Here is a 288,358-nt window from a genome sequence, read left to right as displayed (position 1 = left end):
ACCAGCTTCAGTTGGGGGTGGACACCTTGGCACTGGGGGCTCCCATTCGGAGTCAGTGTCAAAAAGAAAATGTGAAAGAAAATGTTCAGTTAGAATAGTTTCACATATGAGCCCTGTATCAACCGGTATAATAAACAGAAAAATATAGAGTACAGGGAACATAAGGTTGAATATATTGTTATTATAGACCTGCTAGATCTACTGTCTCATTTATATTATGACAGACCAGCAAGATCTACTGTCTTTATTATATTACAACAGACCTGCTGTATCTACTGTCTCCATTTCACTTTGGCCATTGATGTGGGCCTGCCCTCCCCTCAACAGCCACAAATAGGCTATTTAAGTTCACAAATAATATTTTAGATTATTCATTTCAAACAACGGCATTAGCATGAGAAGAACTTACCAGTACAAAACGATGTCCTCTCCGTTTAAAAAATATTCCTCCATTTGGGAATCGCTAAATGAATCGTCCTCGATCAATTTCTTCCAAAATTGTGTGTACATATGTATATCTAGACTTAGATTTCGCTTTCCCTGACTTAGTCGCCACACTGATTGATATATAAACAGCTGAATATGCACTTTACCAAAACAATGCTGTGCGTAACATGGGTTGCTCCTTCCGGTATGAATCGCCAATGGCGAATGAACCTCTTTACGCTGGAGTTTACTACACGGGTTGGTCTTCCAACACATAAACATTACATATTGCCGTTTACCTCAGCTCATTGGCTATCTACCCAGATAGATTTCAAGATGATCAGTGGTCATTGGGTTAAAATACAGTCAATCAACGAAACAGCGGTCTTGTCATTGGTGCACAATGATGTCATTACTTGTTGTCTTCAAAATGGTTTCTTTCAGTCAATACGTCCCGCAAAATGACCCATCATGTTTGGTTGTGTTACAAACAAAGCAGTTGATGAAACCAAACATGACTGGAAAAGTCACGTTTTTTGTGTGTATTTACCTCGAATGTGTCGTCGAAAATGGAATGAGACGGAATTCACGACACAAGCGGTTCACAAAATGTTTCGTGTTAGGCTATAAACATGGATTTTATCAAACAAAAGGCTGATTGCACTTATTTCTCGTCAGCCTGAGTATGCGTGTGCCGAGCCTTTTGCCAAATGCAATTCTTGAGGTAGAGTAATGCTGCAAGATCACGGTCGAACCAGGGGCTGAACCTGTTTTTAAGTATTAATTCATTAAGTATTATTAATTAAGTAACCTGACTTGGCATTTTGTTCATTAACAAAGCATATGAGATGGTTCAGTTGTGATTAACCTAGAATACGACCCTGTTCTCTGTGAGCCAGTGAAGGCTTGACTCAACAATGACCTAGTGATGACTTTTTAGTAACACCATGACTCAACCTGAGCTAAAGTGAACTATGCCCAGCTGCATCTGACCCCAGGCCGCATACAAAATGGCACCCTATTCCATATATACTTTGACCAGGGCCCACAGGACTGTTGTCAAAAGGACTGCACTATAGGGAAAAGGGTTCAATTTGCGACATGACAATAGAGTTATTCTGTGAAATGATGATGAATTTAGGTTCCCATCTGACCTCTGACCCCAGAAAATCATTATAGAAGACCAGGGAGACATCACTGATATTTACAGACTTGGAAAAGCTGTCAGGGTATTGCGGAAACCTAGGTATGAATCTGCTGAAAGGCGGTCTTTCTGTTGTGGTACTGTGTGTGGTAATGTGTGTGTGTTTGCCAGTGTGTGTTTAAGTCATTCTTCTTTGTGTAATTACCAGAGAAAAGGCTACTCTCATCCTCTTCTAAGGTCGACAGTATGCTTACAAAGAGAATCAAGAAATACATACTTGCGTCCCAAATGGGATGCAAACAGAGACCTTTTAACCTGAGAGGTTAGTTTGGATAGTTCAGCTCCACACAAAGTAAAGGAAGAACAAAATGCAAGGTTTGTGTCCTATCCTGGGACGAATACAAATGTCTACATATCTCATAGCAAGTGACACAAGGACAAACTGTAAAGTTTCAAGGTGAAATGTGATGAGAGTCAGCAAGGCGCAGGTAAAAGTTATGGCATCCAATAAATCATTTCCTAGAATAATAAAGGAAAAGAAAACATAATATCCATGCAGTCTTGATGTGATAGTTTTGTATTTTTACAGAGACTCAGTGGAGGTTGCATGTTATAAAAACACATCTCTATAATTACTCCTTTCTCTCTTTGTATCTCTCATTAACACTTCATAGGAGCCAGAAGAAACGAGAAGTAGAACAACTAGAATTTCAGCAATTGCTTTTTTTACACTGCCATAAAAATACTGGCTGAAGCAAGCACACACATTTCCATCAGAAAATGGAAGGTTTTGTTGAAAATGTTAATGTATCAATTAACTCTATCATCAGGGTCTTCTTCAAATTGGGGGCTGTCTGTAAACAAAAAAATGGTGGGTTAAAAACAACCCAGCGCTGGATGGACAGAACACACATTGGGCTATTTTGACCAAGCCAGGTCACTTATTTGAGTTGTTTCCTTTTAAGACCGGAGGCGTGGCTTAGTAAGGGCATGGTTTTCATATTATTATTTTTGGCCACCCGGGAGAGTAAAGTAAATGTCATTCTGGTTCATCTCTTGTCAACACATGTTAAAGGGATACTTTGGTATTTTGTTAATGAAGCAATGCATCTACATTCCAATGCCTGAAGCGGGACTTTCACAGGGGATTACCATCTGGGTCTTGTGTTTCTGCCTGCTCCTGAGGTTGTCCTTTCTCCCCTCCAGTCCCAGCACCAACCCAGCGCCTTTTTTGATTGAATGCATTTGTTTTTAATTGTTATTAGCTCAGTTGGTAGAGCATGGCGCTTGTAACGCCAGGGTAGTGGGTTCGATCCCCGGGACCACCCATACGTAGAATGTATGCACACATGACTGTAAGTCGCTTTGGATAAAAGCGTCTGCTAAATGGCATATATTATTATTATATATTATTATTTGATTAGCTTAACCAACGCCCCAAAACAACTCAGCTCTTATAGTCTCATTTCGGCAACAAAATGCATCTTGTTGTTTTGGAAAAGGGAGGAAGTTACCTCTACCAAATTATGGCTCAGTGATTTATTTTAAATTTTTTGTGTGATTTAAAAAAATGATTTTTTTTTAAATTTCACCTTTATTTAACCAGGTAGGCTAGTTGAGAGCAAATGCTCATTTGCAACTGCAACCTGGCCAAGATAAAGCAAAGCAGTTCGACACATACAACAACACAGAGTTACACATGGAAAAACCAAACAAACAATCAATAATACAGTAGAAAAATCTATATACAGCATGCAAATGAGGTAGGATAGAGGGAAGGCAATAAATAGGCCGTAGTGGCATAGTAATTACAATTTAGCAATTAAACACTGAGGTGATGTGCAGAAGATTAATGCGCAAATAGAGATACTTGGGTGCAAAGGAGTAAAACAAAAATAATGATATAGAGATGAGGTAGTTGGATGGGCTATTTACAGGTGGGCTATTTACAGGTGGGCTATGTACAGGTGCAATTATCTGTGAGATGACCTGGAGACAGAGGGTTTGGCGACGCATATGAAGCGAGGGCCAGCCAACGAGAGCATACAGGTCACAGTGGTGGGTAGTATATGGAGCTTTGGTGACAAAATGGATGACACTGTGATAGCCTGCATCCAGTTTGTTGAGTAGAGTGTTGGAGGCTATTTTGTAAATGACATCGCTGAAGTCAAGGATCGGTAGGAGGGTCAGTTTAACCTGGGTATGTTTGGCAGCATGAGTGAAGGATGCTTTGTTGCGAAATAGGAAGCCAAATCTATACTTGCATTTAAGAGCAGTTGGATGCCACGGAAGGAGAGTTGTATGGCATTGAAGCTCATCTGGAGGTTAGTTAACACAAAGGTGGATCAGATAATCACCATCAGCAAGAGCGACATCATTGATGTATACAGAGAAAAGAGTCGTGCCGAGAAATGAACCCTGTGGCACCCCCATAGAAACTGCCAGAGGTCCAGGAAACAGGCCCTCCAATTTGACACACTGAACTCTGCCTGAGAAGTAGTTGGTGAACCAGGCGAGGCAGTCATTTGGGAAACCAAGGCTGTTGAGTCTGCCGATAAGAATGTGGTGATTGACAGAGTCGAAAGCCTTGGCGAATACGGCTGAACAGTATTGTCTCTTATCAATGGCGATTATGATATCGTTTTGGACCTTGAGTTTTTTTTTATATATATTTTTTATTTGACCTTTATGTAACCAGGCAAGTCAGTTAAGAACAAATTCTTATTTTCAATGACGGCCTAGAGTGTGGCTGAGTTGCACCCATGACCAGCTCTGAAACCAGAGCTGAAACCAGTTTGCATAGTGGAGAAGGTACGGTGGGATTCGAAATGGTCGGTGATCTGTTTGTTAACTTGGCTTTCGAAGACCTTAGAAAGGCAGAGTAGGATAGATATAGCTCTGTAACATTTTGGGTCTAGAATGTCTCCCCCTTTGAAGAGGGGGATGACCGCGGCAGCATTCCCAATCTTTGGGAATCTCAGACGATACGAAAGAGATGTAGAACAGGCTAGTAATAGGGGTTGCAACAATTTCACGGGATCATTTTTAGAAAGAGAGGGTCCAGATTGTCTATCCCAGCTAATTTGTAGGGTTCCAGATTTTGCAACACTTTCAGAACATCAGCTATCTGAATTTGGGTGAAGGAGAAATTGGGGAGGCTTGGGCAAGTTGCTCTGGGGGGTGCAGGGCTGTTGACCGGGGTAGGGGTAGCCAGGTGGAAAGCATGGCCAGGTCATTTAGAAAGGCCTGCTCGCTGAAGTGTTTTAGGGAGCGTTTAACAGTGATGAGGGGTGGTAGTTTGACCGCAGACCCATTACGGATGCAGGCAATGAGGCAGTGATCGCTGAGATTTTGGTTGAAGACAGCAGAGGGGTATTTAGAGGCAGGATGGTCAGGATGTCCCAGTTTATTAAGCATGTCCCAGTTTAAGTCACCTAACAGTATGAGCACTGAAGATAGGAGGGGGGGCAATCAATGTGGGACACATTTTTATGCATCCGTCAAACATGGAAGGTTTAGCATTTCCTAGATAGGTACATTTAACTGAAGATAACTTAAATGGAAGAAGGTGTTTTGCAAACATGTGGGCATTCATTTGCTCTTGTTCCAATTTATTTCATATCTCGAGAAGGTAACAAACAGGATAATCAAATCAAGAATAGCTGGAATATTAGATTGGGGTTCCGTTACATAGAGGATAATATCATCTGCGTATAGATTAATCTTATTTAGTGTATCTTTAGTATTATAGCCATGTATTGTTGCGTGAGATCTGATTGCTTGAGCGAGAATTTCAATGGCTAGAGCAAAAAGTAGAGACGATAGCGCACAACCCTGCCTTGTCCCTCTATAAAGGTTCAATTGGGAATGGACCAATTTTCCCACTAAAGTTCTACGCCTGTTAGCCAGAGTTTTTGCAAAAGTATTTTGGTCTTTATTGAGGTGAGATATTGGTCTGTATGACCCTACTTCTTCTGGTTCTTTACCCTTTTTATTTATAACTGTAATAACCGCCTCATCCAAAGTAGATGGGAGAGCTCCAACCTCACTTGGCATTAACAAATAGTTTGTGCAGGTAGGGAGAGAGAATGTTGCTGAATGTTTTAGAAAAATTCACCAGGGAATACATCTTGGCCTGGGGTGTTGTCACTGTTAAGATATTTAATTGCATCATCCCCCAAGTGAGGATGGCTTTCACTTCAGCAGTAATACATTTGTGAACTTCTTTGAGGAAATTATCATGATTATTAGAAAGCAAATGACGGACTTAAATTTAGGTATACCCTCAAAGCTCAGTCGTCCTGAGTCTCCACAACTCTGCCAGGACCTAGGATCAAGAGAGACACTCAAGTGTTTTAGTACTATATCTCTTGACACAATGATGAAAATAATCATGGCCTCTAAACCTTCAAGCTGCATACTGGACCCTATTCCAACTAAACTACTGAAAGAGCTGCTTCCTGTGCTTGGCCCTCCTATGTTGAACATAATAAATGACTCTCCATCCACCGGATGTGTACTAAACTCACAACAGGTGGCAGCCTCTCTTGCAAAAGCCAAACCTTGACCCAGAAAATATAAAAAACTATCGGCCTATATTGAATATTCCATTCCTCTCAAAATGTTTAGAAAAGGCTGTTACGCAGCAACTCATTGCCTTCCTGAAGACAAACAATGTATACAAAATGCTTCAGACCAGACTGAATTACCTTTAGATGGCATCAGACCAAGGCTCTGCATCTGTCCTCGTGCTCCTAGACCTCATCTCTTCAATGTGTCATATGATTGAGTGTGGTCTGGCCCAGGAGTGTGAAGGTGAATGGAAAGGCTCTGGAGGCTCTGGAGGTATTCTCTGCCTCTAACCCTATTACAGGGGCTGAGTCACTGGTTTACTGGTGCTCTTTCATGCCGTTCCTAGGAAGGGTGCGTCACTTGAGTGGTTTGACTTACTGATGTGATCTTTCTGTCTGGGTTGGCACCCCCACCTTGGGCTGTGCCGTGGCGGAGATCTTTGTGGGCTATACTCGGCCTTGTCTCAGGATGGTAAGTTGATGGTTGAAGATATCCCTCAGTGGTGTGCGGGCTGTGCTTTGGCAAAGTGGGTGGGGTTATATCCTTCCTGTTTGGCCCTGTCCGGGGGTATCATCGGATGGGGCCACAGTGTATCCTGACCCTTCCTGTCTCAGCCTCCAGTATTTATGCTGCATTAGTTTGTGTCGGGGGGCTAGGGTCAGTTTGTTATATCTGGAGTACTTACCCTGTCTTATCCGGTGTCTTGTGTGAATTTAAGTATGCTCTCTCTAATTCTCTCTTTCTCTCTGTCTCTCTCTCTCCCTCTCTCGGAGGACCTGAGCCCTAGGATATTGCCACAGGACTACCTGGCATGATGACTCCTTGCTGTCCCCAGTCCACCTGGCCGTGCTGCTGCTCCAGTTTCAACTGTTCTGCCTGCGGCTATGGAATCCTGACCTGTTCACCGGACGTGCTACCTTTTCCAGACATATTATTTGACCATGCTGGTAATTTATGAACATTTGAACATCTTGGCCATGTTCTGTTATAATCTCCACCCGGCACAGCCAGAAGAGGACTGGCCACCCCTCATAGCCTTGTTCCTCTCTAGATTTCTTCCTAGGTTTTGGCCTTTCTAGGGAGTTTTTCCTAGCCAATGTGCTTCAACACCTGCATTGCTTGCTGTTTAGGGTTTTAGGCTGGGTTTCTGTACAGCACTTTGAGATATCAGCTGATGTACGAAGGGCTATATAAATAAATGTGATTTGATTTTGAATTGTTTCTCAAATTTCTCTGAGAGATATTTACTCATTTAGGAAGCTATAATCTTCCTGGTTCAGGGCAGGGAGACTACAGTCCTCCACAATGTTTTGCATAATGAACTTATGTCTGCAGGGGCAGTATTGAGTAGCTTGGATGAAAGGTGTCCATATCAAACGGCCTGCTCCTCAGTCATAGTTGCTAATATTTGCATATTATTGTTAGTATTGGAGAGAAAACACTCTGAAGTTTCTAAAACTGATTTGAATTATGTCTGTGAGTATAACAGAACTCATATAGCAGCAAAAACCTGAGATATTCCACTTCGTTTTCTTTTTCTGGATGTGGCAGATTTTCAACCAAGGTCTCATTGAAATTACAGCGAGATATGGATGAGTTTTCACTTCCTACACCTTCCACTAGATGTCAGCAGTCAATAGAACTTTGTCTGATGACTCTAATTTGAAGGGGGTTCGATTGACACAGGAAATAGTCACCACAGCCATGAGTGGACCATGCTTTCACCAGGCGCATTCACAGGGGAAGGACTTGCGTTTCACCGCTCATCTGAAGTAATTCTAATTCTCTGGTGGAACATTATTAAGATTGATTCAATACGTTTGACATGTTTCTACTGACTGTTATGGAACTTTTGGACATTTCGTCACGTTAAGGTGGACGCCCTTTATGACTTTGGAATTGTTTACCAAACAAGTTAACCAAATTAGCTAATTGGACATAAATAACGGACATTTTGTTAACAAGTAAAGCATTTATTGTGGACCTGGGATTTCTAGGACCTCATTCTGATGAAGTTCATCAAAGGTAAGGAAACATTTATAATGTATTTTCTGTTTTCTGTTGACTCCAACAGAGGCCAATTTGGCTACTGTTATGAGCGACGTCTCAGAATATTGCATGGGTTGCTTTTTCCGTAAACTTTTTTAAAAATCTGACATCGGTTGCATTAAGGAGAGGTATATCTATAATTCCATGTGTATAACTTGTATTATCTACATTTATGATGAGTATTTCTGTTGATACGATGTGGCTATGCAAAATCACTTAATGTTTTTGGAACTAGTGAATCTAATGCGCCAATGTAAACTCAGTTTTTTTATATAAATATGCCATTAGCAGACGAACTTTCATCAAACAAAACATGCATGTATGCTCTACCAACTGAGCTAACAAACAAAACATGCATGTATTGTGTAACATGAAGTCCTATGAGTGTCATCTGATGAAGATAATTCAATATTAGTGAATAATTTTATCATTATTTATGCTTTTTGTGAATGCTATATTTTGCTGGAAAATGGCTGTGCTCATTGTGGTTTGGTGGAGACCTAACAATCGTTTGTAGTGCTTTCGCTGAAAAGCCTATTTGAAATCGGACACTTTGGTGGGATTATCAACAAGAATAGCTTTAAAATGATATAAAACACATGTATGTTTTAGGAATTATAATCATGAGATTTCTATGGTTTGAATTTGGCACCCACTATTTTCACTGGTAGTTGTCATATCGATCCCGATATCAGGATTGCAGCCATAACAGGTTAAGGTGTAACGATCTGCTTTAGATGTACATGTATAGAGTCTCGTAAAATTGACGGAATCTGTCATTGATGTCATTGTGGGAAGAAAGTAATTCCCCAGTTGCAGATTTAATTTGTGAATCATTCGGTCACTCTCAGTTTTTCAATGTTGCCTGGCAAGTAATTTGTGCGGTTTGTCACCAAACTCAAAATAGTTTTGCTTGGTATAGAGAAAATATTTAGCAATTTTAGCTGAGAGAATCCAATTACATTATTTAAAAAAATATTTTATTCTATTTGAGTAGCATGACTAGCATCCTCCCTATCCAGTAAGGGAATTTGTCCCACCAGTTCTACAAAATTTTCTCGGCTTTGCCTTCTCCTGGCAGCCTGAAATGAGATGATACAGCTTCTCAAATAACCTTCAGTATGTAATTTGGTCTTGAAGATGTTCTCAGAATGTCAGTTCTGTGAGGAGCTGAGGATTAAACCTCCAAACCCTCTCTCTTAATACAATGTCACCCAATCTCAGGGAAAAAGTGAGTGGACTGTGGTCAGAGATTATAATGTCATGATATCTCACATTATAGTAATAAGGGAGTCATTTAGCATAAACCAAAATGTAGTCAATTCGGGTATAAACATTGTGAACATATGAGTGAAAGGAGTATTCCTTAACGATAGGGTAAAAATGAATTTCACAAGGATTACGGATAGAGAAGCATCTCTTGGTTCCATCAATTCCTCTTTTTGTGACCGATGGTGCGAGATCCTTAATAAAGGCTCTTTTGATTCTTACCATACAATAAGTGACAGAACAATTGAGCGCGACCAGAGATCAAGTGACAGTTAAATGTTGATCTAGAAACCAAGATCACAAAAGAGAGAACATCTGACCAATGTGGAAAACATTCCTGACAAACATGTGGAGGAGACAAAGACAAACAAGTGGAAAAAGTTTGAGCGTGATACTGCGGACTACAAGCAGCAGAAGGTATATTTCTGGAGGAATGGCCGGAGACAGCCAATTGGCACTACCCACGAGCAAGCTGGAAGGGTAAACGAGGGCCACTAATGTGGAGATCAATCAACTCCCTCACATCTGACTCCAGTGACCAATCCAGGTTCCGGAGCATCTTCTTTTTTGGAGAATCGCGTTGGACGATGTCATTAAATAGGCCGTCATCATGACCACCGCCCACCCTGCGTCCCCTAAGAAATGCAGGAGAGGACTATGTACGAAGACGGCAACACCCAAAATTCCCGCCCCACACACAGAGCAAGACACGGTAATAAACCTGTCGCATTTTCATCTGCCCTAGGTAAGGGACTATCATTTGTCTCAACATCACAGGCCAAGGACTGTGATACAGTTATAGACTTTCAAAAATGTTTCAGTGGTTTGAGATTGACTGAGTTTTTTGGGTATGGGTTTGCTCCCTATGCACCTGCCAATGTTAATCTATTGAACAATATTAGTAACTCGACAGGAAACAGCGCTAATGTTTTTCCCATTGATAACCTGAATGACAATGAACCTGATTCTCGACCTGAGGAAATGACAAGGGAAAATACATATTTTAAGAGGAAAAGCACATTTCTACCACCTAAAATAATTCCCTCTCTTGAAAAATATTGCTGCCTAGGTGAGAAAGATGAACATAATCTCCTGGCTAAGAAAAAAGAATACAATGTATTCCACAATATGTCCAAGGCAGAGAAAGAATCTCTTATGGAACTGAAAAATGACTCCAGTATCATTATACCGACAAAGGAGGTACAATAGTGATACTAAATGCAGCAGACTATGAAAAGGAAATTCTGAGACTTTGTGATGATGAATTTTACAAAAGACTCCCAAAGGACCCTACCAATCAATTCAAGTCTCTGATCCATGATAAATTGTCTACATTTTTGAATGAAGGGGAAATTACAAAGACCGAATATGAGTTTATGAATGTTGACTACCCAACCACACCTGCCATATACGTTCTAGCCCAAATTCACAAGAGAATGACACCACTTATACCAGGCAGGCTCATTGTGAGTAGTAATGGATCTCTGACAGAGAATATGTATACCTTTTGTAGACCATTTTGTGAAACCCTGGGCGATCTCCCTCCCCACATATACTAGAGACTATTGATTTTATAAATGTTTTGAAATCTGTAGACCATATCCCTGAAAATTATATTATGTGTACTTTGATGTTACCAGTCTATGTACTAACATCCCCCATTAGAGCGGCCTAGAGGCCCTCAAGTTCTACCTCAATGAGCGTCCCCTAATGCTTGTGGACTTGGCTCAACTGGTACTAAGCTCTAACAATTTTTTTCTTCAGAGGAGTCTTTTTCCTCCAGACCAAAGGGACAGAGATGGGGAGCACTATGGCTCCAAATTATGCTAACCTATATCTAGGAATGTTTGAAAAACAGGTGGTGCTGAATCCAGACCTTAACCCTTTTCTCTCCAATATTCTTGTAACGGTCGTCGTCCTCCTCTTCTGAGGAGGAGTTGTAAGAAGGATCGGAGGACCAATGCACAGCGTGGTAAGTGTTCATTATATTTATTTATAACTCAGAACACTAAATAATAAAACAACAAAGAGAACGAAATGAAACCGAAACAGTCCTGTACGGTGCATACATAAAACACAGAACAGAAAATAAACACCCACGAAACACAAGTGGGAAAAGGCTACCTAAGTATGATTCTCAATCAGAGACAACTAACGACACCTGCCTCTGATTTAGAACCATACCAGGCCAAACGCAAAACGGAACATAGACAAACCCACCCAACGCATGCCCTGACCATACTAAAACAAAGACATAATAAAAGAACTAAGGTCAGAACGTGACAATTCTCCTATTTCGGAGATATTTTGATTATATTTTCGCGATCTATACAGGCACCCAGGAATAACTTTTGGAATTCCATGCTTATCTAAACTCTATGAATGAACACCTTCACTTTACGACTTTTCAGAAATCAGTTTTCTTGATGTGATGGTTATTAAGTACAAAACCTCCCTCTCTACTGATCTCTATAAGAAACCATCGGACAGGAATGCCCTCTTAGAGGTGATAGCTGTCATCCACGTACACTTATTAAAAGTCTCCCTATAAGTAAATTCAGTCATGTCAGAAGAATATGCAGCTCTGATGGTTCTTATCAGGAACAGACCACGGGCCTCACACAAAGATTTAAGGAAAGGAGGTACAAAGACAATTGGGTAAAACATGCCAATGGATTGTTTTGAAGGTCAAACACAGTTGGAAAGCCATCAACCAAAAGTCAAAGAAAAAACAGAACATGTCCCATCATGCTTTACCCAATATTCACCACTGGCGAATGCATTTAAGGATATTATCAGAAAACACTGGTGCATTATTGATACTGACCCATAATTGAAACCGATTTTTAAATATCCCCCACGTATGGTTTTTAAAAGACCCCCAAACGTGAGAGATATTGTGGTTAAATCTGATTACCCACCAGAGAAAAGGGAAACTTTTTTTTTGTTTTTTTTTTTGGACAAGGTTCCAGGGGGTAATTACAAATGTGGCCAACGTGCTCAATGCATCTTTACGTACCAATGCAACTCATTTACCCTCCCCCACACAGGACAAAGATTTAACATCAAAGGCCTGATTACCTGCATGTTCACCAATGTTATTTACATGTTGAAATGTCCTTGTGGTCTGTCTTACATAGGGAAAACCCGTAGTAGGCTTAAGACACGGATCAGTGAGCACAGCAGCAATATGCGGACAGGTGAGACAAAAAATCCCGTTGCTACTCATTTTGTACAAGCTGGACATTCCATTAGCTCTCTGAGATATGTTGGAATAGAAATGGTCAAGATGTCACGCAGGGGAGGGGAGGGGACATTGAGAGGAAAGTAATTGAATATTGTATGTATATTACAGTAAATATTGATCACATTCCCTGTGTATTATCAAATATTTTGATATATTGAATGTTATATTGTGAAACAATGTTATACATTTTTACCTCTTGTTTCAGGAAGTGATGTCACTGAGTACTGCACCTATATATAGGACCTTCCACCCCCAGCTGAGATATGGACGCCCGATGAAGACCTAAGGGTCGAATTGTTCTTAATAAATATCACCTGGTAGCATGAGCAGCAGTGTGCGGCATTTTCATTTCTGTTAACAATGTTTGCCCAGAGATACTTAGTGGAGTTACAGATGTAGAATGGATCTCTCCTATTACGATCACATAGCGACCCTCTTAATCCACAGTAGTGGTTTTATGAGGAAAGGGAATTATTTTCCGTACCAGAATCTCTGTGCCTCTCGTTTTGACGGAGAATGATACATTTGATCCACCTACATTTAAGTCTGCTATGCTATTGTTTTTCAGATGTGTTTCTTGAAAAAATATAATATCAGATGAGAGTGATTTCAAGTGGGCTAGGAGCTTGCCTCTTGATAGTTTTTCTAAACCCCTTTACATTCCAGGAAGTACATGTAAGCCCCACCCTCCTCTCGTTTGTAGTTCCTATGGTGGCCTGCATAATGTGCAACTCAATAAAATGGTATGCAAGCGCACCTGCATAACGTATAATTCAATAAAAAGGTATGAAAGCGCACCAAACCATCAAGAGCAGCATAAGTAGCACTTACACTAGAGCAGTATCCAACCGACCACTTCCCCGCAGCAAGCACCCTTACCCCCCAACTTTCCCCAACATTTACCCTCCCATTCAACCAACCTTTAACTAGCTAATACAAAGACATTTAAAAAAAAATCATAACATAACACACTGTCTGGTCAATGCCAAAAATATACAGCACGGCCTCAAATGAGAGGTAAAACCGAAATAAAATCCCAAATATACGTTCACCTCTCACTATCCTAGAACTTCTACTAACATATGAACTAAGGAGGCTCCTGCAAATCAAGTTTTCAATTAGCATCTAAAAAAACCTAAACAGAATAAGTTGCAACGTAAACGTATTACGCACTTAAGCACCATCCTGGATCGACCCATGAGATAAGCAAGTTAAAACAGCTCAAGGTTATATTGCTGAGTAATGCAGGTCTAAACATAAACCATCAGCAACCGATATAGGCAGCAGTACATTTACATATTGTGGGTTGGGAGATTGGAACAAGGACCTTACTAAATTAAGCGTACTCCCCCCATTATATATATGTAAAATATGAAATAGAAAAATCTAAACTAAACAAAATTATAATATTTTTGTTTTACAAGTAATAATTATATGGACACACATACATACATAAATACCACAGGAGGCTGGGGAGAACGGGTCCAGCGGAACGGCACATAACACCAACATGATTTTCAGGTGTCTGACGCCATTCCATCTGCCCCGCCACAAACATAACCAAGAGCCCCCGCAGCAGCCCCCCCCCACACACACAACAACAACAATAATAAATATATACAGTACCAGTCAAAAGTTTGGACACACCATCTCATTCAAAGTTTTTTTCTTTATTTTCCCTATTTCCGACATTGTAGAATAATAGTGAAGACATCAAACCTATGAAATAACACATATGGAATCATGATATACGCATATGTATTTTCAAAGTATCCACCCTTTGACATGATGACAGCTTTGCACGCTCTTGGCATTCGCTCATCTAGCTTCACCTGGAATGCTTTTCCAACAGTCTTGAAGGAGTTCCCACATATGCTGAGCACTTGTTGGCTGCTTTTCCTTCACTCTGTGGTCCAACTCATCCCAAACCATTGTGATAGTTGTAGAAAAGGTCATCTGATGCAGTACGTCATCACTCTCCTTCTGATTAAATAACACTTACACAACCTAGAGGTGTGTTGGATCATTGTCCTGTTGAAAAACAAATGACAGTCACACTAAGCACAAACCAGATGGGATGGTGTATCGCCACCGCAGAATGCTGTGGTAGCCATGCTGGTTAAGTATGCCTTGAATTCTAAAATAATCACAGACAGCTACGCAGACTGTTTACTCCCCACCTCACGCTGCTACTACTCTCTGTTACTCTCTGTTATTATCTATATATAGCCACTTTAACAACCCTACCTGCACGTACACAATTACCCCAATTACCTCGACACCGGGTCACATTGACACATTGACTCTGTACCGGTACCCCCTGCCCGCTATTGTTATCCACTGCTGCTCTTTAATTATTTATTTTTCTTATCTGTTACTTTTTAGCTATTTTCTTAAAACTGCATCGTTGGTTAAGAGCTTGTAAGTAAGCATTTCACTGTAAAGGTGTTTTTTGTGTGTGTTTTTCCTGTTGTTTTTGGCGCATGTGACAAAAAAAATTTTTGATTTATTGTTTGGACCTTAAATTTAAGCTGTTCTGGTGTCTATATGGGTCCACAGACTCAACACTTTCAGTATTTATCCAACAGTCAAATTATTTTTTTCTACAATGGAGAATTTGCTGTGGGTGTCCAGTGATTTGTTTTCTGTCACCAGGAACTATACCCATCAGAGAAACATGCAGCACATCTCCACTTTTCCAGATACAGACACACATTGTACCCATGAGCTGATGAGGCTCATTATGTTGACCAATATGGCAGTCACCATGTGATTTATACTGCTGTTATATGCCTTTTAGTGAAAGTGGTATGGTATACCACTACATTTTTATTGGCATACTAGAAGGCATATCTGGAGGCAATAATAACTTACTTTCTCATTCTGAGTCCTATGGACACCGGTGCACTAAATAGGGAATAGAGTGCTGTTTGGGAGGCAAACAATGACGGCAATCTATAGCAATCTTTAGCTAGAGGGCTCCTGAAGTAGAATCTTTGTCTCAACCTGTTGTGATCTAGCACTGTCTTTTTGCTAGCTAGGGACATCTACTTTAAGTGCTGTCTTCCTGGTAGACTACTTGGTATGTGAACTTTTGACTGCTCATAACTTGCAGCTGATTGTTGACACATCATCCAGGATTAACGGGCAATTTGTGATTTTTGTTGTTATTGTTGTTTTGATAATCAGTGGCTATATTGGAGGGGGAGTGGTTTCACTTCTTTTCAGAGTACATAATCAGCTTCTCAGGCTTCATTTCTATGTGCTTCAATCTATAATATATAATAATAATAATAATAATAATAATATAATATATGCCATTTAGCAGACGCTTTTATCCAAAGCGACTTAGTCATGTGTGCATACATTCTACGTATGGGTGGTCCCGGGGATCGAACCCACTACCCTGGCGTTACAAGCGCCATGCTCTACCAACTGAGCTACAGAAGGACCAATGTACAGCTAGAGAACCTCTAATATCTAGAATCCTTGTCTTAGTCTGTTGTTGTCTAGTACTGTATTTTTGCTCCCTGGGACTGCTCATAACTTGAAGCTGATTATTTACACGTCAAACTTGATAAAAGAGGAACTACACCAACTGATTTGTTTAGTTTGTTTGGCTTGCTCCTCAATAAATTCTGTCGGACATGACAGAAGCCAAATGTGAGCTGGCTTGGAGGTGTGTTTTAATGTGTGTGGTTATTGGGTCTGTCCTTGCCACCATCAAGACACACCCTTCTGTCAGAAGGGCCACAGCTGTTTACCCCCACTCAATCACAACAAACAAACCTCCTGCAGGTTGAGTTCAAGTACTGCCAGATGTATAGTGAGATTCATGAGGAAGCTTATAGCCCACAGAGTAATATGAGAAGAATGCAGTTGCTGAATTTATGTAGATATTCTAAATGAAGTGTTTGATAACTTGGCCTCCAACTGGTCTTAAAGGCTAGTAAAACTAAATGCATGCTCTTTAACCGATTTCCGCCCGCACCTGCCCGCCCGTCTAGCATAACTACTCTGGACGGTTCCAACTTAGAAGATGTGGACAACTACAAATACCTAGGTGTCTGGCTAAACTTATAAACTCTCCTTCCAGACTCATATTAAGCATCTCCAATCCAAAGTTAAATCTAGAATAGGCTTCCTATATCACAACAAAGCCTCCTTCACTCATGCTGCCAAACATACCCTCGTAAAACTGACCATCCTACCGATCCTCGACTTTGGCAATGTCATCTACAAAATAGCCTCCAACACTCTACTCTGCAAACTGGATGCAGTCTATCACAGTGCCATCCATTTTGTCACCAAAGCCCCATACTCCACCCACCACTGAGACCTGTATGCTATCAATCGGCTGGCACTCACTACAAATTCGTTGCCAGACCCACTGGCTCCAGGTCATCTATAAGTCTTTGCTCGGTAAAGCTCCGCCTTATCTCAGCTTACTGGTCACGATAACAACACCCACCCGTAGCACGTGCTCCAGCAGGTATATCTCACTGGTCATCCCCAAAGCCAACACCTACTTTGGCTGCCTTTCCTTCCAGTTCTCTGCTGCAAATGACTTGAACGAATTGCAAAAATCGCTGAAGCTGGAGACTTATATTTCCCTCACTAACGTTAAACATCAGCTATCTGAGCAGCTAACCGATCGCTGCAGCTGTACATAGCTCATCCATCTACCCACCTCATCCCCATATTGTTTTTATTTACTTTTCTGCTCTTTTGCACACCTATCCCTCCAGTGTTAATTTGCTAAATTGTAATTACTTTGCTACTATGGCCTATTTATTGCCTTACATCCTCATACCATTTGCACACACTGTATATAGACTTTCTTTTTTTCTATTGTGTTATTGACTGTACGCTTGTTTATTCCATGTGTAATTTTATATTGTTGTTTGTGTCGCACTGCTTTGCTTTATCTTGGCCAGGTGTCACTTTCTTTCAAAATTGAACCCAGAAGCAGACCAGGACAAGGAGAGTAGGAAGAAGGTGAGTGTTTATTTACAAGTGAATGTGAATGGATAGATATATCCAGGTGGCGTAGCGGGCAGCGGTGGTGAGTTGATGGGAGTAAATATGTGGATCCACTGGGGTAGCGGAATCCTCTGACGACCAGGAGGGAATGGGGTAAATGATCCGGGTGAGTAACTGAAGACAGAACAAACGGAGGTACGTTTAAGTCAAGCAATACGTAACAAACAACAAAACAAATTCTAGCCAACTTGAGGCTGATACTCTGGCACAACATACTGTTCATGGCTAACGATCCGGCAGGGAATGGATGTCAGGTCCGGGCTTATGAAGAGGAGAGATGATGATCAGGACCAGGTGTGCAGATAGCTGATGGGATACAGGTGCGGGTAATCAGAACTCCCAACTGGCTACATTGCCCGGCAACCAGACAGGGTGCGTTCCAGGATGCCAGAAAAAACACTCCAGGACAGAACAAAGGCAAACACAGACTCAGGAAACGGGATTCGTGACACCAGGTCGCAGTTGTAAACGAGAACTAGTTCTCAACTAACCTACCTGGTTAAATAAAGGTGAAAAAATATATATATATATATATATATATTGTAACAGGTCTACACATACTGCGCCTATTGGGATTTTGTCCGGTTGTTAAGGTTGGTACCTTGGCAAGCATGTCAGAATGGTCAAACCTTGTTGTGTGGTGTCCCATATACAACAGGAGTTCCCTGACCGTGTTGCAGAATACACAGAGTTAATCTCTCCCCAAAATGACTGATACCATTCAATGATATAATACAAAAAGACAATACAAGTAAAAGTTGTGTCTAGTAAAATGTGAAATTCTGAGTTCAAGGTCTCTCTCCATTCAGGGACATCCGTATCAAGCCCATCTGTTAGTCTGGACTTCATCACATCATCTCGAAAGTCCATACATGTTTCTGTGAACACATAGTCACTGTTCAATTACAAATGGCAGTTCGGCAGTGGTGTAAAGTACTGAAGTAAAAATACTTTAAAGTACTACTTAATACCCAGTTAGAGTTAGGCAGAATTACTGCCCCCTTTGGAGGAATTGCGTGCCCATAGTAAACAGAAAAGAAATCTGTTCAGTTTAGTCAACATATAATACGTAATTTTGAAGTTTTGATGCGCAACTCCTCGAATTTTGGCTGCATTTCAGCCGGAATTTGTCGCGTTGGATAACCCAAAGACGCAGACTTGAAAGCCAAACGCTGTTTTTGGTAAGTATGACTCCTTGCACGACTTCTGATCGAAGACCATCAAAGGTAAGGGAATATTTATGTGGTAATTTTGTGTTTCTGTTGACTCCAACATAGCGGAGAAATATTGCTAATGTCTGAGCGTCGTCTCAGATTATTGCCTAGTGAACGAATTCTGTAACGTTAAAAATAAATGTAACACAGCGGTTGCATTAAGAAGCAGTGTATCTTTCTAACTATATGTAGAACATGTATATTAAGTCAAAGTTTATGATGTGTATTGCTGTTATCTGGTGGAGTTATCATAATTTCTCCGGACATTTTAGTAGCATTTTTTGAACATGTAGTCATCATAAACAGAGATTTATGGATATAAATGGCATATTATTGAAAAAAACAAATGTACTGTGTAACATGTCCTATTACTGTCATCTGATGAAGATTTTCAAAAGGTTAGTGAATTATATTTCTTTTAATCCTGCGTTTGTGATTACATCTTTTGTTCGACAAAATGGCTATTTAAATTAGCCCTGTCTTTGGTGGTGGTTTGACATAAATATGTGCTATGTTTTCGTTGTAAAACATTTTAGAAATCTGACTTGCTGGGTAGATGAACAAGGTGTTTATCTTTCATTTGAGCTATTGGACTTGTTAATGTGTGGAGGTTAAATATTTCAAAGAATATTTTTGCATTCTGTGCGCCACTGTTTCATTTAATCGGGGGGGGGGGGGTACATCTTGGGGAACCTGTACCGTTAACACGTTAAGTAGTTTTTTGGGAGGTATCTGTACTTTAGTTTACATTTTAGATTACTTTTACTCCATTACATTCTTAAAGAAAATAAAGAACTTTTTACACCATACATTTTCTCTGACACCCAAAAGTACTCGTTACATTTCGAATGCTTAGCAGGACAGGAAAATTGTCCAACTCACACACATCAAGAGAACATCCCTGGTCATCCTTACTGCCTCTTATCTGGCGGACTCACTTAACACAGGTGCTGTGCTTCATTTGTAAATTATATCTGAGTGTTGGACTGTGCCCCTGGCTATCCGTAAATAAAAATGGAAATTGTGCCGTCTGGTTTGCTTAATAAAAGAAAGGTGAAATGATTTATGCTTTTGCTTTTGATACTTAAATATATTTTAGCAATTACAATTACTTTTGATACTGAAGTATACTAAAACCAAATACTTTTAGACTTTTACTCAAGTAGCTTTCACTTTTACTTGAGCAATTTTCAATTAAGGTATCTTTACTTTTACTCAAGAGCCTCATTGATGGGAATAGCAGCATAGATCAGCTCCTGGCCCCTCGTCAAAGATGCTGGTCGGTCACACACAAACATGCACATGCGCACACGCACACAGAGCATTGATTACATTATTAATGGTGGTTGTGTTTAGCCTTGTGGAACCAACCTGATCGCTGCGTCCACCTCTCTATTTCACTTCAAATATCATAAAATATTAAATGAAATTGAATGTTGAACACAGTGATCAGGCTGGTTTCACCAGCTTAAGTTATGCCCTGGATATTATATGCATGTAAGAAGTAGAAAATAAGCAACAAATAATGTCAGTTTACATATTAGGTTATGAAGTGGGTTACCTTCTGTATTTGCACAAATCATGAGCCTGTGAAAGCTGTTGCCGCTGACAGGTGAAGTTTGCTGGCCGGATACTTGCCAACATGTGGCTGACTGATCCATTCATAGGAATTCTGACAGCAAGGGCATGTTTGCATGATGTTGATGAGGGACCCCTTTCTGCTCTTCTACATGCTGCATGTTCAGGTGCAAACTGGACCTCTCTGGAACAACCTCAGCAGGCAATCTTATAAGGTGGTGTTGACTGGGAGGGCCTGTGACATGGTGATATGATAGATAGCCAAGGATTACATTTAATTTTGTTCTAAAGAAAGGACGAAGCTTTTTGCTAGTTCAATTCACAAGCAAAATTACATTAATTGTTGTATCTGCTTGGCTGGGGAATTAGCCAACTAGTTTGAAATACACATTTTCACATGACCTGTCTTTGTGTCATTAGGGCAGTAAATCAGGTCCCTATCAGAGACCTCATGATGGTTTATCCTTTTCATAGGAGTAGAGTTGAACTCTGGGAAGAGCGGAGGAGTTGTTGCAAGGGTACTTGTATGACACACTTTTATTATGAAGTCTTGCCTTATAAGCTGTGAAAATGGCAAGTGAACATTGAATGAAATTATTCTTGGAGGTTGATAAACCATTGTAATTATATTGCTGGAAATGTTATGATACCCACCTTTGCCCCTTCTGGTATAGTGGTTAGTCCCGTAAAAGTTGCAGCGTACTACAGCACAGCTTGCATGGTGCCGTAGAATTCTATTGCACATAATTTAAGTGTCAGCCACTGTTACCATTAATGCTAGATAGTTTGACCACCAGAGGGCATCTTTGAGAAATATTTTATATCCTTCAATAGTGGCTGTACCAGAGAATTTAAAACCTTTTTTCTTAGCATATGGGACTGATTTTAAGAAGTGTTGCTTAATATTATGGTGTTTCTATTCCAAGAAAAATGAAAACCCCTGGGATGGAATGGAAAATATGGCGCTGTACAACGTGATGGTCGGGAGTAGGCTACAGTACTAAGATAATAACATTTCCACACCCTAATTGTAGTCTAACCAATACCCAAACGGAGATTGTGTGAAAATAAAAATCGAATTGATTTATCAAGACCAGTCCCTATGCTTGTCTCAGAGCAGCACAAAACGGTGCTAAAATAGTTGTAGGCTATTATCGGATGTGATACAGCCTGGATTCAAACCAGTTAATTATAATACTTTTTCCTCCTTCCACATGGTAAAGGTTCCAATTGCTATTTTTTTTAATCAATTAGTATATTAAGTAACAAAAGAGAACAACCGAAACACTAAACAGAAAATAACTACACACACCACACTTAGGCTACCTAAGTATGGTTCTCAATCAGAGACAACGATAGATAGCTGCCTCTGATTGAGAACCACACCCGACCAAACAACACAGAAATCCAAAACATTGAACATAGAATGCCCACCCTAGTCACACCCTGGCCTCACCAAAATAGAGAATAAAAACCTCTCTATGGCCAGGGTGTGACACAAGCCAAGTTCACATAGTCATCCATCACGATGGGAAAGACCCGAGAATACAGTAAGGACGTGCGGCAAAAGGTTGTTGAGCTTCACAAATCAGGAAATGGAAATAAGAAAATAGCTCAACGGTTGAGCTATTTCCATTATCAGGGCAATAATTAAGAAGTTTAAAATGATGTTAACAATCTGCATGGAAGAGGATGTGTGTCTATACTGACCCCACGCACAGTGAGGAGGATGGTTTGAGTGGTCAAAAAATCTACAAGGATCACAGCTGGAGAATTGCAGATGTTAGTTGGGTCTTAGAGTCAGAAAGTCTCAAACTACAATCAGACGCCACCTACATAACTGCAAGTTGTTTGTGAGGGTTGCCATAAAAAAAGCCTTTGCTGTCATCAAACAACAAACTCATGTGCCTACAGTTTGCCAAACTGTACTGGAACTTTCAATAGGACCTGATTCCATGGTCAGGTGAGACCAAAATAGAGATTTTTGGAAACTTTTTTTTTTGCGTAGACAGAAAAATAGCCATGCAGAAAAGTACCTCATCCCCACTGTGAATTATCGTGGTGGATCTTTGATGTTGTAGGGCTGTTTGTCTTCCAAAAGCCCTGGACAACTTGTTAGGATACATGGTGTCATGGTGTCATCAAATACCAGCAGATATTAAATAAAAAAAGACTGCCTCTGCTAGGAAGCATGCCGTGTGCGCCACTCGGGAGCCATGACCAATATATATTGTCCTGCTAATAACAGGGTTAATAATATATCTGTGAGAATATCCAAGGGGATTTTATATAATTCTAAATTAATAATAATAATAATCGCTTTGTTTTCAAATAACGTAAAATGAGCGAATAAAAGCCATTCTTGAACATGGGGTGAGACATTGTTTGTTATTTAGAATTATTTATTTCTGGTTTTAGAGGGAGAGAAACCAAAAGCCTAAAGTACACTCATGGGTCTCCCAGTCAAGACCAGCACGGGTTTTGAGTAAATGGCGCCGACAGATGGTCGCCTTGCTTCAGGTCCTTAGAAAACTATGCAGTCATTTGTTTTCATGTAATTTTTCTTACATTGTTAGCCCAGCAAATCTCAAGTGTTATTACATACAGCCAGGAAGAACTATTGGATATAAAAGCGATGTCAACTTACCATCATTACGATCAGGAATAAGTCTTTCCCGAAGCGGATCCATTGTTTTGACCTCCACCCTGGACATGCGATCATATCCCAGAGGCCGACCCAAAACAACGCGGTCCCCGCAGGAGAGGCAGACGGAGTGGCCTACTGGTCAGACTCAAAAGGCGAGCACGTTACTCGCCAATGTCCAATCTTTAGATAACAAGGAGGACAAAATTAGGGCACGAGTTGCCTTCCAGAGAGACATCAGAGATTGTAACATTCTCTATTTCACGGAAACATGACTGACTCGGGATATGTTGTCAGAGTCGGTACAGCCACCCGGTTTATTCACGCATTGCGTTGACAGAAACAAACATCTCTCAAACATCTCTTACATCCAGTAAGAAGAAGGGTGGGGGTGTATGCCATAATCACAACAACATACAGGAACTCAAGTCGTTTTGTTCACCCGACCTAGAATCCCTTACAATCAAATGCCAAGAGAATTGTCTTTGATTATAGTCACAGCCTTGTATATCCCCTCCAAGCAGACCCCTTGTCAGGCCCTGAAATAACTTCACTGGACTCTATGTAAACTGGAAACCATACATCCAGAGGCTGCATTTATTGTAGCAGGGGATTTTAACAAAGCTAACCTAAGAGCAATACTTCCTAAATTCTATTAGCAAATCTAATAAGTGAAACAAGCTGGTAGCATTCTGGATCATTGCTACTCGAACTTCTGTGACGCATACAAAGCCCTCCCCCGCCCTGCCTTTGGCAAGTCTGACCATTACTCCATTTTGTTGCTCCCAGCATATAGACAGAAACTGAAACAGGAAATGCCTGTGCTCAGGTCAATACAATGCTGGTCTGACCAACAGGATTCCACGCTTCAAGATTGCTTCACGTGGACTGGAATATGTTCTGGATAGCCTCAGACAACAACATTGATGTATATGCTGACTCGGTGAGCGAGTTTATTAGCAAGTGCATCGGAGATGGAGTAACCTCTGTGACCATTAAAACCTTCCCTAACCATAAACCGTGGATTGATGTCAGCATTTGCGTAAAACTGAAAGCGCGAACCACCACTTTTAATCATGGTAAGGTGACTGGAAACATGACCAAATACAAACAGCGCAGCTATTCCCTGCGCAAGGCAATCAAACAAGCAAAGAGTCAACATGTAGACAAAGTAGAGTCGCAATTCACCAGCTCAAACACGAGACGTATATGGCAGGGTCTACAATCAATCACAGAATACAAAAAGAAAACCAGCCGTAGCGGACATCGACGTGTTGCCCCCAGTCAAATTTAACTACTTCTTTGCTCGCTTTGAGGACAATATAGGGACACTACCAAAGCCTGTGGGCTCGCCTTCTCCGTGGCCAACGTGAGTAAAACATTAAACGTGTTAACCCTCGCAAGGCTGCCAGCCTAGGCGGCATCCCTAGCCGCATCCTCAGAGCATTCGCAAACCAGCTGGCTGGTGTGTTCACGGATATATTAAACCAATCCCTACCCCAGTCTGTTGTCCGCACATGCTTCATGATGGCCACCATTGTTCATGTTTCCAAGAAAGATAAGGTAACTGAATTAAATTACTATCGCCCCATTGCACTCAATTCCGTCATCATGAAGTGCTTTGATATACTAGTCAAGGACCATATCACCTCCACCCTACCTGACACCCTACACCCACTCCAATTTGCTTACTGCCCCAATAGGTTCACTGACGATGCATTCGCCATCACACTGCACACTACCCTATCCCATCTGGACAAGATCAATACCTATGCTGTTCATTGACTACAGCTCAGCATTTAACACCATAGTACCCTCCAAGCTCGTCATCAAGCTCGAGACCCTGGGTCTCGCCCTCGCCCTGTGCAACTGGGTACTGGACTTGCCCGTCCCCAGGTGGTGAGGGTAGGTAACAACATCTACACCCCACTGATCCTCAACACTGGGGCCCCACAAGGGTGCATTCTGAGCCCTCTCCTGTACTCCCTGTTCACCCACGACTGCGTGGCCATGCACGCCTCCAACTCAATCATCAAGTTTGAGGACGACACAACAGTGGTAGGCTTGATTACCAACAACGACGAGACGGCCTACAGGGAGGAGGTGAGGGCCCCCGGAGTGTGGTGTAAGGAAAATAACCTCACACTCAACGTCAACAAAACAAAGGAGATGATTGTGGACTTCAGGAAACAGCAGAGGGAGCACCCCCCTATCCACATCGACGGGACAGTAGTGGAGAGGGTAGTAAGTTTCAAGTTCCTCGGCGTACACATCACGGACAAACTGAATTGGTCCACCCACACAGATAGCGTTATGAAGAAGGTGTAACAGTGCCTTTTCAACCTCAAGAGGCTGAAGAAATTCAGCTTGTCACCAAAAGCACTCACAAACCTCTACAGATGCACAATCGAGAGCATCCTGTCGGGCTGTATCACCGCCTGTTACGGCAACTGCTCCGCCCACAATCGTAAGGCTCTCCAGAGGGTAGTGAGGTCTGCACAACGCATCACCAGGGGCAAACTACCTGCCCTCCAGGACACCTACACCACCCGATGTCACAGCAAGGCCATAAAGACCATCAAGGACAACAACCACCCGAGCCACTGTCTGTTCACCCCGCTATCATCCAGAAGGTGAGGTCAGTACAGGTGCATCAAAGCAGGGACCGAGAGACTGTTAAACAGCTACCACTAACATTGAGTGGCTGCTGCCAACATACTGACTCAACTCCAGCCACTTTAATAATGGAAATTGATGTAAAAATGTATCACTAGCCACTTTAAACAATGCCACTTAATATAATGTTTACATACCCTACATTACTGATCTCACATGTATATGTATATACTGTACTCTATGCCATCTACTGCATCTTGCCTATGCCGTTCTGTACCATCACTCATTCATATATCTTTATGTACATATTCTTTATCCCTTTATACTTGTGTGTATAAGGTAGTAGTTGTGGAATTGTTAGGTTAGATTACTCGTTGGTTATTACTGCATTGTCAGAACTAGAAGCACAAGCATTTCGCTACACTCGCATTAACATCTGCTAACCATGTGTATGTGACAAATACAATTTGATTTGAAGTTGGAGACTTATATCTCCCTCACTAACTTTAAGCATCAGCTGTCAGAGCAGCTTACAGATCGCTGCAGCTGTACACAGCCCATCTGTAAATAGCCCATCCATCCAACTACCTACCTCATCCCATATTTGTTTTTGTTTTGTCTGCGCTTTTGCACACCAGTATTTCTACTTGCACATCCTCATCTGCACATTTATCACTCCAGTTTTAATTGCTAAATTGTAATTACTTCGCCACTATGGCCTATTTATTGCCTTACCTCTTTTCTTCATTTGCACACATTTTATACGGATTTTTCTATTGTGTTATTGACTGTACGTTTGTTTATCCCATGTGTAACTCTGTGGTGCTGCTTTGCTTTTGACCAGACAGACCGCAGTTGTAAATGAGAACTTGTTCTCAACTGGCCTACCTGGTTATATAATGGTGAAATAATAATAAAAACAACACCATGGCATTATTGCACTTCCCTCTCCCATGCCCTCTTCTCTCTATAGACCAAGTCACTCAACTTCATCATATCCTCACATGGTCTCTCCTATCATTGCTATGCAGATGACATTCAACTATCCGCTCCAAAACCTCTCCATCTCGGTTGACAACTCCACCGTGTGTCCCCCCCCCCGACCAGTGTTTAAAGAACCTTGGCTTGACCCTGGACAACACCCAGTCGTTCTCTGAAAACATCAATGCAGTGACTCACTCCAGCAGTTTCATGCTCTAAAACATCAGAAGAATATGACCGTACCTCACACAGGAAGCAGCGCAGGTCCTAATCCAGCATTAGTCAGCTCCCGTCTGGACTACTGCAGTTGACTGTTGTCTGGGCTCCTCGCTTGTGCCATCAAACCCCTGCAACTTATCCAGAACGCCACAGCCTGCCTGGTGTTCAACCTTCCCAAGTTCCTCCGCACACTGAACTGTAAAACCGTATAAGTTATGGTTACTCAAACATTTTGAGAAAACTGACTACCTAAAAAAAATTAAGTTAGGTATACTTAAATTGAACGCCCCCACGAAATCACGCCTCCAATATTTTCCCAGTGTGACTTGTCTTTTTGAATGAATTGTGGAGTCACCACCCATGACTCTATTTGTTAGTGACAGAGACATGGTTGTTGAATTTGTTTATTTTCAGTCATGTGGCCTACATCAAGTGAGTTACAAGATGATTATTATAATTTTTTTAAATTATTGAGTGTTTACATATATCAGAGGCCTTAAACAGTGATCTGAAACACATAGTTTACAGGCCACATCAGGGTTAAACAGGATTTTTGGAAGACCTGGGAAATTGACTAGAATTTTGTAACCCACATTATGCTGATTGCAAAGTGATGTGAAATTCCTATTGTGATCTAGCCGAATGTTGAAATTTGTATTCACCCACGACCTGGGTTCATAAGTAATGCCAGGGTTAAGAATCTAGGAGAAAAATACCTAAGCCATTTAAACTGGTGCAAAAAAAATTCAATGATTGGATTAGTTTAGATTTTTTTTGTATCTTTCTGTAGAATAACATTTAATCAATCAATCACTCAATGTAGATGCAAAAACACATATATTAAAAACAATTCCAAATCAAATCAAATTTTATTGGTCACATACACATGGTTATCAGCTGTTAATGTGAGTGTAGCGAAATGCTTCCGACAGTGCAGTAATATCTAACAAGTAATCTAACAGTTTCACCACAACTACCTTATACACACAAGTGTAAAGGGATGGAATAGGAATATGTACATATAAATATATGGATGAGAGATGGCCGAGCGGCATATGCAAGATGCAATAGAGGGGGTACCTCTGAACTGGTACCCCCTTACTGTATCTAGCCTCCACATTGACTCTGAACTGGTACCCCCTTACTGTATCTAGCCTCCACATTGACTCTGAACTGGTACCCCCTTACTGTATCTAGCCTCCACATTGACTCTGAACTGGTACCCCCTTACTGTATCTAGCCTCCACATTGACTCTGAACTGGTACCCCCTTACTGTATATAGCCTCCACATTGACTCTGAACTGGTACCCCCTTACTGTATATAGCCTCCACATTGACTCTGAACTGGTACCCCCTTACTGTATATCGCCCCTCTATTGTTCTTTACTGCAGATCCTTAAATATTATTTTTCTTATCTCTTACTTTTTTTAGGTATTTTTCTTAAAACTGCATTGTTGGTTAAGGGCTTGAAAATATGCATTTCACTGTTGTATTCGGTGCATGTGACAAATAAAATGTGATTTGATTTGATAGATGGTATAAAATACAGTATATACATATGAGATGAGTAATGTAAGATATTATTATTATTAAAGTGGCATTATTTAAAGTGACTAGTGATCCGTTTATTAAAGTGGCCAGTGATTTGATTCAGCCTCACTGTGTTCGTGATGGAAGACAGAAATTGGTTTTCAGTCTCTCAGTCCCATCTTTGATGCACCTGTACTGACCTCGCCTTCTGGATGGTAACAGGGTGAACAGGCAGTGGCTCAGGTGGTTGTTGTCCTTGATGATCTTTTTGGCCTTCCTGTGACAACAGGTGCTGTAGGTGTCATGGAGGGCAGGTAGTTTGCCCCCGGTGATACGTTGTGCAGACATCACCACCCTCTGGGGAGCCTTGCGATTGAGGACGGTGCAGTTGCAGTACCAGGTGGTGATACAGCCTGACAGGATTTTATCAATTGTGCATCTGTAAAAGTTTGTGAGGGTTTTATATTCATATTCCAAAAAACATATCTGCAGTATAGCATAATGGTGTTACTACTCATTAAGTTTTGAGTCAGTACCATATAAACATTTGAAGTAATAAATACTTTTCATTTACTTTTTTGAGTACAGCTTACTAGAGGTATTTGAGTTAAAAATGCCTAGGGGTTTACAGTGTGGCTTCCAGTCGAACCTTATATCCACTTCACGGCCATGTTACTTGCCTAAGGAGCAGCAAGAGGAACTACCTCCAGGCTACTTTAAAAATATAGTTTTTATTAAACCTTTATTTATCTAGTCAGTTAATACAAATTCTTATTTACAATGACGGTCTACCGCAGACCAATTATGACCACCCTTACGGTACTCCCAATCAATGCCGTATGTGATACAGCCTGGATTTGAACCAGGGACTGTAGTGAAGACTCTTGCACTGAGATGCAGTACCTTAGACCACTGCACCACTCGGGAGCCATACTCAAAACCTACACAAATAAAATAAAATAAAATCAAATGTATTTATATAGCCCTTCGTACATCAGCTGATATCTCAAAGTGCTGTACAGAAACCCAGCCTAAAACCCCAAACAGCAAGCAATGCAGGTGTAGAAGCACAGTGGCTAGGAAAAACTCCCTAGAAAGGCCAAAACCTAGGAAGAAACCTAGAGAGGAACCAGGCTATGTGGGGTGGCCAGTCCTCTTTTGGCTGTGCCGGGTGGAGATTATAACAGAACATGGCCAAGATGTTCAAATGTTCATAAATGACCAGCATGGTCGAATAATAATAAGGCAGAACAGTTGAAACTGGAGCAGCAGCACAGTCAGGTGGACTGGGGACAGCAAGGAGTCATCATGTCAGATCGTCCTGGGGCACGGTCCTTGGGCTCAGGTCCTCCGAGAGAGAGAAAGAAAGAGAGAATTAGAGAGAGCATATGTGGGGTGGCCAGTCCTCTTCTGGCTGTGCCGGGTGGAGATTATAACAGAACATGGCCAAGATGTTCAAATGTTCATAAATGACCAGCATGGTCAAATAATAGTAAGGCAGAACAGTTGAAACTGGAGCAGCAGCATGGCCAGGTGGACTGGGGACAGCAAGGAGTCATCATGTCAGGTAGTCCTGGGGCATGGTCCTAGGGCTCAGGTCAGTTGAAACTGGAGCAGCAGCATGGCCAGGTGGACTGGGGACAGCAAGGAGTCATCATGTCAGGTAGTCCTGGGGCATGGTCCTAGGGCTCAGGGCCTCCGAGAGAGAAAGAAAGAAGGAGAGAATTAGAGAACGCACACTTAGATTCACACAGGACACCGAATAGGACAGGAGAAGTACTCCAGATATAACAAACTGACCCTAGCCCCCCGACACAAACTATTGCAGCATAAATACTGGAGGCTGAGACAGGAGGGGTCAGGAGACACTGTGGCCCAATCCGAGGACACCCCCGGACAGGGCCAAACAGGAAGGATATAACCCCACACCCGAATCTGATTACTCTATTCTGCAACCTCTGGTCTCTTGACCGTCCCAAACCTTTCGGAGGGCAGCTCCCGTTCAGCCCAATCAAAGTTCTTATCTGTCCTGTCATCCCAACATTGGAACCAGCTCCCACTGAAGCTAGGACAGTAGAGTCCTTGCCGATTTAACATCTGAATCTCTACCCCCCTCGCATCCCCTGCCCCCCAATGTTTTTTATTTGCAAAAATAAAAAAATACATATTGCCTTTACTATCACTGACTTTGCTGACAGCTACTTTATTTTACCACCCCTGGTTGCGCATATCGATTGCGCAACCAGGGGTGGTAAAACCTTGGATCATTGTTACTCTAACTTCCGCGACGCATATAAGGCCCTGCCCCGCCCCCCTTTCGGGAAAGCTTACCACGACTCCATTTTGCTGATCCCTGCCTACAGGCAGAAATTAAAACAAGAGGCTCCCACGCTGAGGTCTGTCCAACGCTGGTCAGACCAAGCTGACTCTACACTCCAAGACTGCTTCCATCACGTGGACTGGGACATGTTTCGTATTGCGTCAGATGGAAATATTGACGAATACGCTGATTCGGTGTGCGAGTTCATTAGAACGTGTGTCGAAGATGTCGTTCCCATAGCAACGATAAAAACATTACCAAACCAGAAACCGTGGATTGATGGCAGCATTCGCGTGAAACTGAAAGCGCGAACCACTGCTTTTAATCAGGGCAAGGTGTCTGGTAACATCTCCGAATATAAACAATGCAGCTATTCCCTCCGCAAGGCTATTAAACAAGCTAAGCGTCAGTACAGAGACAAAGTGGAATCTCAATTCAATGGCTCAGACACAAGAGGCATGTGGCAGAGTCTACAGTCAATCACGGACTACAAGAAGAAACCCAGCCCAGTCACGGACCAGGATGTCTTGCTCCCAGGCAGACTAAATAACTTTTTTGCCCGCTTTGAGGACAATACAGTGCCACTGACACGGCCTGCAACGAAAACATGCGGTCTCTCCTTCACTGCAGCCGAGGTGAGTAAGACATTTAAACGTGTGAACCCTCGCAAGGCTGCAGGCCCAGACGGCATCCCCAGCCGCGCCCTCAGAGCATGCGCAGACCAGCTGGCCGGTGTGTTTACGGACATATTCAATCAATCCCTATACCAGTCTGCTGTTCCCACAAGCTTCAAGAGGGCCACCACTGTTCCTGTTCCCAAGAAAGCTAAGGTAACTGAGCTAAACGGCTACCGCCCCGTAGCACTCACTTCCGTCATCATGAAGTGCTTTGAGAGACTAGTCAAGGACCATATCACCTCCACCCTACCTGACACCCTAGACTGATAGAGGAATTCTAAATTCCTTCAATGTTTTAATTGCCAAAACCAATTAGCACTCATTTCTAATTCATTTAATGAGTTGTAAGTTCATTAATTATGCATGAAGTAGATCGAGACCAGTCTTAAAAGCCAGGTTAAAGAGCGTTTAATTCCAGAGAGTACTAACCACATACACAGATTTCCACAGGTTATAAACTCAAAATGACATCATCAGTTTCCCACGATAGCCCCGTTGTTTTTTTGTTTAGGTCCGGAGATGCTTTCTATTCCCCTCATAAACCAGACAATACAACCTGTCTAAAAGATACAGATTTCTCTCAACAATGGAACAAAACCCAAACATTCTTATCTTGTCTGAAAAGCTTTTTCTCCCCCTTGACCTTCCCAAGAGGCACAGACAATCAAATTAGTTCTGCTTACATTTTCAGTAACAGCTTAACCAATATCCTTTACTTTTCATATCATAACATAATAGTATTAGAATAAATGGTTTCTAATCATTAATGAATACATAATTGATCATCTAAACTATATTTTCCTCGATCAATCCTCCCTTTGATCAAATATTATACATTCAATTCTACATCTAGTTTTATTTAATCATAAAAAATGAAAGTATAAACAAACTTAACTAACCTTTTTATAGAGGTTCATCAGATTATCATACGAATAGACACATAATCAACAAATCAATTATAAATGTTCATCCAACTTTCCAAATATCATTAATCAAATCTAACCTTAACTCCAACTGTTTTTAAACCTACATCAGAATCATAACTCTTCCTTCTGGATTTTCGTCACGACCTTCATTAAAAAACAGTTTAATCATGGAAACAAATTACAATCTAATTCCCCTTCATCTCAACACTAGCCTCATCAAACATAAATTCCCCACAAATGACAGATCCAGATTCGTCCACTTCCTCTGTAGATATGCCTTCAGTCCTCCACGGGTCGGAACCTGGAATTGGCCCATAACGGCCCCATCTGTAGTGTCATTGATCTCTCTATAGTCCTGGAAACAATAACTTTCATACATACACGCAATCAACCACGTACGTACAAGACTAACACAGTCACACAGGTTAAAGTGGCCCATAACACCACATTTTTCCATAAATACTGTCAACCCAATTTAATTCAGAGAAATATCCACCCCAGAGTTTCTGCCAACCCATGAGCCAGGGTGGTCAAAACAGCTGAGGCTTCGGGCACTGATTCGACCGGAGCTGTGCCACTCGGGATGAAAGTACAACACATGTTCCCGAAGGTCACACATACCCCTCCCTTTTCAGCCAATAACATATCCAATGCAATTCTATTCTGCCAAGCCATCAGGCTGGTTGCTTCAGTCTGTTCTGCCAAACCTTTAATCGCATCTCTGGAATAATTGATAAAGCGCTGTTGATTATAATAAATATAATTAATCCAGTCTACATTGCTTGACTCTAAAAAATGCTTGACTCTAATCCTGCTAGTATCTGATTTCTTGCCTTGAACTCATCCGGCACACCTCGTGGCACCCCAATGTTATCAATATATACTCTGTCGTCAAAAGACCCAGATGGAGCATCTCTTCTCTCTCGTTTTGCTAACTTCATGTCTTGGTGTTGTATGAGTGTAAAAGGCCTTCCTAAATGTACTAATGCACATAGTCCAGTCCAGTCCATTCCAATCAGTCGGCAATACCGCACAAACTCATTCCCCCACACAACCACCAGATGTCGACACTGGCCCATTTTATTTTATTTGGCATTCCTGCTTTCATGAACAGCTTTACCATACATGCCATTCCCTTAGGGGAATTAATTCCGTTCAGTGGAAAAGGGATGGCTGGGGTTTTGCGTTTGCACAGGCATAACATTCATCTTTAGCCACTGATCTGGCCGTATATTGAATCCATTCCAACCATAAGTTGGACTCCCCAAAACCAGTCTCTACCTCTATAACTTCTTTAAGGTCTTTGGTCTGAACTATTCGTACTGGTCCTTTACCCTGGATGATTACACTAGGAATTGCCGTTATTTTAGAGGGATTGGTTGAACTTCGGCCAATCATATTCTCCTTATCGACTCTAACTTCTGCCACCTGGAACGGTACTATAGTATCATTTGAAATTCTGGTCGAAGCCCACATACCATAACCCGAGGTCCTGAGTATTGACCGCCTTAATGTTAATTCGCACCTTTATACAATACTTCCTCTGCTCGGGAACACAGTCCAAAACGACAACCCTTACTATACTCCACCTGTTCCCAAATTGAGTGTATGGGTTTACGTAGCCATCTCTTTCAGTGTGAGCTATGACCTGGCTCCACGACTTACACAGTGCTTTACACAAATACTTCCCATAGAGTCCCATGGTTCTAGACTGCCAAGGAGTGAATGACCCCAATTGGTCTACAAAAAAATTCTACTGAGAGATCCTTGCCCAATTCCACCCTCACTTCCTTACTGTTTTGTTTCAGTGACCTTTTGAGAATCTTTGGTAACATCCCATTTCCCTCATCTAGCACATGAGTCAAATTATCCTCTTTGGCACTCTCCGGGGGATCATGGTGAATCAGGAATATGGCCCCCACAATAAAACAGCTCAGGACGGTCAGTGCACACGTGAAGCCCAACCTTTCCCCGAGAACATATCAACAGCCAGAGCCAGACACATCTTCACTTCTATGAACAAAAACAGGGGTGACAGGACAGGGAGGGTTACTTCATTCGAGAGATGGCCCCCGGAATTCTGTTAATTCCAGTTCTTCTCCCGAACTCTGTTTATTGTTCGATAGTGAAAAATGTCTTACCCCCCCGCCATGCGATATGAATCTGGGTAGCTCTTTCAGCTAGCTGTCACCAGGAGGCCTTGGTATGGGACTGGATTGAGTGACTTCACCTGTAGTTCTCCTGTAGTGTATAAAATCTTGGACATACAGATTTGGTTAATAAACAGTTTCTTATTCGTTCTGTTTATTAGCTAAACATTTTTTATTTTATTATTATTTTTTTAATTTTTTATCCTATTCTAGAACACCATTTACCTCCCCCCTTTTGTTACCTTGCTCTGCCCAGGTAACAACCTTGCCTTATTTTAAACAATGACTTAGGTAAGATTTAGTATACCATCCTTATGTCTGACATCATCCTTCAGTAACTGTTTATCTACTCACTATGTTATCTTTGCTCGTCCTGTCTCCCCTCCTGAAACTTCTCTGCTCTCCAACCTTCAAGGTCTCTGCAGTGAGGGCTCGTCCTGTCTTTTCCCCTATCTGTCTGTACTGTTATCTTTCTCATGTCTATGAGCGGCTTTTCTCCAAATTCCCCACAAATTCCCTCAATCAATCTATATTAATCCTAACAATAATCCTAAATCATCACAGATGTCCTACATTCTTGCTAAATGCAACACCATTCAAAAACTCATAATAATCAATCAAGGTCTAACAAATGCCAACCATATTAAAAATCCTTCCTACACTAACAAGCCCTCTCCTTGGGGACCCTCAGTCCTCTATCTGACAATAACATGGATTTAATGTGTTGCAAAGTGTGGAATAAAACTTTGGTCATGGATAACAGAGTAAAGCAGAACAAAGCATTCTTATAACCCATCTGGTCCTCTCAGCTATTCTTATCCAGCACCAGGTGGACACCATGCCACCCTTCACGACAGGGAGAACAAACATACATGGGTCATCCTCAGTCTCTCCAACTGGAGCATCTTAAAACACCCATCATGTCTGTCCTCGTCCTTTGTAGTCCGAGGGTGTAAGTGCCTGCATCAGAGAGCTTAATAGTTTTGATGGTTAGTAGGATTTCATCACCTTTACAAAGTTCAACAGTGCTCCCAGGTTTCCCCCATATCATGGAAAGCCTATCCACCTTTGTGGGATCCCCTATGCTATAAAGATATCCTCTTCTCCAGTCCCAAAACTGTCCCAAGTTGGTTATCATACGGACACCCTCCCCCATTACACAGGTAATGTCTCCCGTCTTTTGACACTCCTGTAACCGAGTGTTAAAACCAAACAAAAATATCTCAATTTCTTCCCTGCCCTGTTGGCTTAAAATATGTTATCTTCCCCTATTTATTCTCAATGATAAATATGACTTTCTCTCTGTTACAATACCAAATCCCTAATAGCCCATTCAAAAAACTTCACAGCTAATGTTATAAGACAGAATCCTGAACCACTTTCTCATTTGCGGTTCAAACAGTAATTCTAACCCTCAACCAAAACTGCTTTATTTCTAATGAATTTACCTTAAAACTAGTAACTCAATATGACCCCATTCATTATACAAATGACTCTCCCCCGAGGCTGATCAGACCTTGGGAGCCAGTCATGATAAGGTCAAAAGGTCATACCATATTAGGCATAAAGAACCCTTTATCTTTTGAATAGAAATAGTCACCTGTATAATTCAAAGTTATAATCTAAAGTGAGCCACCACACCCCTAACTATCATTCCCTAATCCTATTTCGAATCAGAAACTCAATAAGTGAACTATAACTAAACCTAATGATAATTCCCCTTTGACTCAAATCATTAATCATAAGTTTTAAACATCGTCTACGGATATGTTTACTTAAATGACCATGCTACCTTTAGATACAATTAACCCGATAACATTATTATCCAATGCATTACTTTTTCTCTCTGCCGCAAATGTCATACATTTCACAGTGTAAGGAATCCGTAATTTAATCCCCGATATTTAATAAATATGCATTCGCATTCTCTCATGGCTCCTTTAATTTACTTATCTTGGGTAACTCTCATCCGTTCCGGAACAAAGAGTTCTATCTAAAACCGCCAGAACACAGTGTTCCAGTTTTATCAACCCCTAAAATTGGCCATAACCATTAAACAAATAACCAAAACATTTTTATATCACTTCTGGAAACCTAGATACGATTTGCTCCGTTATCCCCAGTCCCTGGTGACAAAAGTGTCTCGCTAGTGACGTCATCAACAAGCGTTCAACCTTGACTCATATCGCAACGATTTTCAACTCATTGTAAATAATGGTTGGCTGTCTGTAACAACAGTATTTCGGGTTCGATAAACCAAACCTAATTTATCACCTCTGTTGAACCCTGAATTATTCTACAACATCAATCAACATCTCTCAATTCGCTAATTTTATAAAAACATTTCGATGGGAATAATGGGCATGAATTATAGTTGTCTCCTTGTTATCATTTAGAATCCATTTTGCTCTAAGTACCTGTCTCGTCTTTGACTTAGTATTTTTAATTACAACTCTATTCCCAATACATTATTCACTTGTCTAATTACAAACTCATACCAGCATTAGTGAGTGTACGCCTTTAAAATGCCTTGTCTCTGGGAACAGGGAAATCCCCTTAACCCAAACGTTTACTACAAAAACAAAACCTAATAATTATGATAATCCCCTCACATCGTTTGTTTCAAATCCCTTGAGATATCATGTAACTTATTTTTCTATCTTCGAATTGTCGTCCCACAATATTTTCCACTGTCATACACTCAAACCACTGTGATTACCGTGCACTGTCCCTTTAAGATAAGACTTTTCCTTTGTTCCCCGCAATGAGAACGGAAACCAGATCGTTTTTAGAATACGTTAATTTTTGTTCAAATTTACTGGCGTTACCTTAACCAAAAATCAATAATTAGAAAAACAATCACAACTTCTTACGATTAAAACTATTCTTACCTAATTTATAGTCCAAAGCGTTGCACTATATAGCCCCATTTGAGTGTCTAACAATTCCGTTGCTTGGCTATAGACACAAATCTGCCTGCCTTTGTAAAATATATATTCCCTATTCAGATTGAGTTCAGTTTTGAATTCTAATCATCAGAGTAAACCCAACCGAACTTCTCAATTTAATTTACCCTAACATTTAACGTACCATGCTATAACGTCCAGATAGCCCGAAATTGTATCGTATCTCTCCGTTATTCCCTACATTTAAATTACAACCTGTTGACGATTTTTTCGTGGAATGTTACACTCCCGGGCGAAATGTCCAATTTTGTTACAATTAAAACATCTTGTATTTTTCTTTTGACCCACCTTATTCATTTTTCTCTACTTTATTTCCTTCTCTAACTTCATTATACCTCTCTTAGTTTCCGCGGGATCCACATACTTGGGTGGTAATTTCACCGGTTGCTCCAGCACCAGTATTCTTATAATCACAAATTCGTCAACTGGATTATCTCTGCATTGTTGGTATAATCTAGGAAGATATAGTTTGTTATCCTCGCCCCCACCCAATTGGTTAACTTCTCTATCTGCGGGAGCAGTGGGTAGTGTCTCTCGAACCTTGTTAGATTTAATCTCTTTTTCGGCGCGTCCCATTCTCTATTTTGCTTCCGAAACCCCTGTTTATTCTGCTTTTTCACATTATTACCACATTCCTTATGTATCTGTTTTATAAGGGATTCCAGCTTTTCTACATTTAGACGGCCATCAAAATCGTATTTCTTTTTCCATCTTAGACAGAAATCGATGTTTCTCTTGTCTTTCTGTGCCATGTATCACTCGTCTCCCGTTAGTTCTGGGGCTTCTTTCGAGGCATTCCTCCCCATTCTTAATCTAGTAGCAATGTTTTTAAACACTTATCTATGCCTTTCTATATAATTTTAAATTATATGTGCGTGCAGTTCTATAAATGTGTAATTTACCGTTACTTCTAGTTACTATCCTGTCTACCTATGTGTGTGTTCCTTTAAAAATAATCAGTATGTATTTTCCATCCTGTGAACCACGTCTATAGAAGACTTTTGATCGGACAATAACATTTCACCCAAAGGATATTATTTTTGGGACTTTCAATCGTTAATGTCTCGAATCTCACTAATCTAGACTAATCACTTATCATTAGATATTAATTTATTTCAGCATTGTACAGGTTCATTTATTCTGTTCGCCTAGAATTATCCTGCCTTCTCACCAAGCCTAATTTATCCTCACCTATTTTAACATACCTATCTGCTACTTTCTGCAGTCAGCTTCCCATATACAGATAGACTATCAGGTAAAAACTTTATTTAGGTATGTTTATTGAATTATTGGCCATCCTATTTGTACGGAAGAAGCGTCCTAATTCTCCAATGCGTACTATATCACTCCTTAATAATCCTTGGCTTGCAAGACCAGGCTTTATTAAGCTCTAGTTTATTTGATGGTAGTGCACCTTACCTCAGGGTCAATTTCGGACCCTGCTTCCTTTTTATCGATATCCTGGTTAATACCCCCGGTAGAAACCCATTTTATTTGTTTGGAATATTCAAGCACCTATTATTGATCAAATTCAACTCCTTTATAACATTTTAATCAATACATATCCTAAATAATCCCTCCCAAATTCGAGAATAAAGGCTACTTTACCTGCTGCCGACTGTTCCTGTCCTCCGTGATAATACGCAGGCCTGTTTAAATTTTAACCTCAATTCAGAGGTCAGGTCTTTAGTAAAACGAGTCAAAAACTCGTACGTGCACGATTTTTCAGCGTATTACCTTCAGATAACAGGTAGAGTTGTTTAGATCCGGCTCAAAGGACCAAATTGATAGAGGAATTCTAAATTCCTTTAATGTTTTAATTTCCAAAACCAATTAGCACTCATTTCTAATTAATTTAATGAGTTGTAAGTTCATTAATTATGCATGAAGTAGATCGAGACCAGTCTTAAAAGCCAGGTTAAAGAGTGTTTAATTCCAGAGAGTACTAACCACATACACAGATTTCCACAGGTTATAAACTCAAAATGACATCATCAGTTTCCCACGATAGCCTCGTTGTTTTTTTGTTTAGGTCCGGAGATGCTTCCTATTCCCCTCATAAACCAGACATTACAACCTGTCTAAAAGATCCAGATTTCTCTCAACAATGGAACAAAACCCAAACATTCTTATCTTGTCTGAAAAACTTTTTCTCCCCCTTGACCTTCCCAAGAGGCACAGACAATCAAATTAGTTCTGCTTACATTTTCAGTAACAGCTTAACCAATAACCTTTACTTTTCATATCATAACATAATAGTATTAGAATAAATGGTTTCTAATCATTAACGAATACATAATTGATCATCTAAACTATATTTTCCTCTATCACTCCAATTTGCTTACCGCCCAAATAGGTCCACAGACGATGCAATCTCAACCACACTGCACACTGCCCTAACCCACCTGGACAAGAGGAATACCTATGTGAGAATGCTGTTCATCGACTACAGCTCAGCATTCAACACCATAGTGCCCTCCAAGCTCGTCATCAAGCTCGAGACCCTGGGTCTTGACCCCGCCCTGTGCAACTGGGTACTGGACTTCCTGACGGGCCGCCCCCAGGTGGTGAGGGTAGGCAACAACATCTCCTCCCCGCTGATCCTCAACACGGGGGCCCCACAAGGGTGCGTTCTGAGCCCTCTCCTGTACTCCCTGTTCACCCACGACTGCGTGGCCACGCACGCCTCCAACTCAATCATCAAGTTTGCGGACGACACAACAGTGGTAGGCTTGATTACCAACAACGACGAGACGGGCCCTCGCAGTGTGGTGTCAGGAAAATAACCTCACACTCAACGTCAACAAAACTAAGGAGATGATTGTGAACTTCAGGAAACAGCAGAGGGAACTCCCCCCTATCCACATCGATGGAACAGTAGTGGAGAGGGTAGCTAGTTTTAAGTTCCTCGGCATACACATCACAGACAAACTGAATTGGTCCACTCACACTGACAGCGTCGTGAAGAAGGCGCAGCAGCGCCTATTCAACCTCAGGAGGCTGAAGAAATTCGGCTTGTCACCAAAAGCACTCACAAACTTCTACAGATGCACAATCGAGAGCATCCTGGCGGGCTGTATCACCGCCTGGTACGGCAACTGCTCCGCCCTCAACCGTAAGGCTCTCCAGAGGGTAGTGAGGACTGCACAACGCATCACCGGGGGCAAACTACCTGCCCTCCAGGACACCTACACCACCCGTTGTTACAGGAAGGCCATAAAGATCATCAAGGACATCAACCACCCGAACCACTGCCTGTTCATCCCGCTATCATCCAGAAGGCGAGGTCAGTACAGGTGCATCAAATCTGGGACCGAGAGACTGAAAAACAGCTTCTATCTCAAGGCCATCAGACTGTTAAACAGCCACCACTAACATTGAGTGGCTGCTGCCAACACACTGTCATTGACACTGACCCAACTCCAGCCATTTTAATAATGGGAATTGATGGGAAATGATGTAAATATATCACTAGCCACTTTAAACAATGCTACCTTATATAATGTTACTTACCCTACATTATTCATCTCATATGCATATGTATATACTGTACTCTACATCATCGACTGCATCCTTATGTAATACATGTATCACTAGCCACTTTAACTATGCCACTTTGTTTACTTTGTCTACACACTCATCTCATATGTATATACTGTACTCGATACCATCTACTGTATGCTGCTCTGTACCATCACTCATTCATATATCCTTATGTACATGTTCCTTATCCCCTTACACTGTGTATAAGACAGTAGTTTTGGAATTGTTAGTTAGATTACTTGTTGGTTATCACTGCATTGTCGGAACTAGAAGCACAAGCATTTCGCTACATTCGCATTAACATCTGCTAACCATGTGTATGTGACAAATAACATTTGATTTGATTTGAGGAAAACCGTAATTACTATTACTGCTTATGTGGTTGTCCCACATAGGTATCTTAAGACAAATGCACTGACTGTAAGTAACTCTGGCTAAGAGTGTCTGCTAAATGACTCAAATGTAAATGTAAAATGACAAAGATCTATGCATTGAAATGTTCTGTTCTGGATGTGGGTGGATACAAAACAGCTGCTTGCTTAGACCTGACAACACTAAACATCTGCCTGATAGACTGACATCTGTCTGATCCGCAAACACCAGCTATACCCATTTAATAGAGCCTTTGTGTCCCAAATGGCATCCTATTTTCCATACAGTGCACTACTTTTGACCAGGACTCATACACAGGGACCTGGTCAAAAGTAGGGAAAAGTGTGCCATTTGGGACTCTGTTCTAAAGTCCCACCAGAAGGCTTTCACACTCCCACTATAGTGGCACAAAGCAGCTATGAGAATCTTCCCGAAAATATTGTTGTATTTCTCATAGGGATCTACAGGGAGTTAAAAATGACTGTGCTTTATGGCTCTAATTCTCTAATCGGTAAATCAGCAGACTGATTATCACACAGCCTGCTTTACTCTGGGAAGCCTGAAATTATGGAAACATTTAGTGGTGCTAATGAAGATGTTGATCACTGCAAGGTTAATGACACTCTATTTATTAATGTTCTATGTATGAACCGAAATTGAAGAAAGACAGATATTTATGAGGCCTGGCTTCTCCAAAACGAAGTACAAGCTGAAAATTCAACTTGTAATAGTGTTTTCATATTGACTTTAAGAAGGAGAAGAATAAAAAGAGCAAACGTTAGGTCAGTAGCCTACCTGATAAGTGTCTCCTTCTGTCAGAGTGGACCCGTTCCTGTGTGTGTGTGTGTCCCCAAGGCCTGGTCTTCCAGAGTTGACTGGCACATATCTCCTTGTTGCCTCGGGCTGACTGACAGGATGTGATGTGCTGTCATTCTCTTTCTTCCTTCACTGATGGATCACACTGACATTATTTTATATCAAGGGAAGGGAGACAAACTTGAATAGGAGATAGGGGGGATGCAACCCAAGCCTATGGGCCTTGATCAAAAGTAGCGCCTAATAAAGTGTCATTTTGAATGAAGCCTAAATAGGCGATATGGCTGTAGAGGAAAGATAGCACTGCACAGCAGGGGTGTAGATTCTCCTTCAGTTCAACTCAACATCATGACAAAACAATTATGCAATCAACAGGTGTCTGGAACTTCTTTTTTTTCTAAATCAAATCAAATCTATGCATATCTGTATGGAATATACAGTGTTGCTTGAGGATAACTGAAGAATTTGGGGACCTGTATTCTTAATGAAGTTCTATTTTCTTTAATACAGGCACTGACAGGGTTTTATGTCACTTAACGCTCTCCCTGCCTGCCTAGTTTGCCAGAGCACCCAAACAAGGCAAGGATGTATTGATGAATACAGATGACTGAGTTGATAGGCACGCGCACACACGAGTGGGCACAAACACTAGTCTAATGCGACGTGGGGGATTAGTTGACAGAGAGGAACCGACAGACAAACAGACATGGAGACCAGATGGTCTGATGACTAACCTAAAGCAAGGTAAACAAATGCAGAGCTACACCTAAGAGAGGCGATACCATGTTATTAAAGCACCATAAAGCAATAGTACGGATGTAACTGACTGAGAAAGTGAGAGGAATAATAATAGCCACCACTTCCTCTATATAAATGAAATAACAACAACTAGACAACCACTAGGATAGTTAGTATTTCTGTCCTGTGGTCCACAGACATAAATGAACAAAGCCTTGGTTCATTTAAAGTCAGCACTCGTGTGTGTCTAGCTTCAGGGACCCTTTATAATTCTGTCTGAAAATGATTCAGAGCAAACAGGAGGTATTATGGGTATTATGGCTATCGGACAAGAACAGGGAGGGTGTCTTGGTAATGACACAGTCCAACTGCCCAACAACATCTGCCAGTACTCTCAATGGACATGTATCCACACCAAAATGTTATTTAAAATAAAAATAAAAATAGAAAAATGAAACACATACACAAATAGGAAGAATAAAAGCTGTCAAAGGAGGAACATTGGGATATACAGTATATTTACCATTCCTAAACCAAGGGACATTTTATTTATTTAGTGAGGCCTTACTTTACTACCAGGGTTCAGGTATTGAATTAAAGAGAAGGCACGGAGAGGAATCATGAATTTCTGTTCTGCTCGTATGACTACATAATGCGTCCCAAATGGCACCCTATTACCTACCTAGTGCACTACTTTTGACTAGAGGTTTCAAATGTTAATGTCACGTACACAAGTACAGTGAAATGCCTTTCTTGCAAGCTCTTATCCCAACCATGCAGTAATCAATATCAATGTAGTACTATAAAATAAAGCAAGAAGAACATGAGAAAGTAAGTAAACAATATACAGGGTCAGCTCCAATACCATATTTACAATGTGCAGGGATACTGGAGAGATAGAGGTAGATATTTACAAGGGTAAGGTGACTAGGCATCAGAATATATGATAAACAGTAGTAGCAGTGTATATGATGATTGTATGTGTGTATGTGTTGGAGTATCAGTGTGCGTGGGCGAGTGTGTAAATTCCTGTGAGTGTGCGTAGAGACATTTAGTTAGCTATTTAGTAGTGTTATGGCTTGGAGATAGAAGCTGTTCAGGAGCCTGTTGGTGTCAGACTTCATGCACCGGTACCGCTTGCCATGCGGAAGCAGAGAGAACAGTCTATGATTGGGTGGATGAACAATTTTCCGGGCCTTCCTTTCACACCACCTGTTATCGAGGTCCTGTATTGCAAGACGCTTGGCCCCAGTCATGTGCTGGGCTGTCTGCACCACCCTCTGTATCACCTTGCGATCGAAGGCAGTGCATTTGCCATACCAAGCAGTGATGTAGCCAGTCAAGATGCTCTCAATGGTGCAACTGTATAACTTTTGTGAGGATTTGATAACAAATCTTTTTAACCTCCTGAATGGGAAGAGGTGCTTTTGCGCCTTCTTCACAACTGCTTGCATTTGTGTGGACCATGTTAAGTCCATAATGTTTTGGACACCAAAAACTTGAAGCTCTTGACACTCTCCACTGCAGTTGATGTGGACGGGGATCTGCTCACCCCCCCCCTTCCTGTTGACAATGATCAGCTCCTTGCTCTTACTGACATTGAGGGAGAGTTTATTTTCCTGTCATCACTCCACCAAGGCTCTCACCTCCTTCCCTGTAGGTGTTGATAATCAGACCTACCACTGTTGTATTGTCCACAAACTTGATGATTGAGTTGGAGACGTGCATTGCCACGCAGTCATCGTTGAACAGGTAGTACAGGAGGGGGCTGAGCTCACTCCCCTGTGGAGCCCCCATGTTGAGGATCAGAGTAGCAGAGGTGTTTGTTGCATACCTTCACCACAGTTTCAGAGGGAGGGCTTCAGACCCAGGGCCCTGAGCTTAGTGATGAGCCTGGAGGGCACTATGGTGTTGAAGGCTGATCTGTACTCAATGAACATAATTCTTACATAGGTATTTCTCTTGTCCAGGTGGGATAGGATTTGTCCTTGGATTTGTTGGGGAGATACGCAAATTGTAGTGGGTCTAGGGTGTTGGGAAAGGTGGAGGTGATATGGTCCTTAACTAGCCTCTAAAAGTGAGTGCTATGGTGCAATAGTAATTTAGTGCAGTTACCTTTGTTTCGTAGGTACAAGAACAATGTTGTTTTCGTGGCTGGCTTTCCCTTTATAATCCATGGTTGTCTGGAGTCTCTGCCACCTATGTCTCTTGTCTTAGCCATTGAATTGCAAATCCACTTTGTCCCTGTACTATCGTTTTGCCTTTTCTGATTGCTTTACTGAGGTCACAGCAGGTCTGTTTGTACAGGTCCATATTCCCAGTCACCTTGCCATGGTTAAATGCGTTGTTTTGCGCTTTCAGTTTTGTGTGAATGCTGTCATATATCAGCAGTTTTTTGGTTTGGATAAGTTCTAATCCTCCCAGTAGGAAGGACATCCTATATGCACTACAGGATGATCCCCGCCAATGAGGCAGTGTATACGTTGATTCTATTCACAGAAGTGTCCCGGAACATTACCCAGTTCACATGATCTAACAATCTTTAAGCATAGATTTCGGTCATTGCTAATACTACAGCTCATTAGCTACATACATAAACAACAACACAATGGTTCAGAGTGGGAGTGAGAGGTTATGTGATTGACTGTCTGCACGTGCCATGTGTCAATAAATCACTATCAGAAAATGTTTTGTGTGGTATTATTGATAGATTTACTATTTTATTCACTTTATTCAATTACCGGTGATAAATCATGCATTCTGATTTTTGCATAGATTTTAATGTGCAGATAGTATGTGTAAAATACATGTTTTAAGGTTGTACTGATTATGATGAGCTAAGCTAATTCCAGCTATGTGTGTTGCGCCATGTTTGTTGACATACAATGCATTCTGGGTTTCACGTGATCGTCTGTCGGACCAAAGATGCTATAACAAAATGAGGAAAGTAAGGGTTCACTCATTTTTTGAGAACTTCAGGAAGTGAATGGTGGGATGTGAACGATGGTAGACGACACACCCCTTCAACATGCATACTATTAATAGACCAAACTCATCTTGTCTTCTCTTATTGTCTTTGGTTTTTGTGCTGAAAAAAAGCATGGCTGCATGCTGAAACTAATCGTCGGATTACTTTCGATTTCTAGAAAGTGTTTTACTCAATAATTTTGATCAACAGTGAGCTCACCCATGATGTGATTAATTATAAATAGTAATTGCTGCTAGCTAATTCATATTGTACTTTGTCAGCCGAGAGTTACAAAATATGACCTCTTGTGTTGTGTCAATCTTTCCTCAGTTAGCGCTAGGACAAATGTAGCCTACATTTTTCCGGATAGGATGATTGTGTTATGCTATAGATAATTCTGTGAATATCTGAACAATGCATCCAAAAATAAACTGCTCACATTCTGGACATAACTTTGTAAGGACTGTGTTCGTATAAATAGTTTCTGAAAAAAGTGTGGCCAGCTCAAATGCTGATTGTGGTGTCATTCGAAACTGGCCATTCTAAATGAGCGTTCTAATCACATGGGTGTGATCGTACGCTTCAGGGACCACTGTAGAACGATCAAACCCGTGTAATCATACGTGTGAAAGGGTTAATGATGCAGAACTAAAATAGCCAAAAAGCATCCTACGGGTGCAAGGTTTCCTGCTTGTTTATAGCCTCGTACAACTCTTTAACTGCCAGCTTGTGTGCCCGATGTGAAATGGCTAGCTAGTTAGCGGTGGTGCGCGCTAATAGTGTTTCAGTCGGTGACGTCACTCGCTCTGAGACCTAGAAGTAGTTGTTCCCCTTGCTCTGCAAGGGCCGTGGCTTTTCTGGAGGGATGGGTAACAATGCTTCGTGAGTGACTGTGGTTTATGTGTGCAGAGAGTCCCTGGTTCAAGCCCAGGTTGGGGCAAGGAGATGGACAGAAGCTATACACTGTTACATTGATGCTGTTGACCCGGATCACTGGTTGCTGCGAAAAAGGGGGGTGAGTTTAACTGATATGAATTGGCTAGCTAGTTAGTGGTGGTGCGCGCTAATAGTGTTTCAATTGGTGACGTCACTCACTTTTAGACCTTTAAATAGTGGTTCCCCTTGCTCTGCAAGGGCCGTGGGGCGATGGGTAACAATGCTTCGTGAGTGTCAGTTGTTGATGTGTGCATAGAGTCCCTGGTTCAAGCTCAGGTTGAGGAGAGGGATGGAAGCTATACCGTTACACTTGTTATATTTCCTGTCTTGAGGAGGAATGTATACAACAGCCACAATAACAGCTGAAAACTCCCTCGGGAGGTAAAATGTATTCCAAGACGGCTGAAGAATGATTCTTCCACTATGCTAGAGTCAGCAGTGTCTGCCGAGCATCGCTCCCTGGAACTCGAGAGTAGAGTAGAGAGAATCCATAGTCGCTGGGTCCATTCTTGGTCGGATCCTTCTGTTATGCAGGTGAATGAGGACCCAAAAGCGACTTGGCGAAAACAGAGTCTTTAATCCAGTAAAGTAAAATACAATCAAAAAACACAATTTCCACTCGTAATGACGAGAACAGACTGGAGACTCGATCTTGAACAGCAGGTTGCCTCGGGAAGGCACTTGAACTTAGCAGACTCAGACACCTGCTCACCACGCAGCATCTGAGGGAAACACGACACGACAGGGCGATACACAAACACAGCACGGTGAACAATAGACAAGGATCCGACAGGGCAGGAACGGAAAACAAGGAGAGAAATAGGGACTCTAATCAGGGAAAAGGATCGGGAACAGGTGTGGGAAGACTAAATGATTGATTAGGGGAATAGGAACAGCTGGGAGCAGGAACGGAACGATAGAGAGAAGAGAGAGAGGAAGGGAGAGAGAAAAAGGGGAACGAACCTAAAAAGACCAGCAGGGGGAAAATGAACAGAGGGAAAAGCAAAATGACAAGACAATCTAAGACAAAACATGACATACAAGCACAAGGACAAGGAGGAGGCCTGTGGTAACATAGACGAGAGGGTATGCCAGGGCTGGATTTGCCACTCCAGACGCTACTTCCCCCGCTGTTTAGCCAGAGAGAAAATCGATTGTGATGTTGATGAGGTGCTGTGGCCAGATGCACCCTAATTGTTTTTTTTCTTTACAGTAACAAGACTATTTGTTTATCTTCTACTGTATTTGTTTTGTCTCTTCCTGTTCATCCTGAAATCTGGATGAAAATACACCTTTGAGAAAATGCGTTTTATTCCCCCCCCCCCATGAATTTCTGTTTATAGTGTAAATATATACTGAACATGCATATATACTGTATATATTTACACTATAATTGGGTATGGTAGTAGGTGCCAGGTGCACCAATTTGCATGTGTAAAGAAAAGCACCACTGATGGGTTTTTTAACACAAGTTTCCTGTATGTATAAATGGTCCACTACCGAAAGAACATCCAGCCTACTTGACACAACAGGTCAAAGCAGGCAGGGGTCAATAATCCAGAGTAGAGGCCCAGGTACAGGACGACAGGCAGACTCAGGTTCAGGTCAGGCAGAGGTCTGTAATCCAGAGGTGGAGCAAAGGTACAGGACGGCAGGCAGACTCAGGTCAGGCAGAGGTCGGTAATCCAGAGGTGGAGCAAAGGTACAGGACGGCAGGCAGACTCAGGGTCAGGCAGAGGTCGGTAATCCAGAGGTGGAGCAAAGGTACAGGACGGCAGGCAGACTCAGGGTCAGGTCAGGCAGAGGTCGGTAATCCAGAGGTGGAGCAAAGGTACAGGACGGCAGGCAGACTCAGGGTCAGGCAGAGGTCGGTAATCCAGAGGTGGAGCAAAGGTACAGGACGGCAGGCAGACTCAGGGTCAGGTCAGGCAGAGGTCGGTAATCCAGAGGTGGAGCAAAGGTACAGGATGGCAGGCAGACTCAGGGTCAGGCAGAGTGATCAGGCGGGCGGATACAGCGTCAGGACAGGCAAGGGTCAAAAACCAGGGGGACGAGAAAAGAGAAACTGGAAAAGTAGGAGCTGAGACAAAATGCTGGTAGCCTTGAACAAACAAGATGAACTGGCAACAGACAGACAGTAAACACAGGTATACATGCACAGGGGATAGTAGGGAAGATGGGCGACACCCGGAGGGGGGTGTAGACAATCACAAAGACAGGTGAAACAGATCGGGGCATGACACTATTGTCAGGACCTGGTTACGAACCCGGGTCTCCAGAGTGAGAAACAGTCACTTAACCAACCGAGCCACGAATAGTCGGCAGAATCCAGAAGATGAGGCAGACACAGCAGTACTTGAGAGAGTGTATTTAATGAAGTAAAAAAGTGATGTCCTTCAGGAAAACATGTAACTCCACAACCTCAAAAGGAATTCCACAAGAACAAAGGTAATCCTCCAAGACAAAAAGGTAAATCCACAAGGTATAGCATAAAAAGCCTCAAAAGATACTCAAAAATAAATAAACAAGAACAAAAAAACAGAATTCCACAAGAGAGTCCACCGGGATCAACAAGAGTACACAGAATACTAGGGCTGGGTGCTAACATACAAACACAGAGCAAATAACTGAGGAAAACTAAGGGTTTAAATACAATCAGGGGAAACGAGGCACAGGTGCAAATAATAATGGGGATCAAGGGAAAACAAAAGGTCAAAAAGCACAATGGGGGCATCTAGTGACCAAAAACCGGAACAACCCTGGCCAAATCCTGACAACTATTACTTTTTTAACTGACTAGATTAATGATTGCCATGTATCTTAAATATTGTGGAATACATCCTCAAACATTACAGTATACAAATGACATTACTTTTAGGATCCAATGTATTATTTTGTGTTGAATTCAAATTTTCACCCAGCCTTTTACATTTCAAATCAAATCAAATCAAATCAAATTTTATTTGTCACATACACATTTCTCCCAGCCTTTTACATTCCCTCAGAGACAAAAGAGAAGAGGGAGTCAGATCATAAGATCATAAGGATCAAAGTAGGACGTTCTCTCTCCCTACCACGCCCTCTCCACTGTAGAGTAGAGAGGGCTGTGAATCCCTCCTCTTTGTTCTGTCTTACTGAGAGCAACCTCAGAGGGGAACACAGAAGGCAAGGATGGACTTGTCTGTCAAACACAATTAACCCAAAGTGTTTAGAATACTTTCTATCCTTTTATCTATTCTTCACAGGGAGAAAACCGCCAAGCCTCCTTATTCGAGCTGTCATACAACAACCCTACACTTTACTAACCCTTCCTAGGCAGAGTTTGAGAGTAATTCTGTTCAAGGAAATACCTTTTTTGAGTCTCTGTTACAGAAGTACAGTGAATAAGAAATCCTTTACTGTAATGCAGGGTTTTTTTTAATTGAAAGGTTGCACAGGGGATAACTGGACAGATTATAATTTTTTAAACAATTGATTTATTATTAATAGGGTGACCACGCTGCTCGCGTTACAAAATACATTTAGAAATCTATGTTATTCAATTATTGCACCTACACTGCTCGCGTGTGTGAACGAGTGTATGCGTTGCCAAGGGTTAAAATAGAAGTCTATTTCTGAAACAGATTGCGCTGCAAGTCCTGCCTCTGTTATGCAGGTGAGTGAGGACCCAAAAGCGATTTAACAGAAACAGAGTCTTTTAATGTCCAAACTGGGAAAACATAAATCCTCAATCTTTACAGGAGATGTCCAAACAGGGAAAACATAAATCCTCTATCTTTACAGGAGATGTCCAAACAGGGAAAACATAAATCCTCTATCTTTACAGGAGAGTCCCCCTTCTAGTAGTAGAGGAGAATTGCAGGGCTAGCGGCAACAGACTGCAGGTCCCTTCGGGTAGGCGCGGACCGTAGAGGACAGAGACACAGGCTCACACACAGCATCTGATGAAGAGGCAGATTACGACAGGACGGAACAAGGGCAAAGCAAACAAGAATTCGACAAGGACAGAAGCAGAAACAGAGAGAGAAATAGAGACTTAATCAGAGGGCAAAAGAGGGGACAAGTGTGAGAGAGTAAACGAGGTCGTTAGGAGAATGAGGAACAGCTGGGAGCAGGAACGGAACGATAGAGAGAGAGAGAGATAGAGAGAGAGAACGAAACCTAAAACGACCAGCAGGGGGAAACGAAGAGAAGAGAAAGCACAGGGACAAGACATAACATGACAGCCTCTCCCATCTCCTCATTGGTTTATAGAAGCAGGTACCCACGTGCCATCTCCTCATTGGTTATACCCACGTGGGTGATTGAAAGATGAACTGTGTTAATGGTTGGTGTAGTAATACTATGAAAGCTTAGATGCCAATCAACATATAAAATCAAAGAATGAAAGGCCTGGAAGGAGGAGAGATGACTAGAAACAATTTGGTTGACCGTTTTATGTGTGGATTAATTGTCAGAGTACAGGACCTTGTGCATTTCAGGTCAAATAACAACTCAATGTTTATATCCCAGGACAAATTAGCTAGCTAGTGCCAGCTAACTAGATAATTGTCAAAAATGTTTAATGATTTTTGACCTGTTCCCAAATTAATGTAATTGGTTAAGAGTTTGTTTTGATATTTTTTCCCTGCCTGTGCCATTAAACCCCTACAACTCATCCAGAACGCCGCAGCCCGTCTAGTGTTCAACCTTCCCAAGTTCTCTCACGTCACCCCGCTCCTCCGCTCTCTCCACTGGCTTCCAGTTGAAGCTCGCATCCGCTACAAGACCATGGTGCTTGCCTACGGAGCTGTGAGGGGAACGGCACCTCAGTACCTCCAGGCTCTGATCAGGCCCTACACCCAAATAAGGGCACTGCGTTCATCCACCTCTGGCCTGCTCGCCTCCCTACCACTGAGGAAGTACAGTTCCCGCTCAGCTCAGTCAAAACTGTTCGCTGCTCTGGCTCCCCAATGGTGGAACAAACTCCCTCACGACGCCAGGACAGCGGAGTCAATCACCACCTTCCGGAGACACCTGAAACCCCACCTCTTTAAGGAATACCTAGGATAGGATAAAGTAATCCTTCTCACCCCCCCCCTTAAAATATTTAGATGCACTATTGTAAAGTGGTTGTTCCACTGGATGTCATAAGGTGAATGCACCAATTTGTAAGTCGCTCTGGATAAGAGCGTCTGCTAAATGACTTAAATGTAAATGTAATATTTTAACCTGCGTGTCGTGATCGCATTTGGTGTAGGGGGACAAAATAAATATATGCATGATGGCGCAAGCACGCAGCCGGTTTGGGTTCTGTGTAAGATGGTGGGGGAAGGGAGGGGTTCCTAAGCTGACATATGGAATTGTTGTAAGATGGTCTTACTACGGGTAATTTAGCTATTTGATTTGGAATTTCAGGACCCCTTGAGGTACAAAAATATATATATATATTTTTAAATAAAATATAGATTTTGGCCTTTAACCACTAGCGGCAGGGTAGCCTAGTGGTTAGAATGTTACGGTTTGTAATGATTTGTCTGCTGGGCTATGTTCTCAAATAATCATAAGGTAATAATTTGTCTGCTGGGCTATGTTCTCAAATAATCGTAAGGTATGCTTTCGCCGTAAAGCATTTTTAAAAATCTGACACCGTGGTTGGATTCACAAGAAGTTAATCTTTAAACCTATGTAAAATATGTTTTGTTTTTTCTGAATTTTTATAATGAGTATTTCTGTATTTTAATTTGGCGATCTGCAATCTCAGTGGATGTTGGCCAGGTGGGACGCTAGCGTCCCACATACCCTAGGGAGGTGTTAATGATGTTTACATATCTTACATTACTCATATCACATGAATATACTCTATTTTTCACCATCTATTGCACCTTGCTGCTCCTCCATCGCTCATCCATATACTTACATGTACATGATCTCATTCACCCCTTTAGATTTGTGTGTATTATGTAGTTGTTGGGGAATTGTCAGATCACTTGTTAGATATTACTGCACTGTGGTCCTTCTGTAGCTCAGTTGGTAGAGCATGGCGCTTGTAATGCCAGGGTAGTGGTTTCGATTCCCGGGACCACCCATACATAGAATGTATGCACACATGACTGTAAGTCGCTTTGGATAAAAGCGTCTGCTAAAATGGCATATTATTTATTTATTATTAGAACTAGAAGCACAAACATTTCACTACACTCGCATTAACATCTGCATGTGACAATGTTTTTGATTTGATTTTGATTTGATTCCTAAGGAAGGGTATAAAAATATATACAAAAATAATTTTATAAATATTGTTGTTGGCCTTTACTATAGCCCATAGAAATTCATTGAATAACACATTCATAAATGTCTTAAGGGACAGTAAAAAAATTAATCACAAGAAACAAGGTTTTGAATTGTCTGTGATAAATGTAGGAGATTCAGGAAATATATATACAGTACCATTCAAAAGTTTGGACACACCTAATCATTCCAGATGCAGAGTAGGTGAACGGATGATCTAAGCATGTGTGTTTCCCGCTGTGAAGCATGGAGGAGGAGGTGTGGGGGTGCTTTGCTGGTGACACTGTCTGTGATGTAAATAGAATTCAAGGCACACTTAACCAAAATGGTTACCACAGCATTCTGCAGCAATACGCAACCCCATCTGGTTTGCGCTTAGTGGGACTATAATTTGTTTTTCAACAGGACAATGACCGAAAACACACCTCCAGGCTGTGTAAGGGCTATTTGACCAAGAAGGAGAGTGATGGCGCTGCATCAGATGACCTGGCCTCCACAATTACCCAACCTCAATTGAGATGGGATGAGTTGGACAGCAGAGTGAAGGAAAACCAGCCAACAAGTGCATATCATGTGGGAACTATTTTAATACTGTTGGATAAGCATTCCTCATGAAGATGATTGAGAGAATGCCAAGATTATGGAAAGCTGTCATCAAGGCAAAGGGTGGATACTTTGAAGAATCAAAAACATATATATTTTTTGGTTACTGTCTAATTTCATAAGTCCTGTGACACTTGTAAAGGTCGTAGAGCATCTGTCTGCCTGCCTGCCTGCACTGCTGTGTCATTGAAATAGGTAGATGGTTGGTGAATTATTACTGTAAGCCCAAAGGATATACAGATCAAGATATAGACTCAAGTAGATTATTTCTAATGCAGGGAAGGTAAATACGACTAAATGCAATTGTTCAAAGTATTTGAGGCAAAGTAAAATGCACTAAATTTAACTATAGTTGCTCTATGATAATAAAATACTATCTTCCCACCTTTCTCCCTTTGCTCTCCTCCTCTTGAAAATATACTGCTATACTTCATTTGAAGGTTGTGATGTTATAATACATTTTTATGCATACCTTTCATAAATTATATTTGACTGAATGTTCTTTGTGGCCTGCACTGTGCTTACACGCACACACATCTCTTGGTCAGAGTTTACTCCTTACAGCAATAGCAGCCTAATGAGATTGGTTCACATACGTAAATATTATGTCACCGTGGCTGATAAAGAACCACCCAGTCCAGTAATAAAACACTAGTGGTGACACACTTGAGGCACAACTGGAGGATGGAGGCTAGTCAAGGTCAAATGTCTGTATTCCAAATGGCACCCTACTCCCTTCATAGTGCACTACTATGGACTACTATGGACCAGGGCCCATAGGGCTCTGGTCAAAAGTAGTGCCTTGTGTAATGAATAGGGTGCCATTTGGGATGCAGACCATATGTTTCCCCACATTCTGCACTGAAAGGCTCCAACTCCATTAGTTGAATTTAATTGGTTCTCCGATGAATGTAAGCCATTCTATACCTCACCATATCAAAACCTATGGCATACTTTTGATCAATTGATCAATTAATTTGTGGATGACATTATTCACATCCAATGTTAATCTCGCTCACCCCAGTTTTGTTGTATGCGTACGTTAATATTGTGTTAACTTCACAAATGCTGCCGTCTAAATTACTATACACTTGGAACAAGATAAATACATGTTTTTGTCTGTTTAAACTTTAATATGAGCGCTGGCAGCCTCTGAGTTCTGTTCGGTGCACAGTAGCTTTCTACTACTGTGTAATAACTCAGTAAGGCAGATAACTCAGCCCCAAGTACTGTAGCCTCAGCTCTCGTGCTTGCTCTTTCTTGCTCTCTCTCTCTCTCTCTCTCTCTCTCTCTCTCTCTCTCTCTCTCTCTCTCTCTCTCTCACACTCTCTCTGTGGACGTGTGTTTTGAAGTTACTGCAGTTAAAGAGGAGTCGTAGCAAGACAGTAATGGCATGCAGCAGCAACTATTGGCAAGATGATAGAACATTAACAAAGGATGGGAGGAAACACAGGAGGAGAAACCTCTGTTGTTTTTTATGATACGCCTCTGTAAATGGAACAGTGAATTTTGAATTTCAGAATTTTTCCCCATTAGCTGACACCATAACGTCAGCTTATCTCCCTGGGATCCAACACAGAACTAAAAATACATTAAAAACAATTACAATTTACATTACAAACATTACAGACAATTCAAATTGACAGGTAATACATTTAACATTCAGTAGATGCTTTCTGGGCTTAGTATCTGTCTAGTCATATGGTCAATTATGTTATTTTATTGTTTTCTTGAAGGTGGATTTATTTTTTGCCTGAGAAACGTGAGTCTAGTGATGGCTCTGTAATAACTGTAGATATGAGGGGATTTGTCCTGGGCCTGGAGGTATCAGATGCCCTAAAATGGCCTGTCTGGTTTGGTGGTTATGTATGTTGCTGCACAGCAAATGGTTTCCATTGTTAAATCAACACTGAGAGTGTTAAATTAAAACTGAAAGTATGGACTCGTCCGGACACTGGAACACTGCTAAATGAACACACTTATTGGTGTAAAGCCTTATTGTATTTAATTGTATTTGTTAGTGACAGAGTGGTCCTTCTGTAGCTCAGTTGGTAGAGCAGTTGGTAGAGCATCGTGCTTGTAACGCCAGGGTAGTGGGTTCGATCCCCGCGACCACCCATACGTAGAATGTATGCACACATGACTGTAAGTCGCTTTGGATAAAAGCGTCTGCTAAATGGCATATATTATTATATTATATTATTATATTATGGTAGCATTTATCAATTTTCTCACATGTGAGATCCTGAGCAATTATGTTATCGCTAACGTGTTACTCTTAACACAATAATATATGCATTTCATTAGTCCTTATTTTTGAGAGCCTACACCAGTGTTTTCCAAACTCAGTCCTGGGGACCCCAGGGGGTGCATGGTTTTGTCCTAGCACAACACATCTGATTCACATAATCAAAGCATGATGATGAGTTGATTATGTGAATCAGTTGTGTAGTGATTTGGCAAAGAACAAAATGTGCACCCCTTGGGGGTCCTCAGGACAGAGTTTGGGAAATTCTGGCCTATACTCTTTTTTATGTATTTTCTTTTATTTCACCTTTGTTTAACCAGGTAGGCTAGTTGAGAAGAAGTTCTCATTTACAACTGCGACCTGGCCAAGATAAAGTAAAGCAGTGTGAACAGACGACAACACAGAGTTACACATGGAGTAAACAATTAACAAGTCAATAACACAGTAGAAAAAATGAAAAAAAGAGTCTATATACATTGTGTGCAAAAGGCATGAGGAGGTAGGCGAATAAAAACAAATTAACACCAGTGTTGGTGTTACAATTACAACTCTAAAAATAACAATGAACTCTGTAAGTGTTGAATTAACACTCATTGGTGGAAAATAACCCCAGTGTTGGTGTTAATAACCAGAGTTGAACTAAAACCATGCCCATCATATTAATATTTCTCAGCATGCTCTATTGCAAGTTGATTTTAAAAATAGTTTGTTTCAATATCTATGTTTTTGTATGTACATTGAGTGAGTCTACTGACACATCCGTGTATCAATCAAATTAACATAATGACAAAATCTCCATCAAAATGTGTCAGTTTAAGCTACAGTATATTTTTGTTGTTGTTGCATGGGCTGCGTTTCAATCCACGGCATCCACCTATATTGGCCTTTCACATCTGCAATGGAAAATCGCAGAGCTACTGCATTGTTTGTCAGACCAGGAGACATCCTGAAAATCAGCCATCTCACTCTGTAGTTTAGGAACGGTTTGGCCTACAAACTAATATGATGACTCTATGAAAAGATAAGATTCTCATGAACCCCCACAAGTGTCATGGGGCTCATCTGAAGGTAACCCATAGATAGGTAGTTATGTACCAGCAAATAATTTGTTAAATGTGTCGAAAAAAATAATATTTCCTGAGCTTTCATATATCTCCTAGATATATGATGGACACTTCAAAACCTTATTCGTTATGATTTATTGTTTGAAAGATTTTTTTTACATTGAATGTGTTATTCAATGGGTTTCTATGGGCTGTAGTAGTAATGGCCAAATGCAGGGGTACTACAATAATACATCAAATAGCTAAATGATCCATCGTATCACCATCCTAAAATAATTCCATATGTTAGCTGATTAGAAACAACACCTTTCTCTAAACTAATCCAATATATATCACTGGGTGAAAATGGTCCATATCATTACATATATTATTATATTGCATTTCCAATGCATATGTTTTTGTTTTGTGGATATGCACCATATCCTGACAAATTATGAATCCAGATGTGTCTTTTAGACATAAAGTCGGGCAAAAAAGTATTTACTCAGCCACCAATTGTGCAAGTTCTCCCACTTAAAAAGGTGAGAGAGGCCTGTAATGTTCATCATAGGTACACTTCAACTATGACAGACAAAATGAGAAAAAAAATCCAGAAAATCACATTGTAGGATTTTTAATGAATTTATTTGCAAATTATGGTGGAAAATAAGTAGCTTTCTTGGGTACAGGGACAATGGCGGCCATCTTTTAGCATTTGGAGACAGCAGACTGGGATAACTAGCAATTGAATATGTCTGTTAACACACCAGCCAGCTGGTCTGCGCCTGCTCTGAGGATGCGGCTAGGGATGCCGGCTGGGACAGCAGCCTTGCAAGGGTTAACATGTTTAAATGTCTTACTCACGTCGGCCACGGAGAAGGAGAGGGTTGGCCCGCAGTCCTTGGTAGCGGGCCGCGTTGGTGACACTGTATTATCCTCAAAGTGGGTAAAGAAGGTGTTTCGTTTGTCTGGAAGCAAGACGGTGACCGTGACGTGGCTAGTTTTCTTTTTGTAGTCCGTAATTGCCTGTAGACCCTGCCACATACATCTCGTGTCTGAGCCGATGAATTGCAACTCCACGTTGTCCCTATACCAACATTTTGCTTATTTGATTGCCTTGCGGAGGAAATAACTACACTGTTTATTTTCAGCCATATTCCCAGTCATATATACATGGTTAAATGTGGTGGTTCGCGCTTTCAGTTTTCCGCAAATGTCGCCATCTATCCACGGTTTCTGGTTAGGGTAGGTTTCAATATTCACAGTGGGTACAACATCTCCTATGCACTTCCTTATAAACTCACTCACCGAGTCAGGGGAAAAATCAATGTTATTCTCTGAGGCTGCTCCGAACAATTCACAGGCCATGTGATCAAAACAATCCAGCGATGAATGGCTCTTGTCACCGGTACATCCTGTTTGAATTTCTGCCTATAGGACAGCAGGAGCAAAATGGTCGGATTTGCAGAAGGGAGGGCGGAGGAGGCCCTTGAATGCATCATGGAATTTAGAGTAGCAGTGGTACAGTGTATTTTTCGCACAAGTGCTGCAATCGACATGTTAATAGAATTTAGGTAGACTTTCCTCAAATTTACTTACACAGAGTCCAGTGAAGTTCCTTGAGGGCCGTCGTGGTATCGGCTTGAGGGGGATATACATAGCTTTGAGGATAACTGACGAGAATTCTCTGGTGACAAAACGGATGGCACTGTGATAGACTGCATCCAGTTTTTTGACTAGAGTGTTGGAGGCTATTTTATAGATAACATCACCGAAGTCGAGGATCGGTAGGATGGTCAGTTTTACGAGGGTATGTTTGGCAGCATGAGTGAAGGATGCTTTGTTGCGATATAGGAAGCCAATTCTAGATTTAATTTTGGATTGGAGAGGCTTAATGTGAGTCTGGAGGGAGGGTTTTCAGACACCTAGAGTATTTGTAGATGTCCACGTATTCTAAGCCAGAGCCGTCCAGAGTAGTGATGCTGGACGGGCGAGCAGGTGCGGGCAGTGATCGGTTGAATAGGATGCATTTAGTTTTACTTGCATTTAAGAGCAGTTGGAAGCCACGGAAGGAGAGTTGTCTGGCATTGAAGCTTGTCTGGAGGTTAGTTAACACAGTGTCCAAAGAGGGGCCAGAAGTATACAGAATGGTGTCGTTTGCGTAGAGGTGTATCAGAGAATCACCAGCAGCAAGAGCAACATCATTGATGTATACAGAGAAGAGAGTTGGCCCGAGGATTGAACTCTGTGGCACCCCCATAGAGACTGCCAGAGGTCTGGACAACAATGGGACATGCTTATGATTTAATGCAGGAATGTTGTTTAACCTCTTCTAACTGCCTTCTAAGTGCATTATGTCCATACCAGCCTATTGCCTCCCCTGATTTATAAGCTATTTCTTGGCTGATAGACAGAGTGCTGTGTGCCTGCCACCCAGCGGACTGGATGAACCGGAGGTTGTGGTGATGACTTTACAACGTCATAAACAGTCAAAACATGTTTTTCATAAAATGTGATGATATTTGGTTGATACCAGATCAAAATATGATGGCCAAAGTATGACACAAACCATTCCTGCATGGACCTCGCTTTGGGCATGGGGGCATTGTCATGCCCAAACAGGAAAGAGCCTTCCCCAAACTGCAGAAACAAAGTTGGAAGCACAGAACATTCTAGAATGTAATTGTATGCTGTAGCATTAAGATTTCCCTTCACTGAAACTAAGTGGCCTAGCCCAAACCATGAAAAACAGCCCCAGACAATTATTCCTCCTCCACCAAACTTGGCAGTTTGCATTGGGGCTAGAATATGTGAGCGGAGTTGATCGAGCCCAGTTGGACTGGATCGCGGAGCAAGATTTGCAAAGGCTAGAGCGTCGGTCTTCTCGACCACTGCAATTTCTCTCCAGTAGTGCTCACTTCATGAGCTCAGGGCATGCCCAGCCCAGCATGCATTTGTGGTCTACTTGTGTGCTGCTATAGCCCCTACTGTCATGGAGTTTGATAAATATTTTCATAAAGATTCCTTGATTTTGCACCTGGGTGTTTTGTCAGTGACTTACAAAGATGAGGACCAAGAGCAAGAGAGGGAGTGTGGTGATGTAGTGTCAACAAATGAAGAATTATTGTGGAATCTGAAAAGACACATATCCCAAAAGCATGATGGTGTACTTACTACATGCACATGTTAAAAGAAATGAATGAGGTGGGAGGAAAACTAAGTGTCATTGTGTCATTGTAGCAAAATATTTATAAACAAAAAATCTTCTCTGAAACGTTTCGTTAATTTGTATTCTATTATCTATACAGTAGGCCATAATTGATTTTGGCCCAATAAGCCTGGCATATTCCCACATTGAAGAAGCTTTCCGTTTTGATTGGGTTATTTTGCCTAAAAACCTTTTGGCCTACCTATAGAAAAATTTTAAAAAACAATTCTGCATCTCTGCCCAGCCTGTCCAAAGGATGTTTAGCATCACCAGTGGCTCTGCAAGAATGGAGAGGATATTTAAAACTGCTCGCCTGCTGTCCAGGCACAACCGCATGAGCCTGAAGCCACAGACTGTCCAATCTCGTATTTCTAAAATTGATTCAAAGGCACGAATAAATCATTTTTAGTTTCATTTATATTTAATTTCAAATAGGTCACAGCCTATATGTGAAATGTATAGACTGTAATGATTCAATACAACACAATGTTGTTGCAACGCAGTCGCAAATGCTTCACAATGTATTTCTTTGTAATTAATTTGTGTTCTTTTTTAGGCTCCCTGTCTGGCTCCTGACCTATTTATAGTGTTTATATGCTGTTTAATATGACATGTATTGTAATATGACATGTAGCCTATTTGAAATGATGTGCACTTTTTACATAATCGTTTACATGTTTATTCAAATACTTTTCATTCAAATCATATGGTTTGGTTTCAATACTTCAAAACCAAGTGGTAGGTCCAGGTAGTCACAAAAATAGGTGGGTGTTGATTAAATTGTGATATTAATGAAAGAAGCGATGAGCAGGATGTCAACTCCGCTCACATAGTCTGTCTGATTGGAGCAGGTAGCATTCTCCTGGCATCCACCAAACCGCAGATTCTTCAGTCGGACTACCAGATGGTGAAGAATGATTCATCACTCTAGAGAACGCATTTCCACTGCTCTAGAGTCCAATGGCGGCAAGCTTTACACCACTCCAAGCGACACTTGGCATTATGCATGGTGATCTTAGGCTGGTGTGTGGCTGTTCGGCCATGGAAACCCATTTCATGAAGCTCCCGACAAACAGTTATTGTGCTGATGCTGCTTCCAGAGGCAGTTTGGAACTCAGTGTTGCAACCGAGGACAGACGAGTTCTACGCAGCACGTGCTTCAGCACTCAGCGGTCCCATTCTGTGAGCTTGTGTGGCTGACCACAACATGGCTCCTAGATGTTTCCACTTCACAATAATACCACTTACAGTTGACCTGGGCAGCACCGGTCAAATTTGAGAACTGACATGTTGGCATCCTATCACGGTGCCACATCGAAAGTCACAGAGCTCTTCAGGAAGCCCATTCTACTGACAATGTTTGTCTGTGGAGATTGCATGACTGTGTGCTCGATTTTATACACCTGTCAGCAACTGGTCCACGTACTTTTGTATATATAGTATAGCTAGTTTGCTACTCTACTGCTGGCAAAATTTGACCTTCACAGGGTGTTGAACTTGATGCTCCTTTCGTATATTGATGGTATTATTCTGGTGACATTATTATCGATGCTTGACTGCTGTTTGACAAATGTAAATATTTTCGCTCTTATCCATAATAATCTCATGGAGACTAGCCTACCCGCACTTGTATCTATTGTTGTCTAGAACGCATGTTCCAAGACCGGAGTAGGTTTTTGTAACAATGTTGTCGGTAGAGTGGAAGATACGATGGAAACACATTGAACTTCAGATTTATATTTGGTACATGCAGACATAAGGAAGAAATGACTTTTTGTGTGCACTTCGTCATCACAAATTGATTTTTTATCAGCAACAAGTCCATTTGATGGCAACAAACCATTGGTGGAAAAAAATATATGTTCTTTCTTTCTGCATCCAAGTTTCTATACATAGAGCAGTCAGTCAAGGCAAACTCATGAATATAAGTTACCTGCCCGCTCACCCTGTCTTTTCAAACCTCCTGGTTGTTAGCCATGAGAGAAAAAGTACTTTTCTTAAATTTTTTTGCATTTCTATCCCCCAAAAATATCATGGGTGATACTTTGTGACTCAAAAGGCTAATCAAAATGACTGTTCATGACCTTTTAGAGCACCATAAACAACCCAAAGGTGAATTATTCAACAGCATTTTAATTTATACGGTAATTCTGATGAAAGGGCTTCCCTTATCAATGCAGGGGCTTTTGCTTGAATGAAATTCTTTTGACATCTATTTGGTCCCCCAGAGCAGCAGGTTTTAAATAACGGCAGCTGTTGAAAAAAAAAACGCCTACCGGTTGCCAATAAATAAATATAATTGCATATATTAGTGGATATTGAAACTTGAATGCAGCCAGTAACATTTACAATTAATTATTACCAAAACCCTATGAATAATGTAGATTTTTAAATTGGATAGAGATATCACATTGATTATTCTGCTATACAGGTAGAAAGGAATGTCAGACCATCATGGCAAAACATTAGTGGAATGGTCTATCATTAAGACAACCCTACCTCACCAGTTACTGCAGAAAACCAAAGCTAATTTTTTATAAACAATGGTGGAATATCTTAGAGCAATTTTAAACATGTATTTGATAATGCCCCAATGCAGCTAATATTTCCATACATGAATACCGCATGTCTAGTGCACACTGTCTTAAAAAAATATTTCATTATGCACAGACCTTGACTGTTCAGCCCTGATAGCTCCTCACTTCACCTCAGTTTGTGAAGCAGTTGACTACTAGAGAGATTTTCATCAATCCAGCCAGAAGATGGCTGGACTGTGTCCCTATTGGCACCATGTGTCCCCTATGGGTCCTGGTCAAAAGTAGTGCACTACATAGGAACTATGGTGCCATTTGGGATGCATCGTCTGAGATTCAGCTTGTCAGGGGCAGTAGCTGTTCTGATTGAGTTAGAAGTGGCCTCTCTCTAAAATGCCAAAGTAGCTCCCAAGATATTCGAGGAAATGCCACCGACCTTGTCAGGACATGGAAGAGTGAAACCTGCCATTAGAAACTGAACGTCAATCACAGCATCTGATTAGTGAAGGCCAGATGACAACTTTGATTTAAAGGTCGCTATCTATAGAGAGTTAGATGGGCATTTGTGGCGCTAAATACACATAAGTCTTTAGAGGTTTTAGCTTTTCATATTAGCTGTTTAACAGTTACAAACATAAAAGTAGATGGTCATTGTTGTGAAAAGTGCACAAACACCACATTTTACTGTGAGGATCTGTTGAGATGCTCACTGAAAAGAAGATCATACTCTCTGACATTGTTTAAGGTCATTGCTGTATTCACTCGCTTGCAAAGCCCTCTTCCCTTAGCAAAATGTATTTTTGAATGGTTAAAAATGCATTTCACACTTCTGTCTTCTGATATCTTCTACACTAAATAGTTCATTCAATTCTATAGAATAATAACCGTGTAGGTACTCCTTTTTTACTCCTCTGGTCCATTTTAAAATGAAGGGACCTGACCTGTTGAACTTTGAGAATTACATTTTTAAGCAAGGCCCGAGGGGGTGTTCTATATGGCCTATATACTACAGCTAAGGTTTGTTCATAAATGCATGACGCAATGCGGAGTGCCTGGATACAGCCCTTAGCTGTGCTATATAGACCATATACCACTAACCCCTGAGGTGCCTTTTTGCTTTTATAAATCGGTTGACAACACAGTAAGGCAAAAAACTACACATCTAAAATGAAAACGTTGCTTTAATAATTAAATTCATAATAAATACATTCCGCCAGAAAAAGTAGTCCGGACAAAAGTCTCATTGCTAGACTGGTTGCTATGCAACATAAACACAGGCTAGCTAGCAAGCCTAGAGTGAATGTATGCAAAAATTAAGCATTAGCTCCACTTCTAGGGTGACTAAGACATGCCAAATATTTATTAACGTTGATCTTGATGTTGCAATTTATTGCACAGGAATGAAAAAATTGTCCCATGTTATCACTTGCTGTTAGCTTCCCCATGTTATCGTTTGCTGTTAGCTTCCACATGTTATCGCTTGTTGGCTCAACGCTGCTGGAAATGGATGCCATTCTTTTAGCTGGGGGAGCTGCTGCTTTGTTGTCATAGAAAAGTAAGTGCTCCGTCGCTTCCAGATTTGGCCTCCAGTAACTTTGAAGAGGTTGTGAATCTGTGTCTTTTGACAGACAATATTTCTTGTTCCTCTAGTCTAGCATACGACAGTTTCTGGATTATGGTGGTTCGGAGGCAGTGGTTTGTTTAAATCTGCAACGAGCCAGCTACTTTGCAGGCTTTGGCTGCATTGTTGCGAGAGTGTTCACTCATTTACATTTACATTTAAGTCATTTAGCAGACGCTCTTATCCAGAGCGACTTACAAATTGGTGCATTCACCTTATGACATCCAGTGGAACAGCCACTTTACAATAGTGCATCTAAATCTTTTAAGGGGGGGGGGTAGAAGGATTACTTTATCCTATCCTAGGTATTCCTTAAAGAGATGGGGTTTCAGGTGTCTCCGGAAGGTGGTGATTGACTCCGCTGTCCTGGCGTCGTGAGGGAGTTTGTTCCACCATTGGGGAGCCAGAGCAGCGAACAGTTTTGACTGGGCTGAGCGGGAACTGTACTTCCTCAGTGGTAGGGAGGCGAGCAGGCCAGAGGTGGATGAACGCAGTGCCCTTGTTTGGGTGTAGGGCCTGATCAGAGCCTGGAGGTACTGAGGTGCCGTTCCCCTCACAGCTCCGTAGGCAAGCACCATGGTCTTGTAGCGGATGCGAGCTTCAACTGGAAGCCAGTGGAGAGAGCGGAGGAGTGGGGTGACGTGAGAGAACTTGGGAAGGTTGAACACTAGACGGGCTGCGGCGTTCTGGATGAGTTGTAGGGGTTTAATGGCACAGGCAGGGAGCCCAGCCAACAGCGAGTTGCAGTAATCCAGACGGGAGATGACAAGTGCCTGGATTAGGACCTGCGCCGCTTCCTGTGTGAGGCAGGGTCGTACTCTGCGGATGTTGTAGAGCATGAACCTACAGGAACGGGCCACCTCCTTGATGTTAGTTGAGAACGACAGGGTGTTGTCCAGGATCACGCCAAGGTTCTTAGCGCTCTGGGAGGAGGACACAATGGAGTTGTCAACCGTGATGGCGAGATCATGGAACGGGCAGTCCTTTCCCGGGAGGAAGAGCAGCTCCGTCTTGCCGAAGTTCAGCTTGAGGTGGTGATCCGTCATCCACACTGATATGTCTGCCAGACATGCAGAGATGCGATTCGCCACCTGGTCATCAGAAGGGGGAAAGGAGAAGATTAATTGTGTGTCGTCTGCATAGCAATGATAGGAGAGACCATGTGAGGTTATGACAGAGCCAAGTGACTTGGTGTATAGCGAGAATAGGAGAGGGCCTAGAACAGAGCCCTGGGGGACACCAGTGGTGAGAGCGCGTGGTGAGGAGACAGATTCTCGCCACGCCACCTGGTAGGAGCGACCTGTCAGGTAGGATGCAATCCAAGCGTGGGCCGCGCCGGAGATGCCCAACTCGGAGAGGGTGGAGAGGAGGATCTGATGGTTCACAGTATCGAAGGCAGCCGATAGGTCTAGAAGGATGAGAGCAGAGGAGAGAGAGTTAGCTTTAGCGGTGCGGAGCGCCTCCGTGATACAGAGAAGAGCAGTCTCAGTTGAATGACTAGTCTTGAAACCTGACTGATTTGGATCAAGAAGGTCATTCTGAGAGAGATAGCGGGAGAGCTGACCAAATCAAATCATCAAATCAAATCAAATTTTATTTGTCACATACACATGGTTAGCAGATGTTAATGCGAGTGTAGCGAAATGCTTGTGCTTCTAGTTCCGACAATGCAGTGATAACCAACAAGTAATCTAACTAACAATTCCAAAACTACTGTCTTATACACAGTGTAAGGGGATAAGGAACATGTACATAAGGATATATGAATGAGTGATGGTACAGAGCAGCATACAGTAGATGGTATCGAGTACAGTATATACATATGAGATGAGTGTGTAGGCAAAGTAAACAAAGTGGCATAGTTAAAGTGGCTAGTGATACATGTGTTACATAAGGATGCAGTCGATGATGTAGAGTACAGTATATACATATGCATATGAGATGAATAATGTAGGGTAAGTAACATTATATAAGGACGGCACGTTCAAGACGGCACGTTCAAGAGTTTTGGAGAGAAAAGAAAGAAGGGATACTGGTCTGTAGTTGTTAACATCGGAGGGATCGAGTGTAGGTTTTTTCAGAAGGGGTGCAACTCTCGCTCTCTTGAAGACGGAAGGGACGTAGCCAGCGGTCAGGGATAAGTTGATGAGCGAGGTGAGGTAAGGGAGAAGGTCTCCGGAAATGGTCTGGAGAAGAGAGGAGGGGATAGGGTCGAGCGGGCAGGTTGTTGGGCGGCCGGCCGTCACAAGACGCGAGATTTCATCTGGAGAGAGAGGGGGAGAAAGAGGTCAGAGCACAGGGTAGGGCAGTGTGAGCAGAACCAGCGGTGTCGTTTGACTTAGCAAACGAGGATCGGATGTCGTCGACCTTCTTTTCAAAATGGTTGACGAAGTCATCTGCAGAGAGGGAAGAGGGGGGGGGGGGGGGGAGGATTCAGGAGGGAGGAGAAGGTGGCAAAGAGCTTCCTAGGGTTAGAGGCAGATGCTTGGAATTTAGAGTGGTAGAAAGTGGCTTTAGCAGCAGAGACAGAGGAGGAAAATGTAGAGAGGAGGGAGTGAAAGGATGCCAGGTCCACAGGGAGGCGAGTTTTCCTCCATTTCCGCTCGGCTGCCCTGTTCTGTGAGCTCGCAATGAGTCGTCAAGCCACGGAGCGGGAGGGGAGGACCGAGCCGGCCTGGAAGATAGGGGACATAGAGAGTCAAAGGATGCAGAAAGGGAGGAGAGGAGGGTTGAGGAACTCGCCTAGGCTCTTTTGTGTACTGGAAACATATAAGCCAAAATAACCGGTTATATTGTCAGGGTACATTAAATCATTCTAACTAGCTAGCTAACACACACCACATGTATCCATTCCATGGTGGGCAGCTTAGTCGCGCCCTTCTTTCCTCAACTTTTGAATTACGGCGACAGACATATTGTTGTGAATTGGGTGTCCATGCCAGACTGAGGGGGGTCGTTGATATGTCGGTTCAAACCAGCCTAGCTGCTAATCGCATATTCGTAGATATTCATGTTTCTCACTGAACCAGGGACATTCAGCCCCGTTTTTGTTGTATTCCCAAACTGACAATGTATCCCCTTTTCTGCACACCAATCAGTAAATCAGGTAAGTGCCCATTTGTTTCACAATGTTTGTTTCAGTTTCTCTCAAATTCAGCTAAACACTTGTTTTCTACATCAGCATGTCGAACTATTGTGGATGTAGCCATTTTATCAAGGTGAAAAGGTGCAATGATATCAAGGTGAAAAGGCTAACCGTCATAGTAATGGTATACGGTCTCACATACACATGGCTAAATGCTGCTTTAGCCAATCAGCATCCAGTATCCAAACCTCCCAGTTTATAAAAGCTTTTAGACATTGTGATACGGTTAATATTTGAATATATCTTGAAGGTCCTTGGAACAAGCCTGCCTGCTATGGCAGGCTCTGCTGTTGTTTAAGGGATTCTGACAGAACATACTCTACAGTGTATATTGTCTTTCAATCACATGCGCATCACTCATTTCAGTAAAGATACATATTCAAAAGTCCATGAGTGACAATAGCATTTTGACATTTAATACATAGAAAGGCATTTTTCTATTTCTCCTCCCATCATGTTGCCATGGCGCGATAAGACAGCTCTGTATATTTTGTCCATATTTGAGATGACTTTACATGTTTTTGGTTTGTTTTTTATCAGCTTTGATTGAATATATCTGGTAGTTTCGACCCATTCAATTTAAGGACCGATAGCAAGTCTGCTTGTTTGGTTTGGCTAGCATTTAAAAGATGCATTTCACTCAGCACCGGCGTCTTGATCAATGAGACCTGACTGCCTTGTAGACATGGCAGAGAGCTGGCAGTGAGGATGACTATTGCTCTGGACTGATGTGTGGTGAGCTTTTTTGCACCATAGCAGCTGCAGAGGCATCGCCCAAGTGGGTGCTACACGTTAGTTGTGGAGGAGTACGACATCCATGCTACAGAGAGGCTTAGCTGAGAATGACATCAGGGCCAGCAAGCCAACTGCATCACCATCAACTACGGTGGGTTAATCTACATAATTGTTAAGTCTATTTACCTTTTGTCTCTTAATCTGTAATTCAGTATTAGCTGTCAATGTGTAGGCTACAATTAAATACACCAATGAAACAAACCTTTATATATATATCATACAAGTTGAATGTAAATGCATGAACTGAACATCTCAGAACATTATGAACATACAGTATGCATGAATTGGAATTTATAAAGACGTCTGCCATTAACACAGTGTCAGTCATGGTCAGGGTCTGAGTGACATAAACATAATATAATAATAATATAATCCATTTAGCAGACGCTTTTATCCAAAGCGACTTACAGTCATGTGTGCATACATTCTACGTATGGGTGGTCCCGGGGATCGTACCCACTACCCTGGCGTTACAAGCGCCATGCTCTACCAACTGAAATACAGAAGGACATGCTATTTGTGCTAATTAGTAACAGTTTTGTGACCCATGTAAACTGTAATGTTCATAAAGCTCTAAAGAGTTGGCCTTTGTGATACTTGCCAATGAAAGACATTAGGAACCGTGGAGAATTTCTCGGGCCGATGTCTTAGAGAATTAGATTGGTTACACTTGGTAGTGTTCACAGATGACATACATCTACTTCTGCTGGCTCCAACAGATGACAATGCACTGTCAATCTGATTCAACAATATCATGATGGTTAATAATGAATCATTTATGTGCAAGGGAGGTGTTTCTTTTAAGCCTTTTAACTGACACTTTATACCCTTTACATTCCACAGTACTATATTAGGCAAACCTGGAATGAACAAAATTGACAAACCTGTAAACATGGAAATACTTCGATATGACTGTTCAATGTTTCTCACCTGTTTTCTCTACTCATGTAATCCCTGCTCAGACTCAGTGTTTGTGTCTATGGGTGTTGATGCTAGGAGAACTTCAGTGAGATCTGTAGAGTCTCTCACTCCAAAGGAAGGCTAGACTCAGCACTATGCCTAGAGAGTGCCCAAGGGCAGAGAGAGAGGGAGAGAGAGACAGACAGACCCAGAGTTCTGGAGGATGAGAGAGGAAAAGAGAGACCCAAAACTGTGAGCATGAAAGGAAGGAGAGGCTTAATGAGAAGGTACTGTACATGGCTTACAGCAAATCCACAGGCACAACTCCCTGATGTTTCGGTTTGCTGTTTGCTTAGCCTGATCCTTGCTGTCACGGTAAAACAAAGTTGGGAGGTGAGCTATAAATCCACAGGTTCTAGCTTAATATCAACAACAATCCAAACAAGGCAGCCGGGAGGTATGTGGGATAGGGTTTCGTTAATTTTTTAAAAAGCATGTCGTCATACTCATAGTTTTCCATCTAATGAATGGCAGCCAAATGTCTCGCAATTTTCATCTTTCATCCATTGCAACTGCTCCTTATTCAAATTCACGGAAGTTTGACAGTATGCTCCTCCATCTTCCCCCATGGTATAAAACATTTTTCAGGACTGAGGATCGACAATAACCATATGCTATCCTAATTTGTTGGAAAACAACAAAGGATAGGCTATAAACGACTCAAGCTCTAGTGACAGAAGGCAGAATGAATGGCCCCCGTGACTATGCCTAGGAGACTCCTCCAGGCGGGAAGATAATTGCACAATTAATCCAAGATCTCAGTCAAGATTTCATGCTATAGCACTATTTGTAACTCTCTGTCAAAGGCTTATGCATCTAATTAATATAGGAACATTTGTTGGGTTCTTCATTTCAACACTGCTTATATGGACTATTCTTGCTTACTACCTTCCAGTTGCCATGAGGGAAAAGCATTCTATCTTAATACTGTATTCTACCTGTGTTTTAGTAGAGACCCAGAGCTGTAAGCCATGCTGGAGGTAAACACATAAATAATACATAGACAATAATAATACAGAACAATGCATCCACAAATAACACAGTAGATCATGCACAATCTGTTATAAACCTGTGCCTGTATTCTGATCCTAATACAGTATCTATTTGCCTCTTGGATAGAGCTTCCTCATCACAGGGAGTCATTGGATAAAAATACATATACTGTACATATACTGTATAAAAATACATATACGGTATGTATGCTTGCCAAACACCACGCCAGAAGATATTTCTGTAATTAAAGCTGCAAAATGTAACTTTTTGGGCAACCTGACCAAAATCACATAGAAATGTGATTTATACAGAGCAGTCGGAAAGTATTCAGACCGCTTCCCTTTTTCCACATTTTGTTAAGTTAAATAAAGCCTTATTCTAAAATGGATTGAATAAAACAATCCTCAATCTGCACACAATACCTTAGGATGTTGAAGCAAAAACAGTTGTTTTGACATTTTTGCAAATGTATAAAATAAAATAAAAATAAAAATAAATACCTTATTTACATAAGTATTCAGATCCTTTGCTCAGGTGCATGCTGTATCCATGAATCATCCTTGAGCTGTTTCTGCAACTTGATTGGAGTCCATCTGTGGTAAATTGGGCTCCCGAGTGGTGCAGCGGTGTAAGGCATTACATTTCAGTGCTTGAGGCATCACCTGGTTTGTTCCCGGGCTGTATCACATCTACATTTACATTTACATTTAAGTCATTTAGCAGACGCTCTTATCCAGAGCGACTTACAAATTGGTGCATTCACCTTATGACATCCAGTGGAACAGCCACTTTACAATAGTGCATCTAAATATTTTAAGGGGGGCTAGAAGGATTACTTTATCCTATCCTAGGTATTCCTTAAAGAGGTGGGGTTTCAGGTGTCTCCGGAAGGTGGTGATTGACTCCGCTGTCCTGGCGTCGTGAGGGGGTTTGTTCCACCATTGGGGAGCCAGAGCAGCGAACAGTTTTGACTGGGCTGAGCGGGAACTGTACTTCCTCAGTGGTAGGGAGGCGAGCAGGCCAGAGGTGGATGAACGCAGTGCCCTTGTTTGGGTGTAGGGCCTGATCAGAGCCTGGAGGTACTGAGGTGCCGTTCCCCTCACAGCTCCGTAGGCAAGCACCATGGTCTTGTAGCGGATGCGAGCTTCAACTGGAAGCCAGTGGAGAGAGCGGAGGAGCGGGGTGACGTGAGAGAACTTGGGAAGGTTGAACACCAGACGGGCTGCGGCGTTCTGGATGAGTTGTAGGGGTTTACTGGCACAGGCAGGGAGCCCAGCCAACAGCGAGTTGCAGTAATCCAGACGGGAGATGACAAGTGCCTGGATTAGGTCCTGCGCCGCTTCCTGTGTGAGACAGGGTCGTACTCTGCGGATGTTGTAGAGCATGAACCTACAGGAACGGGCCACCGCCTTGATGTTAGTTGAGAACGACAGGGTGTTGTCCAGGATCACGCCAAGGTTCTTAGCGCTCTGGGAGGAGGACACAATGGAGTTGTCAACCGTGATGGCGAGATCATGGAACGGGCAGTCCTTCCCCGGGAGGAAGAGCAGCTCCGTCTTGCCGAGGTTCAGCTTGAGGTGGTGATCCGTCATCCACACTGATATGTCTGCCAGACATGCAGAGATGCGATTCACCACCTGGTCATCAGAAGGGGGAAAGGAGAAGATTAATTGTGTGTCGTCTGCATAGCAATGATAGGAGAGACCATGTGAGGTTATGACAGAGCCAAGTGACTTGGTTTATAGCGAGAATAGGAGAGGGCCTAGAACAGAGCCCTGGGGGACACCAGTGGTGAGAGCGCGTGGTGAGGAGACAGATTCTCGCCACGCCACCTGGTAGGAGCGAACTGTCAGGTAGGACGCAATCCAAGTGTGGGCCGCGCCAGAGATGCCCAACTCGGAGAGGGTGGAGAGGAGGATCTAATGGTTCACAGTATCGAAGGCAGCCGAAAGGTCTAGAAGGATGAGAGCAGAGGAGAGAGAGTTAGCTTTAGCAGTGCGGAGCGCCTCCGTGATACAGAGAAGAGCAGTCTCAGTTTAATGACTAGTCTTGAAACCTGACTGATTTGGATCAAGAAGGTCATTCTGAGAGAGATAGCGGGAGAGCTGGCCAAGGACGGCACGTTCAAGAGTTTGGAGAGAAAAGAAAGAAGGGATACTGGTCTGTAGTTGTTGACATCGGAGGGATCGAGTGTAGGTTTTTTCAGAAGGGGTGTAACTGGCTGTGATCCAGAGTCCCATAGGGCAGTGCACAATTGGCCCAACGTCGTCCATCATTGTAAAATAACTATTTGTTCTTACTTCTTATGGCTGCAGGGGCACTATTGAGTAGCTTGGATGAGAGGTGCCCAGAGTAAACGGCCTGCTCCTCAGTCTCAGTTGCTAATATATGCATATTATTATTAGTATTGGATAGAAAACAACCTGAAGTTTCTAAAACTGTTTGAATGATAGCATAACAGAACTCAGATGGCAGGCAAAAACCTGAGAACAAATCCAAACAGGAAGTGAGAAATCTGAGGTTGGTATATATTCAACCCATTCCCTATTGAAATCCCCTTGGGATATGAATGAAGATTCACATCCTAGGGCTTCCATTAGATGTCAACCGTCTATAGACATTTGAATGAGGCTTCTACTGTGTTGTGGGACTGAATGAGAGGGGAATGAATTAGACTACTGGCAGAGAGCCGGTTCCAGGTCATGATATATTCCTGCGTTCCGTTACTCCACAAAGGAATTCTCCAGTTGGAACTTTATTGAAGATTTATGATAAAAACATCCTAATGATTGATCCTGTACTTAGTTTGAAATGTTTCTTCGACCTGTAATATAACTTTTTGAAGAATTTGTCCAAAAAAATGGTCGACCAACACCAGTGTTTGGATAGGTGTACCAAACACGTTAACAAAAGTAGATAATTGGAAATAAATAACGGACATTATCAAACAAATCAAGCATTTATTGTGGACCTGGGATTCCTGGGAGTGCATTCTGATGAAGATCAAAGGTAAGGGAATATTTAGCATGTCATTTATGGTTTATGTTGACTAACATGGCGGCTTATTTGACTTGATTGTTCTGAGCGCCGTCTCAGATTATTGTATGGTTTGCTTTTTCTGAACTATTTTCTGATAAAAAAAAAATCTGACACAGCGGTTGCATTAAGGAGAGGTATATCTACAATTCCATGTGTATAACTTGTATTTCTGTTGAATCCATGTGGCTATGCAAAATCACTGGATGTTTTTGGAACTAGTGAATGTAACGCGCCAATGTAAACTTAGATTTTTTTATATAACTATGAACTTTATCAAACAAAACATACATGTATTGTGTAACATGAAGTCCTAATGAGTGTCATCTGATGAAGATCATCAAATGTTAGTGATTAATTGTATCTCTACTTGTGCTTTTTGTGACTCCTCACTTTGGCTGAAAATGTCTGTTTTTATTGTGGTTTGGTGGTGACCTAATATAATTGTTTGTGGTGCTTTCGCCGTAAAAACCTATTTGAAATCGGACACTGTGTTGGGATTAACAACAAGACAACCTTTAAAATGGTATAAACTACATGTTTGAGGAATTTTAATTATGAGATTTCTGTTTTTTGGAATTTGTCTCCCTGCACCTTCACCATCCCGTTAACCTCTTTGGGCTGCAATCCCGTTTTAACTGACTCAAAAAAATAAAGGTTAAATAAATTAAATAATTTTTTTATTGATTGGACATGATTTAGAAATGCACACACCTGTCTATATAAGGTCCCGCAGTTGACAGTGCATGAGGTCTGAGGAATTGTCCGTAGAGCTCCGAGACAGGATTGTTTCAAGGAACAGATCTGGGGAAGGGTACCAAAAAATATCTACAGCATAAATGTTTTTATTTATTTAACTAGGCAAGTCAGTGAAGAACAAATTCTTATTTACAATGACAGCCTAGGAACAGTGGGTTAACTGCCTTCTTCAGGGGCAGAACAACAGATTTTTACCTTGTCACTCTCAGGGATTCAATCCTGCAACTTTTCAGTTACTGGCCCAACACTTTAATTAACCACAAGGCTATCTGCCACCCCAGCATTGAAGGTCCCCAAGAACACAGTGGCCTCCATCATTCTTAAATGGAATAAGTTAGGAAGCACCAAGTCCTAGAGCTGGCCGACAACTAAGCTGAGCAATCGGGGGAGAAGGACATTGGTCAGGGAGGTGAGCAAGAACCCGATGGTCACTCCGACATAGCTCCAGAGTTCCTCTGTGAAGATGGGAGATCCTTCCAGAAGAAAAACTATCTCTGCAGCACTCCACCAATCAGGCCTTATTGGTGGAGTGGCCAGATGGAAGCCACTCCTCAGTAAAAGGCACATGATAGCCTACTTGGAGTTTACCAAAAGGCACCTAATGGACTAAGATCATGAGAAACAAGATTGTACTCTTTGGCCTGATGTTTTTCAGTGGCAGGGACTAGGAGACTAGTCAGGATCAAGAGAGCAACGTACAGAGATATCCTTGATAAAAACCTGCACCAGAGAGCTCAGGACTTCAGACTTGGGACAAAGGTTCACCGTCAAACAGGACAATGACCCTAAGCAAACAGTTAAGACAACACAGGAATGGCTTCGAGACAAGTCTCAATGTCTTGAGTGACCCAGCTAGAGCCCGGAGATGAACCTGATCGAACATCTCTGGAGAGACCTGAAAATAACTGTGCAGCGATGCTCCCCATCCAACCTGACAGAGGGGCAAAAAAAGTACAGTATTTAGTCAGCCACCAATTGTGCAAGTTTTCCCACTTAAAAAGATGAGAGGCCTGTAATTTTTATCATAGGTACACTTCAACTTTGACAGATAAAATGAAAAAAAAATCCAGAAAATCACATCGTAGGATTTTTTATTAATTTATTTGCAAATTATGGTGGAAAATAAGTATTTGGTCACCTACAAACAAGCAAGATTTCTGGCTTCCACAGACCTGTAACTTCTTCTTTAAGAGGCTGCTCTGTCCTCCACTCGTTACCTGTATTAATGGCACCTGTTTGAACTTGTTATCAGTATAAAATACACCTGTCCACAACCACAAACAGGCACACTCCAAACTACACTATGGCCAAGACCAAAGAGCTGTCAAAGGATACCAGAAACACAATTGTAGACCTGTACCAGGCTGGGAAGACTGAATCTGCAATAGGTAAGCAGCTTGGTTTGATTAAATCAACTGTGGGAGCAATTATTAGCCTACTCAATCACTTTTTATAGCTACTGTTTACAGGCCTCCTGGGCCATATACAGCGTTCCTCATTGAGTTCCCTGAATTCCTATCGGACCTTGTAGTCATAGCAGATAATATTCTAATCTTTGGTGACTTTAATAAACACATGGAAAAGTCCACATACCCACTCCAAAAGGCTTTTGGAGCCATCATCAACTCAGTGGGTTTTGTCCAACATGTCTCTGGACCTACTTACTGTCAGTCATACTCTGGACCTAGTTTTGTCCCATGGAATAAATGTTGTGGATCTTAATGTTTTTCCTCATAATCCTGGACTATCGGACCACCATTTTATTACGTTTGCAATTGCAACAAATAATCTGCTTAGACCCCAACCAAGGAACATCAAAAGTCGTGCTATAAATTAACAGATAACACAAAGATTCCTTGATGTCCTTCCAGACTCCCTCTGTCTACCCAAGGACGTCAGAGGCCAAAAATCAATTAACCACCTAACTGAGGAACTCAATTTAACCTTGTGCAATACCCTAGATGCAGTTGCACCCCTAAAAACAAAAAATGTTTCTTATGAGAAACTATCTCCCTGGTATACAGAAAATACCCAAGCTCTGAAGCAAGCTTCCAGAAAATTGGAACGGAAATGGTGCCACACCAAACTGGAAGTCTTCCGACTAGCTTTGAAAGACTGTACTGTGCAGTATCTAAGAGCCCTTACTGCTGCTCGATCATCCTATTTTTCCAACTTAATTGAGGAAAATAAGAACAATCCAAAATTCCTTTTGATACTGTCGCAAAGCTAACTAAAAAGCAGCATTCCCCAAGGGGATGGCTTTCACTTCAGCAGTAATAAATTCATTAACAACTTTGAGGAAAAGATTATGAGAAAGCAAATTACGGACTCTTCTTTAAACCTGCGTATTCCTCCGAACCTCAGTTGTCCTGAGTCTACACAACTCTGCCAGGACCTAGGATCAAGGGAGACACTCAAGTGTTTTAGTATTATAGCTATTGACACAATGATGAAAATAATCATGGCCTCCAAACCGTCAAGCTGCATACTGGACCCTATTCCAACTAAAATACTGAAAGAGCTGCTTCCTGTGCTTGGTTCTCCTATGTTGAACATAATAAACGGCTCTCTATCCACTCATCTCTTCAGTGGGTCATATGATTGAGTGTCGTCTGGCCCAGGAGTGAAGGTGAACGGAAAGGCTCTGGAGCAACGAACCGCCCTTGCTGTCTCTGCCTGGCCGGTTCCCCTCTTTCCACTGGGACTCTCTGCCTCTAACCTTATTACAGGGTCACTGGCTTACGGGTGCTCTTTCATGCCGTCCCTAGGAAGGATGTGTCAATTGAGTGGGTTGAGTCACTGACGTGATCTTCCTGTCTGGGTTGGTGACCCCCCCCCCCCCCTTGGGTTGTGCCGTGGCGGAGATCTTTGTGGGCTATACTCGGCCTTGTCTCAGGATGGTAAGTTTGTGGTTGAAGATATCCCTCTTGTGGTGTGGGGGCTGTGCTTTGGCAAAGTGGGTGGGGTTATATCCTTTATAGCCTCAGTGTCTCCTGACCCCTCCTGTCTCAGCCTCCAGTATTTATGCTGCAGCAGTTTGTCGGGGGGCTAGTGTCAGTTTGTTATATCTGGAGTACTTCTCCTATCCGGTGTCCTGTGTGAATTTAAGTATGCTCTCTAATTCTCTCTTTCTTTCTCTCTCGGAGGACCTGAGCCCTAGAACCATGCCTCAGGACTACCTGGCATGATGACTCCTTGCTGTCCCAAGTCCACATGGCCATGTTGCTGCTCCAGTTTCAACTGTTCTGCCTGGGATTATTATTTTTTTGACCATGCTGGTCATTTATGAACATCTTGGCCATGTTCTGTTATAATCTCCACCCGGCACAGCCAGAAGAGGACTGGCCACCCCACATAGCCTGGTTCCTTTCTAGGTTTCTTCCTAGTTTTGGGCCTTTCTAGGGAGTTTTTCCTAGCCACTGTGCTTCTATACCTGCATTGCTTGCTGTTTGGGGTTTTAGGCTGGGGTTCTGTACAGCACTTTGAGATATCAGCTGATGTACGAAGGGCTATATAAATATTTTTGATTTGCTGTGAACCGCATCTCAAGAAACATGCCAACAGGAGATGTATATTAAAATAAATTGTATCGTTGATGCAATTTTAATGTTTGAGTTGCTTTGTGTATCATCAAATTTGCTTGATAGGATTTTACTGCAACACTTCATCCAATGTACTTTACATATGCATTTCAAAGTGCAGTCAGTCAAGAAAAGCTCATGAATATAAGCTCTTTGTAGTGATGTTACGTTTGATATCTTAGCTCAGAGGCATGCACCAAAATCACTAAGCAGCTAACTTCTAAGTGGTGTACCGCTGCGTGTACCACTTAACCAGAAGTACGTCATCAATGATGTCTGAATCTTCGTTTAATCATGTGCTTTTTCAAACCATGTTTTGCGAGATTTCACTGATTTCTTCAATTCCAAGCTGCTTCAAACAATGACCGGTACTGGACACCGTACATTCAAAATAATTAGGGTAGGGAACAATGGAACATTCAGGGATGTGAGGTTGGATCCCTTTGAAGGCACACTTTCTGCACTGTTCACATTTGTTTTTATTTAGTATCAAATTCTGTAATGCTAAATAATGCCATAGATTCAATTAAAAAAAGTCAACTTTAAGGCAAATGGAAGCATGATGTAAGATGCAAACCTGGTATTCCAAATGATTATAGGCTACTGATAGGCCAATTACCTACCGCTGACCCACGGAATTCTAATGTAAACAATGGAGAAAAAAAATGTCTAGCTGCTTATGACTTGCTGGTATTTATTGCTGACCAGCGGATGTCACTAACGTGCGTTATGAACTGTTTTTCAGAACAAAATGAAACCAACAAACTTGTTACATGGTCAATTGTACTTTCAATACATTGATCAGGACATATTTATCTGTTTACATCACTTCACATGGTACAACGATGGGTGAATTGTTTGTTTACTTAGGTTATGAAAATAATAATTTGGCAGTGTATAACCCATTCAATAGAATGCCCTGCTTAAACAGCACATACCAGCATCAATTTCAAGATGAACCATGCTGGTCTATGCTGGTGAAGCTGCTCTGACCAGCATGGTTTAACTGGTTGTGCTATCAGACCAGTCTTCGTTGTGTTTTAGACACTGGTGACTAGTGTAGGCAAAACAAGGTGCCCCGAGTAAACTGCCTGCTTCTCAGCCATAAATATGCATATAATTAGTAGATTTGGATAGAAAACACTCTAAACTTTCACTGGCTGTTGCCGGGGGGGGGGAACGCTACCGTCCCGAATTTCCTAGAGAGCTTATTAATAAACAATGATTCATTCAAGATTGACTTGTCCATGTGTAGAATTTCCACAACACTCTATTGTACTTCAAACAATGTGTATGCAGGTGTGTATGCATGATTCAAACCTTCTCTAACAGCCTAATTCATACTCTTTGAGGAGGTGCTCCCACAATGTGATTTGTACCGCTTACAAGTTCAAGTATTAAATTCTTCACAAACCACACTAACCCCATTTTTTAAATTTTACTAGGCAAGTCAGTTAAGAACAAATTCTTATTTTCAATGATGGCCTAGGAACAGTGGGTTAACTGCCTGTTCAGGGGCAGAACGACAGATTTGTACCTTGTCAGCTCGGGGATTTGAAGTTGCAACCTTCCTTTTTTAAAACTATATGAACGCAAGCTTTGCTTTTATACTTACAAAACCATCATGTTTGATTGAGCTATTTTGTCTTGTAATGTGGTGCCTGTCTGTATATCCTTAACAATGCGCTTCAACCAATGTTATACTATTGTGGGGGCCATGAGGTGGTCTGAACTGCCCTGCTGCCTCAGTAATAACAAATAACATACTCTTTGAGATTGAATTCAGATACCAAAGTACAGGACAGATACATTCAGGATTCTGATTTCACTCTCACTATATCAGAGTGATTTATTTTCGTATTTCACTGAAAAGCAAAAGGGAAAACCTGAAGATAACGGTATATAATAAACCATCAAAGGTTACAAAGTATGATTTCACTGCAGTTTTTGTGAGTGATATCACAGTGCTTAACATATCTTCGACAAGTGGAGGAGGCTGAAATTAAAATGAATGTTAGTAGTTCATTGGTCTTCTGATTGAGTTTAGAAAGAGCAGAAGAGATGGGAGACTGTAATGAACTACAATTATGTCAGCTCATCCATCATATTATTCATCATTACATATCTCATCTGTGATTTTTTTGCAACACTGCAGGCCTCAATCATCAATCTCACTCATGCTTATTAAAGATACAAGGCCATAATGCACATAATATATTGTAGGTGGGTAATCATTACTAAGCTTTAGATTTACTAGTTGTACTTTATTTCACTGTTCACTATTTACATGGTATGTGTAATGATATCTTGTCAAAAGGTAATTACATACTAATGACCTATTACTTCATTTTGGTTTGTTTGTCGTTGTTTTATCATAATTGCAGTGAAAATAGCATCGCAAAATGTTAATTACATAATAATTACCCAGTGATTCATATTGGTTTGCTATTCAGCTTGGTTTCGTTGCCATACATTTAAACAAGTTCTACTACATAGGCCTGCCTACATACCTTTGGGTACCAGGCAGCTACCACCTCTGTTAAATTGTTTGAAGTAAAAAAAACACGTTACTTGCTATAGTCAGTGGCGGTGCTGTGTATTTTGTACAGTAATTTCCATGTGTGCATCCCAATTGCCACCCTATTACCTATATAGGATAGTCCTACTATGAGGGAAAAAGGGTTCTGTTTGGGACGCAAACCCATGTCTTCAGTGTGTTGCTGTGTGCTGAAACAAAAGGCCTGATGGGACTTTCCACCAGAGAGGCAGAGACCCACCTGTCACCTGCTCGACTCACAAGCCTCAGCTAATTAAATAATCCAAACGGGCCTTCCTCTGTGACCTCACATGGTCTATTACACATCGATTTAGGTTCCATCTGGCTTGAATTAATGAAACACATTTTCATCTCAGCCACGGCTGTTCACAGCAAACAACTACTCCTGATTAACATCACATCAGCCCGTGCCGCTATTCACTGTGGAATGAGGCATGTTTAAGCTATACAAAGAACTTCTTTATTCTTTGAATGTAGCTTCCATTATTACCTGTGACTTGACTACACATGAAAAACAAATGGTTCCAAGGCTTATTTGGCTTGAAACCATAGCGGGACCCTTTTAGGTGGTATATGGAGCCTTTTTTGGAGGTTCTATAAAGTTCTAGATGTCACATGATGGTGCTAAAAAGAAAACTTTCTAAGGTTCCGCTATTGGTTACAAGACAAAAAACAAAAAAAATGTATTGTGCACTTTCGTATAGAACCTTTACGGAGAATGGTTCTATGAAGGGCCTTTCACAATCTCAAAGGTTCTTCGCAGAACCATACAGGGTTTTTCATTCTGGTTCACATCCACATCGACGGGACTGTAGTGGAGAAGGTGGAAAGTTAAGTTTCTCTGTGTACACATCACGGACAAACTGAACTCGTCCACCCACACAGACTGCGTGGTGAAGAAGGCACAACAGCGCCTCTTCAACATCTGGAGGCTGAAAGAATTTGGCTTGTCATCTAAAACACTTACAAACCTTTAGAGATGCACAATTGAGAGCATCCTATATCACCACCTGGTACGGCAATTGCTCCGCCCTCAACTGCAAGGTTCTCCAGAGGGTAGTGAAGTCTGACAAAGCATCACCGGGGGCAAACTACCTGCCCTCCAGGACACCTACAGCACCCAATATCACAGGAAGGCCAAAAAGATCATCAAGGACAACAACCACCGGAGCCACTGCCTGTTCACTCTGCTTCAGAAGGCTAGGTCAGTACAGGTGCATCAAAGCTGGGACCGAGAGACTGGAAAACAGCTTCTATCTCAAGGTCATCAGACTGTTAAACAGCCATCACTAACAAAGATAGGCTGCTGCCAACATACAGACTCAAATCTCTGGCCACTTAAATAAATTGACCTAATAAAGGTATCACTAGTCACTTTAAATAACGCCACTTTAATAATGTTTACATATCCAACATTACTCATCTCATATGTGTATATACAGTATTCTAAACTATATTTATATGTACATATTCTATTAATCCCTTTACATTTGTGTGTATTTGTGTGTATAAGGTAGTTGTGAATTGTTAGATTACTTGTTAGATATTACTGCATAGTCGGAACTAGAAGCACAAGTATTTCGCTGCACTCGCATTTACATCTGCTAACCATGTGTATGTGACCAATAACATTTGATTTGATTTAGTAGCCATTTCATAGATTTCATAATTGTGATCATTAAGAAGTTGAATCATGCATTAGCTTTGGGGCAGCTGAGATCCCTGAGAAGAGAATTGAGAACTACTGACTTAGTCAACCATTCTCAACTGACACATGGCCATACATGGGTCTTACAGAAAACATCATCATTGACCATATTCCTATGTGACATTTAGTTGAATAACACAGCATATTAGATAAACTGAAATGGCACTCTAACTCACAGTTGACAAAAATAACTGAACAAATCACGCCCCAAAATATTATAGTGCACCGCCGCTCCTACATTTTAACTATCGCTAAAAGAAAAAAGAACTTGAGGGCGAAGATGAATGACGAGGAGGAGACTTGGATGACACTTGTGGCACATTTTGGGGGCATGGAGTGGCCAGAGATAGCTAGACTAATAAATTGGACTAAGCACAGAAAGTGGGTTTTAGAAGAAGGGCATCAGTATGTGTTCTGCGAGCAATACAGCGGATGAATGTACAGTATGAGCATAGTTAATGGATAGACACGGTTATGGACAGCGAGGAAGAAGAGTTGAGCACAGTGGGAAAATGTGTGTTGATTAAGATTGGGCAAAGTACAAAGTGTATTCTGCTGTCTCTGATGGCTCAGAAGTTGAATCTGACAAGAGTGAGGATAAATTACCTGTGGTGAAGACCTAGTCTGAGCCTCACCCCGATGTTCAAGGATGATTTGGGCTCAGTGGGAATTACATTTTTGGAGAATATGTATATTTTGGCTGATCCATATGTAGTCTCGGGCTGGATAGAAAATAAGTTGAGTACTGTTAAATAGGTGATGGTAGCTCGAAATGGAGGTAGCTCGAAATGGACTTCCTGTGTTTCTTCTATCCAGAGGGAGTGGGCACTTCAAGTCACGCGACAAGACCTGTGACTTGCTTTGCTCTGTTGAAAGGAGTAATTACAGGGGTGGGGTTAAGTTTTGAAATGGAACAACTGAAAATGAAAATTCCCTGTGTCTGTGACGCCTGCCATTTGGTGCGACACAGAGCAGGGAGAAACTGAGAAGACACTGTCTATTCTTTTGAAGTAGAATCTTTACATGATAAAGTTATGTTAGGATATGCCAAACCCACTAATGCAGGTTCCGTCAACTACTGTAGGTTTGGCCTTGGGCCAATTTTTTTCGGAGCTAATAGTCGGTGGGCCAAAACAAAATTAGTATATAATATTCACACAAGTAATTGGCCTACACTACAAATTGAACATTTTTAACACATCTGATTCGTATACAATATATTCAGTTACAAAAACAAAATCATTTCGATCTGATTAACGCTCCTAAAATCACCAATGTCTTTATTAAATTATTAGTTTTTATATTTCTCTGTGCATTGATTGGTGGGGAAAAACAGGTCTAGATAGCCTACCATAGGCTACACTACTTTTTAGAACAATTAGCTTAATAGTCTCTCAAAAAGTATCAAAAAGTAGATAATGAAAATCCAAGTTTCAGGGAAGAATGGGCAGAGAGATATATTCGTTCATCTTACCAGTGTGTCTTATTTGCAATGAAAATGTTGCAGTTTGCAAAGAATTCAATCGCTGATGTCACTATGAATCTAAGCATGGAACTTTCAAACTGGCCTTCCCTCCCCAGACAGAGGTCCGATACAGAAATTGAAGTGTTAACTGCAAGCTACACACACAGCTTTTTTGGCTGACATATTCTGACACTTAAACAACAGGTTGAATATGCCTTCACAAGGAATAGAGAAAATAGGTGTACATGTTGGAAAAACATGAGGCCTTTACTAGGCAGCTTGAGTTGTTCGATTTGGACTGGAAGGCTGCTGCACTTCAGCACATTGAAGAAATGACAGACAGAGGGACCAGGCCGCAGCACTGTTACAGAGGTGATGGAAGATTTCATCAAGCAGATGAGGGAAAACTTCTCCACCAGATTTGAAGACTACAGCATGCCCAAGGATACCAATGTGTTTGTACGTGATCATTTCACAGTCCCCCAAGGTGGAGAGATCTCCTCCTAGGGGGACTGTTGCTAAGACAACGATACCCTCGCTGGAAGAGGCCTCAATTCAAACTGAGCTGATTGAATTCCAGACATCGAGCCAAATTAGGGATGCGCTCAGGAGGGCCGAGTCCTTGTGTGTGTTTTGGTTAGCATGCTCAGAGTAATCCTGCACAGTAAAGAAACTTGCATTTTACGTGCTGACAATGTTTGAATCGACTTACACCTACCAGTCCTTCTTCTCCTCTATGAACGCAATATAGACCAACGACAGGAACCAGCTTACAAATCAAATCAATTTTGTTTGTCACATACACATGGTTAGCAGATGTTAATGCGAGTGTAGCGAAATACTTGTGCTTCTAGTTCCGACCATGCAGTAATATCTAACAAGTAATCTAACAATTTCACAACAACTACCTTATACACACAAGTGTAAAGGAATGAATAAGAATATGTACATAAAAATATATGAATGAGCGATGGCCGAATGCAGTAGATGGCAGATGGCATAGAGTACAGTATGTACATATGAGATGAGTAATGAAGGGTATGTAAACATTATGTAAAGTGGCCTTGTTTAAAGTGGCTAGTGCTACATTTATTACATACATTTTCCTTATTAAAGTGGCTAGAGATGAGTATGTTAGCAGCAGCCACTCAATATTAGTGATTATTTTATATAGGTCTAGGCTCTGAAGAAATAGGCTTAAATGAATCCCTCTTGTTGTTTGCAAAGTGAAGATTATTGTCGAAATGAATTACTAGACTGGTGTAGTTTTTCTCCATCTGTTGCTGTGTGCCACTTGCATAACAAGTTAGCTATGTCTTCAGCACCAGGCGCTGTTCACCTTCTATTGATTGTGATGAAGTTGCAGCTTTACACATTTCAGCATCACAAAGAGGTCCGCTGTCATCTTTATTAGTTGACTGTCACCTGCATTCTCTCTCCTCATGAATAAAGTTAAATGTGACGTTTGCATTATTTAGGCAGGGTAACTTCCTTCATGGGACATTGCAATTGGGACTTTTTGCATCTCGGGGTCCGAGATGTTTTTATTTTCATAATTAATTTGGGGGGCTTTGAGGGGCCAAAAAATGTTGCTGGTGGGACAGATTTGGGATCAGAAGTGCCCGGTGTGAGAGAGACAGGTTGAGGGTGCCAGGGTCAGAGTAGATTAGAAGGTTGTCCTATGTTGAGGCAGTGAAGAGAGTAGAGGATGATGGGTCAAGGGTGAGTAGGAGATCTAGGCCAATAAAGAGTGAGATAAATTTGTGCTTCAGTAAGGTTAGCTTCTTAGCATTCATTGCCATGGTTATCAAATGTACCACAGAAATGTAACGTAAATCAAAGCAAATAGATGTTGCGGTGGCAGCTGCAGAGAAGTACTTGGGTATACGAGGCTTTACTGAACAAAAGAGACCCGTCCTCCCAGGCCGTCAGCCTGGAGTCAGCTTAGTTATGGTCAAAGTAGTGGAATAGTGTGGTGATTTTTATTTTCATGAAAAATTGGTAAATAGGGTGGTGCAATTTTTTCCTTCTCCCCATCCCTTTTTTATTTTTGATTGGCCGCACACTACCGCACAATAGGTGGTGGCATGCATGAACAAAATGTGTGAATGCCATGATATCAAAGAAGAAACCCTTTTTTGAACTGCAAAGAACCATTGATGGGCTCAAAGGGTTATTTGGGTCACCCTTCCCAAATAACCCTTGTGTATACATGCAGGTACAGCTAGTTGAGAGGGTATGCAATACTAATGTCATAAATTTAGTAACTGCCAACTTGTGTAACATAAATATATAGGATTCAGTTTCAGAAGTTACAACGATGCAAGGCTACGTCATTATGGCAATATCTTCAACAATATGCTTCTGGTTAATTCTGAACACATTATCTGTCACAAATCCCGTTTCCTGAGTCTGTTTTTTGCCTGTGTTCTGTCCTGGAGTGTTTTTTCCGGCGTCCTGGAACGCCCTCTGTCTGGTTGTCGGGCAATGTGGCCAGTTGGGAGTTCTGATTACCCGCACCTGTATCCCATCAGCTATCTGCACACCTGGTCCTGATCATCATCTCTCCTCTTCATAAGCCCGGACCTGACATCCATTCCCTGCCAGATCGTTAGCCATGAACAGTATGTTGTGCCATAGTATCAGCCTCAAGTTGGATAGCATTTGTTTATTTATTTTTTTAAGTATTGCTTGCCTTAAACTTACTTCTGTTTGTTCTGTCTTCAGTTACTCAACTGGATCATTTACCCCATTCCCGCCTGGTCGTCAGAGAATTCCGCTACCCCATTGGATCCACCTATTTACTCCCATCAACTCACCACCGCTGCCCGCTACGCCACCTGGATATATCTACCCATTCACATTCACTTGTAAATAAATACTCACCTTCTTCCTACTCTCATTGTCCTGGTCTGCTTCTGGGTTAGATTTTGAAAGAACGTGACATTATCAGAGTTCAAAAGCTATGTTTCTTAATCAAGTTATGCTCAAGTTAGCCATTCAATGTATATCTACATAATATTTTTGTGTCAATAAAATTAATTATGGTGAAATGGCGGTGGAAATACCTTCATGCCCAAATATTGATATAATAGCCATCATATCGAACTAAACTTGAAGTCACGCGATATGGTGTGTGGTTTTCCCACTGCGACTAGGGAAAGCATGTAGTTTATTAGACTGCCAATTGACAAATAAAATTATTGTTCTTATCCATAATCTCATCATGTAGGCTGTCCTACCTGCACTGGATCTATGAGCTGCTGGCTAGAGCTCACATGCCAAGACCAGAGTGGGCACATTTGCTATTTAACAAAAACATTTTTGTGACAAAAGTAGAACATTCAATGAATTTTGATTTTTATTCTGCACATGAAAACTTATTTGAAGAATAAAATGTTGTGTGCTCTACTACACCCCACACTGATTTTTATCAGCAACAAGACAGTTTGTCGGAAACACCACTGGTAGGACAATGCATATTTTTGAATATTTGCATGAAACTCCATTCAATTTCAATTTCAATTCAAGGGCTTTATTGGCATGGGAAACATGTGTTAACATTGCCAAAGCAAGTGAGGTAGACAACATACAAAGTGAATATATAAAGTGAAAAACAACAAAAATTAACAGTAAACATTACACATACAGAAGTTTAAAAACAGTAAAGACATTACAAATGTCATATTATATATATATATACAATGTACAAATAGTTAAATGACACAAGATAAAATGAATAAGCATAAATATGGGTTGTATTTACAATGGTGTTTGTTCTTCACTGGTTGCCCTTTTCTCGTGGCAACAGGTCACAAATCTTGCTGCTGTGATGGCACACTGTGGAATTTCACCCAAAAGATATGGGAGTTTTTCAAAATTGGATTTGTTTTTGAATTCTTTGTGGATCTGTGTAATCTGGGGGAAATATGTCTCTCTAATATGGTCATACATTGGGCAGGAGGTTAGGAAGTGCAGCTCAGTTTCCACGTCATTTTGTGGGCAGTTAGTACATAGCCTGTCTTCTCTTGAGAGCCATGTCTGCCTACGGCGGCCTTTCTCAATAGCAAGGCTATGCTCACTGAGTCTGTACATAGTCAAAGCCAGTTGTATGGAAACCTAGCTATCGAGCATCATATTCTTGGCTTTAATGTTTGCTTTTCTGCCCCTGAGAGTGCCTTTCTACCTAGCTACACTGATCATCCATGGAGTCAGCGTTGTCAAGTCACTCCGGTTCACACTGACCCTGGGCGTGTGCAGGAAGTAGCCTGTCACTTCTTTCAACTAATCTGTCGATAGCGCCTGCTAAATTCAGGCCATCAATGTTGTTGAGAAAAGTAGCAAACATTTCGTAGTTCTCGAAGGCTAACTTTATATCTTTCAAAAATGGTGCGGAAGGAAGTCTTTAATGAATGAATCGCAGTACATGAAATAACTGATACAAATACAAAACAACAAAACGGAACGTGAAACCTATTACAGCCTATCTAGTGAAACTACACAGAGACAGGAACAATCACCCACGAAATACAAAGTGAAACCCAGGCTACCTAAATACGGTTCCCCATCAGAGACAACAAGGATCACCTGACTCTGATTGAGAACCACCTCAGGCAGCCAAGCCTATACTAGACACACCCCTAATCAACCACAATCCCAATGCCTACAAAAACCCCAATACGACAATACAAAAAACCCATGTCACACCCTGGCCTGATCAAATAATTAAAGAAAACACAAAATACTAAGACCAAGGCGTGACAGAACCCGTCCCCCCTCCTAAGGTGCGGACTCCCGGACGCACCTCAAAACCATAGGGAGAGTCCGGGTGGGCATCTGTCCATGGTGGCGGTTCCGGCTCGGGACTTGGACCCCACTCCATTAATGTCCTAGTTCCTCCCCTTCACGTCCTGGGACAATCCACCCTCGCCGCCGACCATGGCCTAATAGTCCTCACCCAGAACCCCACTGAACTGAGGAGCAGCTCGTGACTGAGGGGCAGCTCGGGACTGAGGGGCAGCTCGGGACTGAGGGGCAGCTCGGGACTGAGGGGCAGCTCGGGACTGAGGGGCCGCTCGGGACTGAGGGGCGGCTCGGGACTGAGGGGCGGCTCGGGACTGAGGGGCAGCTCGGGACTGAGGGGCAGCCCAGTACTGAGAGAAAGCCCAGTACTGAGATGAAGCTCTGGTAGGTAGCCGGCTCCGGTAGATCCTGGCTGGATGGCGGATCTGGAAGTTTCTGGTTGACTAGCAGATCTGGAAGATTCTGGTTGACTGGCAGATCTGGAAGAGACTGGTTGACTGGCAGATCTGGAAGAATCTGGTTGACTGGCAGATCTAGAAAATCATGGATGACTGACAGATCTGGCAGCTCCTTGCAGACTGGCAGCTCTTTGCAGACTGACAGCTCCTTGCAGACAGACAGCTCTGCCTGCTTCTTACAGACTGACAGCTCTGGCTGCTTCTTGCAGACTGACAGCTCTGGCTGCTTCATGCAGACTGACAGCTCTGCCTGCTTCTTACAGACTGACAGCTCTGGCTGCTTCTTGCAGACTGACAGCTCTGGCTGCTTTATGCAGACTGACAGCTCTGGCTGCTTCATACAGACTGACAGCTCTGACTGCTCCATGCAGGCTGACAGCTCTGACTGCTTCATACAGACTGACAGCTCTGGCTGCTTTATGCAGACTGACAGCTCTGGCTGCTTCATAGAGACTGACAGCTCTGACTGCTCCATGCAGGCTGACAGCACCCTGCAGACTGGCAGCTCCTTGCAGACTGACAGCTCCTTGCAGACTGGCAGCTCTTTGCAGACTGACAGTTCTGGCTGCTTCATGCAGACTGACAGCTCTGGCTGCTTCGAACAGGCAGGAGGCTCCGGCAGCGCTGTAGAGGAGGAAGGCTTTGATAGCGCTGAACAGACGGGAGACTCCGACAGCGCAGGAGAGGAGAAAGGAGACTCCAGCAGCGCTGTAGAGGAGGAAGGCTCTGATAGCACTGAACAGGCGGGAGACTCCGACAGCGCAGGAGAGGAGAAAGGAGACTCCAGCAGCGCTGTAGAGGAGGAAGGCTCTGATAGCACTGAACAGGCGGGAGACTCTGACAGCGCAGGAGGGAAGGAAGGCTCTGATAGTGCTGAACACACAGGATAATCCAGCAGCACAGGAGAGGCGAGGAGCACTGTAGGACTGATGCGTGGTTCTGGCACTGGTGATACTGGAGCGAGGACACGCACAGGAAGCCTGGTGCGGGGAGCTGCTACCAGAGGACTGGTGCGTGGAGGTGGCTCTGGATAGACCGGACCGTGCAGGCGCACTGGAGCTCTTGAGCACCGAGCCTGCCCAACCTTACCTGGCTCGATGCCCACTCTAGCCCGGCCAATACGAAGGGCTGGTATGAACCGCACCGGGCTATGCACCCGCACTGGACACACCGTGCGCTCCATAGCATAACACGGTGCCTGCCCGGTCTCTCTAGCCCCCCGGTAAGCACAGGGAGTTTGCGCAGGTCTCCTACCTGGCGTAGCCATACTCCCTGTAAGCCTCCCCCCAATAATTTTTTGGCTGCCTCCTCATACCAGCGCCTCTTCGCTTTAGCCGCCTCCAGTTCTTCCTTGGGACGGCGATATTCTCCCGGCTGCGCCCAGGGTCCTTTTCCGTCTAATATCTCCTCCCAAGTCCAGAAGTCCTTATATCGCTGCTCCTCACGATTAACAGGGAGAGTTGGCTCAGGTCTGACTCCTGACTCTGCCACTCTCTCCCTGAGCCCTCCCCCAATACATTTTCGGGGGTGATTTCGGGTTCATTTCTGTGCCGCTGTGTCTTTCTCTTCGACTCCACTCTCCTATAGCCCTCTTCGCATTGCTCCAGCGAATCCCAGGCGGGCTCCAGCACTCTCTCTGGGTCGACCGCCCACCTGTCTATTTATTCCCACGTCGTATACTCCATACCTCTGCTGTCCATAACGTCTTCCCTTCGCTACTCATGCTGTCGCTGCCTGTTAACACGCTGCTCGGTCCGTGTGTGGTGGGTGATTCTGTAACTGCGTTCTTCGTTTGTCGAAAGAGAGTCGGACCGAAATGCGGCGTGGTGGTTACTCATGTCTTTAATGAATGAATCGCAGTACATGAAATAACTGATACAAATACAAAACAACAAAACGGAACGTGAAACCTATTACAGCCTATCTGGTGAAACTACACAAGAGACAGGAACAATCACCCACGAAATACAAAGTGAAACCCAGGCTACCTAAATACGGTTCCCCATCAGAGACAACAAGGATCACCTGCCTCTAATTGAGAACCGCCTCAGGCAGCCAAGCCTATTCTAGACACACCCCTAATCAACCACAATCCCAATGCCTACAAAAGCCCAAATACGACAATACAAAAAACCCATGTCACACCCTGGCCTGAACAAATAATTAAAGAAAACACAAAATACTAAGACCAAGGCGTGACACCTCCATTATCTCAGCCAATCATGGCTAGTGTGAAGGCTCCTGCCTTTTTCCGTGGCTAAACCAACTAGGCTCGTAATTTAACAATTGTAATAAAAGTTTGTTATCATGCCACATGAAAGTTCACATGTTCCAAGAGACATTTCTGCCAAAAAACACATTTTGATTAAAACAATTATGTTTACGTTCAAATGCCTCTCCTGTGAATTAGTGACGTGCTGTCAGGACCCGGTTACGAACCCGGGTCTCCGGAGTGAGAAACAGTCACTAAACCAACTGAGCTACGAATAGTCAGCAGAACCCAGAAGATGAGGCAGACACAGCAGTACTTGAGACGGTGTATTTAACCTCATGACTCCTCCTCTATACTGCCCCTGTTGGAGAAAGTGCGTACCCATAGTAAACTGAAAATATTTTTTCCAAAAATTGCTAATATATGCATATAAAAATTATTATTGAATAGAAAACACTCAAAAGTTTCTAAAACCGTTTAAATTATGTCTCTATGTAAAGCAGAACTGAAAGGGCAGCCTTTCTCCCAAACTCTCTCTTGTGAAGAGAAAAGTTGGTTCAACTTTGACGTCATGAGCCACACACTCCCTTCCCAGGGAGCTACAGATCCAGGAACAGTCTATCTCTTCAGCGCGATGTCAGCTTTCAAATGGCGCGTTCATTGTGAGAATCCCACGAGCCCTGCACGTTTGGCTGGCGAAATTGCTCGTGTCCCTCTGAAAATCAGGCACTCTTTTGCGCGTGGCCGATTTGGACTACGTCTTTTTCCATGATGCAGCATTTCAAGCCGGATTGTCTGTTAGCGTTGCTCTTTGTTCTACATGCTAAAAACATCATAAAGCTCGATTTTGCACATCGTTTGACCAGTTTAATTGACATATAATATGTAAATTGGAAGTTTTGATGCGCAACAGTGCTGGACCAGAAGTAATTTTTTACGCATTTCAACTGAAGCTGTTAGCATATGCTAATACAGGGACACACAACGTGAAACCAAATGATGTATTGGGTAAGTATGACTCCTTCTACGTCTTCAGATGGAAGAACATCAAAGGTAAGGGAATATTTATGTGGTTATTTGTGGTTTCTGTGGACTCCAAACGTAGAGGAGACATACTGCTAATATCTGAGCGCTGACTCATAGTATAGCCCAGTGAACGATGTCTGTAACGTTAAAAATAAATGTAACACAGCGGTTGCATTAAGAAGAAGTGTATCTTTGTAAATATGTGTAGAACATGTATATTTAGTCATGTTTATTGCTTGTTATCTGACGTTATCTGTCGGAGCTATCATCATTTCTCCGGACATTTGAGAAGCATTTTTTGAAATGTCGTCATTGTAAACCGAGATTTATGGATATAAATGGCATATTATTGGAAAAAAATTAAATGTACTGTGTAACATGTAATATTACTGTCATCTGATGAAGATTTTCAAAAGGTTAGTGAATTATTTATTTTTTAATCCTACTTTTACATTTTATTTTTTTCTGGGACAAAATGGCCGCCGTTTGCCTTTTGTTTCGGTGGTTATCTAATATAAATATGTGCTATGTTTTCGCCGTAAAACATTTTAGAAATCTGACTTGCTGGGGAGATTAACAAGATGTTTATCTTTTATTTGAGCTATTGGACTTGTTAATATGTGGAGGTTAAATATTTTTAGGAATATTTTTGCGCATTGTGCGTTATGGTAATGAGCTTGAGCTGTAGTCACGATCCCGGATCCGGGATGGGGGGACGTAAGAGGTTAATGAAGTAAAAAATGAAGTTCTTCAGGAAAACATGTAACTCCACAACCTCAAAAGGAATTCCACAAGAACAAAGGCAATCCTCCAAGACAAAAAGGCAAATAAACAAGGCACAGCACAAAAAGCCTCAAAAAGATACTCAAAAACAAACAAACAAGAACAAAAAACAGAACTCCATAAGAGAGTCCACCGGGATCAACAAGAGCTCACAGAGTACTAGGAATGGGTGCTAACATACAAACACAGAGCAAAGAACTGAGTAAAACAAAGGGTTTAAATACAATCAGGGGAAACGAGGCACAGGTGCAAATAATAATGGGGATCAAGGGAAAACGAAAGGTCAAAAGGCACAATGGGGGCATCTAGTGACCAAAAACCGAAACAACCCTGGCCAAATCCTGACACGTGCGACATATGCCTAGTTTATTGAAACAAATCACATATAGGGAATAGGGTGTAATTTGGGATGCAGAAGACCGCTCTCCTCACAACCAGCCATATTAACCATCAGAGGGAAAAATGTGAGAGGGGGAAGGGAGAGGAAGGATAATGGTGTTCGACATACGCCCAGTTTCCTGACACAATGGCGTGTACCCTCGATGAATCAAGATGAGCGGTCATCTTGGTACATGAGAAATTACTTCCTATCTAACTAGGCAACCATACGTAGTATGAATCCACCTGCCATAGTTACACCCTGCTGGGTTCCCTCTCTGAGGCAAGATGAGCGGTCTTCTTGGTACATGAGAATATTCTACCTATGAGCCTAGCCAACCACCTGCAATAGATACAACACCGGGTGCCAGCCAACCACCTGTAGTGATAAAACAGTGTTACATCAGGTTGTGATTCAAAAGAGAGGAGTAAACATAGCTACTGGACCACGTGGCAGACACAATCATGATCATATTAGCAATTACTGCAGGAACTCATGTAGCCTCCACACTCTCAGAATTGTAATTGAGTGTAACAGAGGATAATGGGCACATCATTTTGAGGGTGAAGCGGTGCCCGATTGAGAAGCAGTAGCAGCGCTGATGCAAGAGTGGAAGGCCCATAGCTCAGAGCTGGCCCACAGCACTGATGAAGAAACCAGAGCTATGAGAAGCTCAAGTATCTTGTCATTGGTTGCCAGCCTCAATATTGAAGAGAAGTTCACCAGGTGCCACTTGTGCTCAGCATGCAGATAGTGTAACATTAGGGGTTTCAGGGTTTCTTATTTTTCATCACATTTTATCATATTTAAAGGAAACCAGATAAATGTATGATGACCAAAGTATGTAAAATAAGTAGCTTGATGACGTGGCAGATGGCAACATGGTAGGCACAGCTTGTCCCATGAATTATTCATAACAATTGAGGATTAGCTGATAACTGTGAAACAAACATTCTGGATAATATAGAGAACCTTGAACTGTTTATTGATCAGCATTTTGATATGCTAAAAAAATAATCAGATACATTGAAGTGAACAAGAGAAGACTACTGCTTGTGCTCTGCGAGAGAAACTGAAGGGAAGCCCCCATCTAAATGGAACATTGGAAGGGGACATTTTTATAGCTATGTCTTAAAAGAAGATAGAGCATTGCTTACAAGCATGAGCGAGCAGTTAAAAAGCTGGATCTATTGCCTGGGCTACAGGGGGAGGTTGAGTCTTCAAAACAGGAATGGATTACAGTAATAAAATGGAAGAAATACGAGCAGAAAAAAAACTCCCTAAGAGACACTACGGAGTGGCTATGGTATGATAAGAAAACAATGAAAGCCAAATTACTTGAACTAAAAGTGCAGAAGTATGAGTAATAATATTGTTATAATGGGAATAAAGGAGGATGAAAACTAAAACTATCAGTCAATGGAGGAAAAAGTCAAGGTGTTCATGAAACGTAATGTCAAGATGACGGACAAACAGGTGGATACAATTGATTTTAAAAGGTCTCACATTTTCGGTGGCAGATGGGAGGGAAGGCTCCGTCCGATTGTAGCTATGCTAATGATCGGACAAAATAAAAATAGCCTTGTTACAACAGGGTAGGGAACAGAAGAACACCCCGTTCTCTATTAATGAACAATTTCCCCATGAAATAGTGGAGATGACGACTTGCCCTGCACCCCACTTTCAAAATTATCCGAGCAGAGAAGCAGAATGTTTGTCTAGTGGTTGATAAATTGTATGTAAACAATCAAATATTCAACGACTCAACGAGATTGAGTGATAGCTACCTCTGCTGAAGTCGTCCCCGATACACATTTGCACCACATAACACAGTACAATTATGGATTCATTTGTTTTGTATTTTTTTTTTTAAATGATAGATTATTTTACATTTGTTATGCAGTATGGAACCGTGGACTTAAAATAAGGTTGGATTTATCTTAGTGCAAAATGGGTATGATGAACTTATCCTTTTTTTAGGCAACATGGAACGTTGGACTATAACTTAAAATCAGGTTTTGACTTAGGGAAGGCGAAGATGGATTTTTTGATTGTTTATTTATGTAATTTGAAGATCGCACAGATAGTACATTAGAAATACCGTTTTTTTTGTTGATATGGCCTAATTGTAGAGGTTGGTATATTATGACATAAAGCTGTAATATTTTTTAAATTCTATTTCCCCTTTATTTAACCAGGTAGGCTAGTTGAGAACAAGTTCTCATTTGCAACTGCGACCTGGAAACATAAAAAACATAAATACTGACATTTTATAAGACTTTATTTTGATGGCCTTGTTTCACCCTAATAGAGGGACCTCATACACATCAATTTAAACCAAAACCATTCCCCAGAATGCTCTAATGCTGGTTAAGTGTGCCTTGAATTCTAAATAGATCACTGACAGTGTCAACAGAAAAGCACCCCCACACCATCACACCTCCTCCTCCATGCTTTACGTTGGGAACCACACATGCGGAGATCATCTGTTCACCAACTTTGCGTCTCACAAAGACACAGCGGCTGCAAACAAAAACTCAAATTTGAACTCATCAGACCAAAGGACAGATTTCCACCGGTCTAATGTCCATTGCTTGTTTTTTTGCAGCAATTTGACCGTGAAGGTCTTAATCACGCAGTCTCCTCTGAACAGTTGATGATGAGATGTCTCTGTTACTTGAACTCTGTGAAGCATGTATTTGGGCTGCAATCTGAGGTGTAGGTATGAACTTATTCCCTGCAGCAGAGGTATCTCTGAGTCTTCCTTTACTGTGGCGGGCCTCGTGAGAGCCAGTTTCATCATTTGTAGTTATTATGGATCCCCATTAGCTGTTGCCTAGGCAGCAGCTACTCTTCCTGGGGTCCAGCAGATTTAAGGCAGTTATACAATTTTAAAATCATTACAATACATTCATTACAGAATTCAAAACACACTAGCTGTGTGCCCTCAGGCCCATACTCCACTACCACACAAAATCCACGTGTATGTGTGTGTATAGTGCGTGTGTCTGTGCCTGTTTGTGTTACTTCACAATCCCTGCTGTTCCGTAAGGTGTACTTATACCTGCTTTTAAATCTGATTCTACTGCTTGCATCAGTTACCTGATGTGGAATAGAGTTCCATGTAGTTATGGCTCTATGTAATACTGTGCACCTCCCATAGTCTGTTCTGGACTTGGTGACTGTGGAGAGACCTCTGGTGGCATGGTCTTGTAAGGTATGCATGGGTATCCGAGCTGTGTGCTCGTATTTTAAACAGACAGCTCGGTACCTTCAGCTTGTCAACCTCTCTTACGGAAACATGTAATGATGTCAATCTCTCTTCCACTTTGAGTCATGAGAGATTGACATGCATGTCATTAATGTTAGCTCTCTGTTTACTTTTAAGGGCCAGGCGTGCTATCCTGTTCTGAGCCAACTGCAATTTTCCCAAGTCAATGCACTCTTGGAAATATTTGAATATGGCTTTACCAATAGATACCACACAATTTGGGAGAAAAGGGTAAAAAAAAACTCAACATTTAACAAGGTTCCTGTTTCTCTATGGCTGCATTTACACAGGCAGCCCAATTATGAGAAACAGAGCTGATCTGATTGGTCAAAAGAAAATGTAGCCTATGGGTCCACAGACAACACACTCAGTGTTCATTTGTCCTTTTTATTTTAACACTGGAGAATTTGCTTGTGGTACGCCATCAGTACCAACAATATAAGCTTGTTTTACTCCGTTATTTTGTTGTTTTTAGAATCCCAGTTTGACCCTTTAAACAGCAGCCAAACCATCATTTCACAGCTCTTTCTTGAAATTAAGACCAGATGTTGCTGTATTTTTAAGAAATATCTTGGTGTGGATTAAGTTATGTATTGAATGTGAACTGCCATTAATAAACCTGCTCCACTCACTAGATTTCATCTCCCCAGGTGTGAAATTCATGAGCTAGCAGGAGGGGAGGATGAATTCATCTTTGACATTGCTCTCTCAGCTAATTTTTAGCTTTCTCTCGCACTCTCTTGTTCTCTACCCATTGTTTTTCCTCCCTCTAGGGGCTATGCAAATCTAACCTTCCATCAAAATAGTTTCAACAGCCAACAGTGGGGGCCTATTTATTTAGATTTTAAAAACAATTCCATTAAAGTGTATTAGCTATAACGATAATGGGCTCCACAGCACAGCTGCACATTCGAATTGCATTAGAGAGGCCAGCATTACTTTTTAATAAGCCTAGCCTCTGGAATTATAGAGAAATAAGTGAGCCTTTTACTGAGTTCCCTTGTCCCTCTGTCTCCCTGCTTGTTTGTTTACCAAAGCCTCTTCTCCTCTCACCACTGACAGGCTGGATCACTGCGGCTCAGCCTCTGTCTCCCTGCTTGTTTGTTTACCAAAGCCTCTTCTCCTCTTACCAATGGCAGGCTGGATCACTGCGGCTCAGCCTCTGGCTCCCATTTTGTGTTCCTCCAGTCTGTCTGTCTCTGTAGTGTTGATCAGCAGACTGTGTCCCAGACTAGACCAGATAACCCTTTGATTTTCCCAGACACCCAGACCAAACCCTGCTCTCAGAGGCTCGCAGCCCCCAGCCCTCCTGCCCTGGCAGAGATCGTGAGAACAAACTTTGAGGTAGATGACTCCAAGGCAGGCTAGGTGATTCTCAAAGGCCTCTGAGGGAAATGCAAACTCAGGTTAGATTTCAAAGCTGGCAAATTGAAGCATTATAATAATCCCCTACCTGTCCCTATGCATCTATTACTTTATTATATGTGATTTTTCATTGAAGAGCCAGAGCATCCCAGGTTTCGGACATTAGCCACAGAGGATCTTGTTATGGGATTACTTGCATGCAACCAAGATGCTTTATTAAAATGAAATATGTAGGTACATTCAGATGCCCTACACACAATCTGCCTGAGAGGGTTGAAGAAACGTGTTTCATCTCTGTGTTTGTTGAATGAGGAAACCAAAGCGTGTCTAATAGAAACTTCTCTCCTGTTTAAAGGTAAGTTAGGTTGTTCTCAGCTTGCCCAAGGCTCTATCCGGAGCAGATAAGAGCTGACACGGTAGCTACTCATTACTGTCTCATTAGCAGCCCAAGGACAAGGTAAATAACCCTCACTACCCACTAACACACACAGACCCCACAGGACCCACTTCCCAAACACACATCTGACATCAGCAACACATTCATATATTTACCCCTGTAGCGTAGTCTTTTTCTGAGCATATTTGGCGAGCCAGCTGGGGGTTGGATGTTATAACTCGGGCTCATTCCCAAATGGCACCCTATTTACGACCTGAGTGCTGGTCAAAATAAGTGCACACGTAGGGAATAGGCTGCCATTTGGAAGGCACACTGTGACTTTGTTGTGGTTCAGACACTAGCTAGCTCAGAGGTGTTGATGCGGCTGCATTCATAAACAGGTGATGGGGCTGTGTGTGGTCATGTTCCTGAGGAAAATACAGGGTATTTTCAGTCTACTAATATAATAATAAATGTCGTAGCACTTATATGCCACTGGCAAATGCTTTTATCCAGAGCGACTTACGACTTGGTGAGTTCATACTTGTTTAGTATGTGTATGTGATTCTAAATTCTAAATTATATTACATCAGAAGATGTTAAATATTTGTATTCACCATTCATTAACAATTTGATTGATTAATCAAAATACTGTAGCTTTAATTCAGTTTTTGTCCCGAGTTGAACTCAGAACTCAGACCAAACTTACCTTGCTAACTCCTCAAACCTGCTTCATAGAATTACCTCTCAGGGATCTCCAACCCTGTTCTTGTAGATCTGCCCTCCTGTATAAAAAAAAAAATCCAACCTCAGTTGTAACTAACCTGATTAAAACTTGTTGGGGACAGGAGGCAGTATTTTCACTTTGGATGAATTGCGTGCCCATCGTGAACTGCATCCTACTCTGTCCTAGATTGCTAATATATGCATATTATTATTACTATTGGATAGAAAACACTCTGAAGTTTCTAAAACTGTTTGAATTATGTCTGTAAGTAAATAAATCAAATCAAATCAAATCAAATCAAATTTTATTTGTCACATACACATGGTTAGCAGATGTTAATGCGAGTGTAGCGAAATGCTTGTGCTTCTAGTTCCGACAATGCAGTGATAACCAACAAGTAATCTAACTAACAATTCCAAAACTACTGTCTTATACACAGTGTAAGGGGATAAGGAACATGTACATAAGGATATATGAGTGAGTGATGGTACAGAGCAGCATACAGTAGATGGTATCGAGTACAGTATATACATATGAGATGAGTGTGTAGACAAAGTAAACAAAGTGGCATAGTTAAAGTGGCTAGTGATACATGTGTTACATAAGGATGCAGTCGATGATGTAGAGTACAGTATATACATATGCATATGAGATGAATAATGTAGGGTAAGTAACATTATATAAGGTAGCATTGTTTAAAGTGGCTAGTGATATATTTACATCATTTCCCATCAATTCCCATTATTAAAATGGCTGGAGTTGGGTCAGTGTCAATGACAGTGTGTTGGCAGCAGCCACTCAGTGTTAGTGGTGGCTGTTTAACAGTCTGATGGCCTTGAGATAGAAGCTGTTTTTCAGTCTCTCGGTCCCAGCTTTGATGCACCTGTACTGACCTCGCCTTCTGGATGATAGCGGGGTGAACAGGCAGTGGTTCGGGTGGTTGATGTCCTTGATGATCTTTATGGCCTTCCTGTAACAACGGGTGGTGTAGGTGACCTGGAGGGCAGGTAGTTTGCCCCGGTGATGCGTTGTGCAGTCCTCACTACCCTCTGGAGAGCCTTACGGTTGAGGGCGGAACAGTTGCCGTACCAGGCGGTGATACAGCCCGCCAGGATGCTCTCGATTGTGCATCTGTAGAAGTTTGTGAGTGCTTTTGGTGACAAGCCGAATTTCTTCAGCCTCCTGAGGTTGAATAGGCGCTGCTGCGCCTTCTTCACGACGCTGTCAGTGTGAGTGGACCAATTCAGTTTGTCTGTGATGTGTATGCCGAGGAACTTAAAACTAGCTACCCTCTCCACTACTGTTCCATCGATGTGGATAGGGGGTGTTCCCTCTGCTGTTTCCTGAAGTCCACAATCATCTCCTTAGTTTTGTTGACGTTGAGTGTGAGGTTATTTTCCTGACACCACACTCCGAGGGCCCTCACCTCCTCCCTGTAGGCCGTCTCGTCGTTGTTGGTAATCAAGCCTACCACTGTTGTGTCGTCCGCAAACTTGATGATTGAGTTGGAGGCGTGCGTGGCCACGCAGTCGTGGGTGAACAGGGAGTACAGGAGAGGGCTCAGAACGCACCCTTGTGGGGCCCCCGTGTTGAGGATCAGCGGGGAGGAGATGTTGTTGCCTACCCTCACCACCTGGGGGCGGCCCGTCAGGAAGTCCAGTACCCAGTTGCACAGGGCGGGGTCGAGACCCAGGGTCTCGAGCTTGATGACGAGCTTGGAGGGTACTATGGTGTTGAATGCCGAGCTGTAGTCGATGAACAGCATTCTCACATAGGTATTCCTCTTGTCCAGGTGGGTTAGGGCAGTGTGCAGTGTGGTTGAGATTGCATCGTCTGTGGACCTATTTGGGCGGTAAGCAAATTGGAGTGGGTCTAGGGTGTCAGGTAGGGTGGAGGTGATATGGTCCTTGACTAGTCTCTCAAAGCACTTCATGATGACGGAAGTGAGTGCTACGGGGGCGGTAGTCGTTTAGCTCAGTTACCTTAGCTTTCTTGGGAACAGGAACAATGGTGGCCCTCTTGAAGCATGTGGGAACAGCAGACTGGTATAGGGATTGATTGAATATGTCCGTAAACACACCGGCCAGCTGGTCTGCGCATGCTCTGAGGGCGCGGCTGGGGATGCCGTCTGGGCCTGCAGCCTTGCGAGGGTTAACTGTCATGCAGGTGATAGAGGACCCAAAAGCGACTTAACAGAAACAGAGTTTATTCAAGTCCAAACAGGGAATAACAGAAATCCTCTAGTCTGTAGAGGGGAATAACTGGAGAAGCGGCCACAGACTGCAGGTCGCTTCGGGTAGGCGCAGGCCGTAGTGGACCGAGACACCTGCTCACACGCAGCATCTGATGAAGGCAAAAAACACGACAGGACAGGGCGAAACACAATCACAGCATGGTGAATACAAAACAAGGAACCGACGGGACAGGAACGGAACACAAAGGAATAAATAGGGACTCTAATCAGGGGAAAGGATCGGGAACAGGTGTGGGAAGACTAAATGATGATTAGGGGAATAGGAACAGCTGGGAGCAGGAACGGAGCGATAGAGAGAAGAGAGAGCGAGAGAGTGAGAGGGGGGAGGGGGAGAGAGAGGGATAGAAAGAGGGAAAGAACCCAATAAGACCAGCAGAGGGAAACGAACAGAATGGAAAAGCAAAATGACAAGATGATATAAGACAAAACATGACAGTACCCCCCCACTCACCGAGCGCCTCCTGGCGCTCTCGAGGAGGAACACTGGCGGCAACGGAGGAAATCATAGATCAAACGGTCCAGCACGTCCCGAGAAAGAACCCAACTCCTCTCCTCAGGACCGTAACGAAAAACGATAAAAAGGGAAACTAGGGTACTACTCTAAAAAAAAAATGAGAACTAGGGACAGACTGAGACACAGCAAGGGCAGGAACAAGAACAGGAGAGATGCGATGGCAGGGAACAGACTGAGACCCAGCAAGACCAGGAGCAGAAGCAGAAAAAAATTACCAGACTTCTTCTGCGCGCAGTCTGAACACGCAGCCACGAAACGGCGCGTGTCACGCTCCTGAGTCGGCCACCAAAAGCGCTGGCGAATAGACGCAAGAGTGCCTCGAACACCGGGATGACCAGCTAACTTGGCAGAGTGAGCCCACTGAAGAACAGCCAGACGAGTGGAAACAGGAACGAAAAGGAGGTTACTAGGACAAGCGCGCGGCGACGCAGTGTGCGTGAGTGCTTGCTTAACCTGTCTTTCAATTCCCCAGACTGTCAACCCGACAACACGCCCATAAGGAAGAATCCCCTCGAGATCAGTAGAAGCCACAGAAGAACTAAACAGACGGGATAAGGCATCAGGCTTGGTGTTCTTGCTACCCGGACGGTAAGAAATCACAAACTCGAAACGAGCGAAAAACAACGCCCAACGAGCTTGACGGGCATTAAGTCGTTTGGCAGAACGGATGTACTCAAGGTTCTTATGGTCTGTCCAAACGACAAAAGGAACGGTCGCCCCCCAACCACTGTCGCCATTCGCCTAGGGCTAAGCGGATGGCGAGCAGTTCACGGTTACCCACATCATAGTTGCGCTCAGATGGCGACAGGCGATGAGAAAATAAGCGCAAGGATGAACCTTATCGTCAGACTGGAAGCGCTGGGATAGAATGGCTCCCACGCCTACCTCTGAAGCGTCAACCTCGACAATGAATTGTCTAGTGACGTCAGGAGTAACGAGGATAGGAGCGGACGTAAAACGTTCTTTTAGAAGATCAAAAGCTCCCTGGGCGGAACCGGACCACTTAAAACACGTCTTGACAGAAGTAAGAGCTGTGAGAGGGGCAGCAACTTGACCGAAATTACGAATGAAACGCCGATAGAAATTAGCGAAACCTAAAAGCGCTGCAACTCGACACGTGACCTTGGAACGGGCCAATCACTGACAGCTTGGACCTTAGCGGAATCCATCTGAATGCCTTCAGCGGAAATAACGGAACCGAGAAAAGTAACGGAGGAGACATGAAAAGAGCACTTCTCAGCCTTTACGTAGAGACGATTCTCTAAAAGGCGCTGTAGAACACGTCGAACGTGCTGAACATGAATCTCGAGTGACGGAGAAAAAAATCAGGATATCGTCAAGATAGACAAAAACAAAAATGTTCAGCATGTCTCTCAGAACATCATTAACTAATGCCTGAAAAACAGCTGGCGCATTGGCGAGACCGAACGGCAGAACCCGGTACTCAAAATGCCCTAACGGAGTGTTAAACGCCGTTTTCCACTCGTCCCCCTCTCTGATGCGCACGAGATGGTAAGCGTTACGAAGGTCCAACTTAGTAAAGCACCTGGCTCCCTGCAGAATCTCGAAGGCTGATGACATAAGGGGAAGCGGATAACGATTCTTAACCGTTATGTCATTCAGCCCTCGATAATCCACGCAGGGGCGCAGAGTACCGTCCTTCTTCTTAACAAAAAGAACCCCGCCCGGCCGGAGAAGAAGAAGGCACTATGGTACCGGCGTCAAGAGACACAGACAAATAATCCTCGAGAGCCTTACGTTCGGGAGCCGACAGAGAGTATAGTCTACCTCGAGGGGGAGTGGTCCCCGGAAGGAGATCAATACTACAATCATACGACCGGTGAGGAGGAAGGGAGTTGGCTCGGGACCGACTGAAGACCGTGCGCAGATCATGATATTCCTCCGGCACTCCTGTCAAATCGCCAGGTTCCTCCTGAGAAGTAGGGACAGAAGAAACAGGAGGGATGGCAGACATTAAACACTTCACATGACAAGAAACGTTCCAGGATAGGATAGAATTACTAGACCAATTAATAGAAGGATTATGACATACTAGCCAGGGATGACCCAAAACAACAGGAGTAAACGGTGAACGGAAAATCAAAAAAGAAATAGTCTCACTGTGGTTACCAGATACTGTGAGAGTTAAAGGTAGTGTCTCAAATTTGATACTGGGAAGATGACTACCATCTAAGGCAAACATGGGCGTAGGCTTGTCTAACGGTCTGAAAGGAATGTTATGTTTCCGAACCCATGCTTCGTCCATGAAACAACCCTCAGCCCCAGAGTCAATCAAGGCACTGCATGTAGCACCCGAACCGGTCCAGCGTAGATGGACCGACATAGTAGTACAAGATCTAGATGAAGAGACCAGAGTAGTAGCGCTCACCAGTAGCCCTCCGCTTACTGATGGGCTCTGGCCTCTTACTGGACATGAATTAACAAAATGTCCAGCAACTCCGCAATAGAGGCACAGGCGGTTGGTGATCCTCCGTTCCCTCTCCTTAGTCGAGATGCGAATCCCTCCCAGCTGCATGGGCTCAGTCTCAAAGCCAGAGGAGGGAGATGGTTGCGATGCGGAGCAGGGAAACACCGTTGATGCGAGCTCTCTTCCACGAGCCCGGTGACGAAGATCTACCCGTCGTTCTATGCGGATGGCGAGAGCAATCAAAGAGTCCACATCTGATGGAACCTCCCGGGAGAGAATCTCATCCTTAACCACTGCGTGGAGTCCCTCCAGAAAACGAGCGAGCAGCGCCGGCTCGTTCCACTCACTAGAGGCAGCAAGAGTGCGAAACTCAATAGAATAATCCGTTATGGACCGTTCACCTTGGCATAAGGAAGCCAGGGCCCTAGAAGCCTCCCTACCAAAAACTGAACGGTCAAAAACCCGAATCATCTCCTCTTTAAAGTTCTGGAACTTGTTAGAGCAATCAGCCCTTGCCTCCCAGATAGCTGTGCCCCATTCTCGAGCCCGGCCAGTAAGGAGTGAAATGACGTAAGCAACCCGAGCTCTCTCTCTAGAGTATGTGTTGGGTTGGAGAGAGAACACAATCTCACACTGCGTGAGAAAGGAGCGGCACTCAGTGGGCTGCCCGGAGTAGCAAGGTGGGTTATTAACCCTAGGTTCTGGAGGCTCGGCAGGCCAGGAAGTAACAGGTGGCACGAGACGTAGACTCTGGAACTGTCCAGAGAGGTCGGAAACCTGAGCGGCCAGGTTCTCCACGGCATGGCGAGCAGCAGACAATTCCTGCTCGTGTCTGCCGAGCATGGCTCCTTGGATCTCGACGGCAGTGTAACGAGCGTCTGAAGTCGCTGGGTCCATTCCTTGGTCGGTTCCTTCTGTCATGCAGGTGATAGAGGACCCAAAAGCGACTTAACAGAAACAGAGTTTATTCAAGTCCAAACAGGGAATAACAGAAATCCTCTAGTCTGTAGAGGGGAATAACTGGAGAAGCGGCCACAGACTGCAGGTCGCTTCGGGTAGGCGCAGGCCGTAGTGGACCGAGACACCTGCTCACACGCAGCATCTGATGAAGGCAAAAAACACGACAGGACAGGGCGAAACACAATCACAGCATGGTGAATACAAAACAAGGAACCGACGGGACAGGAACGGAACACAAAGGAATAAATAGGGACTCTAATCAGGGGAAAGGATCGGGAACAGGTGTGGGAAGACTAAATGATGATTAGGGGAATAGGAACAGCTGGGAGCAGGAACGGAGCGATAGAGAGAAGAGAGAGCGAGAGAGTGAGAGGGGGAGGGGGAGAGAGAGGGATAGAAAGAGGGAAAGAACCCAATAAGACCAGCAGAGGGAAACGAACAGAATGGAAAAGCAAAATGACAAGATGATATAAGACAAAACATGACATTAACACGTTTAAATGTCTTACTCACCTCGGCTGCAGTGAAGGAGAGACCGCATGTTTCCGTTGCAGGCCGTGTCAGTGGCACTGTATTGTCCTCAAAGCGGGCAAAAAGTTATTTAGTCTGCCTGGGAGCAAGACATCCTGGTCCGTGACTGGGCTGGGTTTCATCTTGTAGTCCGTGATTGACTGTAGACCCTGCCACATGCCTCTTGTGTCTGAGCCATTGAATTGAGATTCCACTTTGTCTCTGTACTGACGCTTAGCTTGTTTAATAGCCTTACGGAGGGAATAGCTGCACTGTTTGTATTCAGTCATGTTGCCAGACACCTTGCCCTGATTAAAAGCAGTGGTTCGCGCTTTCAGTTTCACGCGAATGCTGCCATCAATCCACGGTTTCTGGTTAGGGAATGTTTTTATCGTTGCTATGGGAACGACATCTTCGACGCACGTTCTAATGAACTCGCACACCGAATCAGCGTATTCGTCAATATTCCCATCTGACGCAATACGAAACATGTCCCAGTCCGCGTGATGGAAGCAGTCTTGGAGTGTAGAGTCAGCTTGGTCTGACCAGCGTTGGACAGACCTCAGCGTGGGAGCCTCTTGTTTTAATTTCTGCCTGTAGGCAGGGATCAGCAAAATGGAGTCGTGGTCAGCTTTTCCGAAAGGGGGGGCGGGGCAGGGCCTTATATGCGTCGCGGAAGTTAGAGTAACAATGATCCAAGGTTTTACCACCCCTGGTTGCGCAATCGATATGCTGATAAAATTTAGGGAGTCTTGTTTTCAGATTGGCTTTGTTAAAATCCCCAGCTACAATGAATGCAGCCTCCGGATAAATGTTTTCCAGTTTGCAAAGAGTTAAATAAAGTTCGTTCAGAGCCATCGATGTGTCTGCTTGGGGGGGGATATATACGGCTGTGATTATAATCGAAGAGAATTCTCTTGGAAGATAATGCGGTCTACATTTGATTGTGAGGAATTCTAAATCAGGTGAACAGAAGGAGTTGAGTTCCTGTATGTTTCCTTCATCACACCATGTCCCGTTAGTCATGAGGCATACGCCCCCGCCACTCTTCTTACCAGATAGATGTTTGTTTCTGTCGGCGCGATGCGTGGAGAAACCCGTTGGCTGCACCGCCCTGGATAGCGTTTTCCCAGTAAGCCATGTCTCCGTAAAGCAAAGAACGTTGCAGTCTCTGATGTCCCTCTGGAATGCCACCCTTGCTCGGATTTCATCAACCTTGTTGTCGAGAGACTGGACATTGGCAAGAAGAATACTGGGAAGTGGTGCGCGATGTGCCCTTTTTCGGAGTCTGACCAGAACACCGCCGCGTTTCCCTCTTTTTTCGGAGTCGTTTCCTTGGGTCGCTGCATGCGATCCATTCCGTTGTCCTGTTTGTAAGGCAGAACACAGGATCCGCGTCGCGGAAAACATCTTCTTGGTCGTACTGATGGTGAGTTGACGCTGATCTTATATTCAGTAGTTCTTCTCGACTGTATGTAATGAAACCTAAGATGACCTGGGGTACTAATGTAAGAAATAACACGTAAAAAAACAAAAAACTGCATAGTTTCCTAGGAACTCGAAGCGAGGCGGCCATCTCAGTCGGCGCCGGAAGTTTTACAGAACTCATAGGGCAGGCAATCTTCCAAACAGGAAGTGAAATTCTGAATGCGTGTCTAATTTTAAGTCAACGCCTCCTCCCTTCCAAATAAGATCTGAATGGAGCCTCTGGTGTGAACTTTGACTGAATGGGAGGGGAATGAGTCACTGTCCTGGCAGAATGCAATTTCCCTGTGGCGCATTTGTCTGTGGATGTCATCATCGTTCCATTTGGCTGCAGATGAAAACGTATGCTCCGGTTGGAACGTTATTGGATATCTATGAAAATAACATCCTGAAGATTGATTCTCTACTTAGTTTGACCAGTTTATTCGACCTGGAATATATCTTTTGAAGTTTTCGTCCGAGTTCTCCTGGACCAGCGTCAGCTTTTGGGCACGTGAGTTGAAAGTGCTAGCAAATGCAGTTAATTGGACACTAGTATTGGACATTATGGAACAGAACAACGATTTATTGTGGAACTAGGATTCCTTGCACTGCATTCTGATGAAAGATCATCAAAGGTAAGGGAATATTTATGATGTAATTTCGTATTTCTGTTGACTCCAACATGGCGGAGAAATATATTTACGTCTGAGCGCTGTCTCAGATTATTGCATGGTAGGCTTTTTCGTAACGTTTAAAAAAAATCTGACACAGCGGTTGCATTAAGAACCAGTGGATCTTTAATTATATGTAGAACATGTATCTTTAGTCAAAGTTTATGATAATTATTTCTGTTATCTGGCGTAGCTTTCTGTAATTTCTCCGGATATTTTGGATGCATTTCTGAACATGGCGTCAATGTAAACCGAGATTTGTGGATATAAATATGCATTCTTATTAAAAAAAACAAATGTTTTCTGTAACATGTCATATGAGTGTCATCTGGTGAAGATTATCAAAAGGTTAGTGATTCATTTTTTATCTCTAATCCTGCTTTTGTGACTATCTTTGGCTGGAAAAAATGGCTGTGTTTTTCTTTTGATTTGGTGGTGGTCTAACATAAATATATGTTGTGTTTTCGCTGTAGAACATTTTTTTTTAAATCGAGCATGATGGGTAGATTAACAAGATGTTTATCTTTCATTTGCTGTATTGGACTTGTTAATATGTGAAAGTTAAATATTTCTAAAGAGTATTTTTGAATTCCCCGCGTCACCTTTTCATAACAGATTTTTAAAGAATATTTTTGAATTCCCCGCGTCACCTTTTCATAACAGATTTTTAAGTTCATCAGCCAGCTAATTATTAGAATCAGGGTTGGAGATAAAACCTACAGAACGGTAGCTCTCCAGGAACAGGGTTGGAGAGCCCTGAAAGGTACTTTATGAAGCAGGTTTGGTCAACTCTGAGTTCACCTCGGGACAATCTGTCATACGAAAGTACCTCAACTTTTAGCAAGATAAATGTATATGGCAAGGAATCCTTCAGAACCAACCTGTTCTGGGACAGGCTTACTCACAGGTAACTCCACCTACCCTGAATGAAATGACTAAGCAGCGAGTTGAGGACCAAGGAAATCAGAATCACTCCCACTTGCAAAGAGTGTGCCATCATCACCTTCATTTGAGGAAGACGATCAATTCAATATTTATTAATCAAATATTTTTTGTGTAAAAAAAAAATTGTTACAGTGCCCTCGGGAGGTATTCAGACCCCTTGACTTTTTCCAAATGTTGTTATGTTTTACCAAGATTACCAAGATGGCATAGCAGTCATCCTTTGTCCTCGTTTTTTTGTGTCCCGTGTATATTTACATCTTTCTTCGCATATCTTTTATATATTTTCTTTTCCAAAACTCAACTTCAAAACACTCTCCTGCAACCCGCCTCACCAATTTAAAAAATAGTATTATTTACCTCAAATCTGAAATCCACAATAGAAGCTAGCCAGAAGCTAACCAGAAGCTAGCCAGTTTACTGGCTAACGTTAGTATTCAGCTAACCACGGTTTGTGGTCATCAGCTATCCTTTAGCTCAAAAAGCTATCGGCAGTTTTGTACAACGCTACTCAGACCAGAACATAACGGACCTATTTTTCCCTCCATATCCCTGGATTTCTACCACAAGCTGCTATCTGAATAAGTCTATAAGACCATTTTTTCTTGGGTCACTATAATTATATCTATTTTGCCAATTGGATTGATCCCCTCTACCACACGGTACCCCACTAATCTACTGACAGAAATGCACGAGGTGGCTAAAAACAGACCCCCATCATCTTCTAGCTTGCTACCCATGGCCCGGCTAGCTGTCTGAATCACCGTTACCCCAACCAACCTCACTTCTCACTGGACCCTTATGATCACTTGGCTAAGCATGCCTCTAGTGACACCCCATCCCGTGAACGGGACCGTTGTCATCATCTGACACTAATTAGCATAACGCAACAGACATAAATATTCCTATTCATGAAAATCACAAATGAAATATACTGAGACACAGCTTAGCCTTTTGTTAATCACCCTGTCATCTCAGATTTTCAAAATATGCTTTACAGCCAAAGCTAGACAAGCATTTGTGTAAGTTTATCGATAGCCTAGCATAGCATTTTGTCCAGCTAGCAGCAGGTAACTTGGTCACGGAAATCAGAAAAGCAATCAAATTAAATCGTTTACCTTTGATGAGCTTCGTATGTTTTCACTCACGAGAGTCCCAGTTAGATAGCAAATGTTCCTTTTTTCCAAAAATATTATTTTTGTAGGTGAAATAGCTCCGTTTGTTCTTCACGCTTGGCTGAGAAATCGCCCGTAAATTGCAGTCACGAAAACTGCCCAAAATATTCCAAATTAGCTCCATAATATCGACATAAACATGGAAAACGTTGTTTATAATCAATCCTCAAGGTGTTTTTCAAATATCTATTCGATAATATATCAACCGGGACTGGTGGCTTCTTAGTAGGAGAGAGAGAAACAATGGCCGCATTTGTCCTTTACGCACCAAACACTATGGGAGACTTCAGCTGACCACTGACGCAATGTTGACGTTCAGGCTCATTTTTCAAAATAAAAGTCTGAAACTATGTATTGTGACACTAGACACATTAGGGAAGACATAGAACAAGTAATCTGGTTGATAGCCCATTCACTGCTCAATAGGGACGCATAGGAACGTAGAGCCTTCTAAATAAGAGTCCCTTCCTGTTTGGATTTTTCTCAGGCTTTCGCCTGCAACATGAGTTCTATTATACTCACAGACAATATTTTTACAGTTTTGGAAACTTTAGAGTGTTTTCTATCCTAAGCCTTCAATTATATGCATATTCTAGCATCTTGTCCTGACAAAATATCCCGTTTACTACGGGAACTTTATTTTTCCAAAAATGAAAATACTGCCCCCATCAATATGCCTTGTCCATTGCTTTTCTGGTTAGTGTTTATTGACTTATTTCACTGTAGAGCCTCTAGCCCTGCTCATTATACCTTATCCAACCTTTCAGTTCCACCACCCACACATGCGATGAAATCACCTGGTTTCAATGATGCTTCTAGAGACAATATCTCTCTCATCTTCATTCAATACCTAGGTTTACCTCCAATGTATTCACATCCTATCATACCTTTGTCTGTACATTATACCTTAAAGCTATTTTATCGCCCCCAGAAACCTAATTTTACTCTCTGTTCCAGACGTTCTAGACAACCAATTCTCATAGCTTTTAGCCGTACCCTTATCCTACTCCTCCTCTGTTCCTCTGGTGATGTAGAGGTGAATCCAGGCACTGCAGTGCCTAGCTCCACTCCTATTCCCCAGGCGCTCTCTTTTGATTACTTTTGTAACCGTAATAGCCTTGGTTTCATGCATGTTAACATTAGAAGCCTCCTCCCTAAGTTTGTTTTATTTATTGCTTTAGCACACTCTGCCAACACGGATGTTCCAGCTGTGTCTGAATCCTGGCTTAGAAAGACCAGCTTACTACAACACAAAGGGGGCGGTGTTGCAATCGCCTGCAGAGTTATGTCCTACTATCCAGGTCTGTACCCAAACAATTTGAACTTCTACTCTTAAAAATCCACCTTTCTAAAAACAAGTCTCTCACCATTGCTGCCTGCTATAGACCACCCTCTGCCCCCAGCTGTGCTCTGGACACCATATGTGAACTGATTGCCCCGCATCTATCTTCAGAGCTTGTGCTGCTAGGTGACCTAAACTGGAACATGCTTAACACCCCAGCCATCCTACAATCTAAGCTTGATGCCCTCAATCTCACACAAATTATGCATGCAAAGCATGCCCCACTCAAGAAATTTAGAACCAGGAACATATATAGCCCTTGGTTCTCTTCCAGACCTGACTGCCCTTAACCAACACAAAAACATCCTATGGTGTTCTGCATTAGCATTGAAAAGCCCCCGTGATATGCAACTTTTCAGGGAAGCTAGAAACCAATATACACAGGCAGTTAGAAAAGCTAAGGCTAGCTTTTTCAAGCAGAAATTTGCTTCCTGCAACACAAACTCAAAAAAGTTGGAACACTGTAAAGTCCATGTACTACCCACCACTGCGACCTGTACGCTCTCGTTGGCTGGCCTTCGCTTCATACTCATCGCCAAACCCACTGGCTCCAGGTCATCTCCACGACTCTGCTAGGTAAAGTCCCCACTTATCAGCTCGCTGGTCACCATAGCAGCATCCTCCTGTAGTACGCACTCCAGCTGATATATCTCTCTGGTCACCCCCAAAACCAATTCTTACTTTGGCCGCCTCTCCTTCCAGTTCTCTGCTGCCAATGACTGGAACGAACTACAAAATCTCCGAAGCTGGAAACACTTATCTCCCTCACTAGCTTTAAGCACCAGCTGTCAGAGCAGCTCACAGATTTCTGCACGTGTACATAATTTATAATTTAGCCCAGACAACTACCTCTCCCCCTACTGTATTTATTGATTTATTTATTTTGCTCCACATTATTTATATCGTTACTTTGCACATTCTTCCACTGCACATCTACCATACCAGTGTTTTACTTGCTATATTGTATTTATTTCACCACCATGGCCTTTTTTTGCCTTTACCTCCCTTATCTCACCTCATTTGCTCACATTGTATTTAGACTTATTTTTCTACTGTATTATTGACTATGTTTGTGTTGTTGTATGTGTCGAACTGCTTTGCTTCATCTTGGCTAGGTCGCAATTGTAAATGACAACTTGTTCTCAACTTGCCTACCTGGTTCAATAAAGGTGAAAAAAAATGTACAGCCTTATTCTAAAATGGATTGCAAAAAAAATACAACTCAGCAATCTACACACAATACCCCATAATGACAAAGTGAAAACAGGTTTTTAGACATTTTTGCTAATTTATACAAAATAAAATACAGAAATAACTTTACATAAGTATTCAGACCCTTTGCTATGATACTCGAAATTAAGACCAAGATTCCAGTGGTCACTCTGACAGAGCTTTCGAGCTCCTCTGTGGAGATGGGAGCAATCTCTGCAGCACTCCACCAATCAGACCTTTATGGTAGATTGACCAGATGGATGCCACTCCTCAGTAAAAGGCACATGACAGCCCGCTTGGAGTTTTCAAAAGGCACCTAAAGATTCCTTGGTCTGATGATGCCAAGCGTCACGTCTGGAGAAAGCCTAGCACCATCCCTACTGGGAAGCATGGTGGTGGCAGCATCATGATGTGGGGATTATTTTCAGGGGCAGGGACTGGGAGACATGGTGGTGGCAGCATCATGCTGTGGGGATCATTTTCAGTGGCAGGTACTGGGAGACTAGTCAGGATCGAGGCAAAGATGAGCAGAGCAAGGTACAGAGATCCTTGAAGAAGACCTGCAAATGTCTGTTCAGCAACGCTCCCCCAATCAGACTCAATACTGTAATCGCTGCCAAAGGTGCTTCAATAAAGTACTTAGTAAAGGTTCTGAATACTTACGTAAATCTGATATTTCCGTTATTTACATTTAATAAATTAGATTACATTTCTAAAAACCTGTTTTTGCTTTGTCATTACGGTTTATTGATGAAAAAAAATATTGAATCAATTTTAGAATAAGGCTGTAAACTAACTAAATGGATAAAAAGTCTAGGGGTCTGAAAGCTTACCGAAGGCAATGTATCAACCTCTACAGGATCGCCCCCGTGGGACTGTTGAGCTAATGTTTCTCTTGCATGCTTTTTTCATTGTATTATCTTTTATCAGATGTAATGTATTGTATTCTCCTACATTAATTTTTCCACAAAATTCAAAGATATGCATATCCTTTCTTCAGGTCCTGAGCACAGGCAGTTAGATTTGGGTATGTCATTTCCGGTGAAAATTTATTTAAAAAAAGGTCCAATATTATACATTTGGTGATGACAGAATTCATTTTAAACTTCTCACAATGTGATACATTTCTATGACTTAAAAAAAACATTGATAGGAGTGGGGAAAGAAGGTGCTTGTGCATTTCAATGCACACCAAAGACGGCATTAACAATAAGATATAAAATAAAGACAGCATTTCTAAAAGCCTCTTTCAAACTGTGGCCTGCTGAATTTGCAAGATACAATTTCTTTCATTTTGATTTCGCCACAAATGAAAAAGTGGCACTAACTCGCGCATTGATTGCCGGTTCAGCATTGTCTCAATGAATAGTTTGGCGATCGACAAGCCATGTGCGACATGTACACACAGTTACAAGCCTGCTACAGTTAGTGGCAGGGGTACAAAGAATATCTACTGTCATAGTACGGGTGAAGCCTGAGCTGGAATGTGAAGCTGGAGAATGGTAGACCTGCTGAGTTTCAGATGTAGGATCTTAATTGAGCCACGTTGTTACAGCAGGCAAATCATCCTACAGCAATGGGAAATGGGAATTAATATGAGGATTATAGTTCATGGACATCTTTGTAGAGGTTCCTACATTTTTTATATGGGAAAATCTAGTCTGACATTGCAAAGTGGAAATTACAAACGTCAGAAGCCTTTTAAACCTCAAATACACTACAGTTTATACATCTCCTGCAACAGGGTGATGAAATTAGATGCTACATGTGTATATTTCTATGTAACCTTCATTTAACTTGGCAAGTCAGTTAAGAACAAATTCTTATTTACAATGACGGCCTACCCAGGCCAAACCCTAACGACACTGGGCCAATTGTGCGCTGCCCTATGGGACTCCCATTCACGGCCAGTTGTGATACAGCCTGGAATCGAACCAGGTTCTGTTGTGACGTCTCTAGCACTGAGATGCAGTGCCTTAAACCGCTGCACCACACAAGAACCTTAAAGGTGAGGCAGAGGTCTAGGTAAAAATGTGACACCAATCAGGCCCCCAAGGACTGATTTAGATAACTGCTAAGTGTTTCGTGATAATCCAGAGATTGTGCATATGTGTATTCATCCTAGCTTCCTGTTATAGGTCCTGAAGCAAATGTTATAAATCCTTTATGAAAGGGTTCTGGTCAAAAGTACTGATATACAAAGAGAATACGGTGCTATTTGGAACACAGCCTTTAGGCGCAAGCCCCACACCTACCTCCAATATAATACCAAGCTGAACTCAACCCTTTAGGGAAAGCAATTTGTAGAGTACCTGTCCCAAGCAGGAGGCTATAAGGCCTCCAACAGTGGAGGCTGCTGAGGGGAGGATTGCTTATAATAATGGGTGGAATGGAGTCAATGGAATGGCATCAACCACATGTTTGATACATATCCATTAATTCCATTCCAGCCATTATTATGAGCCATCCTCCCCTCAGCAGCCTCCACTGGCTTCCAATGATAGGAGCACTGCAGCTCTAATGGGTGAGAGCAGAGCTAGTTTAGAGAAATATTGCATTCGTTGGTATTGTGTAGTCAGCTGGCTATATTGGCTAGCCAGCAAATTTTTCTCTGCAGAAGTGGATCTGTGTTTACACAGGCAGCCCATTCTGATATTTGTTTTACTAATTTGTCTTTGACCAATCAGATCACTGTGTGAAAATATCTGATGCGATTGGTCAAATGACCAGCTAGTGGAAAGAAGATCAGAATTGGGCTGCATGTGTAAATGCAGCCTTAGACCCTGATTGGTCAAATGACCAGCTAGTGGAAAGAAGATCAGAATTGGGCTGCATGTGTAAATGCAGCCTTAGACCCTGTGTTAAAAGCCTGTGATTTCCAGGTGAAATGTATGCTTAGTGTTTAGTGTAGGGAGAGGAGAGCTGCTGATTGTGATTAATGGTGCTGCTGCGGGCTTCCACACTGAGCCAACGTCTCTGGAGTCTTTACTCTCAGGGATCGACTTAACATGGACACGGTCAGTCAGGGTTCCTGCGCAACAAAAAAACTAGATATCAAGCAACAAGGTATCAGACCTGACCTCAAACATTCACAGTTACAGTAAATTACAACTTACAGAAAATACTGTAGATTGTTTTTATTAACACATACAATTGCATGTGAAAACAGAATTGCAGTTCATATTGTACCTAACCAATAAACCTCCCTCTAAAATCAGCTTCTGTTGGTTACTAAATTTCTTCCCATCTTACTGCAATCTATTCTTCCTGTTTTCCTCTTTCCAGGATGCCAGCTTAGCAGAGCAGGGGCGAAAGCATAAAGGATTACTGCTGTTTGGATGCCAACCCTCCTCTCAGAGGAGTGTCCAGAGTGCCATGCAGTCAGCACTGGGCAGAGAGAAGACACAGAATGCTGTTCTCTTCTAGCCTCACAGCAGTTAAGTCCTACAGTGTTGCCAGCCAGGGACAGACTGGGATCAGTAATCATCCCAGGCATTTACAACACACTGGCTCATTTTTGCCCTAGCGACAACCACACTGGACCATTTTATTCCCTGAGAGGTCAATGTTGGCCGATCTAGTTGAATTCACTCAATTTTGCATCCAGGACGAGACTCATCTCAATAAACATCAACCTGTCCATTTTTTGCCAAATATTGATAGTTCTGTGCAAAACCCCGAATTCACACCATCCCACTGAGCTAAAGATGGACCAGCTCATCTAGCATTTGCCAGAATTGCCCTTTGGCCAGTCCGTTTCTCCTGAAAAAAACATCCCTTGTCCCCTCTTTTTTTTTCTGAACTGAGCTTATGAGGACCTCTCAGCTGTGGTCATTAATGGCAATCATAGCAGACATCTTCTTGTCCCAACAGACATTTTAGAACGTTTCCCCTAAGAAACCAAATGACTTTTTCATATAACGCCACTCTCCTCCCATGAGATAGACTTGAGGAGAGTGGAGGGTTCTGTATGTGTAATAGCAATAGTGTGAAATAATTATGTGAGGATAGATACTGTATGAGTTTCATGTGTGTTGTTAAGGGGGTTGACAAGCTGGGCATGATGTTTTCATGTGAAAACCAGCTACAGTACCAGACAGACAGACAGTGTTCCAAATGTAGAGTAAAACTATACCCAACATAGGGCACTAATTTTGAGCCCTATGGGTGCCATTTGGGACATAACCTTAGGAAAGGAATCTGTCGTAACACTTCAAATGGTCATTCTTCCCTTTATCCCTGAGGACAGATGGAAGTATATCTGCTCCTTATCATCCAATGTCAGGGGCTCCCCATGGACTCCCATCTACAGTATCAATACAGGCATGGCTGATAAATAGATAGCATTTTCCCATCAAACCTGATAGAGACGACCTTAAATGCAAATAGTCAGCGACAATCAAATCAAATCAAATCAAATCAAAATCAAATCAAATTTATTTATATAGCCCTTCGTACGTCAGCTGATATCTCAAAGTGCTGTACAGAAACCCAGCCTAAAACCCCAAACAGCAAACAATGCAGGTGTAAAAGCACGGTGGCTAGGAAAAACTCCCTAGAAAGGCCAAAACCTAGGAAGAAACCTAGAGAGGAACCGGGCTATGTGGGGTGGCCAGTCCTCTTCTGGCTGTGCCGGGTAGAGATTATAACAGAACATGACCAAGATGTTCAAATGTTCATAAATGACCAGCATGGTCAAATAATAATAAGGCAGAACAGTTGAAACTGGAGCAGCAGCACAGTCAGGTGGACTGGGGACAGCAAGGAGCCATCATGTCAGGTAGTCCTGGGGCACGGTCTCAGGTCCTCCGAGAGAGAGAAAGAAAGAGAGAATTAGAGAGAGCATATGTGGGGTGGCCAGTCCTCTTCCGGCTGTGCCGGGTGGAGATTATAACAGAACGTGGCCAAGATGTTCAAATGTTCATAAATGACCAGCATGGTTGAATAATAGTAAGGCAGAACAGTTGAAACTGGAGCAGGAGCATGGCCAGGTGGACTGGGGACAGCAAGGAGTCCTCATGTCAGGTAGTCCTGGGACATGGTCCTAGGGCCCAGGCCAGTTGAAACTGGAGCAGCAGCATGGCCAGGTGGACTGGGGACAGCAAGGAGTCATCATGTCAGGTAGTCCTGGGGCATGGTTCTAGGGCTCAGGTCCTCCGAGAGAGAGAAAGAAAGAGAGAAGGAGAGAATTAGAGAACGCACACTTAGATTTACACAGGACACCGAATAGGACAGGAGAAGTACTCCAGATAAACAAACTGACCCCAGCCCCCCGACACATAAACTACTGCAGCATAATACTGGAGGCTGAGACAGGAGGGGTCAGGAGACACTGTGGCCCCATCCGAGGACACCCCGGACAGGGCCAAACAGGAAGGATATAACCCCACCCACTTTGCCAAAGCACAGCCCCCACACCACTAGAGGGAAATCTTCAACCACCAACTTACCATCCTGAGACAAGGCCGAGTATAGCCCAACACGGTACAACCCAAGGGGGGAACCCAGACAGGCCGACCACAACAGTGAATCAACCCACCCAGGTGACGCACCCCCCCAGGGACGGCACGAGAGAGCCCCAGCAAGCCAGTGACTCAGCCCCTGTAACAGGGCTAGAGGCAGAGAATCCCAGTGGAAAAAGGGGAACCGGCCAGGCAGAGACAGCAAGGGCGGTTCTCCAGAGCCTTTCCGTTCACCTTCCCACTCCTGGGCCAGACTACACTCAATCATATGACCCACTGAAGAGATGAGTCTTCAGTAAAGACTTAAAGGTTGAGACCGAGTTTGCGTCTCTGACATGGGTAGGCAGACCGTTCCATAAAAATGGAGCTCTATAGGAGAAAGCCCTGCCTCCAGCTGTTTGCTTAGAAATTCTAGGGACAATTAGGAGGCCTGCGTCTTGTGACCGTAGCGTACGTATAGGTATGTACGGCAGGACCAAATTAGGTCAAGCCCATGTAATGCTTTGTAGGTTAGCAGTAAAACCTTGAAATCAACAGGAAGCCAGTGTAGAGGCTAGCACTGGAGTAATATGATCAAATTTTTTGGTTCTAGTCAGGATTCTAGCAGCCGTATTTAGCACTAACTGAAGTTTATTTAGTGCTTTATCCGGGTAAAAAATAGAGCATTGCAGTAGTCTAACCTAGAAGTGACAAAAGCATGGATTAATTTTTCTGCATCATTTTTGGACAGAAAGTTTCTGATTTTTGCAATGTTACGTAGATGGAAAAAAGCTATCCTCGAAATGGTCTTGATGTGTTCTTCAAAAGAGAGATCAGGGTCCAGAGTAACGCCGAGGTCCTTCACAGTTTTATTTGAGACGACTGTACAACCATTAAGATTAATTGTCAGATTCAACAGAAGATCTCTTTGTTTCTTGGGACCTAGAACAAGCATCTCTGTTTTGTCCGAGTTTAATAGTAGAAAGTTTGCAGCCATCCACTTCCTTATGTCTGAAACACATGCTTCTAGCGAGGGCAATTTTGGTGCTTCACCATGTTTCATTGAAATGTACAGCTGTGTGTCATCCGCATAGCAGTGAAAGTTTACATTATGTTTTCGAATAACATCCCCAAGAGGTAAAATATATAGTGAAAACAATATGACAATGACCTTGCAAAAGTCGAGTGAGTTATTTCCAAAGTGTTCATAAAAAATAAATAATACACTAGAAACTAAACGTAAGTAAGGAGAAGTTTAACAGCCCTGAGCAGAGATGACATTATAGGTTACATTAAACAGGTGTAGAGAGGCTTGGGAGTTTGTGTGTGTATGTACAACAAATTGGGAGCGTTGATTTTTTATGTTGATTCAGGTGTTAAACTAACTCTGTAACTGTAAGGTGTGCGTGTTGGTGGCAGGGAAGTCAGGTGCAGAAGAAAGAACTTGATATAAACAGAGTCATATAATAAGAACTCAAACTCCAAAAACCAAAACATTAAAAAAATAATTGGATGGGTACAAAACCCGTAGCACACTAACAATTAATCAAACAATCTCCAACAAGGACATGAGGGGAAACAGAGGGTTAAATACACAACATGTAATTGATGGGATTGGAACCAGGTGTGAAGGAAGACAAGACAAAACCAATGAAATATGGATCAGTGATGGCTAGAAGATCGGTGACGTCGACCGCCGAACATCGCCCTCGGTAGAAGTCGTGACAGTACCCCCCCCCCCCCCCCGGAGGTTAGGCGCATGGCGATCCGGAAATGTCGCAGCATAGAAGGATACAATACGTCCTCCACCGGAACCCAGTATCTCTCTTCCGGACCATACCCCTCCCAGTTGACAAGGTATTGAAGGACCCTCGCCCGACGTCTCGAATCCAGTATGGAACGAATGTAGTACGCCGGGGGCCCCCGATGTCCAGAGGAGTGGAGGAACCTCCCGCACCTCAGACTCCTGGAGCTGGCCAGCCACCACCGGCCTGAGGAGAGACACTTGGAACGAGGGGTTAATGTGGTAATCGGGGGGAAGCTGTAACCTTTAACATACCTTGTTCACTCTCCTTAGGACATTAAATGGCCCCACAAACCGCGGACCCCACCGGAACAAGTCGTCCACCGCAGGAGCCTTGGTGTGACTGATGCCAAGGAGCCAGAACCGGCTGATACCCCAAGACACACTGGAAGGGAGAAAGGTTAGTGGAGGAGTGGCGGAGCGAGTTCTGGGCTGTCTCTGCCCAGGGCACGAATGCCGCCCACTCCCCTGGCCGGTTCTGGCAATAAGACCTCAAAAACCTAGCCACATCCTGGTTAACTCTTTCCACCTGCCCGTTACTCTCGGGGTGAAAACCTGAAGTAAGGCTGACCAAGACCCCAAGATGTTCCATGAACGCCCTCCAGACCCTTGACGTGAACTGGGGACTCCGATCAGAGACTATATCCTCAAGCACCTCGTAGTGTCGTTAGACGTGTGTAAATAGGGCCTCCACAGTTTGTAGGGCTGTAGGGAGACCGGGCAACGTGAGGAGACGACCCACAACGACCAGGATTGTGGTGTTACCCTGTGAAGGTGGAAGATCGGCTAGGAAAAATCCACCGACAGGTGCGACCACGGCCGTTGTGGAATGGGTAAGGGTTGTAGATTACCTCTGGGCAGGTGTCTAGGAGCCTTGCACTGAGCGCACACCGAGCAGGAGGAAACATAAACCCTCATGTCCTTAACTAAAGCAGCGCACCACCCAACCGATCCCAGGATGACTAGAGGAGTGTGACGTGTGGGCCCAATAGAACAGCCAGTCGTGGACAGCAGACGGAACGTACAGACGCCCAGCTGGACACAAAGGGGGAGCGGGCTCTGCACATGACGCCCGCTCAATGTTTCTGCGAGCCTGGTCTGTAAGACAGGGTAAACACAAAACGGGTGAAAAACATGGCCCACCTTGCCTGTCGAGGGTTCAGTCTCCTCGCCTCCGGATGTACTCCAGATTGTGGTGGTCAATCCAGATGACAAAAGGGTGTTTAGCCCCCTCAAGGCAATGTCTCCACCCCTGACGTGGAAATGCGATACCCTAGGAAGGAGACGGACTGTTGTAAAAACATGCATTTCTCAGCCTTGACGTACAAGTCATGCTCCAACAGGCGACCAAGCACTTTGCGCACCAGGTACACATGCTCAGCCTGTGTAGCGGAGCATATCAAAATGTCATCAATATACACCACTAGACCCCGGTGGTCAATACACGGACGCAGACCGCAAACTCGGGGAGAAGGTTGAAGTGGAGGACCAAATGTACCCCTGTCGCAGGGATTCGGAGACATATGTTTCCATAGCCTCTATCTCCGCCTGTGAGAGGGGATACACGTGACTCCTGGGAAGTGCAGCGTCTACCAGGAGATCTATCGCACAATCGCCCCATCGATGAGGTGGTAATTGAGTCGCCTTCTTTTTAGAGGAGGCGAAAGCCAAATTGGCATGTTCAGGGGGAAGGCGCACGGTGGAGACCTGGGCTGGACTCTACACCATAGTAGCACCAACGGAAACCCCTAAACACCTACCTGAGCAGTTTTGTGACCACCCCGTGAGAGCCCTCTGTGGCCAAGAAACAGTGGGGTTATGACAAGCTAACCAAGGTAGACCCAGCATCGCGGGAAACGCAGGAGAGTCAATAAGGAATAACGAACCAATAAAGAACCCCCTGCGTAACCATTCAGAAAGGAGCGGTGACCTCTCTAATTAACCCTGACCCTAATGGTCGACAATCTAAGGTGTGAACGGGGAAGGGCACATCCATGGGAACAACAGTGATTCCTAAAGTATGAGCTAACGCTCTATTAATGAAGTTCCCAGCCGCGCCTGAATCTACGAGCGCCTTGTGCTGGGAATGCGGGGAAACTCAGGAAAAGTGACAGACAGAAACATATGTGCAACAGAGGACTCTGGGTGAGAATGGTGCCAGCTCACCTGTGGTGACGCCAGAGCACCCTGCCTGCCTCCTCGATTCCCAGAGGAACCAACCCGGCAACGCCCAGCAGTGTGACCTCTGCGGCCACAGATGGTGCACGAGCGGAAACCCCCTCCGGTCTCCCTGCGCTCCGCCCCCCCCATCTCCATGGGTATCGGTTAGCTTGTGCGGGAGGATGGAACCACCAGACCCCGATCTGGATGTCCCCGAGTAGCCAGGAGGTTGTCCAGCCGGACGGACAGGTCCACCAGCTGGTCAAACGTGAGGGTGGTGTCTCTGCAGGCCAGCTCCTGACGGACGTCCTCGCGCAGACTGCAGCGGTAATGGCCGATTAGGGCCCTGTTGTTCCATCCCGCGCCGTCAGCCAGGGTCCTGACCTCCAGGGCAAACTCCTGGGCACTCCTCGTCTCCTGCCTCAGATGGTAGAGGCGCTCACCTGCCGCTCTGCCCTCGGGTGGGTGGTCGAAGGCTGCCTGGAAACGGCGGGTGTACTCCTCAAAATGGTCCAATGCCACATATCCCTCTCTCCACACGGTGTTGGCCCACTGCAGGGCTTTCCCGGTGAGGCTCGAGATGAGGCCTGACACTCTCATGGTCCGATGGAGCTGGGTGGACCATGGCCAGATAGAGTTTCAATTGAAGCAGGAACCTCTGGCAGTTGGCAGTACTCTAGTCATACTCCTGTGGCAAGGAGAGACAGATCCCACTGGGTTCCGGCAGGAAAGGGGTGCTCAGGAGACCCCGGTTGTGCTGGTGGAGGCGCTGGAAGAACTCCTTGTCTCTCCCAGCGGTCCATAGCCTGGACTACCTCAATGGCCGGGGTACCTCAATGGCTGGAGTCTCCTGCTGACTCCATAGATGGTTGGAGATACAGTAAGGTGTGCGTGTTGGTGGCAGGGAAGTCAGGTTCAGGAGAAGGAACTTGGTATCAACAGAGTCATTTAAGAACTCAAACAAACTCCAAAAAACAAAAATAATACAATGGGTACAAAACACAATTCTCCTGTGATATTTACATTACATGCTGGGTGATAGTTAAAGTGTAGCTTCAGTATGAGAGACACACCGCACAAATTTTGCGTGAGACACATGGATATCATTTGAATTTGGGGTGTAAGAAATAAGTTGTTAAAGCAAAGGCCATGTAAAATTGATTTAGGATGAACAAACTGCCATGACAAGGATTGATCTACATAACTTACCTTAAAATATTTGTTCAATCATGTCATTGTTTTGTAGGATTAACCCATTACAGTCTAAGCCCTGTCTACAAGGGGGGCGTCTACTAAGCTATATGGAATTGTTTTAAGAATGTCATACCAATGATCATATTGCTATTTGATTTTGAATTTTAAGACCCCTTGAAGAAACAAAAAATGATTTAGATTATTTGATGAAATGTTTCATCAAATGGCCTTAATTGTTACAGTCATCATTGCATTAAGAAGTGGACCAAAGTGCAGCGTGGTACGTGTTCATGATTTTTAATAAAACTGAACACTAGAACAAAAAATAACAAAGCGGAAACAAAATAAACAGTTCTGTCTGGTGCAGACACACAAAACAGAGAATAACTACCCACAAAACACAGGTGGGAAAAGGCTACCTAAGTATGGTTCTCAATCAGAGACAACGACAGACAGCTGTCTCTGATTGAGAACCACACCCGGCCAAACACACAGAAATAGAAAACATAGAACACAAAACATAGACTGCCCACCCCAACTCACGCCCTGACCAAACCAAAATAGAGACATAAAAAGGATATCTAAGGTCAGGGCGTGACATTAATGCTTAATGCTATTATGCTTAATGCTATTGGCCTTAATGCTATTAGCCCAAACAAATGAATTGAATATCAGATTACCTACATGGAACAACAGATAGTCCTGAAAAGTAAATCAAAAGGAAGTTTGTTCTATATCTTAGAGATAGGTCCTGTGTAGCTCAGTTGGTAGAGCATAGAGGGTGAGGATATAGAATGTATGCACACATTACTGTAAGTCGCTTTGGATAAAAGCGTCTGCTAAATGGCATATATTATTATTATTATATAGATGAGGATACATATTTATATATATATATATATATATATATATATAGCTCCATGTATTTAACCCCTTATTTTTAGCATCAAACAGTCTCCATATATACACTTCTATACATTTTTTCAACTGGTACTGGGGGACCTTCCATCGAGTCTTGTGATGCCTGTGGCAAAACATGTACGTATTCATGAGAGTCTCACCTTTCCACACAGGGGTCATATTAGTGTGTAGCTCAGACTGTTCGGACGCTAAAGACAGAACTTGGCATATCGGCTGTATCGACTTCAGACGAGTCCCAAGATGCTTGTGGTGGACATATAGCAAGCTCTGTCACCTTTCACCGCATATAGCTCTAGTTTAAACAGACAGATTTTTCTGGGGATTTAATTATGATGCAAATTAGATTTCTGTGGGGGTGCGGATCTCGACTCCAGGGAGTAATGTACATTGGTCACACGATGAAACCAATTCAAATAGTTCTTGGCTGAAATATCACTTATATTATAAAAAAAGAAGGCAAATGTGTCATACCAAATAAATTGGTTCGTTATTCATTACTAAATCTCTATAAGGCTTGAGGAAGGAGTTCGATGGCATAGTAATGAAAAAAGGGACAGAGCTTCTAATGTAAGGGGAGACAAAGCTAGAGGAAATTAGTTCACATTTGATCGCTTTGGCTATTGTTCCACACTTTAAGGTTTGAGTGAGGAGCATTATACTGTATCAGAATATCCTGTTCATTTCCTACTATAGATGGACGATAACAAAAGAAGGCTTTGTGTAAGGGGCTTTAATTAATGGTTTTCCTTTTTCACCTTATTGGTTGGAAAGACTGGGCCTGGGAAATGAGTTCATGGCAATAGATTGACTGACTGGAGTCATCTGTGTGTTGTTTTGGTGTTTAAAGATACTTTCATGGTTTTGCCACCAGCCTTATAAAGATGAGTGCATGTATAAATCCATGATGTTAATGGGCTGTGTGGAGATGATGGTTCTGTCCGTGGAGTAAAGTTTGGCCTGTCATCAGGAGCAGGACAGAGCAGGACAGAGACAAGGGGAATACAATACTAATTCATGAGGCAATGCACTGCCAGCCACCATTAATCTCATGCCACCCCAATGCATTACTATTAAACATGTATTTAATTTGCATACAAATCGGAATTGCAAAGTAATCTGATGTCAAAGCAAATGCCTGGGAGTGAAAAGTTTCTCTGGGCGTCTATCCCTGGCTTGGTGATGTGTGGCCGTGTGACTGCTGGCCGATCAGTGTTGAAGTGAGAATGTCTAGCAAGGTCAATTTCATTTCCAGTGCTTGAAACAATGAGGTGAAATAATGTACCTTTGTCCCACAGTGAGTTCTGAAAATAACAAATCATCCTACACGTCATCATATGTCCGCGTTGTCTCAGTGTTGTGCTGTTTGTTGCTACCTGTCAAACATTTCGTATTTTACTTTTAATAATAGTTTAGTTAAAACTCTGCATTTAACAAATCTACCAACATCTTAGTTTTGTCCTTGCCCTACTTTTTTCATTCAACTTTCTCAGCCCGGACGCTTCATCTAGACATTGTTCTACAGGACACCCGCCAGCCGAAAAAGCTAAGTAGTAACATTAACACTCTGCCATCTAATTGCAATTGCTGTACTCAAAATATACAGGATAAATGTTGCCTTATGGTGAGGAGAGCCGAGTTGTGAGCCCAGCTTCAGATGCAATCATTAGGCAAGGGCAATTTAAATGTAGGAAAGGATGAAATGGTGACTGTGCCACCAGTAAGTACAGATAATAGTATTTGAAAGCCCTAGTCATTGGTGACTCCATTAACCACAATATTAGACAAAACATTATCATCCAGAAATCATACTGTTTACCAGGTGGCAGGACTACCAACGTAAAGGCTAATCTGAAGATGGTGCAGGCTAAGGCTAAAACTGGCGAGTGTAGAGAGTATATCAATATTGTTATCTACGTCAGTAGCAACAATGTTAGGATGAAACAGTCAGAGGTCCCCAAGCTCAAGTGTCGGCATCGAGTAATTGTCTCTTGCCCCCGCCCAGTTATGGGGAGTGATGAACTCTACAGCAGAGGCTCACAACTAAATTGCTGGTTGAAAACTGTATTCTGTTACCCCCAAAAGATAGAATTTGTAGATAATTGGCACTCTTTCTCGGACTCATCCTCAAACAGGACCAAGCCTGGCCTGCTGAGGAGTGAGTGACTCTATCCTACCTGGAGGGGTGCTCTTATCTTATCTGTCAACATAGACAGGATTCTAACTCCTCTAGCTCCACAATCAATCAATCAATCAAATTTTATTTATATAGCCCTTCGTACATCAGCTGATATCTCAAAGTGCTGTACAGAAACCCAGCCTAATACCCCAAACAGCAAGCAATGCAGGTGTAGAAGCACAGTGGCTAGGAAAAACTCCCTAGAAAGGCCAAAACCTATGAAGAAACCTAGAGAGGAACCAGGCTATGTGGGGTGGCCAGTCCTCTTCTGGCTGTGCCGGGTGGAGATTATAACAGAACATGGCCAAGATGTTCAAATGTTCATAAATGACCAGCATGGTCGAATAATAATAAGGCAGAACAGTTGAAACTGGAGCAGCAGCACAGTCAGGTGGACTGGGGACAGCAAGGAGTCATCATGTCAGGTCGTCCTGGGGCACGGTCCTTGGGCTCAGGTCCTCCGAGAGAGAGAAAGAAAGAGAGAATTAGAGAGAGCATATGTGGGGTGGCCAGTCCTCTTCTGGCTGTGCCGGGTGGAGATTATAACAGAACATGGCCAAGATGTTCAAATGTTCATAAATGACCAGCATGGTCAAATAATAGTAAGGCAGAACAGTTGAAACTGGAGCAGCAGCATGGCCAGGTGGACTGGGGACAGCAAGGAGTCATCATGTCAGGTAGTCCTGGGGCATGGTCCTAGGGCTCAGGTCCTCCGAGAGAGAAAGAAAGAAGGAGAGAATTAGAGAACGCACACTTAGATTCACATAGGACACCGAATAGGACAGGAGAGGTACTCCAGATATAACAAAGGTAGGGTGCAGGCCAGACAAAAGGCTGTGTAGTCAGTGTAGTTTTCCCCATTGAGACAGTGTCTGCGCCTGGATCTTGGTCGGGAAAAATCTAAACATGGCGGTGTTTGCTTTTACAATATCACTGGAAGACTTCCTCAATCCATGTCATTTTTGAAAGAGACTGTGATAATACCTCACAACTCCAAATAGGACTACTTAATCTTAAATCCCTCACTTCCAAGGCAGTCACAGTCAATGAACTAATTACTGATCATAACCTTGATGTGATTGGCCTGACTGAAACGGCTTTAGCCTGGTGAATTAGTTAAATGAGGTCTCTTCTCCAAGTTACACTAGTGACCATATCCCCCATGCATCCCACAAAGGCGGAGGTGTTGCTAACATTTTGAACAGCAAATTTCAATTTATATATATAAAATATTTCTAGGGCCGCTTTTGTGCCTGGTTGGCCCTGTCTGGGGGTATCGTCGTATTGGGCCACAGTGTCTCAGACTCCCAGCATCTATGCTGCACTAGTCTATGTGCCTGTCCTGTCTGGTGAAATGCTCCTGTCTTATCTGCTGTCCTGTGTAAATTAAGTATGCTCCCTCTAATTCTTCGATCTCTCTCTCTGATGACCTGAGCTCTAGGACCATGCCTCTGGACTACCTGGCTTGAAGAGGGTGTACAAAAAACGCCAGATTAATACTGCCATTGAGAAAATTCAAAACAAAATCGAGACATGATCTTTCAAGGAGTCTCGCAAAAATAAGCATTATTGCGGTCTAACTACTCGCTCTTCAAAGTGCTCTGAACAAATTAAGGGAATCGTTCACAAACATTGGCACATTCTAAAATCGGATAACAGTATCTCTAATGTGTTTTCGGACCCTCCCTTGGTCATGTTGTCATGGGCAGAAATCTCTGAGATCAATTGGTAAACTCTGATTTACCACACCAAATATCGCATCACAAATGTGTATTTACGCCTCTACTGGATGGAAACTACAAGAGTATTGGCTGCACTCAATGCAATGGCACTTAAAAATGTAGATCCGTCAAACAGCCCCAAACAGGGAAACAGATCCCAATCAAAGGTGTTATCACGTGCTCCACTAATGCAGTTATTTATCTTATAACTTGTCCTTGTGGTAAAAATGATGTGGGTAAAACAACTTGTGAATTTAAAGTGCGAATCTCGGAGCATCGTTTTCACACCATGATCTGTTTCGCCTTTCTTTGTGATTTTCTCCACCCCCCTCCAGGTGTCGCCCGTCTTCCTGTGTGTATTTATGCCTGTGCTCTCTGTTTTTCCATTGCCAGCTCGTCTTGTTTGTCAAGTCAACCAGCATTTTTGTTCTCAGCTCCTGCTTTTTCTAATCTCTCGTTTTCTCACCCTACTGGTTTTGACCCTTGCCTGTCCTGACTCTGAGCCCGCCTGCCTGACCAGTCTCCCTGCCCCTGAGTCTGCCTGCCGTCCGGTACCGTTGCCCCACCTCTAGTTTACTGACCCTGCCTACCTTGACCTGTCTGTTGCCTGCCCCTGTTGGAATATTAAACCATTGTCAATTTGACGTGTCTGCATCTGGGTCTTACCTTGATTTCTGATAATCGTAGTGTCATTTAGTGCAGGAACTCGACTTACCCATTTGCAGCCCACTTTTTGGAAGCAAACTACTTGATTTCGTTCCTACGTTATGTCCGCATTGAACATGTCACCTCCCTAGGAGAAGTGGTGACCTCGACAATTTATTGCTAAAATGAGAGCCTGCCTGGATCTTTAATTTAAAGACCCTTGCTCCATTCGGTCTCAACATAGACTTTGATCTGAGGCCATTCTTGTGATTTTGCTATTCATTGTAAATGTTTGTAGGCATATGTAGCTAAATTGTATCTGTGATCGTATGCTATCATTCATGTCATTTTTATATCTAAGAATTAACCAATGATATCAGGCCACACCCAGCAATGATTACAGACACCTTTTGTGTGTCCTTTGACACTATATAAACTAGTGACCCACAGTGTTTGTCATTATACCCTGATGTAGACAGCTTGAAAAGTTGGATGTTAGGTTAATAATTTATTGCACCTGAGCTCCTAGTGTGCGGCTCTCCTTTTCTTTTTAAAACTGTAACTCGACCACTCAGGAACATTCACTGTATTCTTACTAGGCAACTCCAGTGTAGATTAGATCTGTGTTTTAGGATATTGTTCTGCTGAAAGGTGAATTAATCTCCCAGTGTCTAGTGGAAAGCAGACTGAACCAGGTTTCCTCTAGGATTTTGCCTGTGCTTAGCTCCACTTTTTTTTATTTTTTTTTATCCTGAAAAACTCCCTCCCTGATACAGCCACCACTATGCTTGAAAATCTGAGTGGTACTTAGTCAAGTGTTGTATTAGATTTGTCCCGAACATAACACTGAATTCAGTACAAAAATTGTATTGCTTTGCTACATTTCTTGTGATATTACTTTAGGGCCTGTTGCAAGATTTCATATATTATTATCTACAGGCTTCCTTCTTTTCACTCTGTTAATTTGGTTAGTATTGTGGAGTAACTACATTGTTTTTTTTAATCCATCCTCAGTCTTCTCCTCTCACAGCCATTGAACTCTAATTGTTTTAAAGTCATAATCCCTGAGCGGTTTCCTTTTTCTCTGGCAACAGTTAGGATGGACGCCTGTATCTTTGTAGTGACTGGGTGTATTTATACACCGACTAAAGTGTAATGAATAACTTCACTATGCTAAAAGGGATATTCAATGTCTGTGTTTATTTAGACCCATCTACCAGTAGGTGTACTTCTTTGCGACGCATTTGGTAATATCACTGGTCTGTGTTTGATATTCACTACTGACAGATAATTGTAGTGGGGCAAAAAAGTATTTAGTCAGCCACCAATTGTGCAAGTTCTCCCACGTAAAAAGATGAGAGAGGCCTGTAATTTTCATCATAGGAACACTTCAACTATGACAGACAAAATAACACCACTACTATTTGCAGAGTTTGCTCCAGGTAGATGCCATTCCAAGTTGTTGTTTGCAAATGGCTTTGAATTTCTCTGCAGTATTTTCAGGTATCATAAAATTAATTTAAAGCAGCCAATCCAATAGTTTCTGAAAAGTAGTCACTTCCTGACATCTGTATTCAAATATTTTAAAAGTAGTAGCCACAATCACCCGACGTCAACCCAATTAAGATGGTTTGGGATGAGTTGGACTGCAGAGTGAAGGAAAACAGCCAACAAGTGCTCAGGATATGTGGGAACTCCTTCAAGACTGTTGGAAAAGCATCCCAGGTGAAGCTGGTTTAGAGAATGCCAAGAGTGTGCGAAGCTGTCATCAAGGCAAAGGGTGACTACTCGAAAAATCAAATATAATGTAATGAACTTCGTCTGTTGTTTGTAGAGAGTCAGACCGAAATGCAGCGTGTAGGTTACTCATGACTTTTAATAAAGAAAAATGCGGTACATGAAAATAACTGAAAATACAAAAACAACAAACGAGTGAAACTAATACAGCCTATCTGGTGACTAACACAGAGACAGGTACAATCACCCACGAAATACAACGCGCACTCAAGCTACCTAAATACGGTTCCCAATCCGAGACAACTAGAATCAGCTGACTCCAATTAGGAATCGCCTCAGGCAGCCAAGCCTAACTAGACACACCCCTACTAATACACACTCCCAATTAATACAAACCCCAATACGAAATACAACATATAAACCCATGTCACACCCTGGCCTACCCAAACATATAACAAAAACACAAGATACAATGACCAAGGCGTGACATATAAAATATATTTTGATTTTGTTTAACACTTTTTTCATTACAACATGATTCCATTTGTGTTATTTCATAGTTTTGATGTCTTCACTATTATTCTACAGTGTAGAAAATAGTAAAAATAAAGAAAAACTCTGGAATGAGTAGGTGTGTCCAAACCTTTGACTGGTACTCTATAAAACAAAGGTAAGGTATTTTACTGTTGAAATTACAGAAAAGTCTCAGTGTGCTGTAAAACACATGGTAGTTTACTGTGCATTCTGCAGTATTCTACTGTTGAAATTATGGAAACAAATGTAACTACTGTGTAACTATTTCTGTCATCATACAGCTATACTACCATATGATTGTGTTCCTGGTCAATCAAAGACATTACAGTAGTTAAGCTGGCTTTGATTAGAATCAGGCTGGTTGGTTCTCATTCATTCCTTCACAGCTGGGCAGCCCGGTTGACTCAATGTCTGCTGTTGATTGACGTCTTCTCATTCTGCAGAAGTCTGCATCCCAGTCAATCATTGACCCACTCAGAGAGGTGGCACAATGATGTGAAATATTCACCACCAGCCAATGGAGGCTACTTAAATAGTCTAAGACCTTCAATCATCATAAGAAAAAATTGCTCCCTTTCTCCTTTCAAAGGTTTTCCTTTCCGTTCAATTTCTCATCCCTCACTAGAACCAACAGGGTGATAAGACTTTGATCCCAATCTATATAACCGTGTGGTCCTTCTGTAGCTCAGTTGGTAGAGCATGGCGCTTGTAACGCCAGGGTAGTGGGTTCGATCCCCGGGACCACCCATACGTATAATGTATGCACACATGACTGTAAGTCGCTTTGGATAAAAGCATCTGCTAAATGGCATATTTCTTTCTTCTTCTATAGCACCACTCATACTGTATAGTGAGCATATACTGTTAGCCTTATAAAATGTTACAAATAAATCCATGATCCAATATAATCCAATAATATGATATATATTATGACGAACATCTGCTCAAAATGATGTGTAACTGACACACTATATTATGATACAAATATGTATGAGCATTATAATTTCTGTCTGGTGTAAAGGATGTAATTATTCTCTGTCTTGATTTACAGAGCAAATGGATAGAGAGCTTAAAAATTCACTCATAATCCTCCTTTTAACTATCATTAGTCAGCTCACTGTGCTATTCAGTACAGTGCCCTCTGGTCACTATGCTAAGTTGAGATATGCTCCTTCTCATAACAGGTTACCAGTGTGCTCTGCTGCTCGTTACGCCTTAAATCACTTGAGCCAGGCGAGCCTAGAGATGCTGGTTGAATCATGAGAGAGGGGCATGAAGAGCAATACATCATGTCTCATCATCTCAGCTTGCCTTAATAAGTAGGTAAACATCTCTGTAGACCAAGTGTAAAGACTTCCGATGTTCACAAACCGTCTACTCTACCTATCAGGGGAAGCCATAGTCCCAAAACTAATTTGTGTCCCGAATACAACACGAGGTTAACTTTTGTGTCACTAGTTTAATATTGAAAGATTACAGTCAATTTAACCTTTCAAAGTCACTTTGTCATTTATTGTGTTGTTTATTCAAACAGTTTACAGCTCTGTAGTTTTCCATAAAAATAACAAAAGACAGAAAGGATGTATGCTCCTATCTAACAAATAGAGAAAAACGATTCACAGAAGACATAGTCTGCTTAACATAACAAGTGATGATGCGAGTTGATTCATCTTCAGCATTGGATCTGTGCAATGTGGATTCTCATCAGCATGTGTAGCAGTTGTCTGTTTGTTTGATAAGAGTATCCCATTGCACCTTGAGAATAATAAATCCAGCCAAGCATGAAACAAAATTGTTGGTGCAAGATGGTTTCTCTTCTCTAGTGATTACCAGAGAATGCAATGTAGCGTAGCATTCATAATCACATAGTTGGTGCTAATTATCATAATACACATGACTTACAAATCTCTTCCAAAGTCTCACTTCCCTTCATGGCAGAAAAACAATCCAGTGTAGGCTACAGCCATTCAAATACAAAACAACAAATGACCCTACCATACATTGAAAGGAAACCAGTAACTGTTGTATTTGATTCGGAAATTGTGTATAGATATCATGGAAAAGTTACTTAGTCTTTTGTTTTCAGTCATAACTGATGAGGCATGAGAGAGTCAAATCAAATCAAATTGTATTGGTCACATACAAATGGTTTGCAGATGTCATTGTGAGTGTATTGATATGCTTGAACTTCTAGTTCTGACAATGCAGCAATATCTAACAAGTAATCTAACAATTCCACAACTACTACCTAATACACACAAATCTAATATATAAATATAAATATATGGATGAGCAATGACCGAGTGACATACACAAGATGTAATAGATGGTATAAAATACAGTATATACATATCAGATGAGTAATTCAAGATATGTAAACGTTATTAAAGTAGCATCATTAAAGTGACTAGTGATTCATGTGTTAAAGTGGCCAATGATTTGAAGTCTGTATGTAGGCAGCAGCCTCTCTGAGTTAGTGATAGCTGTTTAACAGTCTGATTCTCTTGAGATAGAAGCTATTTTTCAGTCTCTCGGTTCCAGCTTTGATGCACCTGTACTGACCTCACCTTCTGGTCGGTAGCGGGGTGAACAGGCAGTGGTGGTTGTTGTCCTTGATGATCTTTTTTGGCCTTCCTGTGAAATCGGGAGCTGTAGGTGTCCTGGAGGGCAGGTAGTTTGCCCCCGGTGATGTGTTGTGCAGACCGTACCACCCACTGGAGAGCCCTGCGGTTGTGGGTGGTGCAGTTGCCGTACCAGGCAATGAAACAGCCCAACAGGATGCTGTCAATTGTGCATCTGTAAAAGATTGTTAGGGTTTTAGGTGACAAGCCAAATTTCAACTGGGGGCGGCCCGTCACGATGTCTAGAGTTGAGACCCAGGGTCTCAAGCTTAATAATGAAGTTGTTTGTGGCTGGTGCTAACAGTCTATATTGTGTGTGTGTTGGTGTGAGATAGGCAGGGGACAGACACAATGAGGAAATGGATCATGGCACCTGAGAGGGAAGGATTTGCAATGGTAATCCCCTGTTTGGCCAGGCCTCCATTCTTACCCATTTAGCTGTTTCGCAGATTAAATGTTTATCAAGCACATATTGTGACTTGACTTTAACATTAATCTGAATACTTATTTAATTGATTACCTAAATGTGTTTAATTGTTACCCAATGAAATTAATCATGTAACATTTAACTCATTAGGATCTGGGGCACCACAAGAGTAGTTCTTTAAGACTTACCATTTCCCAAATTTACACTCTAAAAAGTCTTTACCTATCACATCTATAAATAGTCAACTTGTTCATCATAACTTCATATCATCATTTTGAACAGTCATAACCTCCTTGCATCTGCTAAAACCCGAAACTAACTTATGATTCAGTACTACACAAATTGGTTTAATTGTTTATTTACTAGCTAATTAAATGGTAACTCAGGATAAACAAACACACGTAATACATTAAAACAGGTCCCAAGCAGACTGACAACAAAATGGCTTGTTACAAAAGACATGGAAAGGGCAACACTTAACGTCACATTTAGAAACTACTCTCATTTATAGTACTCCTGTACTTGCACACAAACTGCCACCCGCTTGGATTAACACGTCATGAATGTATTTACGTGAAATGCCTTGGTTTCTCTAGGTGGACAGGGCCTTGGAAAGGGGGTTGTGCCTTTTCACAGCACGAGTGTAAGGCTATGACTGTCCCACAATGGTTCCAACAAGTCTTCTACTGTTGTTCTTCTCTGTAGTTGTCCGGTATCTGGTGACTTGTCATTTAGTCCTGAACAGAACTAAAGCGTTGAATTTCCTTCCATTCACTCCTGAATCTGCCTCTTTAAAGATAGGCTAATCAGCCATGTTGATGGTTCGCAGTGGTGGGATGACAGTACCGTAATACGATAGTTAGAGCAGAGTAGTAGAATAGTCCACTTCAATTTGATTTCTAGATACTTTACTTAGGACAGCTAATCAGCCGTACCAGTGATTGTCTGGGAGGTGAGTTTATCGTCTCTACCTCATGTTGAGATTCAGAGTTCAAACTACTTTAAGTGTAAAGCTGCAGCTCTACGTCTCTCTGATCTGATATGTTAATTCTTAACCCATTTATACAGTTTGTTCAAAAGGGGCGGGTTTTGTCAGGCTGATATGCTCTCTGAACTCACTCAATGGTGTGAATGGTCCCTGTGGAAAGCTTATGTAAAACAAATATCATAGTTTCTCAAATCACAACCCTCTATTTGTCATGTTCTCATCTTAGTTCTTTGGTTATGTCTTTGTTTGAGTATGGTTAGGGCGTGAGTTGTGTGGGTTGTCTATGTTCCTTTTTCTATGTTGTGTTTTGTATTTGGCCTGGTATGGTTCTCAATCAGAGGCAGGTGTCGTTAGTAGTCTCTGATTGAGAATCATACTCAGGTAGCCTTTTCCCACTTGTGTTTCGTGGGTGATTATTTTCTGTTTCGTATCTGTACCAGACAGAACTGTTTCGGTTTGATTTTCGTTCTCTTGTTGGTTTTGTATTTTAATGTTCTGATCCTCACCTTCTTCCACCACAGACAACCATTACACTCTTAACAAAAGCAATTAATCGTTTTTCATATATCATGCACAACACATAGGATGGAGATTTCGTAGTGGGCATACTTGTAGTGGGCATACTTTCCAAATGACACTATTTCCTTTATAAAATGTTTAATGACATCACAAAATGACAGTCTTTAGATCGCCTCTGACAACGTTCTATGTTAGAAATATTGTTCCAGTAGTTGCTTTTGAACGTGTTAGTGTTTCAGTGTGAAAAGGTATTCTTGAAAATAAGCACATTTCTTGGGTGAATTTGGAGATGGAGACCTGAATCTTCTCCATTTGATTTACAACAGGGCACGAGTTGTTAATCCCCACAGTTCCCTCCTCCCCCCACCTGCGGGTGAGAGGGGGTCTGGTTGAAGTCATTCATTGTAAACCTGATATGAGCTATTTGGGTCCTCACATGACAGTCATAACACACAATTTCCCTGCAGAGAATATGGAAACTGTAGAGTGGTATCACTCTTATTTAAACTTTATTTTTATGTCCATGGCTGTGAACATACCCATATATTTGTAAAGAAAATGGAAATACCACAGAAAAGGGTTGGGAATGTCAAAGTTAGAAACTACTTTTGACCTTAAATAATAGCAAACTATACACACTTTTGTCAACAACAACAAAAAGATCATAAAGTATAAGCCAAAGGATAGTATAGTTAGTATAGTCTGTGTCTGTATAGAAGTCTTAATTACACTTCACTGTAAAAGAATCATTTAAATGATTCTCTCCCAATGGATACTCTATAGCAGCTTGTCATGATTAATCAACGATCTTCAACTACATATCAAAACTAAGAGTCCGAGAAAAACTCCCCCCTCATAAGGGCTGCTGCCTCCCTAGTGTTTTCTGTCTACAGCTCTCTCTGAAGTCATCTGAGAAGTAAGGAGTGCTGAAATCTCAAATAAATGAGAGAGCGAGAGAGAGAGGGAGAGGGTGCGAGCGACAGAGGAAAATACATGAAAGGAGGAGGAATCAGAATTCTTCACTGATCTCTTTCACTATGAAGTTACAGCATTAACTAAGGCGTTTCAAAGAGCTGTCAGTCTAGACGAGGTCAGGAATGTAAACCACCCGCCCACTCAGCCTGTCTTTCAAACTTCCTGGTTGTAAGAAAATACTTCTCAGAATGACCATTCACGACCTATAAATATATATATTTTTAATGATGACATATTTCCTCAGAATGTCACTTGGTGAAGTCCATGGGATTAAAAGCATATGAATGTAACATCCATGTTTCTCTCACTAACAAATACATGAATGGGTGGTAACTCTACAACCCACTAAAGGCAAGGCATTCAGGGAAATATTTAAAATAAGGCTTTATACTAAGCAGCGTGTTAATTTAACCTTTCTAGCGCTAGCGGAAACCCTCGACAACATTCCGCTGAAAAGGCAACGCGCAAAATTCAAAAATATTTTTTAGAAATGTGTACACATTAAAAAGTCCAATCCATCAAATGAAGGATAAACATCTTGTTAATCTACCCTTTGTGTCCGATTTCAAAAATGTTTCACAGCAAAAGCACAACATATGATTGTTAGGTCAGAGTCAAGTCACAAATACACACACAGCCATTTTGTCATGTTTTGTCATTTATTATCATGTCTTGTCCCTGTGCTCCCCATTCTATTCGTTTCCCTCTGCTGGTCTTATTAGGTTCTTTCCCTCTTTCTATCCCTCTCTCTCCCCCTCCCTCTCTCACTCTCTCGCTCTCTCTTCTCTCTATCGTTCCGTTCCTGCTCCCAGCTGTTCCTATTCCCCTAATCATCATTTAGCCTTCCCACACCTGTTCCCGATCCTTTTCCCTGATTAGAGTCCCTATTTCTCTCCTTGTTATTCGTTTCTGCCCTGTCGGTTCCTTGTCTAGAATTCACCGTGCTGTGTTTGTGTATCGCCCTGTCGTGTCGTGTTTTCCTCAGATGCTGCGTGGTGAGCAGGTGTCTGAGTCTGTTTGGTTCAAGTGCCTTCCCGAGGCAACCTGCTGTTCACCTGCTGTTCAAGATCGAGTCTCCAGTTTGTCCTCGTCATTTCGAGTGAAAGTTGTGTTTTTTTGATTGTATTTACTTTACTGGATTAAAGACTCTGTTTTCGCCAAGTCGCTTTTGGGTCCTCTTTCACCTGCATGACAGAAGGAACCGACCAAGGAATGGACCCAGCGACTTCAGACGCTCGTTACACTGCCGTCGAGATCCAAGGAGCCATGCTCGGCAGACACGAGCAGGAATTGTCTGCTGCTCGCCATGCCGTGGAGAACCTGGCCGCTCAGGTTTCCGACCTCTCTGGACAGTTCCAGAGTCTACGTCTCGTGCCACCTGTTACTTCCTGGCCTGCCGAGCCTCCAGAACCTAGGGTTAATAACCCACCTTGCTACTCCGGGCAGCCCACTGAGTGCCGCTCCTTTCTCACGCAGTGTGAGATTGTGTTCTCTCTCAACCCAACACATACTCTAGAGAGAGCTCGGGTTGCTTACGTCATTTCACTCCTTACTGGCCGGGCTCGAGAATGGGGCACAGCTATCTGGGAGGCAAGGGCTGATTGCTATAACAAGTTCCAGAACTTTAAAGAGGAGATGATTCGGGTTTTTGACCGTTCAGTTTTTGGTAGGGAGGCTTCTAGGGCCCTGGCTTCCTTATGCCAAGGTGAACGGTCCATAACGGATTATTCTATTGAGTTTCGCACTCTTGCTGCCTCTAGTGAGTGGAACGAGCCGGCGCTGCTCGCTCGTTTTCTGGAGGGACTCCACGCAGTGGTTAAGGATGAGATTCTCTCCCGGGAGGTTCCTTCAGATGTGGACTCTTTGATTGCTCTCGCCATCCGCATAGAACGACGGGTAGATCTTCGTCACCGGGCTCGTGGAAGAGAGCTCGCATCAACGGTGTTTCCCTGCTCCGCATCGCAACCATCTCCCTCCTCTGGCTCAGAGACTGAGCCCATGCAGCTGGGAGGGATTCGCATCTCGACTAAGGAGAGGGAACGGAGGATCACCAACCGCCTGTGCCTCTATTGCGGAGTTGCTGGACATTTTGTTAATTCATGTCCAGTAAAAGCCAGAGCTCATCTGTAAGCGGAGGGCTACAGGTGAGCGCAACTACTCAAGTCTCTCCATCAAAGTCCTGTACTACTTTGTCGGTCCATCTACGCTGGACCGGTTCGGGTGCTACATGTAGTGCCTTGATAGACTCTGGGGCTGAGGGTTGTTTCATGGACGAAGCATGGGTTCGGAAACATGACATTCCTTTCAGAGAGTTAGAGAAGCCTACGCCCATGTTCGCCTTAGATGGTAGTCATCTTCCCAGTATCAGATTTGAGACACTACCTTTAACCCTCACAGTATCTGGTAACCACAGTGAGACTATTTCTTTTTGATTTTCCGTTCACCGTTTACACCTGTTGTTTTGGGTCATCCCTGGCTAGTATGTCATAATCCTTCTATTAATTGGTCTAGTAATTCTATCCTATCCTGGAACGTTTCTTGTCATGTGAAGTGTTTAATGTCTGCCATCCCTCCCGTTTCTTCTGTCCCTACTTCTCAGGAGGAACCTGGCGATTTGACAGGAGTGCCGGAGGAATATCATGATCTGTGCACGGTCTTCAGTCGGTCCCGAGCCAACTCCCTTCCTCCTCACCGGTCGTATGATTGTAGTATTGATCTCCTTCCGGGGACCACTCCTCCTCGGGGTAGACTATACTCTCTGTCGGCTCCCGAACGTAAGGCTCTCGAGGATTATTTGTCTGTGTCTCTTGACGCCGGTACCATAGTGCCTTCTTCCTCTCCGGCCGGGGCGGGGTTCTTTTTGTTAAGAAGAAGGACGGTACTCTGCGCCCCTGCGTGGATTATCGAGGGCTGAATGACATAACGGTTAAGAATCGTTATCCGCTTCCCCTTATGTCATCAGCCTTCGAGATTCTGCAGGGAGCCAGGTGCTTTACTAAGTTGGACCTTCGTAACGCTTACCATCTCGTGCGCATCAGAGAGGGGGACGAGTGGAAAACGGCGTTTAACACTCCGTTAGGGCATTTTGAGTACCGGGTTCTGCCGTTCGGTCTCGCCAATGCGCCAGCTGTTTTTCAGGCATTAGTTAATGATGTTCTGAGAGACATGCTGAACATCTTTGTTTTTGTCTATCTTGACGATATCCTGATTTTTTCTCCGTCACTCGAGATTCATGTTCAGCACGTTCGACGTGTTCTACAGCACCTTTTAGAGAATTGTCTCTACGTAAAGGCTGAGAAGTGCTCTTTTCATGTCTCCTCCGTTACTTTTCTCGGTTCCGTTATTTCCGCTGAAGGCATTCAGATGGATTCCGCTAAGGTCCAAGCTGTCAGTGATTGGCCCGTTCCAAGGTCACGTGTCGAGTTGCAGCGCTTTTTAGGTTTCGCTAATTTCTATCGGCGTTTCATTCGTAATTTCGGTCAAGTTGCTGCCCCTCTCACAGCTCTTACTTCTGTCAAGACGTGTTTTAAGTGGTCCGGTTCCGCCCAGGGAGCTTTTGATCTTCTAAAAGAACGTTTTACGTCCGCTCCTATCCTCGTTACTCCTGACGTCACTAGACAATTCATTGTCGAGGTTGACGCTTCAGAGGTAGGCGTGGGAGCCATTCTATCCCAGCGCTTCCAGTCTGACGATAAGGTTCATCCTTGCGCTTATTTTTCTCATCGCCTGTCGCCATCTGAGCGCAACTATGATGTGGGTAACCGTGAACTGCTCGCCATCCGCTTAGCCCTAGGCGAATGGCGACAGTGGTTGGAGGGGGCGACCGTTCCTTTTGTCGTTTGGACAGACCATAAGAACCTTGAGTACATCCGTTCTGCCAAACGACTTAATGCCCGTCAAGCTCGTTGGGCGTTGTTTTTCGCTCGTTTCGAGTTTGTGATTTCTTACCGTCCGGGTAGCAAGAACACCAAGCCTGATGCCTTATCCCGTCTGTTTAGTTCTTCTGTGGCTTCTACTGATCCCGAGGGGATTCTTCCTTATGGGCGTGTTGTCGGGTTAACAGTCTGGGGAATTGAAAGACAGGTTAAGCAAGCACTCACGCACACTGCGTCGCCGCGCGCTTGTCCTAGTAACCTCCTTTTCGTTCCTGTTTCCACTCGTCTGGCTGTTCTTCAGTGGGCTCACTCTGCCAAGTTAGCTGGTCATCCCGGTGTTCGAGGCACTCTTGCGTCTATTCGCCAGCGCTTTTGGTGGCCGACTCAGGAGCGTGACACGCGCCGTTTCGTGGCTGCTTGTTCGGACTGCGCGCAGACTAAGTCGGGTAACTCTCCTCCTGCCGGTCGTCTCAGACCGCTCCCCATTCCTTCTCGACCATGGTCTCACATCGCCTTAGACTTCATTACCGGTCTGCCTTTGTCTGCGGGGAAGACTGTGATTCTTACGGTTGTCGATAGGTTCTCTAAGGCGGCACATTTCATTCCCCTCGCTAAACTTCCTTCCGCTAAGGAGACGGCACAAATCATTATCGAGAATGTATTCAGAATTCATGGCCTCCCGTTAGACGCCGTTTCAGACAGAGGCCCGCAATTCACGTCACAGTTTTGGAGGGAGTTCTGTCGTTTGATTGGTGCGTCCGTCAGTCTCTCTTCCGGGTTTCATCCCCAGTCTAACGGTCAAGCAGAGAGGGCCAATCAGACGATTGGTCGCATACTACGCAGCCTTTCTTTCAGAAACCCTGCGTCTTGGGCAGAACAGCTCCCCTGGGCAGAATACGCTCACAATTCGCTTCCTTCGTCTGCTACCGGGTTATCTCCGTTTCAGAGTAGTCTGGGTTACCAGCCTCCTCTGTTCTCATCCCAGCTTGCCGAGTCCAGCGTTCCCTCCGCTCAAGCGTTTGTCCAACGTTGTGAGCGCACCTGGAGGAGGGTGAGGTCTGCACTTTGCCGTTACAGGGCACAGACTGTGAGAGCCGCCAATAAACGCAGGATTAAGAGTCCAAGGTATTGTTGCAGCCAGAGAGTGTGGCTTTCCACTCGCAACCTTCCTCTTACGACAGCTTCTCGTAAGTTGACTCCGCGGTTCATTGGTCCGTTCCGTGTCTCCCAGGTCGTCAATCCTGTCGCTGTGCGACTGCTTCTTCCGCGACATCTTCGTCGCGTCCATCCTGTCTTCCATGTCTCCTGTGTTAAGCCCTTTCTTCGCACCCCCGTTCGTCTTCCCTCCCCCCTCCCGTCCTTGTCGAGAGCGCAACTATTTACAAGGTACATAAGATCATGGACATGCATTCTCGGGGACGGGGTCACCAATACTTAGTGGATTGGGAGGGTTACGGTCCTGAGGAGAGGAGTTGGGTTCCGTCTCGGGACGTGCTGGACCGTTCACTCATTGATGATTTCCTCCGTTGCCGCCAGGATTCCTCCTCGAGTGCGCCAGGAGGCGCTCGGTGAGTGGGGGGGTACTGTCATGTTTTGTCATTTATTATCATGTCTTGTCCCTGTGCTCCCCATTCTATTCGTTTCCCTCTGCTGGTCTTATTAGGTTCTTTCCCTCTTTCTATCCCTCTCTCTCCCCCTCCCTCTCTCACTCTCTCGCTCTCTCTTCTCTCTATCGTTCCGTTCCTGCTCCCAGCTGTTCCTATTCCCCTAATCATCATTTAGCCTTCCCACACCTGTTCCCGATCCTTTTCCCTGATTAGAGTCCCTATTTCTCTCCTTGTTATTCGTTTCTGCCCTGTCGGTTCCTTGTCTAGAATTCACCGTGCTGTGTTTGTGTATCGCCCTGTCGTGTCGTGTTTTCCTCAGATGCTGCGTGGTGAGCAGGTGTCTGAGTCTGTTTGGTTCAAGTGCCTTCCCGAGGCAACCTGCTGTTCACCTGCTGTTCAAGATCGAGTCTCCAGTTTGTCCTCGTCATTTCGAGTGAAAGTTGTGTTTTTTTGATTGTATTTACTTTACTGGATTAAAGACTCTGTTTTCGCCAAGTCGCTTTTGGGTCCTCTTTCACCTGCATGACACATTTTCCAACCAACGAGAGGAGTCCCAAAAATCAGAAATATAGATGCAAATATTCACTAACCTTTGATGATCTTCATCAGATGACACTCATAGGCATCATGTTACACAATAAATGTGTGTTTTGTTCGATAATGTGCATATTTATATCCAAAAATCTCAATTTACATTGGAGTGTTACGTGCAGTAATCCGGTGATTTTGCAAAAATACTCATAATAAACATTGATTAAAGATGCAAGTGTTATTCACAGAATTAAAGATAGACTTATCCTCTATGCAACCGCTGAGTCAGATTTCAGCGCTCAGAACCCAATCCAGCCAAATAGAATTCCGTCATTGGAGTCAACATAAATTAGAAAAAAAACACTATAAATTTTCACTTACCTTTGATGATCATCAGAAGGCACTCCCAGGAATCCCAGTTCGACAATAAATGACTCATTTGTTCCATAAAGCCCATTTAGCCACTTGTTGTTAGCGCGTTCAGCCCAGTAATCCATCTTCATGTGGCGTGAGCACTTCCTCCAGACAAAAACTTGAAAAGTTCCATTACAGTCCGTAGAAAAAAGTAAAATGATGTATGCAATCAATCTTTAGGATGTGTTTTACATGAATCGTCAATAAGGTTCCAACCAGAGAATTTCATTGTCTGAAGAAAAGCATTGGAACAAGAGCAAATTGTGTCGGGCGAGCGCGTCATGAGACTGAGGCTCTCTGCCAGACCACTCACTCAGAGCTCTCATGAGCCCCTCCTTTATAGTAGAATCCTCAAACATCTAGTGGAAGCCATAGGAAGTGCAACCTCATCCATATCTGACTGTGATTTCAATAGGCACTGTTTTGAAAATCGATTTCTCACTTCCTGTTTGGATTTCTTCTCAGGTTTTTGCCTGCCATACGAGTTCTCTTATACTTACATACATCATTCAAACAGTTTTAGAAATTTCAGAGTGTTTTCTATCCAATACTAATAATAATATGCATATATCAGCATCTGGGACAGTGTAGGAGGCAGTTCAGTCTGGGCACACTATTCATCCAAAAGCGAAAATGCTGCCCCCTATCCCAAAAAAGTGGTGTCTATATGAGTCCATAGAGGCAACCCTTTCAGTTTTGATTTTACAAAAATTTGGGATAAATTAATTTTTTAAACAATGGAGAAATTTGCTGGGCACTTAACAAAAGACACACCAGCTCAAAGAGCTCTCTCCATGATTATGGAAAACTGCTATAAACTAAAGGCAATTTTCACAAAATGAGACACTCTCTAGGTTCAGGCTCACTCTGACTAAGGAGGGGTTGGAGAGAGAAATGGTCGGACAGAGTGGAGAAGATAGATAATACGTCTAATTTAAACACCATTATAAATGTGTATCAATGCTTTATTAACGGCTACTATACTTCCACTGGAATAAGCACTGTTCCATGGATGGGTTGGTGGTCTAGCATGTGTGTGTGTGGGTCCTTGGGGTTGGTGGTCTGGTGTGGGTGCATGGGGTTGGTGGTCTGGCGTGTGTGAGTGGGTGCGTGGGGTTGGTGGGGTTGGTGGTCTGGCGTGTGTGTGGGTGCGTGGGGTTGGTGGTCTGGTGTGTGTGTGTGTGGGTGCGTGGGGTTGGTGGTCTGGTGTGTGTGTGTGTGGGTGCGTGGGGTTGGTGGTCTGGTGTGCATGTGTGTGGGTGTGTGGGGTTGGTGGTCTGGCGTGTGTGTGTGTGTGTGTGGGTGCGTGGGGTTGGTGGTCTGGTGTGTGTGTGTGTGCGTGGGGTTGGTGGTCTGGTGTGTGTGTGTGGTGCGTGGGGTTGGTGGTCTGGTGTGTGTGTGTGTGTGGGTGCGTGGGGTTGGTGGTCTGGTGTGTGTGTGTGTGTGGGTGCGTGGGGTTGGTGGTCTGGTGTGTGTGTGTGTGGGTGCATGCATGCTTGTGTTGTGGTTGATAAAACACTGTTCATCTGGTACATACAGAAATGGAACAACACTATTGTGTGCTGCTCGTTATTTGCCATCCTTATGCAGGAGGAAAAAGAGCAACACTAATGCTGAGGGCTGAAGTGGGTTATAGTCCCTCCAAGAAGGACAGTGTGTGTTCCAAATGGCACATTTTTCCCTATACAGTGCACTGCATTTGACCAGAGCTCTATGGGTCCTGGTCAAAATTAGTGCACTATAAAGGGAATAGGATGCCATTTGGACCAGAGAGGAGTAGCTAGTATATCACCATCACCATGAGATAGTAATATATGAAGACAGATCTGCTGCTTACTCGAGGGTTTTAAATACTGACAGCAACCTCACCACTACACCAAACGTTGCCAGTTTCTACCCTAATCCTACAAATTAAAGTTAATTAAGGAAAAGCCTACTCAAACCATTTCTATAATGTTTTGACATCAACAAACAAAGTTGTGAAATATAATTTTTCTGAGCACTATCCATATATTATATACAGTACATGGTTATTTTTCACACATCACTAATTTCACTTGAAATCCAGCTCCAACAAACAAATGAAGCTCCTGCAAGGCATTACACGTATAAACAGTAAAAAAAGAGGTTTAGATGAAGTTGTATTTGTTGGGCATTTTTCTTTCCCAAAGTAGAGGCTGGCAATAAGTAATCAAATCTGTATTTTACTTTACCTCCTCTCGATGGTCCTATTTGCCCACTACTTTCTCCATTAGGGGAAGTGATGAATGTCAACATGTGTTTAAGATATTTGATGTGTTCTTTTAGTAGCTTCTCCTTGTCTCTGCTTATTTCTCATCCAGCAGTAAATATCTCTCTATGGCATCTCTCCTCCTCTGGTAAGCCTATAGTGCTGATTTACACTATCTAGTTACAAATGCCACCCTATTCCCTACATTGTCTATACATTACTTCTGACCAGAGCCCATAGGGAGTAGGGTGCCAATTGGGATGCCGCCACAGATTAAGAGCATATGCTACAGGTACAAATGTAGGGTTTTAATTTGATCACACTTTTGTTGCTGAGAATTGTCCTGCACAACAGGTAATACAAATTACCTATAACACACTGTCATTTTAACAGTATTGCAGTTTGCATGTAGCCCTTTTGGCCAGATAATAGTCTAACTAGCGATCAAGCAACATTATGGACTAAGCATTCAAATCCTGTTGTTGCAGGATTATTTTGCTGTGACAATTTACAGTACCAGTCAAAAGTTTGGACACACTTACTCATTCAAGGTTTTTATTTTATTTTAGATTCTTCAAAATAGCCACCCTTTGCCTTGATGACAGGGTTGATGTCGGATGATTGTGAAGGTCAGGTCATCTGATGCAGGACTCCATCACTCTCCTTCTTGATCAAATAGCCCATACACAGCCTGGAGGTGTCATTTGTTAAAACTTCTCTAGGATAGGCGGCAGTATTAGAAATTTGGGATGAAAAGCATGCCCAAATTCAACTGCCTGCTACTCATCCCCTGAAGATAAGATATGCATATTATCAATATACTTTGACAGAAAACACTCTGACGTTTCTAAAACTGTTTGAATCATGTCTGTGAGTATAACATAACGTATTTAGCAGGCGAAACGCCGAGGACAAACCATTCAGATTTTCTATTTTTTGAGGTCACTCTCTTTTCAATGTGTTTTCATTGGGATTCCAGATTTCTAAGGGACCTTCTTGCAGTTCCTACCACTTCCACTGGATGTCAACAGTCTTTAGAAACTGATTGAGGTTTTTCCTTTGTGTAATGAAGATACGGCCATCCTTAGAGGATACGGTTAGAAGTGTACGGTTAGATAGAGGCGCGTGACCTGAAAGCATGCTACAGTTTGTTTTCCTCCTGTATTGAACACAGATCATCCCGTCTTCAATTGTATCGATTATTTACATAACAAATACCTAAAGTTGTATTACAAACGTAGTTTGAAATGTTTTGGCAAAGTTTACAGGTAACTTTTGAGATATTTTGTAGTCACGGTGCGCAAGTTGGAACCAATGTTTTTCTGGATCAAATCAATGGACATTTTGGATATATATCGACGGAATTAATCAAACAAAAGGACAATTTTAGATGTTTATGGGACATATTGGAGTGCCAACAAAAGAAGCTCGTCAAAGGCATGAATTATATTTTTATGTCTACGTTTTGTGTCGCGCCTGCAGGGTTGAAATATGCTTCTCTCTCTTTGTTTACTATGGTGCCATCCTCGGATAATAGCATCGTTTGCTTTCGCAGAAAAGCCTTTTTGAAATCTGACATGTTGGCTGGATTCACAACAAGTGTAGCTTTAATTTGGTATCTTGCATGTGTGATTTCATGTAAGTTTGATTTTATAGTAATTTGGCGCACTGCATTTTCACTGGCTTTTGGCTAGGTGGGAAGCTACCGTCCCACATATCCCAGAGAAAACAAATGATAGTCCCACTAAGCGCAAACCAGATTGGATGGCATAACGCTGCAGAATGCTGTGATAGCCATGCTGATTAAGTGTGCCTTGAATTCAAAATAAATCCCTGACCGTGTCACCAGCAAAACACCCCCACACATCACACCTCCTTTTCCATGCTTCACGGTGGGAAGCACACATGCGGAGACCATCCGTTCACCTACTCTGCGTCTCACAACGACAAGACGGTTGGAACCAAAAATCTCAGATTTTCACCTGTCAAATGTCCATTGCTCATGTTTCTTGGCCCAAACAAGACTCTTCTTATTATTGTTGTCCTTTAGTAATGGTTTATTTGCAGCAATTCGACCATGAAGGCCTGATTCACGCAATCTCCTCTGAACAGTTGATGTTGAGATGTGTCTGTTACTTGAACTCTGATGTATTGTCATCTTTTGTCTTATATTGTCTTGTCATTTTGCTTTTCCTTCTGTTCGTTTTCCCCCTGCTGGTCTTTTTAGGTTCGTTCCCCTTTTTCTCTCTCCCTCCCTCTCTCTCTTCTCTCTATCGTTCCGTTCCTGCCCCCAGCTGTTCCTATTCCCCTAATCAATCATTTAGTCTTCCCACACCTGTTCCCTATCTTTTCCCCTGATTAGAGTCCCTATTTCTCCCCTTGTTTTCCGTTTCTGCCCTGTCGGATCCTTGTATATTGTTCACCGTGCTGTGTCTTTGTATCGCCCTGTCGTGTCGTGTTTCCCTCAGATGCTGCGTGGTGAGCAGGTGTCTGAGTCTGCTACGGTCAAGTGCCTTCCCGAGGCAACCTGCAGTTTATCGAGTCTCCAGTCAGTTCTCGTGATTACGAGTGGAATTGTTTTTTATGCTTTATTTACCGCTCCGATTTGTCTAGGAGTATTGCTATTTCCTTTAACTGGATTAAAGACTCTGTTTTCGCCAAGTCGCTTTTGGGTCCTCATTCACCTGCATAACATGTATTTATTTGGGCTGCTATTTCTGAGGCTGGTAACTCTAATGAACTTATCCTGTGCAGCAGAGTTAACTCTTGTTCTTCCTTTCCTGTGGCAGTCGTCATGAGAGCAAGTTCCGTCATGGTGCCTGATGGTTTTTGCGACTGCACTTGAAGTAATGTTCCATGTTCTTGAAATTTTCCGGATTGAGTGTCCTTCGTGTCTTTAAAAAATTATGGAATGTAATTTCTCTTAGCTTATTTGTGCTGTTCTTTGCTTAATATGGACTTGGTCTTTTACCAAATAGGACTACTATATTCTGTATACCACCCCTACTGCACCTTGTCACAACACAACTGATTGGCTCAAATGCATTAAGAAGGAAATAAATAAATAATCATATCAAGTCACATCTGTTAATTGAAATTCATTCCAGGTTACTACCTCACGGAGCTAGCTGAGATAATGCCAAGAGTGTGCAAAGCTATCATCAAAACAAAGGGTGGCTATTTAAAGAATCTAAAATAAAAAAATGTTAATTTGTTGAACACTTTTTTAGGTGTTACTATATGTGCTATTTCATTGTTTTCATGTCTTCACTATTATTCTACAATGTAGAAAATAGTCAAAATAAAGAAAAATCCTCAAATGAGTAGTTGAGTCCAAACTTTTGACTGGTACTGTACAGGTCAAATTAAGATTCTACATCTATACAGCACTGTAGACAATTGTTAGATCCATTGCTTGGCCTGATGCTTTACTCAACTTGTTTATCACAGGTTTAATTAAGCCATCCGTGTTGGCTAGAGGTTTCTGTCTGTGGTAGGAGATCAGGAATCTGTGGTTTGACACCAGGAGTCTGCTCTGAGAGCCGACAACGGGTCCTCATTAGCATGTACAGAGCAGAGGTTTGGTGGGAGGAGGAGGAGGAACGACTGCAGCGCATCTGATGAGATGTCTGAGTCATTCACCTTTTCAGACCAAATCAAACAGAAAGAGATGAATAAATGCATTAGTGATGAACACACTCTGACAGCCAGCAATCAAGAAGGTCTTTGCAGATGGAGCCATAGATCATTTTTTCTTCTCTTCAATTTTTGTTCAGAAGTTCCGCTAAATGTCAACATCCCACTTCAATAAGGAAAGGAGCAATTCTTCCACCATTAAATTGTGAGTGTTGACACTAAGAGAAAAGAGGAAGCAAAAACTGTTTATACTCACACTTCCATTGATTTATCCTTTATTGCTTTAGATTTATGAATGATTGTAAATCTGATGGCGTCTCTCATAATACAGCCTTTAAATCAACCTGACAGCCTTATTATTGGTCTACTATCAGAGGGAGGGAGGGAGGTAACAACTCGGTTGGCGGATTAGGAGAAATATAGCACACGATTCCCTGTCATGAGGTGTTGATCAGGAGAGCTAGAAACTGATGGCGGAAGTTAATGCCGAGTTTGAAATGAGAAGTGCGTTGAGTGGAGTTGGAGAAGAGGAATGACCACAGTAGTGTCAAAGAATAGAATGAAAAATAAAACAGTTTTGATACTTGAAGTGGATGATAGTATATCGGACAAGGATGTGTTTATTTTGGGATGCAATTTTTTTAAATGAGGATGTTTATCTGGGAAATTTGTTTGGGGTCTCGAAGAGTGTGAATCGTGTGTTGAGAAAAGTTAACTCAGAGTGAACAGGAGTGGGCTTGTGCTAATTAATTGGTTTTCTGAGGAACAGCGGAAGAGGGCAGTGGGCCTCACAAGAATCGAGTCAGCTGTAGTATCGTGCTTTGAACTCCGAGTGGGGCACCTGTTAAGGGAGTCATCTCCGGGGTTTCGATGGAGGTTATGTGAGGAAAATCGCACAACAGGAATACCAGGTGTGGTTTGTGCCTGTCGCTTGACACGCATGGTGGATGGAAGAAAGGAAGACAATGTGTTGGTTCCATTGTTTTTTTTATGATGAGCACCTCCCTACACATGAAAAGCTGAGGTATATGGGGTTTGACTCCGAACCATTACAGTGTAAACATTTTAAAGTTTTTGTCCATGTTTCAAGTGTGTGCAGATGGGAAGAATAGACAGAAGATCGGAGTGAAGAGCAGCCGAGTTGCAATTGTGGTGGGGATCATGACCCAGAGTGTTTGAGGTGGTAAAAGTTAGGGCAGTCCATCAGATCTCTTTTGCAGAGGAAATCCAAAGAACTGAGAGAGCAAGTGATGTTGAAGAAATGGTGGTGGATGCACAAATGCCCATATTGAATAGACCAAGAGAACCAAAAGAACCAGACATGCTGTATGTAAAGAAAGTGGATTTTGTGGCATTCGTTGCAACTGTGATAAACTGCCCTGCTCAATTAGAAAGGAAATCAAAGAGATTGGACATCATTGTGGCTGCGGCAGGAAAGTATCCAGGGCTTCAGGAATTCACAGCGGATTTAGAAGGGTTATTGGCAACAGAAGATGTGCCACCCTCCCAGGCTCCTGAGCCTGTGTATGGATCAGATTTTTAACAGATGATCCAAGGAGCATGTTGTTGATTGAGTTTCAGGCCGTCAATATGAATATTTTTAGCCACATAGATTGTCTTTTGGGATCTTTTATTTTCATCCTGCCCAGTTGGTGGTGACATTACGCATTTTTGCTTGTTGTTCACCATAAAACACAAAGAAGAAGGTGGCGTTAATCAGTGCAATGTTGTCTTCAAACAATGTTGTGGATTTTTTTCACTCACTCACTGAAGTCAATTACTATTGGGAGCCACAGTAGTTCTATCACACAAGCACACAGGCAGGCACACACACAGTAGATCCTTTCACCTCTCAAGCATTTATGATTAGGACAGACAACAGTGGTTAATCATCATCAATATCACAGCTTTGGGAACTTGGCCTTATGACTAAGAGCTTATCATCACGCAGAAAGGTATATATAGACTTGAATGAAAGCAAGAAATGACTATGTCTTACAGGACTTCATGAGAGCTGCTGCTATAATCAGAGGCAGTGTTCTTGTTCCTGGTCATCAGTGTATAACCTCTCTGAACCACTGACTCCTCTCTGTACAGCAGCAATGATTGAAGGGCAGCATGGGTCTTATACTGGGTCTCAGCATGGGCTTAGTTCTCCCTTTAAACCCCTTCTGTGCAGAGTAATGTCCCTGACACTAAAGGTAGAGTAACATGTGATGTTGCTCTACTGCACCTTTAGCTCTCTCACACTTTCATGCAGCACACATACAGTACTGTATCTAAACTGTTGTTTACTGTACCAAAATTAAAGACATTGTGTAAAGTGAATGAGAGAAATGTTTAGAGAAAGGTTTACAAGAAGAAGCTTGCATTAATGCGCTGTACACTGTAGAAGTTGTTGTTTTAAAATATATATATTTTTATTTCACCTTTATTTAACCAGGTAAGCTAGTTGAGAACAAGTTCTGATTTACAACTGTGACCTGGCTAAGATAAAGCAAAGAAGTGCGACAAACAACAACAGAGGTACACATGGAATAAACAAGCGTACAGTCTGTATACAGTGTGTGCAAATGGCGTGAGGAGGTAGGCAATAAATAGGCCATAGTAGCGAAGTAATTAATTTAGCAGATTAACACTGGAGTGATAAATGAGCAGATGATGATGACTTGCAAGGGGAGATACTGGTTTGCAAAATAGCAGAAAAGTAAATAAAAACAATATGGGGATTGGGTGGGCTATTTACAGATGGACTATGTACAGCTGCAGCAATCGTTTAGCTGCTCAGATAGCTGGTGTTTAAAGTTAGTGAGGGAAATATACTGTAAGTCTCCAGCTTCAGCGATTTTTGCAATTTGTTCTGGCAGCAGAGAACTGGAAGGAAAGGCGGCCAAAGAGGTGTTGGCTTTGGGGATGACCAGTGAGATATACCTGCTGAAGTGCATGCTATGAGTGGGTGTTGTTATCGTGAGCTGAGATAAGGCAGAGCTTTACCTAGCATAGACTTAGATGACCTGGGGCCAGTGGGTCTGGCGACGAATATGTAGCGAGGGCCAGCCGACAAGAGCATACAGGTCGCAGTGTTGGGTGGTATATGGGGCTTTGGTAAAAAAGCGGATGGCACTGTGATAGACTGCAGCCAGATTGCTAAGTAGAGTGTTGGAAGCTATTTTTTAGATGACATCGCCGAAGTCGAGGATCGGTAGGATAGTCCGTTTTACGAGGGTAAGTTTGGCGGCATGAGTGAAGGAGGCTTTGTTGCGAAATAGAAAGCCGATTCTAGATTTATTTTGGATTGGAGATGTTTAATATGAGTCTGAAAGGAGAGTGTACAGTCTAGCCAGACACCTAGGTATTTATAATGTCCACGTATTCTAGGTCAGAGCCGTCCAGGGTAGTGATGCTAATCGGGCGGGTGAGCGGGCAGCGAATGGTTGAAAAGCATGCATTTGGTTTTACTAGCGTTTAAGAGCAGTTGGAGGCCACGGAGGGAGTTTTGTATGGCATTGCAGCTCGACTGGAGGTTAGTTAACACAGTGTCCAATGAAGGGCCAGATGTATACAGAATGGTGTCGTCTGCATAGAGGTGGATCAGGGATTCACCCGCAGCAAGAGCGTCATCGTTGATATATACAGAGAAAAGAGTCAGCCCGAGAATTGATCCCTGTGGAACCCCCATAGAGACTGCCAGAGGTCCGGACAACAGGCCTTCCAATTTGAAACACTGAACCTCTGTATGCGAAGTAGTTGGTGAACCAGGCGAGACAGTCATTTGAGAAACCAAGGCTATTGAGTCTGCCGATAAGAATATGGTGACTGACAGTCCCAAAGGCTTGGCCAGGTCGATGAAGGCAGCTGCACAGTACTGTCTTTTATCGATGGCGGTTATGATATCGTTTAGTACCTTGAGCACGGCTGAGGTGCACCCGTGACCAGCTCGGAAACCGGATTGCACAGCGGTGAAGGTACGGTGGGATATGAAATGGTCAGTGATCTGTTTATTAACTTGGCTTTCGAAGACTTTGGAGAGGCAGGGCAGGATGGATATAGGTCTATAATAGTTTGGGTCTAGAGTGTCACCCCCTTTGAAAAGGGGGATGACCGCGGCAGCTTTCCAATCTTTAGGGATCTCGGATGATAAAAAAGAGAGGATGAACAGACTTGGAGTAGGGGTTGCAACAATGGCGGCGGAAGGTTTTAGAAAGAGAGGGTCCAGATTGTCTAGCCCAGCTGATTTGTGTCCTGTGTAAATCTAAGTGTGCGTTCTCTAATTCTCTCCTTCTCTCTTTCTTTCTCTCTCTCGGAGGACCTGAGCCCTAGAACCATGCCCCAGGACTACCTGACATGATGACTCCTTGCTGTCCCCAGTCCACCTGGCCATGCTGCTGCTCCAGTTTCAACTGGCCTGGGCCCTAGGACCATGTCCCAGGACTACCTGACATGAGGACTCCTTGCTGTCCCCAGTCCACCTGGCCATGCTCCTGCTCCAGTTTCAACTGTTCTGCCTTACTATTATTCAACCATGCTGGTCATTTATGAACATTTGAACATCTTGGCCACGTTCTGTTATAATCTCCACCTGGCACAGCCAGAAGAGGACTGGCCACCCCACATATGCTCTCTCTAATTCTCTCTTTCTTTCTCTCTCTCGGAGGACCTGAGCCCTAGGACCGTGCCCCAGGACTACCTGACATGATGGCTCCTTGCTGTCCCCAGTCCATCTGACTGTGCTGCTGCTCCAGTTTCAACTGTTCTGCCTTATTATTATTTGACCATGCTGGTCATTTATGAACATTTGAACATCTTGGTCATGTTCTGTTATAATCTCTACCCGGCACAGCCAGAAGAGGACTGGCCACCCCACATAGCCCGGTTCCTCTCTAGGTTTCTTCCTAGGTTTTGGCCTTTCTAGGGAGTTTTTCCTAGCCACCGTGCTTTTACACCTGCATTGTTTGCTGTTTGGGGTTTTAGGCTGGGTTTCTGTACAGCACTTTGAGATATCAGCTGATGTACGAAGGGCTATATAAATAAATTTGATTTGATTTGATTTGATTTGTAGGGGTCCAGCTTTTGCAGCTCTTTCAGAACCTCTGCTATCTGGATGTGGGTGAAGGAGATGCTGGGGAGGCTCGGGCAAGTAGCTGCGGGGGTTGGGTAGGCAGGAGGAAAGCATGGCCAGACGTAGAGAAATGCTTATTGAAATTATCATGGATTTATCGGTGGTGACAGTGTTACCTAGCCTCAGTGCATTGGGCAGCTGGGAGGAGGTGCTCTTGTTCTTCATGGACTTTACAGTGTCCCAGAACTTTTTGGAGTTAGAGCTACAGGATGCAAATTTCTGTTTGAATATGCTAGCCTTTACTCTCCTGACTGACAGCGTGTATTGGTTCCTGACTTCCCTGAACAGTTATCGCGGGGACTATTCTGTGCTATTGCAGTCTGCCAGAGGAAGTTTTTGTGCTGGTCAATGGCAGGCAGGTCTAGAGTGAACCAAGGGCTCTATATGTTCTTAGTTCTCCATTTTTTGAAAGGGGCATGCTTATCTAAGATGGTGAGGAAAGCACTTTTAAAGAACTACCAGGCATCTTCGACTGATGGGATGAGGTCAATATCCTTTCAGGATACCCGGGCCAGGTCGTTTAGAAAGGCCTGCTCGCAGAAATGTTTTAGGGATCGTTTGACAGTGATGAGGGGTGGTCATTTGACCGTGGACCCATAGCGGATGCAGGCAATGAGGCATTGATCGCTGAGATCCTGATTGAAAACAGCTGAGGTGTATTTGGATGGCAAATTGGTCAGGTTAAAATCTATGAGGGTTCCCTAGGTTATGGATTTAGGGTTGTACCTGGTGGGTTCCTTGATGATTTGTGTGAGATTGAGCGCATCTAGCTTAGATTGTAGGACTGCAGGGGTGTTAAGCATATCCCAGAATCGGTCACCAAACACAACGGAAGTTTCTTGAGAAACTTTGCGTAATTTTTAACTATTATTATTGAAGGGAATAGGAGAGATATCCCTGACAAGGAAAGTGTGTAAAGGGAAAGGGATAAATATTATCTAGTGTCTCTCTGACTCACTGCTGTCTCACCTCATTAAACATAAGTAATTACTCCTTGAAGACAGTTGCAGACCAGGAGACAGTCCTTTCCTTTTCAGACTCTCCTCCTCCTCCTCTCTACCCAACAGCCTACCACTCCACTCTTTGAGTGCTCATCTACTTTCAAATAGATATTCTAAGCAGCACACGATGGGTTTACCTCATGAATAAAATGCCAATGTTTAGAATGTCCTTCTCTCACTTTTCTGTCTCCTTCTTCCACTCCATGCTCTATGAAGTATTCTTAAAGAGAGGGGACTATTCCTAGCTTTCTGATGGGGGAAGATTTATCTCAGATACTGAAGATGTGACTACTGCCGCTTTATTGAGCAGCGATTGCTTTTTATTGGGGAGCCTTGGTTACCCACCACTACCTCCTTCTCTCCTCCCACGACTCACCACTTCATGCCGTTTGATATTGCAAATGTTTTTCCATATAATTTCAAAGTTTAATCTATGTTAATCTTTTGTCAGGACAAACTGATTTAAATGATCCAGTATTCACAGTCATACTGAAGCAGGAGATTAAACAGCATATTGAGAATAATAGAGCAAACCCTTAGAGAAACCCTCGGCACATTGAAGCAATATTACATCTGATCAGCGTTGGCCACCAATTGACCTGATGTATTGAACACAAACTGAACCTTGCATTTAGTCAAAGTTAACGTCACTATTTGGTTCCTTTATTGAAAGCGTCTCAATTGCTGAAATAGAGTGTTAATCAATCATGGTTTGAGTGAATGTTGGGTAAGTGCACTGCGTATTTAACCTGTTAAGACTCTAGGGGCAGTATTTCATTTTTGGATAAAAAGACGTGCCCGTTTTAAGCGCAATATTTTGTCACGAAAAGATGCTCGACTATGCTTGGAATTGATAGTTTTGGAAAGAAGACACTCTGACGTTTCCAGAACTGCAAAGATTTTCACTGTGAGTGCCATAGAACAAAATCTACAGGCAAAACCAAGATATTTGAGTGACCAGGAAATCAACAGGATTTCTGGAGGCACGTTTTCCATGATCTCCTTATATGGCTGTGAATGCGACAGGAATGAACGGACACTTCCTATCGTTTCCCCCAGGTGTCTGCAGCATTGTGACGTATTTGTAGGCATATCATTGGAAGATTGACCATAAGAGCCTACAATTACCAAGTGTCCCGCACGGTGTCTGCGTGGAAATTGGTGCGCAAAAGTCAGGTACCAGTATTTTTCCATCCGAATCAGAGAAGAATGCACGCTTCCAGGGAAGGGATTTCAATGAAGAGATATATGACAAAACACCTTGAGGATTGATTCAAACAACGTTTTCCATGTTTCAGTCGATATTATGGAGTTAATTCGGAAAAAAGTTTGACGTTTAGGTGACTGAATTTTCGGTTAGTTTCGGTAGCCAAATGCATAGTAACAAAACGGAACGTTGTGTCCTACACAAGCATCTTTCAGGAAAAACTGGACATCTGCTATGTAACTGAGAGTCTCCTCATTGAAACATCTGAAGTTCTTCAAAGGTAAATTATTTTATTTGATCCATTTGCTGGTTTTTGTGAATGTTGCGTGCTAAATGCTAACGCTAAATGCTAAGCTAGCTATCACCACTCTTACACAAATCATTGATTTTCTCTGGTTCTAAAGCATATTTTGAAAATCTGAGACGACAGGATTGTTAAGAAAAGGATAAGCTTGAGGACAGGCATATTTATTTCATTTAATTTGCAATTTTCAGAAATAGCTAATTTTGCGTTATGGTAATGACCTTGAGGCTGTAGTCACGATCCCGGATCCGGGATGGGGCGGACTAAGAGGTTTTAAAAGGTATGTCTCATTTGATAGACACTGAGTCTAGATGTCATTCCGATAGTATTGCTATGAACTATGTCTAGAAATCGAATTAGAATTGGTCCTACAATCATATTTCTGTGGAGGTTTCATGTTTTATGGTCTTTGTGATACAGACCTGTCACAGCTAGGCTTCCAATTCTGCCATATCTATAAATAGCAGAATGGGTTAAACAAATCAATATTTTTTCTGTCTGATATTGTTTTAGTGGTAATCCTTTTAGAGATGTATTTCTGCACTTGTGATGAATACACATTTCATCTTTTATTATTATTTATTATTATTTATTTCACCTTTATTTAACCAGGTAGGCTAGTTGGGAACAAGTTCTCATTTGCAAGTGCGACCTGGCCAAGATAAAGCAAAGCAGTGTGACAGAGTTACACATGGTGTAAACAATAAACAAGCCAATAACACAAACAAGTCAATGACACAGTAGAGAAAAGAAAGTCGAAATACAGTGTGTGCGAAAGGCATGAGGAGGTAGGCCATAGGAGCGAATAATTACAATTTAGCAGATTAACACTGGATGGTGTGTAAAAGTAAAAGAAAAAGAAAAGTAAATAAAATAAAAACAGTATGGGGATGAGGTAGGTAAATTGGGTGGGCTATTTACCGATAGACTATGTACAGCTGCAGTGATCGGTTAGCTGCTCAGATAGTTGATGTTTAAGGTTGGTGGGGGAAATAAGTCTTCAACTTCAGCGATCTTTGCAATTAATTTCAGTCACTGGCAGCAGAGAACTGGAAGGAAAGGCGGCCAAAGAGGTGTTGGCTTTGGGGATGATCAGTGAGATATACCTGCTGGAACGTGTGCTACGGGTGGGTGTTGTTATCGTGACCAGTGGGTCAAGTATACAGAATGGTGTCATCTGCGTAGAGGTGGATTAGGGAATGTCCCGCAGCAAGAACGACATCATTGATATATACAGAGAAAAGAGTCAGCCCGAGAATTGAACCCTGTGGTACCCTCATAGAGACTGCCAGAGGTCCGGACAACATGCCCTCCGATTTGACACACTGAACTCTGTCTGCAAAGTAGTTGGTGAACCAGGCAAGGCAGTTGTCAGAAAAATCAAGGCTATTGAGTCTGCCATAAGAATAAGGTGATTGACAGTGTCGGAAGCCTTGGCCAGGCCGATGAAGACGGCTGCACAGTACTATCTTTTATCGATGGCGGTTATGATATCATTTAGTACCTTGAGCGTGGCTGAGGTGCACCCGTGACTGGCTCGGAAGCTGGATTGCACAGCGGAGAAGGTACGGTGGGATTCGAAATGGTCAGTGATCTGTTTATTAACTTGGCTTTCGAAGACTTTAGATTGGCAGGGCAGGATGGATATAGGTCTGTAACAGTTTGCGTCTAGGGTGTCACCACCTTTGAAGAGGGGGATGACCGCGGCAGCTTTCCAATCTTTAGGAATCTCGGATGAGACGAAACAGAGGTTGAACAGAATGAAAGGAGCAGATTTCTGGGCGTGGTAGAATTGCAATAATGGCGGCAGATAGTTTTAGAAAGAGAGGATCCAGATTGTCTAGCCCAGCTGATTTGTACTGGTCCAGGTTGTGCAGCTCTTTCAGAACCTCTGCTGTCTGGATATGGGTGAAGGAGAAGCTGGGGAGGCTGCCTTTGCTTTCCTGACTGACTGTGTGTATTGGTTCCTGACTTCCCTGAACAGTTGCATATCGTGGAGACTGTTCGATGCTATGGATGTCCGCCACAGGATGTTTTTGTGCTGGTCATGGGCAGTGAGGTCTGGAGTGAACCAAGGGCTATATTTGTTCTTAGTTCTGCATTTTTTGAACTGGGCATGCTTATCTAAGTTTGTGAGGAAATTACTTTGAAAGAATGACCAGGCATCCTTGACTGATGGGATGAGGTTATTATCCTTCCAGGATACCCGGGTCAGGTTGATTAGAAAGGCCTGCTCGCAGAAGTGTTTTAGGGAGCTTTTGACAGTGATGAGGGGTGGTCGTTTGACCGCGGACCCATAGCGGATGCAGGCAATGAGGCATTGATCCCTGAGATCCTGATTGAAAACAGCGGAGGTGTATTTGGAGGGTAAGTTGGTCAGGATAATGTTTACGGATTTAGGGTTGTACCTGGTGGGTTCCTTGATGATTTGTGTGAGATTGAGGGCATCTAGCTTAGATTGTAGGACCGCCGGGGTGTTATCCCAGTTTGGGTCACATAACACAATCAACTCTGAAGCTAGATGGGGGAGATCAATTCACAAATGGTGTCCAGGCCACAACTGGGAGCGGAGAGGGGTCGATAGCAGACGGCAACAGTGAGAGACTTATTTCTGGAGAGGTTAATTTTTAAAATTAGAAGTTCAAACTGTTTGGGTATAGACCTGGAAAGTATGACAGAACTTTGCAGGCTCTCTCTGCAGTAGATTGCAACTCCCCCCTTTTGGCAGTTGAACTGGGCATGGAAATCTCAGAATTGTTGCTGGCCTTCCTAAGCCAGGATTCAGACACGGGTTGGCCGAGTGTGCTAAAGCAGTGAGCAAAACAAGCTTAGGAAGGAGGCTTCTGATGTTGACATGCTTGAAACCAAGGTTTTTTCGATCACAGCAGTCAACAAATGAGGGTGCCTGGAGACACGTGGGGCCTGGGTTTACCTCCACATTACCCATGGAACAGAGGAGGAGTAGGATGAGGGTACTGCTAAAGGCTATCAAAACTGGCCGCCTAGAGTGTTGGGGACAAATAATTAAAGGAGCAGATTTCTGGGCGTGGTAGAATAGATTCAGGGCATAATGTGCAGACAGGGGTATGGTGAGGTGCGGGTACCGTGTGGGTAAGCCCAGGCACTGAGTGATGATGAGAGAGGTTGTATCTCTGGGTAAGCTGGTCATAATGGGTGTGGTCACCGCATGTGTGGGAGGTGGGACAAAGGAGGTATCAGAGGTATAATGAGTGGAACTGGGGGCTCCATTGTAAACTAAAACAATGATAACTAACCTAAACAACAGTATACAAAGCATATTGACATATGAGAGAGACATACAGCGAGGCATAAAGTAATCACAGATTTTGATTTGGAGAGTGAGATAAGACAACAGCAGCTAATCAGCTAAAACAACAACAGGTAAAATGGCGATGAATGGGCTGAGGGTCGGTTAACTACACTGCCCAATTTTTCAGTTTTTGATTTGTTAAAAAAGTTTGAAATATCCAATAAATGTCATTCCACTTCATGATTGTGTCCCACTTGTTGTTGATTCTTCACACAAAAATACAGTTTTATATCTTTATGTTTGAAGCCTGAAATGTGGCAAAAGGTCGCAAAGTTCAAGGGGGGCGAACACTTTCGCAAGGCACTGTAGCTTGTAGCTAATTGGCTGGTTAGCTTCTGATGGCTGTGGTTCCTCTAAGGTCTAAAAATTACAAATAATAGCGATTCCATATCACATTGGGTGAGGCAGGTTACCGGAAGGTATAATTGAACTAAAATGGAATAGAGATTGAAAATAAAATGTAAATATATACAAAAAAGGATGAAAAAATATCAATTTTGTAACGGCATTCATCTGTCGAAAGAGAGTCGGACCAAAATGCAGCGTGGTGGTTACTCATGTTCTTTAATGAAACTGAACGATACATGAAATAACTTATAATTGTAACGTCGTTCGTTTGTTGAATGAAGAGAGTCAGACCGAAATGCAGCGTGTAGGTTATTCATGACTTTAATGAAGAATGTCGCGGTACATGAACTAATTACAGCCTATCTGGTGACTACTACACAGAGACAGGTACAATCACCCACAAAATACAATGCGCACTCAGGCTACCTAAATACGGTTCCCAATCCGAGACAACGAGAATCACCTGACTCCAATTGGGAATCGCCTCAGGCAGCCAAGCCTAACTAGACACACCCCTAATCATACACAATCCCAATTAATACAAACCCCAATACGAAATTCAACATATAAACCCATGTCACACCCTGGCCTACCCAAACATATAACAAAAACACAAGATACAATGACCAAGGCGTGACAGAACCCCCCCTAAGGTGCGGACTCCGGGATGCACCTCAAGAGCATAGGGAGGGTCCGGGTGGGCGTCTGTCCATGGTGGCGGTTCTGGCTCGGGACGTGGACCCCACTCCATAAATGTCCTAGTTCCTCCCCTTCGCGTCCTGGGATAATCCACTTTCTCCGCCGACCATGGCCTAATAGTCCTCACCCTGATCCCCACATAACTGAGGGGCAGCTCGGGACAGAGGGGCAGCTCGGGACAGAGGGGCATCTCAGGACAGAGGGGCATCTCAGGACAGAGGGGCATCTCAGGACAGAGGGGCAGCTCAGGACAGAGGGGCAGCCCGGGACAGAGAGGAAGCTCAGTACTGAGAGGAAGCTCAGTACTGAGAGGAAGCTCAGGCAGGTAGTAGGCTCCGGTAAATCCTGGCTGGCTGGTGGAACTGGATGATTCAGGTTGTCTGGCCAATCTAGAAGATCTTGGCAGACTGGCACTTCTGGCGGATCCCGGCAGACTGGCACTTCTGGCGGATCCTGGCAGACTGGTGACGCTGGGCCGACTGGCGGCGCTGGGCAGACTGGGAGCACTGGGCAGACTGGGGGCACTGGGCAGACTGGGAGCACTGGGCAGACTGGGAGCACTGGGCAGACTGGGAGCACTGGGCAGACTGGGAGCACTGGCGGCGCTGGACAGACAGGAGACTCCGGCAGCGCAGGAGAGGAGAAAGGCTCTGGCTGCGCTAAACCGGCGAGGCGCACTGGACGCGCTGGGCCGACTGGGAGCACTGGTGGCGCTGGACAGACAGGAGACTCCGGCAGCGCAGGAGAGGAGAAAGGCTCTGGCTGCGCTAAACAGGCGGGAGACTCCGATAGCGCAGGAGAGGAGAACAGCTCTGGCTGCGCTAAACAGGCGAGGCGCACTGGAGGCCTGGTGCGTGGTGCTGGAACTGGTGGTATTGGCATGAGGACACGCACAGGAAGCCTGGTGCGGGGAGCTGCTACCGGAGGACTGGTGTGTAGAGGTGGCTCTGGTTAGACCGGACCGTGCAGACGCACTGGAGCTCTTGAGCACCGAGCCTGCCCAAGCTTACCTGGCTCGATGCCCACTCTAGCCCGGCCAATAGGAAGAGCTGGTATGTGTCGCAGCTGGCTCTGCACCCGCACTGGAAACACTGTGCGCTCCATAGCATAACACAGTGCCTGCCCGGTCTCTCTAGCCCAACGGTGAGCACAGGGAGTATGCGCAGGTCTCCTACCTGGCATAGCTATTCTCCCCTCTAGCCCCCCCCAATACATTTTTTGGGGTGACTTTCCGGTTTCCCAACCGCGTCGCCGTGCTGCTTCCTCATACCTGCGCCTCTCCGCTTTAGCGGCTTCTATTTCCTCCTTGGGACCGCAATATTCTCCCGGCTGCGCCCAGGGTCCTTTACCGTCTAATTCCTCCTCCCATGTCCAAATCTCCAAATGGTGCAGTCTCTCCCATTGCAACTGCTCTTCACGATTAACAGGGAGAGTAGGCTCAGGTCTGACTCCTGACTCAGCCACTCTCTCTCTCTGCGCTTTCCCCCGTTACTTTCCGTTTTCTCTCTGTATAGCCGTGCTTTCCTTCTCAAATCCATACGCATTGCTGTAGGGAATCCCAGGCGGGCTCCTGCATTCGCTCTGGGTCGGCCGCCCACCTGTCGATTTCTTCCCACGTAGTATACTCCATGCTTCTGCTGTCCATAACATCCTCCTTCAGATCCTGCCAGTTCACACGCTGCTCGGTCTGTGAATGGTGGTGGGTGATTCTGTAACATAGTTCTTCTGTTGAATGAAGAGAGTCAAACCGAAATGCAGCGTGTAGGTTATTCATGACTTTAATGAAGAATGTCGTGATACATGAACTAACTGATATAAGAAAAACAACAAACGGAACGTGAACTAATTACAGCCTATCTTGTGACTACTACACAGAGACAGGTACAAACACCCACAAAATACAACGTGCACTCATGCTACCTAAATACGGTTCCCATTCCGAGACAACGAAAATCACCTGACTCCCATTGGGAATCGCCTCAGGCAGCCAAGCCTAACTAGACACACCCCTAATCATACACAATCCCAATTAATACAAACCCCAATACGAAATACAACATATAAATCCATGTCACACCCTGGCCTACCCAAACATATAACAAAAACACAAGATACAATGACCAAGGCGTGACAATAATATTACAAAACAACAAATGGAACGAGAAAACCTATGCAGCCTGTCTGGTGAACAACTACACAGAGACAGGAACAATCACCCACGAAAACACTCACAGAATATGGCTGCCTAAATATGGTTCCCAATCAGAGACAACGATAAATCACCTGACTCTGATTGAGAACCGCCTCAGGCAGCCATAGACTAATTAGTCACCCCACAAAACCCCAAGACAAAAAACACACCACAATAACCCATGTCACACCCTGGCCTGACCAAATAAAGAAAGAAAACACAAAATACTAAGACCAAGGCGTGACAAATGTACACGAGAGGACTAACAAAACACGTCTGCACTGCTACGCCATCTTGGAAAATCTCCGCACTCTGTTATTAGTGTGAAAGTGAAACAATATAATTTGTCAATAATTTTAGAGGTGTAGTGTAGAACTTAAGACATTTGCTAATTATTTATTGAGCACAACTAACTAGCTACTGTGTGTGACTGACTGTGTTTTCATCTAACTTCTACTACTTCAATTCAAGGGCGTACACACATTGATTTTCAGCATTGACCTTCAAGTTCTGGGCATGTGTAGACATGCTGATTAATAAGGGAGGTAAGCAGGGTCACTGTATGCCAGGCCTGGAGTCAGTTTCTGCTATGTCTAATTAGTACCACTACAGGACCTCAGGCTTTTTACAGGTAACAGATCAGATCTGCCTGGTCTAATTTACAGGAATACTGACACCTGGGTCACCCATGAGACTTCTCTCTCTGCCATTGCCTTTGCTGCTGTTTCACAGAAGTCAAGCTTTGCTGAGTAATGTTTGATACATGCAACAATGTAACATTTCCAATTATACAACGGGTGGGTCTAATCCTGAATGCTGATCCAGACAGTGTCTATTCCACAAGTTACCCTCGGCTAAATCTATGATGTTTAAATGCCTATTTACTCTGTTCCATCTGACTGCGGAATCCACAGTCTCATCAGCCCAGCCAGGCAGTTTATCAACTTGATATCCACCATAAAAAGCATCTAGACATTCTCACATTTCTTTTAGACTAACATTTCGTTTTCAACAGCAGAGATTTGTACTAACTTGCTGTCGGTCATTGAATTTCAATATCGAAACAATCTCCAGCTGTCCCATAGTAATGAACGTGTTGAGAGTCCGGACGAGACAACAGGCAAGCATCTATTCTCAGCCAATTGAAATCATGAATCAGCTGGCATCATTTCTATGGATATACTATATACAAAGAAATGTAAATAGAAAACAGGTCAAATGAAACAATGCAGCTAGTTTAAAGCCCTTGGGCCTTAGTGCATGTAATGTTTGTCCCCTCTGGAAAACCCCAGCGTGTGCATTAAAATACTCCCAGTCTGGCTTTACTTGACATCCAGTGTCGTAACACTTTATGACACGGTCATAACCATGTCATAATACTTCATAATATGGTCATAACACTCTCATAACCTGTATATTGCGTTATTTTATGACTAGTTATGAACCCTATAAGAGTGTCAAAACCCAAGTTTCCTTTCATTTGAAAGTTTGTTTGTTAAATTCTTTGTTGTTGTAATGATTTATTTACGGTCAAGTTAAAATGTTTATCCTATTTTCAATAACATGTAGAACATACATTATGACCATCCTGGGTCACTTTACTTGAACAAAGAAAATACTATTTTTTTAAATTGATTTATTTATTTTTATTTACCCCTTTTTCTCCCCAAACTTGTGGTATCCTATTGGTAGTTAGTCTTGTCCCATCGCTGCAACTCCTGTACGGACACAGGAGAGGCAAAGGTCGAGAGCCGTGAGTCCTCCGAAACACAACCCAGTCAAGCCGCCCTGCTTATTGACAACGCCCGCTTAACCCGGAAACCAGCCGCACCAACATGTCCGAGGAAGCACAGTACACCTGGTGACCATGTCAGCGTGCATTGCACCCGGCCCGCCACAGGAGTTGCTAGTGTGCGATGGGACAATAACATCTCTACTGGCCAAACCCTCCCCTAACCTGTGCGATGGGTCTCCCGGTCCCGGCCGGCTGCGACAGAGCCTGGACTCGAACCAGGATCTCTAGTAGCACAGCTCGCTCTGCGATTCAGTTCCTTAGACCACTGCCACTCGGGGAGCCTAAAAAAATCACTTTATGACCATCATAATGATATCAGCCAGATAGGCCTATCATGTAAATGCCCTTACATCAGTCATCATTCAAAAAGTGGGCGTCTTGTCCTGCTCCTGAAATCTGCTCCGGCATTCATCCCAGGAATCAGCAACAGAGCATTGGGGGAGGTGTATGTCTGACATCAGTGTGTGCACAATTACAACAATCATTTAATATGGTGCACTTCTAAAAAATGTATGCAACATGAACATACTGTTGACATGCAGGCTATGGTGTAATGGAATGTTTTTCCTTGTGTGGTGGGTTTTCATACTCTTTCAAACTCTTAGGTGTCATAACCAGCCAGAAAATAAATATACGAATATGTACATACAAATATATGAATGAGTGATGCACGAACGGCATAGGCAAGATGCAGTAGATGATATAGAGAACAGTATATACATATGAGATGAGTAATGTAGGGTATGAAAACATTATATAAAGTGGCATTGTTTAAAGTGGCTAGTGATGCATTACATCAATATGGCAAGATTGTTACGATAAATGAGTGAGGAGGTGTGGAGTCAGGCGCAGAGAGCAAAAGATGTGGGAAAAAACATGCTTAAATGTCCCGGAAACATAACATGAACAAAAGTAGGAAAACAAATGATCAGAAATATAAACGGACAGCGTGAAGCCAAATACAAACAAAAATACACTCAAACAACAAAACAGACGAACAACCCGCACGAAACAGAAGCGGGCTGAACAAACTATATATAACCCTACCCTAACAACCAAACAAGAAACAGGTGATACCAATTAGACAAAACTAAAGGAACACAGAACATCGGATCGGCTATAGCTAGTAGACCGGCGATGACGACCGCCGAGTGCCACCTGAACAAGAAGGGGAGTCACCTTCTGTAATATTCGTGACAAAGATGCAGTAGATGGTATAGAGTACAGTATATACATATGATTAAATCAATTTTTCCATTATTAAAGTGGCTAGAGTTGAGTCAGTATGTTGGCAGTAGCCACTCAAATGGTAGTGATGGCTGTTTAACAGTCTGATGGCCTTGAGCTAGAAGCTGTTTTTCAGTCTCTCGGTCCCCGCTTTGATGCACCTGTACTGACTTCGCCTTCTGGATGACAGCGGAATGAACAAGCAGTGGCTCGGGTGGTTGTTGTCCTTGATGATCTGTTTGGCCTTCCTGTGACATCGGGTGGTGTAGGTGTCCTGGAGGGCAGGTAGTTTGCGCCTGGTGATGCGTTGTGCAGACCTCACTACCCTCTGGAGATCCTTACGGTTATGGGCGAAGCAGTTGCCGTAACAGGTGGTGATACAGTCCGACAGGATGCTCTCGATTGTGCATCTGTGAATGTTTTTGAGTGTTTTTGGTGACAAGCCACATTTCTTCACCCTCCTGAGGTTGAAGAGGCGCTGCTGCACCTTCTTCACCAAGCTGTCTGTGTGGGTGGACCATTTCAGTTTGTCTGTACGCCGAGGAACTTAAACTTTCCACCCTCTCCACTACTGTCCCGTCAATGTAGTTAGGGGGTGGCTCCCTCTGCTGTTTTCTGAAGTCCACGATCATCTCCTTTGTTTTGTTGACATTGAGTGTGAGGTTATTTTCCTGACACCACACTCCGAGGGCCCTCACCTCTTCCCTTTAGGCAATCTCGTTGTTGTTGTTAATCAAGCCTACCACTGTAGTGCCGTCTGCAAACTTGATGATTGAGTTGGAGGCGTGCATGGCCACGCAGTCGTGGGTGAACAGGGAATACAGGAGAGGGCTGAGAACGCACCCTTGTGGGGACCCTGTGTTGAGGATCAGCGCGGTGGAGATGGTGTTACCTACCCTCACCACCTGGGGGCGGCCCATAAGGAAGTCCAGGACCCAGTTGCACAGGGTGCGGTCGAGACCCAGGGTCTCGAGCTTAATGACGAGTTTGGAGGGTACTATGATATTAAATGCTGAGCTGTAATCGATGACCAGCATTTTTACATAGGTATTCCTCTTGGGTGGGTTAGGGCAGTGTGCAGTGTGATGGTGATTGTGTCGTCTGTTGACCAATTGGGGCGTAAGCAGATTGGAGTGAGTCTAGAGTGTCAGGTAGGGTGGAGGTGATATGGTCCTTGACTCGTCTCTCAAAACGAGTCAAGGACATTATGACAGAGGTGAGTGCTACAGGGCGGTAGTCGTTTAGCTCAGTTACCTTAGCTTTCATGACAGTGTTATGAGCATATTATAACGGGTTATGACAAATGATGTCAGCTGTAATGACATATTATGACATGGTTATGACTGTGTCATAGCATGTTATGAAGCTGGGTGTCAAGTAAAGTGTTACCGAATGATGCTTTCTTAATAGCTTAATGTGTTTTCATGTTGTCCTTTCTCCATTGTCTTTATTGTCTATTTTATCTTAAACAGAATAGGAAATGTACTGTAGGTTCGTTGCGTTGCACGGTTATCTGGAATGTAATTTTTCATATTGCCGTTTTATTTCCCAACACCACAAACAGCTGTGCAGGAGGAAGATAAGTGGCAGTAAGTACATCTGTATCCCAAATGGCAACCTATTCTCTATAAAGTGCAGACATCTTCACCAGGGCCCATAGGGTTTTGGTCAGAAGTTGTCTTCTATGTAGGGAATATAGTGTAATTTTGGATGCAGCCCATGTGTCTGTGGGGGTCACAATCTGATAAGTGTGTGTGTGGAGCCGACAGGTTCAGAGTTCACCCAGAGGTATCAGTGGCCAAGGCTTGTTGCTCTGCCTGTCTCTATCTACCTGTCTCTGCCTGTCCCCAGCATCCTCTGTATGTCAATATATTTTTAGACAACTAATGAAAAATGTACCTGAGAAGTTCCATGCGATGAGCTTTTGCGGTGCCAGGCTCAACAAAATAATTTACCAATATTTTTTTATTTTAAATATTTTATCTTTCTGTGTTGTCATAATTTTCCTTCAATTCGCAAGAGGCTCACAGAAGAAAGCATATGAGTGAGTGAAACAGCACCCCTCTGTCTCTGTATGTATAGGCCATCTATCTAATGCGTTTTGGTCATAAAGAGTAGGACATTGTTTCCACTCATAGCATTGAATTCAAGGGAAGCCAGAGTGCTTTTAGCTTCCCTTTATAAAATGTCAAATAATAGCCAATCAGCTTTAAGCTAAACTGAGTGAGCTGAACTGTAAATGGTCCTGGCGCACACCAAAAAAAAACGTGTCAAGGGAAGCCAGCTTGGATTTGGCTTCATTCCTATCACTGAACAATACGTCATTGACAGAAACAACTTGAATTGTTGCATCTCGTTGTGGTGTTGTCCTCCATTGGCTAGCTAGCAAAAAGTTGCCCTTCCCTAAATTAGCCATGAATGGAGATAGGATTTTGGACTTGGACTTGGACTTGATTCTCCGTACTGACTGGCCAATGATTATTACTGTAATTCTGGTCCAACCTTAAAATACATTGTGCCCCTGGACTGAGAGGAAGGAAGTTCAATATGTAGCTAGATGTATAAGACTAATGTTAATTAGATAATGTTCCCCATGAAAGGAAGTTAGCATTTTAGCCTAGGACAACAAAAAATAAAAGTGTGTACTGTATGACAGAGTTATAGACCTTTCGTCAACATGAAAGAGAGGAGGATGACATTGGATTTCCGCTACAACATGAGTCAACATGTTTTTTCTACTTGCACGAATGAACACACACACACACACACACACACACACACACACACACACACACACACACACACACACACACACACACACACACACACACACACACACACACACACACACACACACACACACACACACACCATATTAAGTTTTTGGTATCTTTTCGTCTTCACCATATTAGACTAAGCATTGGTCAGTTGAGGTGTTGAAATGGTGAAGTTGAAATGGTGCTGGAATAGTGGATGCAGTTCCTGTTTTCTTTGAGTTGCAGTAACTCTCCAGTGGTTCTAAGTCAATAGTTTAGTAGTCAGAAAATGTCGGAAACATTTAAAAAACTCTTCATTCTTATGGCTGCAATCCCGTTAACGGGATCGATATGACAACAGCTAGTGAAAGTGCAGGGCTCCAAACTCAAAACAACAGAAATCTCATCATTAAAATTCCTCAAACATACATGTATCTTATACTGTTTTAAAGCTAATCTTGTTGTTAATCCCACCACAGTGTCCGATTTCAAATAGGCTTTACAGTGAAAGCACCACAAACTATTATGTTAGGTCACCACCAAGCCACAGAAAAACACAGACATTTTTCCAGCCAAAGAGAGGAGTCACAAAAAGCACACATAGAGATCAATCAAATTAATCACTAACCTTGATGATCTTCATCAGGTGACACTCATATGACTTCATATTACACAATACATGTATGTTTTGTTTGATAAAGTTCATATTTATATAAAAACAAATCTGTGTTCACATTGGCTCGTTACGTTCACTAGTTCCAAAAACATCCAGTGATTTTGCATAGCCACATCGATTCAACAGAAATACTCATCATAAATGTAGATGAAAAAACAAGTTATACACATGTAATTATAGATATACCTCTCCTTAATGCAACCGCTGTGTCAGATTTCCAAAAACACTTTACGGAAATAGCTAACCATGCAATAATCTGAGAAAATAATCGAAATAATCAATTTAGTTAGGGCTTAGGTCCCACATAACTTCGGACAAAAATATATATTACAAGTCTTACAAACATTTCAAACTTAGTATAGAATCCATCTTTATGATGTTATCATAAATCTTCAATAACATTCCAACCAGAGAATTGCTTTGTGTGTAGAGAAGCCATGGAACGCAGGTCGATATCATGTGAAATGCGTGTGACCAGGAAATGGCTCTCTGCCAGTAACCTGACTCATTCAGATTTTATTCAGCCCCACAACACAATATAAGCCTCGTTCAAGTTTCTAAAGACGGTTGACATCTAGTGGAAGCCCTAGGAAGTGCAACTATCCATATCCCACTGTGAATTCAATAGGGGCTGGGTTGAAAATCGACCAACCTCTGATTTCTCACTTCCTGTTTGGATTTCTTCTCAGGTTTTTGCCTGCCATATGAGTTCTGTTATACTCACAGACATCATTCAAACAGTTTTAGAAACTTCAGAGTGTTTTCTATCCAATACTAATAACACTATGCATATATTAGCAACTGGGACTGAGGAGCAGGCCATTTATTCCGGGCACCTTTCATCCAAGCTACACAATACTGCCCCTGCAGCCATAAGAAGTTAAAGGATTGGACCCTTTTTTCAATTTCCGCTTAAAACGACATACCCAATCTAACTACCTGTAGCTCAGGACATGAAGCAAGGATATGCATAGTCTTGATACCATTTGAAAGGAAACACTTTGAAGTTTGTGGAAATGGAGAATATAGCACATTAGGTCTGGTAAAAGATAACAGATCATCTTTGAATTGCAAGAGAGCGATGTAGGATTCTAGGAGTAATATAGATGTTGTCCACAATATGGCAACAGTGTGTGTGCAAAGTTTCAGACTAATCCAGTGAAGAATTATATCACTACACATTTTGTATCAAGTCTGCCGGAAGTTTGCCCAAATGTGCTGAATTGGTCAATTTATACATATTCAAGTACATAACTATAGAGAACATGCAAAAATGCTATCGCAATAATAAAAAATTAGTTTACACACTCTCAGGAATGTCATACATGATGGATAATTTGCTTCCTTACAGAAAATACAATAACATTCACACATCTAGATAGCCGGGCAGGGTTGATGTTGAGCCAGGGACAGCAGTAGGGTAAAACTGTAGAACCCAGTTCATACATTTGAATATAGAAATGTATTTTCTCAAACAAAACTACATTACATTTTATCTCTGGGACTCTCAGGATGACACATCAGAGCAAGATTACTGAATGTAAATACATTACCTTCTGAGGTGAATTGTTGTTGCGCACTATCCTCAAACAATAACATGGTATTTTTTAACACTAATTCAACCTTTCTGACCATATAAGACATGTTTATGCCCCGGAAAGTTGGTTGTTGTTCACAACTGTCCTGGATTATGGACACCGATCCAGTAGAGGTTTCTCCTTTCTTGACCTTGCTGTAGGTCATGTACTGGTAACTGTTGGTTACATGCAATATGCTTTGTGGACTTCACCGGACAGAGGTTGCTCTCCGGTTTTGTTATGAAACGAAGGTGTGATTGATTTTATTCTGCTACTGTGTTTTCTTATTGTCCCGGCCTTTGGCCTAAATATTCCAACCGCAAGGCATATGAACTAAAAGGTTAAAGAGCAAACAATTCAATCATCACAACAGGTTTGAATGTTTTTTCTTTCTGGCTTGGCTTCCCCAGTGATTTTACCCATACATCGCTACTGATGGTTAAACATAAAATCCCCTTTAAAGTAACTGAAGACATCTTGCATGTGGTTCTACTTTGTCTGTTACAAGACACTGTTTACAGTCTGTAATGAGGTACTGTTTGTTATGAGCAAGGCTGTAATTACATATTAAGACACTGATGTCCAGACCTCTGAAATGTTTTTGGAAGAAAAAATAATTATACAAAAAATAAAATCTAAATATATATATTTCATTTGGAACTCAGTCAGGGTCTCAACTTAGTGTTGAGAGTTAAAATAGTAGAATTCACAAGGTGCTATTTCGAAACTTGTACATCAGCAGTTTTCCTATATGTCACTCAATTACATTGGTCTAGATGGCTATCTAAACTTGTAGTAATCATGTCCACATTAAAACTGCAAAAGAATTGCCCACCCCATGGCAAAATGTGTAGATTTGCAGAATATTTGCTGTAAAATTGAAGAAATGGTTCTGAAAAGCAAAGTCATTTGTTTACATATCCCATTGCTGAGTTAACGTGAGGTAATGTGTAGCGGCTAATTGTATAGATAGTAGTCTATGTATTTGTACATTGACTGAGGTGAATGAAGCTAAAGCAACCAATGTGATAATGGCTGGGGTCATTTTTTGCTTGTTTTTGCTGTTCTCCAAATAGCATTTTAGAGTTTAACTGTATAGAAATGCAGTAAATTATCTGCAACTTTCTTAACCTTCATGGGAAATGTATAAACGTATATGAGTTGCTTAGTCAGTTGAATGAAAGAGCTAACTAAAAACAGTATTTTTTACCTTTATTTAACTAGGCAAGTCAGTTAAGAACAAATTCTTATTTTCAATGACAGCCTAGGAACAGTGGGTTGACTGCCTGTTCAGGGGCAGAACAGATTTGTACTTTGTCAGCTCGGGGTTTGAACTTGCAAACTTCTGGTTACTAGTCCACCGCTCTAACCACTAGGCTACCCTGGACACTAGGCACCAGATGAACTAATTATTTTAAACCTTATGTTCAAGGTGTCAGACTATTTATTCTTCTCACCACACCTTATCCACATCCCAAGGTTTAAAAGAGTACACTACTAGACCATGTGTGATGTGGTTGTTCCCTATGAGCTAAATAGGTTTCAGAAGGTACACTAGGCCTACACTTTGCCATTGCGGAGTAGTCAATGTTGCATTATGTAACTACCATACCACTACGTTTTTGGTCACTTTACACAAAAAATGGTGGGACCATCATTATAATACATTATAAACAACTACCATGCTTTTCATGTTTCACTACATGTGTCTGTTCCTAAACCATGGTATTTGTTTTTAATCTACTACAGTACCATGGTGCATTTCTGTACCATGGTAATATACAATTATTTAGTCACTACCATAGCAGAAGAACACCATGTTACTGGTGCAAATACCACAGTGTTTTCCTGCCATGGTAGTACAATGAAAAAAATACCATGGTATTATGCTTATTTTGGTCACTACCAGGAAAATACTGTTGCATTTGCATCAGTACCATTGTATTTTCCTGCCATGGTCGTAACCCAAAAAACATGATAGAACCATTTTTCATTCTATTACCACAGGATGTTTTTGTAAGAGGACTGGGGTTCAAATAGATAGAGCTCAGTACTGTTTTTCAAAGCTGTCAAGTCCAATGATGACATCATTGGACTTGATGAGGTGTGAAGTCTCCTAGGCTAGGCTGACTCCTGAGAGGGAGGTGACGGGACGCAGTAAATATGCTATCTCTACCGATATACAGTGGATTCCATATTAATTTATATGAATAAATACTTCAAATCAAGTAATGCATCATACAGGCAACGAAGATAACACATTTACATTTACATTTAAGTCATTTAGCAGACGCTCTTATCCAGAGCGACTTACAAATTGGTGCATTCACCTTATGACATCCAGTGGAACAGCCACTTTACAATAGTGCATCTAAATATTTTAAGGGGGAGGGGGGTGAGAAGGATTACTTTATCCTATCCTAGGTATTCCTTAAAGAGGTGGGGTTTCAGGTGTCTCCGGAAGGTGGTGATTGACTCCGCTGTCCTGGCGTCGTGAGGGAGTTTGTTCCACCATTGGGGAGCCAGAGCAGGGAACAGTTTTGACTGGGCTGAGCGGGAACTGTACTTCCTCAGTGGTAGGGAGGCGAGCAGGCCAGAGGTGGATGAACGCAGTGCCCTTATTTGGGTGTAGGGCCTGATCAGAGCCTGGAGGTACTGAGGTGCCGTTCCCCTCACAGCTCCGTAGGCAAGCACCATGGTCTTGTAGCGGATGCGAGCTTCAACTGGAAGCCAGTGGAGAGAGCGGAGGAGCGGGGTGACGTGAGAGAACTTGGGGAAGGTTGAACACTAGACGGGCTGCGGCGTTCTGGATGAGTTAAGGGGTGTAATGGCACAGGCAGGGAGCCCAGCCAACAGCGAGTTGCAGTAATCCAGACGGGAGATGACAAGTGCCTGGATTAGGACCTGCGCCGCTTCCTGTGTGAGGCAGGGTCGTACTCTGCGGATGTTGTAGAGCATGAACCTACAGGAACGGGCCACCGCCTTGATGTTAGTTGAGAACAACAGGGTGTTGTCCAGGATCACGCCAAGGTTCTTAGCGCTCTGGGAGGAGGACACAATGGAGTTGTCAACCGTGATGGCGAGATCATGGAACGGGCAGTCCTTCCCCGGGAGGAAGAGCAGCTCCGTCTTGCCGAAGTTCAGCTAACACCGAAGTTAACACCATTTGCATGAAAGCTATTTCCATGGCAGCAGTTTAGTTTTAAGTAGCACAATGTGCCAATATGTTTGCTTCAAAATGTGTTTGTTTTCAGTGCCTTTCGAGAGATCTTGAATGGTGGAAGTGCAGAGAGAGGCATTTGCAGTAGTGGGTTGTGGTGTTGGCCACTCGGAAAACAATCACATCTTCTCCATCCGTTGTTCAGTGGCCACTACCTAAGCTCATATTAGGCCTGGCAGCTCTCTGTGGGAAAAGCAGTGAAAAGATCATAGCTGCCACAGAAAGAGAACAGGGGTCACCATGTTTCTCAATACAAGGTTAACACAGTGTATCTGGGGAAAGATGGAGGGCAACAGACAAATTAAACATAGGTGGGGAAAAATAAAATCCATTTCATATCTGTCATCTACACAATATTTATTTCAGATGAATCAGATTGAAAGTATCCATTCTATAGTATCATTTTTGTCTTATCTGTTGTTGTCTAGTACTATCTTTACTCTAAATTGGGCCATCTACTTTAATTTAAAGACAGGAGGAAAACCAACAAGGTGGGGCAAAATGAATTCAGATAAAAGGATTGTTTGTTAAAAATCTAAATAGAGAGCGACATCTATCAACAACAATAAAAAATAAAAAAAAACAGCAACACTGGGCCAGCCACTCTTAAATAGCACCTGGGCCAGCAGGTGAAACACCTTCCCACTAACGAGATGGCAACCAGCACAGGTGTAATACATACTGAATAATGAGGTGACACCAATCGGAGCGCCCTATGTGCTAACGAGCTATAAGTGCCAAAGTCCAACCTCAAAACACAAATGGAAAAACCCAAACCTTCAACATACAGAGCATGGAGCTTTGTTTCCACAATGTGCCATACCGATTGGAGAGAAACAACTGTATAACGTAATAATTAATAATATAGTCGTCACTACCGAGTGGAATTGAGTTTTTTGCATTTTCAGCATTATTAAACAACTTCAACTTATCAATGAAATTTATTAAATGGATGGGTTATATTTAGGACAGTGTTGTACATCTTTATGATTGTATGTTTTACTTTGAAAAGCATCTTACTTTATATATTTTACATGTTTAGCTAGTTCCCCAAATTCCTGAACGTTTTCAGCATTCAGGGGATATTTTGAGGCAGGAATATTCCCTCATATTTCGCTAAGAAGTAATGTCGGTCTTTGGAATCTGCTATAAGTTGAAATAGTTGAGATTGGCTTGAGTTGAAAGAAGTGAAGAAATAACAATTCTGGGAATTAGTCCAGAGAAGTAATTGAATTATGTCAATTTGAACTTTTAGTTTACATTTGACTTAGAATTTGAATTCAAGTTGAATTGACTCTGAATTGAAGAACTGCTCAGTAGTTTTGAATTGAATTTATGGAATGTTTAGGGAGAAGGAATTGCATTGAAATTGAATTTGTGGAATTTCTCCAAACCTGCTGGAAATGTGAAATTAATTAATGTAATTTTTAGGGAGAGGTCGCTGAATAGGAAATACTCATTTGTGGAATTTACCACAACCTTGTATAAGGTATCTGATTATTTGATTGAGTATGACTTAGACAATGCCAATGGGTGAAACAGAGCAAGCACACATAGACAAAAGCAAACTCGAATAGGAAAATGTACAAACAGTATAAACATTTTTTGTTAAAGAGCCAGATGTATGCAATCTATATGCAATCAGATGGCTTTATATAGAGCCTCATTGTTTACGATTTTAACATCAATCTATTGGGATTTAACCACAATGCTTTTAGTCTCAAATGACTTTTATCTCAACTGTGGGCTATTGTTTTGAAAAAAGCAATCAATGCATGCTTTATGTCCCTGTGATGATAAGGTTGTACATTATTCAAAGGGTCGACCTCTGTTTCAACATGGGAGTCATTTATTTCAATGCACTTTAATAGAACATTAAAGGACCCCATTCACAGGCAAACCTCGAATAAATCTGTCTGCTAATGGTTTAGCTCCAAGTTATTCAGAACAAACACTAGAGTTCTGCAATGCCAAAGTAGGATTTAAGAATACATTTGCAAGTTATTTTTCATGCAAATGAATCAAATGAAAGTTGAAAGCGGTAAAACAAAATGTAGCTAGGGCCACGGATGGAAGGTAGGCTAGCTACAGTATACCAAAGGGAACGGGGTTATGAGCCTATAAAATACAACCAGCCATAACATGGTTTGACACCTTTTCTTTACCATTCTGTTTGTATGCAGGGATCACTTGGTAGAGAACTACGCCCAAATAACCACCTTGGAACAGGCAATTGTAATCTCTGGTGTTGAGGAAAAGAATAACCAGTGGAAATGTTTAGGAATTAGAAATGGCAAATAATACCTTAGGATTATATATTTGTGGTATAAATAATTAATTAACGACAGGAAACATAACCATGTTGTGTTGTGTTTATTTTTTTTATTTCACCTTTATTTAACCAGGTAGGCTAGTTGAGAACAAGTTCTCATTTGCAACTGCGACCTGGCCAAGATAAAGCATAGAAGTGTGAACAGACAACACAGAGTTACACATGGAGTAAACAATTAACAAGTCAATAAGACAGTAGAAAAAAGGGGAGTCTATATACATTGTGTGCAAAAGGCATGAGGAAGTAGGCGAATAATTACAATTTTGCAGATTAACACTGGAGTGATAAATGACCAGATGGTCATGTACAGGTAGAGATATTGGTGTGCAAAAGAGCAGAAAAGTAAATAAATAAAAACAGTATGGGGATGAGGTAGGTAAAAATGGGTGGGCTATTTACCGATAGACTATGTACAGCTGCAGCGATCGGTTAGCTGCTCAGATAGCAGATGTTTGAAGTTGGTGAGGGAGATAAAAGTCTCCAATTTCAGTGATTTTTGCAATTCGTTCCAGTCACAGGCAGCAGAGAACTGGAACGAAAGGCGGCCAAAGAGGTGTTGGCTTTAGGGATGATAAGTGAGATACACATGCTGGAGCGCGTGCTACGGATGGGTGTTGCCATCGTGACCAGTGAACTGAGATAAGGCGGAGCTTTACCTAGCATGGACTTGTAGATGACCTGGAGCCAGTGGGTCTGGCGACGAATATGTAGCGAGGGCCAGCCGACTAGAGCATACAGGTCGCAGTGGTGGGTGGTATAAGGTGTTTTAGTGACAAAACGGATGGCACTGTGATAAACTGCATCCAGTTTGCTGAGTAGAGTGTTGGAAGCAATTTTGTAGATGACATCGCCGAAGTCATGGATCGGTAGGATAGTCAGTTTTACTAGGGTAAGTTTGGCGGCGTGAGTGAAGGAGGCTTTGTTGCGGAATAGAAAGCCGACTCTAGATTTGATTTTCGATTGGAGATGTTTGATATGAGTCTGGAAGGAGAGTTTACAGTCTAGCCAGACACCTAGGTACTTATAGATGTCCACATATTAAAGGTCGGAACCATCCAGGGTGGTGATGCTGGTCAGGCGTGCGGGTGCAGGTAGCGAACAGTTGAAAAGCATGCATTTGGTGTTGTATGGCATTGAAGCTCGTTTGGAGGTTAGATAGCACAGTGTACAAGGACGGGCCGGAAATATATAGAATGGTGTCGTCTGCATAGAGGTGGATCAGGGAATCGCCCGCAGCAAGACCAACATCATTGATATATACAGAGAAAAGAGTTGGCCCAAGGATTGAACCCTGTGGCACCCCCATAGAGACTGCCAGAGGACCGGACAGCATGCCCTCCGATTTGACACACTGAACTCTGTCTGCAAAGTAGTTGGTGAACCAGGCAAGGCAGTCATCCGAAAAACCGAGGCAACCGAGTCTGCCGATAAGAATATGGTGATTGACAGAGTCGAAAGCCTTGGCACAGTACTGTCTTTTATCGATGGCAGTTATGATATCGTTTAGTACCTTGAGCGTGGCTGAGGTGCACCCGTGACCGGCTCGGAAACCAGATTGCACAGCGGAGAAGGTACTGTGGGATTCGAGATGGTCAGTGACCTGTTTGTTGACTTGGCTTTCGAAGACCTTAGATAGGCAGGGCAGGATGGATATAGGTCTGTAACAGTTTGGGTCCAGGGTGTCTCCCCCTTTGAAGAGGGGGATGACTGCGGCAGCTTTCCAATCCTTGGGGATCTCAGACGATATCAAAGAGAGGTTGAACAGGCTGGTAATAGGGGTTGCGACAATGGCGGTGGATAGTTTCAGAAATAGAGGGTCCAGATTGTCAAGCCCAGCTGATTTGTACAGGTCCAGGTTTTGCTGCTCTTTCAGAACATCTGCTATCTGGATTTGGATAAAGGAGAACCTGGAGAGGCTTGGGCGAGTAGCTGCGGGGTGGGGGGCGGAGCTGTTGGCCGAGGTTGGAGTAGCCAGGCGGAATTCATGGCCAGCCGTTGAGAAATGCTTGTTGAAGTTTTCGATAATCATGGATTTATCGGTGGTGACCATGGTACCTAACCTCAGTGAGGTGGGCAACTGGGAGGAGGAGCTCTTGTTCTCCATGGAATTCACAGTGTCCCAGAACGTTTTGGAGTTGGAGCTACAGGATGCAAATTTCGGCCTGAAGAAGTTCGCCTTAGCTTTCCTGACTGACTGCGTGTATTGGTTCCTGACTTCCCTGAACAGTTGCATATCGCGGGGACTATTCGATGCTATTGCAGTCCGCCACAGGATGTTTTTGTGCTGGTCGAGGGCAGTCAGGTTTGGAGTGAACCAAGGGCTATATCTGTTCTTATTTCTGCATTTTTTGAACGGAGCATGCTTATCTAAAATGGTGAGGAAGTTACTTTTAAAGAATGACCAGGCATCCTCAACTGACGGGTCAATGTCCCTCCAGGATACCCGGGCCAGGTCGATTAGAAAGGCCTGCTCACAGAAGTGTTTTAGGGAGCGTTTGACAGTGATGAGGGGTGGTCGTTTGACTGCGGCTCCATAGCGGATACAGGCAATGAGGCAGTGATCGCTGAGATCCTGGTTGAAGACAGCGGAGGTGTATTTGGAGGGCCAGTTAGTCAGGATGACGTCTATGATGGTGCCCTTGTTTACAGATTTAGGGTTGTACCTGGTGGGTTCCTTGATGATTTGTGTGAGATTGAGGGCATCTAGCTTAGATTGTAGGACTGCTGGGGTGCGATCAATTCACAAATGGTGTCCAGGGCACAGCTGGGAGCTGAGGGGGTCTGGTAGCAGGTGGCAACAGTGAGAGACTTATTTCTGGAGAGAGTAATTTTCAAAATTAGTAGTTCGAACTGTTTGGGTATGGACCTGGAAAGTATGACATTACTTTGCAGGCTATCTCTGCAGTAGACTGCAACTCCTCCCCCTTTGGCAGTTCTATCTTGACGGAAAATGTTGTAGTTGGGTATGGAAATCTTATTTCCACGCCCAATTTTTCAGTTTTTGATTTCTTAAAAAAGTTTGAAACATCCAATAAATGACGTTCCACTTTATGATTGTGTCCCACTTGTTGTTGATTCTTCACAAAAACATACAGTTTTATATCTTTATGTTTGAAGCCTGAAATGTGGCAAAAGGTCGCAAAGTTCAAGGGGGCCGAATACTTTCGCAAGGCACTGTAGCTTGTAGCTAGTTAGCTGGTTAGCTTCTGGAGGTTCTTGAGTGTGTTCTAAAAATGTAAAATAATAGCAATTCCGTATCACATTGGGTGAGGCAGGTTTCCGGAAGGTATAAACAAATAAAAATCGAAAAGAGATTGAAATTAAATATGGGTCCAGTGAGTGGCTGGGATGCAGCGATTCAGACGGTTAGCAGGCCTGTGCTAACAAGTTAACAGTTAGTAGGCCGGGGCTAAACAAGGTAGCAGTTAGCGGACCGGGGCTAAACAAGCTAGCAGTTAGCAGGCCGAATTAGCAAGCAAGGAAATAGCAAGGGCTAGAATGTTAGCCTTTGGGGGACGTCGCGATGGGGTGATTCTGTTTATGCCTCTTCATGCGGTGACATCGATAGACCGGTCGTGGGTCCGGATATTGTAGCCCAGGAGTATGCTTCGGTGGTAGCACAGGAGCTCTGGCCGGGCTAGCTTCAAGCTAAGTGGGTGGAAACGCTAACCAGGAGTAATCATCCAGGGTTGAGGTTAGCTAGTTCACTAGTTGTGAAGATCCAGCTGAAAATGTTCCGTTTGCGGTGGGAATCCGGTGGGAATCCGGGGATAAAAAATAATAGGTCCGTTATGCTCTGGTTAGAGTCGCGTTGTTCGAACTGGCGAGAGCTTTCCGAGCTAAAGGTTAGCTGATGACCGGTTAGCTGAAGACCGCTAGCAATGGTTTGCTGACTGATAGCTTGTAGTTAGCTGGCTCGCTTCAGTTGAGGGGTTCCGGATCCGGAGTAAATATAAATACTTTAGAAAAAAAAGCAGATCCGCGCTACATTGGGTGAGGCGGGTTGCAGGAGAGTATTTAAAAGTTGAGGTTTAGCAAAATGTTTTAAAAGATATGCGAAGAAAAAAAAAAAACGATATATACAAGGGACACGACACGACAAGACGTCTGACTGCTACGCCATCTTGGATTAGAGTTTTTTGGGGTATACTGTTATGGCCTGATTTCGACCCGAGTTAAGTGCACGTAAATGGAAAATATTTCTCTTTAAAATACACTTTTCTCTCTATGCATATTCTGACCATGAATAGAATACTATTCACCCGGCATTCGTTTGGGGTGGAGATATGTCTACAGGTTCCGCTAGAGGCACCCCTCGACAACATTCCGCTGAAAAGGCAGCATACGAAATTCAAAAATATTTTTTAGAAGTATGTCACTTTCATACATTAACAAGTGCAAAACACCAAATGAAAGATAACTTATTGACGCACCCATCCTATTAGCGGAACCATTTTCAACAACACCCGCTGAATTTTAGCGCGCCAAAATCAAATTAAATTACTAGAAATATTTAATTTTCATGAAATCACAAGTGCAATATAACAAAACACAGCTTGTTGTTAATCCACCTGGCGGGTCAGATTTGAATACAGCTTTTTGGCGAAAGCATAACAAGTGTTTATGTAAGAACATCTCTCTCAGTAGACAAAATATTACAAACACCTAGCAGCCAAGTAGATTGGTCACGAAAGTCAGAAAAGCAATTGAATAATAGCTTAACGTTGATGATCTTCGGATGTTTGCACTCACGAGACTCCCAGTTACACAAATGTTCCATAAAGATTATTTTAATATCCAAAATAACTCCATTTGTTTGGCGCGTTATGTTCAGAAATCCACAGGCTCGAGCAGTCACGACATCGCAGACGAAAATTCCAAATAGTATCCGTAATGTCCACAGAAACATGTCAAACTTTTTTTATAATCATACCTCAGGTTGTTTTTAAAATATATAATTGATATATATATCAATCGGGACTGTCGCTTTTTCAATAGGAGAGGGAGAGACAATGGCTGCCCCACTCTGTTGTGCAAGAAAAAACACCCAGCTATCCACTGACGGATGTTATCTTTCTCGCTAATTTTTCAAAATAAAAGCCTGAAACTATGGCTAAAGACTGTTGACACCTTGAGGAAGCCATATGAATCTGGTTGATTCCCATAGCAATCTGGTTGATATCCCTTTAAATAGAGGCAAGGCATCCAATGGAACAGAGAGCTTTCAGGAAAAACATCACTTCCTCGTTTGATTTTCCTCTGGTTTTCAACCTGTAATATCAGTTCTGTTATGCTCACAGACAATATTTTGACAGTTTTGGAAACTTTAGAGTGTTTTCTATCCTAATCTGACAATTATATGCATATTCTAGTTTCTGGGACTGAGAAATAGCCATTTCAAATGGGTACCTTTTTTTAGCCAAAAATGAAAATCCTTCCCCTTTTACGCTCAAGAAGTTAATCTACCCATCGTGTCCGATTTCAAAAAGGCTTTACAGCGAAAGCAAAACATATGATTATGTTAGGTCAGAGCCAAGTCACAAAAACACACAGCCATTTTTCCAGCAATGGAACAACACAGTATATTTTTTCACAAAAAGCAGAAATATAGATCAAATGAATCACTAACCTTTGATGATCTTCATCAGATGACACTCATAGGACATCATGTTACACAATAGATGTATGTTTTGTTCGATAAAGTGCGTATTTAAATTTTAAAAATCTCAGTTTACATTGGCGCTTTACTTTCAGTAATGTGCGAGGAATTAATAATATCTAGCAAACTTACCGGTTCCAAGTGGAAAAAGCATCTACTTAATTTTTTCCCAAAAATAAATAATACCATTCTTCATGCACTGTAATTTACAACTTGATAAGAGCTATTGATAAGAGATAGGTAACTGAATAATCTGTTGGGATAAGGAATTGTAAATATAAATTACACTTGTTTTAGATCTCTGACCTTATAATCGCTGGAGACAAATGTGAAACCAGTCACATGTCAGCAAATAGAAGCATATCGACATACTGTGTCAACTTTCCCACAGTAAAGTTGATGAAATGCTATAGCATTATGCAGAATTTAAATTGTACCGTCTTTTAACCCTTAGCCTTTCTCCGCCCTTGCAGTAATATAATTATCATAATAAAAAAATCCCCATCAACATCTATCTGTTTAAGCTAGAGATACAGTATCTGCTTTTTTTCATGGGCTGCTTCTCAATCCACTGTATCCGCCAGTATCGCCCTTGCATCTGCAGTGAAAGGTGGAAGAGTTAGAGTGGTTTTTGTCAGTATATCCCCAAAATAGGCATCCTCAGGAAAACGTCTGTAGCTTCGGAAAGGTTTTGCCAACAAACTATTATGACCAGTCTATTGAAAGATGAAACACTATCACGAACACGATGGTGTTCTCCATTTTGCTGTGGGACGCCAACAAGAATGGAAGTACAGTATACAGTGCCTATGGAAAGTATTCAGAACGCTTGACTTTTTCCACATTTCCACAGTTACGTTACAGCATTATTCTAAAATTGATTAAAATTAACATCCTCAGTAATTTACAAAGAATACCCCCTAATGACAATGCAAAAACTGTTTTTTAAAAGAAAATACAGAAATATTCAGACTTTTTGCTATGAGACTCAAAATTCAGCGCAGCTGAATCCTGTTTCCATTGATTATCCTCCACATGTTTATGCCTGTGGCAAATCTAATTGATTGGACATGATTTCGAAAGGCACACAACTATCTATATAAGGTTCCACAGTTGACAGTGCATGTCAGAGCAAAAACCAATGAGGTTGAAGGAATTGTCTGTAGAGCCCCGAGACATGCATGTGTGGAGGCACAGATCTGGTGAAGGGAACCAAAATATTTTTTCAGCATTGAAGGTCTCCAAGAACACAGTGGCCTCTGTGGAGCCACTCAGACTCTTCTGTACGGCCAAACTGAGCAATCGGGGGGCGAAGGGCCTTGGTCCGGGAGGTGACCAAGAACCTGATGGTCACTGACAGAGCTCTAGAGTTCCCCTGTGGAGATGGTAGAAACTTCCAGAAGGACAAGCATCTCTGCAGCACTCCACCAATCAGGCATTTATGGTAGAGTGGCCAGACGTAAGCCAATCCATAAGATTCTCTGTTCTGATTCACCCAAGATTGAACTCTTTGGCCAAAATGCCAAGCTTCACCTGGAGGAAACCTGGCACCATCCCTACAGTGAAGAATGGTGGTGGCAGCATCATGCTGTGGGGATGTTTTTCAGTGGCGTGGATTGGGAGACTAGTCAGGATCGAGGGACACGTGAACGGAGCAAAGTGCAGAGACATCCTTGATGAAAACCGTCTCCAGATCTCTTAAGACCTCAGACTGGAACCAAGGTTCACCTTCCAGCAGCACAACAACCCTAAGCACACAGCCAAGACAATGCAGGAATGGCTCCGGGACAAGTCTCTGAATGTACTAAATGTCTTCCCAAATACAGGTGTCAAGCTTGTAGCATCATACCCAAGACGACTCAAGTCTGTAATGGCTGCCAAAGCTGCTTCAACAAAGTACTGAGTAAAGGGTCTGTGTACTTATGTAAATGTAATATTTCAGTTTTTAACTTTTTATTAATTTGAAAAAAAAACTTTTTGCTTTGTTATTATGGAATATTGTGTGTAGATTGGTGAGGGGGACAAAAACTATTGAATCCAATTTAGAATAGGCTATAAGGTCAAGGGGTATGATTACTTTCCGAATTTCGCACTGTATGTTTGTCATAATGTTATACAGAAATATATGTTGTTAGGACAAGGGTATGTATGCTTGTGCATATGGAAGTCAGAGATTTATGTGTACTTTAGGCTAATGAGGCAATACAAATATGTGCCTAAATTGAAAAGGAATTAAGGTGACCAGATCCCTATGTAGTGGACTATATAAGGAATAGGGTACCATTTTGATGTGGGCTTCTTTCTCTCCTCTTTAAGGACTTTATTTGGTACTCTCAGGAGAGAAGACAAGTATTAATTTCACACTGCCACACAACCCCTCATACGACCAGATTATATATTTGATTACACATTACGGACCCATCCTGTCTGGAATCAGAACAGTAGACAATTACACCCATCTAGGACTGGTAATGAATTAATGCACGTCAATACAAAAGGTAATTTTCTAGTACTATTCAATCATACTGACGCGTGGTGAATCCCTCTTCCCCAACTGAATGATTTAGACACATTTATCAAAACAGATTCATCACACTGATGAAAGCTCTGACTCAAAGAAACTACTATGTAGAGGGCAAAATTAATTATTTTGTGACTGACATAGCAGAATGCAGCTGAACTTTACGGATAATAAATACAGTCCAATATACAAATGTGATGGCGAGCTGTGTAATTATTATCTAGATTTCATCAAAGACAGGAAAAGGGTTGCCAAATGAGTAGAGAGATTAAGATAGATAGAGAGAGAAAGAAAAGTGAGTGCGAGAGAGAGGAAGTGAGAGAAAGTGAGAACAAGAGAGAGAAGAGGTGCCGTTGTGTGCAATTCAATTTACAGCTGCAGTGGCATAATCTCCATTTAGGGCTGTTTGGCAGAATACTGATCTCATATTCTAGAGACATAAATGCATAAAAGGATTATCTACCTCTGGTTTTGATGGAAATGACTCAAGCCTTCCTCGGCCCATGCATAAATTCAACCCTGTCCCCAGTCTATTCGGGCTATTGTGATGTTGCTGATTAATATATACAGGTCTGTTAGTGTGTGCCCTAGGTCCCTGATTCAAAACACCATTCTGACCTGCATTCACAACAATGTTTCCTTTTTTAGACTCCGTCAATCCGCCGTTGACCTGCTATGTCACCATATAATGCCATGCAAAAAATTTAACTGAGCAGAGCAGTCTGTGACTGTGGCTCCTTGGCTAAACTGTGTTCAACACAAACAAAATGTGAAGGGAAATGTGTGAAATGTCACACTATTACAGCCTGACATTCTGTTCTTGTTGATCACACATATTACAACAGGCTTGTCCCTTTTGCTTTGCGTCCTTTCTGCTCTGTGCTTCCACGGCCCAGTCCAGTGGGCTGCCTTCCTCCGGCCGCCTGCCTGCCTTTGAGTGTTTTAATTCAGAGTGTTGGGTTTGTTTATGCTCTGAGGGTAATTACGGTTATCAGTCATTCCAAGGTTCCGGAGCGTGACGGTGGTTCTAGCACTCTGGAGTCCATTCTAATGATCAATTCTGTGGGATGCCTAGCGTTTATGGGGTATTACTTTATTCCCCCTCACTATTGTTCCTTATACTGTGTTGTTCCATTGCCCTCACAGCAGCCATAAGCTTACATCGTTGTGTGTTAAGTTTGGATTCCATGACAGGAATTCAAAGACATGGGGTTATCCTGAATACCAACCTTTGATAATTTCTTCAGTCTATCTCAAGGACACAATGTCCTTTAAAATGTGTTTTTTTACCTTTATTTAATTAGGCAAGTCAGTTAAGAACAAATTCTTATTTACAATGATGGCCTAAATATAAAAATATAAATACATGCTCAAACACAAATTCCTTAATTCACAGAAGGGCGATAGGTTACCCTCTCTGCAGTAGTTGTACAGTAGTTGCTGAGAAGGTTAAGACTCAGGTGGTAAAGAAAATGTGTTCTATTAAATTATAGACTTTGAAAAGGCAAGGCTGTCTTGTAGTCTCTACTGCTGAGAGGGTTTGAAGAATAAGATCGCACCGACAGAGATAGTCGCCTCACTTCGAGTCTTATTACATACAGCCGAGAATAACTATTGGATATAAGAGCGATGTCAACTTACCAACATTACGACCAGGAATACAACTTTCCCGAAGAGGATCCTTTGTTCGGACCACAACCCAGGACATTGGATCTAATCCCAGAAGCCGACCCAAAACAACATTGGGGCAGACGGAGCGGCCTCCTGGTCAGGCTCCGTAGACGTGCACATTGCCCACCGCTCCAGAGTACACTACTTGCCAATGTCCAGTTTCTTTACAACAAGGTAGATGAAATTCGACAAAGGGTTGCCTTCCAGAGAGACATCAGAGATTGTAACATCCTCTGTTTCATGGAAACATGGCTCTCTTGGGATATGTTGTCGGAATCGGTTCAGCCGGGGCGTCTCCATGCATTGAGCCAATAGAGAGGAAGGGCGGGGGTGTATTCTTCATGATTAACGACTCATGGTGTAATCATAACAACATACAGGAACTCAAGTCCTTCTGCTCACCCGACCTAGAATTACTTATAATCAAATGCCGGCTATATTATCTCCAGAGAGAATTCTCATCAGTTATCGTCACAGTGGTGTCATTCCCCTTCAAGCAGACACCACGACGACCCTCAAGGAACTTCACTGGACTCTATGTAAACTAGAAACCATATATCCTGAGGCTTCATTTATTGTAGCTAGGGATTTTAACAAAGCACATTCGAGAACAAGGCTACCTAAGTTAGATCAGCATATTGACTGCACCACGATGCATACAAAGCCATCTCCCTTTGGCAAATCCAACCACAACGCCATCTTGCTTACCGTCTTATAGGCAGAAACTCAAACAGGATGTACCAGTAACGAGAACCACTCAATGCTGGTCTGACCAATCGGAATCAATACTTCAAGATTGTTTTGATCACGCGGACTGGGATATGTTCCGGTCAGGCTCAGATAACAACATCGATCTATACACTGACTCGGCGATTGAGTCTATTAAGAAGTGCATTGGTATGTTGTACCACCTGCGACTATTAAAACCTACCTTAACCAGAAGCCGTGGATGGATGGCGGCATTTGCGCAAAACTTAAAGCGTGAACCACCACATTTTAACGATGGAAAGAGGTCTGGAAATATGGCTGAATTAAAACAGTGTACTTATTACCTCCGCAAGGCAATCAGACATGTTAAATTCCGGTACAGGGACGAAGTGGAGTTGCAATTCAACGGTTCAATTCAATGAGACGTACGTGACAGGACCTACAGGAAATCAGAAAAAGAAAACCAGCCATGTCACGGACACCGACATCACGCTTCCAGACAAACTAAGGTTAAATAAAAACACCTTCTTTTCCCGCTTTCATGGCATCTGTAGCCGCATCCTCAGAGCATGTGCAGACCAGCTGGCTGGTGTGTTTACGTACATATTCAATTGCTCCCTATCTCAGTCTGCTGTACCCATATGTTTCATGATGGCCACCATTTACCCAAGAAAGAAAAGATAACTGAACTAAATTACTATCTCTCCATAGCACTCACTTCTGTCGTCATAAAGTGCTTTGAGAGACTAGTCAAGGATCATATCATCATATCACCTCCACCTTACCAGCCAACCTAGACCCACTTCAGTTTGCATACCACTCCAACAGGTCCACAGTATATGCAATCACCATCACACTGCACACAGCCCTACCCCATCCCATCTGGACAAATGGAATACCTATGTAAGAATGAGGTTCACTGACTACAGCTCAGCATTCAACACCATATTACCCTCCAAGCTCATCATCAAGCTGGAGGCCCTGGGTCCCAACCCCACCCTGTGCAATTGGGTCCTGGACCACCTCTCCACCTCACTGACCCTCAACACTGGGGCCCCAGTGGGCTGCGTGCTCAGCCCTCTCCTGTACCTCACTCACGACTGCGTGGCAATGCACACCTCCAACTCAATCATCAAGTTTGCAGACGACACATCAGTAGTGGGCTTGATATACCAACAATGATGAGACAGGACGTGAGGGCATTCGGAGTGTGGTGTCAGGAAAACAACCTCACACTCAACATCAACAAAACAAAGGAGATGATCGTGGACTTCAGAAAACAGCAAAGGGAGCACCCCCCCATCCACATCGACAGGACAGCAGTGGAGAGGGTGGAAAATGTTTAGTTCCTTGGCATATTCATCACATACTAAATTAAATGGTCCTCTCAAACAGACAGTATGGTGAAGAAGGTGCAACAGCACCTCTTCAGCTTCAGGAGGCAGAAGAAATGTGGCTTGTCACCCAAATCCCTGACACACTTTTACAGATGCACAATCGAGAGCATCCTGTCGGGCTGTATCACAGCCTAGTACGGCAACTTCACCCTCCTCAACCGCAAGGCTCTCCAGAGGGTGTTGTGGCCTGCACAACCCATCACCAGGGGAAAACTATCTGCCCTCCATGACACCTACAACACCCGATGACAAAGGAAGGCCAAAAAGATCAAAGGACAACAACAACCCGAGCTACTGCCTGTTCACCCCGCTACCATCCAGAAGGCGTGGTCAGTACAGGTGCATCAAAGCTGGGACCGAGAGACTGAAAAACAGCTTCTATCTCAATGCCATCAGACTACTAAACAGCTATCACTAACATTGAGTGGCTGCTGCCTACATTGAGACCCAATCACGGGCCACTTTAATAAATGGCTCACTAGTCACATTAAACAATGTCACTTTAAATAATGCCACTTTAATTTTGGTTACATCGCTCATTTCTTATATATATATATTGTATTTTATACCATCTACTGCATCTTGCCTATGCTGCTCAGCCATCGCTCATCCATATATTTATATGTGCACATTCACCCCTTTAGATTTGTGTGTATTAGGAAGTTGTTGGGAAATTGTTAGATCACTTCTTTGATATTACTGCACTGTCGGAACTAGAAGCACAAGCATTTCACTTCACTCACATTAACGTCTGCTAACCATGTGTATGTGACCAATAAAATTTGATTTGAAGAAGTCAGGTAGGTGAAGGAGATTAAATTCTATACCCTGAAAATGCAAGGTTGTGTTGTAATGCTGCTGGTGTCAAGGACATAATCCCATGGCACAGGGACAAAGCACTTAAAGAGGAGACAGTGCCACAAAGACGCTCACCCTGCTGCATACTCACTCACCTTGGGGATGGTGCACTTCAGACTGTCTGCACCCAGACTAAAGGTGAGTTAAGAAAATAACAGTTCACAAAATAGTAGCTATGTGTTCGCTAATGGAACTCTACATTTCTGTTTCACAAGGTCAACCATATAATATACTATTCAAAGGGTTCCAAAATAATAGCTTCCGGTTTGAAAACAGATATTGAAGCAAACATTTCTGAAAATGAACCTGCAATAGAGCAAGCTGGGATATATGATAATGACGGGCGTGGTTTGAGCAAACATACATTTGTGATTTTACTCAACATGCTTGTTCAGCTCACTTCATGCAGCGATTCTTAATTCAATGTCAAATTAAAAGACAAACAGCTGCAATATGATTGTGAGTTTGCTCAACATTTGGGCATATACAGTGTCTTCATAAAGTATTCACACCCCTTCACCTTTTCCACATTTTGTTGAGTTACAGCCTGAATTTAAAATGTATTAAATGTTGATTGTTTTGTCACTGGTTTACACACAATACCCTATAATATTAAAGTGGAATTATGTTTTTCTAAATGCTTACACATTGGTGGTTAGAGCGTTGGACTAGTAACCAAAATGTTGCAAGATCGAATCCCCGAGCCGACAAGGTAAAAATCTGTTGTTCATCATTGAAAATAAGTATTTGTTCTTAACTGACTTGCCTAGTTAAATAGAGGTAAAATAAATAAAAATACATAAAAAATTTAATGTCTTTCGTCAATAATTATTTAACCATGTTGTTATGGCAAAAATGTGCTTAAAAAGTCACATAATACGTTGCATGGACTCACTCTTTATACAATAATAGTGTAACATGATTTTTGAAATACTACCTCATCTCTGTACAATTATCTGTAAGGTCCCTCAGGCGAGCAAGGCAATTTCAAACACAGATTAACCATAAAGATCAAGTAGGTTTTCCACTGCCTCACAAAGGGCACAGATTGGTTGGTAAAAATAAATAAAACAGACATTGAATATCACTTTGCGAATATTAATTACACTTTGGATGGTGTATCAATACACCCAGTCACTAAAAAGATACAGGCTTCTTTCCTAACTCAGTTGCCGGAGAGGAAGGAAAACTCTCAGGGATTTCACCATGAGGGTAATTGCTGTGATAGGAGGAAACTGAGGATGGATCAACAACACCGTAGTTACTCCACAATACTAACCTAATTGACAGAATGAAAGCTTGTACGGAATAAAAATATTCCAAAACATGCATCCTGTTTGCAATAAGGCAATACTGCAAAGAATGTGGCAAAGCAATTCACTTTTTATCCTTAATACAAAGTGTTATTTTGGGGGGCAAAACCAATGCATTACTGAGTACCACTTTCTGTATTTTCAAGCATAGTGGCTGAATCATGGTATGGGTACACTTGTAATTATAAAATACTGGTGAGTTTTTCAGGATTAAAAAATAAACAGATTGGTGCTAAGCACAGGCAAAATCCAAGAGGAAAACCTGGTTCAGTTAGATTTCCACCAGTCGCTGGGAGATAAATTTACCTGGCAGCAGGACAATAACCTAAAAAAACAAGGCCAAATATATTTTGAAAATTATCATGGGCATATATTGTACAAATATTGTACAATCCAGGTGTGCAAAGCTCTTAGAGACTTACACATAAAGACACATAAAGACATAGCTGTAACACTGTCACTCAGGGGAGTAAATACTTATGTTTTCACTTTGTTGTTATAGGTTATTGTGTGTTGATGGGTGAGAAAAAAAATATTTCATACATTTTGATTTCAGGTTGTAACACCAAAACATGTGGAGGGGTCAAGGGGTATGAATACTTTCTGAAGGGTCTGTAAGTGAACCAACAGTGTTACCTTCACAGCAAATTGGCTAGTGTTCCCTAATGCTGATTTTTCAGTGTTGATTCAGTTATTTAATTAACTTTGCAAATGTTAAGTTAACCCTAGCTGGTGTAAAAGAAACCCAGTGTTAAACCAAAACCACACCCATCATCATATTTTTCAGCATGCCCCATTGCAGGTTGATTTTTAGAATTGTTTGTTTCAATATACTGTATATGTTTTTGCATGTACATTGATAGATTTATTAACCCTATGCTACTCAAATATAATGAACATACATTTTTCTGAACTAATCCAATTTGTTAGTTGGATTTACTGCACCCACTGCACCAATTGCTGAAATGGTTGTTCCAGTTGACATCTCTGTATGTCTGGCAGACATATCAGTGTGGATGATGGATCACCACCTCAAGCTGAACCTCGGCAAGACGGAGCTGCTCTTCCTCCCGGGGAAGGACTGCCCGTTCCATGATCTCGCCATCACGGTTGACAACTCCATTGTGTCCTCCTCCCAGAGCGCTAAGAACCTTGGCGTGATCCTGGACAACACCCTGTCGTTCTCAACTAACATCAAGGCGGTGGCCCGTTCCTGTAGGTTCATGCTCTACAACATCCGCAGAGTACGACCCTGCCTCACACAGGAAGCGGCGCAGGTCCTAATCCAGGCACTTGTCATCTCCCGTCTGGATTACTGCAACTCGCTGTTGGCTGGGCTCCCTGCCTGTGCCATTAAACCCCTACAACTCATCCAGAACGCCGCAGCCCGTCTGGTGTTCAACCTTCCCAAGTTCTCTCACGTCACCCCGCTCCTCCGCTCTCTCCACTGGCTTCCAGTTGAAGCTCGCATCCGCTACAAGACCATGGTGCTTGCCTACGGAGCTGTGAGGGGAACGGCACCTCAGTACCTCCAGGCTCTGATCAGGCCCTACACCCAAACAAGGGCACTGCGTTCAGCCACCTCTGGCCTGATTGCCTCCCTACCACTGAGGAAGTACAGTTCCCGCTCAGCCCAGTCAAAACTGTTCGCTGCTCTGGCCCCCCCAATGGTGGAACAAACTCCCTCACGATGCCAGGACAGCGGAGTCAATCACCACCTTCCGGAGACACCTGAAACCCCACCTCTTTAAGGAATACCTAGGATAGGATAAAGTAATCCTTCTCACCCCCCCCCCCCTTAAAAGATTTAGATGCACTATTGTAAAGTGGATGTTCCACTGGATGTCATAAGGTGAATGCACCAATTTGTAAGTCGCTCTGGATAAGAGCGTCTGCTAAATGACTTAAATGTAAATGTAAATAGTTTAGGTAGTCCCATGTGTTATTCCTCATAAGCTGACCATAAAATGTTGAACTGTTGTATAGCTCAACTTGGAGTCCAATAGTAATGACACATTACTTTTTAAATCTGTGTAATGTGTATCGCAGGCCTGATGTTTCCTGTAAAGCATTAGTTTCAGGTAGTGATGAGAAAGCTTTCTGAATGTTTTGGAGCTTTCACCAAATTGTGCTGAAAAACTCAGGTCTTCATTATCGGTTCACAATGCACGTTAATGACATCTGCTCGTCAGCAATAAACAGCAGAGTTTGATAATTAGATCCACTATTTTAATCAAAACTCTGTGGCACAATGGTACGTTGTTGCCTTTAGTAGCCTATAAACAGTTGGAATTGCAGATTTGCGTCTTACATCATGCTTCCTTTTGTGCCTTCAAGCTGACTATTTTTCAAAAACGTAATCTATGGCATTATTTAGGATGCTTAAGACAGAAGCTTTTTATTTTATATATTTAACCTTTATTTAACTAGGCAAGTCAATTAAGAACAACTTCTTATTTACAATGACGTCTTATCAAAAGTGTGGTGTCAGGAAAATAACCTCACACTCAACGTCAACAAAACTAAGGAGATGATTGTGGACTTCAGGAAACAGCAGAGAGAACACCCCCCTATCCACATTGATGGAACAGTAGTGGAGAGGGTAGCTAGTTTTAAGTTCCTCGGCATACACATCACAGACAAACTGAATTGGTCCACTCACACTAACAGCGTCGTGAAGAAGGCGCAGCAGCGCCTATTCAACCTCAGGAGGCTGAAGAAATTCGTCTTGTCACCAAAAGCACTCACAAACTTCTACAGATGCACAATCGAGAGCATCCTGGCGGGCTGTATCACCGCCTGGTATGGCAACTGCTCCGCCCTCAACCGTAAGGCTCTCCAGAGGGTAGTGAGGACTGCACAACGCATCACCGGGGGCAAACTACCTGCCCTCCAGGACACCTACACCACCCGTTGTTACAGGAAGGCCATAAAGATCATCAAGGACATCAACCACCCGAACCACTGCCTGTTCATCCCGCTATCATCCAGAAGGCGAGGTCAGTACAGGTGCATCAAAGCTGGGACCGAGAGACTGAAAAACAGCTTCTATCTCAAGGCCATCAGACTGTTAAACAGCCACCACTAACACTGAGTGGCTGCTGCCAACACACTGTCATTGACACTGACCCAACTCCAGCCATTTTAATAATGGGAATTGATGGGAAATGATGTAAATATATCACTAGCCACTTTAAACAATGCTACCTTATATAATGTTACTTACCCTACATTATTCATCTCATATGCATATGTATATACTGTACTCTACATCATCGACTGCATCCTTATGTAACACATGTATCACTAGCCACTTTAACTATGCCACTTTGTTTACTTTGTCTACACACTCATCTCATATGTATATACTGTACTCGATACCATCTACTGTATGCTGCTCTGTACCATCACTCATTCATATATCCTTATGTACATGTTCCTTATCCCCTTACACTGTGTATAAGACAGTAGTTTTGGAATTGTTAGTTAGATTACTTGTTGGTTATCACTGCATTGTCAGAACTAGAAGCACAAGCATTTCGCTACACTCGCATTAACATCTGCTAACCATGTGTATGTGACAAATAAAATTTGATTTGATTTGATTTGATTTGATTTGAAAAGGCCAAAGAACTCTTGCGGGGATGGGGGCTGGGATTAAAAATAAAAACAAGTTAAATAAAAAAGCTGACACTGTACTAAATAAAATGATTTCAACAACAATGCAGAAAGTGTAGTTTCACATTTAAAAAAAATCTAAATAGTTTGCCTTCAACTGGATTCAAACTCATACCCTCAAGTCCCTGAGTTCCCCACTCTACCTGCTAAACTACCAGTCCAACATCATTCAATTTGCCGATGACACAACAGTGGTAGGCCTGATCATTGTCAACGACGAGACAGCCTATAGGGAGGAGGTCAGAGACCTGGCCGGGTGGTGCCAGGACAAAAAGCTTTCTCTTAACGTGATCAAGACAAAGGAGATGATTGTGGACTACAGGAAAATGAGGACCAAGCATGCCCCCATTCTCATCGACGGGGCTGTAGTGGGGCAGGTTGAGAGCTTCAAGTTCCTTGCTGTCCATATCACCAACAAATTAGAATGGTCCAAAGATACCAAGACAGTCGTGAAGAGGGCACAACAATACGTATTCCCCCTCAGGAGACAGAAAAGACCATCGCTGCCTGATATGCATCACTGCCTGATATGACAGGTGCTCGGCCTCTAACCGCAAAGCACTACAGAGGGTAGTGCGAATGGCCCAGTACATCACTGGGACCAAGGTTTCTGCCATCTAGGACCTCTATACGAGGCGGTGTCAGAGGAAGGCCCTAAAAATTGTCAAAGAATCCAGCCACCCTAGTCGTAGACTGTTCTCTCTGCTACCGCACGGCAAGCGGTACCTGAGTCTTCTAAACAGCTTCTACCACAAGCCATAAGACTTCTGAACATCTAGTCAAATGGTTACACAAATGGACTATTTGCAGTGCCCCCCCACCCCCTCTTTACACCACTGCTACTCTCTATCATAGCAGACACAAGAGGTATGTATATACTGTACTCTATATCATCTACTGCATCTTTATGTAATACATGTATCACTAGCCACTTTAAACTATGCCACTTTGTTTACATACCGTACATTACTCATCTCATATGTATATACTGTACTCGATAGCATCTACTGCATTTTGCCTATGCCGTTCTGTACCATCACTCATCCATATCTTTATGTACATATTCTTTATCCCTTTACACTTGTGTAAGGTAGTAGTTTTGGAGTTGTTAGGTTAGATTACTCGTTGGTTATTAATGCATTGTCGGAACTAGAAGCACACGCATTTCGCTATACTCGCATTAACATCTGCTAACCATGTGTATGTGACATACATTTGATTTGATTTGATTTTGATTTGATTGTGTCATCTATGCATAGTAACTAAGTCACACTATTGTAGTTTTCCTGCAGCTCTTTAATTACTCTTATTCTTATCTATATATTTTTTTTTTAACTGCATTGTTGGTTAGTATGTAAGCATTTCACTAAGTATTTGGCGCATGTGAATAATAACATTTGTTTTGATTTGATAAACATCATCTCCAAAGATGAATGCCAGTTATGAATTTCAAAGTGTGTGAAAATATTCTTGGTTCTCTTCGTCCTTTGTGTCACTATTTGAGGGAATATGAAATTAATCCTGATTACCCTCAGACAGAGAAAAATGGCTGGTTTAACATCATTGAACAATAACAGTCATTTTCTATACAGCAATAGCACTGAGTATACCAAACATTAGGAACACCTTCCTAATATTGAGATATTCTTTATATTTTGCCCATTCAGTGAACAGTATATTGACTCAAGCTATACCGTACTTACAAAGCTGTGTCTTTGCATTGATTGACCTATAGACATGGAGCTACAGTAAATATACAGTATCATACGATGCTGGAATCTGTGCATTGATTGTTCTTTAGTTACATACAGTATATGGAGCTATCCGCTAAACTGCAAGTCTTTCCATTGATTGACCTTCAGTTCATTACCATGGTAATATACAATCATTTAAACCACAGCCCATACAACAAAACAACTTCCTTGTTCACACTTAATTCCGTACCTGAGGAGTCTCACATTTTAAAACACAGCTAGCTTCCCAGAGCCTTGACACTTTAGATTATAAAAGTGCTGCATGCACTGTATATGTATCAGACTAGTGAAATATAACAGGAGAATATTCTTCTTCCCTCTGACGAGGCATCTCATCACTGACTCTGCAGAACATCGCTGGGGAAACAATTCCCCTGGGGATGGTAATGAATGTTTGGAACGCGGAGAGAGAGTAAAGCACAAGAAGATTTACTCCCCTGCTCCATCCCATGACTCTCTCTCAGCTTCTCTCTCAGCTTCAGCTTCTCTTTCTCTCTCTCACTCTCTCTCTCTGTCTCTCTCTCACTCTCATTCTCTCTCTCTAACAGCTTCTCTCTCTCACTTTCTCTGTCTCTCTCCTCATCTGTTTCCATGCACCAAGCCACAAATTCAGTTTTATACGATGCTGATCCAATGCCGTGACTGACGATATGAATAATTTAATAATAATACATTCTACTTTACAATGTAATCTATCCATCTATTATTTATCTAATATACCATTTTCTGTAAATACCAATCAGCTAGTTATGTCAACTAACATCCAGTTATGCCAATATAAGTCTTCAATCATTGTCATTGTTCTGGTATTTTTTTTCAAAGTATGGAAAATAATGTACTCTACTCTCCTTCCCCTCTGGGACAGGGTTGCCTCCCAAAAATCTCTAATTTCTCCTGAACTGTGGACTCGTTCACTTCCCTTCTTGGATTTGAAAGAAAAGGAATGGTACTGTATATGGACACTCCATGTAGCCCATGCTTGCGCCGATCCAGGGCTTTTAAATTTGTGGGTAGTAGTGACCGAGGAGAGATTTTTAGGATGCAACCTGGATAAAATTATTCTCCACAATTGAGCATTTGCTAAGCCCCGCCCCCCTTGGTTACTGTTGCAACCTCAGACAAAAAAAAAATTATGTTTCTAATGCACAATGAAATTAAACACAGACTACACCTGTCAGGACCCAGTTACGAACCCGGGTCTCCGGAGTGAGAAACAGTAACTTAACCAACTGAGCCACGAATAGGTCGGCAGAACCCAGAAGATGAGGCAGTCACAGCAGTACTTGAGACGGTGTATTTAATGAAGTAAAAGTGAAGTTCTTCAGGAAAACATGTAACTCCACAACCTCAAAAGGAATCCCACAAGAACAAAGGCAATCCTCCGAGACAAAAAAGGCAAATCCACAAGGTGGAAGGCAAAGCACAAAAAGCCTCAAAAGACACTCAAAAAACAAACAAACAAGAACAAAAAACAGAATTCCACAAGAGAGTCCACCGGGATCAAGAAGAGTTCTCAGAGTACTAGGGCTGGGTGCTAACATACAAACACAGAGCAAATAACTGAGGAAAACTAAGGGTTTAAATACAATCAGGGGAAACGAGGCACAGGTGCAAATAATAATGGGGATCAAGGGAAAACAAAAGGTCAAAAAGCACATTGGGGGCATCTAGTGACCAAAAACCGGAACAACCCTGGCAAAATCCTGACAACACCTTGCTATTCAGGAGACTCTCTTGTATGTTGAGGTGGTATGTAATTACAATTGCTTTATGGTAACTGGGTAAAATGAACGTTGCAGTGTGGGTAGTCATTGGATGGCTCCGAATGCACTGTCAGCATACAGCCAAAGTTAGTAAACACATTTGGTGCAAACTCGTGCTCTTAAATTGTATCCTGATGTCGACAGCAGATGAGCGTTGTATTCATAATATGGCTAACTTAGCTAGCTAAAATACTTTTAAAAAAGTTATACATTTTACATTTAAGTCATTTAGCAGACGCTCTTATCCAGAGCGACTTACAAATTGGTGCATTCACCTTATGACATCCAGTGGAACAGCCACTTTACAATAGTGCATCTAAATCTTTTAAGGGGGGGGTAGAAGGATTACTTTATCCTATCCTAGGTATTCCTTAAAGAGGTGGGGTTTCAGGTGTCTCCGGAAGGTGGTGATTGACTCCGCTGTCCTGGCGTCGTGAGGGAGTTTGTTCCACCATTGGGGGGCCAGAGCAGGGAACAGTTTTGACTGGGCTGAGCGGGAACTGTACTTCCTCAGTGGTAGGGAGGCGAGCAGGCCAGAGGTGGATGAACGCAGTGCCCTTGTTTGGGTGTAGGGCCTGATCGGAGCCTGGAGGTACTGAGGTGCCGTTCCCCTCACAGCTCCGTAGGCAAGCACCATGGTCTTGTAGCGGATGCGGGCTTCAACTGGAAGCCAGTGGAGAGAGCGGAGGAGCGGGGTGACGTGAGAGAACTTGGGAAGGTTGAACACCAGACGGGCTGCGGCGTTCTGGATGAGTTGTAGGGGTTTAATGGCACAGGCAGGGAGCCCAGCCAACAGCGAGTTGCAGTAATCCATATTAAGTTATATTAGCTAGCTAGCTGTGTTAGCAGCGTTTGGTGTTCAATTAGACTGAGCTAGCAAACAGGAATTACAGTAGCAAAAAGTACCCCTGTTGCAATGTTGAATTATTTAGACATGTAAAGAATTTGTTTTTGTAATGACTTCAATGGCTTTTGAAAAGTGAGCTTGTCTGAGCTGTCAGAGTTGACGACAGTTGCTATCCATTGTTTGCCCAAAATTCTGGGGCGGGAATTAGCAAAGGATTAATTGAGGTTTAATTTAAAAGCAATGGTGAAAATTGTCCCTCTGACAATCTCTATTTTCATGTTCACTGCACCGTTCCGCTGACTGTCGTTACTTTATGTAAAGTTTTTATCAAAGTAGACCTCAGCTCCTTTTAGAACACTTATAATTAGCATTTTCCCTAACAGTAGTGTTCCTTTCAAATCATATTTTTATTTGTCACATACACATGGTTAGCAGATGTTAATGCGAGTGTAGTGAAATGCTTGTGCTTCTAGTTCCAACAATGGAGTAATAACCAACGAGTAATCTAACCTAACAATTTCACAACAACTACCTAATACACACAAGTGTAAAGGGATGAAGAATATGTACATTAAAATATATGAATGAGTGATGGTACAGAACGTCATAGGCAAGATGCAGTAGATGGTATAGAGTACAGTACATACATATGAGATGAGTAATGTAGGGTATGTAAACATTATATTACGTGGCATTGTTTAAAGTGGCTAGTGATACATTTGTTTTACATCAATTTTTCCATTATTAAAGTGGCTGGAGTTGAGTCAGTATGTTGGCAGCAGCCACTCAATGTTAGTGGTAGCTGTTTTTCAGTCTCTCAGTTCCTGCTTTGATGCACCAAAAGCCTTCTAGTGCATTGTTAATTGTCTGGACCTTCTTTACTTCTATTTAGGGAGGGGAATTGTTGTCAGAATGTACTGTAGATTCACTTTTAAAATATGTTATTATTTTCTCAATAAATCTCAGAGGAGTTAATTGTGATATTGCGTTTAACATGTTTTTTAAAAGCAGGGAAGGCAACAAAAAATAATAATTTTATGAAGTTAATCTTCTCTGTCTGGTATTATGACTGATTCTGCATCCCCTTAGTCTACATAGAACTGTCACCCAGACCCAGAGTGGCATCACTTTGACATCAACTATACCCTTCACCATCATTGTGTGCTTTATTTTGGTTGGATCAAACAGAGAGTTTGTTGAACTCTAAAATGTCTCAGGTGTCACCTATCCACAACTGTGTAATATATCCATGTTGTATACAGTGGAGGCTAACTCATAACAATGGCTGGAACGGAGCATATGGAATCGATTCAAACACATGGAAACCATTCAACCCATTCCGCTCCAGCCATTACCATGAGCCTGTCCTCCCCAATTAAGTTACCACCAATCTCCAGTGTTGTATACAGTGCCTTCAGAAAGTATTCACAATCCTTGACTATTTCACATTTTGTTGTGTTACGGCATGTATCAAACTCATTCCATGGAGAGCCGAGAGCCGAGTGCCTGCAGTTGTAAATGAAGACTTGTTCTCAACTGGCCTACCTGGTTAAATAAAGGTGAAATAAATCAAATAAAAAATAATTTAAACTTAGGATCTTACTTGGTGAAGTCCACAGTACTGAATATGGATGTGTGTAACAATAATGTCTATGTCAGTAACAAATTCAGTCATAGGTGGTAACTCTATGATTCACTCAAAAGACAAAACATTCTGGGAAATATGCAAATAAAGTTTTAATCTAAGCAATGTGTTAATTCAACACTATTTAGTGTGAGTCCACACTTTCAGTGTTCATTTAACACGGGGGAATTTGCTGTGTAGGTAAGGGTAGAACATTCAGATAGGTAATCTGACTAACATTAACGTAACCATTTTATGTAAGTAAGGAAGCTAAACATTATCAGTGATCCTTATTTTGATCTCTCTTTATGGAGAGACATTATGGCAAGGCAATTCCATGGATCCTGGATTTCAGTCACGTCTCTGTCCACCCCCCACGCGGCTGTCTGAAGGCAATTTGTCTCCCCTGATAAAACGGGCACACAATGGCCGAAGCAATGGCAGTAATCAAACACATTCAATCAGGTCTTTGTACCTGTGACGGGGACGAGATGGCGGCATTACCAAAGAGAGGAGCGTCTCTCTATTCTCATCACACCTGGACTAAATGTAGGGAATAGGATTCCATTTGGGATGCAGCCTTTAAATCCACATGACTTCTATTTCCTTTTTGGGCTACATTACATCCCCTCCTATTATCAGGTATTGAACACTATGAAGAGAAATGGCTTCATTTTCGCAACTATACATGGCCAGACGTGGAATATTAGATGACTGACACAGGACTAGTTTACATAGGATTAGTTTTAAGCATCAGTAAAACATTTGAGTGCAACTTCATTGTTGTCTGATTACAGTATAGGGTGAAGTTGCCCCTAGACACTGATCTTGGGTCAGGGGGAGGGTAAGCTGATTCTAGATCTGTAACTAGGCCCTAGGGAAAACTTCACCCTGGAGCAATGGTAAAGTTTTAACATGCCAAATATGTCCAGACTCACATACTTAATTTTAATTTCAACCCTTTGATATCTGCGATGTATTAAGTGCCTTGCTAAATAATGATGTAAAAAAATCCACACCTGACCCCTTCTTACAACAGCTCTCTGCCCCACTCATTGCTGAACCTTTAACGTAAAGGCAGATATCCTCCCGAATTAGATAATTAGCACCCAATAAAGGCAGATATCCTCCCGAATTAGATAATTAGGACCCAATCTCCAAGTTATTTTGCCTAGCCAAGGTACTATAATATCTGACCAATTCCCAGCTAATAACTTTTTCTTACTTCTCACTCTATTCTAAATATGCACCAGTTGTCACACCCTGACCATAGTTTGCTTTGTATGTTTCTATGTTTTGTTTGGTCAGGGTGTTATCTGAGTGTGCATTCTATGTTGTGTGTCTAGTTTGTCTGTTTCTGTGTTTGGCCTGATATGGTTCTCAATCAGAGGCAGGTGTTAGTCATTGTCTCTGATTGGGAACCATATTTAGGTAGCCTGTTTGGTGTTGGGGTTTGTGGGTGATTGTTCCTGTCTTTGTGTTTGTTACACCAGATAGGGTTGTTTTCATTTTTTTAACGGTTTCCGTATATTGTTCTATTTTCATCTTTATTAAAGATGTATCACAATAACCGTGCTACGTTTTGGTCCGCCTCTCCTTCAACAGAAGAATCCAGTTACACTAGTCTGGTTATAGCACTGTTTCAGCCACTATTGTTGTTTTAGATGATGTGTAAAATTACCTAGATCATTAAAATAAACATTGTGCCGCCCTATTTTATTCCAAAGCATTCAATATTGTAACCAATTCTTTACTTATTCAAAAACTGTCTGAAATGGGCTTGGACAAGGAGTCTGGCAAATGTTTTTTGAGCTATCCGCAGACAGGGCACAATGTGTGCTTTCTGATGTTGTCAAATCTAGTCTCCTCGATATTACAAAAGGTGTACCGTATTGGGACCTTTTCTCTTTACTATTTATATAAATAATATTGGTCTATGTATTAAATCCTGTAATAATATTAACCTGTATGTATGCCATTGCACTGACTGTTGACCAAGCTATGTTGGAGCTGCATTCTGATTTTGTTGCATTACCGATAGCCCAGAAAGTCTAGTTTATATTTTCTATATGGGGTTCCTGTTTTTTTTCTATGTTGGTGTTTTAGTATGATTCCCAATTAGAGGCAGCTGGCTATCGTTGTCTCTAATTGGGATCTTACTTAAGTAGCATTTTTTTCCACCTGTGGGTTATGGGATATTGTTTTGAGTAAGTGTATGTAGCACCTCTGTTGTCACGGTTTGTTGTTTTGTTTGTTTGTTTGTAAAGTTTCACTATTAAATATATGATGTGGAACTCAACATAGGCAGTGCCTTGGTCCGTCTATACAAACAACCATGAAGAATATCCCATCAACAAAGGACCAAGCAGCGTGCCCAGGAGGAGGAAGTATCCTGGACTTGGGAAGAGTTTCTGGATGGGAAGAAATCCTGTCAGGACAGGATCGCCTTCCATGGCAAGGAGAGAATGGAGGACAGCGACGACGACAAAGTTTTGCGGCCAAGAAACAGCCCAAAACATTTTTTGGGGGGAGGGGGCACACGGGGTGGTCAAAGACGCTGAGGGGTGAGTCAGAGACCAAGGAGGAATATTGGGCTATATTGAGCGAGGAGTGGTTGGCAAAGTTGAGGAGAGTGATGAGAGAGAGCTGTTGGTTTGGCGTAGTATGCACGCCATTCGCCCTGAGGAGCGTGTTAGCCGTCCGATGCCACCTGAGTCAGCTCCCCGTACTCGTTCTGACAAGTATGTTAAAGTTCTGGTACAATTGATGCCGGCTATACGCACCAGGTCTCCAGTGCACCTTCACAGTCCAGGAGGTCCTGTGCCAGCTCCTCGCATTTGCCGGGCGAGGTGTGTCATCGAAACGTTACCATTGATGCCGGCAATACGCACCAGGTCTCCAGTACATCTCCACAGCCCGGTACGTCCTGTGCCTGCTCCTCGCCCTCTCCCTCAAGTGCGTGTCCCCAGTCCAGGTCGTCCTGTGCCTGATCCTCGCACTCTACCTCAGGTGCGCCTTCCCAGTCCAGTACGTCCTGTGCCCCCACCCCGCCCTGAAGTGCGAGTCACTAGTCCGGTGCCACCTGTACCGGCCCCACGCATCAGGCTTCCAGTGCGCCTCCCCAGTCCAGTAGTCCTGTGCCTGCTCCTCGCGCTTGCCCTGAGGTGCGTGTCACCATCGCGATACCACCAATTATGAACCCCAATCAGAGACCACGATAGACAGCTGCCTCTGATTGGGAACCATACTCGGCCAAAAACAAATAAATAGACAACATAGAATGCCCACCCCAAATCACACCCTGACCTAACCAAATAGAGAAATAAAACGGACCTCTAAGGTCAGGGCGTGACAATACCCCCCCCCCCAAAGGTGTGGACTCCTGGCTGGCTCCGGTTCGGGACGTAGCCCCCGCTCCCTACGCTGATCCCTCCGCTTCTGTGGAACCGGACTGTGGATCGTCGCCGGAGACTCTGAACTGGGAAACACCGCTGGAGGCTCCGGACTGCAGATCGTTGCCGCAAGCTCCGGACTGCGGACCGTCACTGTAGGCTCCGGACTGGGGACTGTTGCTGGAGGCTCCGCGCCAGGGATTACCGATACAGGCTTCGGGCCATGGATCATCACTGGAGGCCTCATACGTGAAGCCGGAACAGGTCTCACCGGACTGAGGAGATGTACTGGCAGCCTAGTGAGTGGAGCTGCCACAACACATCCTGGCTGGATACCCACTCTAGCTTGATGAGTGTGGAGAGCTGGCACTGGATGCACTGGGCTATGACGGCGCACTGGAGGCATAGCGCATAGTGCCAGCGCAGGACACACTGGACCATGGAGGCGCACCAGAGCACAGGGCGCAGAGCTGGCACAACTCGGCAAGAGCGGGGAGCTGGAACAGGCTGCACTGGGTTGTGCTGGCGAACTGGGGATACCGTGCGTAGAGCTGGTGCAGGATAACCTGGGCCAAAGAGACTCACCGGAGGCCAGGAACGCTGAGCCGGCACAATCCCTCCTGGCTGAATGACCACTCTAGCACGGCAACTGCGGGGAGCTTGCAGAGAGTGCACCGGGTTGTGTGGGTAAACACGGGGAGGTGGCTCAGGTCTGAACCCTGACTCCCCTAATCTCCCCGGGGCTGCCTCTCGTGCTTGCTTCGTTGAGCCAAATCCGTCGCCGTTTCGCTTTAGCTGCCTCCATCTCCTCCTTCGAACTGCGATACTCTACTCTCCAGCTTGCGCCCAGGGTCCTTTCCCGTCTAAGATCTCCTCCCAGGTCCATTCATTCTGACCACGCTGCTTGGTCCTTTGGTGGTGGGATCTTCTGTTACTGCTATCTTTGAAATGAGACCAAGGTGCAGTGTGGTAGGTGTACATTTAGAATTTATTAAATGAACAACCCAAAAAACAAGAAAGATACACGACACGTAAATTAATGAGCACTAAACCAGCGACTAATAAAAACAATATCCCACAACAGAAAGTGGGAAAAAGGGCTGCCTAATTATGATCCCCAATCAGAGACAACAATAGACAGCTGCCTCTAATTGGGAACCATACTCGGCCAAAAACAAAGAAATAGACAACATAGAATGCCCACCCCAAATCACACCCTGACTTCACCAGGGTGTCACAGTTACAGGATATTGTTTTGAGTAAGTGTATGTAGCACCTCTGTTGTCATGGTTTGTTGTTTCGTTTGTTTTGCTAAGTTTCACTATTAAATATTATTGTGAACTCAACATATGCTGCGCCTTGGTCTGTCTATACAAACAACCATGACAATTGGCTACATATTTACTCATTGGATGACTCTCTCATCGGGTTGGTTCCCGCCTATAAATATCTGTGCGTCTGGATTGATAAAGATCTAAAGTTTAAAAAACATACTGATGAGCTAGTGAAAAAAGCAAAGATTTCAAGTTGGCTTCTTTTTTAGAAATATATCTGACCTTAATGAACATCAGGTAGCAGATTGTGCAGTCAACTTTCCTGCCAGTTCTTGACTATAGTGAAAATATTTACCAGAATGCAGCAGTCACTACTCATAAACCATTGGATGCCGTCTAACATAGCGCCCCCCGCTTTATTATACAGTAAGAGACAGTTTTAATACCCATCACTGCATCCTGTATCAGAAGGTCGGCTGGACCTCAGTAAAGTTCCATAGATCACTCCATTACTTCCTTCTCGTTTACAAAGCTCTGCTCCATAAGTTTCCAACAGACCTCATTTTCCCGTTGAAATATAAAATATGAGATATCAACATATTTGCAAGGTTTAGTAACTCTGGAGGTCCCACTTGCCTTCAAAGTTTGGTAAATTTAGTTTTAATGCACCAGAGTTATGGAACACCATACAAAACCAATTACACCTGGATTCCCTGGTGCCGATAGGGCAGTTGAAAACTCTGTTGTTAAATGAGTTTACTGAAGTGATAAATGGACTATTGTGATTTGTAATAACCTGTTGTAATGTATTTATAGCTGTCTTGTTGTTGTGTTGATGGAACTTTTTCCTCAGGGCACCATTACAAACGAGACACTGGTCTCAATTGGGTTCTGAATTAATAAAAGTAAAAAAAAAAAAAGACGGCATCACTTTTATAACATCTCTCTGCCTGGAATGAGAATAAGATGCTCGCATATACTGTAGTGTGGAGTCGTCCTATGTAGGGAGCCAAGGCTGACTAAGGCATAACAAATTCATAAGTAAGTACGCATTTAGAAAATATTAACTTCTTATGGCTGGGGGCAGTATTGAGTAGCTTGGCTGAATAAGCTGCCCAGAGTAAACTGCCTGCTACTCAGTGCCAGAAGCTAACATATATTATTAGTATATTTGGATAGAAAAGTCTGAAGTTTCTAAAACTGTTTGAATGATGTCTGTGAGGATAACAGAACTCATTTGGCAGGCAAAACCTGAGAAAATATACAACCAGGGAGTGGGAAATCTGAGGTTTCAACTCATTGCCTATTGAAGATACAGTGAAGTATTGGTCATATTGCACTTCCTAAGGCTTCCCCACTTCCTAAGGCTTCCCCAGTCTTTAGAACCTTGTTTGATGCTTCTACTGTGAAGTGGGGATGAAAGAGAGGGGGAATGAGTCAGAGGTCTGCCAGAGAGCTACGAGCTGGCCACGCTCATTCACATGAGAGCGTGCTCAGTTCCATTGCATTTCTACAGACAAAGGAATTCTCCAGTTGGAACATTATTGAAGATTTATGTTAAAAACATCCTAAAGATTGATTATATACATTGTTTAACATGTTTCCACGGATTGTAACGGAACTTTTAGGCTCCTAGTGATCGTGCGTCATGAATTTGGATTACTGGGTTGAACACTGACGGACATTATCGAACAAAACAAACATTTATTGTGGAACTGAGATTCCTGGGAGTGCATTCTGATGAAGATCATCAAAGGTAAGTGAATATTTATAATGCTATTTCTGACTTCTGTTGACTACACAACATGGTGGATATCTGTTTGGGTTGTTTTGGTCTCTGAGCACCGTACTCAGATTATAGCATGGTGTGCTTTTTCCGTAAAGGTGTATCTATAATTCTGTGCATAATAGTTGTATCTTTTATCAATGTTTATTATGAGTATTTCTGTAAATTGATGTGGCTCTCTGCAAAATCACCGGATGTTTTGGAACTACTGAACATAACGAGCCAATGTAAACTAAGATTTTATTTATATAAATATGAACTTTATCGTACACAACATACATGAAGTCCTATCAGTGTCATCTGATGAAGAAAATCAAAGGTTAGGGATTAATTTGATCTATTTCTGCTTTTTGTGACTCCTCTCTTTGGCTGGAAAAATGGCTGTGACCTAACATATTTGTTTGGTTTGCTTTCGCTGTAAAGCCTTTTTGAAATCGGACAATGTGGTGGGATTAACAAGAAGTGTATCTTTAAAATAATTGTATGTTCGAGGAATTTTCATCGAGGGATTTTTGTTGTTTTTAAATATGGCACCCTGCAATTTCACTGGCTGTTGTCATATCGATCCCGTTAGTGGGATCTCAGCCCAAAGAGGTGCCTTGTGGGGAATGGTGCACAAGTCAGAATAGATGTTTCTTCTTTTCTTCTTGTTCCAGCCCAAAGACAGATATAATCAGTTAGCTCATTGTGATTAGGGGCCAGTCTCTCGGTGGTACTGATGGCCCTGCTTCAATTTGCAGTCTAAATGTAATGGCTGCCAGACAGATTCAGGGCTATCGGAGGGAGAATCACACATTTCTCCAGGCTATAATATTTACTCTGCTAAGCCAAGGCTGCTTTTATCAAACCATCTCCAGAGGGAAAACATTGCAGAAGAGACTGGTGAGAAAGAAATGAAAATACATATATTGATGTAGTCAAGTTATGGATATGATATAGACGGTGGCCAGATGACTCAAGCTCCAGTGTTCAACCCAGCATGTTGTGTCTGTCTTCACTCTATCCCCACACTATTATTATATTTGTTGAAGATAGGGAAAGTAATTTTGTATTCTTTCCATTTCTGCTCCTTATTTTGATTAAATTGCCTTGAATCTATTTTGACCCTCACCTTTGCAGCTTCTCCGTCTGTCATCTTTTTTTGTAATACCTGTCTAATCCGAATACATGAAATGTTTGCAACTAAAGCCCATCTTAATGGCACCTTTTCAAATGGTCTCATTTTAAGCCACATGCAGCACATTGTAAACCCGAAGGCATTTTTAACTCAAATACGGTTAGTAAATTGTACTTAGTCAATTAAAAATCATTATTACTGAAAATGTTTGTGGTACTGACTCAAAACCTAAATGAGAAGTCACACCAACTACATTTTTTAAAGATATGATAACAATGAACTTTATTCCCAGCATGCTCTATTGCTGGTAGATTTTTGATAATTTTCTTTAATGTTTTTGCATGTACATTGAGTGAGTGATTGATTAAATGTTATGCTACACAAAGATACATATTTGTTATTCTAAACCAATCCAATAATTGAATTTTTGCATACGTTACTGAAATAGTTGTTCCAGTTTAAATTAGTTAGGGAGTTTCCTCACATTGTAATAAGCTCTGGAAGTCAATATAAATGCAGGTTGTGGGTGAATACAAATGTAAACTATTGTATAGCTTAATGGCTGGGTTCCAAAAGGAATTACAAGTACTTTTTTAAGCCAGCATAAAGTGATTTACAGTTATGATTGCAAACTTCTGGTAAATCTCCCAAGTTTACCAGAAATCCTGACTGGAAGACCACTGGAATAGTTTTTTTTGGGGGGGTGGGGGTTGTGGAATTATGCAACCTTATTTGCAGGCCAGATATGGCTTGTAAACTGAGTTTGATTAAATGTTATGCCACACCTAGATAAATACTTGTTTCTAAACTAATCCAATCATTGAATTTTGCACACGTTACTGAGATGGTTGTCCCAGTTTAAATGGCTAAGGGTAGTTTCCTCCCACTGTTCTTAACCCTGGCAGTCATTATGAATGCAGGTTACGGGTGATTACAAAAATTAACTGTTGGATAGCCTAGATTCCAATAGGAATTACACATAATTTTGCAAGCCAGCATCATAATGATTTACAGTTAGTGTTTAAAAATTCTGGTAAATCTCCCAAGTTTTCCAGAAATCCTGGTTAGAAGATTATTCAGGGTAATGTTTGTGGATTTTTGAAACCCTGACATGGCCTGTAAACTATGAGTTTCAGGCCACTGAATAAGCCGTATGATATTCAGTGCCTTCGGAAAGTATTCAGACCCCTTGAATTTTTCTAGGTTTTGATAGGTTACAGCATTATTCTAAAATTGATTAAACAGTTGTTTCCCCCTGATCAATTTACACATAGTCAAATCAAACATTTTGTGTCACATGCACAAAATACAACAAGTGTATAACTTACAGTGAAATGCTTACTTACAAGCCCAACAGTGCAGTTCAAAAACAGTTAAGAAAATATTAACCAAGTGGCCTAAAGTAAAAAAAGTAATAACAATAACGAGGCTATGTATGCAGGGGGCACCGGTACCGAGTCAGTGTGCGGGGGTTCAGGTTAGTTGAAGAGATTTGGTAGGGGTGAAGTGACTATGCATAGATAAAAAAACAGCGAGTAGCAGCAGTGTACAAAAGGGGGGGACAATTTAAATGTAAATTGTACGATGGCGATATTATTAATTGTTCAGAAGTCTTATGGCTTGGGGGTAGAAGATGTTGAGGAGCCTTTTGGCCCTAGACTTGCCGTGCGGTAGCAGAGAAAACAGTCTATAGCGTGACTGGAGTCTCCAACTTTTATGGGCTTTCCTCTGACACCACATATTATATAGGTCCTGGATGGCAGGAAGCTTGGCACCAGTGAATTACTGGGCCGTTCTAACTACCCTCTGTAGCACCTTACGGTCAGATGCCGAGCAGTTGCCTATACCAGGCGGTGATGCAACCGATCAGGATGCTCTCGATGGTAGAGCTGTAGAACCTTTTGAGGCTCTGGGGATCCATGCCAAATCTTTTCAGTCTCCTGAGGGGGAAAAGATTTTGTCGTGCCATCTTCACGACTGTCTTGGTACATTTGGACCATGATAGTTCGTTGGTGATGTGGACACCAAGGAACTTGATACTCTCGACCCGCTCCACTACAGACCCGTCAATGTTAATGGGGGCCTGTTCGGCCAACACTTTCCTTTGGTCCACAATCAGCTCCTTTGTATGGCTCACATTGAGGAAGAGCTTGTTGTCCAGGTACCATGCTGTCAGTTCTCTGATTTCCTCCCTATAGGCCGTCTCGTTGTTGTCGGCGATCAGGCCAACCACTGCCGTGTCTTCAGCAAACTTAATGATGGTGTTGCATTTGTGGGTGAACAGGGAATACAGAAGGGAATTAAGTACACACCCCTGAGGGGCCCCAGTGTTAAGGATCAGTATGGCAGGCGTGTTGTTGCCTGCTCTTACCACCTGTGGGCAGCCTGTCAGGAAGTCCAGGATCCAGTTGCAGTGCGAGGTGTTTAGTCCCAGAGTCCTTAGCTTAGTGATGAGCTTCGTGAGTTGTAGTCAATGAACAGAATTCTCACCTAGGTGTTCCTTTTGTCCAGGTGGGACAGAGCAGTCTGGAGAGCGATTGAGATTGCGTCATCTCTGGATCTTTTGGGGCGATATGCGAATTGGAGTGGGTCTAGTGTGTCAAGGAGGACGTTGTTGATGTGAGCCATGACCAGCGTTTCAAAGCACTTCGTGGCTACAGACGTGAGAGCCACGTTGTGATAATCATTGAGGCAGGTTACCGTCACATCCTTTGGTGGTCTGCTTGAAACATGTAGGTATTACAGACTCGGTCAGGGAGAGGTTGAAAATGTCAGTGAAGACATTTGACAGTTGGTCCGTGCATGCTTTGAGTACATGTCCTGGTATACCTTCTGGCCCAGCGGCTTTGTGAATGTTGACCTGTTTAATGTTTTTTTTCACATCAACTACCGAGAGCGTTATCACACAGTCATCCAAAACATAATTTTTTATTATTTCACCTTTATTTAACCAGGTAGGCTAGCTAAGAACAAGCTCTCATTTACAACTGCGACCTGGCCAAGACAAAGCAAAGTAGTGCGACACAAACAACAACGCACAGTTACACATGGAATAACCAAATATACTATCAATAACACAATAGAAAAATGTCTATATACAGTGTGTGCACGGGAGGTGAGGCAATAAATAGGCCATAGTGGCGAAATCATTACAATTTAGCAATTAAACACTGGAGTGATAGATGTGCATAAGATGAATGTGAAATGATGAAATAAATAACAGTATGGGGATGAGGAAGTTGGATGGGCTATTTACAGATTGACAATGTACAGGTGCAGTGATCCGTGAGCTGCTCTGGCAGCTGGTGCTTAAAGCTAGCTAGGGAGATATGAGTCTCCAGCTTCAGTGATTTTGCAATTAGTTCAAGTCATTGGCAGCAGAGAACTGGAAAGAAAGGCAGACAAAGGAGGAATTGGCTTCGGGGGTGACTAGTAAAATATACCTGCTGGAGCGCGAGCCATGGGTGGGTGATGCTATGGTGACCAGTGAGCTGAGATAAGGTAGGGATTTACTTTTCATATATATATTTTTTATTTCACCTTTATTTAACCAGGTAGGCTAGTTGAGAACAAGTTCTCATTTGCAACTGCGACCTGGCCAAGATATAGCAAAGCAGTTCGACACATACAACAACACAGAGTTACACATGGAATAAACAAACATGCAGTCAATAATACAGTATGTGCAAATGAGGTAGGATAAGGGAGGTAAGGCAATAAATAGGCCATGGTAGTGAAGTAATTGCAATATAGCAATTTAACAATGAAATGGTAGATGTGCAGAAGATGAATGTGCAAGTAGAGATACTGGGGTGCAAAGGAGCCAGATAAATAAATAACTACAGCATGGGGATGAGGTAGTTGGATGGGCTATGCATAGGTGCAGTGATCTGTGAGCTGCTCTGACAGCTGGTGCGGGAGATATATGTCTCCAGGTCCAGTGAATTTTGCAGTTTGTTCAAGTCATTCACAGCAGAGAACTGGAAGGAAAGGCGGCCAAAGGAAGAATGGGCTTTGGGGGTGACCAGTGAGATATACCTGCTGGTGCGTGTGCTACTGGTGTGTGCTGCTATGGTGATGAGTGAGCTGAGATAAGGAGGGCTTTACCTAGCAGAGACTTGTAGATTACCTGGAGCCAGTGGCGACGAGTATGAAGCGAGGGCCAGCCAACGAGAGTGTACAAGTCGCAGTGGTGGGTAGTATTTGGGGCTTTGGTGACGAAACGGATGGCACTGTGAAAGATTGCATCCAATTTTTTGAGTAGAGTGTTGGAGGCTATTTTGTAAATGACATCGCCGAAGTCGAGGATCAGTAGGACGGTCAGTTTTACAAGGGTATGTTAGCAGCATGAGTGAAGGATGCTTTGTTGCGAAATAGGAAGCCGATTCTAGATTTAATTTAGGATTGGAGATGCTTAATTCTTACGGGTACGTGGGATGGTAGCGTCCCAGCTGGCCATCATCCAGTGAAATTGCCGACCGCGAAATTCAAAAATTATAATATTTGTCACGCCTTGGTCATTGTATCTTGTGTTTTTGTTATATGTTTGGGTAGGCCAGGGTGTGACATGGGTTTATATGTTGTATTTCGTATTGGGGTTTGTATTAATTGGGAGTGTGTATTATTAGGGGTGTGTTTAGTTAGGCTTGGCTGCCTGAGGCGATTCCTAATTGGAGTCATCTGATTCTTGTTGTCTCGGATTGGGAACCGTATTTAGGTAGCCTGAGTGCGCGTTGTATTTCGTGGGTGATTTGTACCTGTCTCTGTGTTAGTCACCAGATAGGCTGTAATTAGTTTCACTCGTTTGTTGTTTTTGTATTTTCAGTTATTTCATGTACCGCTTTATCTTCATTAAAAGTCATGAGTAACCTACACGCTGCATTTCGGTCTGACTCTCTTCAAACGACAGACGAACTACGTTACAATATTTAACATTCTTGAAAATATATGTGTTATACATCAAAATAAAGCTTAACGTCTTTTTAATCCAGCCGCCATATCAGATTTCAAAAAGGCTATATGGCGAAAGCAAACCATTCAATTATCTGAGGACAGCACCCCGCATACAAACACATGAAAATCATATTTCAACCAGGCAGGTGCGACACGAAAGTCAGAAAGAGCGATATAAAAAAATCCCCTTACTTTTGATACTCTTCTTCTGTTGGCACTCCAAAAGGTCCCAGTTACATCACAAATGTAGTTTTCTTCGATAATGTCCTTCTTTATATCCATAAAAACTCAGTTTAGATGGCGCGCTTCAGTCAATAATCCACTCATTTTCCATCCATCAAAATGGACACAAAATGAATCTCAAATGTTACTAATAAACTTTTCAAAACAAGTCAAACAACATTTATAATCAAACCTTAGATGTCCTAATACAAAAATAAACAATCAATATAAGATGGAGAATATTATCTTCATTACCGGAGATAAATCAGAAAGAACGTGCTTTCCTCCTGAATTGTTTTGTAAGCTGAATTGTTTTTTTGGGGGGGTGGTTTGTCCTCAGGGTTTCGCCTGCCATATCAGTTATGTTATACTCACAGACATAATTGTAACAGTTTTAGACATTTTTGAGTGTTTTCTATCTAAATCTACCAATTATATGCATATCTTAGCTTCTGGGCCTGAGTGAAAGGTAGTTAACTTTGGGCACGCTTTTCATCCCCCAAAAAACTGCCCCCTACCCCAGAGAGGTTAATGTGAGTCTGGAAGGAGAGTTTACAGTCTAACCAGATACCCAGGTATTTATAGTTGTTCACATATTCTATAATTGTTCACATATTCTAAGTCAGAACCGTCCAGAGTAGTGATGCTGGACGGGCGGGCAGGATCGGGCAGCAATCGGTTGAAGAGCATTCATTTAGTTTTACTTGCATTTAAGAGCAGTTGGAGGCCACCGAAGGAGAGTTGTATGGCATTGAAGCTCGTCTGGAGGTTAGTTAACCTTTTATAACTAGGGGGCGCTATTTTAATTTTTGGATGAAAAACGTTCCCGTTTTAAACAAGATATTTTGTCACGAAAGATGCTCGACTATGCATATAATTGACAGCTTTGGAAAGAAAACACTCTGACGTTTCCAAAACGTTGTCTGTGAGTGCCACAGAACTGATGTTACAGAAAAAACCCAATCAGGAAGTGCTGCATTTTTTGAAACCGCCTCATGGCAATGACTCCTTATATGGCTGTGGAAGAGCTAGGAGTCAGCTTACGTTTTCCACGTTTTTCCCACGGTGTCTGCAGCATTGTAACGTATTTGTAAGCATATCATTGGAAGATTGACCATAAGAGACTACATCTACCAGGTGGTCGCTTGGTGTCCTCCGTCGCAATTATTGCGTAATCTCCAGCTGCAGTATTTTTCCATTTGCCTCTGATAAGAAACCGACTGCCACTAATTATTTTTCATCGAATAGAATTGTGAAAAACACCTTGAGGATTGAGTCTAAACAACATTTGCCATGTTTCTGTCGATATTATGGAGCGAATTTGGAAAAAAGTTTGGCTTTGTGTTGACTGCATTTTTGTTTTTTTCTTCTTAGCCAAACATGATGAACAAAACGGAGCTATTTCTCTTACACAAATAATATTTTTGGAAAAATTAACATTTGCTATCTAACTTAGAGTCTCGTCATTGAAAACATCCGAAGTTCTTCAAAGGGAAATTATTTTATTTGAATGCTTTTCTTGTTTTTGTGAAAATGTTACCTGCTGAATGCTAGGCTTAATTCTATGCTAGGCTATCAATACTCTTACACAAATGCTTGTGTAGCTTTGGTTGAAAAGCATATTTTGAAAATCTGAGATGACAGTGTTGTTAAAACCACTTAAGCCTACCCCTTACTTTTTCGAACATTCTGTTAAAAATCGCACAACATTTCAGCGTCCTGCTACTCATGCCAGGAATATAGTATATGCATATGATTAGTATGTGTGGATAGAAAACACTCTGAAGTTTCTAAAACTTGTTAAATCACGGCTGTGACTATAACAGAACGTGTGTTTCATCAAAAAGCGCAAGGAAAACTGATCACCGAAAACTGGAAAAAATATCAATGCGCCACTTGCATGTATTGTCTATGGGACAGCAAATTAGATGGGGCTGAGATTACAAGTCCTACAGCTTCCACACGATGTCGCCAGTCTTGTCAATTGCCTGGGTGTTGTTTATTGGTCAAACGAGTAAGAGAGACCCCATTTCTTCCGGTCTCCGACAGGATGTTTTGGAAGAGAGATTTTCGACCATGATTTGAAGACGTGGAGCTATTGAATACACATCGCCCCGTGATCAATTTGATAGATTATTAATGTTTACTAATACCTAAAGTTGTATTACAAAAGTATTTCGAAGTGTTTTGTGAAAGTTTATCTTCGACTTTTCTAATTTAAAAAAATGACGTTGCGTTTTAAAACGCTGTTTTTTTCTGGATCAAACACTTTTCATAGATCAATATTTGGGGTATATATGGACCAATTTAATCTAAAAAAAGACCCAATAGTGATGTTTATGGGACATATAGGAGTGCCAACAAAGAAGCTCGTCAAAGGTAAAGAATGTTTTATATTTTATTTCTGCGTTTTTTTGTAGCACCGGCTATGCTAATTATTTCGTTTACGTCCCCTTCAGGTATTTTGGGGTGTTGCATGCTATCAGATAATAGCTTCTCATGCTTTCGCCGAAAAGCATTTTAAAAATCTGACTTCTTGGCTAGATTCACAACGAGTGTAGCTTTAATTCAGTACCCTGCATGTGTGTTTTAATGAACATTTGAGTTTTAACGAGTGCTATTAGCATTTAGCGTAGCGCATTTGCATTTCCTGATGGCTAGATGGAGCGCCTGCGTGTCGGGTGGGCTTAAGAGGTTAACAAAAGGCTAAACTTGTGTTTCAATATATTTATTTCATTTCATTGCGATTTTCATGAATAGAAAAAGTTGCGTTATGCTAATGCATTATAGTTGAAGTATTTTTCTGTCGATTTCTCTTTTCATGAATAGGAAACGTTGCATTATAGTAATGAGTTTGAGGCTATGATTACGCTCCCGGATACGGGTTTGGAGTCGCAAGAAGTAACACAAGTCTTCAACGAAGGGCCAGAGGTATACAGAATAGTGTTGTCTGCATAGAGGTGGATCAGAGGTGGATCAGAGAAGAGAAGAGACTCGGCCTGAGAATTGAACCCTGTGACACCCCCATAGAGACTACCAGAGGTCCGGACAACAGGCCCTCCGATTTGACACACTAAACTCTATCAGAGAAGTAGTGAACCAGGTGAGGCAGTCATTTGAGAAACCAAGGCTGTTGAGTATGCCGATAAGAATGTGGTGATTGACAGAGTCGAAAGCCTTGGCCAGGTTGATGAAGACGGCTGCACAGTAACATCTCTTATCGATGGTGGTTATGATATCGTTTAGGACCGTGAGCATTCCTGAGGTGCACCCATGACCAGCTTGGAAACCAGATTACTTAGCGAAGAAGGTATGGTGGGATTCGAAATGGTCGGTGATCTATTTGTTAACTTGGCTTTCGAAGAGCTTAGAACGCAGGGTAGGATAGATATAGGTCTGTAGCAGTTTGGGTCTATAGTGTCTCCCCCTTTTGAAGAGGGGTATGACCGCGGCAGGTTTCCAATCTTTGGGGATCTCAGACGATACGAAAGAGAGGTTGAACAGGATAGTAATAGGGGTTGTAACAATACCGGCTAATAACATCCAAACAAGTGTTAGAGCCTGTGTAGTGGGATTAAATCTTCATCCTGTATTGACTCTTTACTTTGTTTGATGGTTCGTCTGATAGCATAGGGGGATTTTTTATAAGCATCCATCTCCCTCTCCTTGAAAGTGGCAGATCTAAGCTTTAGCTCGGTGAGGATGTTGCCTGTAATCCATGGGTTCTGGTTGGGATATGTACGTACGGTCACTGTTGGGACGACGTCGTCAATACACTTATTGATGAGGCCGATGACTGAGGTGGTGTACTCCTCAATGCCATTGGATGAATTGCAGAACATATTCCAGTCTTTGCTGGCAAAACAGTCCTGTAGTCATCTGACCACTTCTGTATTGAGCAAGTCACGGGTACTTCCTGCTTTAGTTTTGGCTTGTAAGCTGGCATCAGGAGGATATAATTATGGTCAGATTTGCCAGACGGTGCGTGGGGGAGAGCTTTGTATGCATCTCTGTGTGTGGAGTAAAGGTGGACTATGTTTTCTTTCCCTCTGCTTGCACAAGCTGGAAAAAATGTGATACAAATATTTAAGTTTGCCTGCGTAAAAAGTTCCCGGCCACGAGGAGCGCCACTTCTGGGTGAACATTTTGTTCTTTGCTTATGGCCTTATGGAGTTGGTTGAGAGCAGTCTTAGTGCCAACCTCATTCTTTGGTGGTGACGAACAAAAAGCAAGAAAATTACAAAGCAAAACAGGTTTTTAGACATTTTTGATAATTTATTTAAAAAAATAAAACCTGACTCAGTTACACCAGCCAAAATTCACCCAACTTATTGTGGGAAGCTTTTGGAAGGCTACCCGAAATGTTTGACCCAAGTTAAACAATATAAAGGCAATGCTACCAAATCAAATTGAGTGTATGTAAACTCCTGACCCACTGAAAATGTGATGAAAGAAATACAAGGCAAAATAAATAATTCTCTCTACTATTATTCTGACATTTCACATTCTTAAAATAAAGTACTGATCCTTACTGACGTAAGACAGGGAATTTTTACTAGGATTAAATGTCAGGAATTGTGAAAAATTGAGTTAAAATGTATTTGGCTAAGGTGTATGTAAACTTTCAGGCCCTTTACTAGGTATTTTGTTAAAGCACCTTTGGCAGCTATTACAGCCTCAGGTCTTCTTGGGTATGACACTACATGCTTGGCAAACATGTATTTGGGGAGCTTCTTCCAAACTTCTCTGCAGATCATCTCAAGGTATGTCAGGTTGGATGAGCAGCTTTGCTGCAGAACGATTTTCAGGTCTCTCCAGAGATGTTCCATATGGTTCAAGTTCGGGCTCTGGCTGGGCCACTCAAGGACATTCAGAAGACTTGTCCTGAAGCCACTCCTGCATTGCCTTGGCTGTGTGCTTAGGGTTGTTGTCCTGTTGGAAGGTGAACCTTTGCCCAAGTCTGAGGTCCTGCTCCAGATCAGGTTTTCATCAAGGATCTCTCTGTACATTGCTTCGTTACTCTTTGCCTCTATCCTGACTAGTTTCCCAGTCCCTCCCACTGAAAAACACCGTACTTCACTGTAGGGATGCGGTCAGGTTTCCTCCAGACGTGATGATTGTCATTCAGGACAAGGAGTTCAATCTTGGTTTCATCAGACAAGACAATCTTGCTTCTCATGCTCTGAGAATCTTTAGCTGCCTTTTGACAAACTCCAAGCGGGCTGTCATGTGCCTTTTACCGAGGAGTGGCTTCCGTCTGGCCAATCTACCATAAAGGCGTGTTAGGTGGAGTGCTGCCGAATTGGTTGTCCTTCTGGAAGGTTCTCCCATCTCCACAGAGGAATTCTAGAGCTCTGAACATTGGGTTCTTGGTCACCTCCCTGACCAAGGCCCTTCTCCCCCAATTGTCCAAACAGTTTGGACAGGCAGCCAGCTCTAGGAAGAGTCTTGGTGGTTCTAAACTTTTTCATTTTAAGAATGATGGAAGCCAAGGTAACTTTACAATTCAATAGAAAAGGGAAACGGGGTAATTGTTGGAGGTGTGGCTTAGCGGGGTTGCTAAATTTAACTATAACTTACTCAAAAACACTGCATTTGTGCTACTCATACGATGTAAGTACTGCTCACTTCAGTTATTTAAGTTTCTTAAGGTGATTGGATTCCTCAAAAAGTTTGAGTGTCCAAAAATGTAGCTTCAGTTCCTATTTCAGTGTTGAAAAGATGCAGGGTTTAGCCCTAAAGGAATCTTAAATCATCTAGCTGACAGGGAGCTCAACAACGTGTTTGAACATGATTGGAGATGACGTGACACAGCCCTGGTGATGGGCTTCACACCTCAAACACCCCTTAGTCCCACAGAGCCCAGTAAGTGTCTGTCAACTAGGAGGATTGGGGCCTAGATGGCTGCTCTGCCGTGGTCATTAGAGCAAGATCAATTACATCTTGTGAGAGTCCCAAATGGCACCCTTTTCACTATATTGTGTACTACTTTTGACCATAACCCAAAAGGCAGTGGTCTGAATGGGGAACAGGGTGCCATTTGGGATTCACACATGGTCCAGGTACGTGTGTGTAGAGTAGAGGACATCACAGCAATCTTTCCATTGGCCAAGAAGAAAATACATAGTGATAAAATTTAAATAATTTTTGTTTTGTTTTGGGCCAAGTACTTGAAACAAGATAGATCAATGTTTCATATTGGAAAGATACAGTACAATATGAGTAAATACATTAATAATTGGTAAAACCGTACAGCATACAGCCCAGCTGTCTGACTGGAATGCAGATTGCAGTTTCATTAATCTATAGCAAGATTAGAACTAAACCAAATTAAGTCCAGTAAACAAATAACTTCATAAGTAGTCAAGTCACACACCCTACATTTCCTAATAAGAAAACATGAGGCGCACACCAAACCCACTCAGATGTGTAATTACCTCCACACATTTAATTCAAAATGGCTACTCTCTAAATATAGAAAATAAATATATATTTCCTGTATCTAGGCGGGAGAGACAGATAGACAATATTCTATAGAGTTAAAAAGCATTTATAATGCATCCGTGCATGAGCCCCAAAAATAAGTTTTTAACTAAAGGCTAGAGCTGCCACATTCAAGGAGTGGGACTCTAACCCAGAAGCTTATAAGAAATTCTGCTATGCCTTCCGATGATCCATCAAACAGGCAAAGCATCAACACAGGACTAAGATAAAATCGAACTACACCGGCTCTGACGCTCGTCGGATGTGGCCGAGCTTGCAAACCATTACAGACTACAAAGGGAAGCACAGCAGAGAGCTGCCAAATGACGCGAGCCTACCAGATGACTTTAAATACTTCTATTCTCGCTTTGAGGCAAATAACACCAGCTGTTCCCGGAAGACTGTGGGTTCACCCTCTCAGCAGCCAATGTGAGTAAGACCTTAGGACAGGTCAACATTCACAAGGCCGCAGGGCCAGACGTATTACCAGGACGTGTACTGCGAGCATGCACTGACCAACTGTCTTAACTGACATTTTCAACCTCTCCCTGTCCGAGTCTGTAATGCCAACATGTTTTAAGCACACCACCATAGTCCCTGTGCCCAAGAACACTAAAGCAACCTGCCTAAATGACTACCAACTTGTAACACTGACAGCTGTAGCCATGAAATGCTTTGAGAGGCTGGTCATGGCTCTTATCAACACCATTATCCCAGAAACCCTAGACCCACTCCAATTTGCATACCACACTAACAGATCCACAGATGATGGAATCTCTATTGCATTCCACACTGACCTTTACCACCTAAATGAGAATGATATTCATTGACTACAGCTCAGCGTTCAACACCATAGTGCCCTCAAAGCTCATCAATAAGCAAAGTAACCTGGGACTAAACACCTCCTTCTGCAATTGGATCCTAGACTTCCTGACGGGCCGCCCCCGGGTGGTAAGGGTAGGTAACGACACAGGAGTCCCTCAGGGGGGTGTGCTCAGTCCCCTCCTGTACTCCCTGTTCACGCATGACTGCACAGCCTGGCACAACTCCAACACCCTTGTTAAGTTTGCCGATGACACAACAGTGGTAGGCATGATCACCAAAAACGACAAGACAGCTCATAGACCTGACCGTGTGGTGCCAGGACAACAACCTCTCCCTCAACATTACCAAGACAAAGGAGATGAATGTTGACTTCAGGAAAAAGACGACCCTATTCTCATTGACGGGGCTGTAGTAGAGCAGGTTGAGAGCTTCAAGTTCCTTGGTGTTCACATCACTAACAAACTAACATGATCCAAGCACACTAAGGCAGTCGTGAAGAGGGCGCGACAAAACCTATTCCCCCTCAGAATACAAAAAAAGATTTGGCATGGGTCCTCAGAACCTCAAAAGTTTACACAGCTGCACCATCGAGAGCATCCTGACTGGTTGCATCACTGTCTGGTACGGCAACTGCTCAGTGTCCGACCGCAAGGCACTACAGAGATTAGTGCGTACGGTCCAATACATCACTGGGGACAAGATTTCTGCCATCCAGGACCTCTATACCAGCCACCCTAGTCATAGACTGTTCTCTCTGCTACCACATGGCAAGCAGTACCGGAGCTCCAAGTCAAGGTCCAAGAGGCTTCTAAACAGCTTCTACCCCAAGCTATAAGACTCCTGAACATCTAATCAAATGGCTACCCAGACTATTTGCATTGTCAGCCCCCCCTCCCTTCTACTCTGCTGCTACATTCTGTTATCATCTATGCATAGTCACTTTAATAACTCTACCTACATGTACATATTACCTCAACTAACCCCCACACATTGACTCTGTACCGGTACCCCCCTGTATATAGTTGTGATGTTGTTATTTTACTGCTGCTCTTTAATTACTTGTTACTTTTATTTCTTATTCTTAAACAGCATTGTTGGTTAAGGGCTCGTAAGTAAGCATTTCACTAAGGCCTAAATCTGTTGTATTCGGCGGATGTGACTAATACAATTTGTTTCGATTTTGATTTTAAATGAAATTAGTTTCTAAATGTACCAATGTTAGGTGTCTCTGTCCCTCTCTCTCTCATATCAAATTAAAGTTTATTTGTGATGTGTGGCGAATACAACAGGTGTAGTAGACCTTACAGTGAAATGCTTACTCTCTCGCCCTCTCCATGTCTTTTGTAACAAGCAGCAATATTGTGGTCAGTCAGCTAGGGACCTGTTTTAACATATTAAGTGTGTATGTTTATCCTGTATTACCATTTAGTAAGTAAATAAATAATTAAACCAATTTGCATAGTACTGAATCATAAATAAGGCTGATTTTGCAGATGCGAGGAGGTTACGACTGTTCAGAATGATATGATAGGAGTTATGATTAATAAGTTGACTGATGTGATAGATAGACCTTTTTAGAGTTTAATTTGGGAGATGGTAACTCTTTAAAGAACCTCACTTGTGGTGCCCCAGATCTTAATGAACTGACTGTTTTTTTCCTTGCTTTTCAGAAAAACAATTTGCCTGTCAAACACCTGCCAATCACCACCCACCAAGATGACCTAAGTGCCCTGGTGCCTTCTGTGCTGTACATTTTGTTCTGTGCATGCTGTCTGGATCTTTAACACTCTCTCACTCCTCGTCTTCTCTCCATTTGGCTTACAGTCCTGCTACGACAGAGCAAATTTCCCAGTGCTAATTTAACACTGAAAGCGTGGACCCATATAGACATTGTATAGTGATGGATTAACACACTTCTTAGTGTGCCTTGCCTTTTGAGTGAATTGAAGGCTTACCAGCCATGACTGAATCTGTTAGTGACAGAGACATGATTGTTGCATCATCCATTTTCAATACCATGGATTTCACCAACTGAACACAAAGTAAATATGCTATCATTCGGTCTTAACAAAACACCGCTCTCTTCTCTCTCTTGTGCAGGAGCGGGAACCAGTATGTCCAGTTCGCGGGCTCGCTATAGGTGAGCCCACAACGGTTTGGCGCAACGTGGCCCATCCTGCTCTCCTGAATCGGCATCGGGACCTGTTCTGGATGGTCACCCACGAGATCCTCCCGTTCAGGGCCGTTATGCACTCACGGGGCATGGCGAGGACATCCGCGTGCCCCCGACCAGGCTGCGGCCAAGAAGAGTCGGTGAGGCACATGCTCTGGGAGTGCAGAGCTGCCAGGGACCTGTGGAAGGAAGCAGGTCCCCTGATCTCCTCGTGTCGGCCAGCAGGGGAGGACCTAACACCTCAGCTCGTGCTGTTTGGGGTGGGCCGAAGGCCCATTCCATCGAAGACCTTCACCAAGCTCTGGCCCACCCTCACGTGCCTGAAGGAAGCACTGTGGTCCTCCCGTAACCTGCTGGTAGCGAAAGACGTAGAGACCACCCCCCAGGCAGTGGCCATGGTAGCCACGGAAGCCCTGGGGTGGTACGAAAGGAAGGGGGCCTCGACCCCAGGCAAAGGGTCCCCCACAACATCCTAGGTCCCGGCAGCCACGGCCTGACAGCGCTGCGGCGCCTAGGGCGATGCGCCTAGGGGAGGGATCTCCTCTGGGCCCCGAAGGATGGGACGATGATCTATTCAGAAGAGCAGGATGAGGTGAGCTTGATAAAGACTCACCCCGTTCCTGTACAAGGGACAGAAGACAGCTTTTTAACAAAGTGGCTTTTTGACATGTTTTTCATGCCTTAAAAATGTATTACCTTTGTTAGATCATCAGCACACATTTTAAATGGCTTTTACAGATTTGATGTTTTTACAAAGAAAGTACTTTTATTCATGGTTGTTTTCATTGGTTTTAACAACATGTACTTTTTAACAAATTTAAATGTAACTTTCAAATGCTATGTTTTATGCTTTGTTGTCGTTTTTTATGTGTGTAAATGATGTAAAAAATGTATGAGCTGTTTTTAAAGGAATTGTGTCAATAAAACTTTTCCAAAAGAATAATTTGAATTTAACAAGGCTTTATTTTGAAGGCTTTGTCTAGAAAATAATGGTTTGTTTGAAGGAAGAAACTGTTAGTTTCCAGCATTGTTACTTAGTTGTTGTTGTTCTTTTTAAAACAGCAAGGTTGGTTTGTCGATACTGGGTTATCCAAAAGACTGGAAGCTTCACTTAGTAGAGGCGTGGCTTTCAGGAACGTATTTTTGTCCACCCGTGAGAGTAAATTACATTTCTGTTCATCTGCCTGTTACAGTTGAACTCTGACACTTCGGTAAGTTTGATGAAACTTGCCGAAGTGTAAGAGTTCATGAAAATCCAATGTAAATTACAATATGTTATTCCCAATGGGATAGGAACCACATTGTTGCAATATGTAAATATATTTTTAGAATAATGTATTATATAACTTGCAATGACCTTAAAAGACAATGAGACATTGCAATGTAAAAATGTAGCATGATCAACAGGGTTGACATTTACTCCCATAGGTGGCCGAAAATATATATATTAAAGCCATGCCCCTCAAAAGCCTCCTGAAAATAAAATGGATTACATAAAAAAAGACCCATCTGCTTCGTTAACCCATCATAAAAGTCAATAAAAACCCAATTTATGTTTAAATTATATTCACGCAACCTGCCACATTATGCTGGCTTGCAAAGTGATGTGTTAGTCCTATTGAAATCCAGCCAGAGTGTGGATATGAAACCTTCAAAATAATTTGCACCCACAACCTGTATTCAGAATGAATGCCAGGGTCATGAAGACAGAAATATGAGACTACTTAACGCATATAAACTGGAAAATAAACATTTTAGGAACGGGTCAAATAACTCCAAATAACATATTAGATTAGTTTAGAAAATGTATGATGTTTATATTTGAGAAGCATAGGATTCATTAATCAATCAATGTACACACAAAAACATAGATATTGAAACAAATAATTATTCAAATCAACCTCCTATAGAGGATACTGGAAATAGTATAATGATGGCCATGGGCTGTGCTGACAAAATAACTTGAGGTTAAACTCCCATGTACTAAATGAAGAATACAAGATAAATGGGTTTTCATCGCATTTTCAACTCTACTGATGGTTTTGTCCAACAGAAATGTGTGTTTGTGGGACATTTTGTATGTGACATGTACTTTCTTAGCATAAACAGGTTGGATTGAATCTGGTTACAGTTGATTTAACACTGGAGAATTTGTTGTGCACCAGGTTTCGGGTCAAATCCAGTAAACTTAAAAATGAAGAGTTGGACTTTTAGGGTTAGGTTATCAATATGTTAGCACTTTTAGAATTAATGAGAACAATTTGAAATGTAATTTCAGTCAAAAAGACAAAAGTGGATATTTTTTATCAAATTGTATTTGTGACGTGCTGACTATAACAGGTGCAAGTGAAGTGCTTACTTATGAGCCCTTAACCAACAGTGCAGTTTTAAGAAAAATAAAATAAAAAGGAAGAGATAAGAATAAGAAATAATTGAAGAGCAGCAGTAAATAACAATAGAGGGGCTATATTCAGTTGAAGTCAGAAATGTAAATACACTTGGTTGGAGTCATTAAAAATCGTTTTCAACCACTCCACAAATGTCTTGTTAGTAACAAATTATAGTTCTGGCAAGTCGGATAGGACATCTACTTTGTGCATTATACAAGTCATTTTTCCAACAATTGTTTAGAGACAGATTATTTCACTTATAATTCACTGTATCACAATTCAAGTGGGTCAGAAGTTTACATACACTAAGTTGACTGTGCCTTTAAACAGCTTGGAAAATTCCAGAAAATGATGTCATGGCTTTATAAAATTCTGAAAGGCTAATTGACATAATTTGAGCCAATTGGAGGTGTGGATGTATTTCAAGGCCTACCTTCAAACTCAGTGCCTCTTTGCTTGACAAATCGTAAGAAATCAGCCAAGGCCTCATAATTTCTTTTGTAGACCTCCACAAGTCTGGTTCATCCTTGGGAGCTATATTCAAACGCCTGAAGGTACCACGTTCATCTGTACAAACAATAGTATGCAAGTATAAACACAATGGAACCATGCAGCCGTCATACCCCTCAGGAAGGTGTGTTCTGTCTCCTAGAGATGAATGTAGTTTGGTGCAAAAAGTGCAAATCGATCCCTGAACAACAGCAAAGGACCTTGTGAACATGCTGGAGGAAAGAGGTACAAATGTATCTATATCCACATAACCTGAAAGGCCGCTCAGAAAAGAAGATGCCTCTGCTCCAAAACCGCCAATAAAAAGCCAGACTACAGTTTGCAACTGCACATGGAGACAAAGATTATACTTTTTGGAGAAATGTCGGCTGGTTTGATGACCAGAGTTATGTTTGAAGGTTAAAGGGGGAGGCTTGCAAGCCGAAGAACGCCATCCCAACCGTGAAGCACGAGGGTGGCAGCATCATTTTGTGGGGGTGCTTTGCTACAAAATAGATGGCTTCATAAGGGAAGAAAATTACATGGATATATTGAAGCAACAGCTCAAGAAATCAGTCAGGAAGTTAAGGCTTGGTCGCAAATGGGTCTTCCAAATGGACAATGACCCCAAGCATACAGCCAAAATTGTGGCTAAATCCTTAAGGACAACAAAGTCAAGGTATTGGAGTGGCCATCACAAAGCTATGGCCTAAATCCTATAGAAAATGTGTGGACAGAACTGAAAAAGCATGTGCAAGTAAGGAGGCCTACAAACCTGACTCAGTTACACCAGCAGTGTCAGGAGAAATTGGTCAAAATTCACCCAACGTTTTGTGGGAAGCTTGTGGAAGGCTACCCGAAACGTTTTGACCCAAGTTAAACAATTTAAAGTCAATGCTACCAAATACTAATTGAGTATATGTAAACTTCTGACCCACTGAGGATGTGGTGAAATAAATAATTATCTCTTATTATTCTGACATTTCACATTCTTAAAATGAAGAGGTGATCCTAACTGACCTATGACAGGACATTTTTACTAAGATTAAATGTCAGAAATTGTGAAAACTGAGTTTAAATGTAGTTGGCTAAGGTATATGTAAACTTCCGACTTCAACTGTACAGGGGGTACCGGTACAGAGTCAATGTGTGGGGGCACCGGTGTTGAGGTAATTCCAGTAATATGTACATGTAGGTAGAGTTATTTAAGTGACTATGCATAGATGATAACACAGAGTAGCAGCAGCGTAGAAGAGGGGGGTGACAAATCAAATAGTCTGGGTAGCCATTTGATTAGATGTTCAGGAGTCTTATGGCTTGGGGGTAGAAGCTGTTTAGAAGCCTTTTGGCGCTCAGGTACCGCTTGCCGTTGCGGAAGCAGAGAGAATGGTTTATGACTAGAGTGGTTGGAGTCTTTGATCATTTTTAGGGCCTTCCTCTGACACTGCCTGGTATAGTGGTCCTGGATGGCAGGAATCTTGGCCCCAGTGATGTACTGGGCCGTACTCACTACCCTCTGTAGTGCCTTGTGGTCGGAGGACTAGAAGTTGCCATACCAGGCAGTGATGCAACCAGGATGCTCTCGATGGTGCAGCTGTAAAACCATTAGGGTTTGAGGTCCAAAGCCAAATATTTTTTTGTCTCCTGAGGGGGAATAGGTTTTGTCATGCCCTCTTCACGACTGTCTTGGTGTGCTTGGACCATGTTAGTCTGTTGGTCAGCTCTATGTTTACATGATTACCTGAGACTTGAAGACTCATGTTATGCTAGACTAGACTTTAGCTCAGCTAGCTAACACAGTATTTAGTCTCCCTGATTCAACGCACAGTTGGTTACATTGCCTCTAATAAAAGCTTCAGTGGGGATAAAGCCTCAAGGTCCTCCTCATGCATGTTTAAGAGCATAATATGGTTCTTGGAATGATACATTTTTATTTTACCATTTAGGCCAGGAGAGAACAAGTTCTCATTTGCAACTGCGACCTGGCCAAGATAACGCAAAGCAGTGCGACACAAACAACAACACAGAGTTACACATGGAATAAACAAACATACAGTCAATAACACAATAGAAAAAAGTATATATACAGTGTGTGCAAGAGAGGTATAGTGGAGAAATCATTACAATTGAGCAATTATTCACTAGAGTGATAGATGTGCAGAAGATTGGGGTGCAAAGGAGCAAAAAAAAAAATAACAATATGGGCATGAGGTAGTTGGATGGGCTATTCACAGGTGCAATTATCTGTAAAATGCTCTGACAGATGATGCTTAAAGTTAGTGAGGGAGATATGAGTCTCCAGCTTCAGTGATTTCTGCAATTAATTCCAATCGATGGCAGCAGAGAGCTGGAAAGAAAGGCGGCCAAACTAGGAATTGACATTGTGGATGACCAGTGAAATATACCAGTCAGTTTTACGAGGGTATGTTTGGCAGCATGATAAGTATTCTTTGTTGCGTAATAGGAAGCCAATTCTAGATTTAATTTAGGATTGGAGATGCTTAATGTGAGTCTGGAAGGAGAGTTTACAGTCTAACCTAGTCTAGTTGTCCACATATTCTATGTCAGAACCGTCCAGAGTAGTGATGCTAGGCGGGCGGGCAGGTGCGGACAGCGATCGGTTGAAGAGCATGCATTTTGTTTTACTTGCATTTAAGAGCAGTTGGAGGCCACAGAAGGAGAGTTGTATGGCATTGAAGCTCGTCTAGTTAACACAGTGTCCAAAGAAGTGCCAGAAGTATACAGAATGGTGTCATGTGCATACAGGTGTATCAGAGAATCACCAGCAGAAAGAGCGACATCTTTGATGTATACAGAGAAAAGAGTGGGCCTGAGAATTGAACACTGTGGCACCCCCATAGAGATTGACAGATTTCAAGACAACAGGCCCTCTGATTTGACACACTGAACTCTGTCTGAGAAGTAATTGGAGAACCAGGCGAGGCAGTCATTTGAGAAACCAAGGCTGTTTATTCTGCCAATAAGAATGTGGTGATTGACAGAGTCAAATGCCTTTGCCAGGTCGATGGCTACGGTTGCACAGTACTGTCTTTTATCGATGGTGGTTATGATGTTGTTTAAGACCTTGAGCGTGGCTGAGGTGCACCCATGACCAGCTCGGAAACCAGATTGCATAGTGGGATTCAAAATGATCTGTGATCTGCACCAAACTAAAACTACACTTGTTGTTAATCCAGCCAATGTGTCAGATTTCAAAAAGTCTTTACGGCGAAAGCAAATCATGCTATTTCTGAGGGTAGCACCCCATCAAAGAAACACAGACAATCATAATTCACCCCGCCAGGCGCGACACGAAACTCAGAAATAACTATAAAATTCATGCCCTACCTTTGACAAGCTTCTTCTGTTGGCACTCACTCCAATATGTCCCATAAAGATCACAATTGGTCCTTTTGTTCGATTAATTCCATCGTTATATATCCAAAATGTCAATTTATTTAGAGCGTTTGATCCAGAAAAACACCAGTTCTAACTCTCGCAACATGACTACAAAATATCTAATAAATTACCTTTAATCTTTGTCCAAACAACTTTAGGTATATTTTAATGTAAATAATTGATCATATTTAAGACGGAATAAACTGTGTTTTCAATACCGGACGAAAACAAAGTTGAGTGTGCTTTCAGGTCACGTGCCTCTAACAAACAGTACACTTCACTCGACCCTCGTTCTGAACTGCCGTACTTCTTCATTTCTCAAAGGAAAAACATTAATACATTTCTAAAGACTGTTGACATCCAGTGGAAGTGATAGGAACTGGTTTGTCCTCAGTGTTTCGCCTGCCAAACAAGTTATGTTACACTCACAGACATCATTCAAACAGTTTTAGAAACTTCAGAGTGTTTTCTAACCAAATCTACTTAGCTTCTGGGCCTGAGTAGCAGGCAGTATACTTTGGGCACGCTTTCCATCAGGATGTGAAAATACCACCCACCCCCTAGCCTAGAGAGGTTTTAATTTGGCTTTCGAAGACCTTAGAAGGCAGGGTAGGATAGATATAGGTCTGTAACATTTTGGGTCTAAAGATTCTCCCCCTTTGAAAAGGGGGATGACCACGGCAGCTTTCCAATCTTTGGGGATCTCAGACGATATGAAAGAAAGGCTGAACATGCTACTAATCGGGGTTGTAATAATTGCGGTGGATAATTTTAGAAAGAGAGGGTCCAGATTGTCTAGCCCAGCTGATTTGTAGGAGTCCAGATTTTGCAGCTCTTGCAGAACATCTGCTAACTGGATTTGGGTGAAGGAGAAATGGGGAGGCTTGGGCAAGTTGCTGTGGGGGGTGCAGAGCTGTTGACAGGGGTAGGGGTAGCCAGGTGGAAAGCATGGCCAGATGTAGAGAAATGCTTATTCAAATTCTCAATTATCGTGGATTTATCAGTGGTGATAGTGTTTCCTTGCCTCAGTGCAGTGGGCAGCTGGGAGGAGGTGCTCTTGTTCTCCATGGACTTTACAGCGTCCCAGAACTTTTTGGAGTTTGTGCTACAGTATGCAAATTTCTGTTTGAAAAAGCTAGCCTTTGCTTTCTTAATTAACTGCCAGTGTATATTGGTTCCTAACTTCCCTGAAAAGTTTGCGAGGGCTATTCGGTGCTATTGCATTACGCCACAGGATGATTTGGTGCTGGTCAGGGGCATTCAGGTCTGGAGTGAACCAAGGACTATATCTGTTCCTAGTTCTACATTTTTTGACTGGGGCATGCTTATTTAATAAGATGTTGAGGAAAGCACTTTTAAAGAATAACCAGGCTTCCTCTACTGATGGGATGAGGTCAATATCCTTCCAGGATACCCGGGCCAAGTCGATTAGAAAGGCCTGCTCGCTGAAGTGTTTTAGGGAGAGTTTGACAGCGATGAGGGTTGGTTGTTTGTCCGCAGACCCACTACGGATGCAGGCAATGAGGCAGTGATTGCTGAGATCCTGGTTGAAGACAGCAGAGGTGTATTTAGATGGCAGGTTGGTCAGGATGATATCTATGAGGGTACACATGTTTACAGATTTGGGGTTGTACCTGGTAGGTTCATTGATAATTTGTGTGAGATTGAGGGCATCAAGCTTAGATTGTAGGACGGCCGGGGTGTTAAGCATGTCCCAGTATAGTTCACCTAACAGTGCGAGTTCTGAAGATAGATGGGGTGCAATCAATTCACATATGGTTTCCAGGGCACAGCTGGGGGCTGAGGGTGGTCTAAAACAAGCAGCAACGGTGAGATACTTGTTTCTGGAAAGGTAGATTTTTTAACGTGGAAGCTCAAATTGTTTGGGCAGAGACCTGGATAGTATGACAGAACTCTGCAGGCTATCTCTCCAGTAGAGGGCTAACTGGTGCTTGTTTCGGGACATAGACGTTAGCTAGGAGTAGCCACTCGGATAGCAGCTAGCCAGCTGCAATTATCCAGGTGAAAAGGTTCAGAGCTTGCGGTAGGAATCTGGAGATGTGGTAGAGAAAAAGCAGTAGCCCAGGGCTAGCCTCGTGAAAAAAAAGCAGTAGTTGTCCGTTAGACTGGCAGGAGTTGTCCGGGCTGAGATTAGCTGTGATGACCACTAGCAGTGGCCAGCTTCTGTTGGGAGTTCCGGTTCTAAAGTATAGAAAATAGTCAATCCGTACCACATTAGGGTGAAGCGGGTTGCATGAGAGTATGTTGAAATTGAGGTAAAGATATGTACGTAATATTTACGAGGAAAAGATATATATATACACATGGGACACGACAAGGCAAAATCAAAGACGTCTGACTGCTACTCCATCTTGGATCAAAAAAAAGTTGTCATGTAAAACTAAAGGCTTCAAAGATATGTCAGACTTCATTGAATGAAAAATGTGTTAACCTTCTCCCAAAAACATGTCAAGTTCTCCCTGAGTGAGACTTCTGCTTCGATGGTGTCCTAAATGGGGCACTCGCTGGCAATTTCACCATGGTCCCCTACTTGAAAACAAAATGATGCCATTTCGAGTCAAGTAGTAGCTCCTTTCCTGTTTTCCTTTTCCCTGTTTTCTGACATGCTCAATTGGAAAAGCTTTAAAGTAGTTGAATGTGGCTGTGGTCATGCATGTTTCAGTTCAAAACTAGGTTTTGTGCCAAATGGCAACTTACTCTCTATTTAGTGCACTACCCATACGGCTCTGGTCAAAAGTAATGCACTATATAGGGAATGGGGTGGCATTTGGGACACTCCCAGTTATCATCATGATTTGCATAATGGGAAATACATGTGACAGAGAGAGCACTTTGATAGACCTTAGTGGACTGAGGAAGCCAACAAGTGTCCACTGAATGTGTAATCACCTATCAAAACCAAGTGTTTTCCCTAATTAATTGGTGGTGGAGTATTAGGCGGAGCATGTTATTGACTAAGTTGCACAAAGCAGCATCATGAATATGGGACCTACATGTTAAATTATGTAGCTAGAAAGTAATTAGAAGAAAGTACGAGTAATGTCTCAAAACAACCAGTAATTTTAAAATAGCTAGTGTGTGTGTGTGTGTGTTTGCACGTGCGTGCGTGCTTGTGGGTGTGTGGCTGGGGGAAATTACTAGGGAGAAAAACTGGATGGTTGCATAAACAAATGTGCTATACCTCGGTGAGATAAACAAACAAGTGATCAATGACTCACAAGTGTGACTGTCGCCACGTGTGTGTGTGTAGTGTGTGTGTGTGTGTGTCTGTGTGTGTGAGTGAGAGAGAGAGAGAGAGGCTGCCATGGGAACACATGCAGCAGAGAAATCCAATTAACTAAGATGATAAACTGACATTCAAACGCCGCTCTGCCAGACTGTCTCCTTGTTAGGATGCTGTGGACTACAGCATGGTCTGTTCATGTGTCAGGTGCCTAGTTTGTGCATGTTTTGATTTGAACTTTTTCATGATTAGATTCTCTAATGAATAGTTAGACTGTACATCTTACCTGAAAAAAGAGAATCAATTACATTTTCTGACATTCTTTTAACATTTTGTCATGCAGTCTCCCCATTCTGACTGTAGACACCCAGGCTACATCAATGTCAATTTCCAGTTCTATGCCCCTTTACCTCTGTTCTCTCATATCTATGAATAGACTATGGCCCAATCCCCAATGTACCCCTACAACTTATGCACTTGTGGAGATCTAAATGTAAGAGGATTTGGCAGGTGTAATCAGTATGGTAATACATCTACCTTGCCCTTAAATCTGCTAAAGGGAAGTTTTTCCATATTACTTCTATCAATAAAACCCATTGAGATCTCCACAAGTGCATGGGGTGTAGGGTTTAGGGGTCTATTTGTGATTGAGCCAAGGTCTATCTCTCTATAATTCATTTGAGTGCTCCAGTCCCTCCGCCAGCACCAGCCATTATTTGAGAGAGGAACAGGCCATTAGTGAAGGAGGATAAAGCTGCTGCAGCATTAAAGGAAGCTAACCCCTTTTAAGATCAGAAGAGGCTTTGATGGTAAAAAGAACCACAAAGGAGAAGAAGAAGGATAAAAAATTATCATACAGCGTTATGGGGGCAAGCTTTGCTAAAAGCCCAAGATGGTCTCACGCTGGTCTATTGTATGTGTTGAATAAGGGACACATTACTGTGCCTGCTGGTGCACTTTGCTACTGGTAGCCAGTGTAGCTAGAACTTCTGTGGTTCCTCCATTCACTCAGACACCTGGGCCCATAGTCATAAAGTGAGTAGGAGTGCTGCTGATCTTATCTATTTTTAAAAGTATTTTGTTTTCCTTCTCCATTTTTCTGTCTCTGTATCGTTGCAATACTTAATTTTTTTAATTATGCACTTGATGTGAATGAAGCACTTTGTTAGCTTATTATTATTATGCTCTAGGATCAGTTCAGCTTTTTAGATCATCATTCATAGGATTATAAGGACAGGGAAGACAAGATCCCAGATAATCTAAGACTCTTTGTCAATACAGGAAGGGTATGGTAGTTGTCTTATGCATGGCCTGTATAGAAATGCAGACTCTTCTTTGAGATTCACAGAGGTGAAAAGCCCAGGTCATGGATAAAAATAAATCAGCCAAGACCTAAGAAAAAAAATTGTAGACCTCCACAAGTCTGGTTCATCCATGGGAGCTATATTCAAACGCCTGAAGGTACCACGTTCATCTGTACAAACAACTGTACGCAAGTATAAACACCATGGGACCACGCAGCCATCATACTGCTCAGGAAGGAGACGCGTTCTGTCTCCTAGAGATGAACGTACTTTGGTGCGAAAAGTGCAAATCAATCCCAGAACAACAGCAAAGGACCTTGTGAAGATGCTGGAGGAAACAGATACAAAAGTATCTATATCCACAGTAAAACGAGTCCAATATCTACGTAACCTGAAAGGCCGTTCAGCAAGGAAGAAGCCACTGCTCCAAAACCACCATAAAAAAGCCAGACTACGGTTTGCAACTGCACATGGGGACAAAGATTGTACTTTTTGGAGAAATGTCCTCTGGTCTGATGAAACAAAAATAGAACTGTTTGGCCATAATGACCATCGTTATGTTTGGAGGAAAAAGGGGGGAGGCTTGCAAGCCGAAGAACCACATCCCAACCGTGAAGCATGGAGGTGGCAGCATCATGTTGTGGGGGTGCTTGGCTGCAGGAGGGACTGGTGCACTTCACAAAAGGTGGTATCATGAGGTAGGACAATTATGTGGATATATTGAAGCAACATCTCAAGACATCAGTCAGGGAGTTAATAAATTGTGAACCATTACATTCTTGCTAACTTGATTAGCTACGTGATTAAATGAGTCCGTTTTCAATAAACTGTTTAAGACGATTGCATTTAAACCACTGAAGAGAAACAACTGTTCAATCAGTCAGCACTGAGTGAATGAACAAAATCATTTTGGAACAAACGCCATTTAAATTGTCTGTCAAAATCAATGTTTTAAGAACAGGGTTCCTAGTGTAATGGTTAGAGTTACCACCTGTGGATCTGAAGATTGTGAGTTTACCTCCATGAGGAAACATTTTGACCATTTAGTTCCAAGTTGACAGCCCCATCCGGACACACACACTTATTTTCACTTATTAGGTTGCTCTTAAATGATCAGAGTCTAGCCCTGTCTAATCCAGGGAAGAGGAGGTTCTATTAAGTTATTTGGAATTGTTTTAAGAAGGTCATACCAAGGATAATTTCATATTTGATATTTCCGTTTCTGCCATTAGCCCAAACCAAAGCATTGAGTAACATATTCACTACATGGAACAACAGTTAATCTCGAAACAACCGGCATGTACATGTTCATGAGAATCTCACCTTTGCACAGAAGGGTAATACGCTACAGATCTGCTGTACCGACTTCAGACAAGTCTCATGATTCTTGTGTAGGCCGTAGAGCACAACGGAGAACACCATCATGTTCATCAGAGTCTCATCCAAACCGTTCTGACGCTACAGTCGATTTTGTGAGAAGATCGATTTTCTAGATGTTTCCTGGTCTGAAAAACACCTTTCATCACAGATGAGGAAGTGTGACATTGGTGGATTAAGACACAGCCAATGCAAAAATCTCTATCTTAAACTGACAGATTTTTATGTGGATTTTTTTATTAGGCTAACTAGATATCCGCACGGGCGCAGACATCGACCTAAGGGGGTTCATGAAGTGGTGTTGTATACTACCGTGTGCGTCTTGCTAAAACAGAGTAGAGACAAGCTCTCAGACTAAAGGAATAGGTTGTTGCCCTCACCCGTGAACTGCCCAGGGATACAGTGCTTTATGGCAGAGTGGGGGATTGTGGGCATGCGCCTGTCACAGAGAAATGCATGCTGGCCCATGTGGAACTGACAAACGACTTATGCCAAATGGCACTTCGCACACTATCAATACTAAAATGTATATTCTGTTCAGATATTTATACTGCCATGTATAAATCTGGGAATGTATACTCTACTGAAGTTGGACAGCTATGTACAGAATTACTAATAGCAGGGATTTAGAGAACCTAATTTAGAGAATCTAATGTTGTATTATTAAATATATTATGATTTGTTTAAAACATTTTTGCTTACTACATAATTCCATGTGTTATTTCACAGTTTTGATGTCTTCACTATTATTATACAATGTAGAAAATAGTACAAAGAAAAACTTTTGACTAGTACTGTATATACACTCCGGACTCCGACATTAATCTTCCAAATATTTTTTATATGTCTTAATTCCATTTGTTTACTTGTGTATATTGTTAGATATTACTGCACTTTTGGAGCTATAAGCTCAAGCATTTCGCTACTCCCGCAATAACATCTGCATGTGACCAATAGAATTTCATTTGATTTAAAATAAAGGTTTAAGGAAATACAGGCATGCAAAATATTACTACAAGACAAACCAGCTAAATCAATCCTGATGGTCTTGTAAGTATAAAAGCAAAACTTGCTTTAATTTAATAAAAAAATCATGAAAAGGTAACGTAATGGGATAATGTCTTACTGTGGTGTGTGAAGAACCCAGTACTTAATTTTCTATGGGATTGAGGTCAGGGCTTTGTGATAGCCACTTCAATACCTTGACTTTGTTGTCCCTAAGTCATTTTGCCACAACTTTGGAAGTATGCTTGTGGTCATTGTCCATTTGGAAGACCCATTTGCGACCAAGCTTTTACCTGTTATGGCTGCAATCCCACTATCGGGATAAGTGTCATCAACAACCGCTGAATAGCATAGCGCTACATACAATAAATATTACTATAAATATGAAATCACAAGGCAATATAGAAAAACACAATCTATGCTTTACAGTGAAACCAATCCAAGCGTTTGTGTAAGTTTATCGATCGCACGATAAAGTTATTTACATTAAGTAAATTTAGCATCAGGTAGATCAGTCACGAAAATCAGAAAAGCAATCAAATTAATTATTTACCTTTGATGATCTTCGGATGTTTTCACTCACGAGACTCCCAGTTACACAACAAATGTTCCGTTTGTTCCATAAAGATGATTTTTATATCCAAAATACCTCTGTTTGTTTGTCACGTTATGTTCAGAAATCCACAGGAAAGAGTCGTCACGACAAAGCAGATGAAAATTCCAAATAGTTTCCATTATGTCCACAGAAACATGTCAAACGTTTTTTATAATCAATCCTCAGGTTGTTTTTAAAATATATAATCATCAAATGTCTTTCACAGTAGGAGAGGGAAAGGAAATGGCTGTCCGAATTAGGTTGCGCAAGCAAAACTTATGTGACCACTTGACGCGATGTTATCGTTCTGGCTCATTTTTCAAAATAAAAGCCTCAAACTATGTCTGAAGACTGTGGACACCTTGAGGAAGTGATAGGAAAAGGAATCTGGTTCATATCCCTTTAAATCCATCAAAGGGAGGATATGGAACATGGAGTTTTCAAAATAGAAGCCACTTCCTGTTTTGATTTTCCTCAGGGTTTCGCCTGCAATATCAGTTCTGTTATACTCACACAAGATTTTGACTGTGAGTAACACTTTAAGAGTGTTTTCTATCCAATACTAATAATAATATGCATATATTAGCAACTGAGACTGAGGAGCTGGCCGTTTACAATGGGCACCTTTTCATACAAGCTACACAATACTGCCCCTGCAGCCATATGAAGTTAACTTCTTAGGGCTGAGATCCCGCTAACGGGATCGATATGACAACAGCCAGTGAAAGTGCAGGGCGCCAAATTCAAAACAACAGAAATCCCTTAATTAAAATTCCTCAAACATTGCCAACATCCCACCACAGTGTGCCATTTCAAATCAGCTTTTCACGCGAAAGCACCACAAACGATGATGTCAATGATTGGCAATAATGCCAATCCTCTGCTAACGGAGTGTGTGTTGACTAAACACACTGGTGCAAATCCTCTGGTAACGGAGTGTGTGTTGACTAACCACACTAGGGCCAATCCTCTGGTAACGGAGTGTGTGTTGACTAACCACACTAGGGCCAATCCTCTGGTAACGGAGTGTGTGTTGACTAACCACACTAGGGCCAATCCTCTGGTAACGGAGTGTGTGTTGACTAACCACACTAGGGCCAATCCTCTGGTAACGGAGTGTGTGTTGACTAACCACATTGGGGCCAATCCTCTGGTAACCGAGCATGTGTTTTATTTTTAACACTGCTGCTTACAGAAGCATCATATTAGTAACTATCACGATCACCCACTCCTCCAACTATCAACGGAAACACACCAAAAACACACAATAGTCATTCCACATCATATTGGAACAACATGGACTCTGCTAAGAAGTACAGTACAGTGTTGTACAGTTAGCCTTCCCGCTACATGTGCCATAGAAACCGATATGTGTATGTCCCAAATGGCTCCCTATTCCCTGTATAGTGCACTACTTTGGGCCAGAGCCCTATGGGCCCTGGTCAAAAGTAGTGCACTACGTAGAGAATATGGTGCCATTTGGCACACAACCTACAGTATGCCTTTAAATAAGCTCCTCTCATTGAAGGCCCTAATAGTTTCGTGCTTGGGACAGGTGCTCCGTAAATTGCATCACCTAAATTATAAACGATCTGAGATTCATATGGTGGTGTGTGTGTCAGCGTGCATCCATGTGTGTGTCAGCGTGCATACATGTGTGTGTCAGCGTGCATACATGTGTGTGTCAGCGTGCATACATGTGCATGCCTGTCTGTATGCAGTGTGAGAGGATGTTCCCAACCAACCCAGCCATTCAGTCCTCCGTATTTTGAACACGTCCTGATCTTGTGGGCTAGTTTGCCTCCCTAGTGTTGACATTAACAGATAAATAGATTGATTAAACATTTAAGGGGAGACAGCTAAATTGGAAGGAACGTGAGCCAATGTTGGCAGCTGGTGCAATGAAATAACACTAACAAAAGGAGACAATCAACCTTTGTGTTTATGTAAGTGAGTTGCTACCCCTATATAAATTGACATTCATGAGACAAATAGATGTTCCCTTTTCTCTCTCTTGCAAAAAGCTAACCACCAACAGTGTGGTTTCATAGCTCCATATATATATATATATATATATATATATATATACACACAAATAGCTTCGGGTGCTATTTGTAAATAGGCCCTAAGGGAATGGGGTGCATTTGATGTCATGTTTTGTCATTGATTATCATGTCTTGTCCCTGTGCTTCCCCTTCTATTCGTTTCCCTCTGCTGGTCTTATTAGGTTCTTTCCCTCTTTCTATCCCTCTCTCTCCCCCTCCCTCTCTCACTCTCTCGCTCTCTCTTCTCTCTATCGTTCCGTTCCTGCTCCCAGCTGTTCCTATTCCCCTAATCAATCATTTAGTCTTCCCACACCTGTTCCCGATCCTTTTCCCTGATTAGAGTCCCTATTTCTCTCCTTGTTTTCCGTTCCTGCCCTGTCGGATCCTTGTCTAATATTCACCGTGCTGTGTCTATGTATTGCCCTGTCGTGTCGTATTTCCCTCAGATGCTGCGTGGTGAGCAGGTGTCTGAGTCTGCTAGGTTCAAGTGCCTTCCCGAGGCAACCTGCAGTTCTTGATCAAGTCTCCAGTCTGTTCTCGTCTTTACGAGTAGTATTATGCCTTTTGTTTTGTAAAGTTTCTTTACTGGATTAAAAACTCTGTTTTCGCCAAGTCGCTTTTGGGTCCTCATTCACCTGCATAACATTTGAGACACAGCTAAGATAAAACACAATTTCCATCCATCCATTTTTCCCCAGCTGACAGCTGAAATCCTCTCCAGGTGAGTGAGTGGCAGGTGGCTCTACCTCTTGACCACAGCCTGTCACATCGATAGAGAGGGAGACGGCTACTGTAGGGGTGAAGTGACCTGTGCCTGTTTAACCTGCTAATCAAGCTGAACAACACATGTTAACGTAGGTTTGGAATGATGAAGCTCTGGCCAGGTGAATTCAACATGCTGTTCCTCCTCCTCTAATCTTCTCTCCTTTCCTCTTCTTATTTTCTCCATCTTCTTCTTTTTCTTCTTCTCTCCTTGAATGACATCCAAATACTGTATGTCTGAAAATGATCCCTGGCCAGGTAGGCTAACAGTCCTGACCTGCCAGCACGCTGCCATGTACAAATATGTAATATCATCAGATTGTTAGTCAATTGCTGTGCTGTTTTCATAGCATCTGTCTATAGCCCTTCCCCTTCTCTATAGCCCTTCTATAGCTCATAGCCCTGATTTGTTGACCAAGGGGACCTGAACAATCTTATATAACAAATAAAATAATGAAAAAAATATCTATTTTCTGTCAAGGATGTGCCTCTCTCTGCCATCTCTTGTACTGTGCTCACTCCTAAATCCAAATTACGTTATGAGGGTTGATGGGTGAGATAAGTCCATTGAATTCCATGTTTTGTCGAACTCATAAGTAGAACAAGTCTCTGAACCAGAAAAGCTATAGTTGTAACGACTCTCCTCTTCATCTGATGATGAGGAATAGGAATCATCGGACCAACACGCAGCATGGTAAGTGTTCATTGTAAATTTAATTAAATAAACTGAATGACAAAAAAACAAAAAAAACAAAGGGAGTGCACGACACTAAACAGTCCTGTAAGGCGAAAAAAACACAAAACAGGAAAAACCTACCCACAAACACAGGTGACAACGATTGACAGCTGCCTCTGATTGGGAACCATACCAGGCCAAACACATAGAAATACAACACACAGAACAAAACATAGAATGAAAGACATAGAATGCCCACCCCAACTCACACCCTGACCAAACCAAAATAGAGACATGAAAAAGGAACTAAGGTCAGGACCTGACAATAGTATAAACGGCACTCTCTCATACAGTCAGGAAAACAGAGAAGAATTTTTGAAATTACACGGATGGAATCCTTATACCAAAGGATTGGCCTTAGTGTGCTTGGTCAACAGTAGGTACAGGAGGTAGAAACACACTGAAATACCCCCAAAACAATGATAATTGTCATTTCAAACGACACCCTTATCTTATTTGGTTGTGACCAAAATAGCTTTTTACTTTGCCAAGGTGCGGCTGTTTCCATCTCAGGTTGATACAGAGAGACTCATCCATGCTTTTATTGCAAGCAGGATTGACTACTGTAATGCTGTCCTGTCTGGTCTAGCAAAGAAAGCTATTGGTCAACTGCAAAACATACCGAAACTGCAGCAAGGGTACTGACCAAGACCAGACGGAGTGCGCACACGACACTTTGTTTTAAAGTCTCTGCACTGGCTACCTGTGGGTTTAACAATTAATAAAAATAAATAAAAAATGTATGATAAACATTTTAAAAAGACAATCCATGATTGTGCACGCCAATACATGTCAGACATGCTTTTGAGTTATGTACCCAGTAGGTCCCTCAGGTCCTCTGGCACTGGCCTTTTAACTATCCAAAGCCCTGGACCAAGAGGCATGGAGAGGAAGCCTTTAGTTATATTATGCCCCCTGCCTCTGGAATAGCCTGCCAGGGAACCTGAGGGGGGACTGAAGGTCGTCAAAATGTTTAGGCATGTTGTCAATGTAACTGTGTACTTTGACAGTATTACCTGATGTAAACTTAGGCTACAGTTTGGATGACAGTTACTGTATTGAAAATGTACAAGGCTGCACTACTATGGCATATTCAATGTCAATTTCAACAGTACTATTTACATATTACTGTATGTGGGTTATTGATTGAAAGAGACTGGACAACCCAGGGGGCACAAAGGGAAAAAAACTAAATTAGAAAAACACAGGAAACCACCCCTAAGGCACAACTTTGCCCGCAGCACTGTTGTGCTGTCTCTACACATCCAGACGTTCCTGTCTCTCAACCCACATATTCTCATCCACATCACACCGGATATTTTCCCTTCCAATGCAACGTGGAAAGAATATTTTGTAATGCCTTATCCATCCTCTGCAGGTGTCTACTGTGATGTCATCACATGCTGCATCCATTGCAGCCAGCAGGGTCATCTGTGTGTGTGGCTGACGATCGTACACCTTCCACCTCCATGCTGAAAAGAACTTATCAATTGGGTTAAGGAATGGTGAATAAGGTCGGAGGAATTCTATGAGCATCCTCGGGTGGGTCACAAACCATTGCCTTATGATGGTTGATCGATGGAAACTCACATTATTACAAATGACCACATACTTTGGCAAATCCTCTCTAAACAGACACCTCTCATCATCAGGGATGAGAGCCCTGTAGAGAGTCTCTAAAAAGTTGAGTAGATGCTGGGTGTTGTATGGCCCTATAAGGGGGATATGGGGTAGGACACCATGCTCCGAAATAGCTGCACACATGGTGATATTTCCTCCCTGTTGGCCTGGCAAATCCACAGTAGCTCTGTGACCGATGATATTCCGACCCTGCCTTCTGCATTTGGTCAGCCTCATCCACGTATACAAAGTTGTGAGAGGGTTCACTTGATTCCAACTCCATTATACGCCAAATCCCAGAACACACAGTTGAATTTGTTTTGGTAAGGAAGAGTGACATAAAATGTACATATATTGCATGTTCCTTCCACAGCAATGGAAAAGTGTGCAGTTTATGCTTACTGTACTATGTATCACTATAAAATGTTGCTGTAAAGTAGTTACATAGATATATGTTTTACCTGTACATACTGATACCGTAGGTCCTTAACTCTGTCCTCATTCCTTTGGTATGGTACACGGTACAGCTGTTTCATACTCATCTGGTTTCTATGCAGCACTCTGTCGATGGTTGAGATGCTAACCGTATGGATGTTTTCAAAGACATCGTTGTCTTCTATAATGGTCCTTTGTATTTCCCTGAGTCTCATGCCATTGTTTGCTCGGACCATGGTGAAAAGGCGTCCTCTGCCACCGGTTTGCAGTCCTATGTGGGGAAAAATGCAGTGATGCATCGTACACTTTCACATAGACAAAAACTATGCGAACACACATTTTACTGTAAAACATACAGGTGGGTGCATGTAAGGTGCAGTATGTATCTGTATAGAGTATATTTCTGTATGCTGTGAAATACAAGTAGACTACTGTAATATGAAGCATTGTAGGAAGTATACAGTATACTGACATTGGTGGACATACCTGTTCTGACATTGGTGGACATACCTGTGCTGACACTTGTACATTATCAATTGCAATTTGTTCAAAGGAATAAGAAATGGCTTTAATGATGTGCACAAGTGACTAGATGATTTGGAATGTGTACAAGTAGTATCAAGAATTGCACTTGTGATCTAAGAAATGCACCAAAGCGACTGAGAAAAACTGTAATGTCTCTCCCCACAAAGGAAGTATTGTTCTTGTACCACATCAGGGCCCATGCATTTAGTCTATAATTGAAAAATGTGCTTGCCAATCAATTCATTTCCTTGAAAATAAAAGTCAGATTCTCATTACCGATTCCAGTTTTCTCCTGGGAGGATTATGCACCTGAAGTGGCTGTCACTTTCCTGTCGACAGACAGACAGACAGACTCACACACACTGTCTGTTACTTTCCTGTCCACCGCAGAGAACAGGGTGAGCCTAGGGGACTGTGGTGCTGCAGACTGAGCATCCCCAGTCCTACAGTCTGTGTACAGTAGCAGCCTGGCCAAGGACATGGCCCATCAATATTATTCTGTCATTCAAACCGACACTGACAACAACGATGCTGAATCACCAAGGATGAGAATAGTGCCCAAGTTTTGTCAAATACTTTTGAACCACTATCTATCACACACTACTGGAGGTAGTGAATAGGATGCTATGTAGGGAATAAGATGCCATTTGGGACGTAACCTTTGAAAGAAAGAATACTCAGAGTCAATTTTCTGAAACACTACTTGTCAATATGTTGTTAGTACAGTTTACTGTGTAGTTACACGTGTTAAATCATCTTAGTTATATGTCATCTATGGTATTGTGATTCATTTTGTTGTGATGGTTACAGAAATGCTGCCCAAAGACTTTGTATTTGAAAAATGTATTTCACCCACTTCACAGTATTATGTCATTTGTATTAGACTGTGCAGAATTAAACTACAATGTATTTTGTAACAAGACACTGTATTTTGTATTTTTCAAATAGAAAATACTTTGATACAATTTTTGGTAGAGGTTAACTTTTTTGTGGCCCCCTTTCACCCTGCAAAAATAAATGTTATCTAGTCCTTGGCCTATATCCAAATCTGAATTTGGATATATTTTTCACATTACTGTCTCTGGTAAACACACACTATATCAAATACAATCTACATTTATTTGTCACATGCACAGGCTACAGAAGGTGTACATGGTACAGTGAAATGGTTACTTGCATAGCAGAGTTGTTTGTTTAGACATTTACAGTAGCTAGCTAAACAATGAACCATAATCCCAACTGGGAACTCTGACTGGGAAAAATCTATTTGAAAGATTAGTCAACTCGGAATTCCATCTCAGGAACGCTGGAGTTCCTACAGAGATCATACATGTAATGTTAGCTAGCGAGCCAGCCAGCTAACATTAGCTAACAGTATGCTTTAACTTGCAAAGAAACTGACAAAATTAGAAATGTATAATATTTGAAAATACAGCTAGACTCTTACCAATATAGGATGAACGCTTCTCCCTCTTTCATGGATGCCATAGCTGCCCTTAGTTTAAAGATGTAATCTGGAGACAGGTGTTTAATACAACAGCCTTCTTTCTCTTTATGGAATCTCTCCGCATTTGGCAATCATATCTCTGCTTCCACCGGGCATTCCACTGATTTCATAACTCGGTCAACTTCTTCCGTGACAACGACACCGTTTTTTCATCAGAAGACTCTACAATGTCTGATTCATTGAATTATTTTTACCTAAATCAGGGATTTCCTCATTGTCTGATTCATTTGCAGAGAGAGTCAACATGGCACAATCATCCTCCAGAAAGTAGTCTATCATAACGTTTCCCCACTGAGCTTTGTCGATAGCGCTATTAACTTCAGGGCAACAATGTTGAGAGCACTAGCAAAACATTTTCAGTACTTTATGATATCTTTCAAAAAAAGCAGCGGTAGACAGGATTATCCCCACAAACTTAGCAGCTCATGTTATAAACAGAAGCATCCTACATGGCAGACCAATCCAAACTCATCTCTCGGCATGTCCAACCCATCCATTATCTCAGAAAATAATGGCTAGCGGGAATGTTCCTGTATTTTCCCGTGGCTAAACCAACTAGGCTCATTATTTAACCATTTTATTCGTATTTACAGATGGCATACACATTTGTTATTATGGCACATGAATGTTCCAGGAAGCATTTTTGCCCAAAGATGTATATTTTGATCAAAATAAACATTGAAATGCCTCTCCTGTGAAGAAGTGACATGACATTCACCTAGTTTCTTGAAACAGATTACATTTTGGTCATTTAGCAGACGCTTGTATCCAAAGTTCCAGTCAGCACATTCAACTAAGGGAGATAGACAACAACATATCACAGTTATAGAAAGTTAAAGGTTTCCTAGACCGTCACTGAGAATATTGTTGCTGTTCGGCTTGGCTACTTGCAAATACATTTTTCTGCATTTCAAAATACAAGTATTTTTGGTTTATTTTGATACATTGATCTCTATGGTATATTGTAATTTTTGCCCATCGCTGCCTGTCCATTTTATTACATGTAATGTTCCCTACAGTAAACAATGGGAGAAACAGAAGATCTAATTGGGAGACATGCTGTATTTCTCTCCAGTACTGAGAAACTTAGTCACCATAAAAGATATCCCAGCCCCCCCAGGCAGGGTTGGATTCCCAGAGGTCGGTGCTCCACTGGGGCCCCATATGCAGTAATCCAGCCCAGCACACTAATGAATGGACAACAGAGAGAGAGAACTTCCGGCGCCGACAGAGATGGCCGCCTCGCTTCGCGTTCCTAGGAAACTATGCATTTTTTTACGTGTTATTTCTTACATTGGTACACCGGGTCATCTTAGGTTTCATTACATACAGTCGAGAAGAACTACTGAACATAAGAGCAGCGTCAACTCACCATCAGTACGACCAAGAATATGACTTTCACGAAGCGGACCCTGTGTTCTGCCTTTCACTCAGGACAACGGAATGGATCCCAGCCGGCGACCCCAAAAAACGAAGCGGTCTTCTGGTCAGACTCCGGAGACGGGCACATCGTGCACCACTCCCTAGCATTCTCCTCGCCAATGTCCAGTCTCTTGACAACGTGGTTGATGAAATCGGAGCAAGGGTAGCATTCCAGATGGACATCAGAGACTGTAACGTTCTTTGCTTCACGGAAACATGCCTCACTGGAGAGACGCTATCGGAGACAGTGCAGCCAGCTGGTTTCTCCACGCATCGCGCCGACAGAAACAAACATCTTTCTGATAAGAAGAGGGGCGGGGGCGTAGACCTTATGGCTAACGAGACGGGGTGTGGCCAAAACAACATAAAGGAACTCAAGTCCTTCTTTTCACCTGATTTAGAATTCCCCACAATCAAATGTAGACCGCATTATCTACCAAGGGAATTCTCTTAGATTATAATCACAGCCGTATATATATTCCCCCCCAAGCAGACACATCGATGGCTCTGAACAAACTTTATTTGACTCTTTGCAAACTGGAATCCATATATCCAGAGGCTGCTGTCATGTTTTGTCTTATATTGTCTTGTCATTTTGCTTTTCCTTCTGTTCGTTTTCCCCCTGCTGGTCTTTTTAGGTTCGTTCCCCTTTTTCTCTCACCCTCCCTCTCTCTCTTCTCTCTATCGTTCCGTTCCTGCTCCCAGCTGTTCCTATTCCCCTAATCAATCATTTAGTCTTCCCACACCTGTTCCCTATCTTTTCCCCTGATTAGAGTCCCTATTTCTCCCCTTGTTTTCCGTTCCTGTCCTGTCGGATCCTTGTATACTGTTCACCGTGCTGTGTCTTTGTATCGCCCTGTCGTGTCGTGTTTCCCTCAGATGCTGCGTGGTGAGCAGGTGTCTGAGTCTGCTACGGTCAAGTGCCTTCCCGAGGCAACCTGCAGTTCATTATCGAGTCTCCAGTCAGTTCTCGTGATTACGAGTGAAATTGTTTCTTATGCTTTATTTACCGCTCCGATTTGTCTAGGAGTATTGCTATTTCCTTAAACTGGATTAAAGACTCTGTTTTCGCCAAGTCGCTTTTGGGTCCTCATTCACCTGCATAACAGAAGGATCCGACCAAAGAATGGACCCAGCGACTACAGACGCTCGTAACACTGCCGTCGAGATCCAAGGAGCCATGCTCGGCAGACACGAGCAGGAATTGTCTGCTGCTTGTCATGCCATGGAGAACCTGGCCGCTCAGGTTTCCGACCTCTCTGGACAGTTCCAGAGTCTTCGTCTCGTGCCACCTGTTACTTCCTGGTCTGCCGAGCCTCCGGAACCTAGGGTTAATAACCCACCTTGCTACTCCGGGCAGCCCAAGGAGTGCCGCTCCTTTCTCACCCAGTGTGATATTGTGTTCTCTCTCCAACCCAACACATACTCTAGAGAGAGCTCGGGTTGCTTACGTCATTTCACTCCTTACTGGCCGGGCTCGAGAGTGGGGCACAGCTATCTGGGAGGCAAGGGCTGATTGTTCAAACAATTACCAGAACTTTAAAGAGGAGATGATTCGGGTTTTTGACCGTTCAGTTTTTGGTAGGGAGGCTTCTAGGGCCCTGGCTTCCTTATGCCAAGGTGATCGATCCATAACGGATTACTCTATAGAGTTTCGCACTCTTGCTGCCTCTAGTGACTGGAACGAGCCGGCGCTGCTCGCTCGTTTTCTGGAGGGACTCCACGCAGTGGTTAAAGATGAGATTCTCTCCCGGGAGGTTCCTTCCAGTGTGGACTCTTTGATTGCTCTCGCCATCCGCATAGAACGACGGGTAGATCTTCGTCACCAAGCTCGTGGAAGAGAGCTCGCGTCAACTGTGTTTCCCTGCTCCGCATCGCAACCATCTCCCTCCTCTGGCTCAGAGACTGAGCCCATGCAGCTGGGAGGTATTCGCATCTCGACTAAGGAGAGGGAACGGAGGATCACCAACCGCCTGTGCCTCTATTGCGGATTTGATGGACATTTTGTCAATTCATGTCCAGTAAAAGCCAGAGCTCATCAGTAAGCGGAGTGCTACTGGTGAGCACTACTACTCAGGTCTCTCCATCTAGATCCTGTACTACTATGTCGGTCCATCTACGCTGGACCGGTTCGGGTGCTACATGCAGTGCCTTGATAGACTCTGGGGCTGAGGGTTGTTTCATGGACGAAGCATGGGCTCGGAAACATGACATTCCTTTCAGACAGTTAGACAAGCCTACGCCCATGTTCGCCTTAGATGGTAGTCATCTTCCCAGTATCAGATTTGAGACACTACCTTTAACCCTCACAGTATCTGGTAACCACAGTGAGACTATTTCTTTTTTGATTTTTCGTTCACCTTTTACACCTGTTGTTTTGGGTCATCCCTGGCTAGTATGTCATAATCCTTCTATTAATTGGTCTAGTAATTCTATCCTATCCTGGAACGTTTCTTGTCATGTGAAGTGTTTAATGTCTGCCATCCCTCCCATTTCTTCTGTCCCCACTTCTCAGGAGGAACCTGGCGATTTGACAGGAGTGCCGGAGGAATATCATGATCTGCGCACGGTCTTCAGTCGGTCCCGAGCCAACTCCCTTCCTCCTCACCGGTCGTATGATTGTAGTATTGATCTCCTTCCGGGGACCACTCCTCCTCGGGGTAGACTATACTCTCTGTCGGCTCCCGAACGTAAGGCTCTCGAGGATTATTTGTCTGTGTCTCTTGACGCCGGTACCATAGTGCCTTCTTCCTCTCCGGCCGGGGCGGGGTTTTTTTTTGTTAAGAAAAAGGACGGTACTCTACGCCCCTGCGTGGATTATCGAGGGCTGAATGACATAACGGTTAAGAATCGTTATCCGCTTCCCCTTATGTCATCAGCCTTCGAGATTCTGCAGGGAGCCAGGTGCTTTACTAAGTTGGACCTTCGTAACGCTTACCATCTCGTGCGCATCAGAGAGGGGGACGAGTGGAAAACGGCGTTTAACACTCCGTTAGGGCATTTTGAGTACCGGGTTCTGCCGTTTGGTCTCGCCAATGCGCCAGCTGTTTTTCAGGCATTAGTTAATGATGTTCTGAGAGACATGCTGAACATCTTTGTTTTTGTCTACCTTGACGATATCCTGATTTTTTCACCGTCACTCGAGATTCATGTTCAGCACGTTCGACGTGTTCTCCAGCGCCTTTTAGAGAATTGTCTCTACGTGAAGGCTGAGAAGTGCTCTTTTCATGTCTCCTCCGTTACTTTTCTCGGTTCCGTTATTTCCGCTGAAGGCATTCAGATGGATTCCGCTAAGGTCCAAGCTGTCAGTGAGTGGCCCGTTCCAAGGTCACGTGTCGAGTTGCAGCGCTTTCTAGGTTTCGCTAATTTCTATCGGCGTTTCATTCGTAATTTCGGTCAAGTTGCTGCCCCTCTCACAGCTCTTACTTCTGTCAAGACGTGTTTTAAGTGGTCCGGTTCCGCCCAGGGAGCTTTTGATCTTCTAAAAGAACGTTTTACGTCCGCTCCTATCCTCGTTACTCCTGACGTCACTAGACAATTCATTGTCGAGGTTGACGCTTCAGAGGTAGGCGTGGGAGCCATTCTATCCCAGCGCTTCCAGTCTGACGATAAGGTTCATCCTTGCGCTTATTTTTCTCATCGCCTGTCGCCATCTGAACGCAACTATGATGTGGGTAACCGCGAACTGCTCGCCATCCGCTTAGCCCTAGGCGAATGGCGACAGTGGTTGGAGGGGGCGACCGTTCCTTTTGTCGTTTGGACAGACCATAAGAACCTTGAGTACATCCGTTCTGCCAAACGACTTAATGCTCGTCAAGCTCGTTGGGCGTTATTTTTCGCTCGTTTCGAGTTTGTGATTTCTTACCGTCCGGGTAGCAAGAACACCAAGCCTGATGCCTTATCCCGTCTTTTTAGTTCTTCTGTGGCTTCTACTGATCCAGAGGGGATTCTTCCTTATGGGCGTGTTGTCGGGTTGACAGTCTGGGGAATTGAAAGACAGGTTAAGCAAGCACTCACGCACACTGCGTCGCCGCGCGCTTGTCCTAGTAACCTTCTTTTCGTTCCTGTTTCCACTCGTCTGGCTGTTCTTCAGTGGGCTCACTCTGCCAAGTTAGCTGGTCATCCCGGTGTTCGAGGCACTCTTGCTTCTATTCGCCAGCGCTTTTGGTGGCCGACTCAGGAGCGTGACACGCGCCGTTTCGTGGCTGCTTGTTCGGACTGCGCGCAGACTAAGTCAGGTAACTCTCCTCCTGCCGGTCGTCTCAGACCGCTCCCCATTCCTTCTCGACCATGGTCTCACATCGCCCTAGACTTCATTAACGGTCTGCCTTTGTCTGCGGGGAAGACTGTGATTCTTACGGTTGTCGATAGGTTCTCCAAGGCGGCACATTTCATTCCTCTCGCTAAACTTCCTTCCGCTAAGGAGACGGCACAAATCATCATCGAGAATGTGTTCAGAATTCATGGCCTCCCGTTAGACGCCGTTTCAGACAGAGGTCCGCAATTCACGTCACAGTTTTGGAGGGAGTTCTGTCGTTTGATTGGTGCGTCCGTCAGTCTCTCTTCCGGGTTTCATCCCCAGTCTAACGGTCAAGCAGAAAGGGCCAATCAGACGATTGGTCGCATACTACACAGCCTTTCTTTTAGAAACCCTGCGTCTTGGGCAGAACAGCTCCCCTGGGCAGAATACGCTCACAACTCGCTTCCTTCGTCTGCTACCGGGTTATCTCCGTTTCAGAGTAGTCTGGGTTACCAGCCTCCTCTGTTCTCATCCCAGCTTGCCGAGTCCAGCGTTCCCTCCGCTCAAGCGTTTGTCCAACGTTGTGAGCGAACCTGGAGGAGAGTGAGGTCTGCACTTTGCCGTTACAGGGCACAGACTGTGAGAGCCGCCAATAAACGTAGGATTAAGAGTCCAAGGTATTGTTGCGGCCAGAGAGTGTGGCTTTCCACTCGCAACCTTCCTCTTACGACAGCTTCTCGTAAGTTGACTCCGTGGTTCATTGGTCCGTTCCGTGTCTCCCAGGTCGTCAATCCTGTCGCTGTGCGACTGCTTCTTCCGCGACATCTTCGTCGCGTCCATCCTGTCTTCCATGTCTCCTGTGTCAAGCCCTTTCTTCGCACCCCCGTTCGTCTTCCCTCCCCCTCCCGTCCTTGTCGAGAGCGCACCTATTTACAAGGTACGTAGGATCATGGACATGCGTTCTCGGGGACGGGGTCACCAATACTTAGTGGATTGGGAGGGTTACGGTCCTGAGGAGAGGAGTTGGGTTCCGTCTCGGGACGTGCTGGACCGTTCCCTGATTGATGATTTCCTCCGTTGCCGCCAGGATTCCTCCTCGAGTGCGCCAGGAGGCGCTCGGTGAGTGGGGGGGTACTGTCATGTTTTGTCTTATATTGTCTTGTCATTTTGCTTTTCCTTCTGTTCGTTTTCCCCCTGCTGGTCTTTTTAGGTTCGTTCCCCTTTTTCTCTCTCCCTCCCTCTCTCTCTTCTCTCTATCGTTCCGTTCCTGCTCCCAGCTGTTCCTATTCCCCTAATCAATCATTTAGTCTTCCCACACCTGTTCCCTATCTTTTCCCCTGATTAGAGTCCCTATTTCTCCCCTTGTTTTCCGTTCCTGTCCTGTCGGATCCTTGTATACTGTTCACCGTGCTGTGTCTTTGTATCGCCCTGTCGTGTCGTGTTTCCCTCAGATGTTGCGTGGTGAGCAGGTGTCTGTGATTACGAGTGAAATTGTTTCTTATGCTTTATTTACCGCTCCGATTTGTCTAGGAGTATTGCTATTTCCTTAAACTGGATTAAAGACTCTGTTTTCGCCAAGTCGCTTTTGGGTCCTCATTCACCTGCATAACAGCTGCATTCATTGTAGCTGGGGATTTTAACAAGGCTAATCTGAAAACAAGACTCCCTAAATTTTATCAGCATATCGATTGCGCAACCAGGGCTGGAAAAACCTTGGATCATTGCTATTCCAACTTCCGCGACGCATATAAGGCCCTGCCCCTCCCTCCTTTCGGAAAAGCTGACCACGACTACATTTAGTTGATCCCTGCCTACAGACAGAAACTAAAACAAGAAGTTCCCGCGCTGAGGTCTGTTCAACGCTGGTCCGACCAATCTGACTCCACACTCCAAGACTGCTTCCATCACGTGGACTGGGATATGTTCCGTATTGCATCAGACGACAACATTGACGAATACGCTGATTCGGTGTGCGAGTTCATTAGAACGTGCTTTGAAGATGTTGTTCCCATAGCAACGATTAAAACATTCCAAAACCAGAAACCGTGGATTGATGGCAGCGTTCGGTGAAACTGAAAGCGCGAACCACTGCTTTTAATCAGGGCAAGGTGACTGGAAACATGACCGAATACAAAAGAGTGTAACTATTCCCTCCGCAAGGCAATCAAACAAGCTAAGCGTCAGTATAGAGACAAAGTAGAATCTTAATTCAACGGCTCAGACACAAGAGGTATGTGGCAGGGTCTACAGTCAATCACGGATTACAAAAAGAAAACCAGCCCCGTCACGGACCAGGATGTCTTGCTCCCAGGCAGACGAAATAACTTTTTTGCCCGCTTTGAGGACAATACAGTGCCACTGACACTGCCCGCAACTAAAACATGCGGACTCTCCTTCACTGCAGCAGACGTGAGGAAAACATTTAAACGTGTCAACCCTCGCAAGGCTGCAGACCCAGCCGGAGAGCATGCGCAGACCAGCTGGCTGGTGTGTTTACGAACATATTCAATCAATCCCTATCCCAGTCTGTTGTTCCCACATGCTCCAAGAGGGCCACCATTGTTCCTGTTCCCATGAAATCTAAGGTAACTGAGCTAAACTACTACCGCCCCATAGCACTCACTTCCGTCATCATGAAGTGCTTTGAGAGACTAGTCAAGGACCATATCACCTCCACCCTACCTGACACCCTAGACCCACTCCAATTTGCTTACCGCCCAAATAGGTCTACAGACGACGCAATCTCAACCACACTGCACACTGCCCTAACCCATCTGGACAAGAGGAATACCTAAGTGAGAATGCTGTTCATCGACTACAGCTCGGCATTTAACACCATAGTGCCCTCCAAGCTCGTCATCAAGCTCGAGACCCTGGGTCTCGACCCCGCCCTGTGCAACTGGGTACTGGACTTCCTGACGGGTCGCCCCCAGGTGGTGAGGGTAGGCAATAACATCTCCACCCCGCTGATCCTCAACACTGGGGCCCCACAAGGGTGCGTCCTGAGCCCTCTCCTGTACTTCCTGTTCACCCACGACTGAGTGGCCACGCACGCCTCCAACTCAATCATCAAGTTTGCGGACGACACAACAGTGGTAGGCTTGATTCCCAACAACGACGAGACGGCCTACAGGGAGGAGGTGAGGGTCCTCGGAGTGTGGTGTCAGGAAAATAACACTCAACGTCAACAAAACTAAGGAGATGATTGTGGACTTCAGGAAACAGCAGAGGGAACACCCCCCTATCCACATCGATGGAACAGTAGTGGAGAGGGTAGTAAGTTAAGTTCCTCAGCGTACACATCACAGACAAACTGAGTTGGTCCACGCACACAGACAGCATCGTTAAGAAGGTGCAGCAGCGCCTCTTCAAACTCAGGAGGCTGAAGAAATTCGGCTTGTCACCAAAAGCACTCAAACTTCTACAGATGCACAATCGAGAGCATCCTGTCGGGCTGTATCACCGCCTGGTACGACAACTGCTCCGCCCACAACCGCAGGGCTCTCCAGAGGGTAGTGAGATCTGCACAATGCATCACCGGGGGCAAACTACCTGCCCTCCAGGACACCTACACTACCCGATGTCACAGGAAGGCCATAAAGATCATCAAGGACAGCAACCACCCGAGCCACTGCCTGTTCACCCCGCTATCATCCAGAAGGCGAGGTCAGTACAGGTGCATCAAAGCTGGGACCGAGAGACTGAAGAGACCGAGAGACCGAGAGACAGCTTCTATCTCAAGGCCATCAGACTGTTAAACAGCCACCACTAACATTGAGTGGCTGCTGCCAACACACTGACTCAACTTCAGCCACTTTAATAATGGGAATTGATGGGAAATGATGTCAAATATATCACTAGCCACTTTAAACAATGCTACCTAATATAATGTTTACATACCCTACATTATTCATCTCATATGTATACGTATATACTGTACTCTGTATCATCTACTGCATCCTTATGTAATACAAGTATCACTAGCCACTTTAACTATGCCACTTTGTTTACATACTCATCTCATATGTATATACTGCACTCAATACCATCTACTGTATCTTGCCTATGCCGCTCTGTACCATCACTCATTCATATATCTTTATGTACATATTCTTTATCCCCTTACACTTGTGTCAATAAGGTAGTAGTTTTGGAATTGTTAGCTAGATTACTTGTTGGTTATTACTGCATTGTCGGAACTAGAAGCACCAGCATTTCGCTACACTCGCACTAACATCTGCTAACCATTTGTATGTGACAAATAAAATGTGATTTGATTTGAGAGACATAAAGAGAGAAGAAGAGTGAGAAAGGGAGAGATAAAGATACTAATCATTTTTCTTTACCAGTCATACATCAAGAACAAAACTATTACTTATGGCCTCCCGAGTGGCGCAGTGGTCTAATGCACTGCATCACAGTGCTAGAGGTGTCACTACAGATCCGGGTTAGATCCCAGGCTGTGTCATAGCCGGCCGTGACCGGGAGACCCATGAGGCGGGTTCGCGAAAGGTTTGGCAGGCCTGGATTCCGTTGTCCCGTCGCACTCTAGTGACTCCTTGTGGCAGGCTGGGCGCCTTCCTCCAACACATTGGGAGGCTGGCATCCGGGTTAAGCGAGCAGTGTGTCAAGAAACAATGCGGTTTGGCAGGGTTGTGCTTTGGAGGACGCATGTCTCTTGAACTTCGCCTCTCCCGAGAGGGGAGTTGCAGCGATGGGACAAGACTGTAATTACAAATTGGATATCAAGAAGGGGGTAAATGTACGAAACATTTAGTTAATATAGATGGGTAAATAAATATATAATTTTCATAACAATGAAAAATGCTTGGGTAAAGGGATGGCACCACTAATTGAAGAGCAGGGTTTGTTTACCTAATCCTTTTTTATTTGAGTACTTTTTTTCTTTCCCCCAAAACTGCCGCAAGTTTGTCTGGAGGAGCATCTTTATCGGCGTGGTTTTGCTTGACTAAAATATACAGTACCAGTCAAAAGTTTCTTTATTTTTACTATTTTCTAGATTGTATAATATTAGTGAAGACATCAAAACTATGAAATAACACATATGGAATCATGTAGTAACCTAAAAAGTGTTAAACAAATCAAAATATATTTTAGATTTTAGATTCCTCAACGTAGCCACCCTTTGACCTTGATAACTGTTGTGTCGTCCGCACTCTTGGCATTCTCTCATTGTAAAAATAAAGAAAAACCCTTGAATGAGTAGGTTTGTCCAAACTTTTATTTTTATTTATATATATATATATATATATATATATATATATACAGTGGTGATATAAGTATTTGATACACTGCCGATTTTGCAGGTTTTCCAAAGCATGTAGAGGTCTGTAATTTTATTTTAGGTTCACTTCAAATGTGAGAGACGGAATCTAACACAAAAATCACATTGTATGATTTTTAAGTAAATAATTTGCATTTTATTGCATGACATAAGTATTTGATACATCAGAAAAGCAGAACTTAATATTTGGTACAGAAACCTTTGTTTGCAATTACAGAGATCATATGTTTCCTGTAGTTCTTGACCAGGTTTGCACACACTGCAGCAGGGATTTTGGCCCACTCCTCCATATAGACCTTCTCCAGATCCTTCAGGTTTCAGGGCTGTCGCTGGGCAATACAGACTTTCAGATTTTCTGCGGGAGCCATTATGTGACCACTTGCTAAATGTGGTCCCTTACGGCTATTCTTCAACATAAATGCGTAAAAATGCCTAAAAAGATGGCACAATGCTGTAGACACCTTGGGGAATACGTAGAAAACGTAAGCTCATTCGTAGCTCATTCACAGCCATATAAGGAGTCATTGGCATGAGGCGGTTTTAAAAAATGCGGCACTTTCTGATTGGATTTTTATCTGGGTTTATCTGGGTTTCGCCTGTAACAATAGTTCTGTTGCACTCACAGACAATATCTTTGCAGTTTTGGAAACGTCAGAGTGTTTTCTATCCAAAGCTCTATATGCATAGTCGAGCATCTTTTCGTGACAAAATATCTAGTTTAAAACATGAACGTTTTTTATCCAAAAATGAAAATACTGCCCCTAGAGTCGCAACAGGTTAAAGAAAAACTAACAGAGAGCCAGAATCCTTACTGGTTGGTAGGTGATCAAATATTTATGTCATGCAATAAAATGCAAATTAATTACTTGAAAATCATACAATGTGATTTTCTGGATTTTTGTTTTAGATTCCGTCTCTCACAGTTGAAGTGTACCTATGATAAAAATGACAGACCTCTACATGCTTTGTAAGTAGGAAAACCTGCAAAATCAGAAGTGTATCAAATACTTGTTCTCCCCACTGTATATATATATATATATATATAATATATAAATAAAAACTGAATAAAATGTGATGCAAATGGAGATTTCCTTAACATCAGAATGTTTCTGTGCTGTAAATGCCAAAGGCTGTGCATACCAGGATTATAGGTGTTACTGACCCTGTTCATGCTCTCACTGACAGGCTTCTAACAGGACTGTCTGCTAGCATACCCACACACAAACATCCCTGTGGGTTTCACAGCAGAAAATTCACTACAGCATTATGTTGTCAGGCTGTGTTACTTCTGTATTCTGATCCTCACCCAGGCCTGTTTTCCACTGTCATCGTGTTCTGATTGGAACATTGGTGTAATCACTGAGGGGACTGTCAACAGAACTAGAATGATCATTCTCTTTCTATGGTTCTGTCACTCATCTCATTGTTACAAACAGAAGCCATGATTTCCGGGTGGTTTCAGGAGCGCCAGGTACAATGCTTTGCAAAATGAAGGTCCGACATCAACAATTCACACCATGGGCTCTTGGAATGGCCCTTCTGTGTTTATAGATGGAGTGACTTTAAACTGGTTTGTCTATGTACAGACAGACTGCTACTCTAGGGTTGTGTCAGTGATGGTGTTGGGTGGTAATACTAGCAGTGGTTGAAGAGGCATGTGGTTATAGAAATATAAAACACTCTGGACGGTTTTGACTTTGAATATGTGGACAACTACTAATACCTGGGTGTCTGGTTAAACTGTAAACTCTCCTTCTAGACTCACATTAAGCATCTCCAATCCAAAATGTAATCTAGAATCGGCTTCCTATTTCGCAACAAAGCAAATAGCAAAAGTCACTGAAGCTGGAGACTTATCTCCCTCACTAACTTTAAGCATCAGCTGTCAGAGCAGCTTACTGATAACTGCACCTGTACACAGCCCATCTGTAAATAGCCCAGCCAACTACCTCATCCCCATATTGTTATTGTTTTTTTCTATTTTGCACCCCAGTATCTCTATTTGCATATCAACATCTGCAAATCTATCACTCCAGTGTTAATGCTAAATTGTAATTACTTCGCCACTATGGCCTATTTATTGCCTTACCTCCCTAATCTTACTACATTTGCACACACTGTAGATAGATTTTTCAATTGTGTTATTCACTGTACATTTGTTTATCCCATGTGTAACTCTGTTTTTTTCACACTGTGTTGCCTTATCTTGGTCAGGTTGCTGTTGTAAATGAGAACTTCTTCTCAACTGGACTACCTGGTTAAATAAAGGTGAACATACAGATACATTTATGTGGTGTAAATGCAACGCACGCACATGCCCACACACACACAAACATAAACACACTAACAGTTTTATCATTATTCATGTTCTGGGGGCATTTCTGCAGACTGGTCACTAGCTGGCACGGCCACAAAGTAATATAATCTGAATTTAAACCTAACCTTAACCACACTGCTAACACTAATGCCCAACCTTAAATTAGGACCAAAAAGCAACAAAAAAAATAATCACACTTTATGATATAGCTCATTTCAATTTTGCAGTTGGGGCATCTAGTGGAAATCCCTCAGTTCTGCCTCAAGGACAATACTCATATTAATAAACGTCAACCTGCCACACACATCCCTCAACCCAGAGCCTGTTTCTGATAGATCTCCCCATCTCTCCCCACCTCACCAGGTGATGGAGGGACCTGTGTGTAATCCAATGAGATCTGACAACTCCTTACCTTTCATAGCATGCAGTAATTATTATTTTATTCACTTTCAATTTGTTGTGTTACAAATCAATGGCTGTCTTCCATTCTGCTAACATTTGTCTTCAGGGCACTCCAGTGCTGTGACAGGTTTTATCTGAAAACACTTATTCCTGGTAAAGACTGACAGGAATGTAAATGTCTATCTGGGAAAGGAGACACATACAACTAACCTTAGCTCATCAACATGTGCTGTTTGTATGAATTGGTGACTTAAAAGAACATTTCACCATTTTTCAACTTCAAATTCATCATCTCTAGCACCACCCCAACATCAACATATGTGGAAATTGCGCGTTTCTACGTTTTCTATTAAAAAAGATAGAGGAAGATAATTGTTTCCATTGACATCAGTGTGTGCATTGTGATTTTTGTCATGTTTGTCATTTATTATCATGTCTTGTCCCTGTGCTCCCCATTCTATTCGTTTCCCTCTGCTGGTCTTATTAGGTTCTTTCTCTCTTTCTATCCCTCTCTCTCCCCCTCCCTCTCTCACTCTCTCGCTCTCTCTTCTCTCTATCGTTCCGTTCCTGCTCCCAGCTGTTCCTATTCCCCTAATCATCATTTAGTCTTCCCACACCTGTTCCCGATCCTTTCCCCTGATTAGAGTCCCTATTTATTCCTTTGTGTTCCGTTCCTGTCCCGTCGGTTCCTTGTTTAGTATTCACCATGCTGTGATTGCGTTTCGCCCTGTCCTGTCGTGTTTTTGCTGTGATTGTGTATCCCCTGTCCTGTCGTGTTTTTTGCCTTCATCAGATGCTGCGTGTGAGCAGGTGTCTCTGTCAACTACGGCCTCGCCTAAAGCCAGAAAGGACCTGCAGTCTGTGGCCGCTTCTCCAGTTATTCCCCTCTACAGACTAGAGGATTTTCGCCCTGTCCTGTCGTGTTTTTTGCCTTCATCAGATGCTGCGTGTGAGCAGGTGTCTCTGTCAACTACGGCCTGCGCCTACCCGAAGCGACCTGCAGTCTGTGGCCGCTTCTCCAGTTATTCCCCTCTACAGACTAGAGGATTTTTGTTATTCCCTGTTTGGACTTAAATAAACTCTGTTTCTGTTAAGTCGCTTTTGGGTCCTCTTTCACCTGCATGACAGAAGGAACCGACCAAGGAATGGACCCAGCGACTTCAGACGCTCGTTACACTGCCGTCAAGATCCAAGGAGCCATGCTCGGCAGACACGAGCAGGAATTGTCTGCTGCTCGCCATGCCGTGGAGAACCTGGCCGCTCAGGTTTCCGACCTCTCTGGACAGTTCCAGAGTCTACGTCTCGTGCCACCTGTTACTTCCTGGCCTGCCGAGCCTCCAGAACCTAGGGTTAATAACCCACCTTGCTACTCCGGGCAGCCCACTGAGTGCCGCTCCTTTCTCACGCAGTGTGAGATTGTGTTCTCTCTCCAACCCAACACATACTCTAGAGAGAGCTCGGGTTGCACGTCATTTCACTCCTTACTGGCCGGGCTCGAGAATGGGGCACAGCTATCTGGGAGGCAAGGGCTGATTGCTCTAACAAGTTCCAGAACTTTAAAGAGGAGATGATTCGGGTTTTTGACCGTTCAGTTTTTGGTAGGGAGGCTTCTAGGGCCCTGGCTTCCTTATGCCAAGGTGAACGGTCCATAACGGATTATTCTATTGAGTTTCGCACTCTTGCTGCCTCTAGTGAGTGGAACGAGCCGGCGCTGCTCGCTCGTTTTCTGGAGGGACTCCACGCAGTGGTTAAGGATGAGATTCTCTCCCGGGAGGTTCCTTCAGATGTGGACTCTTTGATTGCTCTCAGCCATCCGCATAGAACGACGGGTAGATCTTCGTCACCGGGCTCGTGGAAGAGAGCTCGCATCAACGGTGTTTCCCTGCTCCGCATCGCAACCATCTCCCTCCTCTGGCTCAGAGACTGAGCCCATGCAGCTGGGAGGGATTCGGGACTCGACTAAGGAGAGGGAACGGAGGATCACCAACCGCCTGTGCCTCTATTGCGGAGTTGCTGGACATTTTGTTAATTCATGTCCAGTAAGAGGCCAGAGCCCATCAGTAAGCGGAGGGCTACTGGTGAGCGCTACTACTCAGGTCTCTTCATCTAGATCTTGTACTACTATGTCGGTCCATCTACGCTGGACCGGTTCGGTGCTACATGCAGTGCCTTGATTGACTCTGGGGCTGAGGGTTGTTTCATGGACGAAGCATGGGTTCGGAAACATAACATTCCTTTCAGACCGTTAGACAAGCCTACGCCCATGTTTGCCTTAGATGGTAGTCATCTTCCCAGTATCAAATTTGAGACACTACCTTTAACTCTCAAAGTATCTGGTAACCACAGTGAGACTATTTCTTTTTTGATTTTCCGTTCACCGTTTACACCTGTTGTTTTGGGTCATCCCTGGCTAGTATGTCATAATCCTTCTATTAATTGGTCTAGTAATTCTATCCTATCCTGGAACGTTTCTTGTCATGTGAAGTGTTTAATGTCTGCCATCCCTCCCGTTTCTTCTGTCCCTACTTCTCAGGAGGAACCTGGCGATTTGACAGGAGTGCCGGAGGAATATCATGATCTGCGCACGGTCTTCAGTCGGTGAGCCAACTCCCTTCCTCCTCACCGGTCGTATGATTGTAGTATTGATCTCCTTCCGGGGACCACTCCTCCTCGAGGTAGACTATACTCTCTGTCGGCTCCCGAACGTAAGGCTCTCGAGGATTATTTGTCTGTGTCTCTTGACGCCGGTACCATAGTGCCTTCTTCCTCTCCGGCCGGGGCGGGGTTCTTTTTGTTAAGAAGAAGGACGGTACTCTGCGCCCCTGCGTGGATTATCGAGGCTGAATGACATAACGGTTAAGAATCGTTATCCGCTTCCCCTTATGTCATCAGCCTTCGAGATTCTGCAGGGAGCCAGGTGCTTTACTAAGTTGGACCTTCGTAACGCTTACCATCTCGTGCGCATCAGAGAGGGGACGAGTGGAAAAACGGCGTTTAACACTCCGTTAGGGCATTTTGAGTACCGGGTTCTGCCGTTCGGTCTCGCCAATGCGCCAGCTGTTTTTCAGGCATTAGTTAATGATGTTCTGAGAGACATGCTGAACATCTTTGTTTTTGTCTATCTTGACGATATCCTGATTTTTTCTCCGTCACTCGAGATTCATGTTCAGCACGTTCGACGTGTTCTACAGCGCCTTTTAGAGAATTGTCTCTACGTAAAGGCTGAGAAGTGCTCTTTTCATGTCTCCTCCGTTACTTTTCTCGGTTCCGTTATTTCCGCTGAAGGCATTCAGATGGATTCCGCTAAGGTCCAAGCTGTCAGTGATTGGCCCGTTCCAAGGTCACGTGTCGAGTTGCAGCGCTTTTTAGGTTTCGCTAATTTCTATCGGCGTTTCATTCGTAATTTCGGTCAAGTTGCTGCCCCTCTCACAGCTCTTACTTCTGTCAAGACGTGTTTTAAGTGGTCCGGTTCCGCCCAGGGAGCTTTTGATCTTCTAAAACCTGAACGTTTTACGTCCGCTCCTATCCTCGTTACTCCTGACGTCACTAGACAATTCATTGTCGAGGTTGAAAACTTCAGAGGTATGCGTGGGAGCCATTCTATCCCAGCGCTTCCAGTCTGACGATAAGGTTCATCCTTGCGCTTATTTTTCTCATCGCCTGTCGCCATCTGAGCGCAACTATGATGTGGGTAACCGTGAACTGCTCGCCATCCGCTTAGCCCTAGGCGAATGGCGACAGTGGTTGGAGGGGCGACCGTTCCTTTTGTCGTTTGGACAGACCATAAGAACCTTGAGTACATCCGTTCTGCCAAACGACTTAATGCCCGTCAAGCTCGTTGGGCGTTGTTTTTCGCTCGTTTCGAATTTGTGATTTCTTACCGTCCGGGTAGCAAGAACACCAAGCCTGATGCCTTATCCCGTCTGTTTAGTTCTTCTGTGGCTTCTACTGATCCCGAGGGGATTCTTCCTTATGGGCGTGTTGTCGGGTTAACAGTCTGGGGAATTGAAAGACAGGTTAAGCAAGCACTCACGCACACTGCGTCGCCCATGCGCGCTTGTCCTAGTAACCTCCTTTTCGTTCCTGTTTCCACTCGTCTGGCTGTTCTTCAGTGGGCTCACTCTGCCAAGTTAGCTGGTCATCCCGGTGTTCGAGGCACTCTTGCGTCTATTCGCCAGCGTTTTGGTGGCCGACTCAGGAGCGTGACACGCGCCGTTTCGTGGCTGCTTGTTCGGACTGCGCGCAGACTAAGTCGGGTAACTCTCCTCCTGCCGGTCGTCTCAGACCGCTCCCCATTCCTTCTCGACCATGGTCTCACATCGCCTTAGACTTCATTACCGGTCTGCCTTTGTCTGCGGGGAAGACTGTGAGAGCCGCCAATAAACGCAGGATTAAGAGTCCAAGGTATTGTTGCGGCCAGAGAGTGTGGCTTTCCACTCGCAACCTTCCTCTTACGACAGCTTCTCGTAAGTTGACTCCGCGGTTCATTGGTCCGTTCCGTGTCTCCCAGGTCGTCAATCCTGTTTTTTTCGCTGTGCGACTGCTTCTTCCGCGACATCTTCGTCGCGTCCATCCTGTCTTCCATGTCTCCTGTGTTAAGCCCTTTCTTCGCACCCCCGTTCGTCTTCCCTCCCCCCCTCCCGTCCTTGTCGAGAGCGCACCTATTTACAAGGTACATAAGATCATGGACATGCGTTCTCGGGGACGGGGTCTCCAATACTTAGTGGATTGGGAGGGTTACGGTCCTGAGGAGAGGAGTTGGGTTCCGTCTCGGGACGTGCTGGACCGTTCACTCATCGATGATTTCCTCCGTTGCCGCCAGGATTCCTCCTCGAGTGCGCCAGGAGGCGCTCGGTGAGTGGGGGTACTGTCATGTTTGTCATTTATTATCATGTCTTGTCCCTGTGCTCCCCATTCTATTCGTTTCCCTCTGCTGGTCTTATTAGGTTCTTTCTCTCTTTCTATCCCTCTCTCTCCCCCTCCCTCTCTCACTCTCTCGCTCTCTCTTCTCTCTATCGTTCCGTTCCTGCTCCCAGCTGTTCCTATTCCCTAATCATCATTTAGTCTTCCCACACCTGTTCCCGATCCTTTCCCCTGATTAGAGTCCCTATTTATTCCTTTGTGTTCCGTTCCTGTCCCGTCGGTTCCTTGTTTAGTATTCACCATGCTGTGATTGCGTTTCGCCCTGTCCTGTCGTGTTTTTGCTGTGATTGTGTATCGCCCTGTCCTGTCGTGTTTTTTGCCTTCATCAGATGCTGCGTGTGAGCAGGTGTCTCTGTCAACTACGGCCTGCGCCTACCCGAAGCGACCTGCAGTCTGTGGCCGCTTCTCCAGTTATTCCCCTCTACAGACTAGAGGATTTTCGCCCTGTCCTGTCGTGTTTTTTGCCTTCATCAGATGCTGCGTGTGAGCAGGTGTCTCTGTCAACTACGGCCTGCGCCTACCCGAAGGCGACCTGCAGTCTGTGGCCGCTTCTCCAGTTATTCCCCTCTACAGACTAGAGGATTTTTGTTATTCCCTGTTTGGACTTAAATAAACTCTGTTTCTGTTAAGTCGCTTTTGGGTCCTCTTTCACCTGCATGACAATTTTATCCAATTATGGGTATTGCCTACTAATTGATTGAGGATGTCACTGGAAATACTTATCTTCCTCTATCTTTTTTTTCTACAAATCATAGAAAAGCACAATTTTCACATGTTTTGATGTTGCTGCTAGAGATTAAGTTGACAAAAAATATTTTCCTTTACATGCAAAGAGAAAACAAAACTACTAGTCTTCCTCTGTTGCCAATTGTTATGTACAAATGGTGTTGCGTTTCTGTTGTACTGTACATCAACACATTTGGTTGTTTGATTGTTCTTTGTAGTAGTTATTTTGTTTCGATGCATTTTCTATACAAGCTTCAGCAACATACAAGTCTGAGACACTAGTTGTGGCCATGTTCTCATGTTTTATCTGCCACAGTGTTGTGTTGAGGTACAGCCTCCATTTTCTCTTAAATAACCGTTTGTTTGTACCTGTCCACCATTCTTTCCTCTCTCACACCATTCACACATTCTGTCACACAGGATTTCACTCCAGCCTCTTATTAATTGAGGTTAGATGCAATGCAATGGCTCTGGACTCTCTGACCTCCTTTAGTACAAAGGATCCCAGGCCATGTCATGTGACACCGCTCTAAAATGACAGCCACCAAGGTTTGACAGACGAAGAAACTAATTTCTGCACAGTGATGATTGTATGCTAGAGCAGTGGTTCTAAAATCTTTCCTCAGGAACCCCCAGACGTTTCACAATTTTTGAAAGTCACTCTGAACTAGCTTTCCCTGAACCAGGGCTTAAGGATTATGGAGAAGTTGAATCATTATGCTAACTTTGGAATAGATAAAATAGTTGTAACGGCTGGGGTTCCCTGAAGAGACGTTTGTGAAGTTGTTCTAATTCCTATGCAGTAACAACCACTGTGGAATCAACATTGCAGCATGGTATATGCAGCAGCATGTTAATACAATCTCAGTCAACACATTTTATATTAGCGTGATTCATTTTGTAACATAAATCATTCAGAGAGAGAGAAAGCGAGAGTGCAAGCGAGAGATAACCATATTGTACTGAACACAATGGGAGACAGAGAGCTGGTTTCAAGCGCAGGGTGCAGCAGGTGTTTATTTCTAAAGGAACTCAGGAGGAGGCAGGTAGCTGGGTCCAGGGGCAGGCAGAAGGTCATACATAGGGTCAAAAACGGCAACAGTGCAGGCAGGGAAAAGGATAATAACGTCACCCGGGAGATCAGGCAATAGGTTGATAACAGGAAAGCCGATAGGCTAAAGTACAGGCTAAAGTACAGGCAGAGAATAGGTCAAAGGCATTGTTAGTGAGGCAAGCAAAAACTATCATACACAAGATGAGTACATTACAGTAAACCCAGCACTCTACCTATAAGTGTGTCACAAAATAAACAATACCTCACAATGATGCGGTGCAAAGAACTGAACTAAATAGTGTGTGATAATGACATACAGGTGTGTGAACAGGTGATCAGAATTTGGCTGATTGGGATCTGGAGAGTGATCTTTGTTCAGGGGATCTACGTGTTGGAGTGTGAGTTGGAAGCAGACGTTACACATATTACAAGCCTGTGACGTGAATAGAGAATAGAGTTTTCCAGGGAGGTGAAGTTGAATTTGTCCTCTGATACCCGGGGTTTCTCCCTGCCTGATGTGTCTTATAGGCTGTGTCACCAGCAAAGGGCAGTAGTATAAGTGAAGTTGCTTTGTAGTGTAATGGAGGTCATAAAAAGTAAAATAGCTTAGTGATGCATTTACTGCTGTCCATAAAATAATACTCATCACAGAGTTGCTGCATCCCGTGGCCCAAAAACACACTCTGTCATCTTCATTAACTGAAAATGTTGTATAAACTTTGAGTACTATGTGTGGTTGGGTGAAAACATTATACCTACAGTATTTGAATGTTATTCTCATATACATCATCATCATTAGTCACTTACTATGATTGGTGGCTGTTACCATGACAAAATTCAAATTGTCCCTCACTCCCATCCAACCCCAAAAATCGCAGTTCTAAATAATTCCCAGATAGCAACAATCTCCATTAAATTACATTGAGATTAAATGTTACTTTTTAAGTCAATGTTTAATTTTCTAGACAATGCAATGCAATGGTAAATAAAGGGGTCTGACTCTATTATTGTGTGATTCATCATCATTAACACAGATGGTGCAGTGAGTGCCATCGTAATGAGAATGTATAGCCTGGTCCGTAGGAAGGGCAGGATGCTGGTCAGCACATAGACACCCACGCTTTGTCACCCTTATGGCATCCTATTCACCCTATTCCCTTTGGGACCTAGTTAAAGTTAGTGAACTATATAGGGGATTGGATACCATTTGGGATGCACACCTAGTTTCCTTTTCTACGACGTCCACACAATGTCAATGTAAACACACTTCAAGTAGAGGTCATCTTCAAGACCATTTGCCCCTGTATGGTTCTTCCAGGTCATAGCCATCTCTCTCCACTTGTTCTGTTTTGCAGCCATTTGCAGAGAGGTCATTTCAGCCATCCAGCTGTCGCTGTTCGTAGTGCTGAACATGTAAACCACTACAAACTCCAAAAATACATAATCTACTAACATATTAATATTCAGATTACTCAAGTGTGAGGAGACACAATACATGTTACACACTATGTATTCACCCAATGGTTTCACCTCTGCGCTGTAGAGTAACTTTTTTCACTGAATTATTTAGCAATGGTATTGTACGCATATAGAAAATGTCGTTTCAAAGTGCAGTGATGCTAAAACCTTCCAATACACTATTTACTTGTGTGTACACTGAACACACTGCCTTCAGAAAGTATTCATACCCCTTGAGATGTTATACATTTGAATGTGCTATAGCCTAAATTGAATTTTTTTGTCACAATAGCCCATCATCTCAAAGTCGGATTATGTTTTTCGAAATGTTTACACATGAATTAAAAATATCTTGAGTCATTAAGTATTCAACCCCTTTGTTATGGCAAGACTAAACAAGTGCAGAAGTAAAAATGTGCTTAACACATCACATAATTATGTTGCAATAGTGTTTACCATTTTTTTTATGACTATCTCATCTCTGTACCCAACACATACAATTATCTGTAATGTCCCTCAGTCGAGCAGTGAATTTCAAACACAGATTCAACCACAAAGACCAGGTAGGTTTTCCAATGCCTCCAAAGCAGTACACCTATTGGTACCTCACAAAAAAATCAGATATTGAATATCCCTTTGTGCATGATGAAGTTATTAATTCAACTTTGGATGGTGTATCAATAGACCCAGTCACTACAAAGATATGTTCCTGAGTGGCCTAGGTACAGTTTTAACTTAAATCGTCTTGAAAATCTACGGCAAGACTTGAAAAGGGCTAGCAATGATCAACAAGCAACTTGAATATTTTTTTTATATTAATGTGCAAATATTACCCAGAAAGACTCGTGGCTGTAAACACTGCCAAAGGTGATTCTAACACATATTGACACTGGGGTGTGAATACTTATGCAAATGAGATGTTCCTGTATTTCATTTTCAATAAATGTGCAAGAATGTATAAAAACATATTTTTACTTTGTCATTATGGGATATTGTGTATAGATGGGTGAGATTGAAAAAAAGATGTAATCCATTTTGATTTCAGGCTGTAGCACAACAAAATGTGGGATAAGTCAAAGGGTATGAATACTTTCTGAAGGCACTGTATATGTATATGTTAGTACAAAATCATGGACTGTAAATGGACTACTCTACAGTGGCCAGAAAGTGACTGACAGATGCTTCAGGTGCATAATCTTCTTCAAAAGGTGCGAAGCTACTACTTTTATTAATTATTTTATTTAAAAAAAAACTTTATGGGATATCAGATATAATGTATTTTTGTACAAGAGAAAATATGGCAAAATTACATTGCCCATAGCCTCGACAGGAAGATTGGTCCTCCCCACCCTTCTAAAACCAATAACAGTGTCCTGACTGTCAAGATAAGACAGCTATTCCCCATTTTACAGACAAGCAGCATTTGTTGTTCTACTTTGATCACTCTGCAGGGCCAGGGCTTTCACGCTGCCAGAAGGGTTTATATGTCCTGCCTGTTGTTGCTGCTGTTGTTGTAACCCACTATCACAAATTGTCATGAAATAGACACATATTACTTATGCGAGAAATGTGACAGACAAAAAAGTTAATTTGCTCGTGTCTACCAGACAATTTTTTATACAGTCACGACAGTCTTGTATCCACTCTAGACCCAAACTGTTATAGGCCTATATCCATCCTGCCCTGCCTTTCAAAAGTCTCCAAAAGCCAAGTTAACAAACAGATCACTGAACATTTCGAATCCAACCGTACCTTCTCTGCTATGCAATCTGGTTTCCGAGTTGGTTATGGGTGCACCTCAGCCACGCTCAAGGTACTAAACAATATCATAACCGCCATCGATAAAAGACAGTACTGTGCAGCCGTCGTCATCGACCTGGCCAAGGCTTTCGACTCTTGTCAATCACCGTATTCTTATCGATAGACTCAGCAGCCTTGGTTTATCAAATGACTGCGTCGCCTGGTTCACCAACTACTTCTCAGATAGAGTTCAGTGTGTCAAATCGGAGGGCCTGTTGTCCGGACCTCTGGCAGTCTCTATGGGGGTGCCACAGGGTTCTATTCTCTGGACGATTATTTTCTCTGTATATATCAACGATATCACTCTTGCCGCGGGTGATTCCCTGATCCACCTCTACGCAGATGACACCATTCTGTATACATCTGGTCCTTCTTTGGACACGGTGTTAACAAACATCCAAACGAGCTTCAATGCCATAAAACAGTCCTTCTGTGGCCTCCAACTGCTCTTAAACGCTAGTAAGACTAAATGCATGCTTTTCAACCAATCACTGCCCGCAGCCACCAGCCCGACTAGCATCACTGCTCTGGACGGTTCTGACTTAGAATATGTGGACGACTGTAAATTCTCCTTAGAGTCTCATATTAAACATCTCCCAACCAAAATTAAATCTAAAATTGGCTTCCTATTTCACAACAAAGCTTCCTTCACTCACACTGCCAAACATACCCTCGTAAAACTGAGTATCCTACCGATACTCGATTTACAAAATAGCCTCCAACACTCCACTCAGCATACTGGATGCAGTCTATCACAGTGCTATCACAGTGCAGTCCATTTTGTCATCAAAGCGCCATTTACCACCCACCACTGCGACCTGTATGTTCTTGTTGGCTGGCCCTCGCTATATATTCGTCGCCAGACCCACTGACTCCAGGTCATCTATATGTCTTTGCTAAGTAAAGCTCTGCCTTATCTCAACTCACTGATCACCAAAACAACACCCATCCGTAGCACACACTCCAACAGCTATATCTCACTGGTCATTCCCAAAGCCAACAACTCCTTTGGCCGCCTTTCCTTCCAGTTGTCTGCTGCCAATGACTGGAACGAATTGCAAAAATCAATGAAGTTAGAGACTAATATCTCCCTCACTATCTTTAAGCATCAGCTATCTGAGCAGCTTACCGATCGCTCCAACTGTACACCGCATGCACATCTGTAAATTGCCCACCAACTACCTACCCTACCGCATTCCCATATTGTTTCATTTATTTTTTTGCTCTGTTGCACACCAGCATTTCTACTTGCACATCATCATCTGCACATCTATCACTCCAATGTTAATTTGCTAAATTGTAATTACTTCGCTACTATGGCCTATTCATTGCCTTACCTCCTCACGCCATTTGCACACACTGTATATAGACTTTTTCTATTGTGTTATTGACTGTTTGTTTATTCCATGTGTAACTCTGTTACATTTGTTTGTGTTGCACTGCTTTGCTTTATCTTGGCCAGGTCACAGTTGTAAATGAGAACTGGCCTACCTGGTTAAATGAAGGTGAAATAAAAAATAATAAAAAAACTGTGCATTTAAGTCAAAGATTAAGTCAGTAGGTTAGTTAAGATAGAAACAATCAGAGGGAGATTGGTTTTATATGCCTGTCCATCCTCTCTGACCAAAGGACTAGCAATCAAATGTTGCCCTTTCAAATCACATGATGGACAATTAACATTTTAGCTAATTTGCAACTACTTACTTCTTTTCAACTACTTAGCTAGCATGTTAGCTCACTCTAACCTTAACCCTTTAACTAATTAGTTAACGTGTTACCTTACCCCAACCCCTAATCTTAACCACTAGCCTAACTAACATTGGAAATCTAGTTAACCTAGCTAACGTTAGCTGCAACAAATTGGAAATCTTTATGAAGAAAATTGTGTACTAGACACAAATGCATTATGAAGAAAATAATTTGGTGGACACGAAGAAAATTACTTTGTGTGCTTGTCACAAATTTTGAATAAGTAATTGGTGTCTATTTCATAATCTCTGTGTTAGCTGTTGTTGTTCTTGTTGTTTTTATTTCTGTGATGAGTATATGGTAGTACACATTTGAAGGTGCAATCTTAAAGCTGTTAAATTAAAACAAATGAAGGACTGTAGCTTCAAGTATAATTTTCTGATGGGGATCCTTTTACCTATGTTTACCTTGTGGCGAAATCTGCTCGGAGCCTTCACCGTGCGCTGCCACTTTAAGAGCGCATGAGCAGTAAGGAAGGAGGTAATAAAGAGAGCTTGTTCAGCTGTTTGGGGAGGAGCTCTTGGGTGGCGCGACAGTTTGATTGTGTGTGCTGAGCTGCAGAAGTTTTGTTTGTTTTCAGCGTTTGTAGTTTGTAAAGTATTTAACTCAATCATCGGTGTGATCGCTTTAGATCGTGGTTGTTTTTGTTTGGGACCGCGCCCGTTATGGATCGCATGGATTAGTAGCAACATTGTTGCGAAGCTTTAACCAACAAACCATCGGACAGTAAGACACCGGCAGGCCTGAAGACCACAGCTAAGATTTATTTTTCTCTCTCTTTCTCTTTGCTCTCATTCCAGTGCTTTACCCTGCAACAGACTCTCTATTTGTTAAATGCACTGCCCATTGAAGTTCATTAGAGCTGGACTATTATTTCCCTGCCAGAAGTATTTGGATGGACATTTTAGTAGGTTACTTGCAAGCTGTATATTATGTGAACTGTATTGAGGTGGGTTGTACTAATGACATGTGGCCGAGAAGACTGTGGACATTTTTAAGGCCTTTGTTGTGTCGATGAACACCCCCCACATTCATACCCTCTGCACTCACCCACTAGAAAATAATACAGATTATTGCAAATCCTATGTTGATGACTGGATTCGTTCTTGTATGAAGTTGCTGTTGAATTGCTCTGCCATTATTAGTATTAGTATTATTGTATGAGGGATTCGTGTTTGGGTTACCCCTGTGCTGTGATGTGGGTTTTATATGGTGTGTATTCTTTTCTCTCCACTGGCTATCTGGTAAACAGGCTACACTCTAGGCAGTCTCTTCTGCTGATGTGTGTGGGTCTGGTAGTGGTACTCTCTCTATTCTACTCTTTTCCTTTCGGCAGGGTTAATACCTGCCTGGCGCCCGAACAAAATCTTTCTTTACCCCTCTTAATAAATACCGCTACAACCTGAGGTCTAGAGACAGGGGAGAGGGGCTCTATGTCTGTCCTTGTTATCTGGTGTGGTCAGGGCCTGGTGCTGCTGTCTGAACCTCTGGGTAGAGCTGTCTGCCAGGGTTCTGCTCTGTGGAGAGAACAGAGACAGTGACCATGGGGCATGACAGGATTGAGAGGGTTTGTCTCTTGGTGGTTTGTTTCCCTCCACCTTCCCAAATCTGTCCTCCATGAGCTCTACAGGTGGAGTGGAAAAGTGGGCAACAAATACTGGGATTCAGTCATAGTGGCCAATGTTTAATAGTACCTATCAATCATTGTTTGAAACAGTAGCAGTTGGATGTGCTTGACTATACTTTCTGCACAACTGCACTTTCAGCTCCAAATACAGACACATGCATGAAAAAGTATTATATAAAATAGTTGATTTGAATGAACAGAACTTTCTGTAAATAATAGTTTATTTATACACATGCATACACACACAGACGATAACATACGCAATATAGATTGTAGATATGTGGTAGTGGAGTATGGGCCTGAGGGCACACACTTGGCGTGTTGTGAATATTGTAATGTTTTTAAAGTTGTATTACTGCCTTAATTCTGCTGGACCCCAGGAAGAGTAGCTGCTGCCTTGACAGTAGCTAATAAGGATCCATAATAAATATTTACAAATACAATAGCAAGCAGATAACAGGGGTGAGATGGGCGTTCCTTGGTGTTAGTTTACAGATTAAACTTCAGTGGACACTTCACATTGAACCCTCTCCAGTCAATAAGTCTGAAAACATATCCCCTTCAATGTGTTTGTGAAAATGATTTTTTTCTCTTTTCAATCAAAATATAATTATGCGAGAGGAACATAGGCCAGCTGTTGCTTAGGACAGAAAACTGTCATGATCCTGCTCCTCAATCACTCTTTGTTGGCTGTTTTGACAGCCCTGGGTGAGAATGCAAAGAATTAAGGCAGAGCTAGCTTTCAAATGGCTGGGATCATAATGCAGAATAAGACTAGATGGGAGGGAGATGGGTGGATGTGGGTGGTGGTTATCATTCAGCCATGGGCTAGCTAGAGAGGGAAGAATTGCCCATCTTACAGAAGCAGCAATGAGGTGGCTTATTTGGGCAATAAGGCAGTGGACTCATTTCTAATGAGTCAAACATACAAAATCAGAAGACCTCCAACTCATCCTCTTAACTCTTCTGGTAAACTGTCAATGGAGGGATAGATGGTGTCATATTTCATTATACAGATTCATTCAGGTGGTCATGTATCTGTATCTGGTTCATTGTGTGATAATACAGTGCAAAATTGGGTAACATTTTATGCAGAAAGTATTCATATAGCAGTATGCTGCTTTTTAACCATGAAGTAGTGGTTTAGCAACAATTGAATTTTGTCAAGCATACCTGCAGACACATGACTAACTATGGTGTCCCTAAGGGGCAAAATAGCTTCCCATAAACACTAAAACAAATTGGGTTTCCAATGTAAATCCATGTTTTTGAACAGTTTTACAAAGTACTTTTAAAATACTGCTTATCTGGTTCCTTGCTGATGACACTGAGTGTGTAAAAGTGCCCCTTCAGTATTTTACAGAGTCATGAGAGGGTTTTAAATATTCAACCAGACTGATGTTTCTCTGAAAGGCACCATCCTGAGTTGTAATCGTGTCCCTTAGCAAGACAAAGAGTCTTGTGAGAGATCTTTCGAGATCTTTGCCTTCAATTATTCAAAGCAAATCCTTTGAAGGTCATGAACAGTTAAAATGTATCATGAAATTGGATGAGATTTGAAGGACACCAGAACAAAGTATGAAAAATGTATGTTGCTTCTACATTGATAACTGTCAGGACCCGGTTACAAACCCGGGTCTCCGGAGTGAGAAACAGTCACTTAACCAACTGAGCCACGAATAGTCGGCATAACCCAGAAGATGAGGCAGACACAGCAGTACTTGAGACGGTGTATTTAATGAAGTAAAAGTGAAGTTCTTCAGGAAAACATGTAACTCCACAACCTCAAAAGGAATTCCACAAGAACAAAGGTAATCCTCCAAGACAAAAAAGGTAAATCCACAAGGTGGAAGGTATAGCACAAAAAGCCTCAAAAGATACTCAAAAACAAACAAACAAGAACAAAAAACAGAATTCCACAAGAGACTCCACCGGGATCAACAAGAGTTCACAGAGTACTAGGGCTGGGTGCAAACATACAAACACAGAGCAAAGAACTGAGGAAAACAAAGGGTTTAAATACAATCAGGGGAAACGAGGCACAGGTGCAAATAATAATGAGGATCAAGGGAAAACAAAAGGTCAAAAGGCACAATGGGGGCATCTAGTGACCAAAAACCGGAACATACCTGGCCAAATCCTGACAGATAACATTTGATCATAAAGTTACTGGTCTTTTCCTCCATGTCAAACACATGGATTCATTGTTAAGGGGACAAGGTGGCATCACCTTAACTCTTATTTTAATACACCAATGACAACATGATATTATCTTACCTAATTTAAATAAGTACCGCCTTGTAACCAACATCGGAGAAGCCGTGTTTGCAGAGGGGCGAGTTTTATATTGCTAGATAGCTGTACCACAATTTTACTTTTGGGGGTTGTACAAAACTCAAACACAGTTGTCAAGTCAACACATCTGTCAGTACTGTGAAGCATATCAGAAGCGACATGCCAAACAGGAGATATGCAATTTCAATGTTTGAGTTTCTTCATGTATCACCAAATTTGCTTGAGATGATTTTCCTGCAACGCTGCTCACTGCATCAAAGTCGCTTGACATAGGTGTTTAAAAGAGCTGTCAGTCAAGGTGAGCTCATGACTAGGCTCATGACTAAGCTCCCCGCCCACTCAGCATGTCTTTTTAAACTTTCTTGTAGTTAGGCTTGAGAGAAAAAGTACTTTTCAGAATGGCTTGTCAGGAATTAAGAATGATTTATATTTTCAGCAGGAACCGTATACCCCCAGTGTGTGGCATTGTAAGTAAAGATATGAACATGAATTCTGATGTCGGTTGGTATGTTGTTAAAGTGCAGTTCTCTGGAAATGTGTGTTGTAATTTATGCACCTGATCTATATGCTGTAGCTAAGGCATTATGTAACATAAAATGCCTACATTTTCCAATGACATCAACCAATTATTATAACTTACACAGTCACCTTTCGAAGATTGTAATGCAGTAAAAAGCTAGCCATGAGAATATAGCAGTCTGGTTGAGATTGTAAAAGTAGTTGTGTCATACATATCCCTACCAGAACAGGGATGACATATCAGGTAGACCATTTCTGTAGGTATTTTTTTGGTCAGAATGACTACCAATTACTGTAGCTTTACTGTCAGAACAACTTCTTCAGTTCTCTGTTCATTTTCCTCCCAGCTTGTGCAGGACTAAATCTGGTGCTCAGAGAAAATGCAACTCTACAAGTCCAGCAGTATAATTAATCTTCCTGCAGCTAGCTGGCCTTTAGCTCTTCAGATCCAAGACAAACAAAACCAATGCATCACTTCTAAGACACAATGAAAGAGAGATGTGTGAGTAAACCCAGTCACAAGGTTTAACAGGGCCATAGTGAAAGACTTATGGCTCAATTCAATCAGATCTGCTTTAGCCATCATCTGTCACAGCTGTCACACGGCATTATACCTAGAGCGAACATTCCCATTGGCTGCACTGTCGCATTAAGATAAATCCTATGCAGTCTTCTTTACAATTTTAAACACTGGAATGTGAGATGAAGTCTACACCTTTATCATGCTTTTCAATTTGTGTGTCATTATGTCTATAAAGCCTACACTTTCACAGTTTGAACTTCTAACGAGTGGGACGGATATGCCTTTTTGACAATTATCACAAGAGCAGCTGTGAAAACCTCCAACACAGTTAAAATATCAGCTACGTGGGTGTCGGTTATCGCTGGTTAACGCTACTGTGCTACGTTGTTGTCTTAGGTTTCTCTTTATGTAGTGTTTTGGTGTCACTCTTGTCGTGATGTGTGTCTTGTCCAATAATTGTATATTATTTTGTATTTTTAATCCCAGCCCCTGTCCCTGCAGGAAGCCTTTTTCCTTTTAGTAGGCCATTATTGTAAATACGCCTAGTTTCAAAGGTTATATCATTTTTTTTTAATAAAACATCTGATTGGATATAGGCCATAGTTTTAACTGCATTTGTCACGTTATTTTTATGTGCAACTTTAAGATTCTAAAAATAAGTGACTGAACCAACAGGCTCCTTAGTAAGTAATGAACTGTTCTCTATCAATGATGAACTGCTATTACTGTTGTCCTTTTCAAATGTTGAACCTTAAAAAATAAAATATGCATTTAATGGTGAGCGAGTGTTGCAATGTTAAATAGCTTTTTATTTTCTTGATTAGAAAAGTGTATTATTGAACATTTATTTTTAATTATCACTTTGAAATGGAAAAGGTGCAACACTCGCTCACCATTAAAAATGCATATTTTATTTTTTAAGAAGCTTTTTAACTTTGCTTAAATTAAACATTGAGTTAATGGTGAGCGAGTGTTGCACCTTTTGCTTTTCAAAGTGATAATTTAAAATGAATGTTCAATAATACACTTTTCTAATCAAGAAAATAAAAGCTGTGTCGTGTTTATGTTCCGTATTATGTGTTTCAATGTTATTTTATATGTAATTGTCTGTCAATTCTGCATTTCTTCAGTTTTGTAAATTGTGAAGAATCAATTTAATCTAAGTCACCCATATCTAATCTGGGGAATTGTTTGTTTATTCATTCACCCAAGGTTTCAATAAATCTTAAACTCATTAAAAAAAACACCCACCGAGTATAGAAAAATAATTTGATAATTAACATTGCAAGATACTGGTTGTAACTAAGTATAAATATACTCCGAATAACAAAATACCAACAACATGCCCATTGCAAGGTGTTCATGACCACAGTTATATGTTAGCATCTCTCCTCTCATTAAGGGTGTTTCTGTCGAATAGAGGACCATCTGTCTTTGGAGTCCTGATATGGCATAATGGGGGTGGGGTGTTAATAAACAGGGCCCATGTGTGTCCAATTAATAGTTCTTAGCTTTAAAGGGTGCGTGTTTGTGGTAAACAATGACTCTTTAATCATCGGTGGTAGGACCTGGTGGAACCATGTGACAGGAAGAGCCACAAGTCATTACTCTAATGCTAATAATCATCAAATCATATTTTATTTGTCACATACACATGGTTAGCAGATGTTAATGCGAGTGTAGCGAAATGCTTGTGCATCTAGTTCCGACCATGCAGTAATAACCAACGAGTAATCTAACCTATCAATATCACAACAACTACCTTATACACACAAGTTTATTAGGGATGAATAAGAATATAAAAACATATGAATGAGTGCTGGCCGAACAGCATAGGCAACATGCAGTAGATGGTATAGAGTACGGTATATACATATGAGATGAGTAATGTATGGTATGTAAACATTATATAAAGTGGCATTGTTTAAAGTGGCAAGTGATACATTTATTACATCCATTTTTCCATTATTAAAGTGGCTGGAGTTGAGTCAGTATGTTGGCAGCAGCCCCTCAATGTAAGTGATGGCTGTTTAACAGTCTGATGGCCTTGAGATAGAAGCGGTTTTTCAGTCTCTCAGTCCCCGCTTTGATGCACCTGTACTGACCTCGCCTTCTGGATGATAATGGGGTGAACAGGCAGTGGCTCGGGTGGTTGTTGTCCTTGATCTTTTTGGCCTTCCTGCGACATCGGGTGGTGTAGGCGTCCTGGAGCGCAGGTAGTTTGCCCCTGGTGATGCCTTGTGCAGACCTCACTACCCTCTGGAGAGCCTTGCGGTTGTGGGTGGCGCAGCTGCAGTACCAGGCGGTGATACAGCCCGACAGGATGCTCTCAATTGTGCATCTATAAATGTTTGAGTGGTTTGGTGACACGCCAAATTTCTTCAGCCTCCTGAGGTTGAAGAGGCACTGCTGCGCCTTCTTCACCATGCTGTCTGTGTGGGTGGACCATTTCAGTTTGTCTGTGATGTGTACGCCAAGGAACTTAAAATTTCCCACCTTCTTCACTACTAAAAGCCCCTCATATTACATCCATCTTGTGTCACTGTAGTCTTCCGAGTGTGTGTTTCTATTTTAACGCCAGCCCCATGACACGAGATACACCTGGTGTGTCACGCCTTGGTCATTGTATTTTGTGTTTTTGTTATATGTTTGGGTAGGCCAGGGTGTGACATGGGTTTATATGTTGTATTCGTATTGGGGTTTGTAGTAATTGGGATTGTGTATGATTAGGGGTGTGTCTAGTTAGGCTTGGCTGCCTGGGGCGACTCTCAATCAGAGTCAGGTGCTTGTCGTTGTCTCTGATTGAGAACCGTATTTAGACAGCCTGACTTTCGCGTTGTATTTTGTGGGTGTTTGTACCTGTCTCTGTGTAGTAGTCACCAGATAGGCTGTAATTAGTTTTGTTTGTTTTCGTAATTCAGTTATTTCATGTACCTTTTCATTCATTAAAGTCATGAGTAACCTACACGCTGCATTTCGGTCTGACTCTCTTCTTACAACAGACGAACGTCGTTACATGGTGTCCTTGTGCTTTTCTTATAGCAGTTAAATGTTTTACGTACTATTGCTTTCTCCCTTAGCTGTACGGTCATTCCATTTGATGTCAATCACATTTTGAGAATAATGCTACCACTATTCATTGCTTTATTATGTGTCCCTGAGTCGGCCACATACAGTACCAGTTAAAAGTTTAGACACACCTACTCGTTCAAGGGCTTTTTCTTTATTTTCACTATTTTCTACATTGTAGAATAATAGTGAAGACATCAAAACTATGAAATTACACATATGGAATCATGTAGTAACCAAAAAAAAGAGTTTAACAAATCAAAATATATTTGAGATTCTTCAAAGTAGCCACAATCCAGGTGACTACCCCATGAAGCTGGTTGAGAGAATGCCAAGCGTGTGCAAATCTGTCATAAAGGGATTCCTACTTTGAGGAATGTCAAATATAAAATATATCTTGATTTGTTTAACATTTTTTTGTTTACTGTATGATTCCATATGTGTTATTTCATAGTTTTGATGTCCTCACCATTATGATAAACCCTTGAATGAGTAGGTGTGTCCAAACTTTTGACTGGTAATGTATCTTCGTTCCTCTTATCTCAACTATCTTTGTCCCTGGGGAGAACTACCAAGGTTAAACTATTTACTATCTGAGCTGCCTGCATGGCTTTTATAGCTAAATCTCAGGACATTGGCCTACTGGAGACAGGCACGTCAATTCACTTCACCATTATATTATATTGCACTTACTTACTATCTATAGTCAACATGGTCTCATTAGAATATATCAAAATAGTGCCATGGTAAACAGATGAATTGTTAACACTTTATCTAAGATACGTATGTATTAGCAATAGATATGGGGCAAGGAAACGTAATATGTCTCCCTTTACATCAGTTCCTCTGGTAATGTGTATGATCCGCTGGCAAACAGATGTCCCATTCCTCCATAGACGAGACATTGAGCTAATGCAAAAGCACATTTGTATTCTCATTCCTGTTATTACTGTCTGACACTAAAAATATATGGCCACCATTGATTGGCTTAAAGGACAAGCCCCTGCCATCATATATTTCTGGAAAGCTGCTTAGCTAATGCAGTTTGTACTCATTACCTTTATCAACAGGGGTACAAGAACTACAGCCTCAGTGCTGCCCCTGATCTTCCAGCAAGAGCTGTCGACCGTTCCCCACTGTTTTTCTATTGAATGCAGTGAACTCAGCAAATCTGCAGTGAAATCTGCAGTGAAATACAATTTCAGATACACACCTCTTTGTTGGCCCGTTGCTTCCTTCATGGAATCCTATCTACATAATATTTATGACACAACTTTACAGTTGATAGGCAGATTATAATAACAAAGCAGATAACTAATCAGATTCAACTGACAAATGTTTGCTATAATACACAGCAATGACCTGAGCATTCTTGAACTAAATAAATAGCTGAAAATGAAGGGTTCTGAATGGGGGTCTTCTCCCTTGTCATCTTCAGGAGCAGGTGCATGGCCTCAGGCACTATCCCACTCTGGTTCACTCAACAAACATTTGTGTTTTGATATTCATAGATGATAATGCCCAAACCAACCATCCATTTGGCTGAGGACACTGACATAAAAAGGGTAGGGGGGCAGGTTTTTATTTTATTTTTACTAGGCAAGTCAGTTAAGAACAAATCCTTATTTTCAATGACAGCCTAGGAACAGTGGGTTAACTGCCTGTTCAGGGGCAGAACAACAGATGTTGTACCTTGTCAGCTCGGGGACTTGAACTTGCAACTTCAGTTACTAGTCCAATGCTCTAACCACTAGGCTACGCTGCCGCCCAGCAGAGAAGAAAAAGAGAGAGAGACAAAAAGAAAAGGATGTGGCAGGCATGGTGAAAGTTCTTTATGGCTATGAATACATTAGTGGTGTCCTAATGGTTTTATTAGGACCATTCGAAGTTAGCCTTGTAGTTTTCCAATCATCTGCTCATGGAATAGATTAGGAAGAGACTATTTGGACAAAAAATACCAATTTCAGGAAGCTATCCATACATCGCACATTACTACGTTACAGAAGAGGAATTTGAATGGTTCATTTTTTTGGGGGGGGGGTATAAATGCCTTCTCAAACTTGTGAACTTTCATGTGCCTTAATAGCTGATGTGTATGATATCTCTAAATATGAATACAACTGTTAAGTTATGAGCCTAGTTGTTTGAACCCTGGACAACTACAAACACTAGCCATGATTGGCTGAGCTGAATGGACTGGACATGCAGATGGAGAAGTTCGGATTGGTCTGTCATATGGCATTCTTCCGTGAGCTGCTCAGCATGTGTAGATAATCCTTGTGACCTCTGCTTTTTTGAAAACTATAATGTCAACCATGGAGGACTGCAAAAGTGTTGCTACTGCTCTCAACAATATTTCTTCCCTGAATTTAGCAAGCGCTATCGACAAAGATCAGTGGAAGAAAGTTGTGATGGATTAATTTCTGCACAAGTTCAGTGTGAACTGGAGGAACTTAACACAATGCAGGCCAAACAAGCTACAGAAACAAAATAGAGTTAGCTAAAGTGGTTCCAATCAGCGTGAAGCGAGTCTAGCTACATTTTCAGACATTATACATTGAAAGTTAGCAAGCTGGCTCACTAGCTAACGTTAAGTGTATGATCTGTGTAGTAATGTTATATGTATCTCAGAAATCCATGTGCATTGCTAGTTAGCCTAATGTTAGCTAGCTAGCTAACATTGAACCTAGTTGGTTAGCCTTAGCTACCTGCAGATTCATACTACAGCATACTATGCATGTTGGCTAGCTATGTCAATCATTTTGTATTGCTAGTAGTATGAGTTGGGATTATGCTTCGCTGTGTAGATGGATACATGTCTAAAAAAAGACTCCACTTCGCCAGATGATTAAATGATCCATCAAGTTAGCCAGGTGTGTCTAGGGGTATTTATTACATTTCATGAACGTGTTTTAACAATAGTGATCCATCCACTTAGCTAGGTGTCGCGTGGTTCTAGCATTTTTCACATGACCCATAAATTTACTATGGGTGTTGCAGTTCATGACACATTCAAACCGGTGCGCCTGGCACCTACTACCATACCCTGTTCAAAGGCACATAAATATTTTGTCCTGTCCATTCAGCTGAATGGCAAACATTCTCAATTGTCTCAAAGCTTAAAATCCTTCTTTAACCTGTCTCCTTCCCTTCATATACACTGATTGAAGTGGATTTAACAAGTGACATCAAAAAGGGATCATAGCTTTCACCTCGATTCACCTAGTCAGTCCATGTTATGGAAAGAGCAGGTGTTCATAATGTTTTGTACACATTTGTGACTGACGAGCTCGATTCAGTGTTATGTTGTAAATTTTGAAAATGTGTTTTTTTACATTGGATAAAAGTATTGACTCAGAGCTACAAAATGTTATGAGGAACAATGTGAAATTCATTATCTTTTGAAAGTTGATAAAATTGTAACCAATATTCCCTCCAAAAATGTTTGGCACTGAGCAAATTTCAGTTCTGCTGACTACAAATTTGAATGTTGGGAAAATGCTGTGCATCTTCCAGCGTGCGTATACTGTGAACACTGAGGCTGTACCTGTTTTATGTTACAGTTAACAGTGGCCATGTAGGCTATTGTGGCTATTTCATCCTAATGTAGCCCTACAGTGCCAGAGTGGCCTACCATCAAAAACATAGAAGAACATGTGGCACCTGACCACACTAATGAACGTGTCATTTCCGGTCACAACGTGCAGACTTGTTTACGTGCTGCTGTGCGTTTTGTTGCTAACCTTACTTTGCTACCTGACAACTTTACGGTTTTTACTTTTTAATTAATGTTTATATTTTTAGTTTCTCTCACTCAACTTTTTTTCTTTCAACTTGTTCACTCCGGACGCTTCATCTGGACGTGGTTCGTCAGGACCTCCAACAGCCGAAGCTAAGTAGTAACATTAAAATGATGTCTTCTAATTGCAGTCGCTGTACTCATAATATACAGGAGAATGATCCCCTTACGGTGAGGATACCTGTGCTGCAAGCCCAGCTTCAGACGTTAGGCAAGGGTCATTTTAGTGTAGGAAAGGATGAAACAGCATCTATGTCACCAGTAAGTACAGAGAGTATACATTCCCCCCGCACGGTCCCCACAGTCGGATAACTTTCTCATGGCTTTTGGAGGGAAATGCTGTAGGAATGCTCAACCTGTGTCGCTCATTCAGCCGATAGTAACTTTCAACCGGTTCTCCCCATTAACATTTTATGGCTGCAGGGGCAGTATTGAGTAGCTTGGATGAAAGGTGCCCATATCAAACGACCTGCTCCTCAGTCATAGTTGCTAATATTAGCATATTATTAGTAGTATTGGATAGAAAACACTTGATGTCAACAGTCTTTAGAACCTTGTTTGATGCTTCTACTGTGAAGGAGGGGGGATTGAGGGCTCTTTGAGTCAGTGGTCTGGCAGAGTGCCATGAGCTCTTGATGCGCATTCATGTGAGAGTTAGCTCCATTGCATTTCTGAAGACAAAAGGAATTCTTCGGTTGGAAAGTGATTGAAGATTTATGTTAAAAACATCCTAAAGATTGATTCTATACTTCGTTTTACATGATTCTACGGACTGTAACAGAACTTTGACATTTCGTCTGCTCGTGCGTCATGAATTTGGATTACTGGGCTGAACGTGCTAACAAAAAGGAGGTATTTATACGTAAAAATGAACTTTATCGAACAAATCAAACATTTGTGTAACTGGGATTCCTGGGAGTGCATTCTGATGAAGATCATCAAAGGTAGGTGAATATTTATAATGCTTTTTCTGACATCTGTTGACTCCAACATGGCGGATATCTGTTTGGCTTGATTTGTTGTCTGATCGCCGTACTCAGATTATTGGATGGTTTGATTTTTCCGTAAAGTCTTTTTGAAATCTGACACAGCGGTTGCATTAAGGAGAAGTGTGTATTTAATTGTGTGAATAACAGTTGTATCTTTTATTACGAGTATTTCTGTAAATTGATGTGGCTCTCTGCAAAATCACCGGATGGTTTGCAAGCAAAACATTACTGAACGTAACGCTCCAATGTAAACTGATATTTTTGGATATAAATATGCACCTTAGCGAAGAAAACATACATGTATTGTGTAACAGGATGTCCTATGAGTGTCATCAAAGGTTAGTGATGAATTTTATCTAAATGTCTGCTTTTTGTGACTCCTCTCCTTGTCTGGAAAAATGGCTGTGTGTTTTTGTGGCTAGGCTCTGACCTAACATAATCATATGTTGTGTTTTCGCTGTAAAGTTTTCGCTGATAGCAAATTTCAATTTACAATTTTTTTTGTCTTTTGAGCTTCTCGTCATGAAATCTATGCAGCCTACTCAATCACTTTTTATAGCTACTGTTTACAGGCCTCCTGGGCAATATACAGCATTCCTCATTGAGTTCCCTGAATTCCTATCGGACCTTGTAGTCATAGAAGATAATACTCAAATTTTTGGTGACCTTAATATTCACATAGAAAAGTCCACAGACCCACTCCAAAAGGCTTTCGGAGCCATCATCGACTCAGTGGGTCTTGTCCAACATGCCTCCGGACCTACTCACTGCCACAGTCATACTCTGGACCTAGTTTTTCCCCATGGAATAAATGTTGTGGACCTTAATGTTTCTCCTCATTATCCTGGACTATTGGACCACCATTTTATTACGTTTGCAACACAACAAATAATCTGCTCAGCCTTGGAAAGAAAGTACCATGTAGTATCGAAGAGCCCTCACTGCTGCTCGATCATCCTATTTTTCCAACTTAATTGAGGAAAATAAGAACAATCCAAAATGTATTTTTGATACTGTTGCAATGCTAACTAAAAAGCAGCATTCTCCAAGAGAGGATGGCTTTCACTTCAGCAGTAATGAATTCATGAACTTCTTTGAGGAAAACATCATGATCATTGGGGGTGGCAGGGTAGCCTAGTGGTTAGAGCGTTGGACTAATAACCGAAAGGTTGCAAGTTCAAATCCCAGAACTGACAAGGTACAAATATGTTGTTCTGCCCCTGAACAGGCAGTTAACCCACTGTTTCTAGGCTGTCATTGAATTTGTTCTTAACTGACTTGCCTAGTTAAATAAAATTAGAAAGCAAATTACATTCTCCTCTTTAAATCTGTGTATTCCTCCAAAGCTCAGATGTCCTGAGTCTGCACAACTCTGCCAGGACCTAGGGAGACACTCAAGTGTTTTAGTACTATAACTCTTGACACAATGATGAAAATAATCATGGCCTCTAAACCGTCAAGCTGCATACTGGACCCTATTCCAACTAAACTACTGAACGAGCTGCTTCCTGTGCCTGGCCCTCCTATGTTGAACATAATAAACGGCTCTCTATCCACCGGATGTGTACCAAACTCACTAAAAGTGGCAGTCATAAAGCCTCTCTTGAAAATGTCAAACCTTGACCCAGAAAATATTTAAAAAACTTTTGGCCTATATCGAACCTCCCATTCCTCTCAAAAATATTTAGAAAAAGCTGTTGTGCAGCAACTCACTGCCTTCCTGAAGACAAACAATGTATATGAAATGCTTCAGTCCGGTTTTAGACCCCATCACAGCACTGAGACTGCACTTGTGAAGATGATAAATTACCTTTAAATGGCGTCAGACCAAGGCACTGCATCTGTTCTCGTGCTCCAAGACCTTAGTGCTGCTTTTGATACCATCGATCACCACATTCTTTTGGAGAGATCGGAAACCTAAATTGGTCTACACGGACATGTTCTGGCCTGGTTTAGAACTTGTCTGTCGGAAAGATATCAGTTTGTCTCTGTGAAATCAACTGTAACATTTCGGTGTTCCTCAAGCTATCTAAGTATGGTTTCCAATCAGAGACAACGATAGACAGCTGTCCTGATTGAGAACCATACCCGGACAAAACAAAGAAATACAAATACATAGAAAAATTAACATAGAATGCCCACCGAAATCACACCCTGACCAAACCAAAATAGAGACATAAAAAGCTATAAGGTCAGGGCGTGACATTCCATGAAACTTAAAATTTTTTAAAAAACATTGACATTGACCTGTTTATCCACTTGTCCTTTGACAAAGTTGTTGTGTTGTTTGATGCAAGAAAACACTTTACAAATGTAAATATAAATAATATTCCCAAACCATTATTACAATTAATAAAACAAATTATGGTACACACTGCCCCTTTAAGACAAACACAAATTATTTTCCTGTGACATCAAAGATGTCTACAAATGTACGAGTTTTGTGCTCTTGTTGGAAGCAATCACTCCCCTATTGCTGACTACAAATGATCTATAACTGGGCTAATAACTCACTAACTGTACCTGTACACAGCCGATCTGTAAATAGCACACCCAACTACCTCATCCCCATATTGTTATTTATCTGTATTATTTCCCAATCAGAATTATATACTCTGTCAATGCATTCGAAGGGTTTGTAAGACCCTATATTTTTAATTCAAGAGAGTACTGGTTACATACACATTTTTCCACAGGTTATAAACTGAAAATGACGTCAGCGATTTCTAAATGTTCTATCTCTTCATGACACGGGTAGAGAGGCCCTATAGTTCTCGAGCCCTCCCTCCTCGCCTGAAGCATAAATCAGCACTCTAGACAGTCTGGAGATAGTCCATCCCTGCCATCTGGAGATAGTTCATTCATTTGTACAAAGGAACAGACTGTCATTGTTACTAAACTCCTGACTATATTATATACAATTGGGAATGTGAGCAAGAGAGACAATTCATTATGCACAGTACATAATAGCATTTGGACTAGTCAGTCCTGATTGAAATGTATACATAATTAGTCATCATTGATAAAAATTCCCTTAACAATGACCATCGTTATGTTTGGAGGAAAAAGGGGGAAGCTTGTGAGCCAATGAACACCATCCCAACCGTGAAGCACGGGGGTGGCAGCATCATGTTGGGGGGTGCTTTGCTGCAGGAGGGACTGGTGCACATAACAAAATAGATGGCAACATGCGGAAGGAAATTTATGTGGATATATTGAAGCAACATCTGAAGACATCAGGAAGTTAAAGCTTGGTCGCAAATGGGTCTTCCAAATGGACAATAACGCCAAGCACACTTCCAAAGTTGTGGCAAAATGGCTTAAGGACAACAAAGTCAAGGTATTGGAGTGGCCATCACTAAGCCCTGACCTCAATCCTATATAAAAGTTGTGGGCAAAGCTGTCAAAGGCAAAGTGTGTCTACTTTGAAGACTTTCAAATATAAAAAGATTTGGATTTTTTTAACACTTTTTTTTGGTAACTACATGATTCCAATTGTGTTATTTCATAGTGTTGATGTCTTCAATATTATTCTATAGAAAATAGTAAGATTAGAATGTAGAAAATAGTAAAAATAAAGAAAAACCCTTGAATGAGTAGGTGTGTCCAAACTTTTGACTGGTACTGTATATGTACAGTATATTATTAGATTGTTTTGAATCACACATTTATAGGCAAATTTTCCATATATTTTTAATGTTTTGTTCAGATATTTTTTATCAATTTCATCCATAGCAATTTATGAATATTTGTCTTGTTTATTCGAAATGTTGTGTTTCTGTGACACTCAGAGGCTAAGACATTGTAGTTTGAGAAACTTTGACATACCGGTACGACCTAAAATGTCCACCGATATGGGAGATACAGGCAATATGGGCGCCTGTGTCAGACTTTTAGCTCTAACTTTGGAACAATATGGGCTACCAACTCAGTTCCAATTGCCTCTGAAATATTATACTCTCAACTTATTTGGCCCCTGGGGGTATATCATGGGGTAGCTCCGTATGTCACGAATCCCACTTCCTGAGTCTGTGTTTGCCTGTGTTCCTGTCCTGGAGTGTGTTTCCGGTATCCTGGAATGCACCCTGTCTGGTTGCCGGGCGAATTAGCTTGTTGGGAGATCGATGTTCACCCGCACCTGTATCCCATCAGTAATCTGCACACCTGTCCTGATCATCACCTCTCCCCTTCAAAAGCTCTGACCTGACATCCATTCCCTGCCAGATCGTTAGCCATGAACAGTATGTTGTGCCATAGTATCAGCCTCAAGTTGGATAGAATTTGTTTTGTTGTTTTTTTACGTATTGCTTGCCTTAAACTTACCTCCGTTTGTTCTGTCTTCAGTTACTCACCCGGATCATTTACCCCATTCCCGCCTGGTCGTCCGAGGATTCCGCTACCCCATTGGATCCACCTATTTACTCCCATCAACTCACCACCGCTGCCCGCTACGCCACCTGGATATCTACCCATTCACATTCACTTGTAAATAAATACTCACCTTCTTCCTACTCTCCTTGTCCTGGTCTGCTTCTGGGTCCAATTCTGGTAAACCTTGACACCGTATCTATATATTTCAGAATGTATGCATCTATCTACCTCTGTGCCAAAAATCAAAGTTTTCTATTGAGTCAACATTTTCTGCTAAGCCACGCACCACTAGTACATGAAAGAGAGCTACCTGAAAAACAGGATTTTCAGGATTTTCTTTGAGAGTAATTACAATTGAAGTGCCCTGGCTTGCCAATCAGTTCAAAATATTGACGAGTGACTGGAGTGACCACCCAGGAGCTGTGTGGAAGAGCCGGGACAGATCAGCTCAATCAGACAGCGGAACTGAAAGATGTTCATTTTACCAATGATAGGATTGCATTAAATATTGTAAGGTATACATATGATTGGACAAAACAAATGAAAAGGATCTTCACATTGAATGTCCATTAGTCTCACGTGGAATTCTTGTGTCGTCACATTTTAGTCAAATAAAATAATTTGTTACAGTTATGACACAAGGCGAGACCCAGATGCAGACACCGGAGGCAGATGGTTGGAGTCTAACAATGTTCATTAATCCAAAAGGAGTAGGCAATGGAATCGTCGTGGACAGGCAAATGCTCAACCAGATCAGAGTCCAGGAGGTACAGAGTGGCAGACAGGCTCATGGTCAAGGCAGGGAGAATGGTCAGGCAGGCGGGTACAAAGTCCAGAAACAGGCAATGGTCAAAACCAGGAGGACTAGAAAAAGGAGAAATGCAAAAAGCAGAAGAACACGAAAACCACTGGTTGACTAGGAAACGAGGGATAATACACTGGAAAAATAAGCGACACCTGGAGGGAGTGGAGACAATCACTGGGACAGGTGAAACAGATCAGGGCGTGACAACAGTTATTTTTTTCATGGCACCTCGTTATAGTCATTAGATTTTATTATAGGTTGTTAACGAATATTTTCCATTAATGTGGTCGAAATTAACATTGAAACATCTTTTTTGGGAGGAAATCTAGAACACATTTAGAACATGCATTGAATGATCAAGGTCCTATGTCCCTCCTTCGTACCATAGAAAAATAATGATTCCCTCTATTTCTATGATTGGTACAGTCTTGGACTGACTGGAGACATTTAATCTGCTCCCCTTTTCTTTTTCAGTTTTACCATTTGTAATTCCCCATAAGTGGAAGGTTATCCTTCCATGATGGAATTGAACTGCCTGTTTGAATCCCAAATGGTACCCTATTCCCTTTATAGTGCCCTCTTGTTGAACATAGCAATATTACAGTTTCACCAGGGTCCTCTTCCCATGATGGAATTGAACTCCCTCTCTGCTCATGCATCATAAACTAAGGCACTGACAGATAGTCAAGTGCCTTGTGTGTTACATGCATCAGTGCACCCTGATGTCCGAGATCCTACAGAGCTTAGCTGGAATCTACAGGGAGATAACTTTCTAACAAAAGAATCAGCTATACCGTGCTATCCCCATTTAGCATGCACTCTGCCAAGCAGGCTTTAATCCCAAATGGCACCCCACTCCCTATAGGGCTCTTGTCATAAGTAGTGCACTATAGATGGAATAGGGTGCTATTTGGGATGAAAATTTAGAGTGTAAGTTTCATTTCATGATTTAGGCAACAAAAGAGAATGCTGAGCTTGTTACTTACTCCAAATCAAGAAGAACACGCTGTGTTGGAACAGGAACAGCCTTTTCACTGGGTCTAATATAAGTCTCTCGTCTGAATCACATTGAATCTGTCAATAACACTTGATTTGGATAGCATATAACGTGGAACCTATTTGTTTTGAGAAGAAGATAACATTTAAAATCAGAGGCAGGACAAATTTGTCGACAGTAACACACAAGAGCTTTCCATTTATAGAATGATACGTTTCTTTATTTATTAAA

Source organism: Oncorhynchus gorbuscha, linkage group LG01, assembly GCF_021184085.1.
Source record: "Oncorhynchus gorbuscha isolate QuinsamMale2020 ecotype Even-year linkage group LG01, OgorEven_v1.0, whole genome shotgun sequence".
NCBI lineage: Eukaryota > Metazoa > Chordata > Actinopteri > Salmoniformes > Salmonidae > Oncorhynchus > Oncorhynchus gorbuscha.
This window is presented reverse-complemented; position numbering follows the sequence as displayed.